Source organism: Mesoplodon bidens (genome assembly GCF_964165515.1).
Source record: "Mesoplodon bidens genome assembly, chromosome: 2".
Lineage (NCBI taxonomy): Eukaryota > Metazoa > Chordata > Mammalia > Artiodactyla > Ziphiidae > Mesoplodon > Mesoplodon bidens.
This window is the reverse complement of record NC_138177.1, coordinates 182,471,818-182,739,681: the sequence shown is the minus strand read 5'-3', so window position 1 is coordinate 182,739,681 and position 267,864 is coordinate 182,471,818. Positions and strand designations below refer to the sequence as shown.

Below are 267,864 nucleotides of genomic sequence, written 5' to 3'. Positions count from 1 at the left end.
CTCCGCACGCGGCGCGGCCCACCCGCTGGCGCGCGCTCCTAAGTCTGCCCTCTCGGAAGCCCCCTCCTTAGCGACCCTGCCCCGCACCCGCTCAGCGCTGTGGCCCCGCCCGGTAAGATGCTCCACCTACCGCCCCGGCCACCCGACGCTTGGCTCCGCGCGGCTTCTGGTAGGGACCCCGCGCACTCTCGCACCAACTTGGGGCCTGCTAGGGCACACCCCGGCTCCTCTCAAGGGAGAGTTCACTTCTCCCCACTTGGAAAAGACCCCGGCCCCCCAGAATCCCCGACTCCGGACCTCTGGGGCCTCCAGGGAGCCCACCACCCTTGACAACCCTGGGAGTGCTGTGCGACGGTTTACTCGTCCGAAAATGAGGTCATTGCTGTGCCCGGACTCGAACCTGGGGCTCCCGTCCCGCGAGGGGAAGCCCGGGGGTGGAGGACAGGGATCCTGCCCTGAGCCCAGGAAGAGATCCTAGCACCTCCTCCCACCAGCTTGAAATTCAAAATAAGGACAGTGCGAACTTCTGAAATGGGTATAAAGAGGCCACGAAGGTTCTAATTTCTCCCATGATGCCTACTTACGTGAATCTTTTTGAACTACCAACATCAACTTTGTATAAAACGTTTCTCATTTTGGGCTGTCCCTGCCTTGCCGTGTGCTAAACCCGTCCTGGTCAGACCGCGGGGAGAGGGCGACCCGGCTCCCCTACCGCACCCAGCGGGCTCTCCGGTGCTGGGGCGGGGGTCCTGCAGTGGTGGTCCCGGGGCGGCCTCGGGTCTCAACTTCCCAACACTAATCCTTCTGCAGGGCACCAGGCTCCTGCAGGCCACCAGGTGGCGATCTTACATCGCGGACCCAGGGCACGTCCTCCAAATTCCAACCGAGGCTGGTGGGCGGGTCCTCCGCTAGGCACGGCTCCAACTGCTCTGCCTGTCTCGCCCTCCAGAATCAGCCTCACTGGGGTTAGCGGTCCCTGAAGCCAAACCCGGGCAGGGGCTGCCATCTGCACTCAGAGGTCATCTCCACCCTTTATTAGGGCTTTTGGAGCCCACCAGGCCACTCCATCCTGATGCTGTTCCAGGTCTGACTCACTCGCTGGGTGGGGCCGCTGGATTTGCCTAGAGGAAGGGGCAAGTCCAACCCAAAGGAAGGGTGCACTAGCGGAGGAATTCAGGACCCAGAGGGAGAGACGTTTAGGGGCAGCTGGCCAGCGGTGCTGTTAGGTTCTAAGTGTTTCCATGAAACCGGCCTCGGATTGCCTGGTGCAAATCATAGGAAGTTTTTATTAGATTCTGTACAGAAGATAAATGCTCAGTTGTCAAAAAAACTACAAACGGATCCCTGGCTCTGGGCTGGGTGGTGGTATGAAGACAGAGCTCCCTCCACAGTGAACCCAGGGTCAAGCTGCTCATCAGAGCAGCACACGGGCCTGGAGGCTAGACAAAGTGAGAGAGGGAGCCCCACGCTCCGGGGGCCTCTGCTGGGGGTCCTCCCTCCTCTTTAATAATTTTGTAAAAACCAGGACTGGAGGGACCTCAGGGGACCACGCCTCCCTGCAAGTACGCCGTTGAATATGAAATACACAGATTGGACATAAAAACCCAAGGTGACAAATCGGCCGGCGTGGGGTGGGGAAGAGTGGCTAACTGGCTACCTCTGCCCCCATATCACATGTTGGTCCTTGAAGGCACAGCAGCGTCGGCGAGCCTCCCACGGCTGAGGCTGGACCGGAGCCCCCTGCCTTCCTCACCTGTGGCCAGCTCCTCCCCCCCAAGTTACCCCACAGCCAGAGACTGAAGGGGCCTCTGAAGGTGAGACAGCTGCGAAGTCCCCCCTGTTCTCCCGGCTCCCAGAGGCCTCTCTGGAGCTGGGGCCCTGTCTGGAGGGTGAGGAGACAGGCTTGGCCACCTGAGGGGCAGAGGCAGTGCTGCAATTCCAGGCTGCAGAGCAGGAGGGAAGAGGGGTAGGCCAGCTCCTTGCGGGCCCTGGAACCCCCTCCAGATCTTCACATGTAGGGGCCACTGCATGGAGGCAGGGGATGGAATGAGACAGCCTTTGCATTCACCCCGGCCCCTCCAGCTCAAAGTCCACAGCTATGCCTGGGCTTCTCCTTAGCCTGAGTCGAGGGTCTTCCTCCATGCAAGACCCAGCAGGCCCTCCCCAGGGCCCAGGGCCAAGCCCAGGCCTGCAAGAGGTCTGCCCAGCATGGAGAGCAAAAGAAGACCCCTGCCCCAGGGTGGAGGAAGACTCTTATTACCAGGGACCAGGCCTTGAACCCAGAAGCTGCGAGGCCTCTAAGCCAAGATCCCTTCCTGGCCAGACCTGCACGGGTGGGGGATGGGCACCAGGATAAGGAAGCCTGCTCCCCCTTTGCTTCAGTTTTCTCCACCACGTACCCACGGCCTTCATGGTGGGAGTCACAGAGGTGGCTGACATGTGCATAGGCAATGGAGGCACAGTGATGAGGGTGGGATGCTAACAGCGGCCAAGGCGGGTGTGTGCCAACGGTGATGGTGCCAAAGTGGTGTGCTTTTAGCTCGGCTGAGGAGAGTTCTCAAGGGGGCCAGGGGCACTGAGTGTGGGAGGCCTCAGGCTTGGGGGCCACGCCAGGCCCCTGAAAACTGAGCCCCACAAGGGCCCATGGAGGGTCCTCCACTACTCTTACTCTCTGTCCCCTCAGTGGCGGCCAGGGGCACACAGACCAGACTTGTCCAGACAGTCCTGAGACCTAACATGGTCACCTGCTCGTCACATGCGGAAACCAAGGCAGAACAAGTCAGCAGGGAGCCCTGCTCAGAGAACTTGGCTTGGGCTCTGAAGACCCCTGTGCTTACAGACCCTCTGTACCCCACCTGCTGAGGTGTGACAATTACGGGGCAGAGTGGGAAGCCGGGTGCAGTCTGGTGGCTCCTGCAGGGCTGGGCTTTGTTCCGTCCGGCGGTAGCCAGCTGCCCCGTGCGGAGCCCGCCTTTTCCCAAGCCCCAGCCTCACTCTGCCCAGAGATGCCCTGCCCAGAGGCTGGTCCGTGCCCAGTGTGGTCGTCCAGGGTGGGCGTTGCCCCTCCAGGCAATGGCCGCTTCCGGGGCGGCACACAGCCGCCGCCCAGTCAGGGCTAGGGCAAGTCCAGGCGCCGCCGGCGGTGTCAGCGTAGCCTGCCCCGAGCCTGGGCCGGGTTAGAATGGCATCTTTGGTGCTTTGGCCCCGTGGGTGGCCCGGCCCGCCTGGAGACTTGGGGAGGCGCCGGCGGGCCCTAAGACGCTGAACCTATCGAGTCCGAGTGCAGTGTGACGTAGCCCGACGACTCCGAGGGCGAGCTCAAGAAGCTGCTGGTGCTGCCGCCGCCGCCGCCCGCCGCGCGCAGACCCCCGGGTTCGCCCCACGACGCGCTCAGGCCGGTCCGCAGGGTCCTGGGATGCGCGTGTGCGGCCGGGCGCGGCCCGGGGCTCCGTTGCGCGCCGCCGCCGCCAGGGGGCGCCGCGTCCCCGCTGGGCTGGGCGCCGTCGCGGGGAAGGGCGCGGACGGGGAAGGGCCCCGGCGAGGCGGGCTGGCGGCGCAGGGCCTGCGGCTCCCGCTCGAAGGCGGTCAGCGCGAAGGCGTCGGGCAGCAGCGAGGCCGAGGCGCAGCGGGCGCCGGGCCCGGCGCGGCGGCGCGGGCTGCCGGGGGGCGAGCCGGGGGCGAGGCGCGGGCCGTCGTCCAGGGCCGGGGGGCGCAGCGACAGCAGGCTCTCGGCCGAGCGACGGCGCGGGCGGAAGGGGGGCGCGTCCTCCGCCAGCAGGCCGCCGCGGCGCCGGTCGGGCCCGCCGGGCAGCACCAGGGCGGCCAGGTCCTCGCCAGAGCCCCAGCGCGGTAGGAACGTGGGCAGCGGAACGGCGGCCCACAAGTCCGTGTCGTCGTGGGAGAAGCGTCGCGTGGGCGGGACCTGTCAGGACCAAGGGATTAACCCGGCCTGCCCTCCTGGAAAAGGGGGACCTAGCCTCCCCTCACCGGGCAGGGCCACCTGAGGTCAGGGACCAGGCCTGGTCCAGGGCACCCTGGTTTGGAGCTGTGAGATTTGGGGCAAGTGACAATCTCTCCAAACCTCAGTGTTGTCATCTGTAGCTTGGGTCAGCTGGGGAGAAGTCCCCTTGAGTAGGGTGCTGAGCCCCAAGGAAACAACACAGGCACCGAATGGACCATCCTCCTAGAGCACCAGCGAACTTGGGCACAGGGGCTGGGGTGCCGCCCATGGGTCCACCTGCACAGGCTCTGTGACCTGGGGCCAGCCCGTCTTGGGAGGATGAAAGCCAGCCCCAGGGGCTGTGGCAGGCGTGAGATGGGCTCAGAGAGGAAAGGCCTTGGAGAAGCATATTTGCATCTCCAGCCCTGGCTGTCCCTACCTGCAGGTACTGCATCTTGTCCTCCTGCAAGGGCCGCAGAGGGTGGAAGTGGGGCAGGTCCCCCTCCAGGGCAGAGAGCTCATACTTGGCCGTCCTGTCCAGGGCCACAAAGTCACCCCCATAGCTGTAGTCCAGGGAGCGGTCCAACACTAGGTCTGGGGGGGTGCCACCTTCCAGGCTGGTTTCTGCAGGGCGGGGCAGAAGCTTAGGGCCGTGGAAACTTGGGGGCATCCAGGAATGGGTCCCAGGGACCCCCAGAGACACACGCAGGGCTGGTGGGCTGGTTAACAGAAAAGGAGAAGGGCGGGGTCCTCTATGCAGATCCTGACTCTGCCACCTTTTAGTTGAGGGACGGGGGAAGGCACAGACCCTGAGCCAGCTTCCTCCTCTACGGGGGTGAGAACTAAATAGACACAAGGAACTGACACTGCCTGGCAGGTGGCAAGGGCTCAGCCCAGGGCCACATTATTACTGCTGGCAGGGAGACAGGACTGGTCTACAGGAGCCCGGGGGCAGTTCGCCAGGACCCCTAAGGTTGGAAGCTCCACGAAACACATTCAGGCTGGAGCCCACAGCCACTCTGTTAACCAGAATGTCTGATTAACTGGAACCCTGGGGGCGGCCAAGCCATACAGGGGAATGCCCCGTGGGACACCAGGCTTGGGTCCTTCCTTTAGGGGTTCAAGAACCTTTGGGGTAGAACATGGGGGCGCTGACAGCTGTTATCCCGGGGACCCCCAGCGACCTTACCCAGGCGCCACTCTCCCTGGGGGGCATTCTCAGACCATCCTCACCGTCATCCGAGTCCTCATCGTCGGCCATGAGGGCCACGCACTTCTCCCAGACAGCCTTGAGGTCAGCGCGGTAGCGGTCGCAGGCCCAGAGGAATACGGGCAGCAGCAGGGCCTGGGTCACTGAGCACCACAGCACACACAGTGCCATCCAGGGCGCCGAGGCGTCAGCCCACAGGCTGCTGAAGCTCACCACCTGTGGGCACAGGGCTGGGCCTGGCACCCGGCAGGACCCCCATCACCCCGCTTCCCTTCCTGGCCTCAGTTCTCCCACCTGTGGGGCAGGTCTGATGGCCCACCTGCCGGAGTAGGGGGAGGCGGAGATAGAGGGGGAGGAGGAGACGGACAAAGCTCTGGGGTTTTGGGCAGGAAAGAGACAGAGTGTGAGGGGAGAAGGCCCTGCCCACCGACAGCCGCTGGTGCAAGATGCACAGTCACAGCCCCGTGTGTGCAGAGCCCTTCACAGTGCACCGGGTAGCACTGGGCATGGCCTCCCTCATTTCACCCGTGACTGCCCAAGGAGGAGGAGGCATGGATTACCATCCCCTTTTTCAGAGCCAGGTCTCAAGTCTCCCAGTTCAGGGACCTTTCTACCATCCCCGCTGCTCCATGGCTAGTAGCTTCCTTGGCCCTGCCCCTACTCTGAGGGTCTAGACCTCAGACCCCAGAGGTCTAGAATCAAAGTAGTTTCTGGGGGTCAGAGGATCCAACCAGGTGGCCTTTGGGTCACTGCCTAGGGACGCCTCATTCTTCTGCTCCCAGGAGAGTTCATTCCCCCACTGAGTGACATAATTATTCCTCTTTCAGAGCAGAAGTGGGCATGATGCAGACATCATGTTGGTTCTTCCATGCGAGCTGTGTGACCCTCAGAAAGATGCTAAACCTCTCTGGGGCTCAGTTTCCTCATCTGTGAAATGGGCCAAGAACACCCCACAGGGTGAGGTAAAGATTCCAGACACCGTACCAGGCCCGCAGCATGGAGTGGGTTCCACAAACAGCCCTGAAGAGAAGCTGGGGGGCCCTTCCTCCACTGCCGTTCCCGTCTGGCTCTGCAATTTCACACACGCATCTTCCGTCTATCGGCAAGGGACTGGGGACACCAGGCCCCACTGCACACAGGAGGACTCTACCTGGGGCGTACCTGGCCCACTGAGGGTGGGCCAGAAGGTCACCCCTGACTATGAGGCTGCCACACCACCTGTCACCTTCTGGAGCTTGGTTCCTGCAATGACTCCCTGCCCAGCTGCTAGGATGAAGCCTCCATCTGGTCCTTGCCCCTAGACCCTTCCCTGTCCAGCTCCATAGCCTTCAGGGGCAGGGCTGGAGCCCTATCAGTGGGAGGGCTTGTCTTTGAGTCCAGACATCATTCTTGGGCTAGGCCTGGGGCATAGCCTCACAGACAGGACCCCAGGCAGCCTCGGTGGACCTTGGACCCTTGCTGGCAGGGTCTTCAGAGCAGCCCTCACCTTGACCTTCCTCAGCTCCTGAGATCAAGTCCAACTCCCCAGCACACATTCAAGGCCTGCCCTGCCTCCCGATTCAGGATCAAAGCCAGTTCTGCCACACTAAATCCCCCCTCTGTCCATCCTGGGACCTGGACCCACCAGGAAGCCTGGGGCATGTCACCCCACCTTCCATACCCTCTGCATCAAATGGGTCTCAGGTCAGGAAAGTCCCCTGCCGTGTGACAAAAGACCCTGGTCTCTGCAGCCACCTGACATGGGTTCAGATCCCACCATGGATGCCCTGACTCTAGGTGGGTCATTTGACCTCTCTGAAGTTCAGTTTCCACCTCTGTAAAATGGGGATGATGAGGATGCCTCCTGAAAAGATCGGGTGTGAGGATTCAACCACCTAATGCCTGGAGCACGCCCAGCCCCAGGGCTGTCCCAGAGCCCATGTCCCCCGGCCAGGCTCCTACCACCCGCCAGGCTCACCCACCAGCACAGGGAAGCCCATGAGGCAGTCGTATATGACGACGATGGTGGCCACCAGGCCGGTGATCTGCAGCGAGGTCCTGGCGGGCTCGGAGCCGTCGATGGAGGAGCGGCGCTTGCCCTGCGCGTCCTCCACCACGATGGTGGGCACGGTGAAGGCGTGGCGGTCAGCCCGGCGCCCCACCCGCACCGCCAGTGTCTGGAAGAGGGCGATGGCCGTGCAGACCATGCCCATGGCCATGCTGCCGCCCACCAGCAGCAGGAAGCAGACGCCGAAGCCCAGGCCAATCTCAGCCACGATGAAGTGGCAGCCGTGGGTGTAGAAGCGCTCGCTCGTGTCATGCCAGCCGACGGCAGGCAGCGCCGACAGGATGAAGGACACCATCCAGATGCCCATGACCGTGTGCACCGCCTGCTTCTTGGCGTTGCTTAGCCTGGCATGGGGTGGGGGCAGGACAGAGGGACCTGGCGTCACAGGGTCTCTCCACAGGTCCCTGGGGACCGGCAGAGGGTCCTCAACTGCCCCAGCCCCGCAGTCAGCACATCGTCACGTGTCCTTCTCACCGAGCCCTTCTGCACCGGACACTGTACGCACCCACGTACACCTACACGCGCCCGCCCCTGCAACCCCAGCACAACATGGGGGCGGCACACCGCACAGGGACCCTGTCCCCACACCGAGGGTACCTGCACGCTCAGGCACCCACGTCCCCCTCTCCAAGGACACCAGGTGTTCAGGTGCACACGGGCACATGCCCAGGAACTCACCGGTAGTTGACGGGCCAGCGGACCATCCACATGCGGTGGTAGGAGAGGGAGGTGACGGAGAAGCAGGTGGCCAGGGTGAGCGTGTAGAAGGTGGAGACGAAGACCTTGCAGAGGCCCTCGTTCCAGTCGTAGTCGGGGCGCTGGCGCCGCAGCTGCACCACGGCATAGGTGGCGATGGGCACGGCCACGTTGAGCATGTGGGTGGCCGCGAGCGTGCACAGCAGGAACTCCAGGGGCTTCCACTTCTTCTGCTTGGCCCCCACGCTGAGGATGCCCCACGCGTTGGCCAGCAGGGAGAGGCCTCCGCAGGCCAGCCAGCCCACCGCGCTGCCAGGCAGCCGCCACTCATCACTCATGGTGCAGACGGGAGCTGGCCGGCGGCTGGGACATCCTCCTCCAGCCAGGCCTCAGCTCAGAGTAGCAGCCCTCACACGCGGTGGCCTGGGGACACCAGGGACCGTGAGCATCTGCAGTGGGTTTGGGGGGAGCCAAGGAGCTCTCAGTGACTCTCCCTTGGGCTCCGGCAGTGCAGCTCTTGGGGCTCTTGGGAGTGCGAGATAGAGGGGGTCCCCTCATGCTCCATTGCCTGTCTGGTCCTGGCTTGGGAGGGGCTGCTTCGCCCTCCTCTCCTCTCTATGGAACCTCCTGGCTCCCAGGGGGTGTATACAGGGGTGCTCAATAAGTGCACATCCCCTCACTTCCACCTACTCCTGGTCAAGGTGCGGCATCTAGGCTTCCTTCCAGGCCGCCTGCATCCTCAGGGAAGCCGCCAGGCCGGGCCCAGGTGGGTGCTGTGCCGTGTGTGTACCTGGTCCTGTCCCAGAACCAGCCATCTCACCATCAAACTCCCCAAATCCTCACGCAGCCCACACGAGGCTCCCCCAGTGCATGTTGGGGGCCCTCACTTTCGTTGGTCCCACTTCCTTTGGCCAATGAGGACATGCCTGGAGGATAAGCCCCCTGAACCTCCCCTGTGAGGAAGGGATGCTCTGGGGACCACTCTTGTGCCCACCTTGGGAAAGGGTGGCCTGCTTTACCCAGCTCAGCCCCTAGCAGGCCTTCCTTGGCCGTGCACACCTGGCAGGCCCTGGCAGTACCCCGGGCTGGGGGGCACACTAAGCTCTAGCGTACTCGCCATGTGACCCCAGCAAAGTCCCTGCAACCACGTCCTACTCTGAGATGGGGACGATGAGGCTCCTTCCTCCAGGGGGAGGCTGGGGTGGACAGACGCCACATCTCTAACACCTGGGGCCGGCCCGGTCTCACACACGGTGGCTGCTCTGGTTGCCGTGGGCAGCATAGGACTGTAGCTGGTCCAGGGACCAGAACCTGCCCCCAAGGACAGCCTGTGGATAGGCAGGAACGAGGGACCTAGGACGCGGGGCAGGAGGCACGTGTTGGGGAGCCGCCCCATCCTGCCAGTGGGCCAGGCGGTGAGGCCCCCTTCCCAGCTCGGCGCGTCCCTGCGCAGAGCGCTGGCCGGCCCCTTTGATATGAGGCCCCCCACAGCAGGCCCCTCTGGCCACAGCCTGGAGCAGGTGGCGTGGGGGACAAGTGCAGTGCTAAGTGCAGGTCTACTGTGCATGCTGCCTACACTTGGGCCTTCTCACCCTCTAGCCTGTGTAATCTCATTGGCTGCAAATTTGCTGCCCCCAACACTTATGGGCACCACTGAACCAGACCCAGCCACGTGATCCTTCAGGGACTGTTTCCAGCTTGGGGTGGACAGGCCATCGCAGGCCCCTGGCGCTCAGGACAGGGGAAGTGACACCTCCCGGCCCGCTGCCAGGCTCCCCTGCTTGTCTCGTGCAGGGTGCGGCCTGAGCCCCATGGACACCGAAGGATCTCTTGAGTCCTGATGGGTCTCATTCATCTCTGCGCCCCTGCGGTGGGCCTGCCCAGACCCCTGACCCACAGGAGGAGTCTAATCTGGACCACACCAGTGCCCACTAAGGGCCTTTTAGTGGGGGCTGGGGGACTTCTGGGGCCGGGGAACTTCCTTCCCAAACATTAGGCTTCTGCTCGCAAAGCTGCCTCCACTTCCCCACCCCAGCCCCAGAGTGGGAGGTGAGGTGGCCCCGCTGAACCCTCCACCAGCCGTTCTGGTGTCCAGCAAGCCTCCTTGACTTCAGCATACAGAGGCCACTCGGTGTGGGGTGAAGGGCTGTTAGACTCCAGCTTTAGCTCCCCAGCCAGTCACGTGACTCAGCTGGGCCTCAGTTTTCTCATCTGTACGTAGACATGATGGTATCTACCTCGAGAAGTGTGTGGGTAGCCGGGAAGCGATGCCAGGGAAAGCGCTTACAATGGAGCCAGGCACACAGTAAGTGCTCAATAAATGCTTGCCACGTAGATGTCTGTACCAAAGACCTCCCTGCTCACTGAGCTATGCTGTCTCTTCAAGACACTGAGCTCAGGGCCTCCCTGGTGGCGCAGTGGTTGAGAGTCCGCCTGCCGATGCAGGGGATACGGGTTCGTGCCCCGGTCTGGGAGGATCCCATATGCCGCGGAGCGGCTGGGCCCGTGAGCCATGGCCGCTGGGCCTGCGCATCCGGAGCCTGTGCTCCGCAACGGGAGAGGCCACAACAGTGAGAGGCCCGCGTACCACAAAAAAAAAAAAAAAAAAAAAAAAAAGACACTGAGCTCAGAGGTGTGCATGAGCCTCAGACCTGCAGGCAGACGCACAGTCACCCCAGCCAGAACCTCCAGCCCAGCTTGGAGGGTAATGAGGCCACAGGGCTACACACAGCCAGGTGGGGTGTCTGGCAGCCTACCAGGGGTCCAGAGTGGGCAGAGTCTGCATGCTGCTGTGGGCCAGAGGCTTACATTATCAAATAGAAAACCGGATTCGGCAGGCACCTGGTGGCCTGCCATCTATTTCTACTTGCATCGTGCCGCCTTGGCCGTCAGATTGGGAGGCCTTCCCTCAGAAGCCCAAGCAGGCTGTCTGACTCCTGTGACCCTGCGCCCGGCCCAGCCCACCCTGCCCACCTGTTGATTGCTGGTGCAGAGTGGTAGGGAAGGTGCCACAGGCTGCCACTGGTACAACCCTTCCTGGTGCCGGTTCTTCCCTGAGTCTAGCCAAGCAGTGTCTCACTGCAGGGAAAGGCCCTAGGTCTGTGGGCAGGAGAATGTGCCCTACAAGTAGAGGGAGGAGGCAATCCTCCTTCGAACAGGCACACTCCCCTCAGTTCGCACCCCCAGGGATCTTGTCTGAAGGACTGACATCGTTCCCATTTTACAGATGGTTAAGGAGAGGTAACCAAGCTCTTAGGTTCCCGAGCCAGGATCCAAACTCCACTCGCCTGACATCAAAATCCTGATGTCTGAAACATTAAAATGCTCGGAAACTTGGCATTTTTTTGTTCCTTGAGCTGAGGTTGTCTTTCTGGGTCTCCTGCCCCTGCAAGATGGGTTCTACTGTCCCCACAATGCAGATGGGAACACTGAGGCTCAGAGCCCAGTGCAGCACAGGGAGGACGTATGGAGGCTGGCTTTGTGGACTCCTGAGCGTGGTGGTCCTGCGATGGGGGAGGAGTGTCACCGGGGTGGGGTGGAGAGCAAGGTCTCCAAATGCAGAGTGAGAGGGGGCCGGCTCTGCGGAAACAAGGAGACCCCCTTCCTCCAGGCTGGTGACACCTTCTGTTCATTCTCAATCACAGGGAGCAGGGGACACTAGGGTCCAGACCCCAACACTCCAGGAGGGTTGCCGCCCCCTATTGGGAAGTTTCTCCCGCAGCCCACTCAGGCTCCGCAGCATTTCAGGACTGGGCTTCCCCCTCCGCCTGGATCCCGGAGACGCTCCCTGCCCCCACCCCCACCCCAAGACACCGCAGTGCAGGCTGCAGGTGTGGCGGGCCTGGGACCCACCGGACTCTCTCCGCAGGGTCTGCGGGCGGGGCTCCGGCGTGACGTCGCGGCCCCGGGCCAATGAGGCCGCACGGCCCCCGGGCTCGATTGCGCAACAAAGAGAACCCAAAACTTGAAAGGATTCCCGGGCTCAGGCTGCCGCCCCCAGGCTACTCTCCGCCGGCGCTGCTACCCATCAGTCCCGCAGGGCCCCCGCTCGGCCGCCGCCCAGGGCGGAGCTCTCGGCGAGTAGCCTCCACATCTCCGCCACGCCCGCCCCCCACCCCCGTGGTCCCCGCTCCTCTGTCCTCCGATCCCCCGCCCGGCCAGGCGCGCGGTCCTGCCCCAGCGGGGCCCCCAGCTCTGCCCAGCCCCGAGGGCGCGTCCGAGCGTCGGCCGCGAGCCGAACGCTGACGGGACTGCGGTCCCGGACGCCTCCCGAGTTACGCTGGGCAGGGGTGGGCCCAAGACCCACAGACCGGCCATCCCCGCCCCCTGAAAGCAAGCCCCCCGGGGCGGCGCTGCTAGGCTCAGAAGAAGGGGCGGACCCCAGGGAAGTTACCGTGAAGGTCCCCAAGTTGGGGGGAGGGGTGCGCGCCTTAAGCGGAGCTCGCGGCCATCGGACAGACCCCGTGACCGACCGACCACGGACAGCCCCTCCCCGCCCAAAGTCCTCCCGCCGGGGGTCCCCTGCCCGGTCGCCCCCGGGCCAGGGCGGCGGCGCTCACCCTGCATTCGGGCGCCCGGGGCTCCAGCTCGCTGCTCCCGCCTCCGGCTCCGGCTGCGGCTCCCGCGCCCCCCGGCCGAGCGCGGGCCGCCGGGGACCGCGTGGGTGGCCGGCGGCGGAGCGGCCAGCGGGCCGGGGCATCCTGGCGGCGGCTGCCCGTGGCCTGCGCGTTCCGCTCTTCTCGTCTCGGCCTCGCCGCCCCTCCCTCCCTCCCTCTCTCCCTCCCTCTCTCCCTCCCTTCGCACCGCCGCCGCCGCCGCCGCCGCGCTCCGATCCCGCCGCTCGGCTGGCTGCGCCCGGGCGGCCGGGGGCGGGGTGCGGAGCAGGGCGCAGGCCTCCGCGGGCGTCTCCACACCGCCCCTCGGACCGCCCACCCCCTCCCCTCGGAGGCGCGGCCCGCCGCGTGTGTCTGTGTGTCTGCCGCGCGTTTCTCTCGTACCCGCGGGGGCGCGCCCTCCGCATCCGCGCCGAATCCCCCTAGGGAGGGCGGCGCCTCCCGCGACGCCTGGATCACGCTTGGGCCTCTCGCTGCCGACTCGGGTCTGTCCATACTCCCGGTCTGTCCATACTCCCGACGCTGGCTGCGAGCCTCCTGGGGAAGATCTAGGCCAAGGGGGCCTGGGGCAGGAATGGACAGTGGGGACCTAGGGCCGGCGGTGGGGTCTCAGGGAGGCCTTCCTGAAGGAAGTCACATCTCAGGTGAACTATAGGGGCGGGGCGTAAGGAGGACTTGGGGACCCTGAGGACTTGTGGCCTCTAGAAATTGGGGAGTCGTTTATGGGGGGAGCCAGGGCAGGAAGAGGTGAGGTTGGGTCAGCTAAGGATTCAGACTCACCCTCGGGCCTTGGTGGGGCGGGGGTTCCACCGCGGGAAGCTAGTGAATGGACCACTGGGCTGCCTGCCGGGTGGTTGTCCCTCCCCCAATGGGCTCCGAAGTGTTCTCTGTGAAGCTGAGACCACGACCACGCAGCTGGGAGAGGCCAGGACCTGCGTGCGACCTGGCACCCCTGGCCCTCTCTCTTCCCTCCCTCAGGAGCTTGCCCTCCACGTAGCACTCCTAGCAGGGCACAGGCTGTCACCTCTAGGCTAGCTGGGGAAACCCATTAGTCCCCCTGATGGGGTTCTCTGGAGACCCAAGTCACAAGAGAGAGCGGCCTCTGGCATCCTGGCCTCCCATCCAGTCAGAGGATCCCGCCTGCCTCTTCTAGAAAGCCAGTGACCACACACACCCCGGACGAAAGGCCTCCGGAGTCACTCTGGGCTGCCCCGCAGGGCACTGTCCTGCCCCGCAACTGAGAGCATCCACGAGTGCCCAGCCCTGTGTCCGGAGGAAGGCGGGCATCTGCTCGGGACTGGACTCAACCAAATGCAGCCAGTGCTGCCTGTACCACTCCATAGCCTGGCTTCTGTGCCCACCTACACCATCTCCTCCACACCCCAGAAACAGCTGGGGAGTTAGAAGCAGCTTTTAGAGGGCCCAGAGTGAGTCTTGGGATCAGGTGGTTTTTTTTTTTTTTGGCCGTGCTGCGCGGCACGTGGGATCTTAGTTCCCCGACCAGGGATCAAACCCTCACCCACTGCATTGGAAGCGTGGAGTCTTAACCACTAGACCGCCAGGGAAGTCCCCAGGATCAGTCTCAGACAAAAGTAGAAGTGTTTGTATAGCAAGGTTCTACAATGAAGAAGAGCTGGTGAATGGCGAGTCCTGGGCCATGCGCTCCCTGTGTGTGGCTTCTGGGTGGTCAGGGCCCCTGATGAGCTCTCCCTGGACAGGCCAGCTCCCTGCCCATGTGACCCTGGTTGTAAATAGGGCATCAGCAGTAGGAGGCTGACACAGGGTAGCTGGTAGTCAAGTGTGGCATTTCTAAGGCAAACAGGCAATCCAGCCATCCAGAGCACGGGCCAGGCCGCCGCCCAGCTGGCAGAAGGCAGCCTGCCCCACGCCTGTGGCCCCAAGTGCACCTCCACGAGCGAGCCCAGCTCACCACAGCCGCCTGTACTAGTGCCCCTGCCGCTGGCTTAGCTGGCTCTGGGGGCAGGTGGGAGATGAGCTTCCGATGGCCACCGTGGGGAACCCCAGGGCCCAGGCACTTTGGGGCGGGTTTCTCAGACCAAGGCTTTGGCCGGCCTGGGCTGGCTCGCCTCCGCACCACTCCCTGCCCAGGGCACCGCCTACAGCCTTCAGGAAGTTGGCACAGGGTGTGGGTGGAGCTGGGGAGGCTGAGGCAGCCTCCAGGGGGCCGGGGGGCAGGGTGGGGCTGCCATGGCCTCCTGTGGTCTGTTCCCTCCCCCTGCTCCCAGGCAGGAAATAACCCCATCAGCCAGGACTGGGGCCGAGACGGATTCTGGAGGTCCTGGCGGGCGTTTCTGCACATCTGGAGCCACGTTCTCTCTGTTGGGGCCCGAGGGAGCCCTGCGAGAGGCCGTAGTTGTTGGTGGCCGTTCTCATCCCCAGGCTTCGGGGACCAGCCTGGGTCAGGAGCGTTCTCCTAGGGGATGGTGACCGCAAGTGCTTGGTGGAGGGGCCTTTCTCAGGTGGGGCTGGGGCTGGGGGGCTGGAGTGGCCTTGGCAGCGTATCTGCCCTGAGGCTGCTGGACCAGGTGCACACACACAGCCTCATACTTCACATGCACGCACACACGTGCACAGAGACAGGGATGCCGACACACGTGCACACGCGCGCGCGTGAGCACACACACACACACACACACACACACTGCCCCTCGGACCCCCACCCCACGAGCCTTCCCAATAACCCCCCTGCCCGAGTGGCTGGGGGTTCCCACATCGGGCACAGGGGCCCTGGTACCAGCTGGGGAGGCTCCCTCCAGCAGGATCCCTGCCTCGTGCTCCGAGGTGTCTCAGCTGCCTCCAGGGAGCAGACGCCAGGCCCAGGGCAGGGCTGCCTCATGCTGAGCTGTGGTCTGGTCTGGCTGAGCCCGGCTCTTTCTGCCCAGCTCCTTGCCTGAGTCCTCACAAAAGCACCCCAGCCCCCATCGACAGGAAGGCCAGTGGGACACTGGTTGGGGCCTCAGAGCCAGGACACGGAACCAGGGCCCAGGAGGGGGTTGGAGGGTGGGAAGGAAGGGGTGCTCTCTGTCCAGCAAGCCGTCGGGCAAACACAAATGGGCGCCGCTGTGCCCAAGGTTCTGGGGTATTGTGCAGGTACAGGCACCCGGTGGGGGGGGGCGGGAGGGTGGCCCTGAGGAAGAGGGGCGCCCATGGGAGCCCACAGCCCCCAACACCCCAGGGAGAGCAGCCGCCCAAGACAAGCAACCACCCAGACCAAGGTCCAGCCAAACAGCAGCTTTATTAGTGATGCTGGGCTCTTTCCATACCATACAGCGTGCGCCCCAGTATTCCCCAGGGTTTCCAGGGAATGCCTTGGGGCGTCGGGACAATACTGTGTAGCATTTACACTGGGATGATATAAATAAAGCTTTGGTGTATAGGTTTCCAGGAGAGGTTAACACAGGTTAACACTGCGAGACAAATACTTCACACAACACCAGCTGTCAACGTGAACTGGGTTTTTGGCCAAGGGGTAACTTCTAAATGATGAGACGCTGGGGTCTGCTCCAGGCCCCAGCGGTAGGAGGGGGCGTCTAGGGCTGAGGCTCTGCTTGACCCTGTCGTTTTGCCTTCATCTGCAGGTACCGCCCTTTGCCTTCCTCAAAGCGCTTCTTCTCGTCCTCAGTCTCGGGCTGCGGACCACACACAGAGAAGCAGGAAGGTTAGAGACCCTGTGACTGCAGCGTAGCCGGGGCCCCGCCCCGCCCCGCCCCTCCCCAAGGGCACAGAGAACCCGGCCCAGGCCCCATCTTCCTGACAGCCCACAGCGAGCATCTCTCCCCATGTCGCCTTCCACAGCAGGCCGAATCCTGAGCCCAGCGCCACTTTGGTAATGAACTTCAGCTGAAAATGCAGTTGATGATGAAACGCGGGAGGGGAGGCCTAAAGCAGAGACGAGCCAGAGCAAGGAAGAGGGGGACCCCACGTTTGCGCCGCTCCCAGGGAATGCCAGCGGCTCTCCGTCTCTGCCCCGAAGGGAAGTGGGGACAAACACCGTGCTGGCTGGGTGACCTTGAGAAGGCCGCTTTATTGTACCAGGAGTGAGCGACCACATTGTGGGCAGCGAGCCCTGGCCAGCACAGACGCCTAGGAAGTGGCACCGGGTGTCCTTCTCACCTCTTCTCTGCTGCTTCCTTCCTCTGAGCAACCTAAGAAGCTAGGTACCTGAGTGACCAGCGGGACTTGGCCAAGGGCTGGATTTTGCCCAGGACAGTCCTGGCTTGTGCCTGCCGACCCAGCAGGATGGCGAACAGTGCCCCCTCGCGCTCTTGAGAGTGGCCTGGCCTGGCCGCTAAGTGGTGTGGCCCTGGCCAGAGAGGTCCACTGCGGCAGCATCAGGGGTCACTTCCCAAGGCCCCATCTGTCCCACCGCACAGTTCTCTCTCGCCGTCTGGGGCCAGGGATTCGGGCTTAAAGGGCTGTGCGATTCCTCTGGGACGACACTGCCTTGAGACACTCTGAGGGTGTCTGAAAGCCAAAGAAATGGGGCAGTTGCCCTTCATCCACAGTGACACCAAGCCCTAGCAGCTATTTTTGGCCCAAGGGTTTTACAGACAAATGGTGTATTGGCAAAAGAGAGAGAACGATCAGCCAGAGGATGGAATGTCAGGTCACACCACATAGTTCCTCCCCTTCAGCCTTCTCAGCAATTGTTCTCTAAATGTCACCAGGTGTAAACTGGCAAACCTTGCGGCTCAGAGCCAGTAGAACGTTCGGGTACCTGAAGCACTAGGATCGTGGTCCTTATAGTGGTTCCGGTCCCTGTCTGAAGAGTCTCGGGGCAGACATGGGAAATGGTGGCTTTTCCAAGACACTTTATTTATTATTATTATTTTTTTTGGTGGTACACGGTCCTCTCACTGTTGTGGCCTCTCCCGTTGCGGAGCACAGGCTCCGGACGCACAGGCTCAGCGGCCATGGCTCACGGGCCCAGCCGCTCCGCGGCATGTGGGATCTTCTCGGACCGGGGCACGAACCCGCGTCCCCTGCATCGGCAGGCGGACTCTCAACCACTGCGCCACCAGGGAAGCCCCAAGACACTTTATTGGAGGCCTGCTCTGTTTTCACCTCTGGCTGACTTTTTAAAAATAAAATTTGAGGCTACTTAGTTTGACTTGAAACAGCACAGGGAGATAAACTGTTCTCAGTTTCAGCAGGCAGTCCTAAGCCGGCAAGACCCCCGAGTCCTCCAGCCCCTGCTGTCCAAGGCACCCCACGAACACAAGTCCACATCCTGCTGGGCCCAGCCCAAGGTTTCTGCACACATCCAGGCAGCATGTGCTAGATCGGGGGCCTCTCAAATGTTCACGTATGCATGAATCGCTTGAGGATCTTGTAAATGTGGATTCTGACCCGGTGGGTCTGGGGGTCAGAGGCTGAGACCTGTTTCTTTTTTTTCTTTTTCTTTTTCATAAATTTATTTATTTATTTTTGGCTGCATTGGGTCTTTGTTGCTGCATGCGGGCTTTCTCTTAGTTGTGGCGAGCAGGGTCTACTCTTGCTTGTGGTGCACGGGCTTCTCATTGCGGTGGCTTCTCTTGTTGCAGAGCATGGGCTCTAGGCACATGGGCTTCAGCAGTTGTGGCACGTGGCCTCAGTAGTTGTGGCTCGCAGGCTCTAGAGCGCAGGCTCCGTAGTTGTGGCGCACGGGCTTAGTTGCTCTGCGGCATGTGGGATCTTCCCGGACCAGGGCTCGAACCTGTGTCCCCTGCACTGGCAGGCGGATTCTTCATCACTGCACCACCAGGGAAGTCCTGAGACCCGTTTCTAACACGGGTCCAGGTGATGCGATGCTGCTGCCCACAGAGCACTTTGGGTAGCAGGACCCTGGCCCCTCCCTATCTCCATCCCTCTTCCAAATGGGGGACAGCCAAAGCGGCCAAGAATGCAAGGTCAAGGCCACCAGGCTAGAACAGTGGGGGCTTTTTTCTCCCCCTCCCCTATATGGAACTTGCTTGGCATGGCTGAGGAGACCTGTGGCTCCCATCCACCTGCAGCCCGAAGGCACAGCCCTTCCTTAGTGGGAGGAGGGGTGTAGCCGGGCTTCCTGCCTGCCTCGCAGACGACCCCATCAGTGCCTATGGGGTCCCAGAGATGGGGACCGGGGAGTCGGGGCCCGGTGGGGCCGGCTGAGAGGAGAGCTGGAGGAGGGTAGTGGGGGGTCTGGACCACGTTCCAAGGTTCCTGCCAGCTCTAAAAACCCGCCCCTCTCTGCTGGGGCTCTGGAGCAGGCCCTCCTTCTAGCTGGTGGAGTTGCCGTCTCGGGGGCAGGGGAAAGAAGGCAAGGGCTTATTAGAAAGAAAACGATTTCTCAGAAGCAAGAGAGTGTGAGCTTGGCCTGGGTAAGGCAGCAGGACCAAGAGGGGGCGGCTACCAGGCCCTCTGCAGAGACCCCCGGAGCCAGGGCCGGCCTCGCGAGATGGGCTTCCTGTTTCTCCAGCCCGTCAGTGGTCTTGGAAATCAGCAGATGTGGGATTCGGGTGAGAACTGGGTCCCTAAGTGCCAGGGTCATCAGCCAAGTGCTCTTGGGGCTCCAGGGAGCAGGGAGGGGACCCAGGGAGGGTGGCAAACGGCCCCGTGGAGCTGCTGGCGTGAGCTCAGGAGCTGGCGTCCCATCTGTCAGGCAAGGATGGCCCACGTGAGGCCAGGGCCTGGGGTGGGGGGGAGCTGGCACTGGGACTGAGGAAGGGCTGCTGGGCCCGGGAGATGCCCGGGGAGCAGCCCACCCTCTGCGGGCACCTGGCCATGGACCCCTCGGCACCGCCCACACTGCGCACTTGGGTTCTTCCCCTCGAGGACACACACCACTGTTCCGTTTGCGTTGACACCACTGCCTGCAAATTTGTGGCAGGAGTGCGGGCTCTGTGGCCTCCTGCATCCCAGGTCTCTGTCTCCCGGCTCCAAAAGGGGGATGAAGCCTTCTTGATGATCTGTGGCCAAACAGGGCTGGAAACCTGAATGCTAATTAGCCTCTCCCAGCTAATGATGCACACAGGTCAAAATCTTGAAGTCAAATAAACCTGTTTAACGGTGTTTAATCAGGGCTGTCCCACAATGATTTAGCCAGGGACCCGTTTTCCTAAGGAACCTTACTCCCATCTTGGGGGTGGCCGAATGGGAAGTGCTGCCCACCCTCTCCTGAGGTCAGCTTGTGGCACGCCCTCAGAGCTGGCCGCCAGCCCTGGGAGAAAGAAGCCGGGCACAAAGGCCCACCTCACGTGTGAGCCCAGTTACACAAACGTCCAGAACAGGCAACTCGACAGAGAACACAGATTAGTGGTGGCCAGGGGTTGGGGGAGGGATGAAGACTGGCAGTGCGCTGTGTCTTTTGGTTTTTTTTTTTTTAAAGAAATGCAAACATTTCTTTCTTGTTTTTTCTTTTTAAATAATTTATTTGTGTATTTATTTTTGGCCACGTTGGGTCTTCATTGTTGCGTGCGGGCCTTCTCTAGTTGTGGTGAGTGGGGGCCACTCCTCGTTGCGGCACGTGGGCTTCTCATTGTGGTGGCTTCTCTTGTTGCGGAGCACGGGCTCTAGGAGTACGGGCTTCAGTAGTTGTGGCTCGTGGGCTTCAGTAGTTGTGGCTCGCGGGCTCTAGAGCGCAGGCTCAGTAGTTGTGGCGCACGGGCTTAGTTGCTCCGTGGCGTGAGGGATCTTCCTGGACCAGGGCTCAAACCCGTGTCCCCTGCATTGGCAGGCGGATTCTTAATGACTGCGCCACCAGGGAAGCCCAGATTGTACATTTTAAGCAGGGGAAGTGTACGGCGTATAATTTTATCTGAAAAGCACCCCAGAGGTACAAGTACCATCCTAGTTTACAGAAAGTCAAAGGGAAGGCTCAGCGGGGCGGTGCCCCACCCAAATCCGGGCACATGAGGCAGGGGCCCCAGGGCGGGAGTGATGCTCACTGAATTAAACCAGGCACTTTCCCTGCCACGGCGCCCGTGCCTGGATGCGTGCACTCCCCACAAGCACACAGACCACCCCCTGCGGGGCCCTGCCTTGGGGAGCTGACCCGCTGGCTGACAACACACGGGAAAAGAGGTAGCCGACGCAGCACTAAGAACGTGACAATGGCAGGGACCAAAGGCAAAGGAGAGCGGAGCAAGATGGTCTCGAGGGCCAGGCCCTGGGGAGGGTTCCTGGGAAGGCGTGCGGGCACCAGCCAGCCCATGAAAGTCTGTGTAACAACCCAGGAGGGGTCCAGAGCTGTCACGCTCCCCTCCCACCGATGAGGACGCGGGGCAGAGGCTGAGCGAGCGGCCCAAGCGACAGCCGCTAAGTGGCAGAGCCTCGGTTTGAGCTGCCGCCGCCCTCCAGACCAGCCTGTGCTGACGGGCTCTCGGGGCGGGCCTGTCGGTGGGCAGCAGGGCACGCAGTGGCCCTCCCGTGTCACCCTGGTGACCCTCCAGAATGAGCCTGGAGCCCCCTGGGCCTGCAGCGGCCCAGCCCCCGTGGTTCTTCTCCTTCCGGGAGGGGACAAGCCGGGGCAGGGATGCGTTCCCGTCCCAGCCTTGGAGCCAGGCGCCTCCCCGAGGAGCTGCCTGGGCACTAGAGGCGAACAGCAGACCGGCGCTGCGCCTTCCTCTTCTGCCAGGTCCTGTGAGTGCCAGTGGGCCACATGCGGCTGCCCGAGCGTCCTCCGGATCTCCACACACACGAACAAGAATGCCGGCCCTTCCATCACATTTGGGGCCACGACCCCCATGCTCTCCGCACACTCACGAGGAAAGCCCTCTCTAGGTCATAAGCTCTGGGAGTGAGGGGTGAACATCTTGGGGACGCACAGCATCTAGAAGCCAGGGGAGGACCATGTTGGGTCCTCATCAGGGCCGCTTCTGGGGCAGCGGGCGGGGTGTCCACTTCCGGGTCATGCCCGCACAGAGTGGGCGCCTCGCCTGCCTCCCCTTGTCCCACCAGGCCCTGATGTGCAGCTGTGACGAGCCCAGCCCTCTACCGGGTCACCCCAGACGACTGCAGCTACTCACCCCCTCGGCAGCCAACAGGCCACCACGTGTCCAGAACGGGTGCACCAAAGGCTCTGGATTCTTCTCTCAAAGCATGACCTGAGGAGGGGCCGAGGCCAAGGTGCAGGTACAAGACAGGGTACATTCTAGGCTCTGCTCAGTGGAGGGAGGGGCCCGCGCCCAGCACTGGGCCTCAGAGCTGCTGCCCTGAGTCTCTGACGGTCAACATTCTGCAGCTAACTCATCAGCCAGGAGCTGCCCTCGGACAGACCTCACGCGGCCTGATGATGGATGTACAGGCAGCTGGCCAGCTGGAGAGCATGGCCAAGCCATTTGCCAGGCCTGGGGGGAAGGAGCCAGACGAGGGCTCATCCCTCTTCTCGCCTCTGGGGACGGCGGCCTGGGCTGCGCGTTCCAGGCTCTGAGGATTCGGTGCTGCCGCCCCAAATGCTGACGGCCCTCCTCACCGGCCTGCCCTGGAAGGTGCCCAGCGAGGGCACACGTTTATGAAGACAGGCCCTGGCCGCCACCCCAGGGGGAAACAGAGCCAGAGGTGAGCAGAGCAGCCTCTCTGTTCTCTGTGGAGGTGGGCGCCCTGCCCTGCTGGCCGGTGGACACTCGGCCTCCCCAGGGCCACGAGCTCTGATAAACAGCTCTCCTGGCCCAGTGACTAAGAGGGGCCACCACTTCCCTGCTGGGCACGGAGCTGACAGAAGGAGACAGATGGCTCCCCGCACGCGGCCCCGCCCACGGCCCAGCGGCCGCCTCCTCACCTCCTCGCAGCCCGTCCCCCTCCATCCGGCAAAGTAAATAAATACATAAATTGTTGGCTGTTGCTGTTTTTAATGGGGGTTGGCGGTGACGGGGAGAAGGACAAAGCTCCTCCATGGGAAACCACATTTCCCCTCAAGTGCCTGAAGCTGTTGGCAGGGAGGAGGGCTCACGACGCCCCCACCCCGCAAGTGGCTCTGGGCAACCCTTGCTCCAGCCTTGGGAGGCCTCCTGTGGGTATGAAAACGGAGAGGTGGCAGCAAAGGGGCCCACAGGCCGCTCAAGGCATGGTGACCCCCGTTTACCTGCCTGGTGGAAGGGACAGTGGAGGGGTGGTGAGGACCACAGGGTCACGGGGACCTGCTGTGTGGCCTTAAGAGACGCTGCCCACCTCCCCAGGGCCAGGTCCTCCCGCCTGTAAAATGGGGTTCTCAAGGAGGTGACGTGGCAAAGCGTTCCTGCAGTGCCAGCGCGGGCCGCTCTCCGTGCACGGCCGTCACACCGCGTGTGTGTGCGCGCGCACGTGCACGCCCGTGAACTACTCTCATCACGAATGGCCTTAGAGGCCAAGTGCGCTCCCGTCTGCCGACCCAGAGCCACTGCCCTGGGAGGAGGGCGAATGGCCCCGGGGGTCACCTTAAGGCAGCCGGGCCTTTGGAACGTCACACAGCCCCAGGGACATGGGGGTGGGGGTGGGGTCCCAGGCCGGCCCCTCTGTGCTCCAGGCATCCCGCTGGCTCCCACCCGCCCGCTGGCTCCGGGCCTCCGATGTGCATCTTCTCCCCCTCTCCCCCCACCACGCTTCCTGCCAACGCTGTCTTCCGGGCTCCCGTCAGTGCAAACCAAATGTTTTCCATTTTGCATTTTCTGTGCTTCCAGAACACACATTTGGAACTTGGCAGGGAGGGTGAGTGACTAAGTTCCACCCTCAGTAAAATCAAGAGCTTGTCCTTTTTGTAATTAACGAACGTCTGGTGCGAAGAGGGTTCCCAGTGGTGATATAACAACTTCCTGTGAGCCTGAGGGACGCAGACCTTCTTAATTAGGAAGCCATGCAGCACAGCCTCTCCGGTCCTCATAACAGGAGACAAGAGGGATCGTGGGACAATCCTGAAGGCAATTAAGACATCCTCCAACTACTGGGGCCCTTCGGCGTGGCGTGGCGAGGGGCTCTGTGCGTGGTGGTGTCCAGGAGTCCCCAGCCCCGCAGGCAGCTGTGTCCCCCAAGTGCAGCTCCACCTGCAGACCCCGACCCCAGGGATGCTGGGCTGGGCACCTGGGAAGCTGCTGTCCGGGGGTTTAGCTCCCAGCGGCCGCAGGCTGGGTCTCACCACCGCCGCCGCCGGCACACGCAGCCCCGAGCCTCCAATGATGGGACCACCATGGGGAGTTGTAGGCACCCCTGCCAGGGGCTCCCCTCACCCCACAGCACCAGCTCAGCCCCTGAAATCATTGCCCTCGTGTGCGGTCACGAAATTCCCCTGCGGAAGGGCCAAGAGGAGGCTACGGAAGAGGCAGGGAGCTCGGGCGCTGCCTGGGAAAGGGCAGCGACGGGTACCAGTCTCCACTGGGAGAGGGGACACAGGCCCTGCTCGCAGCACTGGCCCCTGTACCAGCTGTGTGGACACGGCTGTCCCCACCAGACGACAGCTATAAGGTCCTCACCGCCTTTTTCTGAGCCCTTCCCACGGGCTGGGCCCCGGCCAGGGGCAGCGTCCTCACTGCAAGCCTCTGGCCCTGCGTGTGCTCACTCGTGTCGGCGTCTTCCCTGCTGTCTGTCTGAGGCCGGCACAGGGCCTGAGACACGGCGGGGCCCAGAAAGCATTTGCTGAGTGAACGAGCAAACCAACGAAGACTGCAGCAAGAAGGCCAAATCAGTGTGACTGTGTGTCAAAGAGCCTGCTTAATGGACACATTCAGGCAACCTCTGTCCCCAAGCAACTCCAGAAGGCTCAGACCACCCAGGGGCTCGGCAGGGGCCTGCGCTGGTGACAGAGGCACAAGGTGGGGCGTCCGGCACACCTGGGGTGGACAACCCCCTCCCGCCCCCGATGAAGCACATCGTCTCCTGCTGGCAGGGCCGGCATGCTGTTCTCTGATTCTGGGTATGCACATGAGTGGGGAGATCCTTCTACGTTCTTCCTCCCACTGCGGGGCTCCGGGGTCTGTTTCTTCCTTGCATCTTTTTTTTTTGTTTGTGGTACGCGGGCTTCTCACTGTTGTGGCCTCTCCCATTGCGGAGCACAGGCTCCGGACGCACAGGCTCAGCAGCCATGGCTCACGGGCCTAGCCGCTCCGCGGCATGTGGGATCTTCCCGGACCGGGGCACGAACCCGTGTCCCCTGAATCAGCAGGCGGACTCTCAACCACTGTGCCACCAGGGAAGCTCCTTCCTTGCATCTTTGAGCACGGGGTTCAGAAGTGTCCCTGTCCCTGGCAGGCCTTTGCCAGGGGACTCCACGCCACCTCACAGAGAAAGCACAAGGCTGCCAAGAAGCCACGGTTCTCACATGGTGGGGCGGCCTTGTGGTCCACCCCAGGATACACCAGGCGTGAGCTCACCCTCCTGAAAGACCCTCTCAGGTCCTGTGGCCGTGGCCCTTGCCTGGGCCCAGTGACCTTCACAGTCCTCTCCCCAGCTTGGAAGTCACCTTCCAGGGGGGCCGCAGTGCATCAAGGCTGTCCCGACTCCAGCTGGGATTCTCCTCTTTCCGCTGCACCCTCTGCCCACGGGCCTCTCTTCCTGCAGCCGTGTTTCCGGCACCATCCAGGGTCAGGCCTAACAGTGCCCCTGAGAGCCTGCCTCAGGCTTTCACCTTCTATAGAAATCACAACAGCTGGGGTCCCCTGGATTTGGAGACACAGCACTGAAGCAACAAGAAGCTGATGTTCCAGAGGTAGAACCTACCAACATTTTAACGAGGAGAAGTGTGTCATTGGTGCATTGGGCCCTCTTCTGGAGGGTTGACTGTTGAACTTGAATTGAGTGTTCTCCAGAGCACTACTGTTCCACTAAGAGGCCAGCCCAGAGCCGTCAGGGACACAGGATCTTCAGGAGACGTGAAGACTGGACGGGTTAAGAAGGTCAGAGGAAGAGTCTGGGCTTATGGCAGAACGGAGGTGAGAGCCAGGCTGGCGGGGGCGGCACCCTCTCATCCACGCCCCCTGTGGTACGCACACCCCTGGTTCCAGGGGCAGGTGGGACTCACAGGCCACTACAAGTTCCCAAACACCACCCATTCAGGGGACAGGAGCAGCTTCAGGATTCTGGCATTTTCCCATGACAAGGCAGACTCCCTGCTAAGCGTCCAAAGCCAAGGGAGAGAGAGAGAGGACATGGGGTCAAGAAGCTTCACGAATATTCTAGTCCCCGACTCGCTCCTGTGGACGGGCAGCAAGGGCACAGCCTCCCTCACTGACGTGGCTCCCCGGACCCTTCCAGGAACAGACGAGTCAGTCCTGCTGTGCTCCAGTACGTCTGAGTTTCTTACATCAGGGAGCAACTAGAAATCATTCCAGCACACCGAATGTCCAGGACAGAGGTGTCTCCCCAAGACGTAGGGACACCTGGGGCCCCCAGCCCAAAACAAGCCCCATGCGAGGGCCCTCTTCCCTTCCCTGGGGGTGGGATGTATGTTCCTTTCACCATATCAGGCTGTACAGAGCAGGCCTGGCCATGGTTGCGGGGAGGTGGTGGCTGCCTCTGTTGCTGATGCTTCATCTCAAGGACCGGGCCCTTGGGAGCATTCCAGGCCCCTTCACCTCCAGGCTCGGGTCCTAGGATCGAGGAGCTGCCCACTGCCAGAAGCCTTGGCCCCGTGCTTCCCCTTCGGTGCAAAGTAGCAAGGAGCTCTCTGGTTAGATCATAGAGATGGTGCCGAGACCACAGAGGACCTGCCGGCCCAGGGTGGCTCCAGTGGGGAAACGGAGGCTCAGAGACCGGAAGGGGCTGCCATGGCCAAGGGGCTCAGGGTCTGCTCCAGGTCGACTCCACATGAGGGCCGGCCACTGGACTCTGGGCGAGTCCCTGCCCATCACTGTCACTGTGGCCTGTCTGTGGGCTCGGACAACCCACCCTGACACCCACCGGGGAGGCGGGTCGGCATCTCGTGAACGCTCAGCTGCCTCCCATGGGACCAGCGCTGCTGTGGGCACCGGGGGCATCCACCCTGCCGGCTCCCTCCCAGGAGACAGAGAATAGCCTCGGCGGGCACCTGGCCCTAGGGAATGGGTGCTCAGGAAACCTGGTGGCGACTGGCCCTCGAGGGTGACCTGAGGTCCGGGGGTGATGTACAGCTGAGGAAGCGCAGAAGAATATGTTTTGCCGCGTTCTTGGCGGAGCTCCACCGGCTGCGAGAGGGAAGGCCGGCTGCCTCCCTGATTTCCTCACTGCCGCCGCTTTCATCCCGACTTGTCACTTCAGTGGTTGATGACGGAGGCCCCGGGGTCCAGGACCCTGTCCTCTGCACGCCAGCTGTACATGTGGACCGGGAGGCGAGGGTCTACAAGCAGCGGGCAAGACCCCCGTGCCACAGGCCGCTCTGTGGTTTGGGTTTTCTGGGAGCCAAGCAAACCGGCTTCGGAAAGACCCTGCTCCGCCCGCTGCCTCCACGTGCCCTGGCCGTGCCGCTCGGCTCGCCGGGGAAAGCGTTCCTGTTCCAAGCGACCCACAGAAGCAGCTGTGAACGTGCTCGCTCAAAACCCACATCACCTGCGTGCTTGCGATGGAGCCCAGGCTTCTCCCTTGTCGAGGGCGCGACCTTTCCCGCACGCGAGTCTCCTGGGGCCTCGGGGGCTGCAGCGCCCACATGTGAACTAGAGAGAACGGAGGCCGGCCTTGCGCCCAGGACGGGCTTGCTCTGGCTTCAACACGGGGTCTGTCCATCGGGTTCTCACGCTTCTGGAGACTGAAAGGGCTTCCCACACCTGGGCTGGAAAGTCGCCCATGGGAGGTGCTGGGAGGCGCCGGGGCCAGTCTGGGGCCGGGTCCCAGGGAGCCACCTCGGGGCGTTCCCCCACGTCCCTCCGTACCACCTCTCCAGCGCTGGAAGGTGGTGTGGGTCTGTCCACCACCCCCGAGGTCAGAGGGCACGGTCACAGGGAGGCCTTTAGAAGGAGGCAGGGCCTGGGCCTGGCTGGTTCCGCATCCCGCGCTTGCCTGTCTAAGAAGCAGCCTGGAAGTGCCGGCAGCTGCCGGGCGGGCGCGGTGCAGTAGGCCCTCCCCAGCCTAAAATATTCATCAAGAACTCCAGCAGCCACGCTGCCTTCCGTGTCAGCCGGGCCCTGGGGATGGGAGCTAAAAATAGACAGGAGGATAAGTGCTGACAGCGGGGTGGGGAGGGCTGAGCCCCGACGCGGGCACACGTGGGCTGAGAGGCAGACAACGTGGTGTCGGTGGTTCCCAAGTGAGCGCTGCAGAGGCTGGGCTGGAGGCTAGGGAGTCTGCCCCACCCCCCAGAGGCTATTTTTATCCGCATTGGTGGGCCCCAGGACACCTCAGTGAAGAATCAAAGCCCATCTTTAATTAGCAACAATAGCCTGGATCGACCTGCAGCCGGCCAGCGGGAAGATGTGGCCACTGCCAACCACCGGCCCCTCAGACCTGGGAATTCGGTCACCCTCCCTTCCCCTTCATTCAAGCAGGTGACTTTCCCCTAACCCCCTGCAGCCCCTCCTGCACCGACCCCCCGACCCCCAGGTCCCTAGGTTTCTGGAAAGGGCACAGACAGCCCCCAGGGTTCACAGACCAGCCCGGCCCCATGAGAGCGTCCCAGCTCTGGGAAGGTCACGGGCTCCTCCACAAAGGGCTCTCCGTGTGGACTGGAGCCCGGGGCCGGAGGCTCTCCTCCCTGAGCCCGGACTGCTACCCCTCCACCCTGGCTGCGGCACTGGTCTCCCCAGCAGCCTGAGCTCTGGGGTGCGGGCAGGGCGGAGCGGGTAGCCATAGAGAGCTCCAATCAGGCCCGAGGCAGCTCCTGGGCTCCTGGGCAGGCGCACACTACAGCCGGCTACAGCCGGAATGCAGACCTTGCCGGGACACCCTGTCCACCTGCATGTACTCTGTGGGAGCCTTTTCAAAATGAAGATGGTCCCGACTCCTTGGCTATCCTTGGTCTCAGGGCCATTTGGGGTGTCCCGCAGGCCCCACTCTCCCTCAGCTGACGGTAGAGGAAAGGGCTCGGACGGCCGGAAGGCTGGTCCTGGGCCGGGCCTGCCCTCCAGCAGCTGGAGGGCCTCGGGTGTGTCCCTGCCCCTCCTCTCCCGCTACATGAGGCCAGCTCGGCCCCCAGCCCTCTCAGTTCCTTTTGCTCTCTCTCCCACCAACTCCAGGCCGGTTTCCAGGCAACGGCAAAGAGTCTCTGGGTGATGGGGTGGGCGTGGGGAGTAAGGCTTTATCCAGAGAGGGGAGAGAAGGTCATCAAAGGAGGAAATAGCTGAGAAACGGTGGAAGGAGCTGCTGTCGTGACCATCTGAGGGAAGGTGTCCAGGCAGAGGAACAGCAAGTGCAAAGGCCCTGAGGCGGGACTGAGTTTCGGATTTGAGGAACAGAGGTGGCCGGCCTGGCTGGACCCCGTGCCGAGGGCACCGAGGAGCCGCTGAGCTGCTGAGCAGTTCAGGTGGGAGAGGAGGCCAACGCAATTCTGTTCTGAAAAACTTGCCAGGATGCAGCGCAGAGTCAGGGTGAGGGCAGCAGGAATGGGGGAGGGCATACAGCTTGGGGCTGAGCGGGAGGGAGGGGCCAGCCCGGTTCCCAGGCTCACCAGGAGGGAATCCACCAGGAGGAGTGGGAGTTTTGTGGGGAGGCAGCTGGGGGACAACGGCTCAGTTCGGAATGTTACGTTTGAAATGCCTGCTGAGACCCTGTGGAGAGAGGCAGCCATGGCAGCCCATATGGGAGAGTAAAGCAAGGAGGCCCGGGGCCCGGTCCCAACCACCCAAGGAGGGCAGCGTGCAGGTTGGGATCTGTCAGAGCCCCGTGTTTCAGGGCCATGGGGTGGCCATCTGGACACTCAGCAGAGGCCCCCTCAGTGAGATGTGCCAACGCCAGGGAGAGGCCAGTGAGATAAAGACGGAGAGTGTCCTTGGATCTGGCCACCCTGCTGGAGCCTGGAGGCTGGGGAGGCGGGGAGGACAGAGGTCCAGGGCTTGCCTGTGTGGGGCGGGAATTCAGCATCCAGGAGGGAGGTGCTGTGGGCAGCTGTGCCGACAGGTGTCCCCCAGGGCCCCTGTGGCAATATGGAGAGAGATGGAACAAGGGTCTGGGGGAGAACGAGGGCGAGCCCGCATCTGGGGGCCAAGGGAGCAGCAAGGTCCCCAGAGGGAGGGGTCTGAGACCCAGAGACACGTGGTGGCGAAGGTTAAGGCAGGAGGAGGTCAGGCCTGTGGACAGAGGTCGTGGGGACGCGCGTGCATCAGCCTAGGGGCCGAGGCGGGGTGGAAGCCATCCTGCTAAGCCATCAGGATGGAGGGCGGGACGGGCACCCTGGTCCTCGTGCTCCGACGAGGCGGGCCCAGGGCCCCTCCTGGTGGGGGCAGTGGTGGAAGGTGGGGAGGAGGAGGGATGCGAGGCCGGGGGCTCCAGCGCTGGGGTCTCGGGAGGGAGAGGCCGAGGCTGCCGGACCCTCCACCCCTCCCCAGCAGCCTGGGGTCGTACGTGTGGAGGTGACGGTGCAGAGCCCGCCTGAGGACGGTGCCCACCCTGGCTCCCCTTTCTTTCCTTCCACACGGTGGAGCCCCCCATCCTTTAAGGCCAGGTTCACCAACCCTGCCCTGTGCAGCCTCCCCCCACGCCCCCCCGCCCGACTCACTGGAGCCCCAGGGTGGGGACCCAATGCCAGCAAAGAGCGAGTGGGGGGTGGCCCGCAGAGGACGGGGGAGGGACAGGAAAGGGCCCAGTGGGCAGCCGAGGCTCCTCTGGCCACAGCAGCGGCCTTGAAGAGGCCAGACGGCTCCCCTACCAAACCTAGGCCCTGCCCCTGTGGGCCTGCGAGGCCCCAGAGAGGAGCGGGGCTGGGGGGTCAGCAACTCCGCAGCAGGCCAGGCGAGGGAGCAGGGGCCTCGCGCCCGCCTGGATGAGGAAGTGCTCCAAAGCGCAGTATGTTTATCCTTACGGAGGCTTCCAGTACGTGCTCTTTGCCAGGAGGCACAGGAGCTGCGTGGGAGCAGACGCTGCAGGGGCCCTGGGAGGCTGGCGGGGGGCCTGAGTCGCCTGCCAGTCGCTTCCACACAAGCGTCAGTCGCTCGGGACCCTAACTCCCGGCCCCTCCCCAGGCTTCTCGGCTCAGCACCTGCACCTCAGCCACCACGCGCACCTCAACCACCGCCCAGGGTTCTGGCTTCCTCCAGGCCCCCTAGTGACAGACGCAGGGTCTGGCTCAAGACAAACCAGGAGCAGCCTGAACGGAGGCTTTCTCTACACCCAGGCTCCCACGAACCGGCTGTGTGACCTTCCCCAAGTGCCTCAGCCTTGCTGGGCTGAGGGTGGCCGAGAGAAGCAGGCAGAGGACTCAGAACCGGCGGGCACAGGGCCGCCGTCCAGGCGGGGGCACTTGCCCTGACCGGCATAGGTAAGGAATGTGTGAGGCTCATAAAGCTGTCATCAGCCTCAAGGGGAACCTGGAGGCATCGTTCATTCGTTCACTCGTTCATTCCTGCATCCAACACACAGTCGCCCAGTGCCTCTGAGCTGGGTCCCCTCGCCCCCCTGCCCCGCCCCGTGCCCCGCCTTGATGCTGGCCGCCTCGGGCTCCCCGACTCCCGGGCTCCCCGACAGCTAGCACGCGCCAAGGTGTTGGGATTACCCCCACGACCGCCCAACACGGCCCCCTGCCCCACTGGCCTTCCTGGGGGCTCCTGCCCACTCCCCGGGCGCCACTTTACGTCCACCTCAGGTGGAGGCCACCGGCCCAGCGCGCTCCCCCGGCTCCCCCGAGTGTCCACGCTGCCTGTCTCTCCTCCTGGGATTGGCTTCAGGCCCCGCACACAGCAGGATTCATGCATTTTCCCAACTGCACCCACTAAGTGCCGAGACTGCTCCAGCCCCAGTGAGCCACTAGGAGCACATGAGCTCCAGTTCTGGAAGCTCAGTCCAGTGGGGGAGGGACAACCGGCAAAAGAGCGGCTCCCGAAGCCGGGGCGGGGGGCGGGCAGTGCTTTGGAGAAAGGCAGGGCAGGGACGAGGCCAGACCGTGGATGGGGGTCTGGCGTGGGGCGGGCGTGAGGGGGTGGGAGCCCTGGAAGTCTCCGGGGATTGTGGCCTTGAGCGCTGGGGGCCCGCGGGTGCCGAGAGCTGAGGAGGGGGCCGGGGGCAAGAGGGAGGGAAACCCTTACATGTTCAGCGAATCCAAGCTTCTCTTTTCCAAATTAAGAAAATGCTAGTGACTCACCTGTGCCCCCCTTGCCCCCGCCCGCCACAGCTCCAATAGCAGCCTCTTGGGTTGTGGAGCCCAGGACGGCAGCCAAGCACACCCTGCTGGTGGCTGAGACCTGCCAGGATCCGTGCGTGGGCCAGAGCCCCCAGCCCTGCTCCCGGTGGCGGCCGCCCACTTGCCACTGCTCTCTGCACACCCAGGGCAGAGCCTGGCTGGGGAGCCAGGGCAGGGAAAGGCCACGAGGCCCAGACGCCCAGCCCCGAGGTGCAGGGCTCTGGCTTGGCCCCATGACGCAGGACACGCAGGCCAGGGCCTCCTCGAGAGCCCACCCTGGGAGGGTCCTCACCCCAACTCTAGCGCTTGTACACGGTGCCAGGACCCGCAAGGCAGCGTGCTTATCCCACGGCAAGGAGCTCGTAAGGGGTGCCTCTCACTTTGTCTGCCCAGTCCCTCCCCCACAGTCCACAGGGACGGGGCCTCACGTTTGACCTGCCCCGCAGCTAGGGTCGCCGGCCCCTCAGGAGCTGAGTGGACCCAGCTGCCCAGAATGGATTCATGTAGCTCGGTTTCTCCTGGGAGCCCAGCAAGCACCGACCGGGCCGGCCCAGCAGCGGGGGCAGCTGCCCCCAGGGACGCACGGGCCGGAGGGGCCACTCACCACGAGCTGGGGCACAGGCAGAGACTTGCCCTCCTGGCTCAGGGACACATAGGTGAAGAAGGCACTGGCGGCCCGGTAGCGCTTCTGGGAGTTGTCCACCACGGGGTCGGAATCCACCAAGACCTCGATCTCCATGGACTTATTGCTGGTGAAGGTCACACGCCCAGAGATGGTGATGACACAGCCTGCGGAGCACAGACAGCGGGTCAGGGAAGCCTCGACCCAGGGCGGCCAGGCGGCCGGGTCGGGCTGGGCAAGGAGGGTGCAGAAATCAGCAGTACCGAGGGTGCTGGAAGACAGTCGGTTAGACAGCACAGACCATCCCGCTCACTGCCAGGACACCACAACAACAGCACATCGGAGCCCCCTGAGTGTTCACCTTTCTAGTTAGTGAGAGGGCGTTTCCTCCACTTACAGAAACATTTAGAGCGGAAGGGATCTTGGTGGCCACCCAAGCGTGGGTCTCTATTCCCCGGGAGAGGCAGCGTCTGCTGGAAGGATGCTTCCAGTCAGTCCTGCCCCTCAGGGGCCAGCCCCCAACCTGCTCTCAGGTCCCTCCGCAGGTTAAGGACAAATCTGCACTGTCCGTGCTTTGGCCTTACTTGTGCCACCGGAGCCACATGGCTGCCCCACCAAGTTGCTCTGAGCGCCACTAAAGGACCTTCCTCCACCCTCCCCGGCCCCATCCCCCCACCCCCCAGCTCCCTGGCTCCAGCGTTCCCGGTGCTGGTCTGAGGGCAGCGTCACATGCACCGTCAGGCCAAGCTGCCACGCTGACCGTGGTCCTAAGTCCCCCTGGAGCCACTGTCTGCACTGCAGCCCACGTCCGCCTACCCTCTGTGCAGATGGGACTGCGTCTGTCCCGTCAGGCTGTCCTCCGCGTCGGTCTTGCCCACTGGACCAGCGCTCTCCTCTGAGCTGCGGATCTGCCCTCCGACGACACCCCCGCGGCCCCACCCACGGTCAGAGCCCCCAGGTGCTCCCCACCATCCACACCAGCAGTTTCCCTTGTAGACAGTCACACGTTCCTGGAACACTGTGCTGGGGGTCCCGCTCTCCCTCCACTCTGCCCCAACCTCTCTGCACTCCCCATGCCCCTGAGTCCTGAATATCTACCCTAGAGCATCCCTTCCGCCCCCACCCTCCTGGTCACGGGCTCCCAACTACCACTGGCCTCGGCCTCCCGCCCCTCGACTTCATCTCATGGAGCCCAGCTTTTCTCGTATAAACAGAAACAAGTTGCCTCACGGGGTAACTATGGGGCTGACATGAAACGAGCCAGGTGCCGAGGCTCCTGCCTGGTGGCAGGAGGCATGCAGTGCGGTCATTACCGCCAGCAGTGCTGTTTTGGACCCTGATGCAGCACTAATCCTTTCCACTGACATGTGGTCAGGACCACCATCCCAAATGCAGCCTGGTTCCGGGCTGGGCTCAAGGAAATCCCTGGCCAGGTCTGACCGGTGCTGACTGCAGGGACCTTTTAACACCCCGGGAACCCCAATGTCCCAGCTCCATGGAGACAGGCCCCCACAAAACATGTTTAGAGACCAGGAAGACAGACAAGTTGGGGCAGCAGGTGGCTGTTAGGGTGGTGAGCACGTGGGCAGCCAGAAGCGGGAGTGGTTATCCGTGGCATGCAAAGCGCCTGGGCCCACCCTGGGAACAGCCCCCATACGGCCCACAAGGGCCGCTTCCAGGGGAGCAGGAAGGGGAGGTGGGCATCCCCGAGGGTCTCCAGGCGTCCCTGCCTGTCCCCATCATGCCACCCCCAGTGCCAGCCAGCACCCTCTCACCCACGACCAGAGAGAAGACTTGGGGTCCATGAGCCGAGAGGCAGGGAGGGACAAGACCGCCCCTCAAGAGGAAACCCGCCAGAACTCCCTGGCCAAGGGGCAGGGATGCGGGGGCAGTGAATTCGGGGCATTGCAACAGTGACCGTTTGTTCAAAGAACAAATGGAAACACACCCTTGCTTTGTCTCCTGTGCAAGCCCCCCCACCAACCATGTGGCTAATCACGTCTCATTTCAGGTAGAAATCCGAAGAAACTTCTAATCAAAAGTGATTTCAAACAACGAAGAAGTTGATTATGAGCATTAGACACAAGAGGATGCCATCTTCAGTGTCACTCATGGCAGGAGACACAGTGATCACTTCTTTTTTAAATTTTTAAATTTTTTTGGCTGCGTTGGGTCTTTGTTGCTGCGCACGGGCTTTCTCTAGTTGCGGCGAGCAGGGGCTACTCTTCGTTGCGGTGCGCGGGCTTCTCATCATGGTGGCTTCTCTTGTTGCAGAGCACGGGCTCTAGGCGCGCCGGCTTCAGTAGTTGTGGCACGCGGCCTCAGCAGTTGCGATGCACAGGCTTAGCTGCCCCACAGCAGGTGGGATCTTCCCAGACCAGGGATCGAACCTCTGTCCCCTGCATTGGCAGGTGGTTTCTGAACCACTGGACCACCAGGGAAGTCCCTGATCACTTCTTAAAAGTCGGGAAAACTTCAATTATAGCCAAAACACCAGCCTCTTCACCTCTCAGAGATGGTGACATCTTTATTCTCACGGCCCACAGGCTTTATTTACCACTGGCTGGCCACCACGGGAAGATGCTTGAAAGTTGGAAGATGGACTAGGTCATTGAGGGGCTGGGACCCAATTTGAAACTGACAAGGAGAGACCCCCGTGCTGCTGAGGGCCTCCCCTTCCCTGACCCTCGGCTCAGAAAGTGCACTCTGGGGTCTGTGGCCATTCGCTGGGGATGGGGTGGTCCGAAGCACCTCAGGGCAGCTCCAGCCATGTCCACGGTTCGTCAGCTCCCAGATGCTGGGAAGGCTCCCACCAAATCCCTCACCTCCTGCCTCCTCCGCTCCCACCACCCACTGCAGCTTCACTAGGCTCCCCCAGCACCCAAGAGTGTAGAGCGGCCCGTCCACAGTGGTGGAGGGTCGCCAGCAATGGGTCCCAGCTTTGTGGGAACAGACATCTCCACCCCACAGACCCCACGCCGCCCCTGCCCCATTGCCCAGCCCGGTCCACCCTCTCACGGCAGCTTGGGCGCCCCCCGTCGCTCTCTTTCTAGAACAGAGCTCCTCTCCTTCAGGGTATCCAACCTGTTTGATGGCCTGTCTGATGTTTGCCTCCCTCCCAGCCGGGGAACCCCACGAGAGCGGGCGCCCCATCACGCCTGAACCAACACGTAGCCCTGTGTGGACAGCGGGCCACTGCAGACTCCAGCCGGATGGGGACACTTCTGTAGACACTTCACCTCAACTAGCATCGTGGCCACCCTCAGCCCGAGCAGCCCAGCAAGGCCGGGCTCCTTCCACCCTCCCCCAGGCACAGAGGTCAGAGCCGGGGACACTGGGGGCCCATCTGAGCAGGGGACGACCCCAGCCCGAGTCTAGCTTGGTTGCTGCTCACTTTGTCTCAGAAACTGCCAGAGCAGGCACGACCTGCCACGTGCTCAAGGGCGCTCCATGGGGCGGTGGTCAGATGCGTTCCGCCCTGACTGAGTGGTCCAAAGTGCTGAGATGCTGCCTGGGGACTTTTCCACTAGGTCACACATCCAAATCCGCCCAGGGGATGACTAGTTTATTTAAGAGTGGGGTGACTGGGGCTTCCCTGGTGGTGCAGTGGTTAAGAATCCGCCTGCCAACGCAGGGGACACGGGTTCAAGCCCTGGTTCGGGAAGATCCCGCATGCCACGGAGCCACTAAGCCCGTGAGCCACAGCTACTGAGCCTGCGCTCTAGAGCCCGTGAGCCACAACTACTGAGCCCACATGCCACAACTACTGAAGCCCGCGCGCCTAGAGCCCGTGCTCTGCAACAAGAAGCCACCGCAAGGAGGAGCCTCACGCGCTGCAATGAAGAGTAGCCCCCGCTCGCCGCAACAAGAGAAAGCCCGCATGCAGCAAAGAAGACCCATTGCAGCCAAAAATAAATAAATACATATATATATATATATTAAAAAAAAGAGTGGGGTGACCTGCTCAAGGGGAGAAACAGCATCTCCTGGTGGCACTGGGCGCCATGTGCCACCTTGGACAGGGGTGGGGTGTTGGGGCCACTCCGGATCCAGGGAAGGAGGCCAGGAAGGGACCAGCCAGTTCTCCTCTGAGCCTCTGAAGCAGGGACAGATTAGCCCTGACACAACCAGACAATCCCCATGAGTGTCTCCACAACAGGCAGCCTCTCTGAGCCCGAAGCAGCCCCTGGGGCCCCCAGTTCCCTCAGGCTACCGTGCCCTGGGAGGAGCCTTGGGGTCCTCAGGCTCTGGGGTCCAACAGGCCTGGGTTTGAACGTGGGCAGGGGGCAAGCCAGGAACATGCTGTGCCTCAGTTTCCTCATCTGCAATGGGTGCAGGAGTGGCCATCTCTCGGGGGAGGTCACTCCCGCATATTAGGTTGTCTGGACAGAAGCCCAGGACAGTCACTTCTGGTGGGCTCTGAGTGCCCTCTGCAACAGCCCTCCGGGGAAAGGCGTCTCAAACCCAAAGGGAGAGTGTGCCCGCAGAACTCCCTGTTGTGTCTGCAGGGGGTGAAAAGAACCGTTCCAGGGTTTCCATGGTGGCCCAGTGGTTAAGAATCCACCTGCCAATGCAGGGGACACGGGTCCGAGCCCTAGTCCGGGATGATCCCTCATGCCGCAGAGCAACTAAGCCCGTGCACCACAACTACTGAGCCTGCGCTCTAGAGCCCGCGAGCCACAACTACTGAGCCCGCGTGCCACAACTACTGAAGCCAACACGCCTAGAGCCTGTGCTCCACAACAGAAGCCACCGCAATGAGAAGAAGCCCACGCACCGCAACGAAGAGTAGCCCCCACTGGCTGCAACTAGAGAAGGCCTGCGCGCAGCAATGAAGACCCAATGCAGCCAAAAATAAATTAATTAAACAAATAAATAAAGCGCTTATGGTTTCTTTGTCAATATCAGCCTAATAAATTAAAAGTGGAAATATTAAAAAGAAAAAAAGAATCGTTCCAACAAGGTAATAATAAGCAGTGACATTTAAAACAAAGCCCTCCCTTCCTTTTCCCGTTTCCGCAGCAGGCACATTTGCACCGGGCAAGAAGCTGCTTCTGACGCTGCCTAAATGAATAAAATGGGCGACTGTCTCCGCGAGGGAGTTCCAGCTCTTCCGCTGGTGAAGAACACAGCAACGAACCCCTGCCCCTCCTCCCTGGGTCCGCAGGACATTAGCAGTTGTGCGGATCTGACACTGAGGTGCGACCACATGCGTGGCGGCCCACAGGGGAAGAAGGCCTGGGTCACGGCTCAGCATCCCCAGCACGTGAGCCTGCCCGAGAGGCGGGTACTCAGCTGCGCTCACGGGGACCCCAGCTCCAGCGCAAACGCTCTACGAGGGGCACGGACGAGCCTGCTGTCCCCACGCTCACCCCTAATCCCCGAACCTCAGAGGTGCCGTGTCCTCGGCTGGGAGGCTTGGGACAGAGGGAGGGGCACTTCTGTTCATGCTGCCTTGAAACCTCAAGAGCTGAGGGGCCCCTTGTTCTTCCGAGTTTTCTGCCAGCGTCCTGTCCACAGGGCTCCCAGGGTAAGACACAGGGCAGGGAAAAGGCAGAGCGCAGAAGTGGGCTGGAGCCCGACCTGCCTCTCTGTGTCAGCTGGAATTTACTGTGGCAGGTGGAAGGAGGGTCCCCAAAGACGTCCATATCCTAATCCCAGGACCTGTGAAACTGTTACCTCACACGCAGAGGGACCTCACCGGTGTGATGCTGTTAAGGATTCTGAGGTGGGAGCTTAGCCTGGATCACCAGGTGGGCCGCAGGTCCTCACAGTGGTCCTCACAAGAGGATGGGAGAGCCAGGAGCCGTGGCAAAAGACGCAGGGTCAGGGAGAGGCTTGCCTGCTTTGAGGATGGAGGACGGGCCATAAGCCAGCGAATGCACATTGCCTCTAGAAGCTGGAAAAGGCAAAACATGATTCTCTCCTAGAGCCTCCAGAAGGAACGCAGCCCTGCTGACCAAGGAACAGCCCTTTTCATTTTATTTACTTTGAATTATAATGGAAACAGCCACGTGTGGCTACTGACCGCTGTGGGAGGTGGCATTGGCATTGAGAGGATCCTGCAGGCAAATCTGACATAACCAGAGGACAGAGCTGCTGGGAGCAGAGACTGAACTGTCTGCCTCTGGCTGTCCGAATGCAGCAGGAAAGGGGGCCCCTGGGCTGAGACCGATGAGGGGGGGACGCGAGCAGAGCCGGGCCTTCCTTGGACTGGATGCCCCTGACTGCGAGAACCCTCAGCCCTGTTTCAAGCTGCTTGACGAAGGCAGGAGTTTCACACACAACTGCGGGGTTGAGGAGGGGGCACGGCGGCGGCTCTGGCGGTCCAGTGCGGGCATCTAAGATGGATGGCACTGCGCTGATCAGCATCGCCCACCGAGGCTGACGCCCCCGGGCCCTCGCAGCGGACGCCATGTGGTTCAAGCCCGGCCGGTGGTGGGAAGGCACCAGGGCTTGGGGCTGAGAGCTCTGGCCCTGGAGCCGACTGTCCAGCCCCCCTGCCAGGCTCCACCATGGACCAGCCCTGCGGCCGGGGGCAGTTTCCTAAACCCCGTCATCGGCAGTTTCCAGATCGGAAAAACGGGGATAACAAGAGCTCTTGTCTCACACCCCCAAGTGAGGGGTGATCATAAAAAGCACTTTATGAGCACAGTGTCTGGCACTGGAAAGTGAGCAACGTTTGCCAGAGTTAAACTTAAATAGACGGAGCGCCTGCAGTGAGCAGAGCTGTGAGCTCGTTTCTGTTTCTAAATCACGGTTGAGCTGCCTGGAGGGGCACAACCCCGGAGGGCTGGCAGGTGCCCCACCGGCTCCCCCAGCACCCGGGGCCTCTTCCAGGGCAGATTTCAGAAAGAGGACAGGGATTTGGAAAAGAAGACAGAATAATAAAACACTGTTCTTCCCAAGGCCACGTTGTCAAGTGTTGCAAACTTTAAGAACAGCTCAGCGTTTCAGCTCCGGAGAGCTGGGGCAGTGAATGTCCTTAAGAAAAACATGGAATCAGCAAAGTAACTTCGGTATTTCTTTTTTAATTTTTATTTATTTATTTATTAAAAAAAATTTTGTTCTAGTTATTTCTGAGATATAAATTTTAAAGTAATAACTAGAATTATGACTTAAAACATTATATCAGAACATATAAGATTTTTAGAAACTTCATGTAATGTCTGAAACATTTATATTAACATATTTCCATACAAATAACCCAAAGAAAGTTTAGTATTAGTTGTTTTTTGTTTGTTTGTTTGTTTATACTGCAGGTTCTTTTTTAAAAATTTTTTTAAAAATTAATTAATTAATTTTATTTATTTATTTTTGGCTGCGTTAGGTCTTCCTTGCTGCATGCGTGCTTTTTCTAGTTGTGGCGAGCGGGGGGTACTCTTCATTGCGGTGAGTGGGCTTCTCATTGCGGTGGCTTCTCTTCTCATTGCGGTGGCAACAATGCTCTTGTTGCAGAGCATGGGCTCTAGGCACGTGGGCATCCGTAGCTGTGGCTCGCGGGCTCTAGAGTGCAGGCTCAGTAGTTGTGGCGCACAGGCTTCGTTGCTCCGCGGCATGTGGGAACTTCCCAGACCAGGGCTTGAACCCTTGTCCCCTGCATTGGCAGGCGGATTCTTAACAACTGCGCCACCAGGGAAGCCCCTGAAGGTTCTTATTAGTCATCAATTTTATACATATCAGTGTATACATGTCAATCCCAATCGCCCAAATCAGCACACCACCATCCCCTCCCCACCGTGGTTTTCCCCCCTTGGTGTCCATACGTTTGTTCTCTACATCTGTGTCTCAACTTCTGCCCTGCAAACCAGTTCATCTGTACCATTTTTCTAGGTTCCACATACATGCGTTAATATACGATATTTGTTTTTCTCTTTCTTACTTCACTCTGTATGACAGTCTCTAGATCCATCCACGTCTCAACAGATGACTCAATTTCGTTCCTTTTTATGGCTGAGTAATATTCCATTATATATATGTACCACATATTCTTTATCCATTCGTCTGTCAATGGGCATTTAGGTTGCTTCCAAGACCTGGCTATTGTAAATAGTGCTGCAATGAACATTGGGGTGCATGTGTCTTTTTGAATTATGGTTTTCTCTGGGTATATGCCCAGTAGTGGGATTGCTGGATCATATGGTAATTCTATTTTTAGTTTTTTAAGGAACCTCCATACTGTTCTCCATAGTGGCTGTATCAATTTACATTCCCACCAACAGTGCAAGAGGGTTCCCTTTTCTCCACACCCTCTCCAGCATTTATTGTTTGTAGATTTTTTTGATGATGGCCATTCTGACTGGTGTGAGGTGATACCTCATTGTAGTTTTGATTTGCATTTCTCTAATAATTAATGATGCAGCAGCTTTTCATGTGCTTCCTGGCCATCTGTATGTCTTCTTCAGAGAAATGTCTATTTAGGTCTTCTGCCCATTTTTGGATTGGGTTGTTTGTTTCTTTAATACTGAGCTGCATGAGCTGTTTATATATTTTGGAGATTAATCCTTTGTCTGTTGATTCATTTGCAAATATTTTCTCCCATTCTGAGGGTTGTCTTTTTGTCTTGTTTATGGTTTCCTTTGCTGTGCAAAAGCTTTGAAGTTTCATTAGGTCCCATTTGTTTATTTTTGTTTTTATTCCCACTACTCTAGGAGGTGGATCGAAAAAGATCTTGCTGTGATTTATGTCAAAGGGTGTTCTTCCTATGTTTTCCTCTAAGAGTTTTATAGTGTCCGGTCTTACATTTAGGTCTCGAATCCATTTTGAGTTTATTTTCGTGTATGGTGTTAGGGAGTGTTCTAATTTCATTCTTTTACATGTAGCTGTCCAGTTTTCCCAGCACCACTATTGAAGAGACTGCCTTTTCTCCATTGTATATCCTTGCCTCCTCTGTCATAGATTAGTTGACCATAGGTGCATGGGTTTATCTCTGGGCTTTCTATCCTGTTCCATTGATCTCTATTTCTGTTTATGTGCCAATACCATATTGTCTTGATTACTGTAGCTTTGTAGTATAGTCTGAATTCAGGGAGTCTGATTCCTCCAGCTCTGATTTTTTCCCTCAAGGCTGCTTTATCTATTCAGGGTCTTTTGTGTCTCCATACAAATTTTAAGATTTTTTGTTCTAGTTCTGTAAAAAATGCCATTGGTAATTTGATATGGATTGCACTGAATCTGTAGATTGCTTTGGGTAGTATAGTCATTTTCACACTATTGATTCTTCCAATCCAAGAACATGGTATATCTCTCCATCTGTTGGTATCATCTTTAATTTCTTTCATCAGTGTCTTATAGTTTTCTGCATACAGGTCTTTTGTCTCCCTAGGTAGGTTTATTCCTAGGTATTTTATTCTTTTTGTTGTAACGGTAAATGTTTGTTTACCATAATTTCTCTTTCAGATTTTTCATCATTAGTGTATAGGAATGCAAGCGATTTCTGTGCATTAATTTTGTATCCTGCTACTTTACCAAATGCATTGATTAGCTCTAGTAGTTTTCTGGTGGTATTTTTAGGATTCTCTATGTATAGTATCATGTCATCCACAAACAGTGACAGTTTTACTTCTTCTTTTCCAATTTGAATTCCTTTTATTTCTTTTTCTTCTCTGACTGTCATGGCTAGGACTTCCAAAACTATGCTGAATAATAGTGGTGAGAGTGGACATCCTTGTCTCGTTCCTGATCTTAGAGGAAATGCTTTCAGTTTTTCACCATTAAGAATGATGTTTGCAGGCTTCCCTGGTGGCGCAGTGGTTGAGAGTCTGCCTGCCGATGCAGGGGACGTGCCCTGGTCTGGGAAGATCCCACATGCTGCGGAGCGGCTGGGCCCGTGAGCCATGTCCGCTGAGCCTGCGCGTCCGGAGCCTGTGCTCCGCAACGGGGGAGGCCATAACAGTGAGAGGCCCGTGTACCACAAAAAAAAAAAAAAAAGAATGATGTTTGCTGTGGGTTTGTCATATATGGCCTTTATTATGTTGAGGTAGGTTCCCTCTATGCCCACTTTCTGGAGAGTTTTTATCATAAATGGGTGTTGAATTTTGTCAAAAGCTTTTTCTGCATCTATTGAAACGATCATATGGTTTTTATTCTTCAGTTTGTTAATATGGTGTATCACATTGATTGATTTGCGTATATTGAAGAATCCTTGCATCCCTGGGATAAATCCCACTTGATTGTGGTGTATGATCCTTTTAATGTGTTGTTGGATTCTGTTTGCTAGTATTTTGTTGAGGATTTTTGCATCTATATTCATCAGTGATATTGGTCTGTAATTTTCTTTTTTTGTAGTATCTTTGTCTGGTTTTGGTATCAGGGTGATGGTGGCCTCATAGAATGAGTTTGGGAGTGTTCCTTCCTCTGCAATTTTTTGGAAGAGTTTGAAAAGGATGGGTGTTAGCTCTTCTCTAAACGTTTGATAGAATTCACCTGTGAAGCCATCCGGTCCTGGACTTTTGTTTGTTGGAAGATTTTTTTTTTTTTTTGCGGTACGCGGGCCTCTCACTGTTGTGGCCTCTCCCGCCGCGGAGCACAGGCTCTGAACGCACAGGCTCAGTGGCCACGGCCCACAGGCCCAGCCGCTCCGCGGCACGTGGGATCCTCCCGGACCGGGGCACAAACCCGTGTCCCCCACATCGGCAGGCGGACTCCCAACCACTGCGCCACCAGGGAAGCCCCTGTTGGAAGACTTTTAATCACAGTTTCAATTTCATTACTTGTGATTGGTCTGTTTATAGTTTCTGTTTCTTCCTGGTTCAGTCTTGGAAGGTTATACCTTTCTAAGAATTTGTCCATTTCTTCCAGGTTGTCCATTTTATTTGCATAGAGTTGCTTGTAGTAGTCTCTTAGGGATGCTTTGTATTTCTGCAGTGTCTGTTGTAACTTCTCCTTTTTCATTTCTAAAATTTTGATTTGAGTCCTCTCCCTCTTTTTCTTGATGAGTCTGACTAATGGTTTATCAATTTTGTTTATCTTCTCAAAGAACAGCTTTTAGTTTTATTGATCTTTGCTATTGTTTTCTTTGTTTCTATTTCATTTATTTCTGCTCTGATCTTTATGATTTCTTTCCTTCTGCTAACTTTGGGTTTTGTTTGTTCTTCTTTCTCTAGTTCCCTTGAGTGTAAGGCTAGATTGTTTACTTGAGATTTTTCTTGTTTCTTGAGGTAGGCTTGTATAGCTATAAACTTCCCTGTTAGAACTGCTTTTGCTGCATCCCATAGGTTTTGGATCGTCGTGTTTTCATTGTCATTTGTCTCTAGGTATTTTTTGATTTCCTCTTTGATTTCTTCAGTGATCTCTTGGTTATTTAGTAACGTATTGTTTAGCCTCCGTGTGTTTGTGATTCTTACGTTTTTTCCCCTGTAATTCATTTCTAATCTCATAGTGTTGTGGTCAGAAAAGATGCTTGATATGATTTCAATTTTCTTAAATTTACTGAGGCTTGATTTGTGACCCATGATGTGATCTATCCTGGAGAATGTTCCATGCGCACTTGAGAAGAAAGTGTAATCTGCTGTATTTGGATGGAATGTCCTATAAATATCAATTAAATCTATCTGGTCTGTTGTGCCATTTAAAGCTTGTGTTTCCTTATTTATTTTCATTTTGGATGATCTGTCCATTGGTGTAAGTGAGGTGTTAAAGTCCCCCACTATTATTGTTTTACTGTCGATTTCCTCTTTTATAGCTGTTAGCAGTTGCCTTATGTATTGAGGTGCTCCTATGTTGGGTGCATATATATTCATAATTGTTATATCTTCTTCTTGGATTGATCCCTTGATCGTTATGTAGTGTTCTTCCTTGTCTCTTGTAACATTCTTCATTTTAAAGTCTATTTTACCTGCTATGAGTATAGCTACTCCAGCTTTCTTTTGATTTCCATTTGCATGGAATATCTTTTTCCATCCCCTCACTTTCAGTCTGTATGTGTCCCTAGGTCTGAAGTGGGTCTCTTGTAGACAGCATATATATGGGCCTTGTTTTTGTATCCATTCAGCAAGCCTGTGTCTTTTGGTTGGAGCATTTAATCCATTCACGTTTAAGGTAACTATCGATATGTATGTTCCTATGACCATTTTCTTAATTGTTCTAGGTTTGTTTTTGTAGGTCCTTTTCTTCTCTTGTGGTTCCCACTTAGAAAAGTTCCTTTAGCATTCGTTGTAGAGCTGGTTTGGTGGTGCTGAATTCTCTTAGCTTTTGCTTGTCTGTAAAGCTTTTGATTTCCCCATCAAATCTGAATGAGATCCTTGCTGGGTAGAGTAATCTTGGTTTTAGGTTCTTCCCTTTCATCACTTTAAGTATATCATGCCACTCCCTTATGGCTTGTAGAGTTTCTGCTGAGAAGTCAGCTGTTAACCTTATGGGAGTTCCTTTGTATGTTATTTGTCATTTTTCCCTTGCTGCTTTCAGTAATTTTTCTTTGTCTTTAATTTTTGCCAATTTGATTACTATGTGTCTGGGCGTGTTTCTCCTTGGGTTTATCCTGTATGGGACTTGCTGCGTTCCCTGGACTTGGGTGGCTATTTCCTTTCTTATGTTAGGGAAGTTTTCGACTATAATCCCTTCAAATATTTTCTCTGGTCCTTTCCCTCTCTCTTCTCCTTCTGAGACCCCTATAGTGCGAATGTTGTTGCATTTAATGTTGTCCCAGAGGTCTCTTAGACTGTCTTCATTTCTTTTCATTCTTTTTTCTTTATTCTGTTCCGCAGCAGTGAATTCCACCATTCTGTCTTTCAGGTCACTTATCCATTCTTCCACCTCAGTTATTCTGCTATTGATTCCTTCTAGTGTAGTTTTCATTTCAGTTATTTTATTGCTCATCTCTGTTTGTTCTTTAATTCTTCTAGGTCTTTGTTAAACATTTCTTGCATCTTCTCGATCGTTGCCTCCATTCTTTTTCTGAGGTCCTGGATCATCTTCACTATCATTATTCGGAATTCTTTTTCTGGAAGTTTGCCTATCTCCACTTCATTTAGTTGTTTTTCTGGGGTTTTATCTTATTCCTGCATCTGGTATATAGCCCTCTGTCTTTTCATCTTGTCTATCTTTCTGCTCGTGTTGGAGGGTCTCCTGCAGAGGTGGGGGGTGGCTGTAGCTCACCCTGGGGACCTAACTTCAGCATTTCTGACATGACACACCCAAAGCATCTTCTAGAGACTCCTCCCTTCCCACCCTGATAGTCTGGGGAGATTAGCTCTCCCGTAAGAGGATTAGGTCAGCTTTAGGTTTTCCTACCCAAGGCCTCCAAAACCACTATATCAAAGGCAACTATTTTCCCCTTTTAACTTTCCTTAGCATTTTAGCATCTCAGTTAAAAAACAGTTCAGAAATGGAGCAAGTGGAAGTAAGTTCAGGTCTTTGGGCTTCATCAGCTTGCCCTGAGTGATGCCGGCAGCCCCGTTATAAGGCGGGCGCCTGGGGCCCCCCTTCCCGCCCCCGCCAGCACAGGGTGCTCAGAACACTGCTGGCCGCGGACCAGTGAGGCAGGCGGCCTCACACCGTTACCCATCTTCTGACGGGTCACAGGGCCTTTGATGCTGGGATCCCACACAATCCTGGCTCGTGGACAAAGCGCTCCTCCTTCACCTCAACTGCCCGGCTTGAGTGTGATTCTGTGCACAGCTGCCAAGGACCCCGAACCCGCTGGCCCCTGGCGGAAAGAGGGGCGAGTCCTGGCGGACTTCCAGTGCCGGCAGAGGGGCTGGGCTGAACCTGGTGTGTCATGGGCAGCCAACGAGGCCGTGATCAGAACGACAGGTCACCAGCATTAAAGACCGTGGATATGGGCTGGTCTGGGGGCGGGGGGCAAGGGTGTAAGAGAGGTGGGCCTGCCGTGGTCCAGGCCGGCAGTGACGGCGTCCTAGAGGAATCTGATTGGTAAGAGCAAACCTGCCACCCTGTGAGAGGACACAGTCCCCGCCCCTGTGGGCTGCCCCCACTGTGTCGTAAGTGCGGGTGCGGTAGGCCCCCCTCTCAGCGTACACCCTTCGTGGCTGAAATTCAAAGTCATCTTCCAACCTTCTGGGGCTATGTTTTCAAGCTGCTAAGCTGCAGGCATGGCTTCCTGACAGATACCCCACCCGAGTGACAGGTGAGGCCACAGCCAGGCTGGCGTTTGGCTGAAAGCATACAGAGGACTGTCCTTCTGAGGGAGTAGTTTCACCAGAGGCTGAACGGAGATAGAGCAAAGCATTTCCTGCCTTAGACCTGAAGAAGCTGGTCAACCCAAGGGCCTGGCTTCCTCTCCATTCCAGCTGTTTTCCTAATGAAATATGCTGAAATGGGTAAGTCATAAAGTCATACCACATCTGCTAAGACACCACCTACGGTCATCAGAATAATGGCCCCCGAAGATGCCCACGCCCTAACCCAGGGAACCTGTGAATACCTTACTTCACGTGGCAAAAGGGACTTTGCACATGGGATTAAGTTAAGGACCTGGAGATGGGGAGAGGATCCCGGATTATCCGGGCAGGTCCCCTGTCACCTCAAGCGTCCTTATAAGAAGGAGGCAGGAGGTCAGAGCAAGGGGAAGGAGATGGGGTGACGGAAGCAGAGGCTGGAGGAAGGGGCCCCAAGTCAACGAATGCAGGCACTGCTAAAAGCTGGAAAAGCAAGGAAACAGACCCTCCCCTAGAGCCTCCAGAAGGATCACAGCCTGTGGACCTCTTTGAGACACCTGACCCTGGGAACTATAAAACAATGCTTTTTGTTTTCAAATCACTGGTTTGTGAAAATTCAAACAACAGTGACGATGGGAAACTCATACGGACGGCATGTGCGGCTGGCAACGCACAGTAACTCCTGGGCTTTCCCCCACTGTGTCACAGCAGCCTTGGGGGTGAGGGGCACCCCTCCCAGGAGGACCAGGAGGAGGCTGCTCATGAGTGGTGGGGTGGGGGAAAGGAGGGGACCCCCAGGTGTGTGTCTGAGAGGTGGGATGTGACCAGGGTGACATTTAAGGATTTCCCCAACAGGACGGGTGGGCACTGCCCGATGAGGCCGGGCGCTGGCATGGACAGCTGCTACACGATGGCCACATCCCAGGGGGCTCCCCTGCTCAGTCACCTGCGTGTGCCCAGGACCACCTGCTGGCACCTTTTCCATGAAAATAACATGACGTACAAAATAGTCCTTGTGCTAAGTTTTACCCTCGACCTAGGGACAAGTTAATTCTATGCCCCCAGGAGAAGTGTGACCCCTTTTGGTCCACACCACCGTGCTTTCCTGTCATCACTACACATTTGCTTCTCGGCTCCTTCTTCTGCCACCTGGAGGAAAGCCACTGGTCCCTCTTCAGTGTCCCCATGCCGGGAGCACACGGCCTCTCAATTCTGCCCTAGGGGGGCTGTTCTCTGGAGTCAGGTCCCACGGCTGCCCCCTTGTGCACCTGCCTGTCTCAGAAGTGGGGCACCTCCCTCTGGACCCCTCAGAGCTGCTCCTGCTCTGGGCTGGCGCTCACCAGCGCAGGACCCACATCCATGTGGGCAACGGGACGGGGAAAGGGCGGTTCGGGGCACAGAAGAGACTTTACCCACCTACAGTTGTGCAGAAGAGAAAGTGAGCTTGTGTCTACAAGAAGTAAACTGTAAGAAAAGAAAGCGTCTGTAGTGAGTTGACGGTGGCCCCCCAAAAATCAGTCCATTCAGCACCCGAGAATGTGACCTTATTCAGAATAAGCGTCTCTGCAGGTGTCATTAAGGGCCTGACACGGGAGCCTCCTGGATCACCCAGGTGGGCCCGAGGTCCTCCGTAAGCATCCTCATAAGTCACCGAGGAAGAGAAGAGAGGCGGGTTGCGGCCCCGGGAGGGAGACGGAGGATGGGCCACAGCCCAGGGACGCAGGAGGTATCCTCCCCGGAGCCTCTGGAGGGCGCGGACGCCTGGCCTTCAGAACCGGCAGGGAACACACTGCTGTGCTTCGAGCCCCCAGGTGGTGGTCACGGCTGTGCCGCCCGGGGACACCCACACACACTCTCACTGCCCTGCGTCCTCACCAGCAGGACTGGGCGCAGCCAGGCGGCTTCACCTCTCAGCCCCCTCCCGCTGGAGCAGAACCACGAGGCCAGGGACCAGCCCAGCTCGCAGGCTGTGCCCCGGAGAGCCCTGCGGGCTCACAGCTGTCTCAGCAGATTGGCATCAGAAAATCAAAGCAGAGCCACCGGGAATGTCATCCCCACCCCTTCACCAGGTGTCTGACACGCTTCCAATGCCCAGTGCCAAGAATCCAGAGCCCACGGGGTCACCCCAGGCGCAGCCGGCCTCACCCTGTGCTTCCCCAGAAAGGAGAGGACAGCATGGGCGGGGGGAACAGGGGCCTCTGGCCCTTGGCATCGAACATGGCATGTGACATGGTGTGTGAGGCGGCCAGAACAGAGACCTCAGCCTGGCAGTGCCCGGCCGGGCTCCTCGCTGGAGCCACAGCGCAGGGCAAGGAGCGGAGGAGTGGGGACACTCCTTGGAAAACAACAAATAAGGTGTGACACTGTCCACCGGCCCCAGGGGACTCCATAACTGTTATTTCAGTTTGGCCCAAATTCCTCTATACACAAAACAAGATGTGACCTGAGAAAACAGAAGCAATCTCTCTGCTCCCTGGGGGGCTCCCCAGGCCAGGAGGCCCAGCTCTGGGGCCCCAGGCCGCACAGGCCCAAGGCCAAGGCTGTGACGGCACAAGGCGCATGGGGGGCCTGTGGAGGGTTTGGCGCCATAGACGGTAGCCGGTGAGCCCACAGCCCGCCCCGCACTCTCACTCCATCCACGGTGGAATGTTCCGCCAGAAAGTACGACTGGTGAAAATGGAGGTCCCTTTCTGTGCTTTGGAAAACGAGTCACATTTTAGAAACAAAGTCCTCTCTGCACCCACGTAGCCCTGACGTCCCCCAGGCCCTTCAACGTACCCCTAGAAAAAGCGCTCTCCTCCAGCCGGGGTTCACTGTCTCCGCTCAAAACGAACCAACGCGGCCCCTCCTTTACCTCTTTGAAAGGTAATTCTGGTCACACAAGGGACTGAGGGTGAAGTGTTGGAGGTGAGGGCTCTTTCACAGGCTCCTTTTTTCTAACGAAGGAAGGTCGACTTTCATTCTTTGGGAGCTTCCCTCAACTGCAAAGCACCTTCGCCAACAGGGCTGACCTTGAGAAATCTGGCGGGCTCTCGAGGGAGGCCCGCTTTGTTTCTTAGCTGGCGGTGCTCAAAGGGCACCCGGAAGACACTGAACAAGTGAGCTCTGTGGAACGTAAGCGCATTTTGCGCAGTGGGTTTTGAAGTCGTGTTTAACAGTGGAGCTGTGATCACAGTCATTTACCCGGGGAGCAGTTCCAGAAAAGGAGAGGCCAGGGATCGTGACACGACAGGAGTCTCCCTTTCCCAAGCGTCCACACCACCACCACCACCACCACACACAGCACCAAGCCCCGGGGAGGACCAGCCAAGACAGACAAGATCCACTTGTTCTGGGCAAATCCTAAAATGACACTGTGCTCTGTGTCTGAGGCAATCGCCTACTAGCTGGGAAGGGATTCTGCAAAGCAGAGGAAAGCAGCGCTGCAGACCACCCTTCCCCTAAAAGCACGCCAAATCCAGCGTGGGTCAGACTGACGTGCTCTCAGTTAGGCCAGGAAGGGGAGGCACCCCTTCACCCTTCCGATCCCAGGATGCTCTGTCCCCAGCACTCAGGCGTTCAACTGACAGGCGTGTCTGCAGGAGAGAGTGCACAGCCAGGCTGGGACCAGGCCAGGGCCTCGGAGCCCGGAGGAGGCCTCTGTGGCTCTGGACCCAGCACTGCCCCACTCAGCAGCGCCCCTCAAGGCCGGTGGCAAGGAGTCAGCCTCCCTTCCTTCTCCTCTGTCCCTGCCACGGCCTGGGGACGGGTCTGACTCAGCTTTTCCAACGGCTGCCTTCCTGGTGAGGTTCCTTCAGAACCAGTCAGGCTCTCGCAGCCCGGACACCCCCGACCCCACGGTGAAGGGCTGCTTTCCGGGGCCGCACGGCCTCATCTCAGAAGACACGACAGACAGAAATCACCACGTGCCAGGAGGGGACAGTCACTGTACCTCTTCAGATGAGCATTAATGTGAAACAAGCACGGGAACCGTTTTGTTTCTGGGCGGGGCTGGGACTGGACCTCAGGGTCGGGAAAACCACCAACACCAGCGCCGCCCTGCAGGGTGCAGGCAGGCTGGCCGAGGACAGGGCCGGAGGCTTCTCTCCTCTGCCCCTGCCACCGCGTACGGCACGGGTGACCTGCGCCCCCTCCAGAGAGGTTACGTGCCGCCACGGGATCTGGTGGCAGTGGTCGCAGCAACTGTGCGCGTAGGGTCTTCGCAGGGCTCCGTGCCTGGGGCAGTTTAAGAGGACGAGTTTATGCGGCTCTTCAGCAGGATAAAGGCCCCAGTCGCATCTGAGTTACAGAATTTACCAGACCAAAAAGTCAAACCGGCAAACCGTAACTTCACAGATGCATCACCAAAGGCAGACTCGAGGCTCTGGCTCCTGCGTCCTGGCAGATGGGCAGAGGCCAGGGCCCGGGACAGGCAGGGTGAACCAAAAGCAAACTGTACACGGGACCCAAGCAGCCGAGGCAGCGCCCCTCTTTGTCGGCGGAGTTCTCTTACCTTTTCGGATCTTGTCGTAAAAGTTAATGGCGTCCACGGAAGCCGTGACTATGTTGGTCTTGCAGTGACGCGCGGCCACGATCCCGGCCACCTCGTCCATGAGCTTCATGGTGACCCCTGCAGAGGCGGGCAGGCGGCAGGTTAGACGTGGGGAAGGGGAGCCTACTGCCCGTCCTGGAAACAGGTTATGGGAAACGATGCCCCCGTTCCCACCCGCAGGGCCGCAAACCTGGCTTCCTTGAGAGCTTTGGAAGATGACTGTGGCTGAGGTTCTAGGCCACTGACAAAGTGACGACCGTTCTCCTAACCTCTACAGGCATCCTATCCTGCCGGGAAAGCTTTGTCACACTCTCCACCAGGGTGGCCGCAATCAGAAAGCCAGATGCCAAGCGCCGGTGAGAATGTGGAGAAATCGGAACCCTCTACACGGCTGCTGGGAACGGAAATGGTGCAGCCGCTTTGGAAACAGTTGGGAGGGTCTCGAAAGGCTAAACACAGAGCTGCTACGTGACCCAGCAATTCCACTCCTAGGTGTGCACCGGAGAGAAATAAAAACATGCGTTCACGCAAAGACTTGCACACGAGTTTTTGATCCCATGAGAGCATTACTCATAATAGCCCCAGAATGGAAGCAACCCAACTGTGCACCAACCAATAAATGCACAAGGAAAATGTGGCATAGCCATACAATGGAATATTATTTAGCAGTAAAAAGAAACAAAGTGCTGACACAGGCTACAACATGGATGGACCTTAACAACAAGAAGCCAGACAAAAAAGACCACATATTGGAGGATCCCACTTATATGAAATACCCAGAATAGGCAAATCCATAGATACAGAAAGTAGATTAATGGTTGCCCAGGGATAGGGGATTTGGGAGAAGTGGGGAATGGCTGCTAATGTGGTTATGAGGCTTCTCTTTGGGGTGATGAAAATGTTCTAAAATTGATCGTGGTGACGGTTGTGTAACTCTGAATAGACTAAAAATCAATGACTTGTAATGGGAGAGCTGTACGGCATGTGAATTACATCTCAATAAAGCTGTTATATAAGAAAAGAAGCAAAACTAGACAAGTGGGCTGACTGAAAGAACACTGTCGGGCCAAGGTGTCTAAAACCTCAGGCCGTAGACGTTTTCTTCTGCTCACGCCCCCTTACTTGACGGGATCAGGACGGCATACCTGCTGCTAACCCTCCACCCCCCCCCCCCCGTTCCTGCCCCACCAAGGGCAACACAGTATTCTTCTTATCTTATATTTAAAACCTTGAACCATATCTTTTATTAGGTCAAACTACATGAAATGGCCAATATTCAACCGTTTTGACCTATAAAAGCAGCAAAATGATACTGACCTACCTGATAACTATCAGAAATCTTAAAACTTATGGGGACTTCCCTGGTGACGCAGTGGTTAAGAATCCGCCTGCCAATGCAGGGGACACGGGTTCGAGCCCTGTTCCGGGAAGATCCCACATGCCGCAGAGCAACTAAGCTCGTGAGCCACAACTACTGAGCTTGCGCTCTAGAGCCCGTGAGCCACAACTATGGAAGCCAGTGCGCCTAGAGCCCGTGCTCCGCAAAAAAAAAAGCCACCGCAATGAGAAGCCCACGCACCGCAGCGAAGAGTAGCCCCCGCTCGCCACAACTAGAGAAAGCCCACGCGCAGCAACGAAGACCCAACACAGCCAAAAAAAAAAAAAAAAGTTATGTACATTCACCCAAGGATACAGAATGATTTCTAAAAATGCAGAGAGAGGCAGGCTCATAAAACCCTGGCTCCCAGGGAGCCATGTTTCAGGTGGGGCTCGTGGACTTCAGTGCCTGCAGGGCCAGGCAGGTGACGCCGGACAGCTGACAGCGAGGAGAGCTGGCGGGGACCCTCCTACAGGACAGCTGCTGCTCGGCCCCTCCTACTGTCCCTCAGCCCCAGCAAGACCAGACTAACAATATTTCAAGAGAAGCCTGGAACCTACGAGTTTATGAGGAATCTACCAACTTTTAAACATTGGTGATTAATTAAAACTCTCTTTACTGTGAAGGGGAGACAAAATACAATAAACTAAAAACAGGACAGAAGCCCCGTCTGTAATGGACCAGAGGCCTCGTACAGATACTACAGCAGAAGACACTAGTTAAAAGGAACGTGGGAGGCAGGGAGGGGCCCTCTGTCTGGGAGAGGCATACCTGGGGGGTTGGTATACTCTTGTCTCTACCTTTGTGTATATTTGAGCATGTCCATCATAAAAAAGTTTTTTAAAAAAAACATTAGGGTTGTTGATTTTAAAATTATGCTTCTATTACCATGACTTTTCTCATGCAAGATCCTGACGATGACGATAAAGCATGGAGACAATGGGGCAGAGTTAGCTGGCACCTGCCACGCTCAAAGCGTTTTCAAAGATACTGCGTCATGTCATTCTGCTCAACGGAGGCTCAAAGTCACACAAGGTCCAATTCTAAAGAGAGTGCACATGAGAGGCTGGGGAAAGGCTCTCTGGCAGAAAACAGAACCACCGGTGCCAGGTTTTAACCCTGGGCAGCTGGCAGGGCAGGGAGGCTCCGGGCTTCAAGCGGCTTGGCGCTCAAGGTCTGAGACAAGGGGTAACACCTGGCTTTGCGAGGAGGCTCTGGGGGTTAAGTCATATTGGAAATGGACCCGGGAAGCCATGCCTAAGCCCAGCACGAGTCCTTCCTGGCCTTTCTACCCACAGTGAGGGAGGGGCCTTGATGAAGGCGGGGCAAGTGCTGGCTTAGCAGCCAAGTCCCTCAACGGCCTGGGGCTCCAAAGAGGTGAAAACACAGGCCAGCATACAGGTCACCTGGTGGGGGAGGGCACTGTCCCTCCCACATGGTGGTTCAGAGCTGGGACGGCCTGGGCCTGAGCGCTCCCTGCCCCCGCCTGGCTGGGGACGCTGAGCGGGCAGATCGTCCTCCGAGCTTTGGGCTCTGCATCTGCAAATTAGAAGAGGTGGCAGCAGGGACACGCAGGTGACTGTGCAGAGCGAACAGGAGCTGAGCGGCTGCAGCTCAGAGACTCAGGGGCTCGTGAGCACCGCTGACCTCCACCCTGGTTTCATTCGGGGCTTTGGGTAGAGAGCTGTGGTCTAGAGGGTAAATATCAACAGAAAGAGAAAGACAAGGGAAATGTCTCAGAACACCAGGAAACACGCTGGACAAGGGCGACACACACCACCTGCGGATGAGGCCGTGGGTCAGTGTGCGTGTTTACGCCTGCGTGTGTGTGCACGTGCGTGTGTGTTTGTTTCCTAGAGGGAGTGACAGAGCCCAGACTGAGTGCTCCTAGGCTGACCTGCCTCATAAAATTCACGTTGTTAGAGCAGCTGGACAAGTGCTCCCACTCTCGAAAGGACTCGGTGTGAGCTGGAGGCTTGAATTCAGAAGGTGTTTCCCGTAGACTTACTCCAAGTGCGATAAGTGACCAACAAAGCTCATTCAGTGTCTGGGGTCGGCTGCATTTGCCGTGAAACACAGCTGCAAAGACGATAATTTATTACATTAAGAAAAGGCTGATCCAGAGTCTTGAAACAGTTGAATGCAAGAAGGATGAAGAGGCCTTCCCTGGTGGCGCAGTGGTTGGGAGTCCGCCTGCCGATGCAGGGGACACGGGTTCGTGCCCCGGTCCGGGAAGATCCCACATGCCGCGGAGCGGCTGGGCCCGTGAGCCATGGCCACTGAGCCTGCACGTCTGGAGCCTGTGCTCCGCAACGGGAGAGGCCACAACAGGGTGGGGCCCGCGTACCCAAAAAAGAAAAGGATGAAGAGACAGAGGGGATTCTGGTAGAAACTGAATGCGTGTGTCATGGGGGAGGGGGGCTTGCGAGCATTTTAACCAGAGGATGTTAGAAATTTATGACGGAATGTGTATTACGTGTGGCTGTCCTGTTTTCTGATGGAGACACCAGCGAACTCAGCCACATCAGCGTCCTTCTGGGAACAGATGAGACAGAGATAGCCAGAGATTTTTTTCGAGAGAAGAACAAAGAAAGGTGACACTGGAGTCTGGTGCAGGATGGTGGTGGGAGCAGAGAACTAGACGAAAAACAGCGGGCGTTTACGGAGGTCCAGGCGCAGGCAACGCTCCAGCGCGTGGCTCAGAGCCCCTCGAGCTGGAAGGACACTGTCCTTGTTCACTGATGCCCCCCGGGGCCGGCCCCATGGTAGGCTCTTAGCACATACTGAGTGTAAGAACAAATGAATGAACAAACGAATGAATGAGTGCTGGCCCTCCCTGGACGGCAGCCTCAGAGGGGGAGGGGCCCTTATTGTCTCCATTTTACAAAGCAGGAAGCAGAGGCACAGAGAGGCATGTAACTGTGGCTCACGCCCTCGGGCAGAGGCAGGGACCAGCCCCTGACCACAGGCCACCAGAGGCCACGCCGCCTCTCGACCCAGATCCCACGGTACTGAGACTAAGACAGGACTGTGGAGGAGAGAGCTCAAGTTCCTGCTGAGAGGTGGCGGTGGCAGCGACATCCGTGTGTGCAGGGTGGGGGTCCCGCATCCAGAGCTCCCAAGTGACCGGGCGGTGTCATCGGGGAGGGGTGGCTTGGAGGTCAGAAAGAAAGAATTTATATTGGGATTGATGTTTAGAACACAGAAAGTACCTACAATTAATCCCTTATTTGTAGGTCCTGAAAAGCAGAAGCGAAGAATGGAAGACTAAATGGAACAAGTAATAATCAGCTCCTTCAACCAGCGTTTTGCCCCATTTATCCAAAATGCAGGGACTTCCCTGGTGGCACAGTGGTTAAGAATCCACCTGGCAACGCAGAGGACCCGGGTTCGATCGCCGGTCCAGGAAGATCCCACATGCCGCGGAGCAACTAAGCCCATGTGCCACAACTACTGAGCCCGCGTGCCAGAACTGCTGAGCCTGTGCTCTAGAGCCCGCGAGCCACAACTACTGAGCCCGCGCGCCTAGAGCCCGTACTCCACAACAAGAGAAGCCGCCGCAATGAGAAGCCCGCGCACTGCAACCAAGACCCAACGCAGCCAAAAATAAAAGATAAAAAAAAATTTTTAAAGGCAGGTAGAGGTTCCACGAGGGACTTCACTGTTACTAAATATACTGCAGGATCCAAAGCATGTGCTAGCCAGGATGGGCTCTGAGCCCAGAGCACACGGGGTGGGGTGGGGGAACGTGAGCAGCTGGCTGAGCTCCTGTTGTCTGATGCCCCATCAGCCCAGTGTGGCACCCCCAGACCATCACATCACGTGACACGGAAGCTGGCACAGGGTGGGGACGTGCCTTATTGTCCCCGTGTCCTGACCAATTCAGAACCTGACACACAGCGCTCAGAAAGGGCTGCAAGTGAGTAAGTGAATCAGGGACCAAAGGAACGCCGAATCGACCCCGGGAAGCAGCTCCAATAGTGAGTCGCAGGGCCCAAACTTGGGTAACAATCACAGTTAGTCCAGGTGAGGCCAGGAGAAGCCAGGTGAGCTGCTAGGGGACGTGTCTGATGACAAAATCACTATTCATCTCACACCTGAAGAGACAGCCCCTGCCGACCCCAAGAGCCAGCACACAAATCTGAGCTGGGAGACCAGGGAGAGAACTGCGATTGGCTGAGACCCATAGGAAACAAGTGGTTACAGTGACGGCTCCTGGACTGAGGCCCCGGCCTCCCAGTGCCCAGGTCAGGGGGCAGACGTGACCCCACCACACGAGTCTACTATCAGATGATACCCCAAATGGGGGTTGATCCCAGGTACTGGGACAGTGATATACGGGCAGCTGGTGACAAGGCTGAGGAGGAATCCCAGCACCAAGGGACAGGAGGTGTGGTCCACAAGGAGAGGAGCTCCAGGCGGGTCTCACCTGGACCATCTCCGCCCACCTCCGTTCTCTCTACCTCCCGGGGACCACGGTGGGGTCAGTGGGAAGTGACACCACGGTAGATCATAGGGCTCGCTGCACGGAAAACCTTTCTGGGGGAAAAACTCAGACGTGTGCAGAACTCAAGTGTTTAGCCTTCTACAGTGGGGGCTCCTGGCCCCCCGCTTGGCGTGCGGGTAGCGCGGGGTCAGCGCTGGAAGTGGAAACCTGTGCCCGCGGCTCTCGGCGGCCCCGAGTCTGTTCTCACAAACGCGACGGAGAAGCGTGAAGCATAACTGGGCCCTCTGGGGTCCCGTGTGCAAAGTGGACTCTGGCGGCTACTTAGAGGGAAAGGAACTGATCTCGTAAAACCGAGATTACAGGCACCTTGGAGACATTGCAAGCTCGGTTCCGGACCCCTGCAATACAGGGAATTGAGAAATAGAGTTGGTCAAACGAATTTTTTTGGTTTCCCAGTGCATATAAAAGTTATGTTTATACTACACTGTAGTCTATTAAGTGTGCAATAGCATTATGTCTAAAAAAGCAATGTACATACCTTAAATAAAAAAGAATTTATTGCTAAAAAATGCTAACCATCATCTGGGCTTTCAGTGAGTTGTAATCTTTTTGCAACAGCAGCTGTTGCAACCAAAGTCACTGATCATGGATCACCATAACAAATAGGAGAATAATGAAAAAATTTGAAATATTCCAAGAATTACCAAAATGTGACACGGAGACAGGAAGGGAGCAAATGCTGTTGGAAAACGGGGTGCTGGACAGAGTTGCTCAATGCAGAGTTGCCACAAGCCTTCAATTTGTTTAAAAAAAAAAAAAATCTGTGAAACGCAATAAAGTGAGGCGCAATAAAACAAGGTCTGCCTGTATAATTAAATGTTGATTATGAGCCCTCTTCCCTCTTCCCGGTGAGGAACAACCCTGGACCCATCGCTGCATGGGTCTGGGCTGAGAGAGACATTCTTGTTCTCCGTTGCTAAGAGAAAACGGCCCTTGCAGAAGACGGACGATAAAATCCACATAATCTCATCCCGTTATGACATTTGTAAAGAAAGACTGTTATCACAAGATACCCTTATCTATGATTGCAGACACAAGACATTACAATCGATGTGTCCACTGAGAAAAGTAAATTTTGTTTAAAAACAAAAACAACCAGAAACCCAACTGCCTGGTTGGTAACTGCTCTTCCTCTTACTTTGCCCAGCTGGGCCCTCTGTCCTGCCAGAGGGAGCCACCAGCCCTCTCTGACACTGGGAATCACCTTCTCCCCTTCACTTTTTTACACTTTAATTAAAAATATCAAGTATCCGAGTTTTCTCAAAAATGCCTCTTTCCAGGTTCCCACCGAAAAACCTCATCAATTCCTTCCCATTTAGATATGATAGGTGCCGCTGACGATGGGAAAAGAACTTTGGCAAATTAGCCTGTCGTGAGCTGCTCTCACTACCCGAGATTCACCATTTAAAAGATGACAACAGGGCTTCTCTGGTGGCGCAGTGGTTGAGAGTCCACCTGCTGATGCAGGGGACACGGGTTCGTGCCCCGGTCCAGGAAGATCCCACATGCCACGGAGCGGCTGGGCCCGTGAGCCATGGCCACTGAGCCTGCGCGTCCGGAGCCTGTGTTCCGCAACGGGAGAGGCCACAACAGTGAGAGGCCCGCGTACCGCAAAAAAAAAAAGAAAAAAAGATGACAACAAAACTGCAGGATTTGCTGCCCTTGGACACTGCGTTCATTTCAGGAATTATGGGAAGGAAAAAAGTAAGACTTGCTTGGCCACTAACATACAGATAAACATCGGGTACCAGAGACATTTTGGAATCGAACACTTAACTGCTTACAGGTTTGCTTTTGTTTTTGTTTTTAAAGTACTGACAGCACGTTGACTGGCTTAAAAATAGAGGCTGAATTTGCTTTTCCCAGGCCTGCCTGGCTGACTGGGTCTCACGCCTGCTGCAAACCCAAAGCAGCCGCTGGCAGCTCAGAGCCCGGCGCCACCGACTGCGCTGTGGGGGGTGATTCGTGATGCCCCCATTTCTATATTTAATCCCAGCTGAAGGAGTGTGGGTGCCGGCCTCCTATGTTAAGAAAACGATAGTAAGTCCATCTTATTTTCACTAGCCCACCATTTGCAAATTACAGGGGGAGTTATTCTAAGAGCCGGCTGAGCGACAGCCTCCCGAGACCTGCCTGGCTTCTTCCCCGTCAGGCTCCAAATGTACTTGCAGGTCTCTGGGAACCGGGACCAAGGGCAGAGGAATATTAATTAAGGTAGCTAATAAAGGTTTTTGGAAATTAATGCACAGTGAGTGAAGACGACTGGTTTCTAATGACAGATGTCAAAGGTGGCATCTGGCGGAGGCCTCGGGCACAGCTGGATGTGGCTCCCCCGGCCCCGGGGCAGCGCAGGCCCAGGGAGCCGGGGGGGAAGGGCTGCTCGGCCACGAGGCCACATCTTACTTCTGTGTCAGGGAACTGGAGAAGGTCACAACTAAGTTTGCTTACTACTGTTTGAGAATCAATGCCTTCCCTGTTTTGAACAGGCAAGGGGGGAAGTAGGGCACACGTGTTCCTGCCCCAAATGCCATGGAGAGCAGGGAAAGGTGGCAGCAGTTACGCACGAGCCCCTCCCAGTGGGACGAGGTGGCCTCGCCGGAGTCCACACGAGGCAAGGTCACGCCTTTGATGGCCCACAACCACTCTGGAGGGCGTCGGTTTCCTCCCAGGAGTCCAGGCTGCAGGCAGGGGTGAGGCTAACACGGAAGAATTCACGCTCCTGACGTTGAAGAATTACGCTCCAGACACCGTTAGGGGACGTCTGCCGTGTGTGCCCCAAATGATCGCAACCAAAGGGGAAGCAAAAGCTGATTAACGGGGCACCACAACCCCAAGCACCGGTCCGTTCGTAGGGAAGGACGTGTGCAGGCTGTAGAGCTGGCTGGGTTTCTCAAGCGAGATGCTTTGCAGTTCAGGAAGAAGAGGGGCCGGGAGCCACACACGTCCCCAGCTGCTCAGGGGACCAGTGCGTGCAGGAGGAAACCAGTTCCGGGATGGGTGTCAGCAGGTCCTTTGAGCGGGGAGGCAGGAAGCTCACGGGCAGCTCACAGCGCCTGGGGCTTCAGGGCTGTAACCAGACCCCAGCTCCCGCCCTTCCATCCAGATGGACAGGAAGCTGCTCTCTGGAGCCTTCGCGGCAGAGAACGGTATTTTCAGAAACAAGAATTCTTGGAAAGTGAGAACTGGAAGGAACGGGGGCCATCGCCTAACACAACTCAGCCTCACGATGAAGAAACGGGGGCCCACACCAGCCTTCACGCCCTCATCTCTTGACCCCATGAGACCAGAAGCTCCTCGAAAGGAGGAAACACGCCTTCCTGGCCTCCTTGCCTCCTCCCCGGCCAGAGGTTTGACACCCACTCCAGCACACAGCAGGGGCTCCAACGAAACGAGGTCACAGAGCTGGAAAGGAGCATCTGTGCCTCCTTGTGCATTTTTCCGTGAAATCGGTTCCCCCTCCAGATGTAGAGGACCGCTTTTCCATAACTGCCCCACGAAACCCGAGCAGACACGAGCGTCTGTGCAGGGGTCGCACGCCTCGCCTCGCCTCGCCTCCCAGACCTCCTTGGCTTGGCAGGGGCTCCTCTCGGCCCGCGTGCCCCCTGCCACCCTGGGGCTGCCGCTTCTGCCTCCCTCTCTTCCTTCAGGTCCCGCGAGGTCCCCCGGCCTCGGGATCCTGGGGCAGCCGTGTGTGTCCCCTTGGCGGCTGGACGCTCGTGTGCAGGACGTGTTGCAGGAGCCCTTCTGTCTCTGGACGTCTTGGGCGGGGCAGTGGCTGCGACCCTGAGCCCCACACGGGGCTGGCACACGGGAGGGGCTGCCAGACGCTCACCAAGTCAGGGGCCGTCGTCACACGTGCTCTGGGGGGCTGGGGGGCTGACCTGCTGTTGCCCCCGTCAGTTCTGGGCCCCTCTGACCACTCAGGGACCGTCCTCTCTCTCTCATCTTCACTCTCTCTGGTCCCTTCACTCAGCACGTGGCCCGTCTACACCGCAGGGAAGGGATCTGTCCAGGCCCGGGGAGCGAGCAGGCCGGGGTGGGGGCCGTTTCACAGAGGGTGGTCAGGAAAGCCCTCTCCTTTTCTCCAGAGACCTGAAGACAGAGGTATCTGCGCAGCTGTTTGGGGACCACAACCCCGGCAGAGGGAAGAGCAGGCGGACGGCCAGCAGGTGGAGGTGTCCCCCCGCCACCGTGTCCCGGGAACCCGAGGGGCAGAGCCCGGGAGCTGACACGGTGGGGCGGGAGGCGTGTGGGGAGACGGGTCCTGGAGGCCTTGTGAGCGGAGAAGCGGCCCGAGCGGAAGGCTGGGCTTCTACTTGGAGTCAGACGGGAGCCAGCAAGGGGGCCGAGCAGGCCCGGCTTGAGCTGCCTTTGGCTCTGAGTGGACCAGGGAGGCTGCTGGGCTGCTCCTGGTCGCGGAACTCGGACCAGGTGTGAAGCCATTTCCACGGTGACGTGCATGTCCTGGAGGCGATGGTGGAGGTGGGGAGAACTCAGGTTCTGACGTTTTGAACGTAGAGCCCGAACGACTGGCTGACAGATGAGACAGAGAGCCTTGAAGAGAGACCGAGTCCCGGAGGACCGCAGGGCTTCTGGCTCGACAAGCAGAAGGGTGGCCTGGCCACCCCCACAGGGGGAGCAGTGGAGCTCCGTGCCGGACATCCATCCCGAATGGATGGAGAGGCCCATCCCGAAGAAGCAGCTAGAGTCAGGAGCCGCTGGCCTAGGCTGGTGTGAGGCACAGGAGTCCCGGCGGGGATGGGGGGGAGTGCAGGGGTGAGGATGGGGCCCCGAGTTCCTGATGCCGGGCAGGACAGGAAGGAAGGCAGAACAGCACAGGGACTGAAGGGGTGGCAGCGGGCGGAGGAGAGCAGGGAAGGGGGATCCTGGGCCTTGGGAGGGAGGTGGCAGGGTGGAGGGCAGCCGGCTGAACTGTGAGGGCCAGACCCGCCCACCGGCTTTGGCAATGGCAGGTCAGAAATGACCTTGACAGGAGGCACGGGTTGGCGCAGGCTCCAGGGAGGACCACGAGGGGGACTGGACTCGGGGGACGGGAGGGATGGAGTGCAGACACCCCAGGGCGCCGAGCAGAAAGCGCCGGTGCTGGGGGTGGGGAGAGGGGGTCAGGCAGACAGACACGCGTCCCCTGCAGGAGCGTGCGCACCACAGGGCACTGTGAAGCACGGGGCAGAGCCTGTCCTATGAGTGGGCCCAACCCGGCAGCTTAGTCTGAGGACATGGGAGCCACGTGCCCAGTTGGATTTACGGCCCGTGATTCTGACAGAGAAAAGCTGCCAATGGCTCAGGACACGGCCACCGGGCAGCGTCAACTCAAACCGTCTTTCCAGAAGACTTCTTTCATTCACTCAGTGGCCGTTCACCGAGCTCCTTCTCTGCAGAGCACCATGGGAGACAGGCAAGGGACACGGGGACCTCCAGGGGACGGGCGCCTGAGAAAGCCACAGCCAGCACGGGGGGCAGGACGAGAGAGGCCGAGGCGCGGCGGGGGGCGAAGGGCGCGCCGCTGCCTGGGAGGGCGGGGCTCCGGGAGCCCCAGGAGGGCGCGGGACTTGGGCTGGGCAGGCGGCCGGCGCCAGGTGGGACGACCAGGGTGAACAAAGACACCGAGGCCGGAGAGCAAGAGGCACGTGAGGGGAAGAAAGGCACAGGCTGAACGCAGGGAGCCGGGAGCCGCGAGGCAGCAAGGGCCCAAGGCTAAGAGCCACGCACGCCACGGGCAGAGCTGGGGCGCCCCCTTCTCCGGGGCCTCCCCTCTCTGATCCGGCCCTCGCGGCCAGATGGGTCTTGGCAAAGCACAGTGGTCCCGGCTTCGGGGAGCACGCTTCCTTTCACATCCGGCCAGTCGTGGCAGCAACACCCCCTCTCGGGCCGGGAAACCCACGTGGAAACAGCCGACAGAGGGCCGGGCGAGGAGAGCCCCCCAGGAAAGAAACCAGAGCAGAGGACATCTCAGGAACCAACACGGGAGAAGGGAACGCCATCTTCAAGAAGATGAATCCAAGGCGCAGACACAAAACCAACGCCCCCTTTTCATCAAATTATGAAAAAGTCATGTTTCACGAGCCGAGTTAAAATTCACTGACACAAAACACACCTTAGAAAACAAACAGGCCTGCAAACAAAAACAATGAAAAGCAGGTTTTCTATTTCAGGCAAGCCTTTTTTATTATTATTCATTTTATATGCTGCTACCTTACTGAATTTTTAATTCTTTGAGTTACTTTTATCACTGAATCTCTTGGGTTCTCCAGGTATGTTACTGCGCCATCTGCAAAGCCAGATAGCTTTACTTCTTTTCTGCCACTTCCTGTGCCTTTATTTTTTTCCTCCTGTTTTACTGCAGTGGCTAAAATCTCCCAGACAACGTTAACTAGGGTCCCTTGCCTTTACTTGTGACCTCGGGGGACGGTCCTCCGAGCTCCCCTCTAAGTAAGATGCTCGCTCTAGGGCTTTTATCATGTTCGGGAAGTAAAATCAATTCCTACTCCGAGTGTTTTTATCAAGAATGGGTGTGCGGGTGAGTTTATAAAAAGGTCTTGACTGTGGCAAGAACCTGAACACCTCCACAGATAGCTGCTGGGTCACCCCTTTCAGCCGACCACTGGGGAGGGGAGAGCAGAGGGGAAACGGCCTTTTCTGGGCTGAGATCCCAGAACTACCAAGAGGAGAAAGAGAGGACTGGACTGCACATCGATTCACGCAGGACTCAGAAGGCAGAAGCCAAAAGCCCTGCCAGCGCTTCTGCACAGAGGCCCTGAAATCCAGAACCACGGAGAAGCAGCTAGCCCGCCTTCCCACACAGCAAAACGAGCGTCCTCTGCTCACTCCCTGCGTCTTTTCTATCCCCTCGATGAATTATCGGAGGCTCTGTCCCTGCAGCCAGGAAAGGAGGGAAGACCCAGCACCTGACAGGAGGCCTGGATTCCATCTGTGATTTCCAACCCTTCCTACTACATCTCTCACCAGTTCAGCGTTGCCAAGATCTGTATGTGTGTGTGTGTTTTTAAGTGGCAGGAGCCAGTCCTCAGGATGAAGGCCATGTGTGAAAATCACAGAAAATAGGGCTTCCCTGGTGGCGCAGTGGTTGAGAGTCCGCCTGCCGATGCAGGGGACACAGGTTCATGCCCCGGTCTGGGAAGATCCCACATGCAGCGGAGTGGCTGGGCCCGTGAGCCATGGCCGCTGAGCCTGCATGTCCGGAGCCTGTGCTCCGCAACGGGAGAGGCCACAACAGTGAGAGGCCCGCGTACCGAAAAAAAAAAAAAATCTCAGACCAGGGCCCATTCTCTGATTCTGAGAGGTCCAGGGCCCTTCATCCCAAGCTTTTCAACCCAAGCCTGACCTGTGCCTCTTGTTCACGGAACAAGCTTCTGCAAAGCACCTCTCTGGCTCTGTGTGAAACCCTGGAGCCAACACAAAGAATAAGACTGAGCCCTGCTCCTGAGGCATCCCCTGGTAGAAGTATCAATGTAATCCTGACAGAGTGGTACCACTGGAACTGGGTTTTGAAGGATCAATAGGAGTTTTCAAGAGTGGAGAAGAAAGGAGAATTTGGCATTCCAGGCCACTGGAAATGAAGACTGCAGACGAACAGCATGTGCAAGTGCCAGTCATGCCTGGGGGACGATGAATTGCTCGGTACCCCCAGAGGAGCAGTGCCCAGACTCCACCACCCACACAACTTCTGCTAACGTCTACACCACTTAACAACATTTCCCCTTATGTTTTTCTTTAAACCGACTTGTTTTTTAAAGTTTACTTTGATCTCATCTGAGATGATAATCTCCATTAAATTATGGGTTTGATGTGCTACTTATATTTTCCCTAAATCACACAAAAAAATAATTACACACTGTTAAAGTAAAAAGTGTCCCTCTGTGAGCCTGGAGCTAAGTCCTCTTGTGTTCCAGCCGTGGTTCCCAAGCTGGGAACTTCAAGGCCTGTATTGTCTGAGGTGGAATCTGATTAAAGAAAGAAATGCATGCAAACGCCAGAGGCAAAAACATACTGAATTAAGCCCTCTTTCTTAGCAGGTCACACTGTCACTCCCTGGTGACTTCACTGTCCCCCAGTAGGCCCTTCCCTGACCCACGGGCAGCCACTAAACATCTCGTGGCCATGAGGTCCCAGGGCTGCGTGTGACCCTCCCTGAGAACAGTCACCCATCTGACTTTCATTCCCAATTTTGAAAACAGGCGCCGACAGTATTTCAGCAATTTATTATGCAACCTCTTAAAAGTTTAAATTTACACTTCATTAAACACATGAGCCTAAACTGGGTCAGATGGCAGCATGGCCTCCTGGGGGGATTAACAAGGAACCAGGAGTAGGAAGGGGACAGCGAGAGTCGCTGGTCCTTACCTCCGTGCACAAAGCCGTGCAGGGTGCAGTCGGAAGGCCCCACCAGGTGGATCAAGCTGGACTGGCTGTAGCTGACTGTGTTCGGCTCTGGAATCAGAAAGGAGAGAGATTAGGCCACGGGACCAATCGATTCCCACGGCCAAAGGGCCCAACAGTGGTGACAGTGCCCTGATGCTCACGTGGTCACCGAAGGCTTCCCACTGTCATCACCTTAGGTAGGATTTCTCTAAGGAAAACCGTGGTCTCAACACGCTCCAGCCCGTGAGGGGGGAGGCTTTCGAGGATTAATTAGCCACTCTGCTAGTGGGTCACAATGCTACTCCCTGGGGACACCAGTGTCCCCAGCGAGGCCCTGCCCTGACTCCCGAGCAGCCACTGAACACCTCCTGCCTATAAGCCCCCAGGGTTGGTGTGACCCTCGGTTAGGAGACAGTCACCCATCTGACTTTCATTCTCAAGTTTGTAAACAGGCACGGACAATATTTTAGCAATTTATTATGCAACTTCTCAAAAGTTTAAATTTCGACTTCATTAAACACAACGGTAGGTGGAGACACGGAACTGGACAGAGATGCCATAGACATGCATCCCTAGACCTCACCCTGGGACTCCTGCCAGCCCTCCGTCCCGACCCGGCCCCGGAGACACAGCACCGAAAGGTGTGCTGGCCTTTCCTCCAGTGTCCCCCGTTCATCTTCCCAGAGGAGCAAGTCTCTGGGGGCATCCCTCACCCACGCGGCACTGCTGCTGCTGAAATATCTGTAAGAGGCTGCACTTCAAAAAAAAGATGCAATAAAGCCCCGTCTCCAGAAATCGATACTATCCCTCGACACAGACCCTTCCAACGGGGTGGGCAACACCCACGCAGGGTCTTCTGAGTAGACCCCACTGCTGTGCCTGCTTCCACCTTCCCAAGGCCTTCTGGGAGGGATGACGCCCATTTGTTTCCTGCCCGGACAGCTGGTGCTCAGAAAGGGTGGCCCCTTCCTGCCCCAGCAAGACCAAGCTGCCGAGGAAGCCAGCCTGCCGGGCCCCCGAATGGCTGGCACACCCTGCAGGTGAAGAAAGGTCCTTCCTGTATTTGGCGGTAGACAGAGAAGTCTGTGCAGGAAGTAACGCCGCTCAGGAGCCAGGAGGGGCGCCAACCCAGAGGTCGGGGCCTGGGTCTCTTAAGCGTTGACAGTTGCCTCCGAGACTTTCTCTGATGCTCCTCCACGTGGGATCTCAGACTGTGCGTTGCCTGAAGGGGTCACGAAGCGGGAAGAACTGGAGTTCCGGTGAGCTGGGGCCTTAAGGATTGACTTCCAAACTCAAGATATTTTCTATTTGTTCTCAAACCTCACGGCTTAGAGAGATTTAGACTCAAGTTTTGAGCTCATGTGTGAAGTGCCTTCCGCTCTGAGAGGTCCCTACGGGAAGGACTCAAGCATCTCGGGATGCTCCCAGCCGGAAGGGCCCTCGGCTGTGTCAGAAGCAATGAAGTGGCTCCAGCCTGGGGTGCGGGGCGGGATGGGAGAAGGGGTCTCTCATTATTATCCATAGTCAGTTCCAACCTCCGGGGGTTCTGGCGACCGGCCTGCTTCCCTGGCTCAGTGTGACTGGCAGAGGTGGGCGCCAGCCACCACGAGAGGTCCCAGCTCCTGCCTCGGGTGACCCCTCAAGCCGGGGACGTCACGGCGTCAGGAGCTGGAGGTCAGCAGCCAAGTGCAGAACTCCGTCCCAAGAGGCCAGTCTGAGGACTCGGCCATCCAGCCCACCCACCCGCATGTGGGCCCCGCGGGAGCAGGTGTGCAAGGATGCTATCTAAAACCAGCCAACAGATGACACGGACAACCCCAAAGGCTCTGGGAGGGGAGCTCCAGGGTCCCCTGGCATTCCCGGGGGCTGCAGTCAGTGCAGACGACCGGAGGGAGGAGATGCCTCCTCTCGCAGCTGCCTCCCAGGCCCCGGGGCGTCCAGAATGGCCTGGACCATCCAAGACCAGGCTGGGCCTTGGGTAACGTCGCCGGACCCGCTGTGTGGGATGAGCAGGGAGGCCCTGAGAAGGTGTCCAGAGCTCTGCCCTGCCCGGTTCCTAACTTCACTCCAAGGGGAGAAGACGCACCCGAAACCCTCCTTGTGCTCAGGAAGTGCGGGTAACAGCCCCGGCCGGTCAGGGTGCACCCAGGGCCACGCCTACTGTGGCCTCGGGGCTTCAGATGGCCTGGGGAGACGGGGTGCGGGGCACAGCCCAAGGGCCACAGAGGATGCCAGCGAAGTCCCTCTGCCACCACAGCCATCAGAGAAACACTCCAGGCCAGCGCTGCCAGCCCACGACACCCCTGATCTCCAAGGACTGTCTCCCTTGGGCCTCTCTCTTCAAAGAATAAAAAGGCCCCGAAAGCCACGGGGTGCCCTACTATGCTTTCTTTGCTTTGGGTCCCACTCATAAAAGACATCAAAGTAGCTATTTTACAGCATGAATGGAAATGAAAAGCCTCAAGTTTGGCTGCTCTCAGGAACTGCTCTGGCCAGCTAAGAGGTTTGTGTGTGCACAATGACAAAAGAATTTTTTAAAATTTCAAACAATGGAAATAGCATACAAAAATCTTTGTCATGTCAACTATCTACTTATTCAAATGACAAGCCACTTGAAATGACTATAACAACCTAGTCAAAGAGATGCCCCCCACTGTTCTGCAGTCACGTTTAAAACATCAGTTAAGCTGCGTCTAATGATTTAGTGTTCTTGGAACTGGCACTGATGAGCTTTCAACCAGAGAAAACACCAACATTCTGGTGGGAAAAAAAAAATACACCCACACACCCAACACCCAGGTCCTCCTTCCCTGGGCCGTGTGGCCTGTAACTCATGGGGCTCTGCAGGGTGGGACGGTGTCTGTGGGTTCGCAGCCCCTGGATCAGGCACTTCCTGTCCTCAGTGGCCTTTCCCCCGTTCTTCACGTCCTGCTTCTTAGGGGAGCTACAGGGAAATGTGAAGAGGATCTTCGAAGTTCAAGGTCAAGGCACAGACATCTGGGGGTTATCCGTGATCGCTGCCAGTGCTGCCTTAACAAATAGATGGTGGGGCTGGACAGGATTCCAGGTCGCTGTCCGTGAGGGTGAGGCGTACCGCGTGTGACCAGAAGGCAGGACTGGGCAGCCCCTCTCCTCACCCTCCCCCGTGCGCGGCTGGACCACGTTCCCCCGCCTCCGCTGCACGGCTGCTCTGCTGCCACAGGAGAGTGAGTGGAAGTGCTGCATCCAGGCCCAAGCCGTCAAAACCCCCGAGAGGTGAGCCTCCCTGCTCTTTCCCCTCCGGAGGTGCCCCGAGATCTACCTGATGAAAGGTGCAGAGCTACCAGACCAAAGGGCCTGAATCCCGAGTCCCCCGCTTCTGGAGGAGATCCCCCGATCAGGAGTTTACAGGAAATAAACCTCTACTGAGTTAGGAGCTAGGATTTTAGAGTGTAAGCAGTTACAATGACCTTGACTAATGCAGTGCCTAATCTCTGAACCTGCCATTTCAAAATGAGGTCCAGAACCTGAGTTAGGTCCCCAGGGCAGCCAGAGACGAGCACAGAACTCCCTCTTCCGTGCTTGCAGCCGACGAACCTGAGGCACAGAAGGGCTAAGTCCCCATGGCGCAGAGCTGGGATCCAAGCCCAGAGGTCCGGCTCCAGACCCTGTATTCCTCCTCCTGCCTCCCCCCTCCCCCAGGTCAAGTGCTGCTGGGAGCGGGGTGACGGGGCCTGGCCAGACCCTGGGGAGAAGGCTCTCCCACCCAGCGCAAGCCCCTAATGGGCACCAAGCACTCTTAGGGAAGGCTCAGGGCTGATCAGCCTGCGGGGGTAGCCGGGCACTGGCTGACCTCAGTGAGGCAGGGTCCAGGGCCTTAGCAGGAATGAGGGGCGGGTGTGACTCACCAAGACCCCGGCTGTCCCGGTAGCGGGGACCGGACTTAGAGGTGAACACTGCTTCAGACACAAAAGCCGGGGAACAGGCAGGGCTGGTTTTTTCAGATTTATTTTTTATTTATTTATTTTATTTACTTTTGCTGCGTCGGGTCTTAGTTGCAGCACGCAGGACCTTCGTTGAGGCATGCGGGCTCTTCGTTGTGGTGCGCGGGCTTCTCTCTAGTTGTGGCGTGCGGGTTTTCTCTTCTCTAGTTAACGGCACGCGGGTCCAAGAGCGCGTGGGCTCTGTAGTTTACGGGACGCGGGCCCTAGTTGAGGCGCGCGAGCTCAGTAGTTGTGGCGCGTGGGCTTAGTTTCCCCGTGGCATGTCGGATCTTAGTCCCCTGACCGGGGATCAAACCTGCGTCCCCTGCATTGGAAGGCGGATTCTTTACCACTGGACCACCAGGGAAGTCCCAGGGCTGATTTTGTCATAAACCCAACAGCTGCCAGAAAGAACGGTGGGTCACGTGGCCAAATAGTCCCTACACAGTTAAAGCTGGACAACTGATGGCCATGGGTTGAAGAATTCAAGCTAATTGTATTTTGTCTCATCAGATGGAGAAAACAATAAGAAAAACTGGGCCTCTAAAGAACTCCCAGACTCTCTGAAAAGACACCTGAAAGAGGAGGTCGGCCCCTCGTGGGGATTGCTAGGCAACAGCCACAGAGGCTGAAATGTGATTCTGGTTTCAAAAGTAACAGGGAGCGGCAGGTCCAGAGGGCCTTGCAGGCGCAGGCGGTGGTAACTCTCGGGCCAAGCCTGCCTCATCAGGGCGGGGCGGGGGTCCTCCCAGGAAGGGGGAGAGTGTGAGAAGACCCCAGTGACAAGCGCACACTGCAGTATTCAAAAAGACCGGAGAATCGATATGCGACTTCCTTAAGAAGTGGTTAAAAGCCAGTCCCTATTGCTGAGAAAGATGCGTTTTTATTAGGGCCAGAAAAGGAAAAACTAAAAGCTTGTAAAAATCTATCATGAAATCTTGCGATTTAGAATGCCACTTTCCATTAATATCATTAGAGAATAACAGATCCTGAAAAATATTATGGATCAGATTTACAATCAGAGGACGGCAAGCTGAAAATTATCTCATGAGTGAAGGAACTTGAACTGACTGAAAACCCTGAGTGATCTCAGTTACCCGGACAGTCAGTCAAAGGAGTAAAACCAGGACGAACCTCACGGCTCTCAGAGCTCAAGACTGAGCCTTCGGCCCCGGCCTCCAACCGGCGCTGGCCAGTAACCGCCCAAGGACAGGTGGGTCCAGCCCCCAGAGGCCAGTCAGAGCCTCTTCCAAGCTCCCCTCTTTGGTGCTTTTGGGCTGACACCGTCTCTACTCTTCTGTCTCTTACGAGTACACTGCTCGCTGGATTTGGGGCCCTCCCCATGTGTGTGGGTAACACAGGACGACCTCACCTTGAGGTCCTTAACTTGATTCCACCTGCAAAGGCCCCTTCTGCGAATAAGGTCACAGTCACAGGGCCCAGGGACTGGGCGGGGACCTGTCTTCCAGAGTGAGGAGAGCAGCCTTTGGGCCCCCTCCAGCCTTTCTCCCAGGAACACGCCCGGCACCGAGTCTGTGCCTTTCCCGAGACCTCTCGGCCCCTCTGCAGTCCTCCATGCCTTTGCCTGACTTGCCTCCTGAAAGCAGAGGCTGGGCCTGAGGTCGCTGCCTGATGGTGGCATGTGTCCCAGGGCCTGGATACACTTGAGTCATCACAAGAGCCCGCAGGCCTGTGGATTACCGTCTTTACATTTTATTGTTAAAAGATACAACTTTATCAGATTTCATCAAAACAGCAACATTCTATTTATACCGATGGGTTTTCTTTTCTTCCTTTCTTTTTTTTTTTTTTCGGTGTTTGTTGAAAATGCAGAACAGTGGACTTCCCTGGTGGCGCAGTGGTTAAGAATCCACCTGCCAGGCTTCCCTGGTGGCGCAGTGGTTGAGAGTCCGCCTGCCGATGCAGGGGACACGGGTTCAAGCCCCGGTCTGGGAAGATCCCACATGCCGCGGAGCGGCTAGGCCCGTGAGCCATGGCCGCTGAGCCTGCACGTCCGGAGCCTGTGCTCTGCAATGGGAGAGGCCGCAACAGTGAGAGGGCCACGTACCACAAAAAAAAAAAAAAAAAAGAATCCACGTGCCAATGCAGGGGACACGGGTTTGAGCCCTGGTCCGGGAAGATCCCACCTGCCGTGGAGCCACTAAGCCCGTGTGCCACAACTACTGAGCCTGCGCTCTAAAGCCCGTGAGCCACAAGTACTGAGCCCGCGTGCCACAACTACTGAAGCCTGCAATGCCTAGAGCCCGTGCTCCGCAACAAGAGAAGCCACCATAGTGAGAAGCCCGCACACCACGACAAAGAGTAAGCCCCCGCTGGCCGCAACTAGAGAAAGCCCGCGTGCATCAGCGAAGACCCAATGCAGCCAAAAATAAATAAATTAAATAAATAAAAAAGCAGAACAGGGCTTCCCTGGTGGCGCAGTGGTTGAGAGTCCGCCTGCCGATGCAGGGGACACGGGTTCGTGCCCCGGTCTGGGAGGATCCCACATGCCGCGGAGCGGCTGGGCCCGTGAGCCATGGCTGTTGAGCCTGCGCGTCCGGAGCCTGTGCTCTGCAACGGGAGAGGCCACAACAGTGAGAGGCCCGCATACCACAAAAAAAAAAATAAAAATAAAAAAGCAGAACAGTAAAGACACCAACCTCCAGTGCCCTGGCCTTCACTGTGGGCAGGTGAGGGTGCAACTCAGGAAGGATGAGCATGAGGGGAGCCCTACACAAGCTGCACAGACACTGCCAGAGGCGTCAAGCGCACCCCCGATAAACGACAGAATCCGAAACCCAGAAAGTCCTGTCCTAGTCAGCACGCCTGCGAGGTGTTCACCAGTCCCTGCCCCCTACACCCACCCTGATGCCAAAGGTGGGCTGCAGCCAGGAAGGCAGGCGGGCGGGCAGGCAGAGCTTCTCCAGCCCCCGCGCTAGAGCTCACCGCGCTCCTCCTTAGCGGAAAGGGGGCAGAGCCCAGGGCACATGGAGCCGCAGAGGGACGCCCTGGGGCCAGTGCTCAGACGGCCGTCCAGGACAGATCAGGAGCCACAGCACCCGCGTGCAGGGCCCCTGAGGAGTCGCTCCGGGACCCAGCATGGAACGTGGACACTCATCACAGGAGCCCGGCTAACATGGGGAGGTTGAGGGTGTGCAGCCCGCTCTCCACACGGTAAGACGCAGTCACTGTGTGTGCAGAGGAGGGTGATGGGCGTCACCAGGCCCCGAGGCCCCCAGGCCCAACCCTGCACGGTGTTCTGGCAGGGACTCGGGAACCTTCCCTCACCTACTTGGACTGTGGAGGCGCGTCCTGTTAAAGCCGACAGCCCGGACTTACAGGCACAAGGATGAAGACTGGAAGGCAGCAGCCCCCGTGGCCAGCCGGGCACTCCGAGTCCGTCTAACTTGAGGCCGCGTCTGGGCGGCGGGCCAGGGAACAACAATGTGGGAAACGCTGCTGCCATTCTGTCTTTTTTATGAGCCGGAAATCCTGTCCAGAACACACTCTTGGGTGAACTTGGGGGACAAATTCTCCATGGCCAGGCGTGTGTCCCTCTGCCTGGGCAGCGGGGCCTCTCCCCACGGGGCCCTCCAGGTCAGTGCACTACGGGAGCAGACGCACCGAGGCCTGCGGGGTTGTCCCCCCATCCCCGTGGTCGGCTGTGCGACTGGGAAGGGGCTTGCAAGGTGCAGGGCCAAGGGGACAGCGCTCCCGGGACCCCAGAGCCTGTCTCAGGAGACAGCGCCAGGGGAAGCACCGGCCCAGGAAGAGGACGCTCGTGAAGTGGCCGCGCTGCCTCGGCCCCGGCCCACACCCCAGCTCCTACCTGGGTTCAGGACGGGCTGGACGATGTCCCCGTTCCGCCACGTGGTCTCCATGCGCTCCAGCTTCTGGGCCTCGTAGCGCTTGCGGCCCTCCTCCTCCTGCCCCTGCCGGGAGTACTGCGGGGGGCACGGGAGAGGGTCAGGTCCGGCCCCCAGACTCGGCTGCTGTGTGCGCTGCCTTTCTGTGACTGGAACTATCTATTCTTTCTCTGATAGTATATGTTTAACATAAATAACGAAGACACAGAGAAGGGGAAAATATCATGTATTCTTCCCCCTGCAAGAGTGCCTGGGTTAAATGTTTGCGTTACGTCCTCCCTAGAACTATTTTCATGCCCGTGTATAAATAAAAGGTTCTGCCATGCTGTATGTGAAGTTCAAAGTCATGGTATTTCCTCCTCTCACTGTATCCTCCTACCATAATTTATGTGATGGATCCATCATATCTGGGCCTTTAGTTTGCTCCCAATTTTTCTCCATTAAAACAATATCAGGGACTTCCCTGGTGGCGCAGTCATTAAGAATCCGCCTGCCAATGCAGGGGACACAGGTTCGAGCCCTGGTCCGGGAAGATCCCACATGCCACGGAGCAACTAAGCCCGTGCGCCACAGCTACTGAGCCTGCGCTCTAGAGCCCGCGAGCCACAACTACTGAGCCTGCGCGCTGCAACTACTGAAGCCCACGCGCCTAGAGCCCGTGCTTCGCAACAAGAGAAACCACCGCAATGAGAAGCCCGTGCACCGCAACGAAGAGTAGCCCCCGCTCGCCGCAACTAGAGAAAGCCCGTGCGCAGCAACAAAGACCCAATGCAGCCAAAAATAAATATATAAATAAATGTATATAAAAAAGAAATCATACTGACAATCTCAGCCACTTACCATGTTATACCTACCCCATTCCTTCCTGGGATTCTTTCCTGGACATAGAACTACAGAGTCAGGGAGCCCCAGGAAGGCTGCACCCCCTCCCCCACAAACAGGGAGAGGAGGGAAGAGGTCCCCGTGTGCCCCTGGCACTGGGCAGCCTCACTCTGCTGACTCCTGGCCAGCTGACACCTGCCAAAGCTAAAACAGCCCCCCTGAAGCTTTCCTAATGGATCACGGGGGTTCTGACCCAAGAAGTTAAAAATAAAGGTGACAGTCAAGGTTGGCACGATGGAGAATGCTGGGCCCTCTGGTGCCCACCGTCCTGGGGCCCAGTGTAGGGAACACCCCCTACCCTGGGATCCATCAGACAGGCCCGGGGTCCACAGGCACCCTGACCGGCCCCACCCTCCCTGCTGACCCCTGCCCGGCCGCTCTCCTTCTGACGGGCTCTGACTGCGGCCCTTCCACCCACTCTACCTGCATCTCTCGCTGAGCCTGCGGAACAGCCGCCAGGCTCAGGGCCCCGTGTGCTGCTCTCTGCCCCCTGCAATTTCAGACCTTCTTCCAAAAGCCGCTTTTAAACATCTTGCTTTTCCTGCTCGTGGCTCTCCTCCAAAACTGCCCAGGTCTGAACACATTCCGTGGCTTAATTACCATTAGCTTGGGCTTGCGACCCCGTCTCTAAAGGAGGCTGTGAAAGCTGAGCGGTTTGTTCAAAAGAAACGAAGCATGGTGAGTATTCAAGTCGCCGTGGACAATTAGCCTCTTCCTCCATAAACAGATGGTTCCCCCACGTCCCACCACACAGAGCAATGCCTCTAAGAGTAGAGTTTGTGCTGTGCCTTTCTAGTAAAACTCAAGGATGTCTTACGTGTCCTCAAGAAATGCCTTTTTAAGAGATTTTTAACAAACGAGCCAACCTCCCCAGTCTAATAGATCCTCATGTCCAGCACACTCCTCAGACCTCTGCAGTCACACAGGGACCGATGAGGGCCCCGGTCCTGACACGGGCGACGAGGACCAAGAAAACGCAGCCTGTTCACAAACAAACGCCTCCTGCTGGCTTTAAATCTGGGGACAACATCACGAGAACCTCCTGATGATGGGCTGGCACCCAACTCTCACCCCCAAGGACTCATCAAACTCAGCTGTTTTGAAGCAGGAGCCAGCTCAGCTCAAACGTCCAAGGCAACAGTCAGTGCGAGCCTTTTAACTCAAGCTCATGTTTAGACACCGATAAAAACCAGTGTCCACTCTCCAATGGCCCCCAGCCTCTCGGGGGCCACAGCTGTCCCCAGCCACCGCAGGGGTCTCTTTTTCCATCACAGGGCCACTGAGGTCGCTGTTCCCTGGGGGAAGAGGTGGAGCAAAGTGACGAAGTCCTCACTGAGTGACACTGCAGGGAGGAGGTGGGCTTCCCCCGGGGAGACGCACACATGTGGTCGGTCCACACATGCACATGTGTGACAGCAGGTGTGTGTGTGTGTGTGTGAGATGAGTGTTCTGTGTGTCAGATATACGTATGATCAACCTGCATGTAATATATGTGCATGTGTGAGACATGGGTAAGATACACACGTAGACAGAGTGACGTATGTTTTCCTAATAAATGACCGCTACCTGTGAAGGGTCGGCAGGGGCATGCTGGCAGGACATAAGGAAGTCTGAAGGTCAAGCTACCAGCACCTGAGCGTAAACGCCAACGAGGGCCAGACCCGAGCTTTCCAGGACCGTCGCATGAGCACTCGGCTGGGCCATGCCAATGCAAAGAGCAGAATGAAACATTTCAAATGAAATGATGAAACGAAAACAGTTCAAATCACCTGAAGGCTTATACGTGGGCCTAGCATGTGTGGGGGAAGAAAGTGCAAATAAACATTAGCAATGCCTGCGGCTGGGAGCCGTGTGGCCTCTCCCATCTGGAGCTCTCTCTGCACCCGGTGGGACACTTCCGACACTCCCCTCTACCACGGGCAGAGTGGATATTTATGTCTTATCAAACTCGGCTAAACAAAGGGAATGGGAAAGCTACCGGGGTCTCCACCAGGAGGTGGGAGGGAGGGCAGGGGATGAGGGGGGTGATGCAGAGAGCTGCCCTGTCCCTGCAGGGACAGCGGAGACTGACACTGCCCACCCACCCCCACTCCCCCCCACCGGCTAAAAACCCACCGGCTCTCAGCACACGGGCCCCTGAGGAGCCAGAAGGGAACAAAAGCTAATGTGTTTGGCCCAGGAATCTTCCTTCAGCAGCAACCCCTTAAGATCCACCATGTGGTGCTGAAACCAGAGATATGGCCTGCTAGAGATTTCTAGACTGTGTAGCATCTGAAAATTCAATCAGTTAAATAATGTGCCTGAGTATTTACATGCGATGTGGCTAATTTAACACCAAGTGCTTAGTGGGAAAGATGAAAGCAGGGGTTAGCACGCTTGTAATCCCTAAAGGGAACCGTCACTGCGCCTCAGACTCACGCCTGCTTCTTGGGTTTGAAAACCCCTCAGTTAGTGCTGCTTGAAAATGATGCAGTTTCCATCTTGCCAGCAGCAGAGAGGAGAGCAGCTCCAGGAAGAATGGGGGCGGGGTGGGGGGACACAGAGAGACAGAGACGGAGAGAGAGCTGGAGAGAGAGAGAGAGAGAGAGACAGAGGTGGGCTGGACTGAAGGCCAATGCTCTGGGTTGAACAGCGTCCTGTCAAAATTCCTGTCCACGTGGGACCTGTGCATGTGACCTTTTTGAGAACTAGGGTCTGTGCAGGTGTAATTAGTTAAGACACGTGCACACGCACACACACACACAGACAGACAGACAGACAAAGACACACACACACACACACGGGAAGACAGCCAGATGACAAGAGAAGCAGAAGTTGGAGTGATGCAGCCACAAGCCAAGGAATGCCTGCAGCCCCAAGGAGCTGGAAGAGGCAGGAAGGATTCCCCCTCACCCAGAGCCTCCAGTGGGAGCCCAGCCCTGCCCATGCCTTGATTTTGGACTTCTGGCCTCAGAAATGGGAAAGAATGAACTCGGTTGTTTAAGCTCCCCAGACTGTGTCACAGCAGCCCCGGGAAACTCAAACAGGTGGGAAGCGTGGGAACCATCCGGCTCACACCCTGGCCCTGAGCGCCCCTCTCTCCTCACACGTGGAGGGACAGGTGGCACCGATGCTGGCCTGGTGCTCCTGGCACTACCGCCCTGCCCTCAGGGCACCAAACCCTGGACCACCAACCCGATGCAGACCAAGGTCTAAGCACACTTCCTGTTCCGCATGGAGAGAGCTCCTGCTCCCAAGATGCTTTTTTAAAGTCTAGACTAAACGGCAGCTGGAGCCCAGCAGCTGGTCGCCCCCCAGGAAACACTCCGCCGGAGCCTGGACTGCGTCCACGGAGGCCAGGCAGGGTCCCAGGTCAGACGTGAGCTGGCACAGGGAGAGGGCAGGGAACGCCCCTGGGCTGACGTCTGCAGCAGCACACGGAGCAAGCCCCCCATCGCCCCAAGTGACCCAGGCCCTCAGGAAGCTGCGCAGCGGGGAGACAGGGTGGGAAGGGCTTGCGGTGGCGGGGAGGGGACAGGGGACAGGGACCGTTCCTCCGTGTGCTCTATTCCAGGGGTCCCCAACCCCCATTAGGAGCCAGGCCACGCAGCAGGAGGTGAGCGGCGGGTGAGCGAGCGAAGCTTCATCTGCCGCCCCCATCACTCTCATTATCGCCTGAGCCATCCATCCACCCCCGCTTCCACGGAAAAACTGTCTACCACGAAAACGGTCCCTGGTGCCAAAAAGGCTGGGGACCTTTTACTGCTCTATACAGCTCCTAACTGTCTGGTTCCCAGTTTTATGATTCTTAAAAGTTTCTTCTACAGACATCTCGACCACAGAAAAATGCTCCCTGAGGGCAAACCCTGCTAAGCCAGGCCCCGGCCCTCTGAGAACGGCCCTCCCTCACAGGGGTTAGAGCACAGCACCAGGCCTCCGGGGGAGCCGCCCAGGCCTGTCCTCGGGACATCCAGGGCCAGGGGAGCCACACGAGGAGGAGTGGGGTGCCGTTAGGGAAGGAGCTAAATCCCTCTATCAGCCCAATGTGCCCCCTCCAAACGTCTGCCCACTGAGCCTGCCTGCAGCGGGGCCCCCCGGAGTGAACATGGCCAAGTCTCTTCACCCAGAGATGCCTCTGTCCACAGCAAAACCAAAATGAGAGGAACCAAGGCAGGAAGCAGACCCGGCAGGGGGAGAGAGCGGGGCTGAAGCAGAGACGTCCCAGCCTGTGCCCCCAGGACTGGACGCCCGGCAAAGCCCCGTCACCCGCCTTCCCTCCGGCCAGGCTCCTCCAGGAGGGGTGTCTGCGGGGCCCAGGCCAGCCCCCACTGGCATTCCCAGCATGAAGGATCCCAGGAGGGACGCCCCTTCCCATTGCGCCTCCTGCTGTGGCCCAGCCCCGCCCGATGCTGCTCTCCTAGGACCCGGGCCCCTGCCGCCCACCCAGGAGAAGTGGGAGGGGCCTCCTTACCACCACTGGAGGCACCTCCAGGACCTTGTCCACGTTCTTCAGCGACAGGGGCACGTACCACAGGGTGGCCTTATTGGTCAGCTTTTTGGTACCTTCAGAGAAGACAAACACGTGAGTGATGGCTGGGAGCCGGCAGGGCACCAGGCACAGGGCAGGCAGGGCCGATGCCACCTCTGGCCCCCACCCCCACTGCCTCTTCAGCCGCGAGGTGCACGTGTGGGCACAGACCGGGGAGAGGCGTGGCCCCCAGCCTGGGGAACCCCAATGCCAGCATGCTGCCCCCACCCTGAGGCTGCTGGAAAGACTGCAGGTCATGCGGTCTAAGCCTGGGCGGCCTGGGCCTGTCAGCTTTCTAGCACTTTCTAACTTGGAAGGCCTACACCTGGAGGGCACCGACTCCAGGCAGGCCTCCCGGGAGCCTCCGGAGTGAGAGGGAGGGAAGGGCTGTGGGGAGGGGCAGACTGGCCACCAAGAAGAGCTCCGGCTGGACAGGAAGCAGCTCATGGACCTGAGGTGGAGGGGCAGTGGAGGCAGAGCCCACCCAGGCAGCGGGGCCACAGCCCAGAGCACAGCCGTGGGGTCGGCTCATCACAGCTCCAGCCCCCCGCGGCCCCTCCCTTCCCCAGGGCCACCTCCTTCCAGGTGGGAGGCATCACACCAGACACTTTTGCTGCTGGTGACTCAGCGCTCCAATGAAGAAGCTTCCATATGGGGGCTGAGAGCAGGCAGTGGGCTGCTGGCTTTTGCTCTGGGCTGAAGGACAGGAAACAGAACCTTCTTTGGGGCGCTGAGCCCAGCCTCAGGACAGAGTGGTGCCGTCAGGGCGGGAGGCCTGTCTGGGCTGAAAACCATGGGCCAGAAGAGCCTGGAGATCACTTGGTCCACGACCCTCACTTGTACAGGAGGAGCTTGAAGCCCAGAGAGGTCAAGGGGATTGCCTAGGCTCACACAGCAACTCGACGCCATTCTGAGTACAGACCCAGACCTCCCAGGTCCCAGTAATTTCAGAGAAGCGTTTGCAAGGATGCCTTTTAGGGCTTCCCTGGTGGCACAGTGTTTGAGAGTCTGCCTGCCGATGCAGGGGACACGGGTTTGTGCCCCGGTCCGGGAAGATCCCACGTGCCACGGAGCAGCTGGGCCCGTGAGCCATGGCCGCTGAGCCTGTGCGTCCGGAGCCTGTGCTCCGCAACGGGAGAGGCCACAACAGTGAGAGGCCCGCGTACCGCAAAAAAAAAAAAAAGGATGCCTTTTAAAAGTTGCCTCTTCGACATGGACGATTCCCAATGTAGCGGCGAACAGGAGAACTGCAGGACAGAGAGAGGAAGTGCAGAAGCAAGGAGCAGCCCGGGGGCGGGGGGCTCGCCCTAAAGTCCCCCTCAGTGACTCACTTCCCACCAGTTCCTTCTGACCTGCCTTCCCAAGGCGAACCTGGGGCTTCAATTTCCTCCCCTTAAACGTAGCCCCAAGGACCAAGCCAAGCCCTGGCGGGTCAATTAGAAAGAGGGTGAGGCCCCTGGCGCCCAGGCCCGCTCCTCATGCCAGGATGTCCGCCGCTCCACCCGGGCTCCCCGGCACCACCAGGACCACAGGCAAATAACACGGAAAAATATCTTCACTGCACTTTGACTGAGAGTGAATCTGACAACCTGCTTTGGGGAATAAAGATTTCCTGTTTGACTCAGCTAGAGCCAGCCTGACAAGCTGGTTTCCATGGAAACCCCAAGTGGCCCTCCTCCAGACCCAAATGAACACCGTGGAGCAAATGAGGCAAAACACTCTAATTGTACTTTATCATTTAATAAAACCATCAAAAGACAAGTGCAGCACTAAAAACATCTATTCTGAAATCTTGAGAGCTCCCAGCTATTTTCTGGAGTGATTCGCAGCAATCACGTCCCAGTTAGCTTAATATTTTGACAGTTGCCGGAGATGAATGAGCAAAGGTTTGCGGGTTGTCTGCCTGGGAGCATGCTCGCCCGGCTGCCTCACGACAGGCGGCAAGGCCCCGAGCGAGGGGGATGCACAGAACGGGGGCCCTGCCCCCTGGGGTCTCGAAACACGGAGACGGCACACGAACAGCTTCAGGGTTCAGCCTGGTCGCCTGTTTGTCCGCCCAGCCCAGTCTCCCCACCTATCCGAGTCCACCCGCCCACCTGGCCCGTGTTCACAGAGCACCTGCTGGGCAGCCCTGCCCCGGGCGCTAGGACTGCCCTGGACCAGGCGGCCACATGGCCTGCCCTCGTAGGGCTCCCATCCTCGTGGACACGCGGGCAGAGATGCATCAAGACAGGAAGGCCTCGAGACACGGGGTCCCAGAGTAAAAGAGACTCACACAGATCCAAACATGGAAAGATGGAGAGAGTTTGAGAGATGCACAGACATGGTGCTGAGACCCGGAGAGGGGCACCCGGATGTGAGAGTAAGGGAGGGGACGCCCGGCCCTTCAGCAGGGGCTCCAGGGCAAGGCAGGCAAGGTGACTGAGACGTGTAGAGAAGGCACAGCCCCAGGGCTCCAGGTCTCACCGTCCCCATCCTGTGATCGGCCCTGGGGTCTTCCCGGGGCCTCGGGCCCCACCCCCACCCCCACCCCGGCTCGAAAAGCTTGGCAGTGCTGGGCGGCGCCCCCCTGCTCTGAGCTCGGTCCCTCTCACGTGCACAGTGCCCGCCCCGCTGTCCCGGAAGCCCATGCTCCTCAGTCACTTCTCTCTTTCTCGGGGCAGCTCAGGCTCTGCGTGTCCATCCTTCAGGGTCAGGGCGGCTGGGGACACTGGCGGGTGCAGAGCATCCTGACTGCAGGGCGGGGGCTGTCATCTCGCCACCACAGCTCTGGGCAAGCACTGCCTGCCTCCTGCCCGCTCCTGCCCCCAGAGGGGGGACCCCGCAGAAAGTGGGCGGGGCCCGTCCTTGTAGACGAGGCCCTCTGCCCGCTTCCCCGCAGCGCAGAGGCCCCCATCTTCCTGACTCATCCACTCCTTCGTTCATTCACTCATCAGTGACCGAGTCCGCGGCTGTCGTGAGCCAGCGGGAAAGCACGGCCATTTCCCCTCTTGTGTCAGGAGCAGGGAGGCTCAACCCCCAGCACAGCCCAGGAGAGCAGGGCTGGGTCACGTGGAAGGGGGAGGCGGGGAGGGGCCCGCACCGCACTGGGCCTCCTCCCGGCGGGCTGCCAGCCCCAATGTGGTAAGTCAGGGCCAGAGGACCCCATTCTGTGCCACAGCCCGAGACCAGCAACCAAGGTCCCTTCGATGCCAGAGCTGCCTGCCAAAGACCGGGCTCAGGCCACAGATGCAGGACATGGGGCACAAGCCCATTGACCACTCCCCACCCCCAATCCCAGGCCGTGGCTCGGCTAAATCGTTCACTGTGCAGTGGCTGGGCCTGCTGCGGTCACCGCAATGCTCCAAATGAATAACTGAGCTCCTGGCCCGTGTCGCGGAGAAGCCTGGAGCCCCTTAAAGATCTCTGAGCACAGCGCTCTGCAGGCAGCCACGGCCGAGGAGAGGGCATCGGGAGGAGGCACAAGGACCCAGGCAGCTCCTTCCTCTAGAACGAGCACGGAGTCTCCTCTGGGTGGGACAGCAGGTGGCCTGGGACGAGGCAGTGGGCAGTGAGGGGCCCGAGGGGCCTGCCTGCCTCATCAGCACCTCCGTTATAAAAAGCAGCGACTGTGAACCGAAGCCACACTCCCCTGCAGTGCCCAGTGGGAGGGTGAGAAGGGGTTTCCATGGTTACCACTCTGAAGAAGAGAATATTCAGATCAAAGCAGAGTCAAAGGTTCGCCCAGGGAGCTCCAGCCTAGGCCTGGCTTGCGGGGCCCAGGGGAGCACAGCAGAAGCCAGGGCAGCGTCTCCCAGGGGCAGCAGCTCCACCGTGCAGGGAAGGGCGAGGTGGGGGCTGGGGAGACGGCAGGGGGGCCGGAGGGCGGCATGTGCCCTCCCAGCCCGCTCCCACCCTCTGCCCAGACCCGCTGGCCGCCAGGCCCCTTCCTGCCCAGGAAGGCAGGGGGGCCGTACCCTGGGCTCGTTGCCTAACTCGTCTGCGCCCCCGTTTCCCCGTCTGCGAACGAAGCGAGGACGGCAGAAGTCCCTGCTCACAGGTGGAGGTGGAAATGCAGGGAGGTCACCCACAGACAGTGTTAGGACCACCCAGGGGCAGTCAGCCCTCAACGGACGTGGGCTGCGGCTGCTGCCGTCACCGCTGTTCCCAACCCCGCTCGCGGGCTCAGCGAGAGGAAGTCACCTGTGAGGATGTTTTCGGACATCACGTGGACCTGGACCTCCACCGAATGCTTGGAGGTGTAGGTGATCTCCGCGCTGACGTGGGCCACCTCGCCGATGCACATGGGCGACAGGAAGTCCGTGCGCTCCACCTGGGCCAGGGCGGCCACGCAGCACTCCTGCAAAGACCAGAGGCGGGTCAGCCTCCCACGAGGCCCCACCCTGGACACGCTGCCCCAAAACGGCCCTTGGTTTTTTCCCCACTGTTAAAAGTAACTCAAGTTATTGCCACCACACACTCCTACATGCAAAACCAGGAGATGAAGCACTGCCCGAGGGCAACACGGCAAAGCAGTTGATACAGGCGATTCTGAGTGGTGGGGTTCCAAGCGGCCTGTTTCTTTTTTCTGACGTTTCTACAAAAGATACGTATTACTTGTATAATGAAACGTGAAAAAAGGCATACATACTTATTATAGAAAATTTGGGAAGTACAGAAAAGGAGGCAGAGGAGGGAAGATCCCTCCTCCAATCCAGAGATAACCATGGTTTCTATTTTGGGATCTTTCTTTCCAGGCTTTTTGCCCCAAGAACAGGGGTTTTACTGGTTCACTTGTTTGGCTGTCTGGCTCCTTGTTTTGCAGTGTTAGTCACAGATAGTTGTCACTTACAGTCATGTATAGTTGTCATATATAGTCTTACGTAGCTGTTCAAGCACTAAATATACACTTTCACAATCTGCTTTTTTCACTCAACAGGAGGAAAAATAATCTGCCCATGTTGTGACAAGCTCTTAGAAATCACAGTTCTTCTTTTTAAATGTTATTTATCCTTCAAATAGGCAACCCATTCTCATGACTCAAAATTCAAAAGGAACAAAAGGGTATATGTCCCCGGCCACCCAGGACCCCTTGGTAACTGGATGGACGCAGCCAGGCAGCACGTGCACGTGGGGTCCAGCGGGATCCACCTGGGAGCTCACGCTCTATGAAAGTGAGGGACTTGCTTCCTCATTTCTTTTCTTGACACTTTCTACGACTGCCACTTCACGATACTCCATCGCAAAGATGTTTCTTAACGGCCAAATAAAACATTCTTCTGTTGTTAGATTTGTATCAACCTCAGTTGTCTCTTATTATAAATAACCCTGTGATGAGGGTCCTTTTAGTTAAGTCGTTTTCAGTCTTGGGGATTGTTTCCAGGGCGGAAGGGACAAACATTTCGGTACGTGCTCCCAAAGTGCTTCTCGGCAGGGCAGAGTGCTTGACGTGGCCCCAGCACTCCCGCACCAGCACTGAACATCAGGTTTTTTTTTTTACGTTTAGTTTTTATTGAGGTAACATTGGTCTATATCATTGTGTAAGTTTCCTGTGTAACATTATATTTCTACTGTATACCCTACAGCGTGCTCACCACCAAAAGTATAGTTTCCATCCATCACCAGTCGATTCCTTTACCCATTTTGCCCCTGGGCCACTCCCCCACCCACCCCTTCCCCTCTGCTAACCACTGCCTTGTTCTATCTATGCGTTTTCGGTTTGTTCGTTTATTTTTTGTCTTTTATATTCTACCTATGAACAAAATCATCAGGTATTTGTTTTTCTCCATCTGACTTATTTCACTTATAGCATCATTCCCTCAAGGACCACCCATGTTGTCACAAATGGCAAGATTTCATCTTTTTTTTTTTTTTTTTTTACCTCTGAGTAACATTCCATTGTGTGTTTGTGTACGCGTGTATACCATAATTTATCTATCCACTCATCCATCAATGGACCCTTAGGTTGTTCCATGTCTTGGCTGCTGTAAATAATGCTGCCATGAACACAGGGGTGCAGATACCACTACGTATTAGTGTTTTCATTTTCTCTGGATACATACTCAGAAGTGGAATAGCTGGATCACATGGCAACTCTATTTTTAGTTTTTGAGAAACCTCCAGGCTGGTCTCCACAGTGGCCACACCAGTTTACATTCTCGCAACAGTGCATGAGGACCCCTTTTTCTCCACATCTTCACCAACACTGGTTATCTGCTGTCTTTTTGATAACAGTCATTCTGGCAGGTGTGAGGGGATATCTCATTGTGGTTCTGATCTGCACTTCCCGGATGATTAGTGATGCTGAGCATCTTTTCATGTGCCTGTTGACCATCTGTATGTCTTCTTTGGAAAAATGTCTATTCAGTTCCTCTGCCCATTTTTTAATCGGCTTGTTTATTTTTTGTTGTCGAGTTGTATGAATTCTTCATATATTATGGAATCAGCTTCCTTTTCATCCACGCTAACCGAACGACACAAGAGACAATCTTATCTAATTATCCACAGGACCGTGGATCTTCACTGCCAAACACAGCACCCGGCACTTTTTGGACTTTCTACCAGAAACCAATCAGGGTTTTTAGGACACTGGACAGCATGGGTACCCCTGGGCTGGGTGGGGAGCAGGGAGCAGGTGGGCCCACTCTCGAGGGCCTGTCGGCGCCGTGCCAGCGCTGGGCTTCACTTTTCCAGCTGGTCCTCACAGCACCCCTTCTGCAGGGGTTGGAGATATTAAGCTTGTAGGTGACAGTCAGTTCAAGCTCTGGCATGTCTGCACTCTTCCCACCGGCCACCTGCCACCACCTGTGGCACCAACGCACAGCTCTCCCACCTGCGCGAGAACTCACCTGACACCTGGCAAACATGCAAATTCCCTGACCCGCCCCAAACCCGCAGAACCTGCCTCTTTGGAGGGACGCCTGGGGACCTCCATCTTCACCCCTTCCCCCGAGATCCTCAGACACATGGGGGTCCTCTGATGGTTTCTGTTCCTATAAATGTCCTGGAATCAGCTCTCAACGCAGCAGAGCACGAGCTGAGCAGGCAAGCGCAGCTTGTGGCGCCCCCCCTGTCCCCCCTCTGACTTGCCGGGGCCCTGTCCCCCCACCCCCGCCCCACACAGACGGGTCACCCCTGAAGCTAAAACAACGCGAGGGAATTGCTGGGCGTCACCCCAAGTACATTTGTGTGGCTACAGCGCCACCCACTGGCAGAAAGCTGGAAAGGCAAGTGCGAAGGGAGGGGGGCAAGAATGCGGGTCCAGCCTCTGGGCCACTTCTGCAACTATCCAAGCTCCGCCTGCAAGACCCAAAACGAAATAAAGCAGCTGTCTTTGTTGAAGGGTGGCTAAACTACGGAGTGGATATGTCCGCACACAGGTAACCCTCCTATACGTTAATATTTTAAATGGAAATGCAGCTCATTTCTTGTGCCTTTAAACATCTGAGCCTTAGATGGACCCCAGCCTTTTTAAAGCTACAGAGGCATTCCTTCACTTGTGGTGGCATCTATGGAGCCAGGCCCTGCACTCGGTGCCTGCCCCTGGCCTGGGGTCTGGTTGGGGGATGGATGACAGATAAGCACGTGGCCGGTGCTCCGAAGAGGGCAGTGTGAGGTGTGGGGTGTGGGAAGTGGGGTGCAGGTGCCGATGTGGGAGGGGCAGCTGCAGGTGAGGAGCTGAGACCTGGATGCTGAGGTGTCAGGCAGGAGAAGGTGTGGGGTGCGGACACCCCAGGCAGAGGGGAGGGCAGGGCGACCCCGGGGGAGCTGGAGGCTGCTGCTGAATCCATGTCCAGCTGGGTGTGGACGGCACAGGCTGGGACCCAGGCAGCTCCAACTTGACTGAGAGCTGCCATTTCCCGAGACCTAGCGGGCCACCCCAGGCACTCCATAAAGACCTGTGTGACCCAGAAATTCAAAACACAGGATGACAAATGTTTATTCAGTGTGAGCGTCTCCGAGCTGTAGGTGTCTGTGGCTCCCAGCGGCTCAGACACACCCGTAAGTCCCTGCTTCGGGGCGTAAACTAGGAGGAGCCGCCCCGACCCGGGAAGCAGCCGTGAGGGTTTTGATCAGCATCTAGCCCAAGAAGCACCCTCTGCCATGCTCCCGAAGGCAGCCTGAGTTGCACTAGCCCATTGGGCACAGATGCCTGGAAAACCACGGGCCTGGGCTCCTGAGGGGCCACGGGGCTTTGAGCCGGGACAGCAGCTTCAGAAGCAGAGCCAGAGAAAACAGGTCTGCGCCCTGGACTCAAATTCCAGCTCTGGTACTAGCTCTTGACCTGGTCTCTCTGCAAAATACAGATAATAAATGGTACCAGTGACTGCCGCCAGGATCCAAGCGGACGCTGTGTGGAGAGGAGGGGTGGGCTGCCCTGCTCTCAAAGAAACGTAGGGATCAAGGTCCAGAAAGGGTTAACTCCTACTGCTCTTGTTATTTGAGCGGAACCTGCCCCCTCACCCACCCAGGCCCTCTCGGCCGATGCCCACTCAGAGGATGCAGCTCTGTGACCTTTGGGAGCCACATGACTTTTCTAGGCCTCCGCTTCCCCACCTGCGAAGTGGGGTTAAGGAGATTCCCCAGGTAAGGAAGGTCAAGCACGCAGTGCGGCCACTGGTGCATCGTAAGCGTGCATTGAACAGAAGCTCTCCGCAGACAACTACTCCAGACACACAGCTAACGGGAGCCCACTGCGTTCCAGACCTTGGCCTAGATGCTAAGGGAATCCAGCAGGGAAGTGACGGGCAAAAGTCCTTGCCCTGGTGGGGCTTACATTCTAGTGGGGGAAGCAGCCCAGAGCTCAATGAGCAAAACGCTGTGTGCCAGGAGGGACAGGGCTGTGGACAAGAGCTGGGAGCAGTGAGGGAGCCAGTTGTCGGGGACGTGGAGATCGAATTTACAGGAAGGAAGGGGGAGCCACATGGGTCTCTGGGGGAAGAGTGGTCCAGGCAGGGGAAAGGGCCAGTGCAAAGGCCCTGGGGCAGGAATGCTGGTGTGGCCCAGGGGCGTGACGAGGGCAAGGAGTAGGAGCCGTGCCCTGACCTCACACAGGACGGGCTTCTCTGGCTGCTGTTGGAGAGCAGACCAGGGGCAGGGAGGCCTGCTAGGAAGCTGTCTGGGCAGGAAGCGACAGTGGCTCGGCCCAGATGGCGGTGGGGCTGGTGTGCAGTGTTCGGACCTGGAACTATCCACAAGGTGAAGCCGGTAGGACTGGGTGCCAGGGTCCACAGGCGGGAGGAAGAGGGGGGCAGCGGAGGCTCCAGAGGTCATTAACTGAGCAGAGGGAGGCCGTGGGAGAAGCAGCCTGGGAGCGGGCCCCGAGTGTGTTTCGGGGCCCATCCAGGTCGAGGGCTGATTAAGCATCCAGAGGGAGCCAGCCAAGAGGCACCAGCTGGACAGAGGACCTCGGGGCTGTGTCATGGTACTAAAGCCACAGGCTGGATGAGACTACCAAGGGAATGTGGATGGCAGTGCCCCCGGCCCACCCACCCAGAGCCCCAGCAGAGCCATTCAGAGGCCAGCCTCAGCCCCCTGGAGCTGCCTGGGGCTCACGCCCCCTTCCTGAGCCTGCGATTCCAGATCGCTATCTTGGGGCCACCAGCCCAGAGGCATCTCCCAGCCAACAGGTCAGACCTGCACCCCAGGCTCACTCTGGGGAAGGAGTGAGGATGAACAGGGATTCAAAGCACAGGTTCAAGACCCAGACCAACCACCCGCTTCCCCATGTGGCCTCGGGCAAGTATCCAAGCTCTCTGGACCTCAGCTTCCTCATCTGTGCAGTGGGGATCATACAATAACCACCTCGACCCCTAAGGGGTGTCGTGAGGACGACACAAGCTAAATGCTACAGAGCTTTGCAAAACCCTAGGTGGTCACTGAACCCTGGCTGTTACCAGGGCATTGTCACCCACTTGGCCTCCCTCCCTCCCCAGTCCTGGGGCTCTTCCTTCCCAGCGTCCAGCCTCTCTTGCCAGGCCTGGCTGGGACCCTCACCGTCTCCCTCTCGGAGGGTCTACCAGGGGCCCAGCCCCCACCCCAGCCCCGGCCCCTCGGGCTCAGGCCTGTTCTCACAGCCACCAGAGGGCGCTCTCTGAACGTGCCCGGGTTTGCCCCGGAACTTCAAGGGAGAACTCTCAGCAGGCGAGAGAGCCCCTTCCTCACATGGAGGGCCCCCAGCCCAACCCACTCCCACTCCTCCCCAGGCGGAGGCCCCTAGGCCCACGTCCACCCACACACACGCACCCCGGCTCGGTTCATTCTACACACATACACACGTGCAGTGCTGCACACCCACGCGCACGCGCACACAGTCTGCGCGGGCGCGGAATCGGCCTCTGGGCCTGGAGGACAATGACACAGCCAAGTGGCTAGCCGAGGCCCCCAGGTGCCCAAGGCTTCAGGCTTCCTTGGAGTCGCTTCTGTGCCTGCCTGGTGCCGAGCTGGCAGTTGGGGCACAAGACTGACTCCTTCCCCCAGCACCCGAGGGGGGCTTCAGAGAGAACGGCAGGCCCCGCAGGGCTGGGGGCTGGGCAGGAGACGACGGGCTGAATGCCCCGCAGCTGCCCTGAAGCCTAAAGCCACCAGCCTGGCCCCGTCTGGGTGGCGGGAGGAGAGCCGGCACCATCACAGGAGTCTGCGCTGGCCTGTGCAGCCCGGAAGCCACCAAGGGGAGAGCCCAGACTTGCCTGTGGACCCAGGGTCAGTGGAGCAGGGGAGGGGTCCGGGTCCAGGCGGTGTGACACCCAGGATTAACTGCCACCCGTGCAGGCTCTGGGGGGGGGCCGGGCCCCCGGGGGCTCAGGAAGCCGACTCCCCCGGAACACAGAGGGAGGGCTGGAAAGGTGGCTCTGTCAGCTGGCAGCTCTCAGCTGAGTTCCTGGAGGTCCCCGCCCCTCCTCACTGAGCCCCAAACCAACTTCCAACCCAAGGGGTCCCCAGTCCAGGGCCGGAGCTTCCCAAAACCCCCGAGGCCCGGGGACCGGGGCGGGGAAGGCTCCAGGCCTGGCCTCCACCCTAGCGCAGACAGGGGTGCGGCACCGCCAGAGGGGACGCTAGGCCCCCAGGGCCCGGGCTCTTCCATGGGACGCTCACCCCGTTCTGGCTGTTGCAGTGCCGGGTGCTGATGATGGCCCCTGCCTCCTCGATCATCTTCAGGATGGTCCCTCCGTGGACGTTGCCGGCCACGTTGGCGTCATCTGGCCGCATGATCCTGGGGGGAGGGGAGAAGCAGCCGGGTGAGCCTCGGGAAGGACGTCACTCGTGAATAGCAGCAACCCCGGGGAGGGGCAGGAGGTCCTCCAAAGGGCCCGGTGGCTCCCAGAGAAGGAAAAAGAACTTCCCGCGTGTTTGCTCAGCGTGGGTGCTGATCTGACAGCCAGACAGGGGGCTGCAGGGTCGTGTTTCCACGTGTTTCCACCTTCCTGCCCTAGGGCCGCAGGTACCCGGCCTGGCAGGTACCAGGAAGGGCGGGTGGCGGGGGCTCTCCTCAAAGGCCGTGAGCGTGGCAGCAAGGCGACCCGGCTGTGAGGTGCCCAGCGCACCTGCCCCTCCTGGTTTCCAGGACTGCCAACGACCAGCAGAGCTGAATGAGCACAAGGACACAGGCTCTGACCCCTTGGAAAATGGACAAATTCCCAGGACCACCCCCTCCATCAGGAGTCCCAGGGGAGCTGGCCTCGTGCGGCCACAGATGTTCTGAGAACCGGAAACAAGTCGCAGCATCCAGACCCATCAGCAGGTGCACGCCCGCTCGCCACCTGCCCCTGGGCTCTGAGAGGGTGCCAGAGGGGCCCGATTCCCTGGGATCGAGAGCTGGGAGCTCCCCAAGGTCAGGAAGGACTGAAATGCCACCCCATTTCCCCAAGAAGAAAAACCCTGTCCTTGCCGTGGGCAGTGGGGAAGCCCCGTGAAATCCTCGGACTCCCAACAAGCCAGCCTAGTGCTCCTACCTTGGGCAACCCCAGAGAGGCTGGTACTTTCCCAAACTCCAGTCTGGCTGATGAAATCTGCCTGCACCAGCCTCAGGCCCAGAGACGGGTACCAGGCAGTGAGCGAGTATGCGGTTCCTAAGTGCCCAGCATCCCTGGGCCCACCCAGCCTGTTCCAACCCACTGGCTTACGCGGCCCCCAAGGCCGGACCCCCCACTCTGGGCCACGGAGCTCCACTGCCCTCCAGGTCTAGCTCCTTTCAGGCAGACTCAGAGATCGTTCCTGGCTCCCACTCTTACTAGCTGGGTGACCTGAGCAAAGCTGCCCAAACCCTCACTTCTCCGCTTCCTTGTCTGTAAAAGAGGAACAACAGCACCGCACTTGATGGTGGGGAAGACTGAATCACTCGAGACAACGCAGATAACAAGCTCCACGGCTGTGCCTGGCACACGGTCAGACATAAACGTTCACCAGCACTTCCCTCTTCTCTAAGTGTCAGCCAACTGACCGCAGGAAGGCTGGAGGCTCCAAGAAAGCGCCGTAGCTGCCGTTTTCTGGAGCAAATGAGCACCGACATCCTGGGGTGACTGACAGCTGTCTGTACCTGTCGCCTATCCCCAGATGTCACCCCTTCATCCTGGGGTGCGGGCATTCAGGCCCCCTGCTTCTCGCCTGCATCACTGGCTCAGGGGCAGCCGCGACGGTCACCAAGCAGTGACCAGGGGAACCCCCAGAGCACAGGAAAGAAGCGTCACTTGGCTTCCCAAATTTTCACTTAAAAAGATTTTTGAATCAACTCAAAATAGATTAAAAACTTGAACACAAGACCCGAAACCATAAAACTCCTAGGAGAAAACATAGGCCTTAGCGATAATTTTTTTAGATTTGACACCAAAAACAAAGGCAACAGAAGCAAAAATAAACAAGTGAGACTACATCAAACTAAAAAGCTTCTGCACAGCAAAGGAAGCCATCAGCAAAATGAAAAGATAACCTGTGGGATGGGAGAAAACATTAATATCCAAAATACATAAAGAACTCATACAACTCATACAAATAGCAAAACAAACAAACAACCCAATTAAAAAATGGGCAGAGGATCTGAATGGACATTTTTCCAAACAGGCACATAAAAAGATACTCGACATCATTAACCATCAGGGAAATGTAAATCAAAACCACAACGAGGGGACTTCCCTGGTGGTCCAGTGGTTAAGACTCCTCACTTCCAAAGCAGGGCGCGTGGGTTCGATCCCTGGCCAGGCAACTCAGATTCCATACACCGCGTGGTGTGGCCAAAAATTAAAACATTAAAAAGAAAAAAAACCCAACACAATGAGATCTCACATCACACCTGTTAGAATGGCTATTATCGAAAAGACAAGAAACAAGTGCCGACAAGGATGTGGAGAAAAGGGAACCCTTGTGCGCGGCTGATGGGAGTGTAAACTGGTGCAGCCACTGTGGAAAACAGCCTGAAGGTTCCTCAAAAAATTAAGACTAGAACTATCATTTGATCCAGCAGTCCCACTTCTGGGTATTAATCTGAAGGAAATGAAATCACTCTCTTTTAGAGATACCTGCAGCCCCACGTTCCCTGTAGCATTATTTACAGTAGGCAAGACATGAAACAACCTAAGTGTCCACTGATGGATGAATGGACGAAGCAGACATGGGGGGGGGCGGGTGTGTGTGTGTGTGTGTGTGTGTGTGTGTGTGTGTGTGTGTGTGTGTGTGTGTGTGTGTGTGTGTGTGTGAGAGAGAGAGAGAGAGAGAGAGAGAGAGAGAGAGATTCAGCCATAAAAAAGAAGGACATCCTGCCATTTGCAACAACATGGATAGACCTGGAAGGCAATTAGGCCCCATGAGATAAGTCAGACAGAAGAAGACAAAAACTCCATCATTTTACTTATACGTGGAATCTAAAAAGCTCAAACTCATAGATACAGAGAACAGACTGGTGGTTGCCAGAGACCGGAGCGGTTCCGGGGGGATGGGTTAAAACAGGAAAAGGGGGTCAAAAGGTACAAACTTCCAGTTATAAAATAACTCACGGGGATGTAACGTACAGCATGGTGACTAAAGTTAACAAGACTATGTCATATATTTGAAAGTTACCGAGAGAGCAGATCTCAAAAGTTCTCATCACGAGAAAAAGAAATTATAGCGATGTGAGATGATGGGTGTTAACTGAACTTACTGCGGTGATCATTTCACCACACACACATATGCCAAGTCACCATGTTGTACAGTTTTATATGTCAATCATATATCCATAAAACTGAAAAAATAAAATAATTTAAAAATTTAAAAACTTTTTAAGTTTAAAAAATCCGAGCTTATACTAGAGTTGTGGTTTTTTTTCAGCCTGAGTGAAGAGGTAGCCAATTCAAATAACAAAACGGCTGTATCAGACTCTTTCCTCTGTATTTGTTTTCAACTTAGTAAAGACCAGACAGTGTGCATCTCTGCGTGCGGGAACCGGTGCCTGGTGGATGCCCAGGTGGGGTAAGGGCTGGATGGGGGTTCCAGACAGGTGAGGACCGAAACGTTTTGACACCAGGAGTACCAGAGCCTGCCTCTGGCGGAGCCTGGTTCCTTTCTGTGGGCTTGCCTTTCCCGGTCTGTAAAGTGGGGCTGCCCACGCCAGGCTGGTGCAGAAGGATGCAGGGCCAGGGGGAGAAGTGCAGAAAGAGGGCCCCAGGGGGCAGGAGGAAGTGCTTGCATCCGGCAGGGCCCTGACGAGGGAGGGACTGATAAGGAGGTGGCCTCTGAAATAGGAGAACAGGGGATGGCGCCTGCGCCACCCTGCCACACTGGGGGTCCCTGGGGACCCCATGCCATCAACATCCCAATGCCCCCGGGGTCCCTGGGCACTTAGGCGTAAATGCCAGGCGCTCCAGACTGCATACTCTCCAGCCCCCTCCCGTCCTGGTCACCCTGGGTCCTGCCCCAAGGACCGTCCTAACCCTCCAGGCCGGCTGGCCACCCAGACAGGCAGCGCAGACACAAACCTTCCCCCAGGACCTGACCCTGACTCGGCCCTGCAGTTCCTGCAGACACGGGGGCCAGAGCCCAGCTCACTCACCCCTTTCCTGTGGCCCCAAATCAGGACTCCTTCCCCACGGCCTCACCGTGGTTCCTTCCTGGCCTCCATCCGCATGCTGAGCTGTGATCCCACACCTGCCCTCCCTCCCTCCAAAGGGCGCAGGAGCTACTGGGCAGGGTCCTCCTCAACCCACCTTCCCCAGAGCTCCCCTCACGCGTGTCGCCTCCAGGCAGGACTGGGAGGAAGGAGGGCCGCCAGGAGAACACGCGGCCCCTCTGTGGAGCTTTTGTTTTCCCACGTTTAGTAAAGACATGGGTATGAAAAGTGCTTCACTATTTAAAAAGAAGAAAAGACAGCCCAGCAGACCAAGCACGATGCCACGCGGCGCTGCCCACGGGTGTCTGAGCAGGGACGCAACGGGGCGGTACTGGGCGCGCACGCTGGCCGGCTGGGGCCGTGCAGACGTCTGAGTCCAGGATGCCGAAGCTCTGGGTTTTCAAGAGAAGCTGGCAATCCAGAGTCTAACGTGACATCTCCTGATATTTGACTGGCCTCGCCCGACTGAAATGTTTCAACCCCACGCAGGCCGGCTCGGGGGGCGGGGGGCCGGGGGGCAGAGCAGGTGGCAGGCTGACCCAGTCCCGGGGGAGACGCTGTGTGACCCATTCTCCCTCCCACCTCTCTCTGCCCCTCTGCCCATGCCAACCTGCAACTCCCTCACTCCTCAGACCCCAGAAACTTCAGAGGAAAGTGGAAGGTCAGCCCAGGGAGCCCTTCCAGCTTCCCACCCCTCATGTCCTCTCGTCCAGCTGGTGGCACAGACACCGCCTCTGGTGAGCGGGCCCACACCCCACGCATCCTCTTCACCATCCTCCACTGCCCCCGCCCTCCCAGCAGTGGCGTCTGAATGTCACCATGTCACCCACTGCCCCTCCAGCTGCTCCTGTCCCAGAGCACAGGATGAGATGGCCAGGGCTGGGCCCATGGCTAACCGAAGTAGACACCACCTGGACTCCGCTCCCCTCCGGGGCAGACACAAAGCTGATGACAGGAGCGCGAAGGAAGCTGCACAGACCCGGGTCAAGGAGTCACTCCCAGAAGGGGCAGCCCCTCACCTGGATGCCTGGGAAAACTTCGCAGAGGATGTGACACCTGGGCCAAGCCCCGGAGGGGGAGCAGGGCTGAGCCAGGGACAGGGGGCAGGGGATGTTCCAGGAAGAGGGCGCATCTCAGGGGAAGGCCCCTGCGCTGGGAGAGCTCGGTGGGTCCAGAAACAGATGACAACCCCCCAACGCTGGCCAGCAGCCTGTGGGGAGACGGGGGTGAAGAGGGGAGCGGGATGATGGAGCCAGGAGCTTGTCACGAGGGCCTGGGGCTGGCTGGGGACAGCGTCTGGACTTGTCCTGGGGGACGGGGCGGCTTCGGGGAGACCGAGGCAGGGCTGGTATGCGGGGAGTCACTTGGGGACCAGGGGTGGGGGCTTCTTCGTCTGCCTCTTGCCTCCCAGCCCTAACCCACCGCCCACCCCACTGCCCCAAGAGTCCCTCTTCTTAAGCAGGAGTGTTCGCCCCTGCTCAGACCCTCCAGGGACCCTCCTACGGAATAAAGATTCAACATCCAACTCCCGGGACTTCCCCCGGTGATCCAGCGACTCCCAGCTTCCACCGCAGGGGGAGTGGGTTTGATCCCTGGTCAGGGAACTAAGATCCTGCATGCCCTGCGGGGTGGCCAGAAAAACAAAAGATTCAACTTCCTAGTGAGGCGTTTGAAGCCCTCAGGGATCTGGAACTTTCCTCGCCTGATCTCCCACTGTCCTGCAGGGCTCCAAGCTGCACCTGCCCAGACCAGCGCTGCTGGCCAGGCACACCCGGGCCTTCCCACTGCCCTGCCTGTGCCCACCTGTCCCTAGGGGCTCATCGATGAATGGGGAGCATGAGTGGATACAACCTCCCGGAGGGCAACCTGGTGTTACCGTTATCCGTCCAAACTCCAGATGCACAGGCTGCTCTAAGCCAGCCATTCCACTGAGAGGAATTCACCCTACAGATGTTTGCACACATGATTAAACCACGTGTGTTCAAGGTTACTCACTGCAAAGCTGTTTATCATGCAAAGACTGGCCGTGTCCTAAATGTCCACCAATAAGGGACTCAGATTAATTTATATCCACACAACACAAGAGTGCACAGCCCTAAGCAAGAGGGAGGAACGGTCTAGGAGAAGCACTGTTAGATGAAAAAAGGCAAAGCGCAGAATGATGGGAACCAGGTGACTACACCTGCAGGCCCCGTGTAGACCAACCCTGGAGGGAGGCCAGGGAAACTGGAAGCTTTCACGGCCCTTGAGAGGGGAACTAGCGACTGGAGTCAGGGTGGTATGTTCTAAGGACAAAGAACAAGATAAACTCAAAGGGCCAATATTGCCGGAACAAAGAGTTACAGGACTCCCATCACTCTGTCACAATGGGACCACTGCCATGTCCCAGAGCCCTCCCAAGCAGCATGCCCTATCCCTTTCCCATCCCATATAAGGAAAAACATTTGCCCAGTTTTCCTCCTGCTCAGCACGCTGAAAGTATACATACTCTGCCCAGTCAGCAGATGACTCGCAGGTTCCCTGGCTATAAAAACAGACAAGCGGGGCTTCCCTGGTGGCGCAGTGGTTGGGAGTCCACCTGCCGGTGCGGGGCACACGGGTTCGTGCCCCGGTCCGGGAGGATCCCACATGCCGCGGAGCGGCTGGGCCCATGAGCCATGGCCGCTGAGCCTGTGCGTCTGGAGCTTGTGGTCCACAATGGAAGAGGCCACAACAGTGAGAGGCCCGCGTACCGTAAAAAAAAAAAAAAAAAAAAAAACACAGACAAGCAACCCATACTCATTGTCAACTCTCCCTGGCTACCAGGAAGTCGGCCAGCTGTTCTTGCAGCAACCCTTCTCTTTAATAAACTCTGTCTTCCTTACATTCTGCCTTGTGTCTGGAAATTCTTTTCCAACCCACGCTCGGACCATGACATTGTGGTGGCCCGTACGGGGATATCTCTTGGGGGATCTCTTTCCCCACCTCCTCTCCTCATTTCTTTCCTTTTTTTTTTTGCAGTACACGGGCCTCTCACTGTCATGGCCTCTCCCGTTGCGGAGCACAGGCTCCGGACACGCAGGCCCAGTGGCCATGGCTCATGGGCCCAGCCGCTCCACGGCATGTGGGATCTTCCCGGACCGGGGCACAAACCCGTGTCCCCCACATCGGCAGGCGGACTCTCAACCACTGTGCCACCAGGGAAGCCCCTCTCCTCATTTCTTGAGACCCTCTGGGAACAGGCAAGTTGCTGTGGAAGCAACGGAGGACTCTGGCCAGGGCCACACCCTAGTGTGTTCCGAAGGCTCCACGCTCACTTCGCCCCAGTAACTGCCGCCCAGAACGGGTGAGGGTCCCTCTGTCTTCCTCCTGACTGAGGACTAGGCCGATTGGTATCGTGCGGGCACGGGTCAGGCATTTAAAAGCCATAAGGGGACCTGCCGCTTGAAGACTCCCGTGAAAGGATAAGGGAGTCATGGAATGGACCAGGCTGTTAGAGCGTCTGTCCCCAGCAAGACATCTTCCGTGCACCGTGAGGCACATATTGGTTCAAGCAGAACACTGAGCCCCCTCCCCTTGGCCGCCGCCTGCCCGGCAGGACTACGAGGCCGATTCCTCAGCCTGTCTTCTCTGTTACACTTTCACCTTTTTCTCGGTCCGGATTGACTTACAGGAGCCTAGGCGTTGCCTCTGAGCCGTCCCCGGAGTGCCTTTCACGTTTCAGGGCATCGCCAAGCGGGGGGTCACCCGGTGGGTCCCGGGAATCTCTCTGTTTTCTTTCTTGCCCTGCCCAAGTCACCAGGTGCCTTAGTCGAACGCTCAGGGGTCACCTCTCACGGTCGGACGCGACTGTTGGGAAGGTCAGCCTATTTTGTGCCTTAGTCACACGGAGAGATCACTGGGACAAAGGGGACGCCTCTCTGTCAGCCGGTGACTCTCAGAACCCCCGTTCTACGGCACACAGGCTAAGAACGCGTTCTGGTACATCTCGGGAGCCTCCCTCAGACTCACCCCGCGGTTGTATCCTTAGGAACTGGAAAATTTTGACCCTGAGAATCTCAAAAAGAAGCGGCTCATTTTCCTTTGTAATACGGCTTGGCCCCAGTATAAACTGGGGGACCGAGAACAGTGGCCTCCTAACAGCACACTAAATTATGACACGATCCTCCAACTTGATCTCTTTTGCCGGAAACAAGGAAAGGACTCAGAGGTTCCTTATGTCCAGAGCTTTATGGCCCTTAGAATCCGGAGCCGAGGGACTCGTGCCACCATGTGTCTTCTGTTGCCACCTTATCCCCCGACCCCCTCTGCCTCCCTCTCCAGCAGATCTCCCAGGCGACCCTCTACTCGACCTTTCCTGTCCCCCACATCAACCCCCTTTGCTTCAGCCCCTGCCCCCGCCTCAACCCACAGCTCCCAACAGCCACCCCCTTATCAGGGCGAAAGCCCCCTCTTCCCTCCCCGCACAAGATCGAGGACTGCCCAACGCCAGGAAACAGATTCTAATATGCTTCCCTTAAGGGAAGTAGCAAATGGAGACATGGGCACTATTAAGAGTCCATGTTCCCTTTCCCATGTCGGACATTTCCCAAATTCAAAACAAGTTAGGTTCCTTCAGTCTGGATCCCACCACCTTTACTAAGGAATTTCAGGCCCTCACCATAGCCTCTGACCTGACCCGGCAAGACATTCATGCAGTCCTGACCGCTTGTTGTACTCATGAAGAGAAAAACATGATATGGGCATCAGCCCAAGCTTGGGCAGACGAGGCACAGCTCTGTTTCCAAAACCTGGATGGTTGGGGACCCATCTGGGGCCGGGTAAATGACTCTCTTTGTAACTACACCCTCAATTTTAATCAGACTAGCCTGGAGTGGGATCCCTGGTCCGAGGAAAATAAACATGATGTACATGAAGGTAATTTCGCTTTGTGTTGGGGAAATTCAAGGAAAAATGTGACTAAGAAATATATTAATGAAGACCATATCCCCATAAACAGCTCGGTCCTGGGAACTAAATATGTGGGGATCAGTGTGACCACCAGACATTTACTTAGTTTAACCTCCCGGCAAGATTCTCCTCCAAAATATAACATAATTCAGCGAATATTCAGAAATTTGTTATGCCAATCCGCCCGTCACACTCATCATCACTCAGAGCCCGGATTCTCCCCTTTATGTGTAGATGATTATTTCCTCGGAGTTTGGCCTTCCCAATATAACCCTAGGCCATGGGACCCCAGTCTCTTTCCAGAGGAAAACTCCCAAAAGGTCAGGGCCTGGCTCTGGGGACCCACAGCAGGGGTATCCTTGAGAGGCACCGGATTTTCATTTCTATGTGGTAACAGGGTCTATCTGGATCTTCCCACACTTTGGAGGGGCTCCTGCACAATTATTGCTGTGGTCCCAGAGGCGACCATTATGACTACAAAGGATTTAGCTTCCTCAGGAGGCATTCCCAGCCTTGGGTCCTTCGTCGAAGAGGCCTTAAGACCTGTCCTGGAGAGACAAAAATGAACCCCTGCTTGGTGGGGACATGCTTATGATAACCCAGTTCTTGATCAGCCTGAAATAATATGTAGCATCTTTAGAGGGCTCTCCTGGTTTGCAGGCATACCCCTTAGAGAGGAGCGTTGTCCATCTCACCATCATGGTCCAGGAACCTTGGAAGGCTACAGTAGCAGCCACTGAGGAACAGCAGTCAGCCCTAGGCTCTCTGGCTGAGGGGATTTTACAAAATAGGAGGGCCCTTAATGTTATAACAGCTGAGGTGGGGGTGTCTGTGCCCTGCTAAATGAGACATGCTGCTTCTATATTAATACCTCTGGCCAGGTTAAAGAAGACCTTCAGATTCTAAAGAAAAACATCAAATTAATATAAGATTTAAAAGAGAGAGCAGGACAGGGCCCCAAGCTGGCTTTCGAACCTCCTCTCCTCTATGGGGATCCAGATATGGACATGGCTATTGCCCTTGTTGGGACCATTAATCCTGATAGCCTTTGTTTTGTTGTTTGGCCCCTGCATTATTAACACATTATCTCAATTCATCTCCTGACAGGTTCAAAAGATTCAGTTCCAGATGGTGCTACAACAAGAGTACCAGCCAGTTGGCACACGGAATACTCTGGAACAAGCTGCCTAATCAATCTGCAGGATCTCATCTCCCTCCGTAAATATACCCTGATAGAGAGTGGGCATTGGGACCCAGGGCCCCACAATGCCCCTGTCCAGCAGGAAGTAGCCAGAGAGATTGTCACCCCCTTCTCCTTACAAAAAGAGTTCCCGAACACCTGAGAAGGAGCTAGGCAGGTATGTAGACGTGAGCAGGGTATCCAACAGGGCCAAAGAATTGGCCTGTAAATAAAGAGAGGGGGGAATGTAGTGTGCTCCAAGGACAAAGAACAAGATAAACTCAAAGGGCCAATATTGCCGGAACAAAGAGTTACAGGACTCCCATCACTGTCACAATGGGACCACTGCCATGTCCCAGAGCCCTCCCAAGCAGCATGCCCTGTCCCTTTCCCATCCCATATAAGGAAAGACATTTGCCCAGTTTTCCTCCCGCTCAGCACGCTGAAAGTATACATACTCTGCCCAGTTAGCAGATGACTCGCAGGTTCCCTGGCTATAAAAACAGACAAGCAACCCATACTCATTGTCGACTTTCCCTGGCTACCAGGAAGTCGGCCAGCTGTTCTTGCAGCAACACTTCTCTTTAATAAACTCTGTCTTCCTTACATTCTGCCTTGTGTCTGGAAATTCTTTTCCAACCTGCGCTCAGATCACGACACATAAATAACTCAGCATTCCCTCGGAAAGATAAAGACTCCATTTGAAAACAGAACCACAGGAATTCCCTGGCAGTCCAGTGGTCAGGACTCAGTGCTCTCACTGCCGGGGACCCCGGGTTCAATCCCTGGTCAGGGAACTAAGATCCCACAAGCCAGGTGGTGCGGCCAAAAAATAAAAATAAAAACAGAATCACAAAACAATTATCCCATCTAAAATACGAACTCCTTAATATAACTTTTTTCTAATTGGCTTTATTCAACAATTCGTGAATTGGACAGCATCCCATCTAGCAAGCAGAAAGGAGCTCCTCTTTTTCTTTTTTTTTAAACTAACATTTTTTTTAAAAATAAATTTATTTATTTATTTATTTTTGGCTGCGTTGGGTCTTCGTTGCTGTGCACAGCTTTCTCTAGTTGTGGTGAGCGGGGGCTACTCTTCATCGTGGTGCGTGGGCTTCTCATTGCGGTGGCTTCTCTTGTTGCGGAGCACGGGCTCTAGGCGCTCGGGCTGCAGTAATGTGGCATGTGGGCTCAGTAGTTGTGGCTCGTGGGCTCTAGAGCACAGGCTCAGGAGTTGTGGTGCACGGGCTTAGTTGCTCCATGGCATGTAGGATCTTCCTGGACCAGGGCTCGAACCCGTGTCTCCTGCTTTGGCAGGCGGATTCTTGACCACTGTGCCCCCAGGGAAGTCCCCAGGAAGGCACTTTTTGAGGTGATGGAAAAGTTCTATGTCACAACTGTGATCATTACACAGGTGTACACATTTGTCAAAAGTGAACCATACATTAAAAATAGGTACATTTGGGCTTCCCTGGTGGCGCAGTGGTTGAGGGTCCGCCTGCTGATGCAGGGGACGCGGGTTCGTGCCCCGGTCCGGGAGGATCCCACGTCGCGGAGCAGCTGGGCCCATGAGCCATGGCCGCTGAGCCTGCGCATCCGGGGCCTGTGCTCCGCAACGGGAGAGGCCACAACAGTGAGAGGCTCGCGTAACGCAAAAAAAAAAAAAAAAAAAGGGTGCATTTTATGGCACATACATTATACCTCAGTAAAGGTTGTTTTTTTAAAAAAGCATAACTACAATACAATTACCTCACCTTAAAAAAAAGCGGGGGGTGGGGTGGGGAATTCCCTGGCAGTCCAGTGGTTAGGACTTCTCGCTTCCACTGCAGGGGGCTCGGGTTCGATACCTAGAACCCTGGTCGGGGAACTAGTGAGGCAGGAGATAGATGGGCTCCAGGCTAGGCATTTACAACTGGCCTCCTGTTCACATTTCTTGGGGCAGGAAAAGGTGGGCTTCAGGCTGGACACTTACAACTAGCCTCCTGTTTGCATTTCCTGAGACAGGAGATAGGTGGGCTCCAGGTTAGATATTTATGACCAGCCTCCTGTCTGCCCTTCGAGATAGAAATAACAAGAGGAACAGGGTAAATAGCTGGACTTTGTCTCCTGTGGACACTTTAAGATAACAGTCACGGCAGGAACACAGAGGGGCTAAACCTTGCTTGAGTAAAAGATCAAGAGGTCTTATATTTCCCATCCTTGGGGCAAGGGAGACATTGCACCTGTGCAGAAAGGCTCCTTGGGGGTCAAAAGTCACCCAGAATAGGTGATGCCAAGGCCCCCCATAGGCCTCTGGGCCGGAATCCATCTTGGAAAAAAGTTGTGCACACAGGCTGGGGAGGGTCCTAGGGCAGGTCAGGTGTGGAAAAAGAAACCAGATAATTGGCCAAAGGTAAACAAAGACCCGGAAGAACTGCCCCATATAAATGACTTGGCCACCTCTTCACTGTTCCTCCTCACTGGGGGGGACGCCCACGCCCTTTCTCCCCGGGTGTGCATCTCTGCCCTGCTTCCGTCTTAACTAAACTGTTTCTCTGTGAGCTCTCCCACGTGCTGTGTTATGTCTCTAATGATAAACTTTGTACCTGTTTTTACACTTTTTGCCTCCTTGAGAAATGCATTTTTCAGTGGGGGTAAGAGCCAGGGGAACTTTGCTTCTAGACTCTAGCCCCTGGTGAACTAGTGGCTAGGATTCCTGGGTGTCATCCAGGCTGCCCAGGTTCAATTCCTGGGCGGGGAACTAAGATCTCGCTTCAGGCCACCACTCACTGCTGCTGCTTCTCCGAGATCACTAGGGTCCTGCAGGCCTCGTGGCAGGGCCAAAGAAACCACCAGAAATTCCTTAGTATCCCTAACTGTCAAGGGACTATTCACGTTTCCCCAAGTATCTCATAGATGTTTTAAAATCTGCATTTTGGGGACTTCCCTGGTGGCTCAGCGGATGGGACTCCACACTCCCGGTGCAGGGGACCCGGGTTCAATCCCTTGTCAGGGAACTAGATCCCACATGCATGCTGCCACTGAGAGTTCGCGTGCCACAACTGGGGAGCCCGCCTGCCGCAACTAAGGAGCCCGTGAGCCACAAATAAGGAGCCTGCCATCCACAACTAAGACCCAGTGCAACCAAATAAATAAATAATTTTCTTTTTTTAAAAATCTGCATGTTGTTGACTTTTCTACTGAAGCATAACTTGCATGCAGCAAATCAGTATTTATAATAAGCTTCCTCAGTTATTCAGATGTAGGTAGCCCACAGGCGGGGTGACCATATAATTTACCCTCCTCCTCAGGATACCCCCGAGAGTGAAAGAAAGTGGACCGGGAGGCACAGGGCATAGTCACCCCAGGCTGGGCCCCACCCAGAGAAGCACCACCCACAGGGGGAAGCAACTCCTGGCCTGACTGAAACCAGGGAGCTGGGAAGCAGTGGTGCCAAGGCGAGGGCGATGCCAGGCTGCCTGGCCCACTGACGGGGAGGCTGGATGGTGGGTGAGCACAGCCTGGCCCACCACAGGCTCCCTGGGCTGCAAAGACTGCATCTTCACCCACAGCTCCTGCATCCCCGCAGGAAGGGAGCCAGCACTGTGCATCGCATTATGGAATGTGCCAGAATACTAACTCCAAGTGCGGTTTCTGTAACTCAGATTCTATGTTTTCACTGACTTCCCTGTAAACCCAAAGACAAAGCCCCAAAGAGAAAAAATTCCAAACGGGCAAACCTCGAAGATAAAGCAAGTCACATGACTATTCTGGCTTCCCAGTGCATATAAAAGTTATGTTTACGCTATCAAATGTGTAATAATTTAAAAAACACTTTATTTTATATCTATGACATGAGGAATAAAACCAATATTTTCTAATAACTATAAATGGAGTATAACCTTTAAAAATTGGGAATCACTGTATTGTAACTTATGTAATACTGTACAGCAACTATACGTCAATAAAAAAATTTTTTAGTTAAAAAAACTTTATGGGCTTCCCTGGTGGCGCAGTGGTTGAGAGTCCGCCTGCTGATGCAGGGGACACAGGTTCGTGCCCCGGTCCGGGAAGATCCCACATGCCGCGGAGCGGCTGGGCCCGTGAGCCATGGCTACTGAACCTGAGCGTCCAGAGCCTGTGCTCCGCAACGGGAGAGGCCACAACAGTGAGAGGCCCACGTACAGAAAAAAATAAATAAATAAATTAAAAAAAAAACTTTATCGCCAAAACATGCTAACCATCACCTGACAACACAAAGTTGCCACAAACCTTCAATTTGTTAAAAAAAAAAAAAACCGCAGCAATATATTCAAAGTGCAATAAAGTGAGACGCAATAAAACGAGGGTGTGCTTGTACAAAAATTCAAGTCCATTCCACTAATCTTTATTGGCACATCTACCAGATGCCAGGCACTTTGCTGGGCATTCATGGTACAGCAGTGAACAAAGCAATCCCTGAGCTGAAGACACTTCCTAGTGGATTTACACCTACAAGCAGGGCAAGCGAAAGGAAAGTCTGCGGACCTCACACATCTACCTACAAAGGACTCCAGGGCATCTGCCCTGGGCCACGTACCTGCCAAGGTCCCCCTCCCTTAGCTCTGTTGTTGGGAGAGCTGCCTACAGTCCCCAGAAAGCTTCCAAGCTTCCCTTAGGAAACCCTGCCCCTCAGAGGCCTACCAGGAGTTCTGGTTTTTAAATTCCTCTACTTATTGCACTGTCCCATGAAGTAGCCACCAGCCACAGGAGGCCAGCCCGCATACATTTAAATAAATTTAAATGAATGCAATTAAAAATTCAGTTCCTCCATGTCTGACTGCATTTCAGGCACTCATTGGCCACTGGCGGCTAGTGCCGAGCGTACTGGACAGCGCAGACGTGGAGCATCTCCACCACCGCAGAAAGTTCTAGTGGACGCTGTACTCTCCATCAACCTGGTATGGGACCTGTCCTTCAACTTCACCGCGACCAGCACCCAGGGGCTCCTACTAGGGACCCGCACTGATGCCATGATCCAGCCTCACAACCAGATGTGAACGTGAGTCACGCTGAGCAGTGGAAAAGCATGACAATGGAACACCGGCCAGGGAACAACCCACCAGCTGCCTTCGCTCCCTTGGCTGTCAGGGTCCGAGGCCACCCTAGGCCAAGTCTTTACCCTCTGAGAGCCTCATTTTCCCCCATCGGTAAAATAACGGAGTTGGGCTGGGGGCTCCTAGGGTCATTCTGATTCTGACATTCTAGAACTCTGAGTCCAACAAGGAAAAAAGCAATTTGCTAACAAAATGTGAACTAACATCATTCAGAATAAACCAAAAGAAAAATGCTCTTCTGAGACTTTAAATGCTGTCCAGAGCCTGCATCTGTAGGGCTCGATAAAAAGAAGGAGGGACACGGGAATTCCCCGCAGTCCAGCGGTGAGGACTCCACGCTTCCACTGCAGGGGGCGCAGGAGGGCACAGCACACCGCAGTGGTCTGGCTGTCCAAAGTCTGGGCTCCCAGGGGTAAACTCCCCCCTCTGTTTTCAACGGCCCAGCACTGTGCCAAAGGTTTTACTCCTCACAGCCACCATGAAACAGGAACTGTTATTATCTCTGATTCACAGACAAGAATACTGAGGCCTAAAGCCCACATCTGCAGAAGGCAGAGCTGGGATTTGAACCTAGGCCCTTGGCTTCCTGAGCCTGGGTCCCACTTTTCAGACAAAAAGAGCTTCCGTTTACTTACAAGTGCCAGCCATTCTGCCAGGCTCTAGATACACTTTCTTTAGCACTCAGAACAACCCATGATAAAACGGGTCACAGAAAGTTAGGCAGCTTCCAAGGGGCGGAGGCCACATTCACACCCAGGCCTAGGACTGGAGAGCTGGCTCTGACCACTGCCCTCCCCAGACTTTAGGGCCCGAGCCCTTCAACACCTCCTTCTGAACCGAGAGCATGGGACCCTCTTAATCGTCTAGGATGGTGGTGGGTGTGGCATCCTCTCCCTGCTAGACTGTGAACCTGCTAAGCTGGGGACTGAATTTTCCATGTCCCTGTCCCTCCCTCAGGGCACTTCACCCCTTGGAGGCATCCAGTGAAGCTTGTTAAATTCATGGGCTGGGTTGCCCTAGGCCAGGAGGCTCCTCTTTCAACATGGGGTGTCAGCTCAGATGTCCTTAAAGGGCTCCCCACCCTGCTACATCCACTCCAGTGTCCTGGGGTTTCTCGGGGCCAAGTCGTTGTGACCACGGGCCTCATCACAACCCCTCCAACTCCCTTGGGCAGTTGTGTTGGCCACCTGAGGCTCACCTCAGCCAGGTATCCTGCCCACGTGTCCTCAGTCAGAGACAATATGCCATTGTGAATATATGAGCGGCAGCCCGGCAAGCAAGCACCGTGGGTAAGAAGTGTGCGCATACATGTCGAAGTGTCCAGGCTATCCAAAAGCCTATTAACTATGTTAGAGGCTGGTTTTTAAAAAGGTAGTATGCATAGATGGGCTATTCATCATCCTGATGAAGTAAATAAAAGCCCAGCCTTCCACGAGTAGATTGAAATCAGTATGTTCTTTTGTGGGGAACGCAGTGGAAAGAAAGTGGGTCTGGAGGCAGAAGACCCATCAGGAGCTGTGCTTCCCCGCCCCCAGCCCCGGGCTCTCGTGGCCGGATGACCTTACAGAGGCAATGGGTCTCCCGGGAGCTCAGCTTCCTCTTTCCTGGCAAGAGTGGTGGGCTCCCTGCCATCCTCCCTCCCAGGGGTGCTGGGCAAACCAAGCGAGATGAGAGATGCTACGAGCCCTTAGCAAATCACGAACTGCAAGGTCACCCGGCCAATATGAGGCAGAGACCGATCCAAGGACCTGATTCCAGGCTCGTCTGTCTCCCAATATCTCCCGATATTCTATTATTTTTGCCCTCAGAACCTGGAGTGGGTGGCGCCAAGATGGCCACACAGCCAATAACAAATCAATGGCGCAAGGCTTCCCCAAAGATTTCTTCTCCCTAGAAAACTCAAAACTGACCTTGAGGTCAGGAAAGGACTTTGACTCAGTCAAAAGTGGGGGTGGGGTCAGGGCACCCCACGATCCAGCACTGTCTGCCGAGCCTTTGCCTATTCCGAGGAGATGTCACCATCCACAAGAAACTAACCTGGCTTGGACCCAAGGTCAGTGTGACGCCCGGTCTCCAAATCTGAGGCACCGGCCCCCAAACAGGAAGGCGGGGTCACTGTCAACAGTGCATCAAGCGGCACAGGCCCTGTGGCAGGCCCCAGCGCCTGTTCGGCCTTGCCAGCCTCCTTGCTCTTCCTTAGCTCAGGCTCCAACGCCACCATGCCTGCTTCCGTCCTTTCCGAGGGAATGGAAAGTAACCTTGAGGCTGCCCTCCCGCATGTGTCGGAAATGAGCCGGCTCGTGATCTCCGGCGTCCTCGGGGCCCTCTATATACCGGTGCCGGTGGCGGAAGGCAGGGATGGTCCCCTGACAAGAACAACCCCTTGCCCCCTTTGTGTGAGATGCTTCCGGGCTCAATGGACCATCCTCTGTTCTTAGCCGTGAACTGTTAGAGGGGAAAGGTATTTACCGTTCTTCCTGTTTTCAGCGGCCTCCCGCCCAAAACCGTGGCAGGGCACTGAAGGGACCGCATATGTGCAGCCCCCGCCCACTCGGGCACCCACCGATGGGCTCAACCGGCTCCGGCCGCCGCCCAGCGAGCGGGTTACCTGCGCCTCACATGTCGAGGGACCCGGTTGGCTTTGAAACACCGCCCGGATAACGACCCCGAATTAGGGGGCTCACTGGGACCGGGGCTGGGGCTCCGGGGCGCTCGGGCAACGCGCGGGGCGGGACGTGGTGGGGCTGCGCTCCGACCCCCGCCCGGGGAAGGGCGCTGCACCGCTTCCTCGCGCAAACGGCCTGCGTGACCCCGGCGCCGCCCCGCAGATGCGCCGGAGGCCGGCGCGGCGGCGCGCGGGGAAGCTGCCGGATCTGCGGCAGCCGAGGCGCATCCCGGCCGCGGCGGGAGGGCGGGCGGGCGGGGTCCGGAGGCGACCGGCCCGGCGGGGGCGGCGACTGGGGAGGGGAAGGCGCGGGGCCGGTGGGCGTCAGCCAGGCCCGGGCGGCGACTCGGAGTCCTGGCCGCCCGCCCTCCGCGCGCCCCTCTTACCGGCAGATCTGGATGGCGGACGGGGTCTCGGCGGCGGGGCCCGACATGGTGGCGGCGGCGGCGGGAGCCTGAGGGAGCGCGCAGGTGTCTGGCAGGCCCGGCGCTGAATGAATTAGCCCGGGCGGTGCCGTGGAGGGGGAGGGGAGAGGCGGAGCCATTGCGCCGGAGAGGCGGGGCCTGTGCGCCGGCGGCGAATCGAACGCAGCCTCCTGCGAAGCCCCGCCCTTCGCACCCGCCCTCGTCCTGCCCCCGGGCCGGCGCCGGCTCCCCAGGCGTCCGGTTCTGGCGGCGGCGGGGCCTTGGTGGGGCGCCGCTTCCAGAAGGTTCGGCGGCGGCTGGGCGGAGCCGGTGCGGGGCTGGGCGACCTCGAGGGTCAGCCTCGCCCCGCGTGGCGCGTGTTTGAATTCGGCCTTCCCCCTGCCCGCGCCCGGCTGTTCAGGAGGCCGCGACCGGTACTCGCCTTCTCAGATCAGCCCTGAGAGGAAATTGGGGGCGGTTTCCCGTAAAGGAGCATTCATGGCCGAGATGGGAGGCACGTGGGTGCACAAAACGGGGAGCCAGGAACCTTCAGGCCTCAGCGAGTGTCTCTGCTGCAGGAACACGCAGCTGCTGGAGAGAAGCCAGAAACTGGGGTCCGTCTACACTGCCCGCTGTACACCACCTCTGGGTTCCAAAAAGACTTCCTGAGAGTGCTGAGGGTTTGCTTGGGGTGCGTGTCCTGCAGTGAGGAGCTGTAAAGATGCTGCTCTGTTCTGTTGCACACCCTGTGCCCAGCAGTGGAGTCCAGGCCAAGTCGGTGTCACAAAATCCACCCAGAAAAGAGGGGAAAGGTGGTCACATCTATGTGCTGTAATTTTCTTAATTAATTAATTTATTTATTTGGGGGCTGAGTTGGGTTTTCCTTGCTGCGCATGGGCTTTCTTCAGTTGCGGCGAGCGGGAACTACTCTTCGTTGCGGTGCACGGGCTTCTCATTAAGGTGGCTTCTCTTTGTTGTGGAGCACGGGCTCTAGGCATGCGGGCTTCAGTAGTTGTGGCGCATGGGCTTAGTTGCTCTGTGGCATGTGGGATCTTCCCGGAGCAGGTTTCCCTACGTTGGCAGGGGGATTCTTTTTTTTTATTTTTTCTTTTTTTGCGGTATGCGGGCCTCTCACTGTTGTGGACCCCCCCCGTTGCAGAGCACAGGCTCCGGACGTGCAGGCCCAGCGGCCACAGCCCACGGGCCCAGCCGCTCTGCGGCATGTGGGATCCTCCCGGACCGGGGCACGAGCCCGCGTCCCCTGCACCGGCAGGCGGACCCCCAACCACTGCGCCACCAGGGAAGCCCTGCAGGGGGATTCTTAACCACTGCGCCACCAGGGAAGTCCCAATGTGCTGTAATTTCAGAGAGCCATTACTCCGTATGAGACTTGACTTTCTCCCAATTTTTTACAATATACATAGATTGCTTCTGTAGTCAGATTTTTAAAAATCAAAACCCGTGGAACTCAAGCTCGCCCATTTATACTGAACTAAATAGCTCATCCTGGTTACTCCTGCATTACCAGACCAGCAAGGCGGCCCACCACATGTCTCTAAGTCCCAGGAACAGAGGGAGCTGACTGGATCATGTCTATCATTTCAAGATTATTACACTAAAAGTTTCATTTTCTAATGTGCAAGCATCTAGGGTCACCAAGCCTATTTAACCACCACTTCTTCGCAGTATGGGTCCTGAAATGGATGGATTTCTTATGATGGGACCCAGGAGCAACAGCCAGCTTTGGAGCTTTAGGCAAGGTGAATCTGTTAAATGGGTGTAATAATACTCACCTTCCAGACCTTTAGGAAGATTAAATGAGATAATGAAAGTAAGAGGCCCAGCACACGAATAAGTTAGGGCCTCTCTTCCTCGCTGTGCTCACCTTCCCTGCTCATTCTTTCTCTCTAAACAACCCTTCCCAGACAGTGCAATGGAACGAGGATTTACTGAGGCCCTGCCCTACTTGTATAGGTGGGCACGTCACTGGGAGAGTTGGAGACATTCTGTTCTGTTCTTTTTCTAATATTTATTTATTTATTTATTCGGCTGCACCGGGTCTTAATTGTGGCACTCAGAATCTTCGTTGCAGCGTGTGGGAACTTTAGTTGCGGCATGCGGGATCTTTTACTTGCGGCATGCGGGATCTAGTTCCCTGCATTGGGAGCGTGGAGTCTTAACCACTGGACCACCAGGGAAGTCCCCATTCTGTTCTTCAGAAAGCTCAAACTCTGATTGGGAGACAAATCCAGGACACAAAAAGCCTGGCTCTGACCACCTGCTGGACTAAATTCCTAGACTGAGTGGTTCCGGATTAAATAGCCAGGCCCCGGGACTTCCCTGGTGGTGCAGAGGTTGAGAATCCGCCTGCCAATGCAGGGGACACGGGTTCGATCCCTGGTCCGGGAAGATCCCACATGCCGTGGAGCAACTAAGCCCATGCCCTACAACTACTGAGCCTGCGCTCTACAGCCCGCAAGCCACAACTACTGAGCCTGCATGCCACAACTACTGAAGCCCGCGCGCCTAGAGCCCATGCTCCACAACAAGAGAAGCCACCACAATGAGAAGTCCGCGCACCGCAACGAAGAGTAGCCCCCACTTGCCACAACTAGAGAAAGCCCGCGCACAGCAGCGAAGACCCAATGCAGCCAAAAATAAATAAATAAATAAATAATTTAAAAAAATAAATTACTAACACATTGTTTTTTAAAAAGTGCAAACTTCCAAACTGCCCCCAACCAAGCTAGTAAATCAAAACAATGTAGATTCCTAGAGTGGCAAGAATTAATGCCACACTTAAAAGACCTAAAGGATGCATTGCAGCTTCATTTACTTGACCAGTCTGGTTCCTGGGAAACCAGATGGATCCCAGAGGACCCAGTTGAGTAGCTGCCCCAATTCCAGATAAGGTATCTTTTAGTTTACTGTTTGGTGGTAAAATACACATAAAATTTAGCATCTCAACAATTTTCACACATGCAGTTCAGTGGTATTAAGTACATTCACAGTGCAGTGCAACCATGACCACCATTCCATCTCCAGAACTCTTCTTATCCTGCAAAATGGACACTCTGTAGCCAGCTGAATGCTAACTTCCTATTCTCACCCCCGCCCAGCCCAGCCCCCAGCTGCCCCCATACTCAGGAGTGTCCTCTTTGCTTAAGTATATAGATATAGATATAGATATAGATATAGATATAGATATAGATATATATTTTTTGGCCTCACCATGGGATCTTAGTTCACCAACCAGAGATTGAACCCCATGCGCTCGGCAGTGAAAGCGGGGAGTCCTAACCACTGGACCGCCAGGGAGTTTCCGTTCAAGCAGATTGACCCCCCATCAGGTGAAAGGTATGAGGCTGTTGACTCAAACACAGGGAATCAGAACTCTTGGAGGTGGGACTCAGAAATCTGCATTTAACAATCTTTCCAGGTGGTGCAAAAAAATTGCCGTGAATGATGTCAATGTTTGTGTGAGTCTATACCTTGTAATATTTAGCCTGAAACGGGTGGAGGAAGCAAATGGAAGGCATTTGTCTTGATATTGTAATTGCAGGAGACCCAGAGCCCATTCTGGGTAGAGGTGGATTTACCATGAGGCTGATGAGGCTTAAGCTTGGATCGCCCACACGCAAGGACAGGTAGTAGAATGTTCTAGGAGGGAGTTCCCTCGCAGTCCAGTGGTTAGGACTCTGTGCTTTCACTGCCGAGGGTCCAGGATTAAAAAAAAAAATTCCAGGAGCAGGGGGAGGCCAGGATTGTCACCGGGAAGCATGTTTATGGAAGCATGTTGGTAAATTGCTTAAGGAGAAACCAAAAGGGATGGGACATCAACCTGCAGGCACCACTAGTTTGAAGTGACTTATTTTTTCCTTCTGAATAAATATTCACTCCCAACCTAAATCTATACTCATAATTTTACATGTTTTCTTACAGAGGGCCTCAAAATATAGTCCCCATAAAACCTGAATCTGTCTCTGATTTCTGAGGTCCAGAATGGTTCTTTGTTCTTTAAGAACTTTGTCCTGTGCTCCCCGAGGTTTTTAATTCACCGAGCACCAAGACAGGCGACTCTCGGGCCCTCCCTCCAAACAGAACCAGCGGCAGGCACATGTTCAGCTGGAAATCTCCTTCCTTAGCCCCCAGGCCCGGGAACCCCTCGCTCACAAAGCGCCGTCCTGGCACCAGCCACCAGCCCTTGCTCCCTACTGCCCCCCAATGGCCCTTTGGTGACAAGACACCACGTGTGCACCTAGGGTGTGCCCTCTAGCGCCCTTCTCACGCTCCTAAAACCATTCAGAGTTTTATTATAGCTGCTTTAAGTGGCTGGGGCTTTGCCAGGGCCTCTCAAAACCCAGAGTGAAACCAGTTCCTCACTGGGAACCCTCAGAGGGTGGCTGCCTTCTCCCCAACATCAAGTGCCCGAGCAGCTCTCTGCAGCGTGGCCACCTGGCTGCACAGGGACGCACACGCGCGCACAGGCACCCAGCACCCCAGAGATGCACCCACATGGGAAAGGGGCCAGGCAAAAAGTAAAACCAAGGGAAATAACACCATTGGGTGCGTTAGTTCTCTGGACCGGCTATAGCAAGCTGGTGTGTGTGTGTTTTAAATAACCAATTATTGCTTTAACAATCTCGTCACTTTATTTTTAATTTTTTGGCTGTGCTGCACGGCATGTGGGATCTTCGTTCCCCAACCAGGGATCAAACCGGCGCCCCCTGAATTGGAACCGCAGAGTTTTAACCACTGGACCACCAGAGAAGTCCCACCCTGGTGTGTTTTTAAAAAGTAAATATGGGGGACTTCCCTGGTGGCTCAGTGTTTAAGAATCTGCCTGCCAATGCAGGGCACACGGGTTTGAGCCCCGTTCCGGGAAGATCCCACATGCCAAGGAGCAGCTAAGCCCGTGTGCCACAACTACTGAAGCCAGCACGCCTAGAGCCTGTGCTCCACAAGAGAAGCCACTGCAGTGAGAAGTCCACGCACCGCAACGAAGAGTATCCCCCACTCGCTGCAACTAGAGAAAGCCCATGCGCAGCAACAAAGACCCAACACAACCAACAATTAATTAATTAAAAAAAAATTTTTAATTAAAAAAAAAATTAGGGCTTCCCTGGTGGCGCAGTGGTTGAGAGTCCGCCTGACGATGCAGGGGACATGGGTTCGTGCCCCGGTCCAGGAAGATCCCACATGCCGCGGAGCAGCTGGGCCCGTGAGCCATGGCCGCTGAGCCTGCGCATCCGGAGCCTGTGCCCCGCGACGGGAGAGGCCACAACAGTGAGAGGCCTGCGTACCGCAAAAAAAAAAAAAAGAAGGAAAAGAAAAATTAAATATGGAGTCTTCCCTGGCGGTCCAGTGGTTAAGACTCTGCACTGCCAATGCAGGAGGCATGGGTTCGATCCCTGGTCGGGGAACTAAGATCCCACATGCCTTGTGGCAAGGCCAAAAAAAAATTTTTTAATAAATAAATAAAAAGTAAATATGGCTGCTTATTGATGTTTCGAGTAGGAGGTGGCTGCCTGCACATGATGGGGACGTGCCGCCGCTGTCTCCAGAGTGGTCACCCCAAAGCACGGTGGCAAGGATTCTTCAAAGCCACAGATGTTTCCAGACGTTCCCGCAGGCTATGTTCATTCTGATCCTATTCCAGATAAACCAGTGGAAGACTCATCCGGAGCAGAGTAATTTGTAAATGTTTGTTAGAGGAGGAGTCCTTGGCAACCTGCTCTTTATCCTCGTGGAAACGAGATCTGCCTTCTCCAGATTAACTGGTGCCCGGGGACAGGTGGGGCCTGGCCCCAGCCTGAGCTTCCCCGACGGCTCAGTGCCCTGACTGTCCTTAGGTCATTGGACGATTTCACCCACTGGTTTATGAGACATGGGAGCCTTGCCTCTAACCAAGCATGATAACCAGACAGAGTTAGACTCAGTCACGGGACCAGAACAGAGAGGACATTGCAAGAGCTGTACACTGGGCACTCTGTGAGCCTTTATAAGGATCATTAAATGCCCGAGTGAGGCGGCTTCCCTCCCACGCAGAAGAAGCCCGCTCTGCCCTCGGCTCACCTTTGGCCATGAGATGGGGCTCTGGGAATACCTGGGGAGATGCCACGGAGAGGCGCCTGCAGGGGCCCTGTAGGGGAGGGATGTGGGTGTCCCTATTTCATAAGCCCAACTCAGAGGACCAGCTGAGACCTTCTAGGCAGCTCTTGCACATCCCTGCTGGGAAACTGGCTTCTCGCCTCAGGCCCAGAACCTCACCCACCCAGGCATGTCTCAGCTCCTTGCCAAGGCCTGGCTGGCCTCCGGCTCAGATCCCCAGAATGCCTGACCCTATGTGTCACTGGCCTACCTACACACCCCATCCCTGACTGCTTGTACTGTGGCTTGACTGGGGTCAAATCAACGAGAGTCATAGAGTTGGGGACCCAGATGGGGCTCAGAAGCAAGCAGTGGTCAAAAAGAGGAGAGGGGGCTTCCCTGGTGGCGCAGTGGTTGAGAGTCCGCCTGCCAATGCAGGGGACACGGGTTCGTGCCCCAGTCCGGGAAGATCCCACATGCCGTGGAGCGGCTAGGTCCGTGAGCCATGGTCGCTGAGCCTGCGCATCCGGAGCCTGTGCTCCGCAACGGGAGAGACCACAACAGTGAGAGGCCCACGTACCGTAAAAAAAAAACAAAAAAAAAAAACTTACAAAAAAAAAAAAAAAAAAAAAAAAAAAAGAGGAGAGGGGCCTCTGGCTGGTCAGTTTTTACCGAATTTCGACCCATACTGAAAGTTCTTATTTAGAGGGACAAGGAGTCTGCCCAGTTTGTGCCAATGGATGGGAGTCCTTGACCCAAGGGGGAAACGAACTCTCGCGGCGAGCGTGGGCTTGTGGGCTACGTGCCCCGCTCCACTCGCTCCTGGCAGCTCAGGAAAGCAGGCTTGTGTTCCCAGGAACTGCCCTCCCTACTCTCCACACCCTTCCCCACATTTGTCCCGGGGAGCTCATGCTCTGGCGCAGCAGCTTTTCAAAGTGAGATCAGGGCTTGGGGGACAGGAGTTGAGGCCACAGCCAGTCTGTCGGGCTTCAGTAGAGTGTAGGCCCGTCCCATCACCCGTTCGTTGGCTCACAATGTTTATTGAGGACCCACCATGAGCCGAGTTCCTTGGGGACAAAGCGGTACACTCAGCCCCAGCCCTGCCCCGCAGGAGCTTACAGTCCAGCCAGCTGGGCCCAGACAGGCGGTAGGACAGCCCACCTTGCTGGGGGCTCACCGTGCTGTCTTCACATTGACTTCTTCAGTAATGCCCACTGCTTCCCCACATCCTGCCACCAGAATCAGTGCCATGGTCATCATGGGTTTATGTGGCATAGCTCAATTTAGTGACACCCCCCCCCATCAGCTCTATCTTCTTGCCCCTAGTGCCCTGGTCCTAGTGCACAGGCTGTTGGACCGGGGACCAGGGGAAGGACTCGCAACCTCCCACAAATGCTCAGCGAATCCCCACGAGATGCTGGGAACACGACTGAGAATGGGCCACAGATGCTCCGGCCTTCTCCTGGGCACCCACTGCTGGGATCCACAGCACCCCACCACCACCACTGGACCTTTGAAGGCTCTCTGGCTTCCATGGGGAAGAAAGAAAAGTCTTAAGAACAAGTTGTTTCCAGTTATCTGTCCTGACAGTAGCAGAGAGCAGTTCAGAAGAGAAAATGAGAAAAGCGGATTCCTGTTCCTTGACCTGCCGTGTCACCCCTTGAATTTCTGCTGCTCCAGGACATGGGACCTGCTCACCTCACACTGGCACCAGCTCTGTGCTGGACCTGGGCCCTTCAAGGTAGCAGTCTTCCTCATTCTTGTCCCACCCCTTCACACCCCAAGACCACCTGGCCTGGTGTGTGGTACACAGGTGTTAACTTAATGGTTTGGGGAAATAAATCCTTCTCGAGACTACCTAAGGAAGCCCCCCCCCACCAGGGACACAGAGCCTTAGCTGCATCCTGTCCCTATAATTGGAAGCTTTAGGCAGGGAGCCCAGGAGTGAGGTCATGGCTCCCCAGCTTTCAGAGCCCCTCAGGCCATTGCTGCTGTGTGCCCAGAGGTTACCAAGCTGAGCTGGAGAGAAGGCAGGTTCAAGCAGGGCTGGGAGAGTGGTGACTAGTCAGAGCAGCTTGCTGCACCTGGCTCAGGTGAGCTCCTGGCCCAGCCCTTGGGCTGGTGCCAGCGCTGGGGCAGGTGGGTGGGCCGCCCAGGCAGCAGTGGCTGGCCCAGCTCTGGAACCCTTCCACCAACTGGGGTGGGAGGCTTTTTCTTCTCCCTGCAGCCAGCCGCCCCTTCACCTCTAGCCCAGACACCCCAAGTTGGGGCTGAGAGCAGGCCTCTTATTTCCTGAGCCCCCATGGAGGTCCGTCTGCCACACAGCTCACAAACATCCGGGTCTGGCCAGGCTGTAGGTACCAGGCTGGTCCCTCGTGGTGGGAAGGAAAGCCGCCACCAAAAGCTTCCTCAGTCTGTCCCAGCATTCCTGGTCCCTCGCTGTCAGCAGGGCCCCGTGGACCGGCCAGGGGACTACCAGGGCCTCCAGAGGCCTGGGTCCCGAGGAGGCGCAGGTGGCGAGGGCGCGGGCGGCGGGGAGGGCGCGGGCGGGCCGCAGGAGTCCCCCGCGCGCCCGCCGTCGGGGGTGGCGCTGGCCGCCCTCCGGTGCAAGTGCTCCAGCAGGCGAGTGCTCACGGCGGGCTCCAGGACGCGGCGGGTGTGTTGCACACGGGCCAGGCGCGCCAGGCAGGCTCGGTAGCCCTCGCGGTAGCTGTCGGAGGGCGCTGCGGACGGAGAGCGGCGTGAGGCGCGGGGTGGAGTGAGGTGCGCGGGGCGCGGAGCCGGGCCGGGGCGGAGCAGGGTCACTCACTGGGCGCTGCCGTCGGGCAGGAGGACGCAGGCAGCTCCTGCAGGAAGCGCACGGTCATTTCCAGGATGTCCGCTTTCTCCAGCTTCGAGAAGCGGGAGCTCTGCGCCCGGCCACGAAGGAGAGGAACAGAGAAAGGGACAAACAAGACAGAGCTCCGGCAGGCTGCCGTGAGTACCGCGCTCCCAGGAGCTGGTGCCAGGCCTGCCGTAGCCCGCGGTGGGTCGTCTCCGCCGAGCCTGTCCTACCCGGGCTCAGCCCTAGGCGCCGCGCGTTGTCCCCTCGTCGGTTTCTCCGGCAAGGGCATCTCCGCCCGCCCGGCCTCCTCGCCCCGCGCCCCGGGAGCCCCCTACCCCCAGCCCCAGTGCGCCCGGCCTGTCCCCGAGCGCCCCGGCACTCACCTCCCTGCCCAGCAGCGACAGGATGAGGCCCTTGAGCTGGCTCAGGCTCTCGTTGATGCGCGCGCGGCGGCGCTTCTCCAGCAGTGGCTTCAGGCTCTGCAGGCGGGCGCGAAGGCCGCGGTTACGCGGGTCGCCGTCCAGGCCCCCGCCCCCGCCGCTCTACCCCCAGCCGCCAGGCCCCCGCTCCTACCTTGCGCAGCTCCGCCGGGTCCCCTGCCCTCCGAGGTAGCCCCATGCTCGGCGGGAAAGCGGCGCCGCTGCGGGCCCTCGCGTGGCAGACTTGTGCCCGCCCAGACACCGAACTCAGACCGAGGCCCGCAGGGAGGCCTGGTGCGCGGCCGGAGCGGGCGCCAGTGGAGCGCGCGCCACGCCCGCAGCCCGGCTTTAAGGAGGCAGCGCGCCCGCTCCGCCCCGTCCCGCCCCGCGGAGCCAGGCCGCCTGTGGGTCCCACCTCCGCCTTTGTTCCTGCGCGGGGTTGGGGCGGAAGGGGAGACGGCGGAGGCCCCGGGTTCCCGCTCCAGGCCTTCGAGTCCCATCTGCTGCGAGCCCGGGGCGCCCTCCTCCCAGAGCACCTGCAGGGGTGTGTGTGGGCGCCATCGAAGCCCTCGCTGCCCTGACCCTGGGGCAGGAGGCGAGCGGGTGGCGCCAGGCCCTTGTCCCTTCTTGTCCAACGCCACCCTTCTTCCCTCATTCGGGATCAGCGCCTTCTCTGAGCCCCGCCCTGGGCTTGGGCAGGTTTCCCAGCGGCGGCAGGACCCCCAAGTCCCGGGCCTCAGGGAGCTACCGCTCGGGTTTCTACTCTGGGGAGGCACTCGGCCCACCAGTTGTTCTGCGGGGCTGGAAGGGGAGACTGAGGCCCGGAAAGAGACCTCAGCTTGCTCCGGCTCTAACGGCTGGAAATTGGCCAGGCACAACTAGGGCCCCGGTGGCTCCATAGAATTCCCCGGCCCTCACCGAGTTAGGGACCACCTGGTTCCCCTGTCCTCGGTTTGGAACGGGGAAACTGAGGCCCAGAGAAAACGAGGCAACCCAGGAGCGCCCGGAGCTCATTTTCATTTCACTGGCTCCAGCTCCGGGCTCCCACCTACAGGACCGGCGGAGCTCACGTGACGGGCGGGGCGGGGCAGTCCTGGGTGCCAGCTCTTTGCTGCCCATCTCCTCCCTCCGGGCTCGCCTCCTCGCCGCGTGGCCGGTGCTGCCGCAAACTGGCTGGGCGTCCCCCGCCCATCTGCTCGGGGCTGCCCTCCGTCCACCGGCTGGCCGGGCAACGGCCAGCACGGCGGACTGCCGGGCCGACCCGCGGGCGGATGGCGGGCTGGACCCACCCAGCCGGGCCGGGAGGAGGAACCACAGGGCAGAGACGACCGGCGCTGTCCTGGGTGCTGGACGGGGCCCCTCCCCTCCGCCGCGCAAACCCCATCTCCGCGCCCCACCTTCGACGCTCCGCCTAAGTCCCCTCGGCCGCGTACTCCCCAAGCACGGCTTGAGAAGACCGGCGCGCCCATCAGGAAGGAGCCCGGAGCATCCGGGCGAGTGGGAGCTAGCGCCACCCGTACCTGACAGGCCATACGGCCTGACCACGTATGGAGCACACGCTGTATGTCAAGCGCCTTTTGGCCCTCCTTTCCATTCCCCCCCTAACAGTCCTAACTATGAGAATAAGTCAACACATCTAGCGGAGCAGGGCCTGGGCATGCCTGAGCCACTGTCTCCTCAAATTGAATCGTTGAGCTCAGGGTACCTATGCGCCGGCCTCCTCCAAGGTTATTAAATGTCCTCTCTCTCTCTCTCTTTTGGCCACACGGCCTGGCTTTCGATCTTAGTGACTGAGCCCGTGCCCTTGGCAGTGAAAGCGTGGAGTCCTAACCACTGGACCACCATAGAATTCCCTCATTAATTATTCTTTAGGGGCTCAAGAAAAGGACTTCATGGATCCTTAACTGATGCCCCACATGCCACCCCTGGCCACACACACTGGCTCACTCAGCTCTGTGCCGACAGGCCCCCCTGCACCAACATCTGCATCCTTGCTGAGATACCCTGAAACTAGCTCCTGGGGAGGAAGGTTCTTTCTAGAACATCCCCCTCCGTGCCTGTGGACCACGGTTTGAAGCCTGGAGGGTGGGGAAGCAGACTCCATTTTCGGTTACCCCAGATTTTAAGTCTCTCCTGTCTTCTCCCATTGCTGTTCCCTTCAACCAAAGGATTCTGGGGGGTTTGCTGGTTACCTGGAGGAAGGAGTCGTTTATAACCAGGGGAACTTAGGTAAGACAACCGAGTGGACAGGGTATGGGGGTGCAGGTTTTAGGGAAGCTGGAACCACTTAGGGGACACACTCCACCTGGGTGCCTGCTCTTGGGTGGGGGGGAGAGGTCTGAACAGGTGTTTTCCACACAACAGGTGGGCAGATTGCCTGATCCCAGCAGAAGAATGAGAGGAAGCCTCCTGGTGGGGGAGGGAGCCCCTCAACTGACATCTGGAGGGTGGGAGACATTGGGGGTGCTCTGGGCAGGGGGAACTTCAGGTGCAGAGGGAAGAAGGGCACAGCAGGGTCAGCCTCTGTGAGTGTCAGCCCCTGAGCTTTGCCCCTTTCTATTTGTGCCACTGTGGACAAGATACGTTAAAAAACAAAACCAAACAAACAGTGTAAAAGAATGAAATTAGGACATTCTTTAACACCATACACAAAAATAAACTCAAAATGGATTAAAGATCTAAATGTAAGACTGGATACTATAAAACTCTTAGAGGAAAACATCAGCAGAACACCCTCTGACGTAAAGCACAGCAAGGTTTTTTTGATCCACCTCCTAGAGTAATGAAAATAAAAACAAAAAATAAACAAATGGGATCTGATTAAACTTAAAAGCTTTTGCACAGCAAAGGAAACCATAAACAAAACCAAACAAATTAAAAAAAAAGAAAAAAAAAACACCTCCCCGTGCCTCAGTTTCCCCAGCTGTAAAATGGGTATACCGTTGTACCTCTCTCATAGCATCCCTATGGGGCTAAATATGCAGGTGAAGCCTGGCATGGTGCCTGGTAAGCAGTAGGGCTTCCAAAAATATGTTCTTGCTGGTGTGGGCTCGCTAGAGATGCTGAGCAGGACCCCGTGGACCCAGTGCAGCCCAGAAAGGACAGAGAAGCCCTGGATCTCAGCCTGACTTTGAGTGGCATCCTCAGAAAGGAGTCTGAGAAGATGGTCAGCAAGGATGAGTGCTCACATGTGACTTTTATGGAGATGTCCCTATCAGCAGCGGGAGTGGCTCAGGGTTGTCTCTCCTGCCTTGCCCAATGCCACAGCAGCAGCACATCACCCTGATCTGGACCCCAAAATGACAAAACCATGTGATAGTTGAGGGTGTCCAGGACCAGGGAAGCCAACATGGGAGTGCAGGGATTTTTTTTTCCTCCATGGAGGAAGCACAAGGGAGGGGCCCTCAAGATAAGCCATTTAGCTCTTTGTCATCAAAGCACTCCTGCCACTCGCAGGCCTCAGGGTACAGCTCCGCTCGGGGCTAGAGGAGGGCGGCTCTGGCAGGCACCAAGAGCCAGTCGAAGCACTGAGGCTGCCAGGATAAGACTCCTCCCTCCCCTTGTCCCCTTGGGTAGGGGTCCCAGACTCCAGCCGTCATAGGTCCCATGGAGGAGTGAGGCGGGTCTGGCGTGGTGAAAGTGGCTGGAAACCCACCTGGCCACTCAGGCCCAGAGGCTCCAGTTTAGGAGGGTGCCATGGAGCGCTGGAGCCCATTGCACGTGGCGCCACCTGGTGTTGGTCCCAGGGACTTGGATTCCCACTGTTGCTGGAAGCGGCTTCCCTCTAAGGCATTTCCAGCACCATCCTGTGCCTGTCCCGCTACCCGCTGGGTGAAACAGCCCAGTGCAGAGCCCTCATGGGGCTTCAGTGGGGAGGTGGGGGGTGACGGGGAGGGCGGGGAGGAAGGGCACAGGATGTTTCAAGGTTGCCGATGTGCTGACTGTGCTCCCACAGCTACACAGCCCCCATCTCCTAGCAGTTCTTCCTCCTGTCCAGCCTGCTGTGCTTCCCTCCAGCTCCCACGAAGGGCTTCCGGCCAAGCAGGCAGGGTGGTTTGGCGCACGTGTGCTCTCCTGGCCCGCTGCCCTCCCGGGGCCATCCTGCCCCCTTGGGGAGGGGTCTTGGCCCTGCTCTCCGGGCAACTGCTCTGGCGCACCTCCCCATTGCCCCCCCAGCCCTTGCTTTCCCGTCTCTCTCCATTCGGCAGTGCCGGGCCCTCAAGCTCACGACTGACTCCCCCACCTCAGACAGACAGCCAGCGGCAGCTCTGGGCACTCTCTGAGGCCAGGGTCTCTAGATCCGGATACCAGAGCCCACCAGGCATTACTGTCCTTTTCTCCTTCTCTCCCTCCCTGCCTCGGGGAGGCTATGTGCACAGTTCTTGGGGGTCTGGAGGAACGAGGAGGGCTGAAGGCACAGCACCCATGGCCACCTGCCAGGGCATAGACCCAGAGCCCCAAAGCCCCTGAGGGACTTCTTAGGCTTGTTCCTAGCGCATGGCCTTTGCCCTCGAAGTCTCCCATGCCTGGAATGCGCCTATGTACGCGCCTTTGAATAAAGCCCAGCCCACCGCACCTCCCCTTTCCCCGACTGCCCACGTAGCCCCTATAACTTACTAAGTCCCCGTTTTCCTGCTCTGATCACACTTGTCACTCTCTGGAACTGCGGTCATCGTTTGCTGGCTCGTGTCCCCAGTGCCTAGGAACTGGCACTGGGTGGATGAATCAGTTCGTCTGGGAGCTCTGCCCCCCAGTGCCTGGACGGCTCTGATCACCGGGGTCTGCTTTTTTTTTTTTTTTTTTTTTAATATTTTGGCTGCACGGCTCGGCCTGTGGGATCTTAGTTCTCCGAGTAGGGATCGAACCCGCGCCCCATGCACTGGGAGCGCGGATTCTTGACCACTGGACCACCAAGGGAAGTCCTGGGGTCTGCTTTTTGACCGGAGGTAAATTTGGAGAGAAGTCCCTGGGCGCACCGCCTCTGTCGCCGGAGTCCGGCCCTCGGCGCTTCTGCGGCGGGCGGGCGGGGGACTCGGACCGCGGCGGGCGGGGCCGGGCGGAGGCGGCGCGGGGGGCGGGCCCGAGGCTTAGGCTGGGCGCCGCGGGGGCCCCCAGCCCCAGAGCTCGGCGGAGGCGGAGCGGAGCGGGCGAGGCAGCGCGGGCAGAAGCCGGGCCGGCAGCCGCTCCGCCTCCCCACTCGCAGGCCCCGACGGTCGCGCCGCGGGCTCCCCCGGTGCCCAAGGACAGACGCATGGCGCCCCGGGAGCCGCGCTGAGCCCGGGTCGCGGCGCCGCGGGCGGCACCATGGCCCTGGAGCAGACGCTTCAGGCGGCGCGCCAGGGCGACCTGGACGTGCTGAGGGCCCTGCACGCCGCCCGCCTGCTGGGGCCCTCGCTGCGCGACCCGCTGGACGCGCTGCCAGTGCACCACGCGGCCCGCGCCGGCAAGCTGCACTGTCTGCGCTTCCTGGTGGAGGAGGCCGGTCTGCCCGCCGCGGCCAGCGCGCGCAACGGCGCCACGCCGGCCCACGACGCCGCCGCCACCGGCCACCTCTGCTGCCTGAAGTGGCTGCTCTCTCAGGGCGGCTGCGGAGTGCAGGTGAGTCCGTGCCGCGCACGGGGCACCCGGGGGGGCTTCCTCCCCAGGAGAGAGTTCTGGTCTGGAGCCCTCGGGTTTTAAGGGGGGGGTGGGCTTGGGAGCTCCCTCCAGAGGGCTTGGGGCGGGGTGGACTCCCCGGGTTGAGAGTACCCGGGCAGATGCCCTGGCAAGCCCTGGCCACCGCTTAGAAGAGCATCTGGGTGATAGGAAACCAGAATGGAATGGGGCTCAACTGGGATAGTATTTAAGCTGGGGGGTGGGGGAAACACAGTGATCCAGGGAGTCCCGGAGAGTGGGCAGGGGAGGGGAACAAAGGGCCTGGAGTCAGAAGCCCATGTCCTCCAGGATCAGGTCTGGGAAGTGGCAGGGGGCCGGGGTGGGGGTGGGGGGCGGTTTGCACAAAATCCTACAGCCCAGCCCAGGCTGAGGTGCATGTGTCCCTAAGGCGAGGGGAGGGTGGAGGCTGGTAATGGGGGGGCCTCCCAGCTTCTTCAGCCCAGCCCGAGTCTTCCTGCCCTGAGACCCCAGTGGGTCTCATTCAATGGCCACCAGGCTGATGCTAGCCAACCTGGCCTCTCCTAAGCTGGAGAAGGCAGCTCAGGCCCTCATGTGTAGCTCTCCTGCTCAATCCTGCTGGACATAGAGCATCCAGCAGGTTCTAGGCCTGGGGATTCAGGTGTGCTCCTGATCTCTGGGAGCTGCCAGTCCATGGGGGCAATGAACGGCAAACACACAGTCTAGAAAGTAAACCAGGTAACGCCAGGTACTGCTAGGCCACGTGGTGGGCAGCGACGGGAGCTGCGTGGGCAAGGTGGCCAGGGAAGGCCCCTCCGAGGAGTGACCTCTGAAGGGAGTCTTGGCTGATGGGAGGGAAGTGGCCAGGTGATGACCGGAGAATTCCAAGCCCAAGGATCAGGAAGTACAAAGCCCTGAGGGGGACACATCTTGTCCTGTAGCAGGGACGGCAGGGAGGCGAGCATGTTTTCAGTGGGGTGAGGGAGGGAGAAAACAGCAGGGCCAGGTTCCAGAGGGTCTCATAGGCTGGCGTTAGGAATTTGCACGATACTGTGGTTGTAGGGCAAAGCCAGTGGAGGGGGGAACAGAACTGATTTCCCACTTACAAGGACCACTGTGTCAACTGGATACAGGAGGAGAGGAAGGAGGGCCAACTCTGAGCTGGCTGGCTGTGTCCTGGCGGTGCCCAGACCCCATCCCCCCACCTCCGGGCCTCAGGATGGCCAGGCCTCCCATCCCACCCTTCCTGGGAGATGGCCCGGCCCCTTATCTCCGGGCTAGCTCTGTTATCAGGAGTTCCTGGCACATGGTCCCTGCCCACTCTTTTGGGAGGTGGCATGCCTCCCCGATCCCAGTGTCCGGCCTTGGCCAGAAGCCTCCCCAGCACAAGGAGCAGGCGACCTTGTGCCCAGCTTATCAAGTCTCCCGCCCTCTTGCCCCAGCGGGCTTGGGTGCTGGGGGCGAAGTGTGTGTGTAGGGGGAGGATGACCTAGATCCGGGGCCCTGCTCAGCTCAGGGAGATAAGCAGCTTTAGGGTGCGGGCCATAGCACGTGAGGCTCCTGGGGCCTACGTAGCTGTTGGAGCTTGGGGACAGGTCATAGGCCTGTGATTCTCTCCTTACTGCCACCCTCACCCAGAGGCCCAGAGCCATCAGGACCCCCTGGAGCCTCAGACCCACAGTCCCCAAGGCCAGTGGGAAGTGAGGGCCTTTCTCAAGCGCTGGGGCGCAGGGCATACTTCACTATGGGCCTGTCTGGGTCACCTCTAGCCAGCCTTGTCCCCTGGGCTCAGGAGGACAGACTGCACCTGTCTCTGGTCTTCCCCAGGCACTCCACACACACAGGAGTCTCAGCATCGTCCTCCGCTTCCTCGGGACTGTTTTCTCTGCCTCCCCTTCCTCCCTGCCTCTGTTCTGGCCCAACAGCCGGTGTGTTGGCCCCCCACCCCGTAGCCCCTAACTGTGACCTCCCCGTCGTGCCCCTGGGCCCCGTTCCGTCTGTCCCCTCTTTTCCCTGCATTTCTTAGAGGAGCTTCAGAGGTTCTCATGCTACTGAGATTCACCTTCCTTAAGCTCAGGGTCTCTCCAGCACCCCCTGCCTCGGCCACACCTGTTCCCATGGTGCCCTCTCTCTGGGTGGGGGCGGGGGTGGGCGTGCAGAGCAGCTTCCCTTCTGTGACCCCGGTAACCCATGCCCGCCTCCACGGCTGCCCCACCCCCTTCCCCATGCCCCTGCCCACCTCCCTGCCCACCTCTCCGTCACCCCACATGCTTGGTGCTGGGAGCTCATTCTGTTCTAGAACCGATGCCCACTCTCCCAAACTCCCAGCCTCTGAGTCCAGCCTTCTGGGTGTCTGTCCGTCTTGGCCTGCAGGTCACATAAACAGCATTTGCCAACCTCCTCCCGCAAGAGACACACACACCTGGATGTTCACAGAAGACTCATTCAGCACTTGTGGGCCTAAACCATCGACCCGGCCCCTTTGGGGTGCCTGGGAGGGGTCTTGCCCAAGCCCTTCCCGGGGGCTGCCTCTATCCCACACGTACCACCACTGGCTGACTGTCCCGGCCCTGCCCACCAGTAGCCAGAGGCAAGGACATAGCCTGTTCGGGGCGGGGCTGGGAGCAGGGAGTCCACTGGCGGTGGGGCAGTTCTCTGCACTGAGGCTGGGTCACTGGAGATGCGTCAACCCGGAGGCCTCTTCCCTTGTGAGACCTGGGGAGGAAGAGAGGGGGGAGACGGGTTGGGCGCAGGGGCTGCTCCCCCGACCCCTGACAGCAGGGCCCAACAGCCCACTCTTCCTGGCCCAGCGGTTCCTTCAGGTGTCCCCTGAGCACCTGGGTGACAGACAGGTGCTCCTGCTGGGGCGATGACAGGGTGCCCTGCAGGCCTCAGAAAGCCCAGCATGGATGGCACCGTGCTGCCGCTATGGACTGAGCTTCAAAGAGGGCCAGTTAGGTGCCCGAGGACAGAACTGCCCCTGTGGCCGGTGGGATGCAGGACGTGGTCTGAGTGAGGGATGGGAGCAGGGCCAGGCCTTAGGACTAACGGGCTCTCCTCCCACAGGACAGAGACAATTCTGGTGCCACAGTCCTGCATCTGGCTGCCCGCTTCGGCCACCCTGAGGTGGTGAACTGGCTGCTGCGTCATGGCGGTGGGGACCCCACCGTGGCCACAGACACAGGCGCCCTGCCTGTTCACTACGCCGCCGCCAAAGGAGACTTCCCCTCCCTGAGGCTTCTCGTCAGCCACCACCCTGAGTAAGGACCCTCCGCTTCAGGGGGCCTCTGGGTGGGGCGGGCCAGGGCTCTGGGGGGTGCCTGCAGTCGGCCGTGCCCCTCCAGCACACCAGGGGAATTAGTGCTTCTGGGCCATCCCCGTGGCCAGGGGCCTGGCCAGAGACAGCTCCCACCCAGGCTGAAAGTTCTCCCCTCCTGGTGGGCTGCCCACGGACACATGCCCCAGAGCCCTGCAAGCAGACACTCCCCCAGTACGAGCTGCACTTGAGCTGCAGCGGCTGTGCACGCAGACCCCTTGCTTATCTCCAGGATGCTTACAGCCTACAGCAGGCGGCTCTCGGGCTCTGACCTGTGCTAATTTACAAGACTGTCCTAAGTGGTGCATAGAGGTGAAGAGCATCTCCTGGACCCCCAGTCAAGAAGGAGGGGGAGGGCTTCCCTGGTGGCGCAGTGGTTGAGAGTCCACCTGCCGATGCAGGGGACATGGGTTCGTGCCCCGGTCCGGGAAGATCCCACATGCCGCAGAGCGGCTGGGCCCGTGAGCCATGGCCGCTGAGCCTGCGCGTCCGGAGCCTGTGCTCCGCAACGGGAGAGGCCACAGCAGTGAGAGGCCCACGTACCGCCAAAAAAAAAAAAAAAAGAGGGGAAGCCACGTCAGTTATCCAGCAGCGATGGGAGACACCCCCTGCCAGACCCCCACCCTGCCTCCTGGGCCCTCAGCCCCCGCCTGTCAGAGGGCGCTTGTCCTCTCCTGTGGCCAGCAGCTCATTCCCACTCCCCAGGGAGATGGGGCTCCCGAACATCCCCGGCCCTCGCCAGGCAAGTGGCTGGTCTGAGAACGTAGCTGAGCAGTGGGCTGGGCACGCCCCAGGGTGGGGTGGGGTGTGCAGAAGAATGGGGTTCACTGAAGAGCATGGGAGTCATGGAGATGGGGTACTGGGGGAGGGAGGGAGCCAGGTCTTAGGTGCACCCAGAGGGAGGCAGGGGTCCTGGGGGAAAGCCACCCAGACCCTGTCTGGTAGTGGGACATCAGTGGCCCTGGGGACCCAACAGAACGGGGCTCTGACTGGTGACCTTCGTCAGTTCAAGGGGGTACCTGGGACATAAGTGGAGACAGAGGACCCAGCCTCAGGAGGAGAGCAGTCACAAGGCAGGAGGGTCTGTCCTCACCCCTGGCTCCACTCCTAAGGGCGCCTGCCCGGCCACTGGGCACCAGGGAGCAGCAGGAGGCCAGCCTGGTCCCGTGGCCTGCTGGCAGGGTGGCTGCGTCTGGCAGCCCCTTGGGTGCAGGCATGCTGGTGTGGATACAGAGCAGCTGAAAGCCCCCAGGCCGGGACCAGGACAGCTGAGCCTGGCTCGTTCTTGCTAAGCAAGGGGTTCCCTGGTTTGATTCATGGGAGACCAGCCAGGGGTCTCCTCACAGCCATCCCTGCCAGAGGCCACTGGGCACCACTCTGGCACACACCCTCTGCTCCTGGACAAGCTAAGGTCTGGGTCACACCAAAATCAGTGGGATTTCAAGGAGGAGGCCCCAAACACCCTCGGGTGCAGGCTCCCAACCTGCAGCCATCAGCACCCTGGGGGTCTGGTCGCAGACTCGACATAGACTGCCAAGGTAGGGGCTGGGGCGCTGCCCCTGTGCATGTCCCCACCCCCCACCCAGGTGGTTCTGACACCGCCCCCTCACTTATCACTTATCACGGAGGACACTGAGGCCCTAAGAGGAGAGAGACAGGCGGTGGTCATCCTCTCGCACCCGCCAGCCTCCCCCATCACGCATGATGGGCCCCAGGAAGTCAGGCTGGCGGCCGTGCCAACTCAGCTCCAATGGTGTGAACTGAGGGGGCTCTGCCTTGCCCCGGGAAGTGCTGGTGGGGGGCAGGGGTGAAGCCCCAGCCTGGCCCCTGAGCCCCTCCTCCCTGAGAAGTCGGGGGCCTAGGATGAGCCTCCATGGGCTGGGGTTCCAGCCTTAGGAAGGCTCTGGCTGTGCTGGGGACACCCTCGAAGGCTCAGGGTCCGGGGCACCCTGGTGCTCCCAGGCCAGGCTGTGGTGCTGGCCGTGATTGGGCCCTGGCGCCGACTCTGTGGCCAGATGGCCTGGGCTGATGAGCCACCAGCCCCCCGTGAATCTCAGGGAAGCGGACAGAGGCCTGGGGCTCCATTCCCACAGTGACGACACGTGACCTGGCTGATAAGGAGGCACTTTTGTGTGATTGCCAGGCTGGGCTCAGGCAGGAGGGGGTGCTGGGAGTTGAGGTAGGGCCTGCTGGCGGGGGGCTTTGGGAGCCAGTGCCCACACCCTAACTCGGAGGTAGAGACTCCTGCCCCCCAAGGCTGGGGACCCCAGGGCTGGCAGCTGGGGAGGGGCAGAGGTGCAGGCTGCCCCAGGCCGCAGGGTGCAATCAGGGGACCCAGGCAGCCTAGCTTTAGAGGCCGCCATTGCCTCTAAAGCTCTCCTGAGCCTCCCTGGCCTGCTGTGAAACACTGTGAATTATTCACAAGGGCTCAGCTCTCCCTGGCAGCAGGTGATGGAGGGAGAGCTCCTACCGGTGGGAAACCCGATCCTGCCCGGGAGGCTGTGGGCAGCCATGAGCCACGGCCATGGCCATGACAAGCTACAGAGGGGCAGGAGGGCTGGGCGGCCTCGGGGGAGGGCCCAGATAATGCTGGGCTGCACCTTGGGGAATTAGAAAAGACTGCAGGAATGGCCTGTACCCACCCACCCCTCCTCCAGTCTCTCCCAGTCCACTGGGCAAGTCCTCCCAGAGGCAGAAGAATTGCCACCGTGACCTCAGGGGCTGCTGCCCCATGGGACCCTCCCTCTGAGCCCCCTGGGGAAAAGAGTCCTTCCGCTAGAGGCACGGGGGCTGGCAGGAGCTGGGCTGGGGCTGTTTCAGGCCCTGGGTCTGAGGGAGGTAGAGTCAGGAGGGTCAGCCCTCCTGGCCAGGAGCACTAGTGGCTGGTGGAGCACAGCCACGAGCCCACGTCCCCATTTGGGGCTCAGAAGGGACAAGGAGCAGGTAGCCCTCAGAGCTCCCGACCGTCCTGCCAGCAGGGTCCTGGGGCCCAGGAACCATCTCATGCTTCGACCATGTGCTTGTTGGGGGCCTCAGTAACCAGAGGGGAGCCCTGGGCTCATCTGGGACCCTTAGGCCTGAGCACTGAGGCTGGAGGGTTGGGGGCAGGGCTCCAGGCCTTTCCTTCCTCCTGGGGCCCCACCGTGGTCTACCAGTCATAGAGAGCTGGAAAACCAGTCTGCACAAAGGTTTCGGACCAGCTCCCACCTGCTGAATGCCTCCTAGGGCCCTGACACCAAGCAGTAGTCTGAGCCTCACCTGCTCCTAGGCAGTAGCTCTATAATCAGCCCATTTTACAGATTGACTCATCCAACTAATGTTTCTTGAGCACCTGCTCTGGGCCAGGCAATATTCCAAGTGTCAGGGATACATCGGTGAACCAGACAGACAAATGTCCCTGCTTCATGGTGCCGCAGATACCGAAATGGTGTCTCCGAGAGGCTAACTGACCACCCGGGGTCCCACCAGCTCCCTGTGTGGCCTTGGCCAAACTGCACCTCCTCCCTGGGTCTGTCTCCCACTCCTGGGCCAGGCGCTCACCTCTGAGGGCCTTTTCAGGTTCACCTGGGTGGCCCCCTTTCCTTCCTTAGTGCCAAGCTTCGTGGAGCCTGGCTGCTCCTGGGGCCCTGTCCAGCTGGAAGGGTTCAGGCAGCCCCTGCCTTGAACAGGAAACCTTAGCTGCTCACCTGTTAGGGAGCCCCAGGCCTATGGCTCAGCTCCCCCTTAGAAGGCCTGGGCCTGGGGCTGGCCTTCCCTGCCGGGCACTTGTTGGTGTTTGCTGAGGTCCCCTGGGCAGCAGGGCCTGGGGGGAGCCACACTGGCACACTGGGGACCCTGACCCAGGTGGAGGCTCTGAGAAAGGAGGGGCCTGGTGGAGTCACGAGAAGCCCCTCTCAGTGGGGACAGCCTTCACCTCCACCGGTAACTCCTGGTCCAAGCCTGTCATGTCACTGGGGCCCCTGCTGGCCTCTCTGCCCTCCCCCTGCCCGCTTCCTGTCCGGCTGTGCCCACCTTGGAGACCGCAAGTCAGATCCCCGGACCGGCCCCAGGCTCCTCTCTCCCGGACAGGGAAAGCTACTTCCTTACAGCAGCCCAGAGGCCCTCCTCGCTCTGGCACCCCCACACCTGACCTCCACGTCCTCTACTCTACCTCCTGGGCTTCCTTGCTGCTCCCGCCCTCCGACCTTTGGCCTTTGTACAGGCCATTCCCACTGCCTCACTCTCTTCCCCAAAGAGCCCACAGCCGCTCCCCCCTCCCCTTCAAGTCTTTGCTCCATCTCGGCTCCTCAGCAAGGCTGGCCCCAGGCCTCCTTCAGATCAGCACCCGCCCCAAGAAGACACACGCCCTCCCCCCCAGGCTTCCTCTCCCGCCTTATTTCCCCGCACCCTCCTCATTACCTGGCATTACTTTCTGTGCATCTCAGCACATCCTCTTACCGTCTGTCTCCCCGGGCGACGAGAGCATCTCTTCTTCTCCCACATCCTGTATGCCCAGTGCCTGACACTCAGTAAATACTCACTGAAGGACTGAGGAGTCTGGGATCCCTGGGTCTTGTCCGGCCCTGCAAAGCAGCTCACTGCCCGTGACCTCAGACGGAACTCCCTTCTGGACCTCCCAGGGCCCGTCTGGCAAACGGACCAGCTGAGGCCACGTGCGAGGAGGCATCACAGAGCTCCGGGCCTGGCTGCCCATCTTGCTCACTCCCACATTGATCCACTCAACAACTAGCATCCACATGTACCCAAAGTGCCCGGCCCCGCTAGCGTTAGGGATGTAGTGAGTGAGTCCTCGCGACTTCATGGAGCCAACTTGGGGGGCTCCCAGGGGCAAAGAAGGAGCCAGGTCAAGAGTATGTGTACACGCAGAGACGTACTTGCTTATTTCCCAGTGTGTCAGGGTGTGTCCGGCAGCCCTGGTGGAACCAAGCTTGAGAGGGCAGGTCTCCACTGTTTTCAAGCTCTGCCCCGCCCTGGTGTGTGGCAGCCTCGTGATATGTGTCCCTGGAATGCATGAAAAAAGTGCCAAGGCAATTCAAGAGGGACAAGTGCTATGGAGTGAAACGGGGTGTTCGTAGGAAGTGGTTGGGGGGTTTCTTTAAATTGAGGGGGTCCAGGGAGGCCCCACTGAGGAGGTGAGAGCTGAATGGGAGAGGACCAGCCGTGCCAAGACCTGGCCTGGGAGCGTTGCAGGTGGAACTGGCCAGGGCAGAGGCCTGAGGGGGCATCCTGCTTGGCTTCATCGCGAGCCAGGAGGGCCTGGAAGGCTGGGAGAATTGCAGACCAGTGAAGGCTTCTGGGGATATTCCAGGCTTGCTAATGGATTTTTTTTTTTTTTTTTTTTTTTTGCGGTACGCGGGCCTCTCACCGTCATGGCCTCTCCCGTTGTGGAGCACAGGCTCCGGACGCGCAGGCTCAGCAGCCACGGCTCACGGGCCCAGCCGCTCCGCGGCACGTGGGATCCTCCCGGACCAGGGCACGAACCCGTGTCCCCTGCATCGGCAGGCGGACTCTCAACCACTGCGCCACCAGGGAAGCCCTTTGCTGATGGATTGGGTGTAAAGCTGGCTGTTCTAGAATCTTCCTCAAATCAGGGCTGCATTGCTTCACTGGGCCAGGCCTCATTTGGGTTCATTTCAAATAAGTCAGGAGGCGTGATTAGAGGATAAGAGAGGTAGAACCGCCAAAGGCTCGGAGTCTTTGTTCAGAGCGGACTCACCTCCCAGCCAGGTCTAATCCTTGTGGAGATCATCCCCTACCAGACCTCCCTTGGGGCAGAAACGACTGCCAGTGGGGAGGGCCACTGGAAATGCTGTTCTCTGACCGGAGTCTGCTTCTGTGGGCAGATCATTCCTTGTTCCTAGTGGCAACGGTCACGGTAAGGTGGCACCAATCTTGGACGGAGATTTCTATCAAACGTTTACGAACATTCCATGTTTCTTTTGTGTCATCAGGGTGACTTGCTTAATAGTTACAGTTTGTCTATATCATCTTTGTTCCCAAGAGGAAGAAAAGTATCATTATGTGATGGTTGCTGGGGAGACTCAGACTTGTAAAGAACTCAAGGGTCAAGTGTTGCCAAAGACTCCTAGAGCTTGGACTCAGGGGAGGGTGGCCTGGTGTCCTTTACTGAAACGAGGACAGTAAGGGGGGAAGGTAGTTTGAGGGAGAGTGTGGAGAGGTTTGCTCCACGTAAAGGCAGGTAAAGGGGAATTTCCCTGGCAGGCCAGTGGTTAGGACTCCTTGCTTTCACTGCCAAGGGCGCAGGTCGATACCTGGTCGGGGAACTAAGACCCCGAAAGCTGCGTGGCATGGCCAGAAAGGTGGTTTTTTTTTTTTTTTTTTTGCGGTACTCAGGCCTCTCACTGCTGTGGCCTCTCCCCCTGCGGAGCACAGGCTCCGGACGCGCAGGTTCAGCGGCCATGGCTCACGGGCCCAGCCGCTCCGCGGTATGTGGGATCTTCCCGGACCGGGGCACGAACCCGTGTCCCCTGCATCGGCAGGCGGTCTCTCAACCACTGCACCACCTGGGAAGCCCTAGAAAGTTTTTTTAATTAAAAGAAAAAAGGCAAGTAAAATTCAAGAAGCTGCTCAATGCACAGATGGATGAGTGAGCTGTGAGCTGATGCAGGGGCCGCATGGACTCCAGGTCCAAGCTGGGGGGATGAGCAGCATTGGGAACAGGTGACCTTTCACCCTGGGAAGTAGATGACCTCACCAGGGGCAGAGTGTGTTTAGAAAGGAGGTCCTGGGGCACCCCAACATTTGCAGATTGGGCAAGGGTCGAGGGCCCATCAAGGGAGGCTGAGAAGGCCCGGTGTGTGCTTGTCCGCAGCCAAGAGGAGCAGGTGTTCGGTGGGGTCAGGGGCGCCTGTTAGCGCGTGGCCACGTCAGTCGAGGCCGGTAGCGTGGAGGTGACGGCGTTGAGGCCCAAGGGACGGGTGAGGGGGCTGGCGGGTCAGGCTGTGGCAGCGGTACCAGGAAGCCAAGCCCTGCCTTCCCTGGGAGGAACTTTGCAATTTTCAAAGATTCCTCTTCTGTCTCTCACAAGAGGCTTGGAGAGGCAACAGTTGTGATGCCCATTTGCCATATGGGGAAACTGAGGCTGGGGGGGGGCTAGAGAACACCCCGGGGCCCTGCACAGTGAGCCACAGAGTTGGGGTGGTGGGTGGAGGCCAGGGCCAAGGGCAGGGGCTGGGGCTGGACCGGTCACCCATGGCGCCACTATGGCTAGAACTCGATGGGTTGGAGCCGGGCGGGTCCTGAGGCCAGAGGTCTCCCGAGACCCCATCCCTCTGCTCTAGGCAGCCACTCTCTGCAGCAGAAATGCTGCCCGGCCTGACCCGTGCTTGTTGGGGCCTGGACACCCCAGGTCAGCAGTGCTCCCACAGAGGCACAGGGAGGAGGGATCCTAAAATACAGCGACGGCACCAGGCCTTGCTGAGGGCTCTGCAAGCATGTCTCAGTGACGATCCTTATCCCCACTCGTGGACGGCTTTGTGAACAGAGATGGGAGGCAAGACACCACTTGCGGGTGGCACACACGCCAGGTCCTTCTCACACCGAGTCCCCCTCTGCCTCTCAAGTGATCCTAGCCCTCTGTGCCTCAGTTTCCTCATCTGTAAAAGGGGCACGATGCTGACACCTACCGGGTAAGGTCTTTAGGAGGACTAGATAGAGACCATGTGTACTTCGCGCGTCCCAGTGCTTGGCACAGAGCCGTTTGTTCGGTAGATGGTACCCACTGTCACTGTTATCCGTTACCGTCATCTCTACTACTATGTAAATTCACTCTCTCTCCATCTAAATTCATTAATTTAAAGACTAGTGTTGGGAATTGCCTGGCGGTCCAGTGGTTAGGACTTGGCGCTTTCACAGCCAGGGCCCGGGTTCAATCCCTGGTCTGGGAACGAGGATCCCACAAGCGCCGCCAAAAAAAAAGAAAAAAAAAGGACGAAATTCACCAATTTACCTTGTTCCTGTGCTCATCCATATATATGTATATATATATATATATATATATGTTTTTTATCTTTTGGACGCGCTGCACCGCATATGGGATCTTAGTTCCCCAGCCAGGGATTGAACCTGCACTCCCTGCATTGGAAGCGTGGAGTCTTAACCACTGGACCGCCAAGCAAGTCCCTCCTCCATATTTTTGGAGTTTACCCCAGTGCGTATGAGGGTGCCCATTCTTCTTGCCTCCAGGTGACACAGAAGAAAGGAACAAGACCAGGACCCCCTTTCCCACCCCGGCTCATCAGTGAATCTGCCCCATATTCTGGGGTCTCCCAGGCTGGGGGCTGTGACTCCCGTATGGGTTACTGAGCGCTCACTGCGTACCAGGGACGCCAGCTGGGGTTGTCAGCCAGTGGGCTGGCAGGAGGCTGTGAGCACAACTTCCCCCTCCTGCTCAGTTCCTGCTCTTTGCCAGCTTATCAGACCTTCTGAGCCCTCCTCAGGCTGGCTGGGCACCCGTGGGTCATGGATCCCAGCCAGGCGGGGTGGACTGGGAGAACAGGGCTGCCGGCAGATCCGGCGCCCTGAGCTGTGTACACTGCTTCATGCCTCCCCCGAGGCAGCCCGGTGGGCCCTGGGCGGGGGCCCCTCCAGTCTCCAAGCCCCAGGACCCCAGCACTCGCTGTGCCTTGGTTACCGGGTGAATAATTCAGGCCATCGAGTGTCAGTCATGAAATATTAAACGGGCCGTTCCTGACGCACCAGCTTGTGAAAGTGGGAGGGGGGCAGTGCTGGCACCGGGGCGTGGAGGCCGGTGGCTGAGAGCCAGCGCGTTCCTGAGGTGCGGCGTGTGGGCGCGACCCTGTCTGCTGCTGTGTGCTGTGCTCGGCACACCACTGCGCCCCCGACACGGGTGGGGTAGTGGCAGGCAGCCGGGCACCGTCCCAGACTCAGTGTCAGCCCCGAAGTGGCAGCTCTGTGCCTGAGGAGGGGCTGTTCCCACATCAGGAGGACGGAGAGAGCTGGGGCTGCGTGCCTGGTGGGCGCTGCAAGCCGCCTGGGGTCAGGGGTCAGGCAAGTGGACAGGGATGGGGTTTTAGGGACAGGGAGAAGTCAGACGGGAGGGTCCGAGGGGTGTGTGAGAGCGAGGGGCCGAGTCGTGGGTGGCCGACAAGAGGGTGGGTGAGGGGGCAGATGGAGGAGGAGTGGGTGGCCTGGTGCCCACGTTACTGTACACGCGGCTGGCACTTAGATGAGGGAGGGCGTGGATGGTGGGGGTGGAGTGTGTGATCGAGGCCGTGAGCAAATAGATGGGAGAGGCGGGTGGGTGGGAGGATATGAAGTCGGACGAAGAACTGCGCTTCCTGGGGCCCAGAGGGCTGATCCAGCCCAGAGGGACTCAGCTCCGACTCCCCACCCCGCACCCGCTGTGTCCCAGACCCGCTGCGAGCTCCTCTGCCTGGGCCTAGATTGTGGCTCCACCTAGTGTCTGGAACTGGTAATTGCACCCTGGCATCCACACCCATTGCGAAGTCAGAAAAACTGAGGCTAAGCCAGTGGCGGGGACAGCTTCCCTATTTCCCAGCAGCACTCTACTTCATGGGACTGACTCCCCAGTTAGGACCCTTCTGTGGGAGCTGGGGAGCAGGGACGAGGGGCAGTGACAGCTGCAAGCTAGGCCCGAGGGAAGGCTGAGGGAGTGAAGGCATGGAACGGCCCTTCCCCCAGTCCCTCTCCTCGCTCCCTTGGTTCCTGCTGTGCGTCCGGGCCTGCATCCCACAGACGGATTGTGCTCAAATGCCACTTACCAGCTGTGTGACCTTGGGCAAGTCACGGCCCCTGGGCCTCAATTGCCCCACTGCAAAATGGGGAGGACAGTAGGACCTAAGGACATGCAGTGAGGACCTGCGTGCTAGTGTCGTAGCGCATGGGAGGTGCTCGGTGGACGGCGGCACCTGTCGTGTTGCCAGGCTGATGACAACCACAACCAGAATATTCCACTGGATTTTAATTTCAGAGAAACAACAAATGACCGTGTAGTATATGCACATCCCATGCCACCTTGGGGGTAGACTTACACTAGACAATTATTTGTTGTTTATCTGAAATTCAGATTGTAACTGGGCATCCTGTGTTTTATCTGGTGACACTACCACTCTGCCTTCTGGGAATTCAGTCTTCTGGGGGAGGCAGAGGCCAAAATAAGTTATGATCGAGCATGACAGGTGGCCCATGGAGTGAGCCAGGGGCCGTATGAGGCACAGAGGTGGGAAAGGCCTGTTCTGCTGGAGAAATCAGGGCAGGCCTCATGAAGGAGGGATCTGTACCGAGTCTTCCAAGAGAGACGGGAAGGGCATTCCAGACAGAGGGGGACATGATCAAAGGCACAGAAGTCCGACAGCAGGTGTGAGGACTCACACTGACTGGGTCAGTGTGGCTGAAAAGGTAGGGGGAGTCCAGGTCACCACATCCCTGTAGACCTTGGTAAAAAGGTGGGCTATTTACTGAGGGCAGAGACTAGCTCAGTCAGATGTGCACTGCAGAAAGAAGGCTGCCGGGGGGAGGTGGGGAGCAAGCCAGAGGCCCCGGCCCCCCACCCAGGGAGGCTGGCACAAGACTGAGTCCAGTGGGAGTTGGGCAGCCAGGCCCAGCCACTAGGTTTTTCTCCAACCCACCCTCCCAGCCCTCCAGAGCTCCCCGGGAGCGGGCGAGGGGTGAAGAAAGCTTTGGAGGGGGACGGGCACTGAGAGCCCACGGTGGGTGCTGCGTCTTCCGCAGGGGAGTGAATGCCCAAACCAAGAACGGTGCCACGCCCCTGTACCTGGCGTGCCAGGAGGGCCACCTGGAGGTGACGCAGTACCTGGTGCAGGAGTGCGGCGCGGACCCGCACCTGAGCGCCCACGACGGCATGACCCCGCTGCACGCCGCGGCGCAGATGGGCCACAGCCCGGTCATCGTGTGGCTGGTGAGCTCGGGCACAGGTCGGGGTTGGGGCTCGGGAGAGGCGGGGCCTGTACGGGACGGGGGCGGGGCCAAGAGGGGCCTGGCGCCCCGCCCCCGCCCCTCTGTGCTCCGTCCCCTCCCCCCCACCAGGTGAGCTGCACCGATGTGAGCCTGTCGGAGCAGGACAAGGACGGCGCCACGGCCATGCATTTCGCGGCGAGCCGCGGTCACGCCAAAGTGCTCAGCTGGCTCCTGCTGCACGGCGGCGAGATCTCGGCCGACCTGTGGGGCGGGACCCCGCTGCATGACGCCGCCGAGAACGGGGAGCTGGAGGTGAGGGCGGGCCGGGGGCGTGGCCGGGAGGCCGGGCGCGTGGCCGGGAGGCCGGGCGAGCGCGGGAGGGGCGGGCGCCCTCTGCTGGCGCCGCGCTCTCAGCACAGCGCTGCCCCGGCGCCGCGGTCCTGGCTGTCGGCCGGGGGTCCTCACTGCGCGCCCCTGCAGTGCTGCCAGATTCTGGTAGTAAACGGCGCGGAGCTGGACGTCCGCGACCGCGACGGGTACACGGCCGCCGACCTCGCGGACTACAACGGCCACAGCCACTGCACCCGCTACCTGCGCACCGTGGAGAACCTGGTACGCCCCGGGCGCTGCTCCCCCGAGTTACTGCATTCCCCCCACAGCTCGCCCCCACCTCCCCGCAGGGGTAGGTGTTGTTACCCTTTTTACCACGGAGGAAGCTGAGGTTCAGGGAAGCGAAGCCCTTTGCCCGGGGTCACACGAGTAAGTGCCCTATACCACTACCCCACGTGACCTCTCAGGCCAGAACCACTGACCATTGGGGAGTGAGGGTGTGTGGGCAGAAATATCGAGGGAAGGAGGACCAGCCTCGTCCTGATGAGAACCAAGGCTCGGAGAAACAACGACCCTTACACACCAGTGGGAACAGTAAAGTGCATTCACCTGCCCACAGGTATTAATTAGCTCATTTAACTCTCACCACCACACTCTGAGGTAGGGAGCGCTCGTATCCCCATTTTACAGGTGAGTAAACTGAGTCTTGGGGAGACCCAATCACCCAGTCATTAAATGGTGGAACCCTGGTGTCCGGGCCTGGAGCTACCTCTCTTCACCACTACTCTGTGTGTTTGCTCACTGCGTGGCTACTTCATAATTGAAAATCTGTGTTAGTCTTTTCAAATTATTTTATTGTGGTTACAAAGCCATGAAGGAACCCACTGGGACTTGAGCGCAGATGTGGGTGGCTCCCAGTCCTGGGCTCTGGCTCCTCTGGTGCAACATCTGCTTTGGCGCAGGAGGGAGGAAAGAGGGCTGGCTTCACAGGCATCTTCAGAAGGAGGGCAGCCTGGCCACGAGAGGGGCTGCGGAATGAGGCTGGAGGAGAGAAGGCCGATGACCCCGTGCCCAGAGCATTGTCTGCCCTGTCGTCGAGCCTATGGGGGCACCCTGGTTCTGGGGACTCCAGAGCACAGCAAGGTCCAGGGATCAGAGATGGCATCTGGTCCCAGGGAAGAACTCCCCCCCAGAAAGGGCCATCCGGAGAGAGTAGTGGTCCACAGAGCTCTGGCGCCCCCGATGGAGGCTTTAGCTGCAGGCAATGAGCAAACAAGCACCATTCCTTGAATTCTGACCCCAGTAAGGTACCCTGCCTAGTGCTTTACGATGTAATCTCAGTTCATCTTTACGGTGAATTAATACTAACGGTTGACACATATGGCGTTTACTGGCTACCATGCCCTGGCACCTCACTAACTTTTAAAATCTTTGTTATAACACAATGGGGCAGGCAGTACTGTTATACCCACTTACAGATGAAGAAACTCAGGTACAGACAGAAAGGACAAGTGGTGGAAACGTCATGTAGCTAGTAAGTGGAGGAGATGAAATTTGAAGCCATCCCCCCAGGCTGCAATGCCTTTGCCCCTAACCTCTGTCAGGGCTGGGCAAGTACCCACTGCAGCCAGCCAAGGAAAGAGCATGTTCAGTGTGCCCCCCCCAAGCCCAGCTCCTATGGCTCCCCTTGGCTCAGGGGTTAGGCAGCAGGGCCTGGCTCCCCCAAACTGGGTGGAGTGTGGAGGACCTGGCCCCCTCACAAGGCGGGCCCAGCTGCGGCAGCGACAGATCCAAGCCATGGAGGATAGTGGCCCAGAAAAGGCAAACACTCCCGCAGAGCCCCTAATTACGGGGCCAATGAGCGTGGCCGCTGAGCCATTACCTGGTGCCAGGCCTGCCTCCCGTTCCTGGGGGACCTGTGACACTTCTCAGGCAGGGAGGAGCCGGCCTGGGCAGGAGGCAGCAAGCAAGCGAGCAGCAGCCTTGCCGGCAGCAGGGCCAGCATGGGCAACGTAAGCATGGCCCCCACCCCAGCCCGCTCCCAGGAGGGAGGGTCAGGCCTGTGGGAAGGGGAGAGGCAGTGGTGGGGGATGGCTGAACTCAGGTTGCCCCCCCAAGCTCAGCTGGGCCACCCCAGGCCCCATCCTTTCCCCAAAGGCCCCATGAGGAGACAGGGGCTAGGCTCGTGTTGGGATTTGCCCCAGTCCGGCAAGGAGAGACAGGGTGGTTGCTGGCCAGGTTGGGAGATCAGTCTTTCCTGCAAGTTGCAGGTGCCGTGCACCCCTCCGCTACCCCCAGCTGCTGCAAGTGTTCCCACCCGCTGCAGCAGCGCCTGTGCCTCCTCGCCACGCTGGAGCCTGACCCTCTGCCCATTGATGGGAAAGGAGTAAGGCTGGTGCTGTGGCCGCCCTCGCTTGGGGTCCGGCCCAGTGTCCTCTCTCTCTTCTGTCAGCCTCTCAACCCCCCTGAGCAGAGACCAGCCAGGGCTGGGAGTTTCCCAGGAATCCGTGGTCCTGCCGCTGGGGGGCTAGGTTTGAATCTTAGCCTGGGAAGAACCTAAGAGATGATGGGGAAGGGAGCCCAGAAGGGGAAGTGGCTTGACCGAGGTCACACAGCGAGGGTGTGCCCGAGCAGGACCCTGGCCCAGGGTGTGCTGGTCTTTGGAGCGGGGTTGCCCTCATAGCCCCCTCTCCCGCTTAGAGCGTGGAGCACCGTGTGCTGTCACGGGATCCATCCGCTGACCTGGAGACCAAGCAGCCTGACTCGGGCATGTCCTCACCCAACACCACCATGTCGGTCCAGCCACCGAACTTTGACCTCAGCTCGCCCACCAGCACCCTCTCCAACTACGAGTCCTGCCCCTCCAGCCACTCCAGCATCAAGGGCCGGCGCCCCCCGCATGGTGAGTGGGCCTGGGAAGAGGGGGGAGGGAGAGCAAACTGGAGTCAGACCACTGCGCCCTGAGGACCATCCCTGGGCCCACTCTGCCCGCAGCTGACACTGGAGGCTGCCCAGGTCACCAGGAGGGCTGGTTCTGGTGAGGACAGGTGACACGCTTGTGGGTGTCCATCACAGACATGCCTGTACATCCACAGGTACCCTCCCACCAACAAAAGCCGCAGGCAGCCCACATGCAATTCAGTATCCTCACACATACACAAAATGTTTCCCAGACGTTACACACACCTACCCACACTCAAGAGTGCACACCTACACGTGTACACACAGCATACAGGTATGAATGCACAACCACACGTACAGAACCATACAGACACCTACGCTACATGTGTGCACTCATGCACCCCAGGTCCACAGACCAATGCAAACACGTTCATAAGTACAAATAAGCACGTACACACATTCACAAACATACACGAATGCACACTTAGGCAGAAGCCAGGCACACGTGTTCACACATGCTGACCCCGCCCTGAGCTTAGGTGTCTGTCCACCTGCGATGCCTGCTTTACGCCGCCAGGTGGTGGCCTGCAGAGCTGCTGGGGCCCCCTGCAAAGATAGAGTGTGGCCGTCCGTACTCGCGCCGCCTGCCCGGCCACATCTGCCCCGAGGAGCCACCCCTCCACCCTCCAGGTGGCTGTGCTCCGCAGCCCTGTCTTGGAGCCCGCAGGCCCCTGCCAGTTCCCCTCAAACCTGAGCACGGGCCTTTCCCCAACGAGTGCAGGGCTGCAGGTGGGCAGGGCCAGGGCGAGGGTGGGCCCGGTCCTGCGGGGCCCACAGTGGGGCCGTGTCAGGCTGCACCCGGAGCCTGCCTACTCCCGTGGCTGGTCGTTTCCGGGCAGGAGGGGGTCTTGGGCCTGGGGGCAGCCTCTTTGCAAACTCCCAAACCCAGCCTTCCCTCTGTCCCAGGGCTTCCCAGCACGAGAGCTGCCGACATACAGAGCTACATGGACATGCTGAGCCCAGACCCGGGCCTGCCCCGGAGCCGGATGGAGAGACCCAAAGCACCACCGCCACCACCCAGCTTCCCTCCACCGCTCTCACCCCCAGGCACCCGGCTGCCCCCACCCCCGCCAGGCTACCCAGCTCCCAAGCCCCCCGCGGGGCTACAAGCAGCTGACATCTACACGCAGACGAAGAACAAACTCCGCCATGTGGAGACCGAGGCCTTCAAGAAGGAGGTAGTGAACTCTCCCCAACCTGCCTGCCCTCCGGCCCCGGGAGTGGGCTGATAGGGGGGCAGCAGAGGCCAACAAGTGGCCCGGCTCGTGGGTACAGGGCGGGCGGCGGGGGCGGGGGGAGGTGGTCCCCGGTCCAATGGCCTGTTCAGGAGTCAAAGCTTCCGGTCAGCCCCATGGCGGCTCAGGACTGAGCACTGGGGACAGAGAGATGAGGAAGACAAAGCCAGCACCGTTTGGGGAGTTGGGGGGCAGGGCGGGGGGAAGGAACATATACCCAGATAGCCATGCCTCTCCGGGAGCTGGGTCCTCACCACCTCTTGCACAGAGTGGCAGGGAGCTCATGGAATCGGCAGAGAATACGTGCAGACTGCCTCTCCACAGGCGTACACGTGCCCAGCTCCGGGCTCAGGTGGAGAAAGGGTCCCGAGGGAGTGTCTTCCAGGTGGGAGATGCAGGCAGTGTGAAGGTGAGGGCTGGGAGGAGGAGGGTGGAGGCAAGGGGAGGGAGCACCCGCAGGGCTCAGCACCCTCTCAGCATTGGGGGCTGGACGCGGGGGCAACATGGAGGCTGGCTCCCCGGTTTGGGGCTTCAGCTCCCGGGTGGGTAGACAAGCCAGTCCTGAGATGGGAGCCCTGGGGAGAAGCAAGCTTGTAAGAAGGGGCCGAATGCGGTGCGGGCACTTTGAGTGTGGGGTGCCCGGATGCAGGGCCTGTAGGGTCCTGGCTGAGGCTCTGGAGCAGGGGACAGGGCAGAGGGCTGGTCTGCACAGCTCTGAGAGTCCTGGGCAGGGAGGCCCAGAGGGAGCCCTGGGGTTCTGGCCAAGAGGCCAGAGGGAGGCTGGTCTGAGGCCCCAGGCGGCTGAGTGTGGGACAGTGGATAGAGCCCCCCAGGGTCCTGTGGGAACCCTGACCTTGTAGTTCTCTTTCGAGCGCAAGGCGAGCTGCTCCAGGGCCAAGCTCAATAAACAGTTCCCACAGGTGACCCACATCGCAGGGCCACCGGCTGGGGGAAGGGGAGGACACAGCTCCACTGCAAGTCTTCTTGCTGCCTCAGACCAGGCTCTCACTGGGTTCCTCTTTCATCTCCAGAAGGTGAAGGCGGCCCAGGAGAGGCCTGCAGGGGGCCTAGGGCCAGCGGACTTTGCAGGCCAGGCGTGTGGGCCCTAACCCAAGCCGCAGGACAGGCGGCCCGGCCTGCGGCCCCTCCCCTGAGCCAGAACACCAGGACTGCGAGGTCCCGTGCCTCTCCCGTTGTGTGCGTGCCCGGCGGCAGGCGCTGGGCCGCTCCACAAGGGCCCTTTGTGTGCCCCGCGCCCCCCCCCCACTCCCTGGCTTTTTCCGGACCGCGGGCAGGATCAGGGTCGCGGCGTCCGCGCCTGGGGCTGCAGGGGGCGCCGAGGGGGCAGGCTGGCCCAGAAAACAAATCCCGCGGTGTCGCGTTTCTTTGCAACGTGAGCCCGGCCGGGTGGGGCTTGGAGGGTCCGGGGCCACCGTGGGGACGCTCGGACTGGGGGTGGGGCAGGGGACAGCCCCTGCCAGGTGACTTGGCCTTTGGCCCTTGCGCCTCCTGTCTTTCTTCCCGGGCTGGGCTTAGTGGGGGGCCGATGCGACGGAGTGGGCTGCCTGTGCTGTCACCCGAGCCCGGTCTGCCGCCCCTGAAACCCGAGGCTTGGGCGCGGGTGTCGGTGTCCCTTACGCAGCCGGCGATGGTTTCCAGATGCGGGAGGGAAAGGGCGGGGGCGTGACCCGGAACCCGGGGGGCCAGACGTGGGGGGCTCCGCTGCCCGTGGTGAGGCCCAAATTCTGTCTCTGGCGGATGGAGGGGGTGAGTGGGGGGATGAAGCCTGGGGTGCTCAGCCCAGGACGGAGGGAGAGAGGCGCAGGGGGGCGGGGCCACATCTGGCCTGCGGGGTAGGCGCGGCGGCGCAGCAGCCAGGTGTTGGCGGAGCAGTGGGCGCCCCCGTGGCATTCCCGACTGCTGGGGGTTTCGGCCCGGGATTGGCAGGCCCTGGGTGATGTCAGGCCGACAGAGCTCTCAGGCGCTCATAGGCGCGGACGGGCGGGCTGGGCTGTAACCTGAGAGGAAGGATCAGGTAGCGCAGGTGTCGAGTCCATGCCGCCCCCGCTGCCAGGTGCACAGCGGGGGCCACCGGCACGGTCGCAGGTAGGAGCAGCCCCAGGCCGGGGCCGGGCGGCTGAGGGCCCTGGGCAAGCAGTGGACTTCCTCGGGGCGGAACTCCCGCAAGAGAGGGTTGCGCGAAGCCTTGGTTTCGCGTGGGACCGTCTGGTCGCCGGGCGTGGGGGACGGCTGAGGCCTTCGCGCTGCCTCAGCTGGGAGCTACCCCTTCTCCAGCTCCCCCTGGCGTTTGGGCTGGGCCACCCCGCCCCTCGGCCCGCCCCTTCTAGCCACAGTGGGGGCCCCTGCGCCCCTTGGCCCGCGCCCAGAACCCCTCCCTGTGGGGCCGGCCGAGAGTGCCCTTTCACCGAGGCCCGCAGAACCCTCGCCCCATCCCCGCTCTGAGAACCGGAGGGTCTGGGACCGCGGCTGGCCACGAGCCCCCGGAAGGTTAAGAGCTGGGGAGGGCGGGGAGAGGGATGTGGGAGGCGGAAGGGACAAGTGTCCGAAGCTCACTCCGCCCGCTGTCTTCCCGCAGCTGAGCTCCCGCGACGGCCGCAACGGGCTGCGGAGGCAGGACTCCAGCCGCAAGCCCCGCGCCTTCAGCAAGCAGCCCAGCACGGGGGACTACTACCGCCAGCTGGGCCGCTACCCCGGGGAGCCGCTGGCCGCGCGCCCGGGCATGGCGCACAGCGAGGAGGTGCGTGCACGCCAGCCCGCACCCGCCGGCCGCCCGGGACCCGGCCGGGCCGCCCGCGTCTCACTCGCTGGCCCCTCCGCTCCCCCGCAGGCGGCGCTGCTCCCCGGGAACCACGTGCACAACGGCTGCGGCGCGGACCCCAAGACGTCCAGGGAGCTGCCCCCGCCGCCCCCGCCGCCGCCGCCCCTGCCCGAGGCCCTGAGCTCGCCGCCGCCCGCTCCTCCTCTGCCCTTCGAGGGCTCTGGCCCTGGCTGCGGGCAGCGTCGCTCCTCCTCGTCTACCGGCAGTGAGTAGGGGCGGGCTGAGGGGTGGGGGGCGGCGCTAGCCCTGAAGGAGGAGGGAAACCAAGACCCCCTCCTCCCCCGCCCCACCGCCCCGGGCAGCTGCCACTGCCCTGGTGCTTCCTCTTTTCCTCTTTGATCTTTCTGCAGCCCCACCCCAATGAGGACTTGACCCTCAGGGGAGGCTTGGCGTTGCTTTAGGTCCTGCTAGAGCAGGACTGGGCTGTGTGACCCTGGGACAAGTCCCCTTCTCTCTCTGGCCCTGCCTTCCACCCAGTAGGGAAGGCCTCCCAGCTCTGGTGGCTGCTGTTTCTGATGAGCTGGTGGTGCTAGAGGGAAGCTCAGAGAAGTAGAATTAGCTTAAAGGAGGCAGGGTTGCTGGCCAGCCTTCTTCCTGCCCCACATCTATCCTGAGTCACTCTTCCACTCCTGGCTGCTTTCTCTTGTTCTCCCAAGCTAGCTTCAGCCCAGGGCCTGGCTATAGGGTCAAGGCCAGTAACCCATCATACGCTGCCCTGCCCCTCCTGGTGAATCCCCGAGCATCCTTTTTTAAGAGCTAGACTGGTGACCAGGATTCCTGGGCTTCTCTTCTGAAATGCGGGACAGTCTCCTGCATGCCAGGGCTCCTGGAAGGCCCAGGAGGTGGTATCTGGGTGCTGATGCTTCCACTCCAGCCTGGCAGGGGGTGGCCGAGCTGCCTTCCTCACCCAGCCACTCGGTTCGCGGACCATGCTTAGCGGTAGCATCCAAAGCTTCATTTCCCTGACTAGGGATGCAAGGCTGCAGTAGCGTCCAGGGTAGGGCCAGCCTGGGCTCCTTGGGGTACCTATGGAGCCGCAGCCCCTGCAGACCACAGCCGATGGTAGCATGTCCACCGTCAGCTGAGCCTCCAGAAAGGCCCCCAACTTTGAGGTCAGTGTCTTCCCTTGGCAGCTTGGAGCAAGGTTGAAACTAGGAACAGAAGAAAAATAGACTCTGGGCTTCTCCAGACACCCCTTCGCAGCAGAGCCTGGGCTGGGTGCCCTATCCCATCCCAATGCCAAGATTGAGGCCCTTGCTAGGGGGGCCAGGGCCAATGGCAGCCCAGCCCAGCCCTCAGGGGCACCAACAAAGCTGGGAACTGAGCGGACCACCCTTGTGGGGCCCCAGAGCAGCCTGAGCCAGGGTCAGACGGACCGGGAAGTTCCTCCTCTCACCACCAGCCCCCGCCCCGCCCGCCCCCCGCGCATCTCCCCTCCTCCTGCCCTCCCTGGCCCTCTCTTGCTGTCCGTGATGTCCTAGCCTCACCCCAGCCCCCTCCCTCTCCTAACTTCGCTGTCACTTTTCTCCTCTCGGGCCCTAGAAGTGAGAGTGCTGAGACACAGGAAGAGTGAGTAGCTGCATGCGCGGTTCCTTGAGGCGCGGGGGCGGGGCACAGGGCACGCTCAGGAAAAGCCAGGCTGACGGGCTGGGGTCTTGAGGAAAGGACGGGACCAGGGGCCGGCAGGCGAGGGGTCCTGGACACTACAGGTTCTACCCGCATTCTGTGCCGGGCAGACGGTTTTGCCTAAAGAAATGAGCCCGCAGCCGGCGCCCACCGGCACTTTTCCCTTTTTCCCCTCCCACTACCGCGCTCTGGGATCCCCAGCCCGGGGAACCCAGAAGCTGTTGGCCCCCTTTTTCCCCCTCACCCAGCCCTGACCCCTTCCTCAGTCTCTAAAGATAACCCTCCCCGAATTCCATTCACCTCCGCCGGCCTCGTCGGAAAATGCAAACTCCGCGCCGTGCATTTGCATGTCGTCCGCCTGGCCCCTCGTCCTGAGTGCCCCCACCCTATATCCTTAGTAAGGTCTCGGCTTTCCCGGGTCCACCAGAGCTGCGCTGCGCTTTGCCATAAGTGTGCCCCGTCTGGGCTTGCAACCAGTGCGTCTGCGCGTGTGTCTGTCTGTGGGTGTGTGGGGGCAAGGGGGCCGGCTGGCTTGTGGCATCCAGGGTCCCGAGTCTACAGCCATGGAAGCCCCAGGTGACTCAGTCCAAGGGTCACTGGGGTTTGCTGGTGCAGAGAGATGGCCAGAGGGAGGCTCCACCCTGGCGGGGCCGGGCCAGGGAAGCCGGGACAAAGGTCGGGTGGCTGGCCCCAGGCAGTGTTCTGGAGCTGGGCAGTGGGTACGCTAGGCGGAGATATTCGCTAGAGGTCCCAGGGCCGGCCCAGGAGCCATCATGAACTCCCAGGGGCCTCCAGGCGGGGGCCCCACACCCCGTGAGTAGGGTCGGGAGGATGGAGGGGCCGCGCGGGCTGCCAGCTGAGGACCCGCCTCTGGGGTCCCAGAGAGCTGCCTGTGGGACCTGGGACCCGGAGAGCTGCCCTCTGAGCCCAAGGGAAGGCCCCGGCCTGCGCTGACTTGGGGAAGGGGGCAGCAGAGGGCAGGTAGGGGGCGGCAGGGACGCGGGCCTCACACCAGGCCAGCGTCTCCTCTCCTGCCTCCGCGCAGGCACCAAGTCTTTCAACATGATGTCCCCGACGGGCGACAACTCCGAGCTGCTGGCCGAGATCAAGGCGGGCAAGAGTCTGAAGCCGACGCCGCAGAGCAAGGGGCTGACCACGGTGTTCTCGGGCAGTGGGCAGCCGGCCTCCCAGGTAGGCGATGCGACAAACGCCCCAGCCCCTCGACCCCGCCCACCCGGCACTCAGCCCCGCCGCTTCTCCCCGCAGCCCGACTCGCCGCTGCCGCCGGCCTCGCCGGCACCGTCCCGGGCCCGGAGCCCCACCCCGCCGGCCGCGGGGTCCCAGCCACTGCTCAACGGCAGCGTGGCGCCGGCGCCGCCTGCCACCCCTGCACCGGGCGTGCCGCTCGACGTGGAGGCGCTCATCCCCACGCACGACGAGCAGGGCCGGCCCATCCCCGAGTGGAAGCGCCAGGTGATGGTCCGCAAGCTGCAGCTGAAGATGCAGGAGGAGGAGGAACAGAGGCGGAAGGTGGGCGGGGTTGGGCTTCCCAGAGGGCCCTGGGGTCCGCACCTGGGTCCACAGCCCATGCCCCACATCATCCCCCAATCTGCCCGGGACCTTTCAGCCTCAGACGGCTCCCATTACCTTTGGGAAAAAGCACGATTGGACCACCACCCCTCTCCTGGGAAGGTTCCCAGTCTCCACCGCCAGCACCACCCCCCGACAGCCTGTCCTTTAATGCGATGGCAGTGTTTATCAAAGTCTAAGATGCCCTCAAATCGCCCGTGATCTTATTAAAATGCTTTTTCTGATTCAGGTGCTCTGGGTGGGGATGGGATTCTGCGCTTCTGACAAGCTCCCGGGTGAGGTTGACTCATCCAAGGGACCGCATGAGTAACCAAGAGGCTTTTGGTCGTAGTCAGACTGGCCTGGGCTCTCTCCCTGAACTACCACTTTCCACTGATATTGAGCCTCGTCTAGCCTCAGGTTTCTCATCTGTCGGATGGGTTGATCATCCCTGGCTGGCAGGATAGTCTGCCATTGATCTGCTCAACAGACATCCCCCCCCGCCCGGCGCCGTCTATGTGTTACACACTGTTGGTGTTGCCTCTGGGGATTCACGGGTGAATGTGTCAGTGCAGGGCGGGGGGGGGCGTGTCAACCAACAAGCAAGCACAGCACCTTAGTCGAGTGGTAAGTGCCCCCAAGGAGACAAAACAGGGCAATGTGAGAGAGTGAGCAAGTGGGGAGGTGCTCTGATGGGGAGGGCAGAGGACTGGGGCAGCCCTAAACCGACCACCCTGTTTGGGTTTGGGGTGGTGGTAGGGGAGGAGAAAGTGATGTCTCAGGTAGACTTGGAAGATGAGGAAGAAGTGGACAGGGAGAAAAGAGGGTCAAAGAGCGAGCAGGAAGGACCGGGGAGGTCTGACAGAGTGGGTGTGGTAGCTCCAAGACGGTACCACTGAAGGGGGTGGAGTCAAGACGTCAGGAGTGGCCAGATCACTAAGGCCTGGCCTTGAAGACAGTGGACTTTCTCCTGGAGTAGCGGGGAGCCTGGGAGTGGGGTTAAGCGGAGAAGTTGGCATCGTCATATTTGTATGTGGGAAACATCTTTGTGTGGGGGGCTGTGGTGGGCCAGGATGAACTGGGAGGCCTGTGAGGAGGTGACGGCAGCCCCCACCACCACCACCTGGGCTGGAAAAACCTAAAATGAGGAACAGATGAGACTATAAGTGCCTGGCAAGCGTAGCTCTGTAAGTTGTATTATTATTCCAGGAGTCAGAGAGGGTGGGGAGAGGGGTGAAAGGCACAGCTTCAGCCACTTTAAGGGCCTCTCATTCAGCAGTAAAACTGATGGCATGGACAGGGAGGTCTTGGGCCACAGGGGAGTTTGATTAGGGGTCATCTGTCTGGGGTGAGGGGCGGCCTCGCTGGGATCTGGCCTCGAAATCGCAGACCTTGGATGGGGAGGGAGAGGGCTGCCGTCTGTCGCAGCTTCAACGCCTTTTGCATGTTCCTTTGGTGGTGTAATGAGCGACCAAGCCAGGTGTGGAGACCCCATCTGCCGGCCCTGCCTCTGCAACAGCGCCCAACGACCGGCTGTGTCCCCGCCAGCGACCAGAGTGGACACTGCCCAGCGCCTGGAGCGGCGGCCTGGGCCGAAGCCTCGTCCCAGTGTAATCGCCCGCCGGCCAGGCGCGGCCCGTCCCTGCAGACGCAGCCCCGCGGAGCCATTACACCACCCGGGACATGCAAAAGGCGCCCCCGGCGGCCGCTGCGGGAGCCGGGCCAGAGGGAGACGCGCCTCCCTCCCCTCTCTTGTCTTCCCCGCCTTAGCTGACGGCCGCCAGCTCGTGCTGCTACCCCCGCGAGGGCTGGAGGTACTCCCGCGAGTACAACGGCATCCTCGGGCCCTTCGGCGAGCTCATGACCGAGGCCGACATCCTCCGCATCGAGCAGCAAATCGAGAACCTGCAAGTGTTGCACAAGGCGCAGAAGCTGGAGGCGCGCCTGGAGCAGCTGGAGTTGGAGCTGGAGCAGCTGCTGCCCATCTCGGCCGCCCTGTCGGCGCCGCGCTTCACCGTCGACCCGCGCCGCATGCACGGCCGCGCCGCCAGCCTGCCTGCCTGGTGCAGCAAGATCTCCACGCTGCTCAAGAGCATGGCCACGCTGCTGGCCGCGCTGGGCGGACGGCCCGCGCACCTGGCCGAGCTACTTGCCGCCGACACAGGCCAGCCGCTGCCGCCGCTGACCGACGCCCCCTGGCGGCCGGGCCCGCTCTGCTTGGGCCGCTCGCATTCGCTCAGCTGGTGCCGCGAGGCCGTGGCGCGCGAGATCCTCGAGTGCGGCGTCTCGGTGCGGCACCTCCGCGCCACCTACGAGCGGCGCGCCCAGGGCTCGGCGCCCGCGTGCGGCCCGCCCCGAAAGCTCTCGCTGCCCGCAGGCGCCCCGCGCCGCGAGCCCATCCTCGAGGAGGACTACGTGGCGGCCGGCAGCGGCGAGCCAAGCGCCGCCGCCGCCAACGGCCTGCCGGCCGCAGGGGAGCCCCTGGGCGTCTTGGGCCCGCCCGAGGCGCCAGGCCGCCAGGCGGCGCTGCCCGAGCCCGAGCAGTTGGCGCGCAGGCCGCCACCCTCCACCGAGCTGCGAGGCGTCCAGGACTACATCGACATGCGCAAGGAGCGCATCGTCTACCTTTTCCTGGAGCACTGGCGCAAGTGGACCTTCCGCGGCCCCGGGCGCCACGCCCAGGTGCGCCTGCGCAGACTGCTGCCCCGCGTGGTGGCCGCCGGCGCCGATCCCGGCCCGGAGGCAGCCGACGCTTCCCAGCCGCCGGCGGACGATGGCCCGGACGAGCGGCTGCTGCGCCTGCTGAAGCAGCGGCAGGTGGTGGGCAAGCTGCTGGGCCACTGGCGGAGCCTGCTGCGGCAGGTGCCGGCGCGCCAGCCTCGCGGCCTGAGCCTGGCACACGGCTTATACTGGCCCGAGCACTTCTTGCCGCCCCTCGACGGCGGCGCACCCCGGCGATACGACAGCCTCACGCTCGACCTCTTCATGCTCGGCTACTTCCAGCTGCTCGAAATGGGCCTGAGCCGCGAGGAGCGCAAGTTTCGCCACCTGCTGTGCTACGAGATGTTCGACCGGCTGGGCAGCCACCCGTGGGAGCTCATCCGTCTCTTCCACCGCGTGGTACTCGAGGAGGTGGAGGCCGGCCGGCGCGGCTGGAGTGACGGCTTCGAGGACCTCAGGCGCCAGTTCTTCGGAGACACCCCGGAGGCTGAGCCGGCCCGGGAAGAAGAGGTGGAGAAAGAGCAAAAGGAAGGGACAGATAAGGAAGAGAGGGAGCCGACCGAAGAGGCCGCTCCAGCTCAGACGGGCGACTGGCCAGAAGGGCAGCCAGAGGCGCCGGCCCCTGCGCCGCAGCCCCCGCCCCCGCCAGCCGCGCCTCCCCCGACGTCGGACCCTTCTAGCTCCGAAGCCCCCGCCGAAGAACCCCTGGAGCTGGTATCTGAGATGGGCGAGTTCAGCAATGAGGACATCTGCCGGTACATCGACCGCAGCTTCTCCTTCTGGAAGGAGAAGGAGGCAGAGCTTTTTGACATCTGAGCGGCAGAATTCGGAATTTACCCTCAAGCGTCTTAACCCCGGCCTGGATGCCTGTCTGATGCCCTCCAGAGGTCAGAATACGGCAGGAAGAAACCAGGACAGGACGAGTGGCCTTGGAAAAGCCAGAGTGCCCAGAACCAGGCTGCCTCAGCCTTTGAGATCCCACGGTGGCCGCTTGTGGGGTGTTGGCCGGAATGGGCAGGGCACGGCACAGAGCCAACCAGGTGTCCCCCTCTGGCTCTCCAGCGACGCCTGGCTCCGTGTGGAGCCAGGTGGAAGCAGCAGCCCCTCTGAGTGCGGGACTGTGGGTCCCCCTTGGGGCAGTGTGGCTCTCTTTCTTTCTTTGGTTTTTCACTGGAGTTCATAGCTACCTCTTTGGCTGAGGTCCAGGGAGCCACATGTGCAGTGTTCGTGTGACGTGTCCAGACCCTTTCTCCTCTGTAACATGCAAGTAATAAAACACTTTGCCGTAAGCTGCCTGTGTTGGATGCCCCCACCCCCATGTCATTGCAGCCACACGATTGTAGAGCTAGCAGGCATGGAACAGAAGGTCCTTCACAGTGGAACCAGGGACCGGCCTGAGCCTCTCTGAGCAGGCAGGATCTGTGAAGGCCCAAGTATTGAGTCTGCCCAGAGATTCTGGGCCAGGGGCCTGGAGCCACCTATCCACCCCCCCTGCGCCCCACCTTGGGGAGTCTCCCCCGTCTGCTCCTCTCCTACGCCTCCGACACCCAGCTCTGACCTCTCTGGCGCCGCCTCTGGGACACGGGGGCCTGAGTCTTCATCCATTTGCCCTATAAAAGGGCATCAAAAGAGTCTCTTTCTGCGACCCCATCTGTGTCCCGTTGTCCCTGACTCATGCAGCTCCCCTGGGTGGGGGAACACCCCCGCTGACCCCCGTGTCCCAGCCCATTGCTGGCCCTGAAGCCTTGTGCTGTGTTTCAGGAGAAGGAGGAGGAGGCCTGGCTGGCCAGCATGCCGGCCTGGAGGCGGGACATCCTGCGGAAGAAGCTAGAAGAGGAGAGGTGAGCTGAGGAAGCTGCGGGGCTTGGCAGGGTGTCTTGATCGTGTCCCTGAGGTGGTGGCACCAACTAACACCATCTCTTTTCTTCCAGGGAGCAGAAGCGGTGAGTGTGGGGCTGGGCCCAACCTGTGTCCCCTCCCCCCACCCAGTCACAGTCCTTTTGCCCCTTCCTCCAGCCCCCGTCTTGAGTGCATCCCCTTGTCACTCAGCCCTGTTAGCACAGTGTCTTTGCTCCCAGTAATGCCACAGACCCCTCTCCCCCAGGAACTTACCCACTGCACCTCAAAGTCTTGCTCCCTGTCCCCAGTTACCCAGCCCCCATCTCCCGTTAACCTAGCCTTTCTGCCTTGCAGTTAACCCCACCTCAGTATCGATAACCTAGAGCATCTGTTCCTCAGATCTTTCGTTTCTGCCCTTAGTAATCTAGCCGAGTGCTGTCTGATAGGTGTATAGGTTGAGCCACATATGTAATATTAAATTCCTAGCCGCCACAGTGAAAAAATAAAAAGATGAGTGAACTTAATAGTCTATTTTACTTAACCCAGTAATAATAATTAGGAAAATCATTGAGATGTCTTAACACTCTTTTTTTTTTTTTTTTTTTTTTTTTTTGTTACGTGGGCCTCTCACTGTTGTGGCCTCTCCCCTTGCGGAGCACAGGCTCCGGACGCACAGGCTCAGCGGCCATGGCTCACGGGCCTAGCCGCTCCGCGGCATGTGGGATCTTCCCAGACCGGGGCACGAACCCGTGTCCCCTGCATCGGCAGGCGGACTCTCAACCACTGCGCCACCAGGGAAGCCCAACACTCTTTTTTAAAACTAAGTCTTCGAGATGCGATGAGCATTTTGCACCTACAGTGCATCTCAGTCCCGGCATTTCATGTGCTCAACAGCCACACGTGCTTAGCGGCTGCCTCATCAGCAGTGCAGATCTAGCCATGGTCTAATAACCTGTCCCTAATCCCCCAGCCCCTGTCTCCCAATAATGTGGTCCCTCTGTTCCCCGGCAGCCCAACCCCAGTCCCCAGGAACTCGGGTCCCAGGCCCTGCACCACGCCCTCCTCACTCTCCGTCACACTGTGACCCAGCACCGCTGTTTCCAGTAACACCCCCAGCTGGCAATAACCCAGCTACAGCCTCTCGCTTTCCCAGCTCCTGTGCGCCCCCCCCCCGTGACCCCAGTCTGCCCCCAGTCAAGCTCCTCTGTCCCCAGCAATCCCGCCCACATGCCTCCTAACCCACCCCCTGTCCCCAGTCACCACCTACCCCTACAACCCATCGCCCTGCCCACCATTCATTAGTGCCTCTGTCCCCGGCAACCCAGCCCCTGCCCTCAGTAACACACTCCTTGCCACCGGTGACCCCCCCCGCCATGGGGCCTGGCCCACCGTCTCACCCTTACCCGGGACTGTGCCCCCCACCCCATGCCCAGGAAAGAGGAGGAGCGACAAAAGCAGGAGGAGATGCAGCGGGAGAAAGAGCAGTCGGAGAAGCTGCGGACGCTCGGCTACGACGAGAGCAAGCTGGCGCCCTGGCAGCGACAGATCATCCTGAAGAAGGGGGACATCGCTAAGTACTAGACGCCGCCCTCCTGCTCGCAGCCTCGCGAGCTTGGGGCCGCCCCCAGACCCCGCCCCGGCCTGCCAGGCCCGGGCCGAAGGGCTGGCAGCCGCGCCGCCCTCCCCTGCCGCGCTGGAACCCCCCCTTGACCCCTACCCCGGGAACCCCCCCCTTCCCCCGCACCCGCATCCCCAGCCCCGGGCGACGCTGGAGCGCGCCCGCCGCCGCAGTCGCCCAGAAGAAGTGCCCAAGCTGTTGACGCAAAAAGACGCTGCTTATTTGCATGCCTACTTACATATATTTGCATGTTCGTTGAATGTCAAAGTGTGCAGAGCGCTCCCCAGCCCCGTGGGTGGTGACCTTGGTTTCCTGCGGGTCGCGCGCCCTTTTGCCGCCCCCTCCCCTGCACCCCGGAACCCGCGTCGCTGTCGCATCCTGGGCGGAGGCAGGCCCCGCGCTCGGGGAAGGGGTTTTCCTCTCTCCCTGACCCAGATCAGCGCACGGCCCAGCCCCGGCCGCATTTCCCATCCCCGCCGAGGGTTTCCTCTCAGTCATTTGTTTACCAGAAACGATGAAAACTGCAAACTGCCCGTCGGGACAGAGTTGCCGCTCCCGGCGCCCCACCTCCAAGTCTGCGCGCCGTCCCCAGCCAGGCCCCGCACTCCCCCGACGCTTTCACTGTCCTGACGGAGTGCGTGGAGGACGAGGGATCCTGAACCTGTGTCTCCCACCGCTGCCTCCCCGGTCCCCGCCATCCCGCACCCGCATTAAAGCTCTCTCAGCCGCCCGGGGCTCACGCTCGCTCTCACTCGTCGTCACCGCGCCTTCCTCTCCTCGGGGTAACTGGGCCATGGCGGGGCCGGAGGGGCAGGCTTGGGCTACGGGCCACACTGGCCTCCGCCGTGGGTGGCAAGACTTCTGGCCCTTTCGACGCCCCTGGGAAACCAAGCCTGGGCCACTTAACACCCCCAGTCCCGCGGAAACACCAAGCAGCAGCTTTTCTTCACAGATTTTAATAATACCAAGGCCTCAGCCAAACACAGGCCAAGAAACAGCTGATGGTCGTTGGTGCTTCCTCGCCTTAACTGGAACCCTAGGGGCGCGCAGGGGTGAGGCTGGCAGGCGCTGCTACGCAGGGCCGTGCCAGGGGCTTAATAAGTGACATTAAATGTCTACACGCATAAGTAACCGTACTTAGGGCTTCTGCAAGGGCCACCAGAGCCTCGAAGTGGCGGGTGGGCCCCGGCGTCACGGGCCACGCTGCAGGCGGCTCCGCAGGTCCTCGGCGCAGCCGTCCAGCCCCATGCGCTCCAGGGCGGCGTAGACGGCGCCCAAGCCCGCGGGCTGCTGCTGGCGCCAGCGCTTGAGCATCTCGTACTGCTGGTCGCGGAAGCGCCCGACCTCCACCTCCACCGCCTCGATCTCCGCCTCGCGCAGCCCCAGCGTGCGCACGAACTCCTTCCAGCGCCGCGCGGGCACCGCGTCCATCACCTCGTAGAGCTGCGGGCCCGGCTGGAGCATGGCGGCCGCCGAGCCTGCAGGGGGCGCCGGCGAGGGCGGGGGCGGCGGGCCTGCGGCCAGAGAGAGCCAATGGGGAATGCAGGTAGGGGCCAAGGGGCAGGGGCCCCGTCGGGCAGGGAGGTCCACCTGGTCAGTTAGGGGACGGGAAGTGGGCAAGTGGCCTCAGGAAAGCACAGCTTATCACCTCGGACTCAGGAGAATGGGGTCAAGGCCTCAGGCCCCTGAAATCCCTTACCAAGAGCTCTGCTGGGCAGCTGGTCCCAGGACCACGTCACCTCCGGGAAGGGCGCCTCCTGGGCCTGGGGAGAGCCAGAGGTCCAGCTGCTGCCTACCAGCTGGACGGTGCAGACCTTCTCACTGCCGCTGGGTGTTACCGGAAGGGTGGGGCTGCTGTCCGGGGGTGAGAGGTGGGTGGCCTGGAAGCCAAGAGAGGCCCCAGGTCAGCCTCGCTTGCCTGGCTCTGGGGTCTCTGGCCAGGGGTGGGCATCCCTGGTTCAGTCAGCAAACATCGCCCGGTGGCACCTCCCCCGGTGGCCGTGCCCTCTCACTGTGACCCAGTAGAAGAGCTCCCTCTTCTGCCTGGAACGCCCTGCCCCAGCTGCCCTCTCCTTGTTCCGCCAAGCCTGGTAGAGGCCTCACCGTGGTGACACTCTTCCTACTGAACTGTTCGCTTCTGTTTACCTGTCTAGACCCCCGTAGACTCAGAGCCACTTGAGGACGGGCCCTGAGCTGCTCCCACTCACTGATAACTCAGCACATGTGTTCGTGAGGTCTACTCCGCGCCAGCTACCAGGCGCCGCGCTGGGATCACGAGTTATAATAAGGCCCAACCGCTCAGCTCCGGAAGGCTTGCTCACTCTCATCCTAGAACACTACTGAGAATCTTACCTGCAGGGGGTTCAGAGCCTCCACCCCAGCTTCACCTGCTGAGAGACACAAAGAGAATCTAATCAGCAACCAGGCAAGGCTCCGGAACCTCCGGAACCATTCAGCACCCACTCCCAGCGCTCCCTGCCTCAGTTTCCCCCACTGCATCAGGCCGAGTGGGCTCTGGGCTACCCATCCTGACCCCAGGCCTCTAGGAACGTGGGCACACGCGCGCACGTGCACTTACCAGGAACTATGGCCTTGCAAAGCCGGCAGCGGCGGTATGTGTAGGTCAGGGTGGCACCAAGCAGGAGTGGGACCACCAGGCCTGCCAGGAGCACCTGGACCCAGAACACTGAAAGAGCAGCTGGTGGGTGGTGGGTGGTAGCCATCCCCCACCGTCCCCTCGGCCCATCCCAGCTCTCCCACTGGCGTTTCCATTTCACCACCTACCCTGCCTCCAGCCACAGACAGCCACACAGGGCACAGGGCAGCCCCCAAGGGTGCTCCTGCAAGGGGAGAGGATGCGGTGGAGGCTGAGGGAGTACACACCGGGGGTGGGGGGGGACTGCTCAGGACCACCTGACATCTTCTCCATCCTGGAGGCCCTTCCCTCCTGAGAGCCTGACTCTACCCAAGAATGTTCCCCAAGTACTGCTGAAACGTCACTGGTGTCCGTAACAGTGACAACAAACGCTACTTATTGAGCTGCTTCTAGACTAGACCGAGGGGCACTAGAATGTCAACTCTGGGATGTGCCTGTTTTGTTCCCTGTCGTTTCCCCAGCACCTAGAACAGTGTCTGGAAATGACAGATGCTCAAGAAACACTTGTGGAGCAGATGCGTGAATAAAGTTAGTCACCCCTTAATCAGAGCCCTGGGGAGAGCCACTGACACTCCCACGTTCAGATGGGGGGGCCACAGGTTGGAGAGGTGAAGTAACTTGCCCAAGGTCCCTCTGAGAACAAGGGGCAGATCTTGAGTCTCAGCCCAAGTTTTGAAACTATATTAACATGACTCTCTCTGTAAGTGACACATCCTATCCTTAACGTAGGGCTGGAAGGATTACTAAGGAAAATATGACATGAAGTGAAGATATGCCCCCTTATTTATCTGACATAAGGTGAATTCAAATTTCTCTTTACCATCCAGTGTTTGCCTGAAGTGGGACCCACTTACCATAGGGTCAAGCCCCTCCTCCCTGACAGCAGCCCTCTCGATCCCCACTCTGCTCCCAGCCTCCCTTCCCCCAGCCCAGGGCAGCCAGGAAGTTACGTGGGACAGGACACGCAGCTGTTGCCATATTCATAGAAGCCGGGCAGGCAGGTCCCACAGTGAGTGTCTCCGCTGGAACCTGTGGTCCGGGAGAGGGTGTGGGTCAGGACGGGAGAGAAGGAGGCAGGGGAAGGGGGTGTGGGAGTAGACAGCCCAGATCGGGGGTACCCACAGGGGGCCCGCGTGCGGCGGTGCAGGGCCTCACAGTCTGGGCACGGGTGGCAGCGAAAGGGAGAGCTGTGGGGACACTGGCTGACGACGCAGTCCATGAACCAGCCTGGCTTGCAGCCGCAGTGGGTGTCCGCCACCGCCGAGCAGTTCTTCAGGGCCACCTGGGAGGCTGGCAGGGGTGTTTGGGGAGACGGGGGAGAGCAGAGACTGTCAGAGCCAAAGAGCCCCACAGAGAGGCAGGACAGGTCCCCTGGAGAATGGAGGTGAGGAGACCAGAGACAGGGCCACCCCCAAAGTGAGAGAAGTGTGGAGATCACCACAGAGCAGAGGCTGGAAGGTCACCAGGATGAGAGGGCACAAAGGCATCCTGAGGCAGGGTCAGGGTAGAGGGCCCCAGGGTGGGGTGGGCACAGGGCTCTCCCAGCCAAAGGCTGGGCTCGAGCCAGCCACTTTCTTCGGAAGGACCCTGGCCAGGGCCTGTCCTCCAGAGCCGCCCTGCCCCCAAGCACTAGGCAGCCCCTCACCCTCCTCATCACAGGCCTGGCAGCGAGCACAGCGGGTCTTGTGGTGGTTCTCCCAGGCCAGGAAGGTGCCCCGGGGGCACGGGAGACAGGTGGAGATGCCACAGGGCTTTGTGCAGGGGGCCTTCAGGTAGTGCCCTGTGGAACCCAGCCTGGGGTCAAAGAGGGCTGCCGCCTTCCCATCTCGGGCTCCCTACTTCCCTCCCAGCCTCCCCTCGCCCCATCCCCGGCCTGCCTACCACCACTCCCCAGCCCTCCTGACCCCCGCCTGCCCCATCGGCCCTCACTTCCCGCCACGTCCCTCCCACCCCTTCAGCCGCTCACCTGCTGGACAGCCCCTGCAGCAGACCAGACCACTCCTCTTCTGGAAGCTGTGCACACAGTCACACCTAGGGCTGGGAGTGCTGCCCTGGCCCTGGGCACCCAGCAGCAGGAGGAGGGCCTGGGGGACAGGGGCTGCTGGCTCCCAGCCTGGCTGCCCAGGCGGGGGGCGCTCTCTACCCGGTCTCCCCAGCCTTCGGGGGCTCCAGCACTTGCCCACAGAGCAGCCCACTTCTCAGGTTCTTGCCCCAAAGGGGTGCCCATCGGTGGGGCTCTGGACTAACTTCCTTCCCCTGTGCACAGACCAGGCTTGGGAGGGGCAGAGAAGAGGGTTCCCACCAGCCCTTCTCTCAAGGCTGGGCAGCAGGCGGTCCCCACCCCTACCCACGCCCTTGCTAAGGTGGGGGGCCCTGATCTTTCTCTGCCTCGGGCCCCCAGATCCCTCCGGCTCCGAGAGGGTGTTTCCTCTCGGCGGAAGGGCCCCACCCCGGCTGAACCTCTAACTAGGTTGGAAGAGGGGCCGGCCCAGCCCCCAGCGAGGCCGGATCGGAGGCTCCTATCCCCACCCCCACCCCATCCCCGCGTCCCCTTCCTCCGCCGCCTCGGGTACTCAGGCCCCGGCCAGGCTCGAGGTCGTGTCCCCGCGACCCCACTCACCGCAGCCAGCGCCGCCGCACACGCCCCGGGCCGCGGCTCCATGGCCCTGGGCGCCACGCTGGGCCCTCGACCCGACCCGGGCTTCCCCGCTCCGCCCGCCGCGGGTGGGGCCCAGGCCGGCGCCCGCAGGCCCGCCCCGCCCACCCCGCGCCGCCCGAAGAGCCCGCCTGGGGGGAGGGCGCAGGGCGGGGCCGCCGGTACCAGGAAGCGAGCCCCCAGGCCGAAGCCCGCACACCTGAGCTCACCTGAGGCGGCCGGTGGGCGAGGTGCACACCGCACAAGGCTGCAGCCAGGTGCCACGCCTGGGTTCTAGCTTCAACCCTGAGACCACCGCTTCCTAGGGAGGCGACCTCCCCTCTCTGGGCCTCAGAGCCCGCCCTCAGCCATGAGGGGTTGGGCCAGAAGTACCCAGGTGGGAGAGCCACCCTCCCCACGTACTGCGTGGCGTCCCCCCCGCCCTGGAGGGGAGTCCTAGGGGGGGGCACTCTCAGCAGAGCCTGAGACCATGGCCCACCCTGGCATAAGCTCAGAGGGGTGGCTCAGGGCAGGGCCCTCTAAGGTACCGCGTGGGGGAGGGCACCTCGTGGGGGGGCTCTAGTGGTGGGCCTCATGTCTGCGGCAGGGGACAGGGGTTGACCTTGGGAGTACTGGTCAGGCGATCTCCGCCCCACTAATTCACTTCTGCTCCCACAGTCTCTTCCAGCGGGGCCCCACCAGACGGAGGGGGCGGGAGCCCAGGGAGGCGCCCAAGTGCACCTGAGTCCGGAAAGGGGGGGCGTTCCAAAAGCAAAGGACTCTTTCCGGTGGAGTATATACAAGTCTTTATAAAAGAATCAAAAGCTCAATAAATACGCAACTTTACACAGAGCCCAGCCCAAGGACTGGGTGGGTGGGTAGGTGGGAGGGAGCGAGGGAGGGAGGCAAGGACGTGAGGGCAGGGGAACCGTCCCGTTTGGGGCCAGATGAGGGTGGAGGTGGGAGGGGCTGCCTGGGATCCCAGCCCTGGAGCCTAGCCCAGAGGCTTGGAGCTGGTGACTTCGGGGGTATCGGGCAAGGGACCCTGCCTAGGCTGGGGGGCGGAGGCACAGGCAGGTTAGTGACAGTGGTGGCTGTAACGGGGCCCTGCAGCCTGGGCCTGGGCCTCTGCTGAGCCCTCCCCCACTTCCAGCCAGTCTGGCAAAGTGCAAATTGGGCCCTGGGGACGGTGGCAGAGGTCCTGCCCAGCACTCCGGCTGGGGCACACATAAGGCAGCAGCTGGAGCAGGGGCCGGCACACCCCAGGAGGCGTGCTGTCTGCTGTCCCTTGGCCAGTGGCACCCTTGGGAGCCTCCCTCTGCTCAGACCTCCCTGCAGTGGAGAGGAGGGGAGAGACGGTCCTTCCTTGGCTGAAGGCATTCAGAGCGGCTCCAGCCACCCTCTCCTCCCGACCGGAATGCTCAGGCCTCTTCTTCACCACTGCCCACTGGTGCATCCTCACCAGGTGCTGAGGCTGGTCTCAGCCTCCCTCTCCCACACCCGTCCCCAAATGCCATCTGCTCCCCGCCATGACAGTGCCCCCAGCACACTGGGCCACCTGTCCCAGGCCAGGCCACTCACGAGGCAGTGAGGGTGGAGTTAAGCAGCAGGGTGGTCCTGATTCGGTAGAGCTGGGCCAACGTCAGCTTCCTGTGCTGGGCAGAGGTCCCCGGGGGGGGCTCAGGCTGGACCCTGGGTGAGGCCCCCGAGGACAGCTCTCTGCTCCTCCTGGTGGGTCCTTTGGGCTCCCCAGCTGGGCAGCCGGCTCCACCCTCCAGCTCTGACAGCTCGGGGCCACTGCCAGGGCCTGGTGCCCCCTGGCAATCCCAGCTGGGCCCAGCTTCCTGAGGGGAGCCCTGAGTCCTGGTGCCAGGGACGGTAGCAGCCAGGCAGAGTTCCGACAGGCTGCGGCTAGGGGCTGGGGGCGCTCCACGGGTGGTGGCCCCTGACAGCAGCTGGAGGAGACTGGCCTCAGATTTGGACTTGAGCAGGTGGGGCAGACAGGGCAGCAGCTGGACAGGAGTGCGTCGGCGGAGGCGGGGCGAGGGTGGGGGTGAAGGGGCCTGCGATGACTCTGGGGGCCGGAGTGCTGGCTCCACCGCAGGGGCTGGGGCCATAAAGTCTTGCAGGGAGGTCGGGGAGAGGGTGCCGTAGGCGGAGTCTATAGAGCAGGAGCGGCCATCCACTGGGCCCAGGGGCAGCAGCTCGCTGGTGGGCGTGACAGATGAGGCGGTGGTGCCGAGAGAGGTCTCGTCTGATTGGGAGCTGAAGGGGCCGCCCTCGAACTCGGGAGAGGACAGCAGCCCCCCAGGCTCCACCACCACCATGGCCAGGGTCTCTGTGGAGCCATCCGAGACACTGTGGAGGCGAGGGGAGAGTCAGCCCAGCCAAAGGAAACCGAGATGGCCTGGTGCGGCCCACGCTGGGCGCTGCGGAAGTCTACAGCCTCTGCCCTCCTGGAGCTCAAGGCTCAAGAGACGGCAAGCAGGTGGCACCTGAGCCCACAACACAGGTGTCAGTAATGGTGTCTGTTGCGACCACAGCATCTCCTGTTGGATGCAGTCTAAGAATCTTCAGCTCAGCTCCAGGCAGCTACCACTAATGTATCCGATTTGGCACTCAAGTTGAGAACCGTTAGCCATCCTCCCTTGGACTCTGGTGGGAGACAGAGCACCCGTCCCCACCCCCACTGGGTTCACACCAGAAAGCCATTCAGAGGAAACGGATGTGACCGGCCCTGTCCAGTGCTAATGGCCTCGGGGTCAAGAGTCCCGGCTGGAGTACCTGCCCTGCTCTGGCTTGCTGGGTGGTCCTGGATGAACGTACCAGCGCTGCGAGTTGAGGCTGGTGCTGCTTTTGCGCAGGATGGTAGGGGAACTGGCAGCCGACGCGCTGCTCTCCCCTCCTTCCTCGTCCTCGTCCTCGTCCTCCTGCTCATCCTCCTCCTCTTCCAGGCTCTGCAGGTGCTGCTGGCTGCCTGGGTGCTCCTGCACACGCAGCTGCTGAAGCTGGCTCTGCGGGTGTGGGTGCACAGGGCCCCAGCGGGCTGTGAGCAGCCGTCCCCACCAGGCCGCCCTGCCAGCCTGCCCACCGCTCTGCTCTCACCTGGGCATCGTAGATGGCGTCCACCCAGCCACGGCACAAAGCCTGGCTGCTGGCCTGGAACGTGTAGGCCCCCACAGCGCTGTGGAACTCGTTCAGGTAGATGAGAAGGAAGGACCCTGGTTAGGAAGGGCTCGCCTCAGTGCTGGCTGAGACCATGGCGCCCGCCCGTCCCAGGCCCTGCCCAGGGGCGGCGGGGCCGGGCTCCTCACCGGGGTCCCGAAGCTCCCGGCACACGATCTTTTCCACCAGCAGCGGTGGCCTGATCACCTTGGTCCTCTCTGCCTTCTTCACTGCCTTGGTCACCAAGAGCAGGTCGGTGAAGAGGAAGCAGTACACGTCCATCTGGGGGATGGGAGGCCGTGGGAGCAGAAGCCAGAGGTCAGGGCCAGGGCAGGGACCCTCAGCCTGTCTGCGGCCACACCCTCTCCTGGGGGCACTGGTGTCAAACACCTCCCTTCCCCCACTCCCCGCGAATCTGAGTAGAATTTAAATGAAGGGCAAGCCGATTTTCTTTCATCAAGCTATATACTTGTGATTTATGCCAGTTAAAAGTTTCCATTAAAGAGGAAAAGGAGGGTGGTTTTAAAATCACGCTTTGTAGGCTCTGGGTTACACAGTGCCTGAAAAATTAACAGCTCAGTAGCAAGACTCTGGGCTGTTCCTGTCCTGCTCACGGAAGGTGCCCCCTCCTTCCCACCAAGAACACATGTGGCCCTGGCAGGTGGGCTAGAATGGCACCTGATGGGCTGGGACCCGGCTGCTGTATTTGTAAAGAGTAAACTGCAGGCAGATAATCATCCTGCACACGATCACAAAAGTCACCAGTTCTTAAATTGCCACCCAGGTGACTGGGCAGCTACGAATCACAAGCGGTCCCAAGGAAGGGGTGTTCGACGCCCACAGGGTAAGAGGGGGCGGGGGGAGGGCCCTGGGTGGGGGGTGGAGTCACCTTGCTGTCCCTCCCCTCCTTCATCCTCAGGCTCCCTTCCAGCAGCAGCTGGCGCGTCTCCTCAGGGGAGGCGCCAGGGATGGGGGCTGTCAGGTCCAGGTGTAGAAATTCCTTCAGGAGCTGGGGGTTTGGTGGGGGCAGGTGCAGGAGAGGTTAGGGTCTGACGCCTCATCTCAGCGGGGAGTCCTCCCGAGATTCCCAGCGTAGCCTCCCATCTGTCTGCCAGTTTGGCCCCTCCTCGCTCCCAGCAGGGCCAGCGACCCCCGCACAGACGGAGGCGCCCACCTTGTCCACCTCGTCGTTGCTGCCCTCCACCACCTCGTAGGCGTCGATGCGGCTCACCACGGCAGCCAGCCGCTGCCTCTCCTGTCGCTGCCGCATGCACGCGTTCACGTGGTGGATGAAGCGCTCCACCGAGCCGATCTACGGGTGGGCCAGGGCAGTTCAGGTACAGGGCCGGGAGGGGCCGCAAGCCAGGGAGGGACCCTGCCCGCCGCCCCAGTTACCATGGTGACGACGGCCTCCTTGGCGCGCGGCTCGTCTGTCTTCCTTAGCACCGACTTGAGAAGCAGCGGGTACTTGGTGAGCCGCTGGTGGGGCTTGGCCAGCATGTCGCTCAGCTTCAGCCGCTGGCACTGCTGGTGCTTCTCGGCCCACTGCGGCGGGGAGGCGGGGGCGGGGCTTATGGCAGGCCCCGCCCAGCGCCAGCCCCGCCCTGCACCTGCCGCCCAGGTGGGCCCACCGTCCTGTGCCCGGGCCTAGCAGCGAGCCCCACCCGCCCTCACCGTGACATAGGCCCGGAAGAGGTCGTTGTCGCGCAGTAGGCCCCGCATGTACTCCATGCAGCCCTCCTCCTCCATGCAGTATCGGATGTAGGGCTTGAAGAGGGAGCCGAACTGCCGCAGGGCGGAACAAGCACAGCACCCGTTACCGCGCACTCCCCGCGGGCTGGGCCCGGCACTCGCTCTTCCTTACTGCCTTTCGCGACCACCGCAGGGGGCAAGCTTATTATCCCTGTTTTCCACGTGAGGAAACTGAGCCTCAGCGAAAGCGATCACCCTCGGCCAGGTAGCAAGGGTACACGGCCAGGTGGCGTTCACACCAGGGCAACTGATTCTGAATTCCACGCCTCTGACCACTAAGGGTCATTCGGGCCATTGGTCAGGGGGAGGCTGGGGTGATGGGCAGATGGGATCGGCGCCCCAGCCCCGCCTCAGTGTCCCTGCCTGCGTCCGACCCGGCCCGTACCATCTTAAAGCCTTTGAGGAAATCCCCGGGCTGCAGCAGCGCCCGCGTGCGCCGCGCCTTCTCCAGCACCGGCGCCATCACGCTGCCCCACAGCCCGCGGTGCAGCCGCGCGATCTCGGGGACGTTGCTGAACAGGCGCTCCGCCTCCACCTGTGGGTGGGTGGGAGGTGCGCTCGGCCCCGCCCCTGACCATCCCCCTCCCCTCCCCTCCCACCACCCGTTGGCCCCGCTCCCACCTTTCTTCAGCATGCCCCCATCCCCACCCCCTGGTTCCAGGCCCCGCCCCCTCACAGACGCCGTCGTTGGCTCCGCTCCCCGGCCGCCCCACCCTTTCTGCAGCCCCAGCCCCACCCCCTGAAGCCAGGCCCCACCCCTCACCTACTCCACCAGTCAGCCCCGCCCCTGTCTGTCCCCTCCCTTGCTCCAGCCCCTCCCCCCTCCCCGCTACTTTCTGGTACTGTCCCCCCCCACCCCCAGGCCCTGTCGCACCTCACACAGCAGCCCTGACTCTTGCAGGTTCAGGAGGCAGCACAGGAACAGCTGTGGGGGGCAGGGAGCACTGCAGCTGGTGGAGGAGGGGGGTCCCAGTCCCGACGCCCCCACCCAGACTCTTAGGCTCCCCTCTACCCCTTTCCCATCCTGGGAGTGCCTGAGGCAGCCTGGGACAGAGAGGGTTCCCGCTTTGAGAAAAGACGCTCCCCACGGCCCACCTGGGGGTGCCCCTGCCCAGGCCCCTCCTGGAGGGAAGCTCTGGGACACTGCCCTCGCAGCCACACCTGGAACTCTCTCCTCCACCTGTGCCCTGGTGCAGTCTGGAGTTTCTGCCCGGAGGGTGCCTTCCTTGAACCCACAAGCCCAGGACAGGTGCTCCCCCAAGGTCCAAGTCCTTACACACATCCCCCAGTGCCTACCCATTCTGCCTCCTCGTCTAGGGTGTGGGCTGCTGGGCACCTGGCACATAGCAGGTGTTTAGAAACAGCCGATGAAAGGATGAGTGAAAGGATGAGGTCTGTGTTAATCAGCTCAACCTGGCAAACTCGCCCCAAGCCCCCTCGCAGTTTCCCCGGGGCCATTGGGAATCACCTCCACCCCAGGGTGTGGCCCTTCTCCCACTTTCCTTCCCCTCTGTTGCTTGGCTCCTGCTTCTTCGGCAAAGGCCCAAACTCTGCTGAGGGGCACCCAGAGGAGGCCACGGGGGGCGGGTAGGCGGAGTGGCTCTGGGCCCACGCCATACTCACATTGGTGATCACCCTCAGTTTCTTAATGTAGGAGGCCTCTGTGTGCAGGAGCTCCCACACTGCCTCCTGCTGGTGGCATTGCCGCCGGGTCAGCTTCTGTGGGAAGGGCAGGGTGTCTCCAGGAGCCCCCCGCGTGTGCCGGGATGGCCGGAGCGGGTGAGAAGGGTGAACGGCCCTGCACGCAACCTTTTTCCCAGCTGAGACACAAAGAGGCCCCCCAAGTTCTGGGCCAGCCAGTTTCTCCTTGCCTGAGTGCCTCCAAAGCGGGTAAACGGTGAGAGCAGCCTGGCAGGGCTGTCCCGTGGAACGTCCCGTCACCCTGGGAAGGGCCCCGTGGAGCAGGGGGATAACGTCCCCCTTTCCCTGAGGAGGGAGGGGAAGGCCACGCGCGGCACCCACCTCGTGCCCGTCGATGAGCTCCCGCCAGCTGTCCTCCAGCCGCAGGCAGGCGTCGTCCTCGTCCTCCTCTTCATCCCCTTCCTCCTCCCACGAGTCGTGGTCAAAGCACAGCCTCCGGGGCAGCCTGGGCAGCCCGAAGAGGCTGTAGGCATGCAGCTTGCCCTCCAGCTGCTCCAGCTTGTCCACCTCCTGAAAGGAGGCCTGCGGTCAGAGTCAGGGGTCAAGGCCAGCCAGCTGCCCTGCCCCAGCCCCCACGGGCCCACATACCCGGCCGAAGGCGCTGGTGCTGGGGCCTGAGCTGAAGAAGCCGCTGAAGCGACTGGCTGCCCGGTTCTTCCAGCTGTCGCTGCCACTACTGCTGCCGCTGGGCAGAGAGCAGCTGGAGGGCGCTGGGGACTCCTGCCCAGGGATGCTCGCCTCCCCCAGGAACTCCGACATGTTCTTGCGTCGGCGGCCAGGGGCCTGGCCGGGGAGCGGGCGTCAGGGCCAGACCCCCACAGCCCCACCCCATGGTGGGTTTCCAGGACCTCGGCCAGCCCGGGAGGCAGGAGGGTCTCTGCACGCCCCCGCACCCTGGGACGCCGCCTCTCCTGAGACCTACACGTGCTCTGGGGGCCGGAAGGTCCAGAGAGACGCAGCTGGATCCCCCTCCCGCCTGCCGCCCCAGCCAGCAGCATGAAGCAGGTGGGGAGAACACACAGAGTCACACACACACACTCAGACGCACTCAGCAGCCCAGGTCCAAGTGGATCCCCGACACACACTCAGTGACACACAAAGTCTCGCTCCCCACGCAATGTCTGCTTAGACACACACACACACACACACACACACACACAGACTCCTCGGGCACCAGCAGACTCTCAGAGACGAGGGACATCACCGTGGGGTATGATGGTTAGATCCAGGGAGGGCCCCGTATCCTCAAAGCCAGCCCCATTTCCCAGAAGCGGAAAGTAAAGCCCCCAGAGGGAGCAGCGAGGCACCCAGGTGACCTCCCCCTGGCCCCTCGTCGTCCCCAGCCCCGACACAGCCCCTCCTCACCAGGATGTCCAGGCTCTCCCGGCGGCTCTGCAGGTCCACGCGCTCCTGGGTGGGGGGCCCGGCCCCGGCTGGCCGCAGGATTGGCAGACTCAGGGACTTGGAGTCCTTCACCCCCTGCTCCACCTTCCCCTCGTCCCCTGGCTTGGCTGGGGTGGCAGTAGGGACAAGTAGAGGTCCTCAACACCCAGGCCCAGTGGAGAAGGGCCCCCAGGCCCCTCTCCCTCAAGGATCCAAACCAAGGCCTGGCTGCCCTCCCCTGAAGCCCCGCCCTGCCAACGCCTGGCACTGCCGCCCAGCAGAGACACCTGTATGGTAATGAGCTTGCTCAAGAGCATGGCCAATGGGAACCTGAGCCTGGGAAGAAGCGCCCTCCCCAAGGGACCCAGCCGTGCCCCAGCTACCCGGCCCATCTAGTCATCTGCTCACCTTTGACCCGCAGGTAGTGTCCCCCGAACCTGTAGGCCTCAAAGGTGAGGGACAGGGGCGTGTTGGACTGGTCCAGGTAGATATCCACTTTTCCCAGCGCAATGCCCTTCCTTTCAAATACTGGCAGCAGCACCTCCCTGCCCGGGACAGGAGGTGCGTGTGTGCTGGGGGCAGTCACAGGCTGCAGTCACCTGTCCACAGCACCAGCGCCACCCCACCCGCCCAAAGGAAAAGGGAGACACCCAGGGGATCACACACAGGTCCGTGCACACACACACCCCTGCCCACAGAGGTTCACGCTCCTGCGTGCCTCTACACACGAGACAACACGCCCCTGCCCTCACATGTTCACATCTGCACACCAGGGCAGACAGACACTGTTGCATGTCCGTCCACACCCGTTCACCCCCGCAGGACTAGGCCACGTGCAGGGGCTGGGATACAAACACGGCACCCAGGCCCTCACTGCACATGGGTGGGGTGCCCACAGGTGGGGGACATGCTTGTTCACAGGCCCCCACACAGATACACACGGTCACACCTGCAGGAGGCCACACCTGCCCCCCAGCCCCGTTCTCCCCACCAAGCCCTACCCCAGCGACTTCTTCTTCATGGCTGGTACGATCTCTGTCTCGATATCCACGTTCAGGTCAAATTTCAGCGTGAAGCACTCCTTGCTTGGGTCCTGACAGGACAGGGGGTCTCAGTTCTGCACCCCTCGCCCCCTAGCCTCCCCACCCCAGGGTTCCGGATGGGAGCCCCAGCAGGGAAGTGAATGCAGGGATCTCCCAGCCCTCTTCTGTCCCAGGGAGGCACCCGGCATCCCTCCGTGGAGGCAGGAGCTCCTGGAGCATCCCCCACCTGGGCTAAGGTAAGCAGGGCTGGGCTACAGGGCTGGGTGGTGAGGGAGGGACATGTCGCTCACTCCAGGCCCCCTCCCTGGTCCTGGAACTTAGAGCAGACGGGCCCAGCCTCGGGAACGGAGGAAAGGGCCCGGGAGGGGCCGAGGCTGTGGGCGCCTGCCCTGCCAGCCTGGGGGCCCCTTACATCTGTGTGTCTCCTCCAGGCTTTCTTTTTGGAGAGCTTCAGGCCTGTGCTCTTCCGGTCCCTGCAAGGAAGCCGGTGGGGGCAGAGGTTGGAGGCATGGGTGGGCCCTCACCAGGGTGGGATACGGGCGGGTCCCAGCTGGCTGCCCACCCCTTGCTGGCCCTAGGTGACCACCAGGTAACACAGGTTTGCTCAGGCAAGCCAGGACTCACGAGGGGCTGTTCGCCCTCTGGTGGCCGACCCGGGAGTCACACCCAGTGGTACCTCATGAGGTAGTCTGATCCCAGAAGCCCTGGAGGCTCACCCTCCAGGAATCCCGGCAGCAGTAGGGGCCAGGCGGGGTCTCCAGTCAGCTCTTCTGAAGCCTCTGGTCCCTGGCTCTGTGATCTGAGACCCAGCCTTGGGACCCCCCAGGTGTGTGCCATGCCCACCAACCCCTCACCTACCCCTTGCCATCCACAGAGCTCTCCTCCTCCTCCTCTATGTCCACTGCAGGGCTGGTGCGCGGGGGGCATGACCGGGTGGACACATTCCGAGCCAGGACAGAGCCTTCAGTGTAAAGTGGGAGTGGGGTTGTGCCCGCTCCCTCCCTGGCCCCCTCCTTAGCCTTCCAACACGGCCGACTCCAGAGGGACCAGGGCCTGCTACCGACCTTCGGACCCCACCCCAAACTAGCCAGGGCCCCTCAGTTCTGTGAGGGGAGGGACTCAGTCACTGCTTATCTTTTTTTTTTTTTTTTTTTGCGGTATGTGGGCCTCTCACTGTTGTGGCCTCTCCCGTTGCGGAGCACAGGCTCCGGACGCACAGGCCCAGCGGCCATGGCTCACGGGCCCAGCCGCTCCGCGGCATGTGGGATCTTCCCAGACCGGGGCACGAACCCGTGTCCCCTGCATCGGCAGGCGGACTCTCAACCACTGCGCCACCAGGGAAGCCCCACTGCTTATCTTTTATCCACCCCCAGACTCAAAAAGACACAAGGGCCCTGGGATGACACCCCGGGTGATGCCCTGTCCCCAGTACAAGTCTGCCTCAGTTTACCCATCTATTAAACAGGGATAAAGAAGCCCTGCCTCTGGGATTGTTGCGGGAAGGAACCAAAGTCCATGGCTCTTTCTTGCAGGCGTCCCCTCCCCCACCACGGTGTACACGCCCAAAGTCCCAGGAGGCCCTGGCAGAGGGGACGAGTCCTTTGGTCCCTCTGACCAGCTGGGAAAGGAGACCAGAGCCACCCCAGCACAGCCAGTTGCCGGTAGGCCGGGGCCAAGTCCCTTTTCAGCAGGAGGGGTTTCTTGTTTCCTGCTGCAAGTTCCTTCTGACCTGCCCATCCCCACCCCACCCTCTGCTCACTGGCTGCCTGGCTGGAGAATCTGCCCAGAGATCCCCTGCCCTGAGGACAAGAGGGAAGGGGACCTTCTTGCTGGGCCGGGCAGGGACAGAGGCGGGGCCAGCTGTGGGAGGTGCAGACCCATCGAGAAGGACCCGGCACCCGGTGGAGACAGACCTGCCTTCGAGCTGGGCCGGTCCCCAACCTTTTCTCTTGTTAAAAAACTTGTGGAACAAAAGGGACAGCAGTGGACTTGGGTTTCACCGTTTACAGTCAACTCGTGTCCTTCTGATGGCCCTGTCGTGATGCCGACAGTTAGCAGGACACTGTGCCCCCAGGCAGGGAGCTCTAGGGGCTGGGCCCCCTCCCCGTGCTCACCTTGGGGGGGCAGGTCGAAGCGGACGTGCCCATCATAATGCATGGCACCGTGGAACTTGCTGTCACAGGCCTCGCAGAGGCTGAGGGGGCCCCGGCGGTGCAGCTGCTGGCAGTCGGCGTGGTGGCATATCTGTAGGGGAAGGATGGGGGGGTGGGGTGGACGCAGACCACTGCAGTACACGGGGCTCTTGGCCCTACGGGGGCGACTCTTCAGGTCCGACCATCCACGCCCCACAGAGTGCCTGTCAAACGCTTCCCGAGCACCCACTAGGTGTCCATTCTGGGAGATGCGAGAAAGCAAAGCCCTGCCCGCAAGGAATGCAATGCCAAAGGGGAGAGTTCAAGTAGGTAACCACGAGGCGGGTGCTACCAGGGCCTCTTCCGGAGCGCAGGCAGAAAGGGCACCAAAAAGTGGAGCCGGGGCTGACATTTGGTTTGCCCATCTCAGTGTCTGAAACAGAATACCTCCCCCTCCTCCCTGCCCAGGGCCTCTGCCCTCGATTCTATGACCTGTGTGGCCCCCGAACAGCTGACCCCACCTGGATTTCTAAGTTAGGGTATGAAGCGGGTTACGGAGGAGTTGGGGAATGGTGTTGGCCTCTGGGTGCCTATGTGGTACCCACGGCCCGTTGCTTAGTGACAGGATCCCAGACTTACCCAATCGCCCCAGGCTACTCTCATCCCCACCACCATGGATGACTGTCCTATCTTCTCCATCCCCCAACCCTCCCTAACTCACTCCCCACCAACTCGACTGCCTACTTTTCTAGGGAAACAGAAGCCATCAGAAGGCAGTCCACGAGCTCCTACCACCACGTCCACCCCCCTGCCCCGGGCTGCAGGGGCTTTGCCCTGCTCCAATCCCAGGCCAGCCTTCCACCGAGACCCCCCCTCTCCAGCCTAAAAACCAGGACCCCGCTCAGCATTCATCCCTCTCACCGGGTCATTCCCACGGGCAAACCAACCTGTTTCTCTCCTTCCCTTTACAGCTAAACTCACCCCTTCCTGTTCTTTCCTCCCATTACCCTCTATTTTCTTTCTCCCTGACTTTTTGTTTCAAAATATTTCAAACCTACAGAAAGTTATAAGAATAGTACAACGACATCCATACACCCTTCTGGCTTCCCCAGTTGTTCACGTTTGCCACACTGGCTCATGACCCCCCTTCCCCTGGGGAGGAAATCATGACACCACCTGAGAACACAGACCTGCTCGTGCAAAACCCCAACACAACTGTCACACTTGGGAAACTAAGCGATGATACTTAGTCCACCTAGAGTCTACCTTGGCATTTTCCCAACTGTCTAAATCATGTCCTTTATAGATTTTTTTTCCCACATGGGATCCAATCAAGGTTCACATGTACATTTGGTTTTGTCTGTTTATCCCTTTAAGAATGAATGTCCGGGGCTTCCCTGGTGGCGCAGTGGTTGAGAGTCCGCCTGCCGATGCAGGGGATGCAGGTTCGTGCCCCGGTCGGGGAAGATCCCACATGCCGCGGAGCGGCTGGGCCCGTGAGCCATGGCCGCTGAGCCTGCGTGTCCGGAGCCTGTGCTCCACAACGGGAGAGGCCACAACACTGAGAGGCCCGCGTACCGCAAAAAAAAAAAAAAAAAAAAGAATGAATGCCCGGGGACTTCCCCCGTGGCGCAGTGGATAAGACTCCACGCTCCCAATGCAGGGGGCCCGGGTTCGATCCCTGGTCAGGGAACTAGATCCCACATGCATGCCTCACCTAAGAGTTCGCATGCCACAACTAAGGAGCCCATGTGCCGCAACTAAGGAGCCTGCCTGCCACAACTAAGGAGCCCACGGGCTGCAGCTAAGGAGCTGGTGAGCCGCAACTAAAGAGCCCACCTGCCACAACTAAGCCCCGGTGCAAAATAAATAAACATTAAAAAAAAAAAAAGAATGAATGCCCAGGACTTCCCTCGTGGTCTAGTGGTTGAGAATCCGCCTTCCAATGCAGGGGACGCGGGTTCGATCCCTGGTCAGGTAACTAAGATCCCACATGCCACAGGGCAACTAAGCCGGCATGCCACAACTGAGACCCGATGAGCCAAAAATAAATAAATAAATAAATATTAAAAAAAAAAAAAAAGAATGAACGCCCTAGTTTTTTTCCCCCGTCTTTCATGACACTGATATATTTGAAGCAGCCATGCCAGCAGTCTGGCAGAAAGCTCCTCCACGTGGACTTGTCTGGAGGTCTGGGATAGTTTCAGGCTGAGCACTTGGGCCAGGACGCCAGAGGGTGGACTGTGTCCTCCACAGTGTCAGATCACCTGGGGATCTCGCTGTACTTTGTAAAGTCGCATTCTCTCTTTGTAATGAGGAAGTCATCTTAGGGTGACAGTTTGAGATACCCTGCTCCCCAGCAATCGCACACTCCAGGGCTTTAGCCCTTGTTGATGGCTTTTGCCTAAATCAATTATTACTACGATGGCTGCAATTGGAGATTTTCTAATTCTTCCATTTTCCCTCAGACCCTCTCCCATCCAGCTTTGGCCCCCTCCCCAACTCACTCTTCTCAGGTCCCCAATGATGTCCACGTTTCTGAGTCCTCTCGTCTGTTCTCCCGGGACCCAGCATTTGACACAGGTGGTCTCTTGGGAACCATTTCTTCCTCGGCCCCCAGGACCCATGCTCTGCTGGTCCCTCCCCTCTCAGTCCCCTCGCCTGCTCCCTGCTCTCTCACCATCCGTGGACCCCTTCTCATTTCATCCCCATCCACCCTCCAGTGACTCAGTCACTCTCATGGGGAGGGGCTCCCACAGTGCACTCTCCAGTCGGGACCAAGCATCTCCAACTTAAAACGTCTGCACGGGGACTTCCCTGATGGCGCCCTGGTCCAGGAGCATCCCACGTGCCTCAGAGCAACTAAGCCCATGCGCCACAACTGCTGAGCCTGCGCTCTAGAGCCCACGAGCCACAACTACTGAGCCCGCGAGCCACAACTACTGAAGCCCACATGCCTAGAGCCCGTGCTCCGCAACAAGAGAAGCCACCGCGATGAGAAGCTCGCGCACCGCAACGAGGAGTAGCCCCCGCTCGTGTAGAACTCGAGAAAGCCTGCGCACAGCAACGAAAACCCAACCCAGACAAAAATAAATACATTTATAAAAAAAAAAAAAAAGTCTGCATGAGCTCCTGAACTTTTCCACGCAGCACCGTCCATCTCAATTACTAGCAACACCTTCTGGGGGTGGTGATGTTATGGGTTGAATTGTGTCCCTCAAAAAGACAGGTTCAGTCCTAACCCCCAGCACCACAGATCGTGACCTTATTGGAAAGACAGGCATGGCAGATGTCATTCGTTAAGTTGAGGTCATACTGGGGTCTGCAATCATACAGCATGGAGTATGGAGTAATCGTATGACTACTGTCCTTAAAAGAAGAGGAAAGATACACAGAGATGGGACACACAGGGAGAAGGCCATGGGACAACGGAGGCAGCAACAAGACTGATGCATCTACAAGCCAAGGAATACTGAGGAGCTCCTAGACGTGCCAGAAGCTGTGAGAAGCAAGGAAGGATCCTACCCTGGAGCCTTCAGCGGGAGCACGGCCTGCCCACACCTTAATTTCAGACTTCCGGCCTCAGAACTGAGAGAACAAGCTTCTGTTGTTCTAAAGCCACCCTGATCTGTTACGGCAGCCCCAGGAAAAGAATACAATAGGCCAAACACCTCGGGGTCACCAGTGATCTTTCTGTTATTCCCCCACTCAGGCAAGCACTTCTGCGGGCTCCACCCTTAATATCCGTAGCTTCAACCTGGCCACCCTCTCCAGGCCACCTCAGGCCCCAGCCCCGGCCCCCATGGGCTCTTAGCGGGGTGACAAGGCCTCAGAGCTAGTCTCCCTGCTTCCGCCCTTGAGCCCAGTCTGCTCTCCGTGAGCGGCCACGGTGGACCCAGGTCAAAGAGGAGTCACACGTGCCTCCTCAAAAGCCCGCAGCGGCTCCCCATCTCCTGCCGAGGCTGGTGACCTCAGGGGCCTCCGGTCCTGCGCTCCCATCCCGGCTCTGTCCACCGCGCCCACCAGCCTCCCCCCTTCCGACGTGCTTCTTCGACGTGCTCCACCGCTGAGCCTGGGCTGCTAATGCCTCAGCCCGAAATGCTTTTCCTCAGACGCTGAGATAACCAGCCGCCTCCCTTCCTGCAGACCTTCACTCAGAAGTCCTCGGCTCACCCTTCTAAGGTTTCATTCCTCCACGCTCCCCGTCACCTCCTCCACCCCGCCGCCCGTCTCTCCTTCAGGCTTCCCACTGGTGGACAGTCTGTGTGCTTCACTTTGTTGCCTCCACACCGCCAGCACTACAAGGACAGCAATTTTGGCCCGTCGGGCTGGCTGCCTGGTCGCCAGTCCTAGCCGCTCAATAAATACTGGTTCAATTATTAATTAATTATTAAGTAGCGTGATGGAGGATCACTGGAGATCTTGGCTGGAGAGAGTCCGATCAGAGATTTTCAAGATGACAGACAGGGTGAGGATGGGTTAGACAGCAAAGTGGCCCGAGAGAGGAGGAAAGAGGGAGCTGAAAAAGTCTGATCACTGATAACACGGTCCTCATGTGCCTGGGGCTGCACTGGGGGGCTCCTCATCCCAGAAGGTGGGGGCTACGATTGTCTGTACTTTACAGATGAGGAAAGTGAGGCTCAGAGTGGTTAAGTAACTTGTCTAAGGTCACACAGCCAGTGGAGTCAGGACTTGAACCCAGGGTATGTAGCTTCAGAGCCCACATTTTCACCACATTCACACCATCTCTTGGGTAGTGGAGAAGGGAGAGAGGAGTGGGGGAGGCTGGCTTCGGGTCAGCCTGGGGGTGCTAAGGAGACAAGAGGAAATCAATTATATTGAATAGTTTTATGGTTGCTGTTTTGGCTCTTGTGTCCCTTCCACTCCTCCATCACACAGAAAGGGAACGTGGACACAGAAATGACAGCTGGCAGGAGGCAGACTACAGAAGCCACTTGCTCCAGGGGGATCTGGCTTCTGGGGGGCTGGGCCCTGGGCATTATGGCCCATATTCCCGATGGCAGCCTGAGCACCAGGCGCCCCGCACTTCCACACCCTTCTTGAGGGCTCTTCAAGTGTGTTCTCGGTGCTAGAGGCAAGGGTGAGGGGCACCCTAAGCAGAGCAGCTGTTTCTATCTTCACTTGATCTACTGCTAAAGTGTGAGGACTGCCCTGGCGATCCAGTGATTAAGACTCCACGCTCCCACTGCCGGGGGCGCGGGTTGGGGAACTAAGATCCTGCACGCCGCGTGGTGTGGCCAAAAGACTAAACAAACAAACAAACCAAAATATTTTTTTTAAGTGTGAAAGCCCCTATTCTCCTCCATGGCTCTGCCCCTCACCCTCTGGCACCCCCGGGGCACTTCTGACAGAGGGCCTGGCTTTGCAGATGCTGGGACACACGGCCGTGAGCATCAGCTCTTGACAACAAATCTGGGGAAAGCACTTGTCTTTTCCTCCCAGGAGTCCCACAGCCTGCCAGCTCGGCAGCCCTCTTGCCCTGTGTGTCCAGCCTGGCAGCCAGGCTGGCACAGGTGCCCCCCTGACCCCTTCCAGGCCTCTCGCCATTTCCCTGACAGCTTCATTTTTCTGATTCCAGGCTTGGCATTGGGCAGTGGGACTGCGGACCTACCAGCTGCCCAGGCCCTGGTCTCCTGCCTGGACATGGCAGGAGCCATGCTAGGTTGTAAGGGTTCGGGGCGGGGGAGGTGTGTGTGTCTCTGGGACCCTTCCAGCCCAAGTCCCTGGTTCTGTGCCACAATCTCATTTTTAAACCAATCCAGTATATAGATGGCAGATTTCACAAAGATTCACTCTTTAAGGCAGATTTAGCATTCAACAAATATTTATCAAGAACCTACTATGTACCCTGCCCTGCAAAGACCCTGGGCTGGAGAGACTCGGGAATATTCATTTCCCAGCACCGTGGTGGGCCTTGTTTAACTCCGCCACAGCTTCTCCTTCTCCTCTTGCTACTGCTATTACTACCAGACACTAATGCTAATAATAACGACGGGAACCCAGCTGGTGGCTGACCCCCCTGCTCCCATCCTCCCAGCAGCCCCCAGGCTCAGGGACACCAGTGGCCATGTGAGTCAGGCCCAGGATCTGAAGCAGGTGAGTATTCAGCAGGTTTGGTTGAGGATGAAGTTCCGAGAACCCCCAGCCCCACTGGGAGGCGGAGGCTTGGGCAGGCAGAGCCCACACTGTTTGCTCCCCACCCCTTCTCTCACCTCCATCCCCTCCAGGGTTGGGGGTCTCCCCAGCACTATAGCAGGGCAGCCCCTTCCCAAGGCCAGACTCTTGGGCCTCTTCTCTCAGACCCAGGGTCTACTCCCCACCTCCTTGCTGCCCACCACGCCCACCCTCTGAGGGGAACAGCACCCCAGCCAGCCAGAGACGGATAGCAGGGTCCAGGACCAAAAGTTCCCAGGACTCAGCCAAAGAGGGGCGAGCCCACCAGATGGAACAGCCAGGTCACGCTGCACCTCCAAAGGCAAAGAATGGACCACAATTTTACAAATAACGGGGGGCCTGGCCCTTTGGGGGTCATGGTCTAGGCTGATCCCCACAGGGATGGGGGCACAAGAAGTCAGTCTTCCCTGTCACACCAGGGTGTTGGCCAGAGGCAGGAGTAGGAGGGGTGTGGGCAGGGCCTGGGCAGAGGAAGGAAAGGGGGAGGGGTGGCCCAGTCCAGGGCCTGGGACCCACAGGTGTGTCCGGAGTCAGCCCCAGACACAAAAGGCCAGGCGCTGGCGGTCTCCTCCGCTGCCTGGCACCCTTGGTGCCGGGGTGGGGGACACATCCCAGGCCCCCAGCCCCTCCTCGCCCCCCGCACCCCCGCGGTGTGCACCGGGGGCAGGGGTCTCGGCCGCCGCCTGTCCATCCGCTTAGAGACGCGCGCGGACGAGGGCGCGCGCACCCGCCCCGGCCTCCCCGCCCGGCCCCCCGCTCCCCTACCTGGTCTTCCCCGTGGCGGCCGCGACCCCCCGCCCAGCCGGGCTCGGAGTCCCGGGAGGGCAGCTCGGGGCTCGGCCTGGAGGCCGCGCGGCGCCCGGAGACGCCGGGTCCCGTCCCCATGGCGGCCGGAGGAAGCGGCGGTCTGCGCCGCCCGCCGGACAAAGCGCGGAGCCCCGCTTCCTGCCATTGTGCGGCCGCGCCCGCCCGCTGAGCGCGCCGGGACCCCGGGGGCGGGGAACACCCTCCCTCCCGCCCGCAGCCCGGCTCTGACCCCCAGCCCAAAGGTCCCGGGCTCAGAGGGTCCCTCCCGGACCTCCTCCTTCCTCCAGGGGAGCTCCTTGGATGCTGGGGGCAGGGGGCCCGCCGGGGACAAACGCCCTCGCCTTGACTGCGGAATCCCGGCCCCCGCCCAGTCCCGCGGGCGCCCCACTCTGCTCAGACCTCCATCCCGACCCCAACGCACACGGCTGGGGCACAGGAGATCCCTCCCGGCCCAAAGGGCATCTCAGTCCCCTCCCTCCAGCCCTGGGGACCCCCGCCCCAGAGCCTCAGCCCGGGGGACCTCTTCCCCCTCCCCCGAGGGAGCTCCCTTAATGCTGGCGGCAGAAAAGGGGGGACCGGACCAGGGACCCATCCCCCTCCGGGTCCTCAGACCCCGCTCCCTGTCCAGCCCCGAGGACATCTGTCTCTGCTCTGACCACCGACTTCCCCGCTTCAGCCACAGCCGGCGCTCAGAGGCCCTCCTGAGGGTCATCTTAGTGCCCGCCCACAATCCAAGAGACCCCCGCCTCAGGGCCTGAGCCCGGGGGAGCCCTGCTCCCACTGCCCAGGCCAGTGGTGCTGGCAGAGGAGCAGAGGGGCGCCGGTGACCACAGGTGGAGGCGGCGGGCGGAAGGCAGGCGCGTGGGGCGGAGGGGGTAGCCCTTGGGGAGCATCCAGGAGCACAGAGAGACGGGGGCGTCGCGGAAAACCCCGCAGCCCAACGCAACTTTCCGTGAGGCCCCTGCTGCTGTGGGCTGGTCCCTCCGGGCCTGGAGCCACGCGGGAGCTTCCGGGTGCCCTACCGCCAGGGGGCGCTCATCAGAGACTGGCGAGGACGCCGACCAGGATTGGGGTGTGGTGCCGGGGTCCCCACTGTAGGTTGTCAAAGCGCTTTTACACTCATTCCCGGGAGGCGGAGGCGGGCACTGTTATCTTCATTCATCGCGTGGCGGATAAAGTGAGGGAAAAGCCCACAGGCAGGTCTGACACCCAGACTTTTTTTTTTTTTTTTTTTTTTTTTTTTGCGGTACGCGGGCCTCTCACTGCCGTGGCCTCTCCAGTTGCGGAGCACAGGCTCCGGACGCGCAGGCTCAGCGGCCATGGCTCACGGGCCCAGCCGCTCCGCGGCATGTGGGATCTTCCCGGACCGGGGCACGAACCCGTGTCCCCTGCATCGGCAGGCAGCCTCTCAACCAGTGCGCCACCAGGGAAGCCCGACACCCAGACTTTTGACTCTGGGGCTCTGGAATGGCCTCCCTGGGGAACTCCTCAGGACCCATGGGGGAGGGGGACTGCTGTCATCAGCCCCCCCATCCCCTAGTCAGCTCCCCCTCAATCTGGCTCTGGGTGGAAAGAGGGTGGGAGAGCAGCAGTTTATTCGGGCCAGGAGCTTTCCAGGACCCACTCTGCTCCCAAATCCTGAGCCATCCCCTGTCCACACCACTGGCAGATCTCTTGTAAACGAAAGCCTGATCATGTCACTCCCCCACAAACCCTCCTGTGGCTTCCCATCTTGCTTAAAATAAAATCCCAACTGTGGCCTGACTCCTACCGTGCCTTCTGGCCAGTTCCACAGGGTGGTCCGCCATGCTGGCTTCCTTCATCCCTACAACTCACCAAGCTCAGAGCCTGCACCTCTGCATTCTCTGTCTGGGACACAGTGTGCCCCTGATCGTCCAACAGCTGGCACTGGGCCCCACCTTAACTGCTACTTCCCAAGGAGGCCTTCACCCTTCTCTCAAAATAAATAGCCCCTTGCCCAAAATCAAACCCCTTACATTGAATTATTTCCTCCGAAGCAGCTATTACTACCTGAAATTATTTTATTTCTTTGTTCACTTCTTGATTATCACTTTTCCCTGCTAGACTATCCTCTCCAGCGGCCAGGAGTCTTGGCTGTCTGGCCCACGCTTCATCCTCGGCACTTAGAATAGTCCTGGCCACCGTAGGTGCTCGTGCAGACTAGATGATAAATGGACGAATGAAAGCAGAGGAAGGGGCTTCATGCCAGAGAAGGCCACTGGGGCCTGAAAGGTCTTGGCCAGGATGTCCCTTTCTGTGGCCAACAGTCAACAAAGCTTTCCCCACTGCTTGTCCACAGGTTCTCTCCTTCCTCCTAGCATCCATGACCTTGGCTTGCTGGCCCCAGGCAGGTCAGTTTCCACCTCAAAGCTTGGAGGTGTTGCACATGCCCCCTGCCCCTACTGCTGCACCCCCCCCCGTGGCCAGCCACTGAGCAGTCCCAAGTGCCCAGGCCTGTGCCAAGTCCTGTTCACTCTTCTAAAAGACCATAAGAAGGAAACACTGGTACTACCCCCATTCAACAGACAAAGAAACTGAGGTTCGGAAAGGTAAAGTGACTTGTACAAAGAGCAGATGCCCACTGGACCACTACCCATGTGCCTCAGGCACAGGGAAGGCATGGGGACATGAAGACCAGCCAAGTGGTGGTTTGGGCAGCAGGGCCTTGAGGCCCACCCCCTTGGGGACAGGGCAGATCCCCAAGCCCACTGGCCTGGGGTAACCAGGTTGCATCAAGTGGAGACCATCAGGGCTGGGCCAGGACAGGTCACCAGAGGTCACCTGAGTGACCAGGTTCTGGCCACCCTGAATCATGCTCCTGCTTGGGTCCTCCATCCAGGGCTGGGGCTGCGCCTTAGAAGGCCAGGGCCCTGCTGTCCCAGAGCCAAGAGTGCAGGGTCGAGGAACCTGCAGAGCAGGGGAGGAAAGGCACCCCAGGCCCCTGCACCAGGGGAGGGAGGAGGCCTCAGCAGGCTCTGAGGTTCCTACCTCCTCTCTACACGAGAGAGCTGAAATGGCCCATGCGCAGGCCCAAAAGGTCCCGGCCCCTGACTCCCTGGGGAGGGGGCCCCTCCCCAGCCCAGCCGCAGCTCCAGGCTCATGAGTCAGGACTGGCTTGTTGAAACTGATACCCAGAAACCAGATGCTGGGGCTGATGAATAATGGAGTCGCCAAGGCAGGAGCCCCCCTCCCACTCCCGCCCAGCACCACCTCCCCAGCCCCAGAAAAGCAGAGGCCTGTGGGCATCCCCTCCCCCACAGTGGGCTGGGGCCCCAGCCTGGTCTGCAGTGGGAGAGGCAGCTCCCTGTCTAGGAGAGGTCACAGGTCTGGGCCAAGGTCTGGAGCCAGTTCTGTGTTCTGTCCACAGAAGACTGGCCTAGAACCAGGAGTTGGGGCTCCCTGGCCAGGGGGCCACCCCTGCCCAGGGGCTCCCTATCCGACCTAAGCTCCCCTGGGAGCCTACCAGCCCCAGGGCCCCATCTGGTACCTTGGAAATCCAGGGGCGGAGGCCGCATGCGTGGGCACGTCGGCCGGCAGGGAGCCAGCTCTGCCAGGCTGCTCTCTTGCTCCCAACGGCCCACCTGGCTCCTCCCTTCCCCTAGGCCTCGGCCTCACCCCTCATCCTCGGGTTCTGGGGTCCATCCGGACACAGAGCCTGCCCTAAGGCCCTGCCCTGTGCCGGGCAGACGGCAGGGGTGTAGAGCAACTCTCCGCAGGCCAGCCCTACTGCACCCGCTGCAGAAGCCAGCAAGGCCCCTTCCTCCCCAGGGAGCCGAACAGCTGGGGCTGGTCGGTGCTAGGGGGAGAAGGAAAGGCTGTGGTCCATGAACTTCACCTCCTGCCCAGTCCCTGCACAGATGTGCCAGATCCTGGAGCCAGGACCCCGGCGTGGCAGCCTGTGCCCTTCTCCTGGCGCCTCTTTCTTCAGAGCCACACGAAAGGCTCCTTGGGAGGGAGTGGGGCAGAGAGCGCAGGCCTGGGCTGCGGGAGACCTGCTTCTGGGGCCCAACTAGCCCTCTGCCCTTCCCCACCTGGGTGAAGAGGGCACTGGCCAGTTCTCTAGAATTTTCTATCTTGGGATGGCTGCTGGGTCCCATTGTGCGCCTGGACTCTGGCAAAGGGCAGAGGAATAGTGAAATCCTCCCAGAGCCCCCCAGACCTGGGGAAGGCAATGGAGGAATCTGTAGGGCCCCGGGCCCCCTGGGCCTCCACGTCCTCAGTCCTTCATCAAGGTGGGCGGGGCCTCTCCTGGCTTCATGGGTCCTGTCCTCCTGCCCTTCCCCCTAGCGGGGGCCAGGCTTGGCCCAGGCTGCCTGAGGTGCAGACTCTCGCGCCCCCTGCCGGCCTCGAGAGGGCTTTCCGCCTGGGACCGACTCGGACGCCCAGATGGGGCAAGGTCGCCGAAACCGCCCAACCAAGCCGCGCCAAAGTCCCTTCAGATGCCCTCGCCCCACCAGCAGCCCTCTCACACCAGGGCTGGGGCCCTGCAGACTCCTCATGACCATGTCTCCCAGCCGACCGCACCCTAGAGTCACTGTGCAGGCGGGCGCTGGAGCCCATTCCACCCTCAAGTAAGCGGAGGCAGGGCCAGTGGCGCCCATCGACACACCCCTGCTGGCCTAGGACTGTGCGGGACCCTCCACCCAGGGTTCTGTCCATTCATTCAGGGAGAGTCTTGGCGCCCGGACCCATTCCCGTCCAGACCCCAGCTTCCCCGTGAGACTCACCTAGGGACAAGGGTCTCCTCCCCAGTGGCTGGGGCTCGGGCCAAGGCTGCCAGAGTCCGACGGGCCCGCAGGGAGAGGGGGACCGGAGCCGCCGGGCGGGCTCGGTCTGCTCTGCGCCGGCTAGGGGCGCCGGGCGTAGGGGAATTACGGTAGGCCGGCGCGGGCGCTACCACCTGGGCGGGCCGGGACGTACCAACGGCGCGCCCGGCTGGGACGGGGGAGGGTCTGCGGTCCCGGGAAGGGCCCGGCGCCCCACCCGGCGGCCCAGGGGGGTGGCAGGAGGACCGGCCGGCGCTTGGAGCTAATCTAGGGTCCGCGCTGTGGACAGAGGGGAGGAGGCGCTTGTCACTGTTTCCGAGGGGGCTGCCCTCTACAGACCTGCGGAAAGTTCAAAGTCTGTAGTCTTTAACCTGGGCTTGAAGACCCGAGCTCGCCCGCCCCCGCCTAGGGCCCGCGGCGGGACGCTGCCCCCTGGGGTCCAGGCGGGGGGTGGGGGGACCCGCAGGCCCAGCCCGTCCCGGGAATCGCCCCAAGCCAGGCTCGCTTCCGCTGGATTCTGAACGGCGCCCTCCACGGCGCCTGAGAAACGGGCCCGCCTTGCTCCGTGCCTCCCTCTTTTTTCCTGGCCCACGCCTAGCAGGTCCTGAAAAAGGGGGCCATTCTGCCCTTTGGTGGTTCCCAGCATCCTGAGTTTAGAATAACTCTGCGCTCAGGACTGGAGGTGGAGATAGTGTCTGGGTACACAGGGATCCATCCCACTGAGAAGGCAGGCAACCCAGCCCCAAGCACACCTCCCTGCTTCCCTAATTACCGAAGCTAGCAGATGGGCGTGGTTGGGCTGGGACCCCCGCGGGAGCCTCGGGGTTCAGGCCTACCTGCATTTTCCCAATTCTAGACCACCTCCATCAGGCCCCTCACCAGGCCTGGGCCTCCAGGCTGCTGGAGCCCCCTCCTAATGGGAGCTACCCTCCTGGTCAGCACTGACCTTCCTGGGGCTGGTCCACACCAGAGCAGCTCATCTCCGCCAGGTAGCATGAGGTGGGTCCTCTGTCTCTGCCTCTTGGGCACCCCAGGCCTTCACCTTCTCCCCTCCAAATTACTTAGCCAAAGCCCCCAAATTCCCCTTGCATTGCTCCTCTGGTCCTGCCCCATTCTCCAGCTGCAGACTGGACTGCCCCCTGTCCACAGCTGACTAGCATCTCCACAGACCAGCCACCTCCAGAGATTCCCCAGAATCTGGCCATTCTCAAGGGCACCCTGGCTGGCCTCCTACCTCTTACCCCCAAAGCATTGCCCAGGAGAATAGGTCACTCCCTCTCCCATTACTCACTACATCCTGCCCATTCTTTCTCCACAAGGACCTCAGATCCACCCCTTCCTCTGCCCTGTGGCCACTGGTCTTCATCTGACAGCCCCTCCCCTAGACACACACACCACCCTCCCGACTCATCCCTGCCACCTCACAGCCCACTGTTAAGCTGGAAGAGAGCTCTGAAGTCATCAAATTGAATCTCCACTCTCTCTGCTTAAGTACTTCTAGGGGTGGGGAACTCACTACCTCTACATCAGGGAACACCTTCAGCTATTGGAAACGCTTGCCTATACTGAACCAAAGCTCACCTCCCTGCCAGGCCCCTTGGGACCCATGCAGAAAAACTCACCTCCCCTTCCTCCTGACAGTTCCTTAGAAATGGTAGGCTCTGAGGACAAACAGACCTGGTTGAGTTCTGGCCTTGCCTGGGCAAGTCATTGCACCTCCCTGCTTCTCAGTGTCTTGTCTGTAAAATGGAGGTGGGGTGGTCCCTACTGCACAGGGTGGGGGTGAGGACTAGAGGAGGTCCCTGCGGTGAGGCACTAAAGCAGGGCCTGGCACACAGTAGGTGCTGAGTAAATGGTGACTGCTAGAAGTAATACCTTTAAGGATGAGGTCCTGGGGTCCCATCTCCAGGATAAACACCCGCAACATCTTCTGTCCCCTCAAATGTGGTCCCCTAGGCCAGTGTCAGCCCTCCTCCATGTCCCCTTGTGACCCGAGGTGCCCTGTACAGACTTTCATCAGAGTGCCCAGCTCACGGCAACCCAGACTCTTTCCTGTGGTTAACTTGCAGCAGGGCGGGGTCACCCACCGTGTCATCACCCGGCCCCCTGGGACAGAGGGAGCAAACACTTCCTCCATCTCCCCGACAGGACACCTGCCCTGGGAACTGGACAGATGTGCAATAAACATTTGTCTAGCTGGGTGGGGTTGGCTGGGGTCTGGGATGGAACCCAAGGAGGTCTCAGATCTCAGGGAGGGGAAGGAGGACACGCGCGAAGTCGAGGGGTTTCTCTCCCCCTGCAAGGAAGATGGACACGTGGTTGCAGATAGCATCCTCTTGAACATCTGCAGCAAGCCACACTGTGCTAAGCAGTTCGCATGTAAGCCCTCTTTTTCACCCTTGTTGCAACTTGAGAAGCCTCAGTTTCCAGATGAGGAAACTGAGGCTTAAAGACGTGTAGTGACTTGCCCAGGGTCATGCAGCGGGAAAGGGGTGGGCTGTGACCCTGGAGCTCCCAGGTGTGGGCTACTCTATAAAACTCATCCTGGGAAAGGGTAGGGACACACCTTCCCTCCGGTCATCCCCAAGGCAGGTAATCCAGACACCTCACCTGGACATCAGGGTGTTCCCTCTTCAGCTTTGCCTCCCTTTCCCCATCCCCTCCGCAGCCCTGCTCACTCCTTACATCCTCAGAAAGCCTCATGGCTCACTCAGCTTTCTTCCAGCTCAATACCCCCTCATTTCTCTGGACACCAGCAGCCTCCTCCAGGAAGCCCATCCTGGTTATCCCCATCCCTCTAGAGTGAACTCCAGGGACAGGAGGTAGGGGTGGGGTGGCTGATTTATCTCAAAAGCCCCAGCACCCAGGAGGGGCTCAAATAAAACCTCAAGGGTGGGGCTTTCCTGGTGGTGCAGTGGTTAAGAATCCGCCTGCCAGTGCAGGGGACACGGGTTTGAGCCCTGGTCCGGGAAGATCCCACATGCCGTGGAGCAACTAAGCCTGTGTGCCACAACTACTGAGCCTGAGTTCTAGAGGCCGCGAGCCACAACTACTGAGCCCACATGCCACAACTACTGAAGCCCACGCACCTAGAGCCCAGGCTCCGCGACAAGAGAAGCCACCGCAATGAGAAGCCCGCGCACCGCAATGAGGAGTAGCCCCTGATCACCGCAACTAGAGAAAGCCCGCGCTCGCACAACAAAGACCCAACCAACGCAGCCAAAAATATAAACAAACAAACAAAACCCTCAAGGGTGGGCCCGGAAGTGGAAGGGTCCAGCCCTGTTGGAAGATGGCCCTCCCCCAGGGTAGCCTGGGGGGCCAGTTTGACAAACCCAAGTCCTCACTTCCCTCCTCCTCCCAGTGGGGCTGGGATGCAGCTCCAGGAGGGTAGAACCTTTGTTCCCTGGAGATTTCCAGGGCCTAGAACCAGGCCTGGCACAGCAGGTGCTTAAAGCTGATTTGGTGAATGAATAAATGACGTCATCTCCTTCAGAAAGCTAGTCACATCCTGCTAGCCATTCCTCGAATGGCTGGGGAGGAGAGGGAGAACGATGCTCTCCGTCTCACTCCCAGCCAAGCTGTGCCAGTCATGCTGTGTGATGTGGGCAAGTTCTTTCGTCTCTCTGAGCCTCAGTTTCCTTATGTTTCACGTGGGAATAATAATAATGCTTTTCTTCTGAGGTTCTCTCGAGGGTCCAGTGAGACAGGCATGAGGGCCCAACAACCTGCCTGCTGGTTATTATTATCACCAACAATAGGATATTCTGGAACTTCCCTGGTGGTCCAGTGGTTGGGACACCGCGCTTCCACTGCAGGGGGGCACGGGTTCGATCTCTGGTCGGGGAACTAAGATCCTACGTGCCACGCGGTGCGGCCAGAAAATAGAAAACAACAACAATAGGATATTCTTCTCTCCTCCTTCTCACCAAACCTGGGTGTCATTCACCTCCTCTCACCCTCCGCTCCAGCCTGCTCATACCCTTGGCAAGACCTGCCTCCCACCCCTTCTTTCCTGCCTCTGCACTTCTGCCTGTGGCAGTGCCCCCTTGCTGGAGGGCCCTTGCCTTCTGCTCTGCCTATCCACGTTTTCACTTCCACCAGAGGTCACCTCCTCCGGGATGTCCTCCCTGACTAGCCCTTTTCCCTCTGATGGCTCAGGCATCCTTGTCCCCCAAGTCTGTGTCATTTGTCCCAGAGTGGGTCCCACCAGTGATAGGACTTGGGCTCTCCCCCTGCAGGGTGGGTGACCCTCTGGCTGCTGATGCCAATGTCAGCCATGCTAAGCTGCAGGCAGCCCAGGGCTGGGACCTGGAAGATGAAGATGGGTCCACACATGCTCTGACACCAGCTCTCATCTCACAGGCCTCACCCCGGCCCTTCCTGCAGCAGCTTGTGGGCCCGCCCCAGGAGGGGCAGCTGCCCACAGGAGAGGCTGGGACAGTGTGGCCTGGCCCCCTTTGTCATCCCTGCGGGTCAGGCAGAGGGCCCAAGGCTTTGCAGGCCCCTGGCAGGATGTAACTGAGGATAACTGAGGCCAGTTTGTTGCCAGGAGCCCCCATCTGGGGGAGAGGCAACCAGCCAACACCAGAGCCCCGATGCCAGGCACCATCCATGCCAGCAGATTGCATCTGACATCACAGCCACCCCCTTGCTTGGTGACCACAGCAACTGGAAGCCTCCCCCTCCTCTCCCCGCCCGCAGAACAGTCCTCCACGTTCCTGCTAACCGTGGTCTTCCTGTGCAGAATGTAAGCGCGTGTGTCTGGATGGAGGGGGGTAACAGGGTGGCATTTTTAATTTCCTGCAGCTGGCAGAGCTGAGCTACACAGTGGTTAGGAACAGGGCTCTGGCACCACACAGATCTGGGTTCTGGGTTTAAATCTCAGCTCTACCACATCCTAGCGATGTGTTCTTAGGTGGGCTGCTACCTGTCAACTATAAATGAGAATAATGACAGGACAGATGTCAGAAGGCCAGAGGGAGGAGACAGGGTCCTCAGTGCCCACAGTGAGCTGGGGCAGTTACAACTATTGTCACTCAACTGCGTGCTGGGAGGGGCCAAACCTGGGTTCAAACCCTTGCTCGGTCTCTCCTGAGCTGTGGGGCCTCCTCCAAGTCACAGGACCTCTCTGAACCTTGGTATCTTCATCTGGAAAACAGGGCAACGACCGACGCCTTCCCAGCAGAGCTGCCACAGCCCAGAAGGCACACAGCCCAGCACGAACCAGGCAGAAGTGCCCCGCCGTCACCGTTACCCTTATCCCTCTTGTTTTGTCCACTCGTAGCTCCCAAGTCCTGACCCTCCTTGACCAGTTGGTCCCTTCTTCCCTTTGTCATCCCCAGGCCCACAGTCACTGTCACAAAGTCCCAAAGTGTCCCTGACCCATGCCCAGGCCTGAAGAGTGGCCTGGTGCCCGAGGAAGAGTGCCCGTTGGGCACTGGAACGGAACCTTGGTGGGGGGCGGGAGGGGGGGTGTCCCTTCTTGCTGATTCTCCGTTTCCTCATCCGTGACATAGAGCAGCAGCTCCTGTCACCTCAGGGCTGTAAGGACTGCAGTGCAGGAAAGGGCTCTGGGGCACCCCTGCTCCAGCTGCCCTTGCAGAAGTCCCCCCCGCTCCACTGTTTCTGAACCGGGGTCAGTCCCTCTGCCTCCTAAGCCAGCCACCCTGCGGCCCTGCCCACCCCTGAACCCACACGACCCTGTAGCCAGGCCAGCTGCACCCCTGCCAGGGCCCTGTGGATTTCCGGGCCTGGACAGAGAGAGCGGTTAGAGCCCTGTCCCCTCTGCCCCCAGCTGCTCCCAGGCCCTTCAGCCCCCCTACCTTAGCCGCCCGCGCCTTGTCCATGCAGTCGGGGTTCTGACAGGACAGCCCCTTCTCTTCAGCCAGGCTCCGGTCTTCTGCAAAGGACAGAAGAGGGTTACTAGTCGGGCGGGGCCCAGGGAGGGTGCGCCCCAGGCTGGGGCACCCAGGCTCCCCGGGGCCCCAGGAGCCTCCTGACCAGAGGATGGGTGGGGCTGTCTCCTCAATGCACCCTTCAAAGGAGGGCAGTGTCCCTTTCTCTTTTAAATGCCAACTTATCTGCACGGGAATCTGTTAGCAGAGCCCTTTTCTTGTAGCAGCTCCCCAGGGAAAGTATCCAGATTCCAGGGGGAGAAAACGTCTTTGGAAATGAGCAGCTCCCTCTCTCTGTACCACTAGTCTGGGGAGGGGGGTGGCTCAGTGACCTTGCGGCCCCAGGGTTCCTGGGGGATCCCTGCAAGACTACGGGGGGAAGGGGGATGCCAGGGGCCCAAGATCCCTTCCTACCCCCGTCCTCCACATCGCTGCCTCTATTGATGGTCTCCCCCGCAAAAGCCTGGGGTGGTCCCCTCACCCGCTGTCCGTCTTTGACCCAGAATTTGGTCCCCTCCAAGCTAGCTGCCTCTCCTCCTGGGGCGCAGCAGCGGAGGGGGCAAGGAAGGGGGGAAAAGAGGCTGCCCGCCCCGGTCAGCTTGCAGGGCCAGGGGAAGGGGTGATGAAGCGCGCCCCGACACGGGGCACAGTTTGGACCCCCGCATCCCTGATTCCGAGACTGGCGTCTACCTCCCACCGCGAGCAGGCCTTCCCCAAAGGAGGCGGCAGGCTGAGCCCCCGCCTGCCGAGGGGAAGGAGCTGGCCCTGCCCTCCCATTGATCCTCCCCCGCCCCAAACTCCCCGGCCTGCCCGCGATGCCCCTCGCCCGCGCCCCTCCCCGAGCCGGCGCGGAGGCGGCCAGGCCCGCCGGCCTGCATGGCGAGGCCCGGCCGGGGGCCCCGCACTCACCCATGGAAGAGGCGCCGGGAGGCCGGGAACGCGGGCGGTGCGGGGGGCGCCGCGACCCGGCCGGGGGCGAGTGCAACGGCGGCGTGGGGCGGACGCCGGCCGAGCGCCGGGGGAGAGGCCGGAGAGCCGCGGCCGCGGGACCCTCAGCGGCTAGAGGCGGGGCGGGGCAGGTGGGCGGTGGGAGGGGCCGAGCGGCAGCCCCGCCTGCGGAGGGCGGGACTCCGAGCCCCGCCCCCTGCGCCCCTCAGCCTGGACCCCCGCTGGGCAGAGCCTGACCCCGGGCGCGGGGCATCTGCCGGCAGGACGCGACCCATCCTCCCTCCCCCCAACTGGAGCCTCCCCCTCCTCTCTGAAAAGTCGTGGGTGTGACCAAAGGCCATCCCTCCGCCCCGCAACTCCCTCAGCCTCCCAGCCACCTCAAAAGAAAACACCTCTGTTTTTGATGTGGTCTGGAGACATTTTCTCAATCTCCTGGAAAGTGGGCATGAAGGCATTTTAGACAGCTCTGCTCTTTCTCCTGGCCCCAAAGGTACCGTCTAAGTGGAAACGGTGCCTTCTTGCAGATAGGCCTGCAGGTCGGCACAGCTCCCTGCACCCTTTGTCCTCCACCCCCAGCAGCGGACCCTCCCCTCATTTAGACATGCTGTCGGCGGTGGGGGTAAGGGTTCCACAAGTGGAGCGGGCTTGGTGGCTACCGTTGTTTTATGACTATCATGTCTGTGTTGGTGAGCATTTTAAAAACTTTACGGAAGTATAAAATAAATACGTACAGAACAGTGCAGCTCGCATGAGTACACAGCTCAGAAAGTCTTCACAAAATGTATTTTTACAAAATAACTGGCACGCAGGTTACGAAGCCGAGCACCACCAGCCCCCCTGCAGAAGTCTCCCTCATGGGAGCTGCCAGCCACTCCCCACCCCCAGGGGATGCTGTCCTGACCTCTGTTTCAATTAGTTTTGCCTGGTCTTGTACTTTATGTAAATGGCACCACGAGATACTTGGACAACATTTTAATGTTTACAAAACACTTTTCACTTCACAAATGGAGCCTGGGGGAGGTGGCCAAGACTCTCCCAAGGGACTCAGAGTTCTCCTGAGCCTGCGTAGACCCCATCCCACCTGCAGGTTGGTGCTGGGAGGCTCTGGGTAGATGAGATCCAGGTATGGAAGACCCAGTTTCCCATGGGACCCTGGTCTCTCTCCCAAAGTCTCCCCTGGCCCCTTCCCCAACCAGAGTAGGGTGCCTGCCTTTCTACGTGCATCTATTTCATGGGCTGGCCTTGGGGACTCAGGGGTGACGAGGATCCCATCCCTGCCTGCCCTCAGGGACTCGTGACAGAGGGAACTGCGATGGATCCCAAGTCTTCTGGGTTCTCTGGATTCACTCAGCAAACATACAGCAAGGGTCCTCTGAGGGCCCACCACGTACCTAGCCCCAAGCTGGGTACTGGGGACCCGCTGGTGACCCTGACGAGTCCTGAGGGCCTCATGTGGGGCCCGGCACGGCCGGGGCGAGGAGGCTGAGGGAGCAGCTGCACAAGAGGCCTTGCTCAGTGTTCCGAAGCTTCCAGGCTGAGAGGGAAGCAACAGCACGGGGTCCCGCAGTGTCCCCTGGTCTGCTGCTTGTGCAGTGGGGACCTGGCGTTCTGAGAAGGGCCCCTGCTAGTTCTCAGGACTCTCAGGCGGGCCCTGCCCCATTCAGTTCACAGAATCACACAGTTCTGATTTCCCTCTCGGAATCTCAGCTGTCTGAAGGGCCAGGGAGGCCTGTCCTGCCTCTAGCCCGGAGGCAGGGGCAGCTGAGGGGGGAAACAGCCCTGTGAGGACCCTGACGGGGTCCCTGGGGTCAGCGATCCTGCTGGCCCTGCCCCAGCCCTGCCTGTCAAGCCGTAGCTGGCTCAAGGGTCGGGTGGGAAGCAGGGCTCTTCTCCACCACCCAGCAGCATCTCCTCTGCCATCTGGGTTTCCAGGGACCTGGAGGCCACAGCCAGCTTTGGGGGAGTTTCCCATGCACCCTACCTGAATCTGGGGAGCTCAGCCAGATGAGGTCTGCTTGTAACCCTGAGTCCCTGGATTCTCACAACTCAGGGCCTGGGGTTGGGTTCTAACACCCTTTGTCCCAAGACTTCTGGATTCTGGTCCTAAATTCAGCAGGCTCTGGGCTACTTACTCCACTACAGGGTCCTGGAGCTGCCTTGCCAGCCCTCTGGGTCCTGCCATGACCGCCCCAGGCCACAGCCACTCCAGGGCCAGACTCCCCTCGGCCATCGTGGGGTGGCCGTGGGGTCTGGAGTTCTTTGTCCTGGCTCTTCCAAGCACTGGAGTTCTACCTGGCTAACCTCTCTGGCCTCTAGCACCACCCCCCCACCGCCCTCCCGCCCTCCCCCCGCCCCCCCCCCATTTTCAGTTCCCTCAAGGTGCTCAGTCTGCTTTCTAGACGTCCCCTCTGCGGACTGCTCAGTCCCAGCCCCTCTGGAATCTAGTTTCCCTGAAGTTCACATGAAAGCTACAGCCTCCTAGAGCCCATAGGTGTGCTTTTCTACGCAGAGACTCCAAACACAGGAACATCGCTGAGGACCCTGCTAGCTCTCAGGGCCCAGAGATGGGCCTCTGGGGGCCAGGGAGGAATCAGGCATCGGGACGGCTGTCCCCACCCCAGGCCTGCCATGGGTGCCCTTCTGACAGGTTGCCCGGTTTGCAGCCCTGCAGAACGGGTGGGCGTGGTAAGTGGGAGATGTTGTACCAGGTGGTACACACCCTGGACATAGTTGATTGGGCCAGAGGTGGCCGCCTGGGCCAGCCTGTTCAATTAGACTTGCTCTCTTGAGAATTTGAATTGAGACGGGCAACTCCTATTGGGCCCTGGAGCCCTGAGGTCACAGAAAGTCAGTCTGAGTGGGTACAGAGCCCTGCAGTTGATGCGGAGCAAGAACAAGGGGCCCCATGGGAGCACCTGGTCAGTGGAGATGGCCCTAGAGCAGAGAGGGAGGGCAAAAAGCAGCTCTGTGACCGTGGGGCAGCTCCCAGGGGCCGCCTCCACCACCTGCCCTCGCTCCCCCCAGGGTCCCCGCCCCGGAGTACCCCTCTGGCTGCTGGCCCTTGGCCAGCCCCAGGCAGACCTGGAACCTGGCAATTGCCCACCCCCAGGGTGCCAGATGTTGTCTTTCCGGGTCTGAAACAGCCCAGCTGCCCTCCTGGCCTCCTCGGGCCCCTGCGGCTCCCAGCATCCTGGGGAAAGCCAGGGCCCCTCAGCCAGGCAGACAAGCCCACATGCCAGCGTCCCCCACCCTCTATCTTAGTCACACGATGCCGTTTTTCCTTCTCCAACACGATCTCTACGACAACTGGCCGACAGGGCGCCTGGGCAGAAGCCGGCCGGCAGACATGTTTTGCTTGGCGAAGCACAGTGCTTCAAAAGAATTTGAATTGGTTGCCAACTTTGAAAAGTCAGATTTCACATAAAAATCCAGATTTCTGGCTTCCATGGACAAACCAGAGGAGCCTGGCAGCTCTGGACCCATATTCCTGATGGCTCCAGCTCCCCAGTTGTGTCTGCCTTAGACGGGCACACACCCTTCCACCCTCCACAGTCCCCACCACTCCCTATTGCCTCACCCCAGCCCCCTCCCTCTGTTACTCACTACCTCCCCTGGGACGGAACTGAGCTTCTGACTGCGGCCCAGCCCTTCCTGGTTCTGTTCCTCTGCCTCTGCCACATCCTTCCCATCGCTGTCTACTGTCAACTGACATCCTGCCCACTCTCTAAGGCCCAAGTTGAATGCAGCACCTTCCGGAAGGCCTCTTGATCTCAGAATATCCAAATTCCAGATGAATCGCTCCCTCCTAGATCCCACTGTCCTGGGTTGGGCCTTTGAATTGACCTGTTATTTTGGACCTATCTTCCCCGCCAGATTGCTCCAGAAACACCTGCCTATAACCATAGCTCTGACCTACTCAGCACCTGCTGGGCACTCTGCTTTTCACACATGGTCTCATTTCACCGTCAAACCCTCTGCAGCATGGTCTAACCCCAAAGGGCAGCTGCTGGCCACTGTAGCTACTGAGCATGTGCAATGGGGCTCATCCAAATTGAGATGTGCTATACATGTGAAATATACAGCAGATTTTGAAGATTTCGTGCAAAAAAAAAAAAAAAAAACCAGAATGTAAAATCACATTGATGCGGACTTCCCTGACGGTGCAGTGGTTAAGACTCCGTGCTTCCACTGCAAGGGGCCTGGGTTCGATCCCCGGTTGGGGAACTAAGATCTCACATGCCGTGCGGCACGGCCAAAAAGTAAACTAAAATAAAATCTCATTGATGATTTTTTTATACGGATTATATGTTGAAATGGTAATGTTTTTGAAATAGCCTGGGTTAATTAAATATATTCTTAAAATTCATTTCACTTGCTTGTTTTTAGGGTTTTTTGTTTGTTTTTTTGCTTTTTGTTTTTAATGTGGCTAGTGAAAAAAATTTAATGATGAAAGTTCTAGGGGATAGCACTGTTCTAAACAACTGAGAGAAGGAGGTATGTTGATTGTTGCCCATTTTACAGATGAGGAAACGGAGGCCCAGAGGGTTGGGCGACTTGCCCAAGGTCATGCAGCTAGTGAGTGATGAGGCTGGGACTTGAGCCTAGCACTGGAAGACTCCAAGTCTGTGCTCCTAACCAACAGGCCACACTGCCCCCATGGTGCCCCCATGGTTCCTGGCATGGTTAGGTGCTTGGCACACATAAAATGATCCCCCCATTGTCACATAAGACCCCCTTTCCCAGCTGGCTGCAGGCTGAGACAAGCGTACAAGAAACCACCCTTGTCATTCCTCAGGGGAGCCCCTCACCTCTGAGCACCCCCTGGCATAATGCACCTCAAGAAGGCAGAGCTTCCCTGCCCATCACCTCCCAACCCCAGGCCTGGCCAGGCAAAGGCTGCCCCTCCCAGGAAGCAGCTGTGGCCTTGAATGACCCCTCCCACGCAAACCCAGCCCTCCTGGGAGCCTATCTATGGTTGGGCAGCTGCTGCGGGCTGTGCTAGGACTGAACCTGTCATCAGGGCAACTTGCAGAAGGGCAAGATTTGACCCAAACCTGCCCAAGAGCCGGAGGGGTGTGTCCTGGGCAAATGGCTGCTGACCCCAGGAACCATCCGCCTCTCCCTACCCCAGACTCTGGTCAGAGCATCACAGGTGGCCTGGGAAAGAAATGTGGTCCCCTTCCCAAAGCCCCTTGTGGGGTAGGGCTGTCAAGTGGGGACCCAGCTGGAGGACGGAGCCCGGACCATGGTCTCTGATGCTGTCCCTGCCTGCAGCCCAGACTAAAGATGTCATCGTCCCCTGGAGCCCAGAGACCCCCAAGCACTGCCCTGCCCACCCACATGCCTCGGACTCAGTAAGAAGAGGTGGGAGGACACATCCAGAATCCCTTTCTGGGGCCCGAGAAACCATCCACACAGTTCCTGCCCACAGGCCTGGAGCCAGCCAGCCACTTCCTCTGGCCGAGGCTGCTGTGGGCACCTGCCCATTTGCCCACCGCCACGGGCTTCCTCCCAGGCTCCTCGGAGGAACAGAGAGTGGCTGCGGGGAGAGCAGGAGCAGGACTGCGGAAACGGGGGTGAGATTCCCGTTCAGGACAATCACGCTCCGGGCACGAGCCCCGCCCCATTGCGCTGGGACCCACCACCCACCCGTGCTGGGCCCAGGCCAGGGGCTGGCAGGGTGCAGAGGACAGAGCCCACACAGACAGCTGTGTGCCCGGCTCTCCCACCCGCCTGCCTCAGCTCGCCCCCGAGGCCGGCTCACGCGCCGTGACCCACGCACCGTGTGCTGGGAACTCTTTCCCAGCCAGGGCCAAGAGGCACGGGGTCGTGATGGGGGGCCTGGTCCTGTGGCTCCGAGGCTGAGGGCGGGAACTGTGGATCTGGGTACCACCACTCACCACCCCACTGAGCCTTGCCTTCCCTTCCAGAGCAAAGGGGCCACCAAGAATGGTCCCTGCCTCCAAAGGTGGGCGTGAAGATGCAAGGAGCCATGGGAAGTCTTGGCACGGGGCAAGTCCCCTCTAAATGTGAGCTGTGAGGCCCCACGGATGGCAGGGACGGCCTTGCCTGGAGAGGCTGGGGGCAGGGGATGGGGAGCGGGCTTCACAGGGGTTGCTCCAAAGCCCCAGGGCTGGGTGAGGGCCCAGCAGCAGGAACACTTGGCACTTGGCAGTGACTGAGATGAAGAGGACAAATAGGAAGAGGGGGACAGACCCCTGCTTGGCCTCCCTGGCTTGTGTCTGGGACTGGCTGCGTGACCTCATGCCGGACCTCAGCCACCTTCCCTGCCTCAGTAGACAGGAACCTGCCAGGTGAAGCCGTACAAGCAGACAGAATTGTCTGCCCCCCAGGCCACTCCCCCAACCCACCCTCTGGTTCCAGAACAGAGCCCGGCTGAAAGAGATGGGGAGCTTTCTGCCAGGCTGGCCTGCGCCTGCCCCGTGTGGTCCTCCCGCTTCCCCCTGCTCCACACCCTGCCCGGCATCACAGGCTCCTCTCTCCCAGCCTCCTGCACAGGTGGGTGCTGTGCCCACCCCACCCCTCCAAGCAGCCACATCCCTCTGTCCACTTTGGCCAACGGGACAGGGTGCCCAGAGGGGCCTCCTCTCAGGTTCGACAGCTGTCATTTAGGCCCACCAGGCATCCATTCTCCCTCTTGAGAGCAGCATTGCCTGCCCTGCTTTGTGGAACCCGTGCCCCACGTGGTCTCTTTCTGTGCTGGATCCTAGGCCTAGCCATCACTTTCTGTGCCCTTTGGCTACAGGGAGGGGTCAAGAAAGGACCACACCAGGCTGGGAAGTTGTGTCCCTGAGAGGCTCCTGCTTCTCCAGGCCTGTGGCCTGGGGTGAGGGCGTGCCAGAGCCTGGGGCCCCAGATGAGTCCAACAGAGAAGAGAAATGAGGCCCGAGACGCCGCGCCCTGCTGGCTTCCGCCACCCAGACCTGGGCTTCCATCACTGGCACTGGTGTCCTGACAGAAGCGGAGTCGCCAGCCCAAGGCTGGACGTTCTGCTGGGCCACTCATTAGTGGAGCTATGATAAAACAGCAATGATAACAGCCAGCATGGACCATGCCCTTGCTGTGTGGCGTGCGGTGTTTGAAGGGCTCCATGTGTCACCCCAGCAAGTCCTCTCAGCCACCGCACAACACCACCTCTATCTTTATCCCCACTGACACGGCCCGGTCGGCATCCAAACACCAGCCGCCGGGCTTAGCATCCCGCCCCACCTGTGCTGCCTCTTGGGGGGCTTAATCTCTCTGTGTTTCTGTTCCCTTACCTGCAATGGGGATAATACGAGAAATGGCACATGTCCTGGGGCCTCGAACATGAACATTCCAGAAAGACTCGTCCCACCACCTGGCCCTGATCTTGGAGGCAGAGGACCGAGGCAGAGACCAGGCCTGAAGCCCAGAGCCAGGCCCTGCTGCCCTGCTCCCAGCCCAGCTGCGGGGCCCAGAGCCTGGCTTGGCCTGCCCTGTCTGCCTCCGAGGCCCCCAGGGTCCTTGTGCTCAGGCCCCTCTCCTCCACCAGCAGCGGCTCTCAGGAGGGGCCTTGTACCCCCACAGCTGCTGATGTGACGGGCAGCAGCACGTGCATGGTGAGCGGGCCGCAGGCTCGGGCCAGAGGGAGGCGGCCGGGTAGACCAGCTGTCCGGGCCTCCTGCACGCCCTCCCAGGAAAGTGGGACTGCACCTACCCCCGAGGTCCTCGATGATGTCCAGGGTGGAACTCCAAGAGAAGCGCTCCACGGCCCCCAGCTCCAGCTCGGCCAGGGCACCGGGCAGGGCCTCCAGCGCATAGGCACCCCGCTTCTTCCAGTAGAGAAACATGCTGAGGCCCGGGGAGGCCTCCCCGCCGGGCCCGTGCCCTCAGAGGCTGGGCGGCCCCGGGGACCCGGGTCCCCGAGGCCTGGACACAGTGGGTGCAGGGACTGCAGAGGGGCTGTAGAGACCCTGGGGCTGGCCACGGGCCGGCGAGCACGGCCCTCCCTGGGGAGGGGAGCATGCTGGGAGCGGCCGGGGGCCTCGGAGCTGACCAATGGCCAGGGCCCCAGCCCCACACAAAGCGCCTTTCTTCCCCTCCTACAGACATTTTACAAATTTCAACTTCCCGGCCCCCTCGGAGCCCCCCCCAAGGGGATGGGCTGGCCGTCTGGGGACGGCAGAGGCCCGGAAAAGAGTCCGATTGTTCCGTGATCTCTGTGCTAAGATAAGTTTTCAGAGGAGAAAAATGTGCTGCTCCAGGAGCAGTTCCAGCCCCCCACTCCTGACCTCTGACCCCAGCCCCCAGCCCCAGCTGGGCCCTGCAGGATTTCTCAGAGAGGAGTGGAAGCACCCATGGGGTGCTGTGGAATGACCCCAGCGCTGTTTTCAGCTGCCTGGCTGGGCCCCCTCCCCAGGAAGCACGAGGCGTGGCTTCCAGCTCCAGAGCAAAGGCCCCAGGGAGGCCTCCCAGGGTCAGAGGGCAGGAGCTGCGGGCCAGGCCTCAGCCTCAGCTGCCAGTGAGGCCCAGCATCTGCCCTCTGGGCTCTCACCAAGGGCCCTCCCTCGCTGGGCTGACCAAGGTTCCCCAGGCTGCCCACCCACCCCGCCTCCCTCCCCAGACTGTGTCACCTACACCAACGGCTGCACCACACATGAAGCCCTGGGCAGGCCTCAAAGGCCTCGGGCATCGTCACAGAGCTTCACAGCCCCCTGCTCAGTGGGCAGAGGGTGGGGTGCGGGCAGGGAGGTCAGAAGGCCGGGGGCTGGAGGAGCCAGCTGCTGCAGAGCACAGATGAGGCACAGAGGAAGACACTGGCTCAGCTGATAAGCTGCAGGACTTGAATTTGAACCCAGGACTATCTAGTCTCAAAGTCAGCTTGGGGGCCCAGACAGCTACCTGAGGGAGAAGGCCCGGTGGTCGGAGGGCAAAGGGGTGGCCCTGTGGGAATCCAGCCCGGATGGGGGAAGGGCACCTTGCTCGGCCTCCCAGCCAGCCTCTGCCACATTGCTGAGCCCCCTCTGTGTGACCCTGCCATTGCTCCCCAACCTTCCGGGGTCCCGAAGGAGCTAGCCCGGGTCGGGGCAGAGCTGGCTGCCCCCCACCCTGGCCCGACCAGTTGCCTGGCGACAGAGAGGCACGAGGCCCAGACAAGGGGAACTGGCAGCAGAAGGCTCCACTTTCCGGGTGAGGGGCACCCCAGGGCCGTGGCGGGTTGGAGGCTGGTAGGGGTAGCCGACCAGGCAGGCTGCACACCCCCAGCTGAGGGCTAAGGTGCCAAGAGGCAGCTCAAGTAATTCAAACCAGATGCCTGCCTGCCTGCCTGCTCACCCTCCTCCTCCGGCCCAGGGCCAGGGCCAGGGCCAGATGAATGCGGCCAGGCCCTCTGGTCCTTAATCACTGGCATCCACGTAGCCTGGGCCCACACGAGGTGGGGGGCACCCTGGCTCGTGTTTACAGGCAAGTGGCCAGTGTGTGGGTGCCAGGCCAAGCTCGGGGGAGTGAGATGATTTGTCCCCGGCAGCCATGGCTGGTCTCGGTGCCCACCGGGAGGGGCCAGGGTGGCAAAGTGAGCAGTGGTCCCCGAGCAGTTACCTAGTCCAGGTGCCTCTGCGTCTAGGCCTGGAGGGGCTACACTTGGCTGTGGTTTCAAAACTGCAAGCCCCAAACCCACCCCGCCCGGAGGCTGGTGGGAGATTCTTCCTAACCTCTGCTTTGGGTGAACACAAGAAGCCCCCCGACCACACACACACACCTGCGGAAGCCCTCCTCAGTGGTTGCTTGTGCTCAAGCCCCGGATGGTGCCGAGCTGAGCCTGGCTGTGCCCCTCCCCTCCCCGGGGCACATACAGCCCCCTCCCAGAGGTTCTCTCTGTCCCCACATGTGACTTCTGCCTCCTACCACCCTGCCTTGGCTTGTGCCAGCCCTGCTGCCTGGTGTCCTCCTCTGGCTCCTCCTGTCCAGGCTAGAGGCCCGCATCCCCGACCTTGCATCCATCCTCCCTGTGCAGGAGAGCAGGGGGGTGCAGACAGGCCCACCCGGGCTGGTCAAAGGGCCCCCAGGGTGTCCCAGGGGGACCCAGCAGCCCTCATCACCATGTCAAAGGCAGGTGGACACACCTGGGCCTTTTACTGGGTCTGGGGGAAACCAGGAAGCTAGACAACTAGTGACGCTGCTTACAAAGTGGGGAGAGGGCTCTTCACCGCCTCTGAGGGAGCTGGGGTGCGGCATGGCCGTCGTGTGTGCTGCCGTGTTCCCAGCCCCAGGTGGACACAGTGATGACAGTTACTGTGGACCAGATGCCACACTGAGCACCATTCCTACATTAGCTCCTTTAAGCCTCACATCAGCCCCACCCATGAGGCCTCACATCAGCCCCATGTCCGAGATGGAGAAGCTGAGGCCAGGGGCCAGTTCCTTGCCCAGGGCCACCCAGAGTGGGCAGGGGGCAAACCAGGGTGAACTCCAGAGCTGTGCTCTCACTGCTCGACTGCACTCTCTGGCCCTTGATGACGCAGTCACCGGGTACAGATGGGGACCCAGGGCCCAGAGGGAGGCAGGGTGGCCCCGAGCTGGAAGCCCATCCTCCCACAGTCCCAGGCCTACCTCTCCCGCCTGGCTCCTCCTGGAAGCTCATGACCTCTGGACAGGACGATCCCGGGGAGCCAGGAGACCAATGGCTCGTGCCCTCCTCTCGACATGCCCGACCCCAAACCCAAAGGTTTGTCCCCACTGCCATGAGCTCCCACTGGCCAGGGACCAGGGCTAGGACGGGCAGAGGGCCGGGGCAGCTTCATCCAGTTCCTGGCAATGGCCTTGGACATGGGGAGGGGGTCGAGCCCTCCGCAAACTGCAGCTGTTTCCTTGAGAGCAGAAGTGCCATGTGAAGGCTGAGCAGGAGGCCCGAGAAGCCCACTGAGTAAGGGGCTAAAAGAGGAAGAGGAGCAGGAGGCCCAAGCCGGCCATCAACCCCCATGCCAGCTGCCTCCCAGCCAGCCACGGCCTTGGCCTTGGGGAGAAACTTCCCTTCCTGAGTTCACCAACCAGGGGTCCCTGGGCCCCCTAGATGCCCCTTCCCCCTTCAGCCCTGTCTGATCCCTTTCCCACCAGGATGGCTGAGGGCAGCTCCCTGAGGAATAGAGTGGTCCAGGTTCCTGCCTCTGACTCACTAGCTGGGTAGCCCCGGGCTTGACACTTCCTGAAGTCTCAGTTTCCACATCTGTGAAATGGGGTAAGGAGAGAGGCCGCCCCCACCCCCCGACCACTGTATCGTCTCCAACAGATCCCACTCACCTGGGGCTAAGCAGAGAGCAAGTGCTTGCCCCACGGGGATGAAAACCTGGGGGGTCCCCGCCTTCTGCTAAGAGGCCCTGTCCCTCCCCCTCACCAGGTAAGGTCCTCCGTGACCCTCTGTGGTGCCCTGAGCTCCCCCAGCGGCAGGTGACCACATCTTTCCTCCACCTTCCGGAGTTTGGGGAGGACTGTCTGGACCCCCAGGGCAGCCTGGGAGCACCATCTTTGCGGGGGAGGGGGCGGCCTGTAACAGAGCTGACGCGGCGGGGCGGTGCCCAGTGCCAGCTGTGCGGCTTGCGTGAGAAGCGGCCGCACGGGCTGTGCTGTGCTTAAGTGCTCCCAGGTCGGACTGCGGAGCCTGTTAGGAATTACGTCTGGCCGGCCAGCCAGAGGCCCGTTATATAACGTGGCACAGGGCAGGCACCAGCCACCCCTAACCCCCGGCTCCCCAGCTCCTCGGCCGCCGCCCCACTGGCCAAGCCTGAGAGGAGACGTGTCCCACTGACACCCTCCCGCCCGCCCCACGCACATAGCACACCAGACCTCCGGCTCCAGGTGAAGAGAAGAATCTGCTCCCACCTGCCAGGGCACACGCCAAGGACCCTCTAGGGCCACAGCCCCGTAGGGGCCCCCTGTGGGGTGGAGGCCACACCTAGGCAGCAGGCACGCCCCTGGGGCTGGCGCCTGCAGGAGGGGTGAACAGTGGGGCCTGGCATGGGCGGCACGGACCCCCAGCCCCCTGACACACACACACAGAGCAAACCATTCTGAAGGCTGGATACACAGGCCTGAAACCTCAGTCACCTGCGGGTCCATCAGTTTGGAAGGTGCTGGTGGAAACCTGGGCCGAAGCCACCTGGCTGAGAGCCAGCCTGGCCCTTAAGCCTCTGCCAGGCCACCGCCCCAGGCCCTTTCCCCAGACGCCTCCTCACGGCCCACTGCCCACCAGAGCAGGCTGCGTGCACCTTGCCCGGAGGGGCCTGGCACAGCGTGGGTCGCCCCACACCCCTGCAGGGCCCACCCAGCCCTTTCTCAAACCCTCGGGGGCCCCAGGGGCTGGGACTGAGACTTGTGAGATGTCGGGTATAACAGGGCCCAGGACTCAGGATGGGGTTTGCAGAGCCTGGGACTGAGGCGGGCGGAGCCCCGTGGTGGGCTTCTTCCCCACCCCCAGGGTGGGCACCACGGGTCGCTCCTCGGCAGTGCCCCCCACAGCTGGGCTGTCCCAGCACTCAGAGTGTGGATGTGTGTGAGCCATCACCGTCACCACCGCCAAGGGACAGAGTTCTGCCGGCAGGGAGCCCTGTGCCAGAGACTGAAGTGGCTGGGCCCCTGTGGCCCTGGGCGGGGACCCTGAGCTGCTTTCACCCTGGCACTCCAACACGAGCCCCTCAGAAGCAGAGGCTCCCGCTTGGCCAGGGACCCTGTCTCAGTCCTGGCTCTCCAGCTGCTGGCTGGGCACACAGTAGGGACACTGACATTAGCCAAGTCCCCTTGTGTGCTGGGCCCTGGACCCAGAGCCTTCAACAGGGACCTCCTTTAAGTTGCCTAATGTTGCTGTCATTGTGTTACTATCCGCGCATCGTCCAGAGCAGGAAGCTGAGGCGCAGGGGGCGCCTACAGACCTGACCAGGTCAGCCGGGAAGTGGGCGGGTGCTACTGCCAGAGTCTCCTCACCACCCCCCGACTCCATGCCACCTCTGTTCCACCTCTGTGGCCAAGAAATTCAAGTTCCACCTGCCACAAGGATCCAGTCAATAAATAGCCCTCCCTGCCCATCACTGACAGCATCCCGAGCTGAGCCACAGGGGCTCAGGGGGCCCCATCTCGGGGGCCCATCACAGTGACCCTCCCTTCCCCAAATGCACCCCTGCTTCAGGACTCTGGGGGCCCTTCAGGCTTAGACAAGCCTCCCTGACCTTTGAGCCCACTGATCACGATCCTCGAAGTAAATGGGCCCCTTCCTGGGCTCCCCTGAGTGTGTATGTGGTGGGGGGAAGAGGGGGGACAGCCAGACAACAGGCCCCTCAGACCCAGGCAACTCCCCAGAGGCGAAGGGGTGGGAGGTCTAGTCACTGTCCAGCATCTGGCTTGACCGTCCTCACCCACCCATCTACCCACAACGGCCTGGCGACAAGCACACCCTGGGGCGGGCTGGCCACGGACCAGCCGCCCACGCCATTCTCAGCTCTGCCTCTAGAGTGCCCTGACCCCTGCTCAGGCCACCACCACCGTGTCTGGGGCCCCTGCCTCGCTCTTGCCCCTCCAAGTAAGCCTCCAGAATGCAGCCTGGCACCTGGGTTCAGATCCCAGCTCCGGCTGGCTGTGTGGCCTTGGGCAAGTTGCTTAGCCTCTCTGGGCCTCAGTTCCCTCATCTATCCAGTGAGGGTACTCACAGGACTACCTCCCAGGGTTGCTGTGGGGATTAAACGACTTAATCCGGAAGAGCGGCCTCCACACTCAGGCCCCTGGGGGGAGCTCCATGGACAGTGACCAACAATCACGGCAAGAATACAAAGCAAGGGGACTTCCCTGGGGTCCAGTGGTAAAGAATCCGCCTTCCAATGCAGGGGACGTGGGTTTGATCCCTGGTTGGGGAACTAAGATCCCACATGCCACGGGGAAACTAAGCCCGCGTGGCACAACTACTGAGCTCGTGTGCCTCAACAAGAGAGCCCGTGTGCCTCAAACTACAGAGCCCATGCACCCTGGAACCCTCGCACCACAACTAGAGAGAGAAAACCCGTATGCCACAACTAGAGAGAAGCCCGCGCACTGCAACAAACACCCAAAGCAGCCAAAAAATTAAAAAAAAAAAAAAGAGTACAAAGCAAGGGAATTCCCTGGTAGTCCAGTGGTTAGGGTTCCGCGCTTTCACTGCTGAGGGCCTGGGTTCGATCCCTGGGTCGGGGAACTAGGATCCCACAAACCACGTGGCGTGGCCAAAAAAAAAAAGCAAATCTGAAAATGTCCCTGCTTTAATTAAAAATCTGCTCCCCACTCCCTGTGGGGCAAGGCCACCCTCCATGGCATGGTTGCTCAGACCTTCCCAGACCTGCCTCCACCCACCGCTCCCTGGCGGACTGATGGCGCCATCCCCCAGCCACAGAGCCAGGCCGCCCTTTGGTTCTGCCTCTGCCGCAGGTGACCACACTGAAAGGTGCAGTCTGGATCCATCTGGACTGGGAGCCCCTTGAAGCAGCTACTGGCTTAATTCCTCCCTGAACACAGGGCCCAGGCCAGCCTCGCCCAGAGCAGGTGCCAGGAGAATGCTCATTGACTTGAACTTGGATCAGTCCATAACCAACCATCTCTCGCAGGGTCAACTTCTGAATACCTCAAAACTCAGTCCAGCAAAGGTGGCAGGGAGGATCCCAGCTCAGAGGGCAGCCCACAGGCCTGGACACCTGGCCTGGGGTCAGATCTGGCCACCCCGCTGGAGGAGCAGAGACCCCAGCTAGACCCAGGCACTCTGTCAGCTGGTGCGCCAGGGTTTTCCCAGCCTGGGGAGGGGGGAGAGGAGGAAATGGAGGCTTGCCTGTATCCCCAGGGCTGTCTGTGGTGATGGCAGGATGGCCACATTCCAGTCTTGCTGCCAGCTCCTGGCCACTGCAGACTTTTAAACCTGGCCAGACAGTCTGAGAGGCTGGGCCTTCTTGAGGGCCAAGTCTGTCCAAGGAACAAAGGCTTTTGAGCCAGGCTCCCAACCACAGAAAAGACTGGCCAGCCTTCCAGGACAGCTGGAATTTCAAAATATCTAACCCATTGTTGGAACACCAATCCCAATGGTTGGAAACTATTGTTGGTGTCCCCTTGGACACCCCCAGCAGAGACCCAGGTTGCCTGGGACAGGTTTTGTCTCCCTGTTGGCCCTCGGAGGCCAGAGACCCCTCCTTCTCCCAAGCCCAGGCTGTAGGCCCGGCCTACAGAGGCAGTTTCTGGGCAGGGCAGCTGCTGGGTCTTAGCCTGCCATGGCTTTGTAGAGGATGCTGGTGCTCAAGAGCCTCCCAATGGGCCTGGAGAGGTGTTGCCTGGGTCCTGCTCATTTGTATCTCAGAAAAATCAAGCAGGTAATGGACAGAGAGTGACCATGCGTGTGTGCGTGCGTGTATGTGTGTGCACACGCATGCACATTATTTTAGATACTTCTCTCTGAGGAAGGTGACTTTCAGCAGAGACTGGAATGATGTGAGGGAGCTAGCCATGCGGATATTTGAGAAAACAGCAAGTGCAAAGGCCCTGAGGTAGGGACATATATTGTGTTCTAGTAAGGTGACCAATGGATGCAATTTGCCTCGCCCAGACTAAGAGGATTTCTGGGACACAGGACTGTTAGTTTTAAAACCAGGATAAGTCGGTCACCCTAGCAAAGAGACTTCAAGGAGGCGACTGTGGCTGGCGCAGGGTAAGCATGGGGCAGAGATAAAGTCAGAGAGGTGATAGGGCATGGGGTCCTGCACAGTCCTGTGAGGACTTTGCCTTTCATTCTGAGGGAGACGGGACCATCAGATTTGTGGGGTTTTTGTTTTTGTTTTTTGTTTTATTTATTTTTGGCTGCGTCGGGTCTTAGTTGCGGCACATGGGATCTTCGTTGAGGTGCTCGGGCTTCTCTCTAGTTGTAGCGTGCGGGTTTTCTCTCTCTAGTTGTGGCGTGCGGGTTCCATAGCACGTGGGCTCTGTAGTTTGCAGCATGCGGGCTCTAGTTGAGGCATAAGCTCAGTAGTTGCAGCAAGCGGGCTTAGTTGCCCCGTGGTATGTGGGATCTTAGTTCACCAACCAGGGATCGAACCCGTGTCCCATGCATTGTAAGGTGGATTCTTTACCACTCGACCACCAGGGAAGTCCCATCGGAGTTTGTTTTTTTTTTTAACAGAGGAGGAACATGATCTGACTTAGATTTTAAGAGGCTATTATCACAGAAGTAATTACAGGTGAAATGCGAGGAGCTTATGAACATGAGGGGATTCTACGAGGGTACAAGGGACCTCCCGACCCTGTTGTGGCTCTGAGTTGGCCACAGAAATCCTCTGCCTTACCTCATTATGATTCTAACAAACTTTAGTTTCTTGTGCTTTAAAAACACACAATGGGGACTTCCCTGGTGGCGCAGTGGGTAAGGCTCCACACTCCCGGTGCAGGGTGCCTGGGTTTGATCCTTGGTCAGGGAACTAGATCCCACTTGTGTACTGCAACTAAGAGTTTGCCTGCCACAACTAAGGAGCCCGCATGCCTCAACAAAGACCTGACGCAACCAAATAAATAAATAAATAAACAAATATTTAAAAACACATCATGGGGAATTCCCTGGCAGTCCAGTGGTTAGGATTCCATGCTTGCACTGTAGTGGGGACGGGTTCGATCCCTGGTCAGGGAACTGAGATCCTGCATACCACGTGGCACGGCCAAAAAAAATATATATATATATATAGTTCATACAAATAGTTAAAAAAAAACCCATAAAAACACACCATGGTTTTGGAAACAACATGTAAAAAGAGACAATATGCTAAATGCTTTGAACATTTAGATCCTTCAGTGGGGACTCTCCTTCCTACAATAGTGGATTAGGTAATTCAGACCAAACTTCCATCTTGGGACAACCAAAAAGCTGGATGAAAAAAAATTTTTTTTAATCTTAAAAACATCAAACCCCATGAAACACAAAAGAGGAGGATCTAGGGAGATAAACAGATGGTTTTGCTCTCAGGGTATTTATGCATTCTGAAGAAAGAGGTGGGAAACAGCTTCACTTCTAACAGCTTTGTGGAGCTAGGGGAAAAAATCAAAGTCCAGGGAACGTCAGGCCTGAGTTTGGATCAAAGTCATCCCAGACTGGTAGTGTTTCCAAGCATATGGCAGAAGCATATGAACATCCTGTATCATCCTAGGCCTCAAATTTTTCTTGCAAATAAGTTTAAAAATACAATGTCCAACACACAGTCAAAGATAACCAGGCACACAAGTAACTAAGACCCCATGTCTGAGAACCAACAGAAACACAAAAACTTGAGGTACTGGAATTACCAGACACAGACTCAAACACTGCCTCCTCTGAGTTCCACAAAACCCTGGGTGGTAGATATGGCTGTTGACTCCACTTTAAAGATAATGAAATTAAAGCTTAGAAGGCTAGTGACTTGCCTACAACCATCCAGCTAGTAAGTAGGAGAGTTGTGATTGAATATAGGTCAGTTGCTTCTGTAATCATCTGTGCTATTAAAAACTTACTACATAAGAGGGTCCTTAGAAGGACCATGGAGTGCTCTTGGTGCTCCCCCCTCCCATGGAAGTTCTAGAGGCATGATGTCAGAGCCTGCAGCTGCCCTTGCACCTTGGCCAAGAGCCACAGCATTTCAGTAGTAGGGGTGGACAGAGAAGAGAAGTGCCTGAGACCATGTAAGGGGACACCTGCCCAGCCACCCACCCTCATGTGTCATGGACGGGCTCATGGAAAATGATGACCAGGAGACATAGAAAGAAGGACTGAAATACTCTGCTGATGGGGCAATAATTGGCTTTTCTGGATGACAACTTGGAAATGGCCATTAAAATGCAAAATGCTCAGCCCCTTCCACCCAACAATTCCACTTCCAGAAATTTATTCTATAGATACTCTTTCACAAGTCCACAGAGATACAGGTATAAGAATGCTCACTACAGCATCATTTACAGGAGTAAAAAACTGGAAACGACCCCAAATGTCCACTCATAGAGAGCTGGTTTATTTATTTATTTTTATTAAAAAAATTTTTTTGGATTAAGTGCACTTTTTATTTTATTTTGTTATTTAATTAATTTTTTTTTTGCCATGTGGCTTGTGGGATCTTAGTTCCCTGACCAGGGATTGAACCTGTGCCCTCAGCAGTGAAAGCAGCGAGTCCTAACCACTGGACTGGAGGGAATTCCCTAAAGAGATAGTCTGTTTTTTTTTTTTGGCCTCGCCATGTGGCTTGCAGGATAGATTCCCGACCAGCGACTGAACCCAGGCCACAGCAGTGAAAGCCCGGAATCCTAACCACTAGGCAACCAGGAAACTCAAGGGCTAGTTTAAAAATTAAGTTATAGGGACTTCTCTGGTGGTGCAGTGGTTAAGAATCCTCCTGCCAATGCAGGGGACACGGGCTCAAGCCCTGGTCCGGGAAGATCGCACATGCCACGGAGCAACGAAGCCCATGCGCCACAACTACTGAGCCTGTGCTCTAGAGCCCGCGAGCCACAACTACTGAAGCCAGCGCTCTAGAGCCCGCGAGCCACAACTACTGAAGCCAGCACTCCTAGAGCCTCTGCTCTGCAGCAAAGAGTAGCCCCCACTCACCACAACTAGAGAAAGCCCACACAGCAACGAAGACCCAATGTAGCCAATAAATAAATAAATAAATTTATTTATTTATTAAAAAAAAAATTAAGGTATATCCATATGAACCATGAAGCCATTAAAAAGAATGAGGTAGATTTTCATGCACTGGCTTTTTTTTTTTTCTTTTTTTTTTTTTTTGCGTTATGCGGGCCTCTCACTGTTGTGGCCTCTCCCGTTGCAGAGCACAGCCTCCAGACGCGCAGGCTCAGCGGCCATGGCTCACGGGCCCAGCCGCTCCACGGCATGTGGGATCTTCCCGGACCAGGGCACGAACCCGTGCCCCCTGCATCAGCAGGCGGACTCTCAACCACTGCGCCACCAGGGAAGCCCCATGCACTGGCATTTTTAATTTCCAAAATATAGTATTAATTGGCAAAAGCAATTGCAAAAATGCATATTTTCTTCAATTTCATTTCAACATTTTTACATAGACACATATTTAGGTATGTGCACTGTGTACATATTCATAGAAAAAAAATCTGAAATGCAACTGGAAATAACAGAAAATCAGGACTTGTATCTTCATTATTTGTGTACTGTTTGAGAATGAAAATGTATTATTTGTATAAGCAGAACAAAGTAAACACAGGCATACATGTGTGTGCATATGTATATATATATATATTCATATGCTAATTTAAAGGGCTTAAACAATCACCTTTCACCTGCATTGTTGTAAAAGCCTCCTGATTCTTTGGCTCTTTATTTGCCATGTTTTCCTTCTCAAACTCCCCCAAACCCACTCTCCAAACTGCTATCGAAAAGGATTTTCTTAAAATGCAAGTCAGAAAATGCTACCTACCCTGCTAAAAATGCTTAAATGCTCATCACCCCAAGGATGAAATCTGCAGTCCGCAAGATGCTCGACCGTCCTCTCTAGGGACTGACCTCTGCACCGTCTCCTTAGAGCTCTCCCCTCCAGCAGCTCCTGCAACGCTCTCCCACCCCTCAGTCATCCCACTGACTGTCCCAGTCAGGCTGCACAAAATGCCGTTTCTAGCTCCTGTTTTTCTCTCTTCCTGAAATGACCTTTCTACCCTTACTCTTTACCCAGCTGACTCCAGTTTATCCTTTAGGTGATGTCACTTCAGAAAATCTCCAAGATTGGTAGTGTCGTAAGAGGAATCTTACGTGTGAACCCATTAACCCGCAATGGCTCTATTTAACACACATCAAACTACTTTTCAATTTCCTGCTGACACGTCCGTGTTACTCATTAGTGCGATTCTAGAAAGATGGGCGTGTATCTTGCTCACGACCTTCTCCCCAGCCCCTGGCACAATGCCCAGTGATTAATGTGTTCAATAACTATTTGGCCATTGATTGATTACATGAGGAACTGTGACACATTGAAGCTTATTAAACTTTAAAACTTGGAAATACAGCAAAAGCAAAACTAGTTGTCCTTTTTTTTTTTCTTTTTTGGCTGAGCAGCGAGGCTTGTGGAATCTTAGTTCCCTGACCAGGGATTGAACCTGGTCCCTCAGCAGTGAAAGTGCAGAGTCTTAGCCACTGGACCACCAGGGAATTCCCACTAGTTGTCCTTTTACTGTCAAAGAAAAAAAAAAAAGAAAGAAAGAAAGGAAGAAAGAAAGAAAAAATAATAATAAAGGGCTTAAAGACACAATCAGGGAATTCCCTGGTTGTCCAGTGGTTAGGACTCCGCACTTCCACTGCCATGGGCCAGGGTTCGGTCCCTGGTCGGGGAACTAAGATCCCACAAGCCGCATGGTGTGGCCCCCCCCCCAATTTTTTTAAATGACACAATCAGGCTGAAGCAGCATAGATGGCCATTCTCTGATGTCCATGTGGCAGCCATGATTTTGGGGACCACCCCCCAAAAGGCCTAGAGACCATATTTCACCCAAGCCTGGAAACAATCTCCCCCGGCTGAGTGAGCAGTGATGGACTTTGAGTTAACTGGACATCGGTCACTGGGGTTCGTGTATTAGGGTGACAGGCCCGCTAAGGTGAATGGCACACGTCCGTCTTACTCTCTGGCCACTCAAGGCGGAGATCCCAGCGTGGTAGTTAAGCTTCACTTGGGGGTGTGAGCCAGAGGAGGGCTACATCAGCAGTGCAGACCCTTCCTGGGGTGGAGACAACCCTGCAGTGAGGCCTGGGTGGGTGCTAGGAGTTCTGTGTGACTCACTGTCTGCTTCCTAAATCTGTCTTGGGCCAACGGTGGGGCTGGGGAGGAGGGGGAGACAGATGAAGGTCGGAATGAGGGCTCTCATGGGAGCGCAGAGGGGTCAGTGGCTAACACACCCTCAGGCCGTTCCTCTTTGGCCAGGAATGGGGTGTTTTCCAGGCCAGGGCTCTGATTCTGGGGCGCTGGAAGGCTGTTTGATTCCATGAACGCCATTCCTGATCCCCTCTGCCAAAACGCGTCATGGCACGAATCAAAAGTGAACTTACAAATATTGACGGTTTAGGAGGAATTTCACAGCCCTTCTTGAGAGAGGTACAAAGGCACGGTTGGGAACCTATCCCTGACCATCCTGGCAAGGGGGACACGACTTTAATGCACAAAACTGAAGGTTTCAAGGTCTGAGGGCCCCTTTCCCTCCCCACCGACCTTCCACCTCCCAGGAGAGGAAGCTGGGGAGCAGCTTCCCCCCGCCCCCGACCCCGCCACTGGCCCCTCCGCGGCAGCTGCCAGGGGAATAGCTCTTCACACGGGACCCTGCTCTTTCTCCTTTCAGGGCTTGGAAGGCTGAAACCGAAAGCCTCCTTCCTCTGCCTTCTCAGAAGACAGAACACTATCTGCACCTAGATCAGAGATGATGGCTAAGGCTCACTGGGCGACCCCTGCCTTCCGCGCTCTCAAATTCATTAAATCACTGTGAAGGAGAAAATGTGGCCAGCCTGCAGGAGGGGCTCTTAAAGGGCCCAGGCGAATTCAGCAAGCAGCCCCTCCAAGACCCACAAAATCTCCTCTTCTCATTCTGTCGTCCACCCTCCTTTCTGGACCGAAGAGGAAGAAAACATACTCACCGCTTCCTGGACGAAGACTGAGCCAGCCGCGAGGTGGAGACCCGTATTTTGTCAGGACTGAATTCATGTTTGACCTCTGGGGTGGTGGCACCTTTCCTGGCCCTTGAGCCACGTGCTTGACCCACAGTCCCTGTCCCTCTCTGCCCAGCTGCAGTCCCAACACTGGAGGGCTTCTCCCAGACTCAGCCCCAACCTTAATTTCTCCAGCTCAATCGTCTGCACAGAAAACCACCGAGCTCTCAGCCCTGCCAATTCTCTTCTCCGACACAGGCCCCCTGGGCGCTGTATATTTTAACGTATGGACTCTGTGGCCGCGGTTTGCACTGTTTCCTTGCTGGTGGTTTCCTCCCCTTGGATTTTCCATCCCCAAGTACCCATATGCTCCCTGGCACGCACTTCTTACACCGCTGGCTGCCTCAGAGGGTGCCTTCCCTCCTTTCCCAGAAAGCAGTGCCACGAAGACCCTCGTCTCTGCAATGCCAACAGCCAGCAGCAGCCCCCGGCTGGACTCCTGGGTCAGGAGGAAGGCCTGGAAGTTGGGTGGCTTCTTCCTGCCCGGCCGACATTCACAGCCCGGAGACGAGCCCGGGTCCAAAGCATTCGAAAAACCCAAGCCACAGTCCGCTGAGCAGCACAGCAGCATCGGGGCCAGTCGCCATGGCAACCCCTGGCTTCCCAGCCCAACACATTGTCTGCCCCGCGGCTCGGCTGTTTGCCGATCCCCAAGACTGCTTACTCAGCTCCCGGGATCTCCAGATTGGACCTGCTGCCCTCAACTCCAAGCGCGGCTCCTTTCACACTGCTCCCTCACCCCGCGGCCCACCCTCTGCCCCATTCTTTTCCTGGCAAAGCCTTGGAAATAACTTTAACGCAGCCAAGGCTTTCTGGAGGCCCTACCTCACGTGGCTCTTCCCCTACTGCACAGATGGCCCCCATATTTATTTTAGCCACTGTTCAGGCTTGGCCTGTCAGCCAAGTCTCGTTGTCTCTACCAGGCCCCACCCTGGGGGCGAGGGCCGAGGGGCTGAGCTCTCGCTCTCGGAGAGGCGGCTACAGACACAGAGCCCCGGCTTGCTGGCTAGCTTTCTTTCTATTTGAACTCTTCTGGGAGCAAAATTCTTTTCCCTGCTCATATACTCTCAAAGATAGTCCAGAAGCGATTTAACTTACATACATGGGCCCAAAAGGAGACATGGAGATGAACTCCCACTGGAGTTTATCCCGCTCAATACTGAAACAGAGAAAAGCTGCCGGGCACTTGCTGGGGCTTCCTGTCTTCCCCACTATGACACCCAGATTTCACTACCCTCTTTCGATGTTTTCCCCATAATTTCCCCTAAACAATTTCCGAGAATAAAATGGTCTATCTGTATACGTAACAAAATTACACAATTAAAGTCACATTCTCAAAAATATTTAATGATACAGAAGTTCACATATTAAGTGAAAAGAGCTGGATAGAAACCATACATACAGTTGGACACCAGTTTTATAAAACACACACACACGTGCATTTTAGAAAAGTACTGGACGAAACAGCATCCCAGCATCAACAGTGATTCGGTGCTGGTGGACTTCAGGATCATTTCCTACATGGGTGAACTGGTCACACAACTTTGAAAGCAGTTAGTGGGGTTTATGAGAAACTCCCAGGAGCGGGTGATTGGTGGAAGCCCTGGGACCTTCCTCTCCGGAGCCCTGAGCAGGACCCGCAACAGGAAGAACGGTGTTAAGGGAAACCGGCCCGGGGACTGCCGGGTAAGATGGTTTCCGATGGCGACAGTTTCTGCTTTGTCCCAGTGTGACTGTGAGGGACACAATCGTGGTCCTACCTTCCGGATTTACAACCCTCAGAGACAGGCCGCATGCTAAGAGTTACTGCTTCGCCTGCTGTAGACACGCCTCTCGCCCTCCTCACGCAGGGGCCCCCAAGGGAAGCGCTATCCGCCCATCTTAGAGGACACAGGCTCAGGTTAAATACGCCCTCAAAGCTACACTGCTAGCCAGCGGCCCAGCCAGGTGAACTCAGAGCTCCAACATCAAAACCTGCTGCCTTAACCACTACATGGCCTCAACTGAATCTAAGGGAAACAACTACCAGATGCTTTAAGAATCACCGTCCCATGTCCCTTGGTCCTCTCGCCATCTGTCGGGCAGAAACCTGAGTGCCCGGAAGGGTGAGGACCCGCCTGTCACAGGGACCCCAGGAGCAGCAGCGGGCTCCCTCGCTTCAGCTGGGGCCCCACCACCCCCATGTCCTCTCTGGCCAGCTACTTCCAGGATTCGATTTTTCAAACACCAAGGCACCTCAAGAGGCAGTTCACCGACCCGTCTCCCCTTTCCTAAGTCCTCAGTTCTAAGCTGGGGTCTCAGAGGATACAGTGGTGTCTGCCCCCGAGGCCTATCGGGGGACAGATGGAAACAGAACTACCTGTCTTCACAAAATAAAATCAACCCTAGAATTGGAGAATCTTTTCATTTTCACGTCTACCTGTCCTGGAAACAGATCTAGACAGCTGATTTTCAAGAACCACAAAATCAGTGACTAAGGGTTCTTGTTCTAAGTCATATATTCCTTTAATTTTCTTAAAATAAGCATGACCTGCTTTAAAAATCACATGCAGAAATGACTGTTTGTTAACAGTATCTCCAGCGCAGAACTCACTACCCATCCTGAGTCATCACAGACAGTGGAAATGACAGAAAGCCCAAGCCATCGCCATTGATAATCAAACACACCAGGCGGATGCACCGTTGCCGGTCTGACTGGCACACCTGGAGCTGACCACAGCGCCCTGTCTCCAGCATCTCTGGATGCTGACAGAGGCCTAGGTGGGCTCCACGGCCACCTCCAGCTGCCGTATGGCCAGCTGACCAATGGCTGACAGCTCCCTCTAGCGGCAACGTTTTGTTTTCTTTACCGATGGGGACTGAAGCCCGCAGCCTTAAAGGCCAGCAGGAAACAGGCTAAAAGCGAGCCTGGATTTAATGAAAACGCAAATGACAGGCCACCACTTGCTGCTAAAGACCTACAGTATTATTGTAAAGGTACAGGAACTTGGGAAGGAGGCAAAAAGTTGATGGTGGATTGTCTGTTAATAGTCTTTGCAAGGCCAAGAAAGAAAACCATGTACAAGTTAAATTTAGATATAAATAAGAAGCAACTAAGAAGCTAGAGATTAGGGTGGGGGGGTGGGGGGATGAACTGGGCGATTGGGACTGACATGTATACACTAATATGTATAAAATGGATAACTAATGAGAACCTGCTGTATAAAAAAATAAATAAAATTTAAAAAAAAAAGAAGCCCTTCCTGCAGGGCCCCCTTTGTTCCTCTGGTAGAAAGAATCACGACAAATACAAGTCTCCGTATGCAGATTAAATGGTTCCCACTGCAAAAAAAAAAAAAAGCAGCTAGACATTAAATGGTCTCTAGGGTATCACACCTGATCCTGGACGGTGACAAGGGCTCTACGAGATGAGAAGCCACGTGACTACTTAAGACCGTGACAGTCAACGGTTTAAATGAACGTAAACGTGAAAACCCACACATCCCAATAGCTGTCCTTCAACACATCCTGCTAGGAAGCTGGAGTTCACACCACCAGCTTGAAAGGCTGCCTCAGCGTCCTGAACGCAGAAATGGTGACCTGACCTGCCTGTCCTGATTGTTTACCAAAACCACTTCCAACCTGGGAGGTTAAAGAATCCTGACCACCAGGGAGAAGATGGAGTTCCATCGTTGGCCCCAAAGCCCCCTGGGAGAACAGCACCATCACCGACACAGATTCAGGTCCAGCCACCGAGCCCAAGAGCACGAGCTGCTCCCCCGGTCCTTCTTGCAAACAGCCTAGTGTCCCCGGCTCTGCCCACTGTGTGTTTTTAATCTCAGATGTGAAGTCAATTAGGACAAACCTGGTTTTCAAGAAGCCCCAAGATAGGCTTCCTGGATCTGAGAGCATTTTTTCAGCATAAAAAAAAGGAAGAAGAAGGGCTCTGGAGTCAAACTTTTCTCTCTGAAACCTTAACAGACCAAACAGAGGCTTAACCCTTGGCCCCCACACGCACGGACGGGGCTGAAGAGCATCCAGTGAGCAGGGATGGGAATGCCCCCCGCCCCAGGGCAAGGACCACGGGGCGCCACCATATTCTGTTACGCTCTCCATCCTGCTGGCCAGCCTGCCTTCCTCCTTGGGACGTTTCTGTGGCTCCCATTACTCTATTTTTATCCAGATGCCAACAACCAGGTACTGGAAAAACTTTATGAGGAATCTACCATGTTCTTTTTGTTTCAAGGGCGCACAAACTTTTCCCTGCTGCTTTACTCCCTTAGAAAATAAAACAGAAGACTAGGGCAAACCTCTAGGTCATGTCAACTTAAGAACAGATTTAAATGTACTCTGAACATATCCACGAGTTAGGCAGCAAACACTGCCCCATTTGCTACGTAAGCGCGCCGTGCTGTTCATGGCCACAGAACCCCATCAGTCCGCTGGTGCCAGCCTGGAGTCAGAGTCAAGCTCTCGGTAGAAAGGTCCTTCCCTTATTAAGAACATCAGGATCAGTTTGTTTTTCGATAGAATTTAGGTTTGGGGTGTACTTTCTCTTTACGTGTTTCCTCAATTTCTCTTGCTCCAATTTTCTCTGATGCTCCGGGAAGTTTAAAATTATAATCTGTTGTGATGTAAGGTATCGTCCCTTCGAGCCCACGCTGAAATGGAAACACAGAGAAAATACTTCAAATCCAGCCAAGACGGAAGACAGTGTTAAAAGTGAGAGTCTGAGGAAGGTCCCCTCACTGTTCAACCCCACAAACACACCGAACAGCATGAGAATGGGGGTGGGGCCTTCTCTCTCAAAGCGGCAGAACGAGCCGGTGGGGAGGGGGACACTGGTGCCTCCCCAGCTGCCTGCAGGTCCTGCCGTTTGGTTTGGGACCACACGGATGCCCTCGGCCAACGTGCCCTCCATGGCCTTCCCATGGGGACCCCTGAAGACCGTCTTCAGGGAGGGCTCATCATGGGGACGCCACCTCTGCTCTTTCCTCCCACATGCACGTCTGCGATGACGGCTCCACCACGGGGCTCCTGGCCGTGCGTGATGGCGACTCTGGGTCGTAGACCTTTGGGCCATGCTGACACCCCACCACGGAGTGTAAGCTTCCCAAACAATATCCTGCTCCCGGGACTCTCGCCCCGACTTCAGGTCCCCACTCTCTACTGCGGACACGGCCAGCGAGCTCCAGGGCTGCCCCCGGGGGCCGCACTCACCTGGCTCTTGAGGACACACTGTGGAATGGAAATGGTTCCAACCAGCAGACAGTTCACGTTCCTTAGCTCTTCCGGGGGCACAGGAGTGAGGATGTGGTAAAGCCGCTTCTCCATGTCGATCCCTCTACAAATTCCTTGAAAGCACACAAAACACATAAAAATCACCCTTTCTGGAGGATATCAAACTTCCCCACCACTCAGAATTGTAAAATGGCTTTTAAAGTAAGAGTTTCAAGTTCAACTGTGTTTTGCTTTAAAAATACAAAGTGGCATATCTGAATATCTGAAGACTCTCTGTACCCTTCTCCTTGTTCAGCTGTGAGAAACCAAAGTCCTACACTGTCTTAACTAAGGTGCACCTGGGCCAGGGAGAAACCCACCAGTGGGGATCACAGAGATGACTCAGTCTCTCCCCATCACCAATCCCTTCTTTACCATCTGTACTAAAGCATACGAGTTCTGTGGACATGCTTTTGAGAAGTTCAGTGTTGTATAAATCAAGAACACATATTAACTAAGGGTTTTGCTAATCTTGAGGCGTGTAGGCCCAGCCCCCTTCCAGAAGTATATACACTGACAGCTGATCTTAGTGAGCCGGGGGACGACCACGTGACGCAGGTCTGGTGAGGGAGGCAGGGACCCACGGCTGCCAGGCACCACGAGGCTGGGTCCACAGGCCGGACCTGGGCCAAGGGACGCACCAGGATGCGGTGCGTGCTCAGATCACCCCTGGCCGTGCGGGGTCCAGTTACACAGCTTTTCCACTAGTCCAGGGCAAGAAATGAGACGGGCACGGTGAGAAGAGATGAGATGGAGGAGTCTGACATTCTGAAAACGAAACTACCAGGCCTGCGAGTGGGTTGGATGCGGAGAATGAAAGCAAGGGGGTGCCAAGGAGGACCCCGGGGCCTGACCCAAACACCAGAGTAAATCTTCAAAGGACTGTTCACGGCCTGGGAACTGGGGACGGTGCGGGCTAGGAGGAGGAGGTCTGGGGAGAACACCAGGGAGGGGGTAGCTGGACCTATCAGGGCTCAGCTTGGGGCCCAAGTCTTAGGTGCCAGGGAGACACCCAAGCGGAGGAGTGCAGTGGGCACATGGGCTTGGAGCTCCGATGCTCCATTGTGCTGGAGAGACCCCAAGGACGTCGGCCTAAGATGGACTCAGAGCCCCAGCAGTGGGTGGGAGGGCCCACGGAAAACATGTCAGATGAGAAGGAGGCCGTGACCAGGCCCTTAGGAATCTTGGAGGAGCTGGCAGGAGGAGCAGAGAAAGAACCGCTTCCTTCCTGCCCTCCAGCCCGCAAAGCCCACCATACAGAAGACAGAGAAGCTCTCTGGCCACTCCAGCCAAGTGACAGTGACAAGGTCAAGCCCAGCCATCTACAGTTGAAGAAGCGGGTCAGTTTCAGTAGGTTTACAGACAGGTGTCCCTCTCAGACTCACCAAACCCCAAACAATCACAGATGGGCGTCTGGGCAAGCAGGATGGGCCCACTTGCATATCCTCTGACATCATCCAGGATCTTGCAAAGCCCAACCCAGCTGGCATTCACAGCATATAATATGTGGGTAGGAGCGACATCAGCGTGGACAATCCGGAGTGCGACGGCGTTGAAGGGGACCTGAAAGATACATGCGCATCCCCCTCTATGAATTCTACTTGAAAGACTGCTTTAATGTTTACAAGTTGACTCACCAGCTATCTGAAGTTCTATCTGCCAAACCACCTACCAAGAAACATCTAAACAGAATGCCAACACCAACCAGCATTTGTTTAGTGCTGCACCGTTCTAATACAGAGAACCTAGGAAACTTACACAAAGCTCCTGTATACCAGCAATACCTGCTAGAAATCTAAACTGAACGCCTGGAACTTTGTCTACAGAGACACATGAGATGCAAGTTGGGAGACATCCTACATGAGCTGAAGTTGAGGGAGGGAGACTATGAAAACCCGTCACTGAGAGGTCTCCTGATGGGAGAAAGTAAAAATCCATTCAGTGAGAAAAAGCCTCCATTCACTCCCTAATTTAACTATTGCAATAAGAAAAATGGATTGCATTCCCGGAGCACGAGGTAAATAACTACCTTTAACATGGAACTTTCTGGATAATTTCAAACTTTTAAAGTAGAAAAACTTTTTTTTTCTTTTTAATTTATTTTTTGGCTGCGTTGGGTCTTTGTTGCTGCACATGGGCTTTCTCTACGTGCAAGGAGCGGGGGCTACTCTCCGTTGCGGTGCGCGGGCTCTAGGCACTTGGGCTTCAGTAGTTGTGGCGCACGGGCTCAGTAGTTGTGGCTCGCGGGGTCTAGAGCGCAGGCTCAGTAGTTGTGCCGCACGGGCTTAGTTGCTCCGCGGCATGTGGGATCTTCCCGGACCAGGGATCGAACCCGTGTCCCCTGCATTGGCAGGTGGATTCTTAACCACTGTGCCACCAGGGAAGTCCCCCTCACATTTGTTTTTGAAGCCTAAATAATATGTGTAACAAAATGCTTTTCTGGGGACTTCCCTGGTGGCGCAGTCGTTAAGAATCCACCTGCCAATGCAGGGGACACGGGTTCGAGCGCTGGTCCGGGAAGATCCCACATGCCGCGGAGCAACTAAGCCCGTGCTCCACAACTACTGAGCCTGCGCTCTAGAGCCCACGTGCCACAACTACTGAAGCCCGTGCACCTAGAGCCTGTGCTCTGCAACAAGAGAAGCCACCACGAGAAGCCCACGCACGGCAATGAAGAGTAGCCCCCGCTCACCGCAAGCAGAGAAAAGCCTGCACAGCAACGTAGACCCAATACAGCCAAATAAATAAAATTTTTTAAAAACTGTTAAAAAAACAAATGTGAATTTGTAACAAAAGGCAGTTTAAATTACTGGCAGGTTAAGTTTCACGTTCAGTTACAGAGCATCCCCAAGTGAGTAAATTGCAGTAAATCAACCAAAACTCCGTTAAACCAACTGCCTTAGGTTCTTCAGTGGAGATGACTTGGAAGCCTGGAGCCAATCTCTCCATCAGGCTCAGAAAACGCATCCTTGCCCCCCGGGTCACGGCCCCTGCCTGTGCAACCTCAGGCCAGTGTGTCCACCTGGCTGTGCCCGGTTTTCTACGCTGTAAGCAGGGCCTGTAACAGCACCTCCCCGGCAGGCTGCCACCCCAGGTAATGTGCTCGGCAGAGCACGTGGCACAGCGGGTGCTCAGCACTGCACAGGCCACACAGCAGAGCTGAGTACCCTGGGCTCTAGAGTCAGGCTGCCTGGGCGCCGGTCCCGGCCCAGACTTTTACTATGGCCCTTTGGGCAAGCTGACTCAGTGCCCCTGGCCTCAGTTCTGCCATCTGTAACGTGGGGATAATAACAGCGCCTCGGTGAGTAAACGAGTTAACCCAGGCTTAGAAGAGAGCACAGCACAGGGTGAGCACTTAGAAATGCTAACTGTTGCTGTTTTATTCTGTCATCATTTGGAATCCTAATGTTACGGTGGTTTCTTCCCAAATGAATTCTTCAGAGGTTGGAATCCAAGATGCACATACCCTAGTGCCAGAATCTACTTGTGACGATATCTGAAACAGTTTAAGAGTGCTCTCCGGGTGCCAGGCCCTGCTGTGAGCACTCGTGAAATCTGCACAAGCGTTCTGCGAGGTCTGGCACCGCTGTTCCCAGGTGAGAGCCCAAGTTGCACACAGCCAGTCAGGGCAAGGGCGGAGATGGGCTGCCGGGGTGTAATCTCAGCACTACCTCTGGTATTAGTAGAACATTCTTAGCCAGGATGGAACCAGAGTCGGGCCCAGCACAGCAGTGAAGAGCTCAGCTCTGGAGCTGGGCTGCCTGGGTCTGCGGCCAGCTGTGCCACTCACGCTGGATCACTCAGCTCCCATCTGTAAAACGGGGACAGTCACCAAATCTACACCCTAGGGCTGCCCTGAGGACTAAATGAGTGAGGCGCTATAAAGTGGTCAAAGTGCTCCTGGCATACAGGAAGCCATAGGCGTGTTTAAGTAACCCAAATAAAGACAATTCCAAGAGTTCAGATCACCTGATAGGGTGTCAGACCATGTAAGGGACACAGTGGCTTTGGCACTGGGGGCTGCAGCTGGCCAAGGTAACTCAGCACTGCCAACTCGCGAAGGACTTTGTTATGTGATTCTCTGAAAAGTAAATCACAATGAGGTAAACAGAGATTTAACCTTATAGGCCCACCTCCCACTAGAGACATCACACAGATTCTACGCACACAGCCCACGTTCCAACCTTAGCATCTGCAGACCCTGCCCTTCCATAAACCCCCTGGAAATGCTTCAAGTCAAAGCCCCTGGCAAGCAGACCTGGAGGCCAATTCTGGAAGTTTCCACTGGGAAAGTAACCATTCAGAAAGTAACTGACTCTCCTTCATAAATAGACAGCTGTGACAGAGATCTGAAACATTTTAGAGGACTCTTCCTTTGAGGGAATTGAGGACAGAAGAATTGTAAGACTGAAGAAAACTAACTTCTCCCGCCATGATGCTTTGCTTACCTATTTCTTGGAGTTTTTCCAGACACAAACTCCGACTTAACGGACATCAGTTTGTATCCAGTCAACAGAACTGGATTCTCCTTTTCTTCGTCAGCAAATTCCAAACTGTCTGCAAACTCTGCCACGTGGAATCCTCGGTTTCTGGCTTTGGACGTGCTCTTTGTGTACAAGCCGTCCATGTCGTCCACGTAGCTCGGGCTGAGGTGTGGCATGTACCTACCCCGGTCGGAGCTGAACTGAACGACGTGGCTGGGCGACAGCAGTCGGATCAGGTCAATAAGCAGCAGGAGACCCTGGTCTACGAGGAACGAGACCACGGGAGCACAGTTAGTGCACAGAGAGGCGACGCACTCCTGCAAGAAGCTGGACTGCTTCTGAGACAAGGAATTGCCCAGAGACCGGGCTTCGGCATTAATGGCTGGAAGCCACGCATGTATCCCCACTGCCCAACCCTCCCGCCCAACCCACGCGCCTGGGCGGGCTTACCTGTCACCCAGCCCATCGTGTTGACGATAAGAGGGGACTCTCTCTTGTAGGAGCTGAACACATACTTTATTATCTCAATATAATTTTCAAAGTTGTTTTTACAAGAAGGCTTCCCATAATAGACCATTTTCTGGGGTGTCCTCTGGTGGGTGAAAGGTGGTCCTAAGAAGATAAAGATGAGAGTCATCGATCCGGGAGAACCCAAGAGATGGCGAGGGTTTTGGTCCAGCCATCGTCACTGACGAAGCTCCCCAGGAAATCCGAGCCCGTCCTACCACTAGGAATAGCTGTGCTCCTACTTTCGGAAGTCTAAGCCTTCAACTTCATACAAAGACACGCTCGCGATTACATACACAGTTAACCCCAACCAAGTCTTAATACAGCCACTCATTCAACAAATGTTTACTGAACACCTACTGAATGCTGGGCATTGTCCTAGATACTCAGGACATTTCTGTGAACTGAACAAACCTCCCTACAGGGCTTACACACTAAGGAAACGATGATTAATAACAGCAGTGGTCACCTGTTGGACTACAGTACTTACTATGTCCTATGTATGCTACACACACAATCTCTAGTTTTCATAGACACCCTGTGAGACAGGTAGCATTACTTTCCCGATTTTTACAGACAAGGAAATTGAGAAAGAGATGAACGTGACCAAGGTCACGCAGCTAGTAGACATCAGCTGGACTTGAACTCAGGTGGTCCAGCTCCGGAGCCGATACTCCCTAGTCACCACAGAGGTCTGTCCATCCCCTCTGGCTGGGGCCAGCGCCCACAGCAGACAGGTGGCCAGGACGACGTCACAACACAGTTGGCGGGGCAAGGGCCTTGGTCAACGCGGTTGGGGCGAGGCCGCCTTGGAAAGAGCTGGCGAGGCTCCCCTCCAGGTCGGGGCCAGGGGATTCGGGGCAGCCCCCAACAGAGAGGGTGGCCTGCGTAGTCGAGGGAAGGAGCAAATATGTAAATATACTGAGAATAACGGCAGCCAGGTTCTTACCATCAGAGAAGGAACTTATACATATGGAAGGGGGAAGGCTAACTAGAATGAAGCCCGGGTGCTAGATTAGAATCGGAATGATCAGTGCAGGGAACTCCCTGGCGGTCCAGTGGTTAGGACTCCACGCTTCCACTGCAGGGGGCCCAGGTTCGATCCCTGGTCGGGGAACTAACATCCCTCAAGCCATGTGGTGTGGCCAAAAAAAAAAAAAAAGAATGATCAGGGCAAACTCATGGCTCTTAATAAACAGACAGATACAGAAAGACACAGAAATATGTGTGTGTACATATATGTGCACACACACACGTATTATATACGTACATACATGACATGCGTGGGTTTAAGCATATGCATATTCCCTAACTCTGTCCACGGAGAGGATCTAGAAGAAATGACACCCAGAAGAAGATAACAATAGCACACCTAGTTAGAGTGGAAAACCCTGGCAAATACTATCTTAACCCATCGATCAAAGCTAACAAGTCTGGCAACAGGACAAACTGACAGCATGTTGATATGACACACGGAGAACAGCGTCACTTCTAAATCGAACCACGGGGGAGCCTACAAACGTACCCTTCGAATTGTCAAGGTGATAAAAGATAAGAAAAGCCGGAGGAACTGTTCCAGACTAAAGGGGACTAAAGGGATAAAAAAAGGAAAAAGAATTAAATGAAGTAGAGAAAATGTAAAAGAGGAACAATGAAACCAGCTAAAGAGCTAACTCTAAACAATTTTTTTGTTTTGGCTGTGCTGTGTGGCTTGCAGGATCTCAGTTTCCAGACCAGGGACTGAACCCAGGCCATGGCAGTGAAAGCCTGGAATCCTAACCACTAGGCCACTAGGGGACTCCCCTAAACAATTATTATTATTTTTTTTTAACATCTTTATTGGAGCATAATTGCTTTATAATGGTGTGTTAGTTTCTGCTTTATAACAAAGTGAATCAGCTATACATATACAGATATCCCCATATCTCCTCCCTCTTGTGTCTCCCTCCCACCCTCCCTATCCCACCCTAAACACGTATTTTTTAGAAAGCTGTTAAAATAAAGTAAATGTATTTAAAAATTCTTACTGACTAAAAGCATGTTAAATCGCTAATATTATCTATCAACCTAATGTGATACCATCTGCTTCCTTTAAAAATCAACTTAACAAAAGTCACACAATTATCTGAACAGAAACAGAAAAAGCATTTGACAAAATCCAACATCCTTCCATGATAAAAAACATTCCACAGACTAAGAATAGAAGACAACTTCTTCAACCTGAAAAAGGTAAACTGAAAAAGCCACAGCTAACATTTTACTTAATGGTAAAAGACTGTATGCATTACCTCCAAGATCAGGAACAACAAAATGATGTTTACTTTCTATTCAACATTGTATTAAAGGTTTTAGCCAGAGCTATCAGACAAGAAAAAGAAATAAAAGGCATTCAACTTGGAAATGAAGAGATAAAACTATCTCTATTCATGGATGACATGATCTTATATATAGAAAATCCCAAATGATTCACAAGAATGCTACTAGCGGTAATAAAGGAATTCAGAGTTGCAGGGCAGAAGATCAAAACACAAAAGTCAGTTATGTTTCTATACACCAGCAATTAGCAATATGAAGAGGAAATTAGAATAGCAATTCCATTTACAATAACTAAAAGAATTAAATCCTTAGGAATAAATCTAACCAAGGAGGTAAAATACTGCTTAAAGAAATTAAAAAGGGAGTTTCCCTGGTGGCACAGTGGTTTAGAATCCGCCTGCCAATGCAGGGGACACGGGTTCGAGCCCTGGTCCGGGAAGATCCCACATGCCATGGAGCAACTAAGCCCGTGCGCCACAACTACTGAGCCTGGGCTCTAGAGCCCTTGAGCCCCAACTACTGAAGCCTGTGTGCCACAACTACTGAAGCCCGCAGGCCTAGAGCCTGTGCTCTGCAACAAGAGAAGCCACCGCAATGAGAAGCCCATGCACCGCAACAAAGAGTAGCCCCCGCTTTCAGCAACTAGAGAAAAACGGCATGCAAGCAAAGATACAATGCAGCCACAAAAAAAAAATTAGGACTTCCCTGGTGGTCCAGTGGGTAAGACTCTGTGCTCCCAATGCAGGGGGTCTGGGTTCAATCCTTGGTCGGGGAACTAGATCCCGCATGCCGCAACTAAGAGTCTGCATGCCGCAACTAAAGATACCCCATGCCTCAAGGAAGATCCCGTGTGCCGCAACTAAGACCTAAGACCTGGCGCAGCCAAAATAAATAAATAAATATTGTTTTTAAAAAAGAAAAGAAATTAAAGAAGACCTAAAAAATTACAGACTGAACACAATCCCTATCAAAATTCTAATAGCCTTTTCCCCAGAAATGGGAAAGCCTATTCTCAAATTCATATGGAATTGCAAAGGGTCCCAAAAGGCCAAACAATCCTGAAAAAGAATAAAGTTGGAGGACTCACATTTCCCAACTTTTAACCTACTACAAAGGTATAGTAATTAAGTGTGGTGCTGGCCTAAGGGCAGACATAAACCAAAGGAATAGAATAAAGAGTCCAGAATGATTTTCAACATAGGTGCCAAGATCACTCAATGGGGGAAGGACAACAAATGGATATTGGAAAACTGGACACCCACGTGCAAAAGAACAAAGCTGGACCCTTCCCTTGTATCACACACAAAAATGAACTCAAAATGGATCAAAGACCTAAGTGTTAGAGCAAAAAATGACAAAATTCCTAGAAGGAAGGAATTAACATCCAGAATATATAAAGAACTCCTAAATTCAACAAAAACAAAGAACCCAATTCAAAAATGGGCAAAGGGGGACTTCCCTGGTGGCGCAGTGGTTAAGAATCCGCCTGCCAATGCAGGGGACACGGGTTTGAGCCCTAGTCCGGGAAGATCCCACATGCCATGGAGCAACTAAGCCCGTGCGCCACAGCTACTGAGCCCCCGTGCCACAACTACTCAAGTCGGTGCACCTAGAGCCTGTGCTCCGCAACAAGAGAAGCCACTGCAATGAGACGCCCGTGCACTGCACCCCCTCGCCGCAACTAGAGAAAGCCCACGTGCAGCAACGAAGACCGAACGCAGCCAAAATTAAACAAATTAATTAATTAAAAAGATGGGCAAAGGACTAAACAAGACATTTCTCCAAAGCAGATGTACAAATGGCCAATAAGCACATGAAAAGATGCTCAACTCCCGTCAGTTATTAGGGAAATGCAAACCAAGACCAAAAAGAGGGCTTCCCTGGTGGCACAGTGGTTGAGAGTTCGCCTGTGATGCAGGGGACACGCGTTTGTGCCCCGGTCCGGGAAGATCCCACATGCTGCGGAATGGCTGGGCCCGTGAGCCACGGACGCTGAGCCTGCGCGTCCGGAGCCTGTGCTCCGCAACGGGAGAGGCCACAACAGTGAGAGGCCCGCGCACCGCAAAAAAAAAAAAAAAAAAAAAAAAAAAAGACCAAAAAGAGATATCACTTCACATCCACAAGAAAGGTCATAATTAAAATAACAAAAATTGGGACTTCCTGGTGGTCCAGTGGTTAAGAATCCGCCTTCCAATGCAGGAGACAGGGGTTCCATCCCTGGTTGGAGAACTAAGATCCCACATGCTGTGGGGCAACTAAACCTGCGTGCTCCACAGCCTGCATGCCACAACTACTTTATTCAAGATCACAAGAGGCAGAAAATGAAAACAATCCAAGTGTCCATCAACAGTTAAAAGGATGAACAAAATGTGACATAATGGAATAATTTTCAGCCATAAGGAGGAATTACTTTTGACATATGCTACAATATGAACAGATCTTAAAACCTTTATGCTTAGTGAAAAAAGCCTGACACAGAAGGACAAATATTGCATGATTCCACTTATACGAGGTGCCTAAATTAGGCAAATTCATAGGAACCGAAAGTAGGCTAGCGGTACCTAAGGGCTGTGGGGGACTGGGGTAGGGAATGGATTATTGTTTAACAGGTACAGCATTTCAGTTTGGGACAGTGAAAGAGTTTTGCAGGTAGATAGTGGTGATGGTTATACAACACTATGAATGCATTTAATGCACCGAACTGTACACATGAAGAGCTAAAATGATAAATCTCATATTACGTATATTTTTGTATTAAAAAAAAAGCAGTGTGGGAGTTCCCTGGTGGCCTAGTGGTTAGGATTCCAGGCTTTCACTGCCGTGGCCAGAGTTCAATCCCTGGTTAGGGAACTGAGATCTTGCAAAGCCTCAAGGCAAAGCCAAAAAAAAAAAAAAAGGCAATGTGGGACTGATTTGGATTCTGAAACATAAAAAGGATATTAGTAGGACAACTGATGAATTCTGAAAAAATATCTATATATTAGTTAATAGTATTATATCAATAGTTAATAGTATTATATCAATGTCAATTTCCTTTTTTTTTTTTCTTTTTTTTTGCGGCATGCGGGCCTCTTACCGCTGCGGCCTCTCCCATTGCGGAGCACAGGCTCCGGACGCGCAGGCTCAGCGGCCATGGCTCACGGGCCCAGCCGCTCTGCGGCATGTGGGATCCTCCCGGACAGGGGCACAAACCTGTGTCCCCTGCATCGGCAGGCGGACTCTCAACCACTGCACCACCAGGGAAGCCCCAATGTCAACCTCTTGATTTAGATCATTGTATAGGGTTATATAAGACGTTAATATTACTGAAAAGTGTTTCCAATTTACATAAAATAAAATGGATGGGAGTTCCATTTACTAAAATGGAACCCTAGAAAGGTATTATTGGGTTTTTTTTGTTTTTTTGAGGCTAGAGGAATAGTTATGGGAAGACCATGAGTTTGGAAATGGGGGAGAATGTTCTTTTTTTACATTTTATACTTTTGTATTCTTTGACTTTTTTTTTAAGCAATACTTTTTTTTTGATTTATTATTTATTTTATTTATCTATCCTTGGCTGCTTGGCCGTGTTGGGTCTTCGTTGCTGCGTGCGGGCTTTCTCCAGTTGCGGCGAACGGGGAATACTCTTCTTTGTGGTGCACGGGCTTCTCATTGTGGTGGCTTCTCCTGTTGTGGAGCACAGGCTCTAGGTGAGCGGGCTCAGTAGTTGTGGCGCACAGGCTCCGTGGTATGTGGGATCTTCCTGGACCAGGGCTCGAACCCGTGTCCCCTGCATTGGCAGGTGGATTCTTACCCACTGAGCCACCAGGGAGGCCCTCTTTGAACTTTCTGTATCATTACTTTTGCACTGTATAAAACCAAGACATTTAAAAAGTATATAATACATACCTAGAACTGGTTCTGTAACATTAAGTAGAGAAATGCAACCTGGCGGAGTAAATTCTGTCTGTCCCAGATCACATTCCAAATAGTCAACGCAGGATATACTGAAAATTTAAAAGAAAGAAAGAAAATCTTAACTAGTTTTACTGTGCCCAAAGGGTAAATCAGATTGTAAAGATTTTATGTGATGGGGGCTTCCCTGGTGGCGCAGTGGTTGAGATTCTGCCTGCCAATGCAGGGGACTTGGGTTCATGCCCCGGTCCGGGAAGATCCCACATGCCGCGGAGTGGCTGGGCCCGTGAGCCATGGCCGCTGAGCCTGCATGTCCGGAGCCTGTGCTCCACAACGGGAGAGGCCACACAGTGAGAGGCCCACATACCACAAAAAAAAAAAAAAAAAAAAAAGATTTTATGTGATGCACAGGCATAATCCACCCCATGCAGCCTCATAGGTAGAATGCTCCAAAGATGACAACCAACACAGAAGAACGGTAAAGAGAAAATGGGACGCAGGCAAGGCCACAGTGTCCACTCATTATAGGGATAAAACTTTGCCTTTCTTAACATTTTATTTTTGAAATACAACAGAATTTATCCCTACCCTGACTCTCTGGATTTGGACAAATACATTTTCAGAGACCAAGTGACAACTCTCGCGAGCTCACCGACAGGGAGGGTGGGTATAGCTGAGAACGCCATCACTTCACCCCAAAACCTGGTATAACCAGATGGCCTCACTCGGCTGAGTGGCTCCGCAGGGTTGTATATAATCTCTACTTAGGGGTCAGGATGCATTCCCATCTAGTTTCTCAAACCGAAAATCCTACTTCCTGCCAAAAATCTAGCAATATGTCAAAAATACTCTTACCTATTTAACAACTGGTTAATCAGGTATCTATTAAATGTTGACTTTCCAATGTCCTGAGAGCCACAGACCAGAATGACAGGGCAGCCGTCGGCTTCTTCTGGAGGTGAAACAAACATTGACCCCTAAAGTTAGCCATCTTCTTTACGACGCTAATCATCAACAGTAACCCTCTGAGGCTTTGGTGGATAAACGCTAGACTGTATCGGTACGGATTACTCACCACAAGAAATGCTCACTAACTCTTCCATGACTGAAAAGGCACTCTCGGTCAAACGAAGGCCGGTTTTTTTTCTCTCTCTTCTGATGCCCACAGATTTCAAGGCGAAATACTCAGAGTTAATCTGGAAAGTTGGAATCTGAAATAACAATGTAAACTTTAAGAAAAGATGAAAACAAACATACTTTTTTCTCTCCGGTTCTAAATTAACAAGCCTCATAGAGTTGTGAGCTACAAAAGATAAATTTGATCCCTCCCTTTCTCTCACCCCCCAGATCCAACCCCCCAGTAAGTCTTGTTGCCTCCCAAAGCCAGTCCATGTCTCTATTTTCATAGCTTACGCTTACTTCCAAGCTGCCACCACCTCTGCGGGAGACGCCAGAGAAAAAGAAAATGCATGGAAATTTAAAAGTGATGGTCACAAGAAAAATTCAACCGAAGACCCCAGCTGTAGAACAGGTTGGTGATTTGGAATAAAGTCAAGACAGTCTCCAAAAACATCAAGCAAAAAGACAAAGAGGGGGCTTCCCTGGTGGCACAGTGGTTGAGAGTCAGCCTGCCGATGCAGGGGACACGGGTTCGTGCCCCGTTCCGGGAAGATCCCACATGCCGCGGAGTGGCTGGGCCCATGAGCATGGCCGCTGAGCCTGCGCGTCCGGAGCCTATGCTCCGCAATGGGAGAGGCCACAACAGTGAGAGGCCCGCGTACCGCCAAAAAAAAAAAAAAAAAAAAAGACAAAGAGTTGAAAGGAGGGACTCCCCTGGTGGTCCAGTAGTAAAGAGTCTGCTCTCCAGTGCAGGCGATGGGCGCTCAAGCCCTGGTCGGGGAACTGAGAGACCACATGCTGTGGGACAACTAAGCCGGCACGCCACAACTACTGAGCTCACACGCCTCAACTAGAGCCCGCGTGCCGCAAACTACAGAGCCCATGCACTCTGGAGCCTGCGTGCCACAACTAGAGAGCGAGAGGAAAAGAAAAAACCCACCGCCACAACTAGATAGAAGCCCGTGCACCGCAACCGCCCACGTGCCGCAACTAAGACCCGACGCAGCCAAAAATAAATAAATAATAAATAAATCTTTTAAAAAAGAGAGTTGAAAGGATGTGGAAGGTGAGGACATGAAGTCCGATGGCACTCTAGCAGAAGTAGCAGGAAACCACAGGAAAGCCACCGGAGGAATGAGAGCAGGGCCCTGGCAGAAGCAAGTGGGTCTCAGATGGAATAAGGGAGGACCCAGGAAGAGACCCCACCCGTGATCACACCCACATGCAATTCATCAACCCTGAGGAGAAGGACCTCATAAAAGGAGCAAGAATCAGCCTGGGGTGAGGATTCCTAGCAGCTATTCTGGATTCTAGAAAACAACGAAGTCCTTCAAGGTTTCGAGGAAAACTTCTGTGAACCTGTAATTCTACACTCCGCTCAACTATCAGTCACTGAGGGAAAAACAAGAACATCTTATAAAACGAGATAAGCTAAAGTTTACTATCTGCCTTATAGGAAAATATAATTCCAGAATGTATTAACGCGTAAGTGTGGAAAGGAAAGTTATCCAAGAAAGATCGTAGGGAGTATAAACAGTGCTGGTTGGGTAAGTCGCAGGGACAATAAAAAAGCTGAAAACAGGGCTTCCCTGCTGGCGCAGTGGTTGAGAGTCTGCCTGCCGATGCAGGGGACACGGGTTCGTGCCCCGGTCCGGGAAGATCCCACGTGCCGCGGAGCGGCTGGGCCCGTGAGCCATGGCCGCTGAGCCTGCGCGTCCGGAGCCTGTGCTCCGCAGTGGGAGAGGCCACAACGGTGAGAGGTCGCGTACCGCAAAAAAAAAAAAAAAAGCTGAAAATAAATGAAAAAAGAATGAGTTTGATCGTGGCATCTGAAACACTCACTTGGTAACACGGGATTTCCATTCCCTTCTCTATGGCTCTGACCAAGCTGCGGGATTCTGTACTAGATTAAATTTACGTGACAAGAGCCCATTCATTGTCCTGACCTTGTTTCATATCTTCCAGCCTCCAACCCCCTCCTACTCCCCAGGTGATAACCTTGAACCATTTCACAGCGTAAGGGGGAAGCAATCAGAAGAGACCTTCCCCTTGCCCCTGGCTCTGTCCCAGGCACTGCCTTCAGCCACTCTAAAGGAACTGCCTCTGCTCCTAAGGCCAACCCTCCACACAGACACCAGAACCCGCCCCTCGAGGTCCACTCCCCCACCTCGCTCCAGCCATCCTCTCCCTCATGCACCAGCGCGCTCTCTCCTGTGGATCTTTCCCACCTGCTGTGTTCAATCACGAGGTGTTTTTCCATCCACCTGAACAAAAACCAGAACTCTCTAGTTCATGTTCACTCCTCCCACCACTGTTTCATTTCTTTCTTCCCTTTACAGCTAAACTCTCTAAAAGCAAAATCCCTTACTACTAAACCCCTGAGTTCCGCTCTTCCCCAGGTCTTGACCCCATTCCAGTCAGGCCAGCCCCCTCAGCAATGCAATGAAACCACTCTTGTCCAGATGGTGATTCTGCACCCAAGTTCCCTTCTCAGGCCTCGTCTCACCGTCAGCTGCCGCGGGGCCTCCGCGTCCTCCAGCGGCTCCCCGACCACACCCGCCTGCTGTGCTCAGTCTCTTTGTTGCTCCTCGGGCTCAGACCCGGAATCTTCTCATTTTTACCTGTATCAACTCCTTGGCGTTACTGTCCTGTCTCACGGGCTCCGGAACCCTCTTCTGCTGAAAGCTCCCAAATTTACATTCCCAGCCTCCTCTCTGAACTTGACTCACACGCTGAATCTCTCACTTGACACCTCCAGCTGAATGTCTAAGGCATCTTTAAGCTACAGATTTAAGTCTCCTCCTGCAGCGCCCCGTCTCCGTGCGCCCAAGCACTCACACCTCACACCCAGTCTGTCTGATGTTCCTATAGTGTTGACTCAGTCTACTGGCTCGTGGGAGACAATTATAGTGACCGACCCGACTTCAGGAAATTAATAATAAGGGCAGCAAAAATTTGGAGTTGAAGAAAGAGAGAGATGGGATTAAGTGCAAGTACATTGAAATTACTCATTCTCATTCAGAGTTTAGAGAAAATTCATACTGTCTCATTAGTAAATCAAAATATAAAAATAAACATAAAAAAATATAAAGATAACCACTGAAGAAATATCAAAAGGCATTTAACCAACTATAGTAGAAAACGATGACTTTCTCTGGGGAATGAAGCTAAGGGGGGGTAGAAGAGACAATTTTCACGATATAGTCTTCTATACTAACTACTTTTAGTTTACACACATGTCACATTCTGTACGACTTACAGCACAATGTGACAGACAGACTGATCTTCCACGGGGGCATCCTACATAGTCATCTGACTGTTTTGGTGAAAGTAATTAGCAAAACTCTGAATGAAAACTGGTTCTACCTCTTGTACGAAAACGTAAGATAAACCTGGATGGCTGATTATGAAGTTCACAGTGGAGGTTTTCAGACGTTCCAGCAACAGAATGGAACACAGAGGAGAAAAATTCTTCATCAAACAGTATCTGTCATCTGTAAAGAGAGATATAAACTACCTTAGAAAAAGCACGCCATTAAACTCTATGTCCTTTAGGACCTCCCTCTCCTCTGCTAAATTCCAAACTTTTTGAGACTAGGAATTATGTTTGAGAGACTTTTTCAGGAGGCCATATTGCATGACAGGAACACACCTGGGTGGAGAAGTAGATCCAGGTTTGCTACCTAAATGCTGTGTGGCCTTGGGCAACTTTTCTCATCTGTAAAATCGTGAAAACAGTAGCTTCACTCTCAAGACCCTGGTGAGAGTTTAAACAGATACAGTAGAGAGTACAAGTTCTAGGCCATAGTAAGCATCTGAAAATTATTCGCCTTGTGATTTCCCCGGCCGTCCAGGGGTTTAGACTCTGCGCTTCCAATGCAGGGGGCACGGGTTCAATCCCTGATCGGGGAACTAAGATCCCACATGCCGGGCAGCGCAGCCAAAAAAAATTATTCACCTTATTATGATACATCCTTAGTAAATCATGCAGGTTTTTTTTTTTTTTATTACCTTGGTTCAGATAAGATCTGAGCAAACTTCGGGCTTCCCTTTTCATCTCTTTCTTGCTTTTCTCATGCACTGAGTAACGAACTGCATTGATAGTCAGGCGAGAGTGGGTATAGGTAGAGAAGACATTTGGGGCAGGTTGGCCTTGGCTGATGGTAAAACCAAACACCTGCACCTGGCCATAGAGGCAGGTCACACGACAGATCCCGCTAAAAGTAAAGCCCTAGGGGAAAAGAAAAAAGAAAGGAAGAAATAAGGTTACAGATTCTGTTACCAATGACAGAAAACTTCTAAGATCTTAACTGGCTACTCAGACATCAAAAGGAGGCTTATTTCCAAGTAACAGAATACCTTGTAGGTGACTATCTAGGATTTTAAACGAATAGATTAAAATATTAATATTTTTAACCTAAGATCATATCCCATGGCATTTACAGGGACAGAGAGTCTGGTGAACACTGACCCGGGGGGAGCCCCTGAACTCAGCTCTGCTGTACTCATGACTCCCTGTTCTTACAAAGGTCCAGAGCCTGCCGTCTCTCTCCCGTTCTTGGGTTTTCACCTCCCTCCTGTATTGCGGGGGACCTCCCAGACCAACGTTCAGGTGAACGTCAGGGGCCCTGCAATCAGGCTGCCAGGGTTTGACTGCTGGCTCTACCTCTGCTGTATAACTTTCTGGAAAGTTACCTAAGCTATATTCTTTCTTTCTGTAAACATTCCTAGCGGTAAAGACTCCGTAGAGCATGCATGAGTACTAAATGGGTTCATATGCCCCAAACACTTAGAACACTTACTTAGAGTCTGACATTTCTAAGCACTCGGCAAATGCAACCTATTATTATCGTTACTATTAAAGTCCCTCCAGCCCCGAAGACTTAGAATTCCCTCGGGAGGGTCCTTGTTACGCTCTGCCCAGCACCACCGCCCGAGGAATGCGTCCAAAGAACCCGCAGGGGGACACGGGCCTCTCCCAGCCTGCAGCTCCCGGGGCTGCGTCCCCACCACTCCCGCTCTGCCCTCCCGGCTCCCCGGGCGCGACCTACCTGCCCCAGCGGCAGCAGCAACACGGCGCGGCCCGAGCCGGCCGACCGCACAGGCGGGATGGGGAGGATCGCGGGACAACTGGGGGCCGGATCCTCGGCCGGGCGGGGGCTGGGGGCCGCGGTCTTGGGCCTCCGGGGCGCCGCCGAGCGCGACACCAGGCAGACGCCCTCCCGCCAGTCCGCGCCGGCCGCCTGGGCCTGCAGCAGTCGCCGCCGAAAGCGCCTTCGGCCGCGCCAGCGCAGCCTCCCGAGCCGGCGGCGGGGCCGGTAGCTGAGGATGAGGTGCGGCCGGGCCTTGCGGGCCCGCAGCCACGTGGAGCGAGAAGGACCCCTCTTAAGCAGTAGCACCGAGTCAGCCATGCTGCCCACCGGCTCCTGCTGCTCGACAATCTCGCGAGATCCCGTCGCTCCGCCCCGCGGCCCGTCCAGCGGCCTGGGAGCCGCGGGCGCCCTCTGCCGGCGGCCTCGGCAGCGCCCCCAGGCCTCACCCAGCCCCTTGGAGGCTCTGGCCCTCTCGCGGTGGGGGGCGGATCTGCGGGCCGCCCGGGCGACACCCGGGCCGGGTGTCCCAACGAAGGCTCCATTTACATTACGCAAAAGCCCCACCCTGGCCGCCTGGAGAGGGAAAGTGAGATACCCTGAGTCCAAGGCCACCTCTCCGGAAATCCGCCTAGGATTTTTTTTTCCTGCAGAGAAAGCTCCAGGATTGACGTTTTAAACAAAACCGGTCTATTTGCATACCCTCTGTTTGCATGCATTTGTCTTTGAGCTGCAGGGAGCAACCCTGTTTATAACAAGGCGAAATCGGGATGATTCACTCAGAATTTCAATTTCAGGACACTGAAGACTGGGGTGGGTGTGTGGAGTTGCAAGTTGAACTCAAAGCCTTGTCTCACTGGGTCATCTGAGGCCCAGGTAAAAGGTTTTAAAATCCTCAGCTCCCAGAGAGCAGCCTTCCACACCCTATTCCTCAAGGCCCCCAGAGAAGATGTGTTCCAGCCTTCCTCTGCCTGCCCCCAAATACCAGGGCTCCCTTTCTGAGCCAGGTGAAGCCACAGGCAGCAGTGCCAGGACAGAACCCACAACCGTCCAGAGGAAGGGCCAGTGGGTGCCACCTGGTTTGCACCTGTGCCTTTGCCCTGCCCGGTTCCTGAGGAGGCCTGCAGCCCTAGACGGTGGAGGCAAACAGCCCGGTTCCTATAACTGGGCTCCAGTCCCACCCCTTTCAAAGGCATGAAACTGGGAAGCATCTGGGCAGCTGCCGACCATTCTAGTTAAACGGCCCGGCCTGGTCCCAGGGCGCGGCGCGGCCATGCCAGGCGCAGGGAGGTCTGGCCAGCATGTTACTCTGGGGGGTGTGCCTCATCGGCCTGCAGCTTTCCCTCTCCTGCTGCTGGGCTTTCAGCTGCCACAGCACCGCGTCCTCCTCTGACTTCAGCCTCCCTGGGGATTACCTGCTTGCGGGCCAGTTTCCTCTCCACGGTGACCACCTAGGGGTGAGATGCAGACCCACAGTGACCTTCTGTGACAGGTGAGTGAGGGGTCAGCAAAACTGTCACCTAGGGGGGCCCATGCCTACGGGGCCCTCTGCCAGCCCCCCTCAGCAGGACCCTGCCAGTTCTGCCTCTGGGGTGACCATCTGAGCTGCCTCCAGTCCCTACCCAACCTGCAGGCGCCACCTTCAAGCGCTAGCTAGCCCCTTCCCTGGCACCTTGTAATACAGTTTCCACTTTGTAATATGTCCTTTTGCCCTGGCTGTTAGAGTCCTTTGAATTCCATGCCAGTTGTTCCCTGGCTTTGTGATGTAACTAGATGGGAAGGATTAAGCAAGCGTGGCCTTTCCCCTCCTCCGTCTCCTCCCCCACCCCATTCCTCCCCAAGTTCACACTCCTTAGTCTCCCAGATGGCAAGTACGGTCCTCCAGGGGAGGCTTCCCCCCTATGTGGGGACACATAGCAGTAGATGCTTCAGGAGCTTAGCAAAGATGAATTAGGTTGGTGTCTTCATGAAGTCAACAGTCTAGGTAGAAAAAACAACGGCTTTTCTTATAAAGAAGATAGTTGCTTGCCATCCATACAAGTATTAGATTTGGGCAGCTTGAAGATGATGTATCATGGCTCAGCAGTAGGATGCCCGCAACATGAAGCACACCTGACAGCCAGCCCAGGAGGAAGGTTCTGGAAAGCCTGGTGCAGGAGGACTGGCCCAAAGAGCTACAGGTGGGAACCTGGGAAGAAAAGACTTGAGGAGGAGACATATGAAAACCGGCTTCAGATAACTGAAGGGCTGTCACGGGCAGGAGGTACTGCCTTTCCTTCCAGTGACTCAAGGACAGAAGTGATAGGAACGATGGGAAAGCCTAGCAACAAGCAGAGAGGCTGGGAAATGGAACAGGCTGGCACACTCTGCAAGCAGGGCTGAATCATGTCCCCAGTGCGCCCTTGTCGGTGTTTCCCAGAGAGGCCATGAGGAGCACAGGCCCTCATCACAGGCATGAGTGTCCCAGTGAAAAGTACTAGTTAAACAAGGTTAAGCACGGACTGCGGTTAATTTCATGTGTCAACTTGGCTGGGGCCTGGTGCCCAGTTGTTTGGTTGAATACCAGTCTAGATGTTGCTGTGAAGGTATTTTTAGACGTGGTTAATATTTATTTTTCTTTAAGATTTTTTTGATGTGGACCATTTTTAAAGTCTTTACTGAATTTGTTACAATATTGCTTCTGTTTTACGTTTTGGTTTTTTTGGCCACGAGGCACGTGGCATATTAGCTCCCAGCCAGGGATCGAACCCACACCCACTGCACTGGAAGGTAAAGTCTTAACCACTGGACCACCAGAGAATTCCCACAGACGTGGTTAACATTGAAATCAATAGACTGAGTAAAGCAGATTGCCCTCCATCATGTAGGTGGGCCTCATCCAAACAGTTGAAGACCTTAAGAGAAAAGATGGAGGTCCCCGGAAACAAAAAGAACTCCACCTTCAGCCTCGACTGCAAAATAAAGTCTCGTGGGAATTTCTAGCCTGCCCTGCAAATCCCAGACTAGCCAGCCCCCATAATCCCATGAGCTAATGCCTTAAAATAAACCTCTCGGGCCTCCCTGGTGGCGCAGTGGTTGAGAGTCCGCCTGCCGATGCAGGGGATACGGGTTCGTGCCCCGGTCTGGGAGGATCCCATATGCCGCGGAGCGGCTGGGCCCGTGAGCCATGGCCGCTGGGCCTGCGCATCCGGAGCCTGTGCTCCGCAACGGGAGAGGCCACAACAGTGAGAGGCCCGCATACCGCAAAAAGAAAAAAAAAATAAATAAATAAATAAAATAAACCTCTCTTGTTTGCTGTCTCTCTCACTCTGTCTCCCTCTCTCCCTCTCTCCCTCTCTCTCTCTCTCTCTATGTACATATATATATGTATCTCATCTTGGTTCTGTTTCTCTGGAGAACCCTGACTAATATAGCAGGTTTCTCTCCTACAGGACTTGGGAGCCTTTCAGCGCTAACATGCTTGTTGTGGGGGGAGGCGAGCATGGTATGTGTATTTCTCCAATTTGTCCCCTACCTCTCTAAAGGCCTGTCAACAGAACTGTGTGTGCCACAGGGTCCACACTGAGGTCATGGTTGTAGGGGGCTGAACAGATGACCTCAGAGGTTCTTTTCTATCCCCCAAGCCTGGGGTTCCAGGAGACCAGAGGGTCTCAGCAGGGCCTTTTGCCCTTTTCAGCTCTCAGCCTGGCTTTCCCTACGGGCCCAGCACCTTCAAAGGCCACGGCGACCACCTCTTCCAGGCCACGCAGTTTGGCATCGAGGAGATAAACAACTCCACCGCCCTGCTGCCCAGCGTCACCCTGGGGTACAAGCCGTACGACCGGTGCTCGGAGTCAGCCAACGTGTTTGCCATGCTGAGCGCGCCAGGGACGCGCTACGTGGAAAGTCAAGGAAACTTGTGGCGGTGATTGGGCCCGACGCCAGCAACCATGTTGCCACCACTGCAGCCCTGCTGAGCCCCTTCCGGATGCCCCTGATAAGCTGGCGCCCTGGCAGTTCGCTCATCTCCCCTCTTGCCAAGTCCAGTGTGGGCTGGGGTGGGTGGGCAGGAGCTGCCGTGCCTGAGGCCAGCCTGGACTCCTGGACCTCCTGGGCGGTCACCGCCCGTTAGTCACCTGCCTGGCATTCCTTCCTGTCCAGGCGCCACTTGCAGGTCTCCCTGCCTCAGTGCTCACTGGAAAATCCCTTCTCCTCGGAAGCTTCTGCCTTTCTTTCTCCTCCCGCTGTCCTCTCACCTTTGTGCAGAACTGAACACCCTTCGTTTCCCAGCCCCCCAGACTCAGGCTGAGCTGTGGCACCTGTCCCTGTGCGGGCGGCCCCTCCTCTGCTCATCGGCCTCCCCCTGGGCCTCCTCCCCCACCCACACGCCTGCCCGTCCTCCTCTACCCTCCAGGCGCTTCTCCTCTCAGACCTGGCTGACCCTGCCGCGCTTCCAGGCAGGCTTCTCCGCAGAGTCCTCTCTTCCTGTTTGCTTCTCCCTCTTTGCCTTGACTCCTCCCTCCGCTGCCCTGGACTCTGCCCTTCTAGCCGGCGCTGGAAGGTGCAGGCTCGGTAGGGATTGGACATGGTTCAGGTGGCCAGCCCGGAGGTGGAACCCAGCACCATCTTGCTCAAGTGGGCTGGTGCAGGGCCCGGTAGGTGGCCTTTAATCCATTTGATCTTTTTTTTTTTTTTTGGCCCCATGCTGCTCAGCATGTGGGATCTTAGCTCCCCGACCAGGGATCGAACCCGTGCCCCCTGCGTTGAGAGCCTGCAGTGTTAACCACTGAAAGGCCAGGGAAGTCCCTCCCTTTGACCGTTTTGACACTTTCCCTCAGCATTTATGACCCTTTCACTTGGGGCACTTCTTTCTTGGTCTCCTTTAGAGAATTCTGCACCCCCCTGGCCCCCATCTCCTCTGAGAAGGTGGTGGTGACTCCCTAGGGCAGACCCCTCCCCTTCCCAGGCCGGCCGAGGACCGGGCTGAAATTCCTGTCTCCACCTTCCTTCTGACTCCTGAGCACCAGCCTGATTTCCAGATGCTCGCCCAGCGCCCAGCGTCTCCACTTCATGGACCCAGCAGGCCCCCAGATGAACTTCCCTCCCCACGTAACACAAGCCTCTTGTCTTCCTGCATCCCCTCCCCGGCCCATCGGGCAGAGTGACTGTCTCCAAGGAAGCCAGAAACCCTGCAGTCCTCCCTTCACTCCGTTCCCTGCCCCGACGTTTAGCTCATCTCCACGGCCTCTGCCGGGGGCCGGTGAGGGAGGGGCCCTCACCGCTGCCAGCTCTGTCCCTTCTGCTCTATGGCCACTGCCGCAGCTTTAACTGACCGCCCTCCCCTCTCATCCAGATGATTCCATCAGGTCCTAGGAGTTCTCCGTGACTCTGGCCTTGAGCCTTTTTTGTTGTTGTTGTTAGTTCCCTGACCAGGGATTGAACTTGCGCCCTTAGCAGTGAAAGCTTGGAGTTCTAACCACTGGAGAGCCAGGGAATTCCTCTGGCCTTGAGCCTTTTTAAACACGTTCCTCCCTGATCAGAGATACACTCCTAAAACACAAGTCTGATGTCACTTCGCTGCCTAAACTCTGAGGCCTTGGGATAAAGCCCCAGCCCCGCAGCAGGGGGCTAAGGCTTCCCGCCCTGACCAGACACACCTGCTCAGTCAGGCTCCCTTTCTTCCTGGATCTGACCTCCAGCCGAGTGGAAGTCCCTGAAGGGCCACACACACGTACCATTTCGCTCCCTGCATGCGGCTGTGGTCCCTTTGTCCACAGGACAGATTCCCATTCTTCGCCCAGAAGTCTCCCTGGGGACCTGCTCCCTTACCTGACATTTAAACTGTTAGCCTCGTGTGTCAAGTGGTGCTTTGCTTGAGACCCTGGGCCAGGACCTTGTCTCCATCCTCCCCGTGTCCCCGCGCCCAGCACAGGGCTGGCACTGGGGGGCCCTCATTAGAGGCTGATGCCACGGAACTTGCTGAACTGAACCCCACAGGTCAGCTATGATGCCAGCAGCGAGATGCTCGGCGTGAAGCGGCTCCACCCCTCTTCTGAGCACCATCCCAAGTGATGAGCACCAGGTGGAGATCTTGATGCTGCCGTTGTTGCGGAGGTTCGGGTGGGTCTGGATCTCCATGGTGGGCAGCGAAGGTGACGACGGGCAGCTAGGGGTGCAGGCGCTGGAGGACCAGGCCACCCAGCAGGGCATCTGCGTTGCCTTCAAGGACATTGTGCCTTTCTCTGCCCAGCGGGGCGATGAGAGGTTGCAGAGCATGATGCGCTGCCTGGCCCAAGAGAGGACCGCGGTCGTGGTCGTTTTCTCCGGCAGGCAGCTGGCCAGGGTGTTCTTTGAGTCCGTGGTGCTGGCCAAGCTGACTGCCGAGGTGTGGATCGCCTCAGAAGACTGGGCCATCTCCAGACACATCAGCAATGTGCCTGGGCTCTGGGGCATCGGCACAGTGCTGGGCGTGGCCATCCCACAGGGGCGTGTCCCTGGCCTGAAGGAGTTTGAAGAGGCCTTGCCTCAGGGGCTCCTGGTGCAGCAGCAACCAGCTCTGCAGAGAGTGCTGGGCTTTCGCGGCACAGAAGATGCCCACACTTGGAGCATGCTCCATGAGCTCGGCCTACAACGTGTACCAGGCTGTCTATGCCATGGCTCACAGCCTCCGCCAGCTCCTGGGCTGCGCCTCTGGAGTCTGTTCCAGAGGCTGGGTCTACCCCTGGCAGGTAAGGCACTTAACCTGCACCCTATATCAGGGTGCTTTCCTGAGGCAAGCAGAGCGGTTCCTCTTCGGCTACCCTAAATGCAAGGGGTGGGGGGCAAAGGCCCCCGACTGGAGGCTGATTCCTTCTCTGAGGCTCGTGTTCGTCTTCTGTTCTCTGAACTGGGGCCCCTCCCACCCACCAAGCCTCAGATCCAGGGCTTGAAACCTCTGCAAAGGGCTCCTTTGTTAGAGACTTCCTCTCACTCAGGAGGCTGGATAGGAGGGTGAAGGGGCCTCCTAGGAGGGGAGAGAACCTGAGGAAGGGACCAGAACTTCCAGATGGGCTGAAACCACCCAGATGGAAGCTCAGCAAGGCCCCACACATTTGCTTCCTGGACCGTCTGGGTCCCGGTGGGTCCTGGAGGAGCAGCCCGTGTCAGCTATGGCAGCGCCGTTATCCCTGTTTGTTTCAGCTTCTGGAGCAGATCCTCAAGGTGTATTTCCTTTTACACAAGGACATTGTGACATTTAATGACAATGGCGACCCCCCTCAGCAATTATAACATAATTGCCTGGGACTAGAGTGGCCCCAACTGGACCTTCAGGGTCGTCGGCTCCTCCTTTTGGTCTCCAGTTTGGCTAGACATAAATACGATCAAAATCCGGTGGCGTGGAAAGGACAACCGGGTAACGGGGACATAGTCACTCACCAGGTGACTGCCTAACAGGCAGCCTTGAGCATGGGGACAATGTTCACAGAGCAGGAGAGGGGATCCCAGGTATCAGGCCACTATGACTCTCCCTAGCCCTGCCAGGGAAACTCCACAGGCTCACAGACAGATGCCCAGTCATCGCTGGTTCACACAACCAAGGGCTCTGCCCTGGGAGTAATCCGCGAAGGCGGATGCCCAGAGATCCAGTTTTCCATCCTAAGAGCGAGTGTCCCTTGAGCTGGGCCCCTCCGCGTGGTTGGGGAACACCTGTGGCTTCTTGCAGGTGCCTCAGTCTGTGTGTTCCAGCGACTGTCCTGAAGGGCACCAGAGAGAGATCATGGGTTTCCACCACTGCTGCTTCGGGTGTGTGCTCTGTGAGGCCAGGACCTTCCTCAACAAGAGTGGTGAGTGACCCAGTGATGAGTGGGCGAACCACCCAGCACTCCTAGGGTCTGTAGAGCAGATGAAAGGACCTCCCTTGGGCCACACATGTGCAGAACCAGGGCCCTGGTCACTTTGCTGCCAGTTAGGGACAGGCTGGGGGACACCTTCCATCAGACTGAATTCTGATCAAGCGGAAAGAAACAAGCAGTTGAAGGCCTCATATGTAGCTGAGTTTCTTTCTTTCTTTCTTTCTTTCTTTTGTTTTTGGCTGCATTGGGTCTTAGTTGTGGCATGCAGGATTTTTCGTTGTCGCCCATGGGCTTCTCTCTAGTTGTGGCATGTGGGCTCAGTGGTTGCAGCATGTGAGCTTAGTTGCCCCGCAGCATGTGGGATCTTAGTTCCCTGACCAGGGATCAAACCCGTGTTCCCTGCATTGGAAGGCAGATTCTTTTTTTTTTTTTTTTTTTACCATCTTTATTGGAGCATAATTGCTTTACAATGGTGTGTTAGTTTCTGCTTTATAACACAGTGAATCAGTTATACATATACATCTGTTCCCATATCCCTTCCCTCTTGCGTCTTCTTAACCACTGGACCACCAGGGAAGTCCCCCTAAATTCAACCTCTTTATCCAAACAGATGTGGCTGTCATTCCCTTTGTGCCCTCCCATGTTATCTGTATGAAGTCCCTTCTGTTGTCCATGCCGGTGACAGCTGATACCTTGAAGAGCTTGGCCTGAATGCAGGTACTAGCATGTCTGCAGCAGAACAAACAGCATACTCTACCCAGTGACGCAAGGTCAAGACCAGAGAGCAAACGGAGGTAGCTAAGGGCTCAGCCCAGAGCTGGACTCCAGGGGCCACGTGCCTTCCTTTTACTGTCTCTGCGGGCGTGGGAATGTATCTCTTCTATCCTGAGAGAGTCAACTCAGAGGAACCACAGAGCGGCAGCTCAGGCAGGTGGATTTGGCTAGTGGGAGTGCTGGGGAGAGATGAAAAGACCCTTCCTTTGGGGCTGGCTGCGCGCATTGGATCATAGCCTCAGGGTTATGTGGGTTAAGGCCCTCACTACGACCTCTTGGTTTGCAAACCCCTTCTGGGTTTCATAGGATCATGAGCCATACAGAACCCACCCAGGTGTCTCCACAATCTGTAATTAACACAGGCATGTGGAGGAAACACTTGGCCTGGGGACCCTCACTCAGGGCTACCCCCATCTTGCTGTGCCTGGCAGAGCCCAGCTCCCGTGCTACAGCCCTCCCAGAACCTTGCGGGCTTGCACGGCCTCCCTTCCTTTTCCCATTCCTGCTATGCTCGCCCGGCTCTCAGGAACACTCTCTGACTTCCCTTCCAGACCGCTACAGCTGCCAACCTTGTGGGAAAGAAGAGTGGGCACCTGAGAGAAGCCAGACCTGCTTCCCATGCACCGTGGTGTTTCTGACTTGGCATGAGCCCATCTCTTGGGTGCTCCTGGCAGCTAATATGCTGCTGCTGCTGCTGGTGTCTGGGACTGCTGGCCTGTTTGCCTGGCACCTAGACATGCCTGTGGTGAGGTCGGCTGGAGGCCGGCTGTGCTTCCTCATGCTGGGCTCCCTGGCAGGGGGCAGCTGCGGCCACTATGGCTCCTTTGGGGAGCCCACTCTTCCCACATGCCTGCTGCGCAAAGGACTCTTTGCCCTTGGTTTTGCCATCTTCCTGTCCTGCCTGACGATCCACTCCTTCCAACTTGTGTTCATCTTCAAGTTTTCTGCCAAGGTACCCACCTTCATCCGTGCGTGGGTCCAAAACCACAGTGCTGGCCTGTTGGTGGTGATCAGCTCAATAACCCAGCTGCTTATCTGTCTAATGTGGCTTGCAGTGTGGACCCCACTGCCCCCCAGGGAATACCAGCCCTTCCCTCAGCTGGTGGTGCTTGACTGCACAGAGGCTAACTCACCGGGCTTCATGCTGGCTTTTGCCTACAATGGCCTCCTCTAGGTCAGCGCCTTTGCCTGCAGCTACCTGGACAAGGACCTGCCAGAGAACTACAACGAGGTCAAATGTGCCACCTTCAGCCTGCTCCTCAACTTCGTGTCCTGGATCTCCTTCTTCACCATGGCCAGTGTCTACCAGGGCAAGTACCGGCCCACGGTCAACGTGCTGGCCATGCTGAGCAGCCTGAGTGGCGGCTTCAGCGGTTATTTCCTCCCCAAGTGCTGTGTGATCCTGTGCCGCCCAGATCTCAACAGCACCGAGTGCTTCCAGGCCTCCACCCAGGACTACACCAGGCGCTGTGGCTCCACCTGACCAGTGGGTCCGGCAGGGTCAAGCCGGGGCAGGGTGGACCGGAAGTCTCCACTGCTCTCAGGGTTGAAGGTGGAATGGGGCGCCCAGGACCTGGGGTGTCCGGGAGGCCTCTGGGCTCCTCAGCCTTGTCTTGGGGAGTGTAAGCCCACGGGAGAGCTTAGTCCGGGCTGCGCTGGCTGCCAATAAAAAGGTGAAAGGTGCGTCTTGGCTGTGCTTCCTCTCTAGGGCGAGGGTAGGGCGCTGTCTCTTCAAGCCTGAGGGCGCTGCGCGGCCGGGCTAACCGCAGCCGGAACCTCGGGACTCCGAGCGGGGGAGTAGACTCAAAGTCCAGCTTGGCGTTGCTGGGCAACCCCAGGAGGCGGGCCCAGCGCCGAGGGAACGGAGCTGGCCCCGCCTTTCCATGCACCCCATTGGCTGTTATCTACGTGGTACCGCCTCCAGGGGCCGGAGGTAAAGGCTAGCGCCTCCGAGGCGTCCCGCCCCGGCCGGCGCGCTCTGACGTCACGTCCGGCGGCGGCGGCGGCGGCGGCGGCGGCGTCTCTGCACGGTCGGCCCGGCACTTACCGCCGGGGCAGTTGGTCAGTGGGGCTGTGCGGGCGACCTGGCTTGGGGCCGGAGGGGTTGGCTTAGGGAGGACCGGCCCGGGTGAGGAGGTCGGGAGGAACGGGGCGAGGGAGGGGGCGCTGTGGGCCGCGGTGGCTGTTGACGGAGTGTGACCGCGGCCGCCTTCCGCCCGGCCGCTCCGGACGTGTGGGCGCGGCGTGGGCTCCGTTCACCTGTCTGCAGCGGCCACCCTCCACTGCGTCGGGCCCTCTCGCTGTGCCAGGCTGATGAGTTCGCGCTGGTCCCCCGCTTCTTTTCTCAAACTTTTGATTTCCTCCCACCAGCACCCTTCCCGACTCTGTCCCCACCTAGTCCGCCTGCGCTTCCGCCACCACACTCTCTGGCCACCCCCGATATGGGCCGCTTACTTGGCCCCGGCCCCCAGGGAAGCTTTCAGTCCGTTCCTGTGTCAGCTTGCGCCTTCTAACCTTGATCTAAGCCCTGGTTGTAATAAATGTGACTGAGTAGAGTCTGCCTTCCCTTACCCTCTTCTCAGATCCAGGGGCTTTCAATGACTACCCCTCGGTTGGACTGGTCAGGGGGTCACTGCTGCCTTTCTCCCTTTCAGACGGAGCATGGACGGCTCCTTCGTCCAGCACAGTGTAAGGGTTCTGCAGGAACTCAACAAGCAGCGGGAGCGGGGCCAGTACTGCGACGCCACCCTGGACGTGGGGGGTCTGGTGTTCAAGGCGCACTGGAGCGTCCTCGCGTGCTGCAGCCACTTCTTCCAGAGCCTCTATGGGGATGGCTCAGGGGGCAGTGTCGTCCTCCCTGCCGGCTTCGCTGAGATCTTTGGCCTCCTGCTGGACTTTTTCTACACTGGCCACCTCGCCCTCACCTCGGGGAACCGGGATCAGGTGCTCCTGGCAGCCAGGGAGTTGCGGGTGCCAGAGGCTGTAGAGCTGTGCCAGAGTTTCAAGCCCAAAGCCTCAGTGGGACAGGCACCAGGTGGCCAGAGCGGGCTGGGGAAACCTGCCCCTCGGGATGTGAACAGCCACCTCAAGGAGCCAGCAAGCTTGGAGGAAGAGGAAGTTTCGAGGACGCTGGGTCCAACCCCCAGGGATCAGGAGCTCAGCGGCAGTCCCAGCCTCCAGAGGCCCCAGCTGGGTCTCCCTCCTCAGAGTGAGAACCCCTCCTTCCTCCGTGGGAAACTCAAGCAGGCTCTGAAGCTTTGTCCCCCTGAGGACAAGGAGCCTGAGGATTGCAGAGTGCCCCCAAGGCCCTTTGAGGCTGAAGGTGTCCAGCTGCAGGGCGGGAGTCACGAGGTACTGCGCCCACGATGCTGGAGCAGGGGAGGCAGGAGTGGGGAGGAGAGACTGACGCTTTTCCGGGATAATCTGGACCCTAAGTTAGAATCTGTTTTGTGGGTTTAGGACAGATTTCCTCCAAATGTAGGAAGCCAGCTCCATCCTGCATCCTCAGGCTGACCTTTCTACAAGTCGTGTTCGTGGTTGCCAGCTTCTTGGGGTCGAGTGGGCGGCATCAGGTGTTTCCCAGGGTAGTGAAATCCAGGCAAACTTCCAGTTACCCACAAATAGAGCTCCTGCTCTCCAAACCTGAGATTCGGATGCTGCCTGCCCTGGGACCCTGAAGGAAACAGTCACTGATGAAGGGACTTGGGCTGGAACTGGAGGGAGCTGGCTGCCCCGTAGATCCGCCCCCAGCACCCCTGCTGATGAATTTGGTGACCTCGCTCCCTTCTGCTGCCCCTTCTGCTCTAGTGGGAAGTGGTGGTTCAAGTTGAGGATGACGGGGACGGCGATTATGTTTCTGAGACTGAGGCTGTGCCGACCAGGAGGAAATCAAACGTAATCAGAAAGTCCTGTGCTGCCGAGCCGGCCCTGAGTGCAGGTTCCCGGGCAGCCGAGCCTGCTGAGAACAGAAAAGGTACAGCGGTGCCGGTTGAATGCCCCACATGTCATAAAAAGTTCCTCAGCAAATATTATCTAAAAGTTCACAACAGGTAAACGTTCTGTTTTTCTATTTTCTTTTCCCATCTGCTGTTCCCGTGTTGGGGGAGGGGGCCTGCATCCCCACTTCTGGGCCGCGTAGGGGCCAGGGGCTCCATCTCAGACCCACAGAGCGCCTGGCATGGGCGTCCTCTGGCCTTTGGGGAGTGAGCGCCTGACCTTGGTTGGCTTCCTTCTTCCTCGCCCTCCTGCGAGCCCTCTGCTTGGAGTGGGTCTGTGGACACCTTAGCAACACGTTCCACGTGCTGTGAACATTGACCTCCAGCTGGCTTTTCCCAAGGGGGTGAGAGAAGCCTGTGGCCCCGTGCTGTGGCTGTGGCCTGACTGTAGGTGTTTCTGAAGCCTGGCAGTGTGGGCTTTGGGCCAAGATGTCAATCTTTAGGGGTGGTGCCACCCACATTTCTGGGACAGGTTAGCTCTGAGGTCTCAGCAGAGCATTCGTCTAAAGCTGCCGTGTCCCATAAGGTAATCAGATGCCACACGAAGCTATTTTAATTTAAAATCAAAGTAATTAAAATTAAGTAAGTTCATTTCCTCAGTCACACTAGCTGCATTTCAGGGGCTCAGTAGCCACGTGTGGTCCCAGCTGCCGAATGCGACAGGACGGACGTAGAACATTTCCATCATCCCGGAGCGTCCTCTTGGAAGGCGCTGCTCCAGGGGCCTTGCTCTCTGCGGGGCCTGCAGGGACGGCAACTAGGTGACGCGCCTTCTAGCCTTGCCCTTCCTTAGCCCAAGACATCACTTGGTGTGATTTCTTGCCAAGCCAGGCTGGGCCATACGTGTTTTCTCAGTATGACACTCTCAGAAGCCACTAGCGACCGAATGGAGTTGGAACTGGGGCTGAAGCCCATTTGCTGTCCCTGCTCTGGGGGCAGCTGCTGCCAGTGGAGCCTTTGGGGAAGTCACCCTGGGGTGATCTGTGTCTGCCTGGACGCTCTCCCAGTGTAAGACTTGGGTGCAGGCACCGACCCCATCCTTACCTTGGGCTGCAGGCTGCTAGACCGGCCCTGAGAACTGGGAAGGGGTGATGGCCTCCTGAGGTCTTTGGGACGGGGGACAAGGACAGTCAAGTGTCGCAGCAGAGGATGAGAGGAGTGTATGGCCTCTGGCAGGTTGTCGGAGCTCTCCCCACGCCACTCCCGGGCTCTGAAGTCAGGGTTCATTTAGCTCATTCAGTGAGCTGTCTGCCCGGTAGCTGGGCGCACCGGATACCTTAGTGAGCAGAACAAAGAGGCCTTGTGCATCTTGCCTTCCAGCAGGGCGATGAGACCCTGAACTACCAGATAAGAGACTCTGCAGTGCGATGAAGGCCATGGGAAAAAAGAAAAGGACAGCAGTGCCAGGGGGCTGGGGAGTTCAGGGTGGGGTCAGGTTGCGGTTGTAAAGAAAGGAGATAATCCAGCAGACTCAAAGGAAGTGAAGAAGTTTGCCTAACGGATGGCTGGGGAGAGCGCTCTGGGCCAGAGAGGGGCCAGAGCAGAGGCTCTGGGGTGGGAGGGGGCCAGCAAGGTAAGGGGCAGGCCAGCAGTGCCCTCACGGGCCCCCAGGCCTTTCTCAGGGTGAGATGCCAAACGTTAGAGGGTTGTGAGCAAAGAGGCAATGCGATCTGGTTGTACTTGAGGGCCCGTCTGGCTCCTGAAGTGGAAACCCGACGGGAGGTAAGCGTGGAGCACGGGATGGGTAGGAGGCCCAGGCAGCGGCCCAGGGACGGCGTGGCCGCACTAGATGGTAGCATGGAGGCCAGGTGAGGTGGTCAGATTCTGGCTGTGGTTTTGAAGGCTGAGCCCATGGAAGTTCCAGGCAGACTGCGTGGTTTCTCCAGGGAGTCAGGGCCCCGGGATCATTTCTTTCTTTGGAGTGATGCTGGCGGCTGGGCCTCCCCCTCGGCCTGTGGCTCTGGGGCGCCCCTCCAGCATGGAGCTGTGCTGTGCCCTCCCTTGCAGAGTCTCCGGGAGGGAGGAGGGTTTCTGGGCTCACCCCTGCAGCTTCACCAGCTGGGTCTGGCCGAGCCTCGTGGAGAGCCTCAGGCGTCGGCCCAAGTCCAGTCTTCCTCTGCCGGGAGCACAGCACCATCAGCAGAGGTGCTGGAGGGGGCCTGGGTGAGGGAGGGCGGCAGGTCCGCTCAGCCCCGACACCCCCCGTGGCTTCTCCCAGCAGGAAACACACTGGGGAGAAACCCTTCGAGTGTCCCAAATGCGGGAAGTGTTACTTTCGGAAGGAGAACCTCCTGGAGCACGAAGCCCGGAACTGCATGAACCGCTCGCAACAGGTACTTGGGGGCCAGCCCGGGTCCTGGTGGGCAGGGCACGCTGGCCTCTGTCTCTCTGCCACCTGGGAGGGGCCCCCAGGGGACTGGCCTAGACGGGACTGTAAACTCAAGTGCTGCAGGGTCCTTAGATATTATCGGGTCCACTTCCTGGCACAGGTGGCAGGGACACAGGTCCCAAGGGTGGGCGTCACCAGCCCAGGAGGGACTTTACGGGAGGCATTTTGGGTTTGCCTGCCTGGGCCCCTGGGCTTTGGAGAAGGGGTACTTCGGTGGGGGGTGGCTGCTGAGAAAGGCCACCTGGTCACCTCCCCCCAGCCCCCTGGCTGGCCCGTGTGACTCGGCGGCTAAACCCCACCCCCACCTCTTCCTAGAGGCCTGTCGCCTGCAGGCTGTGGCCCCGTCCCCGGCCTGGCCCCCAGCCTGGCGTGCTGGGCTTACAGCGTTCAGTGAGGGTCAGCGTCAGGGCAGGCAGGTTACGTGTAGCCCTCTCCCACCCTAGCGCCCCACCCCGTCCCCCCTCCACCCCAGGCAGACTCTTCCCAGCAGCGAGTGGAAGCCCCGGCCGAGGCTGCCGTCGAGGCAGAGGCCCCCGCTGACGTCGGTCCCGCTTGCCCCTCACACTGCCAGGTCTTCACGTGCTCCGTGTGCCAGGAGACATTCCGCCGGAGGATGGAGCTGCGGGTGCACATGGTGTCCCACACGGGGGAGATGCCCTACAAGGTCAGGCTCGGCTTGTCCCCAGGGCTGGGGGCCGAGGGGCGGCCCCAGGGGCCCTCCCACCTAGCCCTTTACCTGGGATGGTGTCGGGGGGGCCTCCCCCTCGCCAGCCGTCGAGGAGCCCTGCCCTCCCCGTGTCCCGTGTCCGGTGCTCCCGCATCTTTGGGCGGGGCTGCGGAGGGCAGCCTCAGCCTCGGCATGGGTGTAGCACCAGAGGCCCTCCCCAGTGTGGCCTTCACGCGATGGGGGTGGGGGTCGGGGGAGGGAGCCTCCCGCATCTCGGGCTGTGCCCTGCCTTTGGGTTCCCGCCCTGGCAGCCTGGGGGCGAGCAGGGCTGTCGGTGTTGGGCCTCAGGCGGCCGCGGCCTGTCTTCCAGTGTGCCTCGTGCTCGCAGCAGTTCATGCAGAAGAAGGACCTGCAAAGCCACATGATCAAGCTGCATGGAGCACCCAAGCCCCACGCCGTAAGTGCCAGGCCGTCCTGAGGACCCCGAGGACCGGGGCCGGGCACTCCGATGCCGGGCACCAGCACGGTGAAGGCGGCCGTGGCCGCGTCCAGAGTGGGCGGGCAGTGCGGTTTCCGCCATGAGGGGTCCAGGGGGTTCTGTGGGGCTCCCGGGTGGCCCTCCCTCCTGACCCTCGCCCTGCTCACCCTGTCCCTTAGTGTCCCACCTGTGCCAAGTGCTTCTTGTCCCGGACGGAACTGCAGCTGCACGAGGCTTTCAAGCACCGCGGGGAGAAGCTCTTCGTGTGTGAGGAGTGTGGCCACCGGGCGTCGAGCCGAAATGGGCTGCAGATGCACATCAAGGCCAAGCACAGGTGTCCAGGGCCCGTCTTCCGCCAGGGCCTGGCCCTGCTGCTGCCCCCAGGCCCGCGGGCGGGCGGGCGGGCGGGCTGGGAAGGCAGGGTTTGCTGCCGCTCACCCAGAGTGCCCCCCACCCTGAGTCTGGTGCCTGCAGCCTTTCTGGGTGGGGACGCCTGCGGGATAAGCAAGCCTGCCCGGCCAGCCAGGCTGGGGGGGGCGGATTTCAGGCAAGACCAGGCTCCCTCCCGCCGCCCTGGGGCAGCTTCTCAGTTTCCCGTGGCTCCCAGGATGGAGCTCGTGCTCCTCTCCCAGCCCTGCCCAAGCCCTTTCTCCACCAGGCGGCTCGCAGCAGCCCGGGCCGTTCCCAAGGCTCAGGTCGGCTGGCTTCAGCCTTGCCTGTTTCCGTGGCGCGGGCCGGCCACGTTCCCAGCTGCGGTGGCGCCAAGGGGGCCGCTTCCCTCGGTGACACCTGTGTCCGTGTCCCCACCTGGACAGGAACGAGAGGCCGTACGTCTGCGAGTTCTGCAGCCACGCATTCACCCAGAAGGCCAATCTCAACATGCACCTGCGCACGCACACAGGCGAGAAGCCCTTCCAGTGCCACCTCTGCGGCAAGACCTTCCGCACCCAAGGTGAGGCAGGCGGTCCCCTCCCTGTCCTGGGGCTGAGGCCTGGCGCCTGAGCCCTCACCTTGTACCCCGCAGCCAGCCTGGACAAGCACAACCGCACCCACACCGGCGAGAGGCCCTTCAGCTGTGAGTTCTGCGAGCAGCGCTTCACGGAGAAGGGGCCCCTGCTGAGGCACGTGGCCAGCCGCCACCAGGAGGGCCGGCCCCACTTCTGCCAGATCTGCGGGAAGACATTCAAAGGTGCCTGGGCCCGCGGAAGGCCATCTCCCTTGGCCCTGCCCCGGGCGAGCCCCGGGTTGGGGAGAGGGGGCCGGAGGGGCTGTCACAGGCTCCTCCGCTGCGGAAGCTTCTGGCCCGCAGCCAGGGGCGGAGGCTCCCCAGGGCCCTGGGCAGTAGTGACCTCAGGGTGGCGCCGGAGAGCCTGGCAGGGCCCAGAACCACCCCCGCAGGCTGTGTCTCCTCTCCCGGCTGGAGCCCTGCTCCCCGCCCCAACACTGGGCCCTTCCCTCCTGCAGCTGTGGAGCAGCTGCGCGTGCACGTGAGGAGGCACAAGGGGGTCAGGAAGTTCGAGTGCACTGAATGCGGCTACAAGTTCACCCGGCAGGTAGGCCTGGGGCCGGCCTCCTCCTGCCCCTGCCCCCCGGCCCCGAGCCCCTCCCCCAGACGCCTCTGTGCCCAGCCTGAGCGCCCCCTCCCGGCTAGGCCCACCTGCGGAGGCACATGGAGATCCACGACCGGGTGGAGAACTACAACCCACGGCAGCGCAAGCTCCGGAACCTGGTCATCGAGGATGAGAAGATGGTGGTGGTGGCGCTCCAGCCGCCCACTGAGCTGGAGGTGGGCTCGGCTGAGGTCATCGTGGAGTCGCTGGCCCAGGGCGGCCTGGCCTCCCAGCTCCCTGGACAGAGACTGTGCGCGGAGGAGAGCTTCTCGGGCCAGGGCGTCATGGAGCCCTCGCTCATCATCACGGCCGCCATCCCCGAGGACTGTGACACGTAGTCCTCCCCGCCTCGCCAGTGCCCCCCGGCCCCCAGCCCACTTGGCCCCATCCCCCAATAAACCATATGGCTTTGGACTCGATTGTTCTGGCTCATCCAGTGGCCTGTTCCCCGCGAACCTGGGCTCCAGGGAGGTGCTGCTTTCCCACCGTGTTGTCTAGAAGAAACGGTGTCCTGCCTGACCTTCCGTGCACCCCAGAGCTTGGCCGGCAGCTTCCCCACATTGTTGGGAGACCCCAGCCAAGTGAAACTTGGGCAGGTAGCTTTGGGGGACAAGCCTCTGGCCCAGGGCGCTCTCATCTTTCTCCATCTGGCTTTTAGAACCGGGACCAGTGGCCAGGGCCCCGACGATGGTGGCTGGCCCAAGACAGGGGCCCCGTTACTCTGCAGCCAAGTGGATCTGGGAGCCTGAGGACAGTCACGCTTGTGGCTAAGCGTGCTCTGGACCCTGGCTGGCGGCATGACCACGGACAGAACCTTTCCCTGGGGGAGAAGCTTGGTTTGCTTGTCCAGGAGCCTGGCTTGGCACACAGGCAGGGCCAGGCCTAGAACGGCAAGAGGCCCTGGTGGTACCCAGGTTCTGCAGCCTTGGGAAGAAGAGCGTGTGGGCTCGGGAGGCCAACTGCCTGCATCCAGATTCCTTCCCAGCTCTTTTTTAGAGCTGTGACCCAGGGCAAGTGTAGTTAAATGCTTCACTTCCTTACTTTTTAATGGAATTAGTAACAGCGCTCACTTCATAGGATTAAATGAGAAAGCCTGCTGTTCCAGTCCACTGCCAGGTAACAGACGACCCCAGAATTGCCCTCGGGGCCGGGGGGCAGATCTGCTCTCAAGATGGCTCACTTGTGTGCCTGGCAAGTCGGCACTGGCCGTGGGCCGGGGTGCCTCCCCATGGGCTGCCTGGGCTCCCTCACAGCATGGTGGCTGGGTGCTGGGAGGAACGTCGCAGCAGGCCAAAGCTGCAAGGCCTTTCTGTGACCTGGCCCTGGAGGTCAGCAGTGCCACCCCTGCCGCATTGTATTGGTCCAGGCAGTCACCAAAACGTCATCCCTTAGGTTCAAGGGGAGGAGTGTCAAAGACTTAATCTGCACACGTTTACGGCTGCCCCCCCGCCACCCGCCGCCAGACAGTGCGTGCTTCTGCTCAGCGCTTGGCACGGGTGAGTGCAGAATCGGGTGGTGACAGTTGTGACCCCAAGAGCTCCCGTCAGCCATCACTTAACGCCTCATCACTGGAGGATTCCTGAGGCACCCGCCCCACGCTGTGCTAAATACCTCCCAGGGTTTGAGGAGGAAAACTCCACTTTAGAGCCAGAAGCCCTCCAACCATCTTTCCTTTTACTCCTTGCCCACTAGGGAGCTCAGACGTAAAGACAGTTAAGTATTCCAGTGTGGTAACTGCCAGCCAGGTCATGAGCCACCTCAGATCTGGCAAGGCGACCGAGGTAAACCACGGCCTCCCGATGCCCCCTTCCCGGCCCGGCACTGGCCACTTCCTCGGGTTCCGTGGGCTCACGGATGTGAGGAATGTTCTGCGCTTCCCGGGAGGGACGCTGCTCTATTTCAAGGGTTCAGCCCCTCCCGCCAGGTCCAAGAGACGGAGATCTCATCACGTTTTAGCACCACACCTTCGTGCGGGTGGGAGCAAGGTATCAGGCACAGTGCCCGGGGTGGAGTCAGGAGGTTGAAGCAGCTTTTGGGCAGGTGAGCCATGGCCTCAGCCACCCACGTTTCTCCCACCTCCGGCCTCCTCTTTCCACTACCTCATGCTTTGTAATGACTGAGACAAGAAAGGGCCTCAAAGGGTTTGCCCCCAAAACCATTAGCGTGAGCCCTGGACGCTCCGAACTCCGCCCCTTTCCCTGCTAATTAGTTAAGGGACGTCAAGTACCCTCCTCGCTACTACTTTGCTCCCCTTGCCCCACGCGCTTGGCCTCAGCCCAAAGGTTCCAAGACCTGGCAGCAGCGGGATAGAGGCAATGACACCAAATATATAGGAAACATTTTTATTTCAAAAAGTTAGTGTACTGAAGGCATCCTAAAACCTTAAACAGGATCCTGGACACGTCAGCCTACCGAACGGACAAATAAATACACAAATCTGCCCCACGCTCTGGGGCTGGCACTGGATGTCGGACGCTGGAGGGAGACTGTCCTAGTCCAGAAGAGTCTCTGAGGTCATATAAATATAGAATACTTTATAGCAGTAGGTCAGCATTAAATACAAGTCACCGAACTTTCATAACTTGTCTCACAGGCTGAAAAAGTTGTGTACATCTGACGTGTAGACAGTCCCTCCCCGCTGGCCCAGCCAGTGCACAGACCTGTGTGAGTGATGGGAACCCGTGCCTACAGGAGCGGGCAGGGCAGGGCAGGGCAGGGAGGAGACGGTTCTCCAGGGTCATCCCCAATCCCGGACCCCCAGCAGGAGCCTGCTGTACAGCCCAGGCTGCTGCGTCCCCTTCCCGTCTTTGGTCTTTTAACCCAAAGACCAGGTCTGGGGGGTGGGGACCTGGGTAGTTCTAGAGTGAACGTCACTGGCCCCCTGCCCCCCCCAAACCATCGTCTGAGCAGCCGCCAGGGAGTGGGGTGGTCGGTCACACAGTGAAGTACCAAAAACGCAGGAAAGACCAGACAAAGGCCCGGGCCCAGGCACCGACCCTCGGTGCTGACCAGCACTGCCGCGGCGGGTGACAAAGGCTGTTTATATGAGAACAACATGAGCATCTGCAGCCCGCCCCCCCCCCCCCCGGTCCCAGCAAAAGCCCGCCCCCCACTGCCCGCCCTGCCTTCTGGGGCTGCCAGGGCCCTTTACAGAGCCAGCCCAGGAAAGGCACCAGGAGGGAGTCTCTCCCATGAGATCGAGCTCCCCTCACCCCTGCCCATGACCTGCCACAGAAGTTATCACCACATCTCTCTGCGTGGCCTGTCACACCCACTGGGCAGGGCACAGTCTGGCACCGAGCCTGGTGACTGGCATATAATCGGAGCTCCGTCAGTCCCGTGCAGCCCTGCCTTGTCGTCCCCCTGCCACAGACGGGAGACAAGCCATCACGCCTGGGCGGCATCTGCCTGCGGGGAACCCGAGTCGGCCACCCCATGGAGCCCGGCGCCTCTGGGTGGGCTCAGCTCGCCAGGCAGGCACCTGGGCTAGAAAAAAGGTCTCAGTGACCCCTGGGAGGTGAAGTGAGGGCTGTGGAGAGGGAGAAACTAGGGCTGCGACCACCCTGGGGCACACTGGGGGGAGGGGCAGGCGAGCCCCAACTCACCGAGGGAGGACACTCAGACCAGGAGGGGTGACCTGGGGGAGCGTCCCCAAGGGAGCAGAGGGCCGAGCCTCCACCCTGGCCAAGGCCTGAGGCAGGAAGTTTCCCACCGTGCCTGCCACGCCGGGGGCTCGGGGTGGCCAGCTGAGCCACAGCGCAAGGTGAATGGAAGGGCTGGCTGTGAGCCGCGGCCGCTCCAGCAGGGGTTCCAGAGCACGACACGACGGCTGACCTGACAGCGGTGGCCCCCCACCGGGGCTCCTCGAGGGACGAGGGACGCGGGACGCGGGACGCAGGAGGGAAGGCAGGGTCCCGCCCGACAGCCCCAAAGCTTCTGGCCAACAGAAGGGTTTTAAGTGCCACTTGTGAAGCGATGGTGAGAAAACTTTTTCTTCTTGGTAAGAACACACGGTTGAACATTTCGTTAACAAGGAAAACGTAACCGCCCTCCCCTCTGGAAGGGAAGGAGGACGAGTTCAAGCAAAGGCTACTCTGGAAACCGTGCGAGGACGAGACCGCCCATCCACCGTTTCCACTCCTCAGGGAAAACCAGGGACGTGACACCAGCTACGGGGGTTCCCAGGAGCTGCTCCTGCCACCCTCCTGGAGAAGCCTGGGCTTCTGAGGGGCTTAAGGCACCCTCCCACCCTGCAGAAAGCTTCGGCAATGGGACGGGGAGAGGTTAAAGATCAAACCCACCGGACCCTGTTTCTAGCTGCCTCCCCCGCTTCTAAGGAAGGGCCAACTGTGTTTGAAACCTTGTGACCACCTGCTGAGGCTGCCCCACCCCGGGCTCCCTTGAGAAGCAACAGGATCCTCCGCTCACAGCCCACAAGGGCAAGGGCGCCTGCAGCTGTCTGCCTGGCTGGGCTTCAGCGACCAAGTCCCAGGGCCTCCCCGTGAGGAGCTATGACCTTGCACTTTCATCCTCTGCCGAACTGGCCTGGGACGAAGGGCCCGGAGGCCCCCAAGGCAGGTGGGGCTACACCAACCGGTGGGTGTGTGGACAGGGACCCCCAGCACTTGCGTCGGCCCAGGTCCACTGGAGACAGGAACTCAGCGGGTCCCTCTGGGTCCCCTTCAAGGCCACACGCCAGTCCATTCCCACTGCCCTGTGCCCCCAGGTCTGAGCTCACCTCCAGGAGGCCCACCCACGAGGGGTGTTTTGGTGCGAGACCCCAGCAGGGCCGAGGAGCTGGGCAGGCAGACCCCCTGCATCTGGGGAGCTGGCTCGCCGGGTGCCCAGCACTGGCCATGGAGGGTGGGACCCCACTGCAGCCATCGTCTGCCTGATTCTCGATGCTCTGGGACAGCAGCGCCTGCAGGGAGGCCGCTCTCACCCTCTCCTGGAAGGACCCCTGCCCCTCCACTCATACCCAGAAGTGGCCCTCCTCTCCCAAGGGGGGAGCAAGTAGGCACAGGTGGTGGCTGCAGGAGGGGCACGTGCCTTCATTGGTGAGGTGGGCCTGCAGCGGGGGTGACTTACTGGAACCAGAGATGTGGTGGCGGAGGCAGCTCTTCCTGGACCAAGGGAGTGGCATCCACAACCGGCCTTGGCCCCAGCAGCTGTGACTCAGGCTCTAAACGCACACGCGGAACCCCTCCAGCTCTCAGATCCTGAGGCTCGCTCGCTCGGTAGCCCGAGCCCACGCTCCAGCCAACCCGTCCCGGTGCACAAAGGATGGGGGTGCTACCCCCTGAGGTGCTGGGTGACCTGCACCAAGGCCCTCCCCGGGCCGGGCCGGGGCTAGTGCAGCTCGGCGGGGTTCTGCGGCGGCCGGGGCCGGCCCACCCCCATGTCACTGCTGCCACCGTCCAGCTCAAAGCCACGGCCCCCCAAGGGCGTCTGGGGCATGAACTGGCGGAAGATGCTGACGCTGCCGTGCCAGAAGGTGGGCTCTGGGAGCCGTCCCACCACGCTCCACGCCCGGGTCTCTGGGTCGTAGGCCTCCACCACGTCGGAGAGTTCAAAGGTATTGTCGTAGCCCCCAGAGACGTAGAGCTTCCCTCCAAGGACGGCCAGGCTGCCCCCTACATGCACCTGTGGGCCAAGGGGGGCAGTAAGTGGAGGCTGGCAGCCAGGGCAGGGGCGAGCCCCAGAGCCCCTCTCCGTGGGGAAGGTGCCTGGGGCCCTTGGGAGGGGCAGCCTTGGCACTTCCTACACCCCAGCTAGGACACAGGGGCTCCATGCCCGGGGGTCACATGCCACAGCGGGTCCCTATGGTGGTCAAGGGGCCACGGAGGCACTCTCCCCGTGAGCAGCATCAGCCCTGCAAAGCAGGCATGACTGTTCTCCCCATCTCCCCCGCCAATTAGTTGTTTGTTTATTTATGGCTGCGATGGGTCTTTGTCGCTGCACACGGCGAGCGGGGTCTACTCTTTGTTGCGGTGCGCAGGCTTCTCATTGCGGTGGCTTCTCTTGTTGCGGAGCACGGGCTCTAGGCCTGCGGGCTTCAGTAGTTGTGGCACGTGGGCTCAATAGTTGTGGCTCGCGGGCTCTAGAGCGCAGGCTCAGTAGTTGTGGCTCACGGGCTTAGTTGCTCCACGGCATGTGGGATCTTCCCAGACCAGGGATCAAACCCGTTTCCCCGCCAATGCAGGCAGATTCTTAACCACTGCGCCAGCAGGGAAGCCCTGTTCTCCCCATCTTACAGATGGGAAAACTAAGCCTTACATAGCTGACAGCAGCAGTGCTGGGACTTGATCCAAAGTCTGGGCTTTGAACCACGAGGCTGGACTATCCCATCTTTCCCAAGACTGCTATAATGAGTACATGTAGCTCATTAGGGGGAAAACCAAAGTTATATTTCCTAACTGTAAAGATGTTATTTATTTATTTATTAAAAAAAAATTTTTTTTTTTTTTTTTGGCGGCTGTGCTGCGTGGCTTGTGGGATCTTAGTCCCCTGACTAGGAATTGAACCTGGGCCCTCGGCAGTGAAAGTGAGGAGTCCTAACCACTAGACTGCCAGGGAATTCCCCTAAAGATGTTAAATAAGCTGTAGAGGTATCAGGAGAGCAGGTCTGGAAATTTTTTTTTTTTTTTTTTGGCCACGCTGCACAGCTTGCTTGCAGGATCTTAGTTCCCCGACCAGAGCTCAAACCCATGCCCCCTGTGGTGGACGTGCTAACCACTGGACCACCAGAGAACTCCCAGGTTTGGAAATTTTAAGGAAGACAGAAAATAAAGATATAGGCAGGGGCTTCCCTGGTGGCACAGTGGTTGAGAGTCCGCCTGCCGATGCAGGGGACATGGGTTCGTGCCCCGGTCCGGGAAGATCCCACATGCCGCGGAGCGACTGGGCCCGTGAGCCATGGCTGCTGAGCCTGCGCGTCCGGAGCCTGTGCTCCGCAACGGGAGAGGCCACAACAGTGAGAGGCCCGCGTACCGCCAAAAAAAAAAAAAAAAACGAAAAGATATAGGCGGGTGTAGATGTGTATCTGGGACTAAGGAGATTGCTCGTGTAGCCAAAGGCCACCCAGCCTTCCTGGCTCTATCACACTGTCAAACTCAGCACCCTCTTCTCAATAAGCAAAGAGAGGCGAGACCCCACTAGGCAGCAAAAGTATGGATACACAGCAGGTGCTCAATAAGTACACTCCCAAGGTCAATCCCCAAAGACCTCCTTGTCTGACCTCACCCCTCTTTTGCCCCCTTGTTCACTCTTCTCCAGCCACACCAGGCTGAGGGCTTGTTCCATGAACACACCAGGCATGCCCTGCCCCAGGGCCTTTGCACTTGCTGTCCCTCTGTGGAACACTTCCCCAGCGTGCTCTCTGGCTCATGGCAGGTACTCAACGAACACTGGTCCGAATGGATGAACTCACTAAGCTGTGTGACCCTGGCATTTATTTAAGGTCTCTGTTTCAGTGACCCTCGAGTACAAGTCAAGGACAACGCCAGCCCTCTGTTCATGAAGGTAGCACCAGGAAAGGGCCCAACACAGGGCCCTGCCCACCAGGACTGCATCCCAAACGTATGCTGACACTTTGGTTGGAAACCAGGACCAGCCTGTGCTCCCATTGCTGGCGTGTCTGCACACTTACCTGATTCATCGATGGGATCTTATCCCATTCATTCTTGGTGGGGTTATATACGTCCACCTCAGCAGAGTCGTCCCTGGGGAGTGGAGGGGGGAAGGAGGAGGAAGAATGGGTCAGAGACTAGGCAGCACCTGAGCGTGAAGCGCTGGAGAGAACGGTCCTCCGGGCCCATCTCCTTTGCGGGCCTCTGTGATGCTATGTGGTAGCCCACCGCCCGGTGGGACCCTATCCCTGGTTCGCAGGGGCTGATTTCAGGCACCCACACCTATCTGGCCTGGGCTCTGAGGCCGGGACCCAGCCACACTCCACAAACCCAAAGATCGTGCCCTCGGGTGCTACAACGCTTCCCCGCAGCCCAGCACCAACACAGCTGCCCCATCCCCTTCGCTGTGGGCACCCAGCCTGGCCACCAGTCTCAACTCACCCTTCCTCAGCTCACGTGTGCCACCTCTCAGGACAGCCTTCCATGGCTGACCAGTCTAGGCCAGGCCTCCCGGCCCACTGCACAGCCCCCGTGCCCTGGACCACTGCTCGGCCACTGCCCTCCCACCGCTGTCAGTCCCTTGATCTCACCCCAATCACTGCTGCGTCCTAAGTGCCCGGCAGGGTGACCAGAGTCCCGGGAATAAGGACACCAGCACTGCCCTCCCCTTTGGGCTCAGGCTCCTTCCATCCTGTTTGACAGGCTCCTGCAATACAAGGCTCAAAGGCACAGCCTTGAAAAACAAAGACACTACCCCCCAAATAGGAGTATTGCCGGTAACGATGGTCACAGGTCAGGGATCGGCAGAAAGGCCAGAGATTGAATATTTCAGGGCTTGCCAAGCAGACAGTCTCTGTAGCGGGTCTCCAGCGCTGCAGCTGAGAACAAATGCAGCCACAGTCGTATCAACAAAGGGGCTGGCTGCATTCCCATAAAACCTTATTTATGGACACAAATGTGAATTTCACATAACTTTTCACATGTCACTAAGTATTACTCACAAAGTATTACTCACTTTGATTTTTTCCTCCAGCCACAGAATGTAAAAACCACCCTTAGTTTGTGGCACATAAGATGATGATAATTGATCTGGGAACCCGCTGGGCTGCCCCCCGACCCCTGCAGAGACACAGGAGCTGCAGCCAGAAGGTGCCAGGCTGGACAAGGCTCTCAGCTTCTGCCTCTGCGGGCGCTGGGACAGCCCAGCCCGGGAGCCACGTTAAGTGGGGACTGAGGCGAGCAGTGCTGGAGGCGGGGGCGGGGGCCGCCGGTCACTGCTCACAGTCCAGGACGGCAGCAGCCCACAGGCTGAGGCCTCCACGCAGCGTGGACCCTTCCTGTGGACCGGAGCTACCCCGACAGGTGGCATTCAGAGCAGTGTGATGCGGCTGAGGCACCAAAGCGCGTGGACAGGGCGCAGGAACGCTCAAGCGCACGAGACCCAGGCCCCCGGCCTCGCCCACGCTCTCAGGTGAGGCCAGGCCCCCACTACCCAACAGGCTGCCCTTCTAGACCACTCACCCCCTCGGCCGGTTTGGTGGTGGCAGTGTGCAGCGGGCAGAGTTGAGCCCACCTCCCGGGGCCCCCGGGGCTCAGGCGACCCTGTACAAAGGCTAACAGGGGACCTGGGGGGGCACCCTAATGCTCACACGTGGGGCAGTTTAGCAGCTGACCAGTGACCCCGACCAGGAGGAGGAAGGCACAGGGGCCTTCCCTCCAAAGACCGGTCCTTGGGCACCTCTTGTTCTAGGACCATGGCGGAGGGGGTGGGGGATGAGGGGAGGATGTTCTCAAAGCTGCGCAGCCTGGAACTGCCACGAGGGGCTGAAGCCAAGGTTCTGGCGCCCTCACGAGCTGTATTTATAGCCATCTCCACCCCCATCTTTGAAGACATGACTTGGGGGAGGGAGAGCTGGGCGAAGGGTCAGATGATGTTTTCTAACAGGACCGGGAGCTGGATGGGATTCTGGGGCTTTCTCAGAGCCGATCTTCACTTCCTAGGATACGGGGAGGCCTGGCCCCTTGGCCACCTGCGTGACAAGCAACACCACCTCAGTTCCAAATGTGTTCTCCCCGAAAGCCTGGGAAGGCGCCTCGAGTCTGGGGGAGGGGCAGCTCAGACAGTGAGGGGGCGTGGGCCGAGAAGCCCAGTGTCCCCGTCCTCAGAGGCTCCCAATTCAAAGTCGCAGGCGGAAAGGGGACACAGAGGATGGCCGTTCACACCTTACCCTTCCCTCCTGGTGCCGCAGCTTCAGGCAGGCTCTAGGCCAGGGAGGGGAGCGGCAGGTACACACGCCTCCAGGCACGTATGTACGTACAGGTGTGCGCAGAAGCTGGGAGCGGTGGCTGGGAGCTCCCAGTTCCTGGGATGCCTACTGGCCCACCAGGAGGGGGCGTTTCCCTGTGACAAGCCATCAAGACTCACAGACGCATGGTGACCCATCGGCTGCCCAGCTCCGCCGCGTGCTGCCCGGCCATAGCCTGGCCCAGGGAGGCTGTGATATGGTAACAGCACACGGGACCCGGGCTGGACGTCCTTGGTTCTCACCCTGTGCCGCCACTTAAAGCCTGTGGCTGTGAGCAAGTCCCTCACCCCTCTAAGCCTCTGTTTTGCCACCTGTGAAATGGGGATGGCAGTGGTGCCCGTCTCAGCGGACAGTCGTGGGGGTCAGCTGTGAAAATGCCCATGAAACAGGCCACCAGAGCTCGGTCCACCGGGGACCCCAACAGGCTAACTACTGTCATCGTTCCCACAGGCAGCTCTGGGCCTGCTCAGTACCAGGCTCCTCCCTGGTCCTGGGTGGCTGCGGGACCTTTGGAGAACAGCATTCTTTCAGCAAGCCTCACCAGCCCTCCCTGGGTCAGGCCAGGCGGGAAGGGACAGACAGAACCTGCGGAAACGCACTGAACACACGGGTGCTGCTTCCCGCAGAGGGGGCAGGGCTGATTCCTCCACCTGGCACCAGCCCGCTGGCGAGCAAAGGGTCCCTCTATCAAGGCCACCCCACCCCAAAGACTCAAGTGTCCAGAAAGCTGTCCTCTGGTCTTTTTAAGATTCAAAGTCCCTCTCAGGTAGGACAGGTGGTTCCTTTTAGTAAAGGCCACATGAGACCAACAAGGGCTTTTAGTGGGACCCACCAGGCGAAGTCCAGCCAAAGAGACACAATTGATTTAGCTTTTATGAATCTCAAAACGTTCTCTGCGAGGACCTAGCTCCATCCCACTTGGAATCCTCAGAGGCCACAGAAACCATTCTAAAGAATGGGGGCAGAACAAAGGCTCCAGGTCAGAAAGACCCAGCCCCAGAGCCCAGTGTGGCCTCAGTTTCCTCATCTGTGAAATGGGGAGAACAGTAAAGATGAGCTTAGCACAGGACCTGGTAAAAAAGATCACGCAGTGGCCTTGGCCCCTAGGGACTCACCTGATGAAGTACATGAGTCCATTCAGAGTCACTGTCTTGGGGGCAAAGGACCAGGGCGGGAGCTGGCCGCAGTCCACCAGCGACCATAGGTCCATGTCTGGGTTGTAGCACTGCATCACCATGGTCTCCTTGCCAGCCAGGGAGCCAATGGCGTAGAGCCGGCCTCGGCAGGCCGTGGTGGAACAATTGTCCATGGGGTAGGTCATGGGCTGCAGGGCCTCCCAGGAGTCAGTGGTGTGGTCGTAGCGCTCCGTGCTGTCTGCGGCCACCACGTACAGCAGCCCATCCAGCACGGAGGAGCTGTGGTACTCCCGGGCCTTCAGCATGGGCGCCACCTCCGTCCACTCATTCACGCTTGAGTTGTACCTCCACACGCAGTCGTAGAGCCGGGAGCCATCGGACCCGCCTGCCGGGGCGGACAACGTGCAGATGGTCAGCCCACACCGACTCAGGGTGATTCACCCACCCATGACTCCCTGAATTTCTGAGAGGGGGAGGGATAACCCTCACCTGGCTCCATGTAAACACACATCCTCTCTCACCAAGGCTGGGCCAGGGGCCCCGGCAATGCATAGGCTGACCGCCGCCCAGGAGGATGGCCATAAAAACACCACCAAATCTCTGCGGGCCAAGCCAAGGCCCAGGGGCCGCAATTCTAAGTAAACAGCAATCTCAGTCTGGACCCCCCGCACAAGCGGTCAAACACCTCAGCTGGACTGCGGCATCAGGTCTTAGAGTCCATGCTCCTGGGGAGCCAAAGCATGGGGGTGGGGTGCCCAGGGACTTGTTCACCAAATTCTAGGCTTCCTGGACAGCCCCTAACCAAGGCTGTGCCAGGATGAGTTGAGAGGAAATCTACAGCACCCTGCAAGCGAGAAACCTAACACAGAAAGTGATGCTACGGGGACTTCCCTGGCAGTCCAGTGGTTAAGACTCTGCACTTCCACTGCAGGGGGCCCAGGTTCAATCCCTGGTTGGGAACTAAGATCCTGCATGGTGAGGCCAAGAAAAAAAGAAAGTGATGCTATGAGTGGACTTCTGGGGGTGTATTTCTTGATTTATATGCAAGTTACTGACATGTTTTGTTTGGAAAAACTCATCGAGCTGTACAAGTATGATGTATACTTTTCCATCTATATTTCATAAAAAAGGCTTAAAACCAATCAACCAAACAAAGCCCAGTGGTACCGGCTATAGCCACAAATCAAACCAGGTTCACCTAAGACATTAGAATTCCCACAGTATGAAGGGACCCCAAGAAGCCTGGGGGTTGCGTTCCTCTTACTGCCCCAAGGCTGGGGCCACAGGGCAGAGCAGAGCCGGCCTGACATTCTATCCGGCTCATACCCCTGAGCTTTTAGAGGGAGAAGGCAGGGTCCTTGTAAAGTCCTCTCTGCCTGCCTTCTTCCTTCTAAAGGAGAACCGTGTCAAAGGCAGCTGAAGTAGCTTTCTCATCCCCCGCCCCGTGAAATTCCCTAGAGGCAGCTGTAGGGACCCACTCAGCCACCTGTCTAAACCCAAAGGATTAGCTGCTCAGCTGAGACATTTATGGAAGGGTGTGCAAAGTTGGGGCGAGTCTGACCAGTTCTGGGAACTCACCGGCCAGACTTCTGTGGTGGGAGGGTGGGGATGGTGGTCCCCAAACAACACAGGGCCAACCTCAGGTTGGAAAGGGACTGATTTTGGCAGATTCCCGCAGAGGCTGGACCTGGCGCTGCAGGCCAAGGAAGCTGTGGCCACAGAGCCGAGCCTGTCCTTAGGCCCGGATGCGCCGCACTTGTCAGTTCAGAGCCGGCTTTCTCCGGACCGTGCCAGGCTGGACACAGCGCTGTGATGACACAGCCGGGGCCTCCCAGCCTGATCCAGCCCTCTGCAGGCCCCAAGTGCAGGCTTGGTCGGTTCTTTCCTTATATAGCCGTCACACAGACCGCCCCTCCTCACCCCACTCAAGGAGGTAGACTCATGTTTGAACTGGGATTTATCTTTAACGAAAAATGTGGGAGATGCCCAGGACTAGGGCGGGCTGGGACACGCCCAGCATGACTCGGCAGTGTTTTGGGGTTTGGGCCAAGTAACTGGAAGAAAACCTCTTAGCATGTGACTCTGTTTACAGTCGCTGGGCAGGGAGCAGCCTAAACACCACGTGACCCAAGCGCAGGGCCTAGGTCCAAGCCCTGTCACTGGTCACCAAGTGTGCTGCTCTGCCATGAGGGAGAAATCCCCCGTGGGGGTGTGGGGGGGCGGAAATGGATGTATCACAGGGCGTCAGTCCCTGGCCCGTCCCCAGATTCCTTAGGGAGAAAAAGAAAGCACTCATTGTGCAGGGTGACTGCCCCAGTATCTTGCAACCTAATGGGGGCACCACCCGGGCAAGGAGGAGGCTGCCCAGGCAGGTCCTGCGTGCTGGGAAGAGACCCACAAACAGCTACTTGTCCCACTCACACAAGGGGTTCTTCTTCTAGATCTTAAGTATCAACCCTAGAAACGTACGTGCGTGCCAGCCTGGGGGAGGAGGAGTGGGAAGGGAACTGGCCACTTGCACCCAGGTGCGGTCCCGGGATTCCAGGTATTGTGGGTTCTCCTGCAGGTGGATGTATTCCCCCAGGGGGGCGGGGGTCCGGGCGGCCCAGGGTCCTCCTGACCAGCCCCCAGCCCACTCACCCGTCACGTAGATGTCGTTGCCCAGCGCCACGATGCTGTAGCCCCCGCCCAGGTGGTCGGGGAACTCGGCCAAGTAGCGCCACTGGCCCGTCTGCGGATTGTAGCAGTCGACGGTGACCAGCTCGTCGCAGTCCTGGTCGCAGCCGCCCACCAGCACGAGGATCTCCGCGAGGCCGGTGGAGGGGCGCGGGCGCATCCGGGGGCAGGGCCCGCGGTCGTGGCGGTCGTAGCGCGCCGCCTGAAAGTCGCGCGCCTCGCGCAGCAGGCGCAGGCAGGGCGGGCAGCGGGCCACCAGCGGCTCGGCCTCGACGTGTGCCAGCAGGTAGAAGCGGCGCACGAAAGGCAGGCGCACGGCCTCGAGCAGCTGCGGCCAGTGCACGGCGCGCCGCGGCAGGTCGGCGCGCACCCAGCGCAGCGCCAGCTGGTAAGCGGCCTCCTCCTTGGGCACGCACAGCCCATCGTCGCGCAGGTAGCGCAGCAGTCGCGCCAGGGGCAGCCGCTCCAGCTGCTCGGCGCCCAGCTCGCCCACGTGGCGCAGGATGAAGCGCTGCGCCGCGCTCGCGAGCCCCGCGCAGCTGAAGGCCTCGGCGAAGTCCTGCATGTCCAGGCAGTTGGTCAGGTCGAGCTGCTGCTGCAGGAAGGCGCCGCACGCCTCTTTCACGGCCGGGAACTGCAGCAGGTCGGCGGCGCGCAGCAGCGGCTCGGCGTTGTCGCCGCTCACCGCCACGCGGCCCGTGTAGCTGAAGTCGAGCAGCAGCTGCAGCATGTCGGGCGGCACGCCGTGCAGGCGCACCCGCTCGGCGCGGCTCTCGCGCAGCTGCCCGGCGAACATGGCGCGGAAGTAGGGGCTGGCGGCCGCCAGCACGGCGCGGTGCGCCGGGAAGTCGCGCCCTCCCGCTGCCTCCAGGGTCACGTCCAGGAACTTGCGCTCGGCGCGGAGCTGGCTCAGGCCGCGCAGCAGGCTCAGCGCGTGCGCAGGGTCCGAGAAGGGCAGCACGGCTAGGGGCGCCGGCCGCTCCATGGCACCTTGGCTCGGGGCGCGGGGCCGCTGCGCGCACGCTGCTCAGAAAATCCGCCGCCAGGGCCAGCGGGAAAGACACTAAGAGCTGGTGGCCCTGGCTATAAATAGGGCCGGGTGCCTCGGCCTCCGCGGGGGCGGGGGCCGGGCGGGGGCGGAGCGTCGCCGGCACCTCCCAGTTAACCCCTCCGGGCCCGGCGCCGCCGCCCGCCCTGCCACCCGACTGAGCGCGCTGATTCGCCTCCCCTCGCGTACTCCCGCCCCCGCGCTCCAGGCTGAGTCACCGCCGCCCGCGCCCGTTCCCTCTCTCCGTCCTTCCGGGGCTTCCTGCGGCCTCCCGCCGACGCCCGAGACGGGGACACCGGGTGACAAGAGTCCTCTCCGAGGGGCGGCCCTGCAGTGCGCTGGGATCGGGGGCCTCCAGGGCCTGCCCACCACCCACTCGGGCCCGGCTGCTGAACAAAACCCGGTGGTGGCGGAGGAAGCCACCCCTTTCGCGCCAGACTTCCCAACTGCTCCCGGGCGACTCGGTACAATGGCTTTTTTTTTTTTTTTTTGAATTCCACTAGTTCCAAGGGTTGCTAGTTAACCCTATCTCGGGACAGGTTTCAAAAGACAGAATTTCTTTTTTTTTTTTTTTTTTTTTTTAACAATTCAGGAACAGAGCAGGAACAATTATAAGTTTTTTAGATGACGTTTTTTTCTTGGCGCATCCGTAAGGGACACGCGGCCAGATGCCAGGAATCTGCTCCACTGTGTTCCTGCAGGAGTTTCAAACTTGATTAACTAACGCGGTCGTTAACTTTCGTCAGCAAAGAAGGCGCAATTTTAGTTTCCGAGTCGTAGAGACTCTTTCAGGATCCTGAGCTACCCTCTGAAGGGGTCATCCTGGCCTCCTCGCCCTTCCTCTCCTGGAAATGGAAGTGGGAAAGGCAGAAATCAGGGTAGGAAAAATCCATGACAATTCGAAAGAATATACTATTAAGCTGAACAAAAAGCTGAAGCATCAGAAAATAATTCCAGGCAAAAAATAGTTTTTCCTATTCCATGAGAGGGGCACTAGGTACCTGGGGGTCAGGGCCCTCAGCTCAAGGTCAGACAGGGGACTGCCTTAAAAACCAGGGGATGTGGCTGTTCAGAGATGTCACAGTCACGTGTGGGGTGACCGTGAAGAAAGAAATCTTCCTTACTTTGGTTCCAGTAGATACAATGCCAGGACGGTGTTTTCACTGAAACCATATGAAAAAGTTCCCTCACTTGGAAGCCATTTTTTTCTTTAGTTTAATGTATGCTTTGCTCAGTTTTAGAAAAGACTCTTAAATATATTGTTTGTAATGATAAAAATAAAGTTATATCTAACTCTCTAAAAAAAAAAGAAAGAAAGAAAAGGAAAGACCTTTATTCCACTTCTTGTGTTGCAGATGAAACCTGAGTTTCTGTTCTTGGATAGCAACCCCCATGCCCCATGGGCTTGGCAAAGACATTCCAGACAGCAGCCTCATTCCGCCCACGTGTGTCCCAGGGCAGGCCAGGCACACCAGGAGTTGCTGTCATTTCTTGGTTCCAGCTCAGTCGGCACAGCCTTTGGAGAAGACATCTTGGTCTTATTCCATCTCTGACATGCAAACTGTAGGCTTTCTCTTCTACTTGTGAATCTCTCATCATCTTGCTGTGAGAAGGTATCTAGTCTAAATGTCAATATGGGAAGCACAGGCCTAAGACAGAAAACATTCAGGTACCCAGACGGGCTGCCTGTTGCCCATAGATGGACTGTTCACACAGCTATTAACGGCAGCAGCATTCCTGGGCCCAGGAGCCCGGCCAATAAGCTTACTTGCTCAGGCTTTGTGACAAGAAAGTCTAAGTAGCCAGGAAGTGGGATGTTTGTAGGGAAAAGTACTACAGTCCCTCTGGGTCAGAACTCATCCACCTGGTATAAATCAAATCTTTTAAATCAATAATGTTTCTATAGTTAAGAACCGAGTCCAGTTTTATGTATTCCTAACAACAGGGGGTTATTTAACTCATGTTTCAGCCTTACTCTGAAGAATAATGATGCAATATTTATTGAAATGGAAAGATGTTCATGTTATAATGTCCAGCAAACAATCTGATTACCCATAGTGTGACCCCATTTGTTAATTAATTAATTTATTTTTATTTTGGCCACGCGGTGCATGCAGGATCTTGGCATGCGGGAGCTTAATTTCCTGACCAGGGATCAAACCCGTGCCCCGTTTGTTGTATGTGTTC

General features: G+C 58.2%; 10 protein-coding genes across 22 annotated transcripts; 3 read left to right on the top strand and 7 right to left on the bottom strand.

Moving 5' to 3' along the window:
- Positions 1-2,815: 2,815 nt before the first annotated feature.
- On the bottom strand, positions 2,816-12,543 carry GPR153 (G protein-coupled receptor 153). Its single transcript, XM_081224011.1, has 6 exons — positions 12,453-12,543; positions 7,876-8,316; positions 7,112-7,541; positions 5,174-5,366; positions 4,380-4,564; positions 2,816-3,922 (listed from the first exon to the last, which is right to left on the bottom strand). The coding sequence occupies exons 2-6, from the start codon at positions 8,229-8,231 to the stop codon at positions 3,254-3,256; spliced, it is 1,833 nt and encodes a 610-aa protein (XP_081080137.1). The 5' UTR covers positions 8,232-8,316; positions 12,453-12,543; the 3' UTR covers positions 2,816-3,253.
- A 3,216-nt stretch (positions 12,544-15,759) lies between these two features.
- On the bottom strand, positions 15,760-107,906 carry ACOT7 (acyl-CoA thioesterase 7; the record flags this gene model as incomplete). The annotated part of the gene is made up of 9 exons (XM_081225407.1): positions 15,760-16,156; positions 32,291-32,475; positions 50,918-51,034; positions 65,224-65,310; positions 73,033-73,147; positions 78,402-78,493; positions 82,641-82,797; positions 89,532-89,649; positions 107,749-107,906. The coding sequence occupies 9 exons, from the start codon at positions 107,904-107,906 to the stop codon at positions 16,058-16,060; spliced, it is 1,128 nt and encodes a 375-aa protein (XP_081081533.1). The 3' UTR covers positions 15,760-16,057.
- Positions 107,907-116,328: 8,422 nt separating this feature from the next.
- Positions 116,329-117,298, bottom strand: HES2 (hes family bHLH transcription factor 2; the record flags this gene model as incomplete). The annotated part of the gene is made up of 4 exons (XM_081226150.1): positions 116,329-116,579; positions 116,666-116,765; positions 117,064-117,159; positions 117,254-117,298. 4 exons carry the CDS (start codon positions 117,296-117,298, stop codon positions 116,329-116,331), a joined length of 492 nt encoding a protein of 163 aa, XP_081082276.1.
- A 4,616-nt stretch (positions 117,299-121,914) lies between these two features.
- Positions 121,915-154,383, top strand: ESPN (espin). 2 transcript variants are annotated; one of them, XM_081223757.1, is made up of 14 exons: positions 121,915-122,697; positions 125,779-125,972; positions 136,763-136,949; positions 137,078-137,260; positions 137,429-137,560; positions 139,979-140,180; positions 141,146-141,417; positions 144,071-144,232; positions 144,323-144,518; positions 146,985-147,130; positions 147,206-147,469; positions 151,991-152,070; positions 152,161-152,172; positions 153,502-154,383. In XM_081223757.1, the coding sequence occupies exons 1-14, from the start codon at positions 122,404-122,406 to the stop codon at positions 153,647-153,649; spliced, it is 2,472 nt and encodes an 823-aa protein (XP_081079883.1). In that variant the 5' UTR covers positions 121,915-122,403; the 3' UTR covers positions 153,650-154,383. The 2 variants fall into 2 exon arrangements, with proteins under 2 accessions (XP_081079883.1, XP_081079882.1); XM_081223756.1 differs by having other exon boundaries at positions 144,071-144,518.
- Positions 154,384-154,639: 256 nt separating this feature from the next.
- TNFRSF25 (TNF receptor superfamily member 25) lies at positions 154,640-159,311 on the bottom strand. 2 transcript variants are annotated; one of them, XM_081224904.1, is made up of 10 exons: positions 158,963-159,311; positions 158,309-158,426; positions 157,988-158,122; positions 157,465-157,632; positions 157,293-157,371; positions 156,471-156,526; positions 156,265-156,372; positions 156,039-156,076; positions 155,386-155,566; positions 154,640-155,200 (listed from the first exon to the last, which is right to left on the bottom strand). In XM_081224904.1, exons 1-10 carry the CDS (start codon positions 159,002-159,004, stop codon positions 154,878-154,880), a joined length of 1,248 nt encoding a protein of 415 aa, XP_081081030.1. In that variant the 5' UTR covers positions 159,005-159,311; the 3' UTR covers positions 154,640-154,877. The 2 variants fall into 2 exon arrangements, with proteins under 2 accessions (XP_081081030.1, XP_081081031.1); XM_081224905.1 differs by having other exon boundaries at positions 156,039-156,073.
- Positions 159,312-159,766: 455 nt separating this feature from the next.
- On the bottom strand, positions 159,767-210,960 carry PLEKHG5 (pleckstrin homology and RhoGEF domain containing G5). 8 transcript variants are annotated; one of them, XM_081223963.1, is made up of 22 exons: positions 210,419-210,960; positions 187,768-187,844; positions 170,136-170,265; positions 168,880-168,982; positions 168,434-168,494; positions 167,980-168,071; positions 167,387-167,523; positions 166,961-167,106; positions 166,184-166,378; positions 165,917-166,105; positions 165,518-165,613; positions 164,769-164,819; positions 164,280-164,429; positions 163,817-163,927; positions 163,538-163,687; positions 163,317-163,454; positions 163,032-163,151; positions 162,292-162,424; positions 162,083-162,198; positions 161,804-161,991; positions 160,559-161,335; positions 159,767-160,309 (listed from the first exon to the last, which is right to left on the bottom strand). In XM_081223963.1, exons 1-22 carry the CDS (start codon positions 210,483-210,485, stop codon positions 160,300-160,302), a joined length of 3,237 nt encoding a protein of 1,078 aa, XP_081080089.1. In that variant the 5' UTR covers positions 210,486-210,960; the 3' UTR covers positions 159,767-160,299. The 8 variants fall into 8 exon arrangements, with proteins under 8 accessions (XP_081080089.1, XP_081080090.1, XP_081080092.1 ...); XM_081223964.1 differs by lacking the exon at positions 210,419-210,960 and adding an exon at positions 188,749-188,831; XM_081223966.1 differs by lacking the exons at positions 187,768-187,844; positions 210,419-210,960 and adding an exon at positions 182,889-183,200.
- An 856-nt stretch (positions 210,961-211,816) lies between these two features.
- Positions 211,817-233,549, bottom strand: NOL9 (nucleolar protein 9). The gene is made up of 12 exons (XM_081224154.1): positions 233,121-233,549; positions 232,081-232,300; positions 231,436-231,563; positions 228,026-228,161; positions 227,806-227,902; positions 226,945-227,042; positions 220,684-220,845; positions 220,198-220,495; positions 219,719-219,830; positions 217,135-217,312; positions 215,690-215,823; positions 211,817-215,130 (listed from the first exon to the last, which is right to left on the bottom strand). The coding sequence occupies exons 1-12, from the start codon at positions 233,478-233,480 to the stop codon at positions 214,981-214,983; spliced, it is 2,073 nt and encodes a 690-aa protein (XP_081080280.1). The 5' UTR covers positions 233,481-233,549; the 3' UTR covers positions 211,817-214,980.
- Positions 233,550-233,813: 264 nt separating this feature from the next.
- Positions 233,814-243,443, top strand: TAS1R1 (taste 1 receptor member 1). Its single transcript, XM_081224153.1, is given in 12 exon segments — positions 233,814-234,651; positions 236,866-237,050; positions 237,053-237,135; positions 239,136-239,188; positions 239,190-239,651; positions 239,653-239,866; positions 240,318-240,389; positions 240,391-240,423; positions 240,427-240,531; positions 240,841-240,961; positions 242,296-242,915; positions 242,919-243,443. Coding segments are annotated over 12 exon segments (2,448 nt in total). The 5' UTR covers positions 233,814-234,460; the 3' UTR covers positions 243,228-243,443.
- A 292-nt stretch (positions 243,444-243,735) lies between these two features.
- On the top strand, positions 243,736-251,965 carry ZBTB48 (zinc finger and BTB domain containing 48). Of its 4 annotated transcripts, none has more exons than XM_081226077.1 (11): positions 243,736-243,805; positions 244,399-245,095; positions 245,552-245,793; positions 247,961-248,072; positions 248,601-248,792; positions 249,166-249,252; positions 249,453-249,607; positions 250,089-250,225; positions 250,298-250,462; positions 250,738-250,826; positions 250,925-251,965. In XM_081226077.1, the coding sequence occupies exons 2-11, from the start codon at positions 244,406-244,408 to the stop codon at positions 251,219-251,221; spliced, it is 2,166 nt and encodes a 721-aa protein (XP_081082203.1). In that variant the 5' UTR covers positions 243,736-243,805; positions 244,399-244,405; the 3' UTR covers positions 251,222-251,965. The 4 variants fall into 4 exon arrangements, with proteins under 4 accessions (XP_081082203.1, XP_081082202.1, XP_081082205.1 ...); XM_081226076.1 differs by having other exon boundaries at positions 247,958-248,072; XM_081226079.1 differs by having other exon boundaries at positions 248,700-248,792; positions 250,925-251,963.
- A 1,115-nt stretch (positions 251,966-253,080) lies between these two features.
- On the bottom strand, positions 253,081-265,720 carry KLHL21 (kelch like family member 21). The gene is made up of 4 exons (XM_081225651.1): positions 264,594-265,720; positions 261,933-262,338; positions 258,532-258,604; positions 253,081-256,526 (listed from the first exon to the last, which is right to left on the bottom strand). Exons 1-4 carry the CDS (start codon positions 265,612-265,614, stop codon positions 256,233-256,235), a joined length of 1,794 nt encoding a protein of 597 aa, XP_081081777.1. The 5' UTR covers positions 265,615-265,720; the 3' UTR covers positions 253,081-256,232.
- Positions 265,721-267,864: the final 2,144 nt, after the last annotated feature.

Bases quoted from the DNA above. Each gene is read 5' to 3' on its own strand.
- GPR153 (XM_081224011.1), bottom strand. From the start codon at position 8,231: ATGAGTGATGAGTGGCGGCTGCCTGGCAGCGCGGTGGGCTGGCTGGCC. The intron at 5,367-7,111 runs GTGGGTGAGCCT...CTGTGCCCACAG, and splicing joins TCATGGGCTTCCCTGTGCTG to GTGGTGAGCTTCAGCAGCCT. The intron at 4,565-5,173 runs GTGAGGATGGTC...CCCGCCCTGCAG, and splicing joins CGATGAGGACTCGGATGACG to AAACCAGCCTGGAAGGTGGC.
- ESPN (XM_081223756.1), top strand. From the start codon at position 122,404: ATGGCCCTGGAGCAGACGCTTCAGGCGGCGCGCCAGGGCGACCTGGAC. The intron at 122,698-125,778 runs GTGAGTCCGTGC...CTCCTCCCACAG, and splicing joins AGGGCGGCTGCGGAGTGCAG to GACAGAGACAATTCTGGTGC. The intron at 147,131-147,205 runs GTAGGCGATGCG...TTCTCCCCGCAG, and splicing joins GTGGGCAGCCGGCCTCCCAG to CCCGACTCGCCGCTGCCGCC.
- TNFRSF25 (XM_081224904.1), bottom strand. From the start codon at position 159,004: ATGGAGCCGCGGCCCGGGGCGTGTGCGGCGGCGCTGGCTGCG. The intron at 157,633-157,987 runs GTGAGGGGCTGC...CACCCCTGCCAG, and splicing joins CCAGGCCTGTGATGAGGAGG to CCTCCCAGGTGGCCCTGAAG. The intron at 156,373-156,470 runs GTAGGTGGTGAA...CTGCTCTTTCAG, and splicing joins TGTCTGTGGCTGGAGGCAGG to TGTTCTGGGTCCAGGTGCTC.
- PLEKHG5 (XM_081223963.1), bottom strand. From the start codon at position 210,485: ATGAATTCAGTCCTGACAAAATACGGGTCTCCACCTCGCGGCTGGCTC. The intron at 163,152-163,316 runs GTGGGCGCCTCC...CCAAACCCCCAG, and splicing joins GCAACGACGAGGTGGACAAG to CTCCTGAAGGAATTTCTACA. The intron at 161,992-162,082 runs GTGAGAGCAGAG...CCACACCCGCAG, and splicing joins ACGCCATCTACGATGCCCAG to AGCCAGCTTCAGCAGCTGCG.
- NOL9 (XM_081224154.1), bottom strand. From the start codon at position 233,480: ATGGCTGACTCGGTGCTACTGCTTAAGAGGGGTCCTTCTCGCTCCACG. The intron at 227,903-228,025 runs GTGAGTAATCCG...TTTCACCTCCAG, and splicing joins GTTAGTGAGCATTTCTTGTG to AAGAAGCCGACGGCTGCCCT. The intron at 215,131-215,689 runs GTGAGTGCGGCC...TTTCCATTTCAG, and splicing joins AGTGTGTCCTCAAGAGCCAG to CGTGGGCTCGAAGGGACGAT.
- ZBTB48 (XM_081226076.1), top strand. From the start codon at position 244,406: ATGGACGGCTCCTTCGTCCAGCACAGTGTAAGGGTTCTGCAGGAACTC. The intron at 245,794-247,957 runs GTAAACGTTCTG...GGCTTCTCCCAG, and splicing joins TATCTAAAAGTTCACAACAG to CAGGAAACACACTGGGGAGA. The intron at 248,073-248,600 runs GTACTTGGGGGC...CCTCCACCCCAG, and splicing joins GCATGAACCGCTCGCAACAG to GCAGACTCTTCCCAGCAGCG.
- KLHL21 (XM_081225651.1), bottom strand. From the start codon at position 265,614: ATGGAGCGGCCGGCGCCCCTAGCCGTGCTGCCCTTCTCGGACCCTGCG. The intron at 258,605-261,932 runs GTGAGTCCCTAG...TCCACTCCCCAG, and splicing joins GGACTCATGTACTTCATCAG to GGACGACTCTGCTGAGGTGG. The intron at 256,527-258,531 runs GTAAGTGTGCAG...CTTGGCCCACAG, and splicing joins AGATCCCATCGATGAATCAG to GTGCATGTAGGGGGCAGCCT.